Genomic DNA, 288358 nt, shown 5'->3' with positions numbered 1-288358 from the left:
GGTTTTTGTTGATTCAGTTTAAAACCCACTTGTTGGTGAGGTGATGAACATAACTGTGACACAGAACTATATGGGGGCTGGGCTGCCACTGGGCCCACTGTCGTGGAATGGCATAACATGGTTGTCTGTGCATGCATAAGCATCCGTAGATATGGGAGCAGCAACGTGCCTGTTTCTCTTTCTATGTGTTCTCAAACAACATTCATCTTTAAATTATGAATTCTGGTTTGTCTCACTCGTGTGTAGTGAGCAAACTGTATCGTCTGTGTCAATATTAAGCTATAAATCCTTTTATTAGTCACTGGTCATGGTGACTGGCAATCTTGTTTTTTCCCCACAACATAAAGTTCTTTAACATATTGAAGTATGTCTTTATCTCTTCCCAGAAACTTTATTCTATAAAAAAAGGGCTGCACTACAAGTATGGCAGTGCAGGAAAAAAGCAACGGTAATACAGTGGTAACTATGTCACCACTGCATTACTGCTGTATTACCACAGCCATACTACAACTTTGGTGGTGCGGCAGAGGAAAAACCTCCAACAAAATGCTGGAGGTAATTATGCCGCCTTGCCACCAAAAATCAACAAAATCATCGGAATTACCACTGGTGATAATCCTGCCAAAATCCAAAGGGAGTCCTATGGACACCATAAATGGGGACTACCACTGCCATGCCTCCACTTGTAATCCAGCAGTAATTTGGCCAGACCAAGTGATAGTATTGGTAATTCTGTTTGGCAGTATTCCTGGAGATTTACCACTGGAATACTGCTGAACTTGTAATGAGTTCTTTAAAGTCTGAAAAAGATGGCTAACCTAATAATGCCCAAGGTTCACACTGTGGCGCAAAATGAAGTCTAGCAGTCTTACCAAGCCTATCCATATTCTAAAACAACACAACATAGGTGATCTTTTGGCCAGGCTCTCAAAGTAGTTACTCACAGTCTGGTCTCCTTCACGTATTTCTGTTTTCACCTTCGATCTCTAGCAATCTACCAGGGCCTCAACCCTTTTTCTTCTTCGCCTGCTGGGGTTTCACACCAGTAGACTCATTACAGGTTTGGTGGTAAGTTGGTAGTAAACGTTTATTGAAGCTTCTTGTTTTCTCTAAAACCTCTCTTGGTGTTTACCAACTTAGTAAGCTACTGTTTTAAATCACACAGCCAAAACCAAGAATTATGAGTCCTTGACCCTTTTGGGACTCCCTAATCTAAACAAGTCTTTTAGCTTCAAGGCTACCTTGAGCTACTAATACAAATGTTGCAAGATATGACCATAAGGGGTGCTCCCTGTTGCCTTCCCATAATCAAGAAGGCAGCACCTAGAGAATGGCCTTGGGCGGCTGGAACAACGCTGGTGTACACTGGCAGTCCATACACGACTGCAGCTCGTTTTTTTTAACAAGTAAGATACTTCTGCCATGCAGAGTGTGAAGCAGTTCCATTTTATAATTTGTCAGAAGAAGTAAGTCAGAAACGTGGAACTTTAATACTCACAGGAACAAGTGAGAGGTGCTTGTTTAATTTGTGTTATTTTTTATTGAGTGAAAAAACTACTTAAAATTCATAGCAATGCAATAAAAACATACCAACAATAACAGCAGCATTAGCTACGTAATTTAATTTAAAGTGCAAGCAATGGAGAGCTAAAATAGTTTTTCATACAATTGTTTAATCAATTCATAATGAAAGCAAAGTCCTTAAACAACCTCTTCTCTCTTTCATTAGCAGAATTCACTTTTCTCCATAGAAAAAGCTCTTAAGAAATTAAAACATGCAGAGAAGACTGGTGGTTCCTTAAAAATCCATTTTCTTACAAATGCTGATCTTCCCAAAAGCTCAGTCATACAAATAAAAATGATTTATTGTATGCTGGAAGCTAAGATTGCTTAGAGAGTTAAGGGCATGGTGAGGCATTTGCAGGACACAGGTTTGAATCCCAGCAGTCCTGGCTGAGCCTTTCCTTTTGTGTCGTGTTCATTGATATAGTAAAAGGAGTCAACAAACGTCTCAAGAGGCAAGCGTGAGACAACAAAAGGTTTATTAAGAAATGCACAGCAAATTAAGAGAAAAAGTGAACACATATAGTGAAGGAAAGAGAAATGTTAACTGCAGGGAATAGTCAGAAAGCACATGGCCTGTCTCTTCCAGGGTCATTACTCAGGGCAACCAGTTCATGAAAGGAAATACGAGTTCAAAACGCCAGAATGATTTCGCTGTGTATTCCAAAACTTGCAGGACGATTCATGGAATAATTAGCGCGGCGCAAGTGGGCAAAAACGTGCGAATCGCAGTGGAATAGCGAAAATCGCAGTGCAAGTGCGAAAATCGCACGAAAAGCAGCGCACACCGATTCATGGAAGGCCGTGCGCGAGAAAACCATCGGATGTGCGATAAAAATGTGCGCGGCGCACGTTGGCGCACAGGCCATCTAACTGCGTGCGCCAGGTCACAGCGAAAATCGCACAGGCCACAGCGAAAATCGCACATAGCGCGGCGCACGCAACAAAAGTAGGCGGAACACGGGGCGCAACACTCGGAATGGGGAGCAACTTGCCAAAATGTGGGCGTCACGGGGCAAGTAAAGGGTACAAGTGCGCGGAACGCCCACACGCTCGCCTACAACACGTATTCATGGAATAGAATAGGGCAAAAAAGCGCACGCTCAAACCAGCGCACAGGCACAAACACGACTGCCACAAGAAAGCAGGCGGTAGCGTCTCTGCGCCTGTAAGAAATGTGCGCCAAAAGGTGCGCCAACAATTAGCACCTATATACAGCCATGATGAATGTCCTATACTGTGGCCCTCCAGGACAAATGACGTGCAAAGGGGTACCCACAAACACGGACACCCGCTGACAAAAAATACGTGTGCGTGTATACCGGGGTGCGCGGGAAGTCTCACACGCGATTTGGCCGGGTACGTGGATTTCAGGGGTGCGCGGGAAGTTCCACACGCGATTTGGCCGGGTACGTGGATTTCAGGGGTTCGCGGGAAGTACCACACGCGATTTGTCAGGGTACGTGGATTGCAGGGGTGCACGGGAAGTTCCACACGCGATTTGGCCGTGTACGTGGATTTCAGGGGTGCGCGGGAAGTTCCACACGCGATTTGGCCGGGTACGTGGATTTCAGGGGTGCGCGGGAAGTTCCACACGCGATTTGTCAGGGTACGTGGATTGCAGGGGTGCGCGGGAAGTTCCACACGCGATTTGTCAGGGTACGTGGATTGCAGGGGTGCACGGGAAGTTCCACACGCGATTTGGCCGTGTACGTGGATTTCAGGGGTGCGCGGGAAGTTCCACACGCGATTTGGCCGGGTACGTGGATTTCAGGGGTGCGCGGGAAGTTCCACACGCGATTTGTCAGGGTACGTGGATTGCAGGGGTGCGCGGGAAGTTCCACACGCGATTTGTCAGGGTACGTGGATTTCAGGGGTGCGCGGGAAGTTCCACACGCGATTTGGCCGGGTACGTGGATTTCAGGGGTGCGCGGGAAGTTCCACACGCGATTTGGCCGGGTACGTGGATTTCAGGGGTTCGCGGGAAGTTCCACACGCGATTTGGCCGTGTACGTGGATTTCAGGGGTGCGCGGGAAGTTCCACACGCGATTTGGCCGGGTACGTGGATTTCAGGGGTGCGCGGGAAGTTCCACACGCGATTTGTCAGGGTACGTGGATTGCAGGGGTGCGCGGGAAGTTCCACACGCGATTTGTCAGGGTACGTGGATTTCAGGGGTGCGCGGGAAGTTCCACACGCGATTTGGCCGGGTACGTGGATTTCAGGGGTGCGCGGGAAGTTCCACACACGATTTGTCAGGGTACGTGGATTTCAGGGGTGCGCGGGAAGTTCCACACGCGATTTGGCCGGGTATGTGGATTTCAGGGGTGCGCGGGAATTTCCACACGCGATTTGGCCGGGTACGTGGATTTCAGGGGTGCGCGGGAAGTTCCACACGCGATTTGGCTGAGCACGTGTATGACAGGGGTACGCGGGAAGTTCCACACGCGATTTGTCAGGGTACGTGGATTTCAGGGGTGCGCGGGAAGTTCCACACGCGATTTGGCCGTGTACGTGGATTTCAGGGGTGCGCGGGAAGTTCCACACGCGATTTGGCCGGGTACGTGGATTTCAGGGGTGCGCGGGAAGTTCCACACGCGATTTGTCAGGGTACGTGGATTTCAGGGGTGCGCGGGAAGTTCCACACGCGATTTGGCCGTGTACGTGGATTTCAGGGGTGCGCGGGAAGTTCCATACACGATTTGTCAGGGTACGTGGATTTCAGGGGTGCGCGGGAAGTTCCACACGCGGTTTGGCCGGGTATGTGGATTTCAGGGGTGCGCGGGAAGTTCCACACACGATTTGTCAGGGTATGTGGATTTCAGGGGTGCGTGGGAAGTTCCACACGCGATTTGGCTGGGTATGTGGATTTCAGGGGTGCGTGGGAAGTTCCACACGCGATTTGGCCGGGTACGTGGATTTCAGGGGTGCGCGGGAAGTTCCACACGCGATTTGGCTGGGCACGTGTATGACAGGGGTACGCGGGAAGTTCCACACGCGATTTGTCAGGGTACGTGGATTTCAGGGGTGCGCGGGAAGTTCCACACGCGATTTGGCCGTGTATGTGGATTTCAGGGGTGCGCGGGAAGTTCCACACGCGATTTGGCCGGGTACGTGGATTTCAGGGGTGCGCGGGAAGTTCCACACGCGATTTGTCAGGGTACGTGGATTTCAGGGGTGCGCGGGAAGTTCCACACGCGATTTGGCCGTGTACGTGGATTTCAGGGGTGCGCAGGAAGTTCCACACGCGATTTGGCCGGGTACGTGGATTTCAGGGGTGCGCGGGAAGTTCCACACGCGATTTGGCTGAGCACGTGTATGACAGGGGTACGCGGGAAGTTCCACACGCGATTTGTCAGGGTACGTGGATTTCAGGGGTGCGCGGGAAGTTCCACACGCGATTTGGCCGTGTACGTGGATTTCAGGGGTGCGCGGGAAGTTCCACACGCGATTTGGCCGGGTACGTGGATTTCAGGGGTGCGCGGGAAGTTCCACACGCGATTTGTCAGGGTACGTGGATTTCAGGGGTGCGCGGGAAGTTCCACACGCGATTTGGCCGTGTACGTGGATTTCAGGGGTGCGCGGGAAGTTCCATACACGATTTGTCAGGGTACGTGGATTTCAGGGGTGCGCGGGAAGTTCCACACGCGGTTTGGCCGGGTATGTGGATTTCAGGGGTGCGCGGGAAGTTCCACACACGATTTGTCAGGGTATGTGGATTTCAGGGGTGCGTGGGAAGTTCCACACGCGATTTGGCTGGGTATGTGGATTTCAGGGGTGCGTGGGAAGTTCCACACGCGATTTGGCCGGGTACGTGGATTTCAGGGGTGCGCGGGAAGTTCCACACGCGATTTGGCTGGGCACGTGTATGACAGGGGTACGCGGGAAGTTCCACACGCGATTTGTCAGGGTACGTGGATTTCAGGGGTGCGCGGGAAGTTCCACACGCGATTTGGCCGTGTATGTGGATTTCAGGGGTGCGCGGGAAGTTCCACACGCGATTTGGCCGGGTACGTGGATTTCAGGGGTGCGCGGGAAGTTCCACACGCGATTTGTCAGGGTACGTGGATTTCAGGGGTGCGCGGGAAGTTCCACACGCGATTTGGCCGTGTACGTGGATTTCAGGGGTGCGCAGGAAGTTCCACACGCGATTTGGCCGGGTACGTGGATTTCAGGGGTGCGCGGGAAGTTCCACACGCGATTTGGCTGGGCACGTGTATGACAGGGGTACGCGGGAAATTCTACATGCGATTTGGCTGTGTGCTCCCAGGTATTCCCTGTACACCCTCCACGGCCCCTGCAGGCAGCACACACCACAGGGGACTACCCTGCACACCTGCTCATGTCACCCAGCACCCCCACCCCCCAGCATCCAGGGGCACCCTCCACCAGGCCCCCACTCATGTCTCCCACCACCCCCACCCCCCAGCATCCAGGGGCACCCTCCACCAGGCCCCCACTCATGTCTCCCACCACCACCCCCACCCCCCAGCCACCAGGGGCAGCCTCCACCAGGCCCCCACTCATGTCCCCTATCACCCCCACCCCCCAGCAGTGCAGGGGCACCCTCCACCAGGCCCCCTCTCATGTCTCCCACCACCCCCACCCCCCAGCAGTGCAGGGGCAGCCTCCACCAGACCCCCACTCATGTCCCCTATCACCCCCACCCCCCACCAGTGCAGGGGCACCCTCCACCAGGCCCCCACTCATGTCTCCCACCACCCCCACCCCCCAGCAGTGCAGGGGCAGCCTCCACCAGGCCCCCACTCATGTCTCCCACCACCCCCACCCCCCAGCCACCAGGGGCAGCCTACACCAGGCCCCCACTCATGTCTCCCACCACCCCCACCCCCCAGCAGTGCAGGGGCAGCCTCCACCAGGCCCCTACTCATGTCCCCTATCACCCCCACCCCCCAGCAGTGCAGGGGCACCCTCCACCAGGCCCCCACTCATGTCTCCCACCACCCCCACCCCCCAGCAGTGCAGGGGCAGCCTCCACCAGGCCCCCACTCATGTCTCCCACCACTCCACCCCCCAGTCACCAGGGGCAGCCTACACCAGGCCCCCACTCATGTCTCCCACCACCCCCACCCCCCAGCAGTGCAGGGGCAGCCTCCACCAGGCCCCCACTCATGTCCCCTATCACCCCCACCCCCCAGCAGTGCAGGGGCACCCTCCACCAGGCCCCCACCCATGTCTCCCACCACCCCCACCCCCCAGCAGTGCAGGGGCAGCCTCCACCAGGCCCCCACTCATGTCTCCCACCACCCCCACCCCCCAGCCACCAGGGGCAGCCTACACCAGGCCCCCACTCATGTCTCCCACCACCCCCACCCCCCAGCAGTGCAGGGGCAGCCTCCACCAGGCCCCCACCCATGTCTCCCACCACCCCCACCCCCCAGCCACCAGGGGCACCCTCCACCAGGCCCCCACCCATGTCTACCACCACCCCCACCCCCCCGCCACCAGGGGCAGCCTCCACCAGGCCCCCACTCATGTCTACCACCACCCCACCCCCCAGCAGTGCAGGGGCAGCCTCCACCAGGCCCCCACCCATGTCTCCCACCACCCCCACCCCCCAGCCACCAGGGGCAGCCTCCACCAGGCCCCCACTCATGTCTCCCACCACCCCCACCCCCCAGCAGTGCAGGGGCAGCCTCCACCAGGCCCCCACTCATGTCCCCTATCACCCCCACCCCCCAGCCACCAGGGGCAGCCTCCACCAGGCCCCCACTCATGTCTCCCACCACCCCCACCCCCCAGCAGTGCAGGGGCAGCCTCCACCAGGCCCCCACTCATGTCCCCTATCACCCCCACCCCCCTCCTTTGTCAAGGCAGTTGGTGTGTTACGCGATGCCCCTAATCACTCTGCCTCAAATGTCACTTCCTGAGTGATCAGCAAGACAAGACTCTGTAAACAATATATTCCCAGCTTCACCAAAGACTTCTCCTATTTTCTCAAAGTGTCCTAATACGTATTAAAAGATATTGGGCCTCATTACGAGTATGGAGGTAGCCATACCGCTAAAAGCGGAATGGCTACCCCCATACCGGGTACCAGGTCCGGGTCCCGCAAAAGGGGACTTACTGGGCCATTCCGACCTTGGAGGGCCCGGTAAATCCCTTTTGCGGGACCCGGACCCAGTACATCCCTATTCCCATTTGAGCCCCCATAGGGCTGAATGGGAATCGGGAGGATGCTAACAACAGGCCCATTAATGCCAGGCCCGTTGTTAGCATCCTGGACTGCTAGCGGGTCCCGCTAAGGACGCCTGATCTGACCAGGCGTTCCTTAGCGGGACCCGCAGCAGTCCTCGTAATAGGGCGGCCTGTAATGAACGGTGCCGGTCCATTTCCGGCACCGTTCATTACGTGGCCGCCAGGGTCCTAAGGAGGCCCAGTGACGTGTTTGTGTCAGCTATTGCACTCAACCAAGTTGTGTGTAAGCTGGTTCAATCAAACCACCCCAACACAATTCCTTCTCTAGCCAAGGGTGTGGTAGGTTGCACCACACTCCAATAACTGTGTCACCTATGCACTTCCTGAGTGATCAGCAAGACACTTCATATATGTATGTGCCAGCACGCCCCAAAAGTGTCTGCTCCTTTTAAGAAGTGCTGATACATTTTCAAAGCCAAATCATGTGCTTATGCCAGTTATTGTGCTTATCAAAGTTGTGTCTGAGCACAGTTCAGTCATGCCACCACAGTGCAAATTCCTCCTCCATCCACGCAGGATTTATGTTGTGTAACTCATAATAACACCTCCACTAATGCCGCTGCCCAAGTATGTGTAAAGAGATGTTTTCCATAATGCTCCAAAGAGTGTTCAACTTCCGTCAAAGTGTCATAACATATTTGAAAACAAATTCAAATGTTTGTGTCAGATATGACACCGAATCAAGTTGTGTGTGTGTGTGTGTGTGTTTGTAATTAAGCCACCAAAGTGAATATTCCTCCTCCGTCCTGGGAAGTGGTGTGTTGTGACACACACCCACACATCCTGCTATTATTGCCACTTACTTAGTAATGAGCAAGACCCTAAAAACGTTTTTTTACTTAGCATCCCAAAAGACTTTGCCCCTTCCCTCGCAGCATGCAATAGCATTTTAAAAAGAAATTCAAGGGCTGGTGTCAGCTATTGGACTCAGCCAAGTCATATTTGAGTATGCGTTCAATCAAGCCACCCCATTTCAACGTCCTCTGTCCAGACAGGTGGTGTGTTGCATCACACACCCAAACACCCTACCAATCATGCCACTGTTACAGGTGGTGTGTTGCATCACACACCCAAACACCCTACCAATCATGCCACTGTTCGAGTCATCAGAAAGACCATGCAAAATGGTTTTCCCTGCATGTCCTACTGACATTTCCCTTTCCATGAAAGGGTGCTAATTCATTTTTAACGAAATTAACATGCTCATGTCAGCTTTTGTGTTCAACATATGATGTGTGAGTTTCCATTCATTCAAGCCACCACAGCACAAATGTCTTCTACGTCTATGCAGGTGGTGTGTTGCTTCAATTTCCCCACGCAATTTAGTCAAATACTCTTGTATCCACATTGGCTGGCATTTTCTAATAATCAAATCATCAATGGTGGATTTAAGGGAATTCCAAAATTTGATCATGTGTTAAATTGACATGATTATATCTCATATTTTAACCGGTTATCACATTCTGCAATGATTTGTATCAGTCTCCTTGACAGGAATACTACTACAATATTTTGTGGAATGTAACCTTTATTTAACATGATGAACCTGAATCTCTTCTCCATAAACGGCTTATGGCATCAACAAGTTATTCGGACCACAGAATACACGCTTTTCAAGCTACTAAGTAAGGAAGTCAAGGCCTCTTACTCAATAACCATTTTCACCATTTGAACACCTAACCCCCAGGTAAAAGCAATAGAGAATATAAGTCCTATGTAATTATATGATGGTACAATATCTAGCGAGCCATCCACTAAGCAAACACTCAGTTTAAGAGGCCATCAACAGGACCTTCAGTGTGTAAGACTTTCCTTCAACATCCATGTGTTGCATTAATCTTCAAATGAGTCAATTTGTTTTTGTATATCTTGTCAATCTTTCTCTATGAGGACAACCTCATTTGCAAAATACAGGATGGGGACTTGAGCTGAACTCGCTTGCAAGATTTGACTCATATTACTAATTTGCAAGATGAGCAAGAAGAGTGCCAGGAGCCTGCCTCCTCTATGGCCCTATTTCAATGGGGTATGAACCAGTCTTGGGTCCTTATTCATCATATCAGAATGCTATCAATCTACCCTGATCCAGGGAAAATAAAAGTGTTCAAGGGATACTTGTCAGTTCCCAATTAGGCAAAGGTGGCTGACTAACCTCCCACATTAACAAAAACTACCAATCTACCCAGATCCAGGGAAAATAAAAGTGTTCAGGGGATACTAATCAGTTCCCAATTAGGCGAAGGTGGCTGACTAACCTCCCACATTAACAAAAACAGCCATGATATGTTTCAATGGTGCATGTATGGCTACAATGAAATAGAAATATATACAATGATCAATGGTATTTTGTCTCATTGGAACCTATGCTAGTGGGATGAAAATACACATTGATTTTCACACTTCAAAAATCGGCTGCACAACTTGCATCCAGGTTTGGGGAACTTGCTGTTTGTGAGCAAACCATTGCAAGTGCTGGCGTCCATGCTGCATGACAAAGTTACCAATTGCAGGCGGGAGGAGATTATGAACAGGTACTCTCTTTTTTCTGTTACGTTAATCAATATCCAGAAAAGACAGAATAGGACCACCTGCATCAAAGGCAGCACTTCTAATGAAACTCTTGGATATTGTTTGATTTATATATGCCAGGTGTCTCCGACTCCGGTCCCCACAAACCTAAACCACAGCAGGCATTCAGGATAACCACTGACAATATAAATACCTTCCATTCTGTTTCACTGTGTTCAAATGCTGGGCACAGGCAAAGGGGCTCCGGATGTATATGTTTGTATATGATGGTTTTTGTTGATCCAGTTTAAAACCCACTTGTTGTTGAGGTGATGAACATAACTGTGACACAGAACTATATGGGGGCTGGGCTGCCACTGGGCCCACTGTCGTGGAATGGCATAACATGGTTGTCTGTGCATGCATAAGCATCCGTAGATATGGGAGCAGAAACGTGCCTGTTTCTCTTTCTATGTGTTCTCAAACAACATTCATCTTTAAATTATGAATTCTGGTTTGTCTCACTCGTGTGTAGTGAGCAAACTGTATCGTCTGTGTCGATATTAAGCTATAAATTCTTTTATTAGTCACTGGTCATGGTGACTGGCAATCTTGTTTTTTCCCCACAACATAAAGTTCTTTAACATATTCAAGTATGTCTTTATCTCTTCTCAGAAACTCTATTCTATAAAAAAAAGGGCTGCACTACAAGTATGGCAGTGCAGGAAAAAAGCAACGGTAATACAGTGGTAACTATGTCACCACTGCATTACTGCTGTATTACCACAGCCATACTACAACTTTGGTGGTGCGGCAGAGGAAAAACCTCCAACAAAATGCTGGAGGTAATTATGCCGCCTTGCCACCAAAAATCAACAAAATCATCGGAATTACCACTGGTGATAATCCTGCCAAAATCCAAAGGGAGTCCTATGGACACCATAAATGGGGACTACCACTGCCATGCCTCCACTTGTAATCCAGCAGTAATTTGGCCAGACCAAGTGATAGTATTGGTAATTCTGTTTGGCAGTATTCCTGGAGATTTACCACTGGAATACTGCTGAACTTGTAATGAGTTCTTTAAAGTCTGAAAAAGATGGCTAACCTAATAATGCCCAAGGTTCACACTGTGGCGCAAAATGAAGTCTAGCAGTCTTACCAAGCCTATCCATATTCTAAAACAACACAACATAGGTGATCTTTTGGCCAGGCTCTCAAAGTAGTTACTCACAGTCTGGTCTCCTTCACGTATTTCTGTTTTCACCTTCGATCTCTAGCAATCTACCAACTTAGTAAGCTACTGTTTCAAATCACAAAGCCAAAACCAAGTATTATGAGTCCTTGACCCTTTTGGAACTCCCTAATCTAAACAAGTCTTTTAGCTTCAAGGCTACCTTGAGCTACTAATACAAATGTTGCAAGATATGACCATAAGGGGTGCTCCCTGTTGCCTTCCCATAATCAAGAAGGCAGCACCTAGAGAATGGCCTTGGGCGGCTGGAACAATGCTGGTGTACACTGGCAGTCCATACACGACTGCAGCTCGTTTTTTAACAAGTAAGATACTTCTGCCATGCAGAGTGTGAAGCAGTTCCATTTTATAATTTGTCAGAAGAAGTAAGTCAGAAACGTGGAACTTTAATACTCATAGGAACAAGTGAGAGGTGCTTGTTTAATTTGTGTTCTTTTTTATTTAGTGAAAAAACTACTTAAAATTCATAGCAATGCAATAAAAACATACCAACAATAACAGCAGCATTAGCTACGTAATTTAATTTAAAGTGCAAGCAATGGAGAAAGATAGAAAAAGCTCTTAAGAAATTATAACATGCCGAGAAGACTGGTGGTTCCTTAAAAATCCATTTTCTTACAAATGCTGATCTTCCCAAAAGCTCAGTCATACAAATAAAAATGATTTATTGTATGCTGGAAGCTAAGATTGCTTAGAGAGTTAAGGGCATGGTGAGGCATTTGCAGGACACAGGTTTGAATCCCAGCAGTCCTGGCTGAGCCTTTCCTTTTTTGTCGTGTTCATTGATATAGTAAAAGGAGTCAACAAACGTCTCAAGAGGCAAGCGTGAGACAACAAAGTAAGGTTTATTAAGAAATGCACAGCAAATTAAGAAAAAAAGTGAACAAATTTAGTGAAGGAAAGAGAAATGTTAACTGCAGGGGATAGTCAGAAAGCACATGGCCTGTCTGTTCCAGGGTCATTACTCAGGGCAACCAGTTCATGAAAGGAAATACGAGTTCAAAAAGCCAGAATGATTTCGCTGTGTATTACAAAACTAAGTGTTTCCTGATTCTTTGGGTCAGGTCTGTGGTCCTGTGGTCTACAGCCAAACAGTATCACATTGATCTCAGGGAGTTAGTTTAACAAACCACAGTCTAATAGCCACTTTCAGTCAGTCCATGGGAAGTCTTTTGGCAAAGATTGGTCTTCTATGGCACAGGTGTACCTTTACTGTTTACAGTTGACAGCCCATTTCAATGTCCTCAGTGAGTTATTAAGGCCATTGTTATTACAGCCACGCGCCAAAGGGCAATCTCTCGTGACAGACTTCTCAGTTGTTGGCTGGCTTGTTCTCGTTCTGGGTCTTTCACACCCAGGGCTCAACCTACAGGACACCTCCTTGTCTCTGATACGCAAGGCAAACTCTGGGTCAGCAGGCCGTGGCTCTGGACTGCTGTGCATGTTTTTTTAGTGCTGTTGTTAGACTCAACAATTTCACCAAGTACGGCCATTATTTACTGGTTAGCCTCACTCTTCTCTCCCTATTCAGAGGCATTTTGACTCTCGATGCACCAGCTCTCTGCCCCATGGTAGTCAGGCATTCAGCAATCCGAGCACAGCTACGCTTGCCCCCTTGTCACAACAGGCATCACTGATTCCATCTTCTGATTCCCCCCTTGCTCTTGGCTTTCTTGCCTTGGTCCTGCCTCCTCCTGGCTAGAATTTACCAATTCTCTCCTCCACCTCTGCCATCTCCAGATGTTTGCCTCCTCCTAATGTCTTCCTTCTCCAATGCCTCCCTTTCAATTCTTGTATCTTCTTCCTTAAGATGTTTTCCCTCCACATTTTCTTTCACCACCTGCCTTCTTTTCAGATGTTTGCCTCCTTCCTCCTACTGATAATTTCCTTCAACAATGCCTCCCTTTTCTTTCTAGTACCTTCCACTTCCAACTCTTGCTCTCCACCTTCCTCAACTTGTCCTCCGTGCACTCATTCCTTTTCCTGTTACTTGCTCTTCTCACTGCTCTACCTCACTCTCTGCAAGCAATTCCAAAATCCCATACTGGCTCCAGGGTTGGACTTGTTTTTATTACTTCAAACGTCCTTTTGTCACTAAGTGTTTCTTAATGGGGAACTGATCAGTCAAAAGCTCTGCGGCCAGAGTGCCTAAAAACAAGGCCCGCTGCCTTGGAATAAGGCAGCCCTGCCAGGGCAATATCTACAAAAAAGTGTACCTACCAATATATTCAATGACAATTTATTACGATTATATTAAAAAAGACCAGATCAATTATTTGCCAGGACAAATCACTGATATATATATATATATATATATATATATATATATATATATATATATATATATATATATATATTCAGTGAAAAAACCTTCTTAAAGGGACGTTATGGTTAAGTTGCGCTACTAAAAACCTATGAAATTCAGTGAAAAAACTTTGTTAAAGGGACGTTATGGTTACAAGTAATACTGAAAAACTCCTGAAATTCGCCAGTTATGGTAAGCTAAGCAACCATAACTCGCGCCACCACCATTTTCTGCTAAGAATAACACCCATGACATCACAAATATGATTGATGACATCACTGATGACATCACATGTTCATTTACTTTTCATAGGAAGTCCCTACAAGGGATTGTGAAAGTAATGTTGACAAAAAAGTGTCAGGGATGATTGGAAGATGTGTAATGTACTACATACTTCATTACGCAATGTACTGTTCTAAAGAACATTCCATTGCAGTGTTCTTTCTAGTAGAGGAACCTACTCATACAGAAACGTAGGTATTGGCTGTGTGGGATATTTTGACCCATTCCAATGTGCCCCACTGCATCACTTTACAAATGGTGAAAGAAACATCCCAAAATTGATGCACTGACTCCTGTGCGTGCCAAAATCTGCAAAACTGCGTTAGGGTCACAACCAAGAAAAGGCTGCACACCCTGCCACACACAGTCAGGGGGGCTGAAAACAGAGTTATCACTGCAGGAGCATGCCACTGGGCTCCGTTACATTCAACATGGAGCAAATCAGCAGAATTTTGCTTAAAACCGAAAATACCTTTTAAAATTATTGCTTTGCAACCTTCAAAAGTACTGTTTTGGCGCTAGATCCATTTATTTCCATTGAATCATTGAGTTTAAAAGGGTACTGAAATGCGAGGATCACCCAGTGTGGCTCAGAGGAACCGGGCATCATTGACTGACAGGAGTTATGAAATGTATCTAAGGAAAAGGCAGCACAGGAACATTTGTTTTCAGGTCCACAGGAAAAACGTGGCTAAAATTGCAACAATTAACAAAATCAGCTGTGCAGAAAGAAACTTTAAACAAAGGCAGGATACATGTATCCAGATTGCAAACAATCCCAGCGCTCAAGGAAAGACCTAATACTGAATCAAACTGTGTATGTGCAGCATAGGAAAATTGGATTTAAAAGAACTCAGTTTAAGGTGTTTTTCCATGAAGAAAGTGCAAAATCGCCTGTTTTGAAAGCATGTTTTTGTTGAAAGGCCTAATTCTTTAAGAAATGTCAAAGGAATGCTAATGTAAGAATCCTCCTATAAACTGTGTTCATTTTATATGTTTTAATGAAAGATGTAGGTAAAACTTAAAGTAACCCAGTTTGGAGTTAATTAACTATTTTTTTAATTAACTATTTAAAAAAAACAATTCTGCTTGACAGTCCTCAGCCTGGGAAAGGTTGACACTTCAGGTTGACACTTCACTGCTGGCAGGAAGGCCTAATTGCTGCTGGAGGCCTTGTATACACACAACAAAGGACCTCATTAGACATTCGTCTTTGCCTCAGGCAAAGACAATAGAAGGCTTGGACACTGATCCTTCCAGAGGAGGGGCAGGATGCTGGGAGAGGCTTCTCATTGAACTTCGAAGGACTGGCCATGTGCTCACACTTGGGAAGTAAGAAAAAAAACTGACCTGTGATTTTGAGTTTAAATAGCATATTTTGCCACAGAACTTCATGACATTTAACTTGGCAGCAAAAATAAGTAAAGGAATGAAAAATACATACATTAAAATCTGAATTTATGATAGACATATGAAGACTTGGTAGGATTTCTTACTGCGCAAGGAACAAAAGTTATGCAAAAAGACTAATTGTGCAGAAACTATTAATGCTGCAAATCTAATATTGTGTACCCATGTTCTAGGGGTGATTGCACATATATGTACCGAATTAGGAATTGTTAGGCCAAACCTTTATTATTAAAATTGACAACATTCCACAGAAAGACAAAGCCAGGTCCCACCGACTTGGGAGTTCGATGTAAATGTCACCCACGAAATATGTAATGTATGTGTCCGATTTTATTAGAGGGCATAATTATATGAATATGTATTCATGGGAAAGTTACATTTTGGTCCAAATAACTGTGGGAGGTTCCCAAGTCACATCATAAAATATGACAATCCTTTCTGTCATCCAACCAGCAAAAAGCAAGACGGAAACTGTGCCTTTGACCAATCACAGCAATGTGGGTGTGTATTGTAAGTCTGCCCCTACCATAAACTGAGTGATGTCATTTGGCAGGATAAATAAGGGAACCTCACAACACACAGGACACACTGATTCCTGACTCCATCCTGATTTCCGCATGATGCCCTGTTTCTGAATCCTCCATCTTGTTCCTGATTCCAGAATTCTTTGCAAAGCCAAGGCCTCAGCATTTGCTGACCTCTTTTTCAGCTAGGGCCAAATCCTGAAACCATCTGATCCAGTCTGGCTTACTACCATTAAGGCTTGCCTGCGGAAACTCGCCATCCAGACAAATCTACTGTGTCCAATAACCACAAGCGCCAATCCAATCCAGTCCAGTCTGAGGTGCCAGTCCAATTGACCAGAACCTCCCAGCTGACCTACCCCGCCAGAAGTGCCCTGCTGTCTGTAGACCAATCCGTGATGACCAGAGCCCTTGATGGTCCAATCTTAAAATAAAGCGGACTGTATCAATAGGAATCAAAGTGAACCATAGCATATATTGCCTTGCCTATTCCAATCTATAACCTATCCCATCTTTAACTTAGCCATTCTTGCAACTCTGTCTATAATTCTTCATGTTAGGGCCGATTATTCCATTTTGTTTTTCTTGAACATAAGTCATTAGTGATTTGGATTAAATAAAATAATTCCCATGAAGAAAACGAGGTATCCGCCACATGAAGGTTTACAGTGGACGAGTAACTGTGGAGATTCACGGGTGGCATTCTTCTTTTTCTTAGTCATAACTCTAGTTTAAATAACCTTAACTTGTCATTTTAAAATTGATTTTCTACTTTTCTCTGTTCTATTTTTCTCAAAACACCTCTCATTCAAACTAGCATAACTTCCTCAATTTAATAGCTAGAGACTTAATTTCAACTCTGACCTAAACCTAAGACCTTTAGCTACACCCCTACCCAAAAGCCACAAAAACAGTGTATTTGACCCGTTTACATTAAAATTTGCATAATGAAATTTAGGCGGGAATTCGCAATTTTGCAAAAGGTTTACATGGGTGTTTTCCCATTCAACGTATTTCCAAACTTTCATTCTGATTCAAACTGTATACTGTTGCTCATATTATAACCTATGTTTGTTAGGAGCTTTTCAGTGTTGCTCCCATAGTAATTCATATCAACTTAAGGTTTTTTGCACACTTTTCATTGTTTTCCTAAGCTATTTTCAAATGTCATTTTAAAAGTGTATATTTCCAAAATGCTTTTCTCTTTTGTTTGGGGAGGGAAGATTGTATTCACTTACTTACACCTGTGTAGGATTGCTTCTTTGAGAAATTTGCAGGCAGAAATCTTAACCTAAGCGATATCTTTTCAACAAACCAAAACTGTTCTTTTCTCTATGTTTTATCTTCTGTGTGCTAAAAAGTGAATTCAACTGCCTTACCTACTTTCTGATTTGTATTGTCACCACATTGGTGATTGCTGCCCCATATATTAAAACATATGTTTGAATTTGAATCTTAAATAAATAAATATTACCTTTACCAACCAGCCTGATTCCTGGTCCATTGTGACCTGGGGGTATTTTGAGAAAGGGTGTGATATGCGTGGTGTATCACTGGTATATCAGTGGTATATCATTGTATAGCCACAATAAATAAGTATTTCATTTGTGCATTGCCTGCTAGGCTGAGACCCGGGTGTATTGCCTGATTGAAATCCGTAACAGATTTGGGGGCTTGTGCCATGTTTTTGAGTTCGGGTTACCACCCGTGACAGTCTAGCACAGCAGACTAACCTGCAGGGTACAGACACCTTGTTTGGTTGGTGTACTGTGCTACACTGTACACGCACCTCTCAAAATAAATACTCCAAAATCAGGCCTGTTTGTAAAAGTAAAAAGTAAGTGAACCCTAAAATAATTCATAAAGAAATTGATAGTTCCAAAATGGCGATCCCAGTAGAAATCTAGAAGAGGCCGAATTTATGCTGAAATCTGCTGCCACAATTGCTCTTCCTGCATACAAGAGCTAATTATATCTGGCCATCCGTTTTTAATGGCCTTAACAACTGTTTTCTGCAAGTGAACCTCCATTGATGACCATGAAGCTTCACCTTTCCAAGATGGCTGCCCGTCGAAACTTATGATCACCAGCACCTTTGTCCTCTTGTCCTGAGCCCCACACAGCCACTGATTGGCTGTACCCCTGCTTCTAAGGGCCAATAGGAAACTGGGAGGCGAGAGCCGGCATCCCACGAAGGCAGGACCACAAAGGCTTCCTGTCCCAAGCCTGTCCTCAGCCTTCCTCGCCGTTCGCCATGTCCTTTTTGCCCATTTTGCACCAGAACTGTTACCTACACCTTGCATGAATGAACAATGCCGAGCCTTAACGTGGACCCTACATGATCGGCGAAACGATTCTGATAAAGTAAGACTATCTGTCATCCATTGTCCTTTTCCAGCTGCAAGCTTCTATATTGACATTTTAACCATTGCGTGACTTGAGGTTGTCTATAAACTTGAAAGCTTTACATGCCACGTCATTTACCGTGCGAGTCTGCACTATGCTCTTACCCTTTTCCACGCGTTAAACATGCACTAACCTTTATGTCACCTTGTATGCCTTTATTATCAGTGCTGCCGACGCATATATAGCATTAGGCTTCTCCTTACTGCTACTCAATCCTTTACTGATCGCGCTCCTGACCTCAACAGGTGCGTTTAACTTCGCTACTGCTGCTGACACTGTTACGGTAGCGCTTCGTGACCAGCTGAAGGAACGCACATTGACCGCCCGCACAGTCGCCCACCTAGAGTGACTATGCAACCACTCGTTATGCATTTTCTTGTTCTCTGCTCATGGCTGGCACACCGAGGGTTCGAGCTCCTTCTAGCTCTGCTGTGACCGTATGCTGCACCCTTGTAATTTACTGGGCACTATACTGATTTGTGAACGTTACCCTGGGACCGCTGTATCACGTTGTTTGGTCATTTGTTTGCAACACCTACGTGTACCCTTATTGCACTGTACTGACTTGCCCTGTGGCACCACCCCGTGAACGCCTTATCACGCTGTTTGGTCATTTGTCTGGAACACCTACGTGTACCCTTACTGCACTGTACTGACTTGCCCTGTGGCACCTTTTCCTTCAAGAAACTGTTATCACTCGAACTATCAGCGACTCTACCTCTCTCAAACCAGATGGAACATCTTGAAACTTTCCATAATTCCCAACAAGACGCAGATAATGAACGACTGCTAGATCCGCGCACCATCACCCCTTTGCAGGTCTACCGTATCCTAATTCCTCATATAGCTGAAAGTACCTCCCCCCAATATGTTACCTCACTGCATCCTGCCTAATAAATACACATCTTGCCCCCTGGAATTGCATTAGCCTTAAGTGTATTGCCATCAATGCTGCCCATTGTATTTCAGCCTAACAATGTTACAGCCCCACATATCCAAATGCTGCACTATTGTTTTTAACAGCTCAGAGTGTACTGCCAATGTTGTTGCCTACTGTATTCTAGCCGTATTGCTTTTAGCAGCTCAGAGTGTACTGCCAATGTTGCTGCCTACTGTATTCTAGCCCTATTGCTTTTAGCAGCTCAGAGTGTACTGCCAATATTGATGCCTACTGTATTCTAGCCCTATTGCTTTTAGTAGCTCAGAGTGTACTGCCAATGTTGCTGCCTACTGTATGCTAGCCCTATTGCTTTTATTAGCTCAGAGTGTACTGCCAATGTTGCTGCCTACAGTACTCTAGCCGTATTGCTTTTAGTAGCTCAGAGTGTACTGCCAACGCTGTCGCCTATGGTATTCCAGCCTACCAATGCGCCCACACTCCCAATTGCCGCTTTATTGCAGCTCAGCCTAAGTGTAATGCCAACGCTAGTTACTGCCTCACTGCACTTCAGCCCACTAATGCACTCTCAAATCTAGGTACTGCCCCACCACCACCTGCACCCTAACCTAAAGTCCATTGGTCCTACACTGCGCAACCCTATGACTAGACCATGTTCATCTGGCTCACTCTCACCATGTTCCCCTTTTGTGTCATACAGGACAATGTTCCCTGTATTGGCAATGCCTTCATTGCCTTCAATGACGGCCTAGCCAACCTTGGATGCCCCAGACACTACCCCATCCCCTGCCCCACACCGTTCCTACCCTCCTGGCCACCCTTCTCACCAAACTGACTCCATCACCACACCTTAGCCAAAAATACTAGTCTCCCAGCCAACACTATCTCCAACAGTACCTCCAATCACTTCAGACCTAATGTCCTAGGCAGTGTCCCAGACACCACCAAGCCTAACCACACTAAACTCGACACTAAGCCCCCCATCCCAAAGGCTGCCCAAAAAATCCTATGCACCGCTAACCCCAACATCATAGCACGCAACAACAGACTTGCCACAAGATTCCATCCGAAAACCTGCAGGCACTCTGCCAATTACAACTCCACAACCCAGGAGCCACCAAAGACCCTCAACAAGCCTGATCCATGGCCCCTTAAGGGAGCCCTGCTCAATGTCAGATCCCTGGCGGCACACCCTACTGAAGTGGCCGACATCATTTTAACTAATGATCTTGACTTCCTTGCCTTAATGGAGATGTGGCTACATGAGGCATCAGGACCATGCCTATCTATAGCCATCCCTGCCAACTACTCCATCCTCAGAGCTGATAGACCTAACGGTAGGGGAGGTGGCGTAGCATTCATCTCTAAATCACTACTTGGCTGCAGATCAGTCTCCTCCTCATCACTTAAATCTTGTGAGTTACTCACAGTCAAGTTACAAACCTCTCCCACAAGTACAATTACACTTCACCTTATCTACAGACCACCAGGCCCACCTGGAGTCTTTGAAGAAGATATCACATCGCCCATTGCCAAAAACTCCAAGCCGCTAGCACAATCTATTCTCCTCGGTGACTTTAATCTTGGCTACAACGACCCGAACGACGCCCCAGCTACATCACTAGCAAACGCTCTGACCGAACACAGTTTCACTCAACACAGTACCCTACCCACTCAACAGAAAGGCAGAATTATAGATTGGGTGGCAACAGTCAACTGCAACACCACATGAAGCGACCCTCAACCCATCACATGGTCAGACCATTACCTTATCACCCTCGAAATCAACATCTATCAGGTAGCTCCGAAAACATGCCCTATGGCACCTGCCTGCCCGACCAGAAACAAATGTAACATTACGGCCAAGGCCTTGCTACCACTGGTCCTACCAGCCCTAAACGCACTACCGGCCAATCCTGAACTAAACCTACTGGTTGACACCTTCAACAAGTCCATGCCCAACGCCATCGATACCATTGCCCCCCTGAAACTACGCAAAAGTAAACCAATAGCCCATTTAAATTCCTGGTACACCCCAGAACTTAAACTACTCAGGAAACAGAAAGCTAAACTAGAACTCATATGGAAAACTAACCCATCAGTGGAAAACAAATCCATCCTCAGGAATACATCCACCCTATACAAAAAGGAGATAATTTGCACAAAAAAAGATGCTTACAACATCTGGATAGATCAGACAGGCTCTTCCACTAAAGAACTCTTCAAAATTCTAAAGGAACTAGAGAACCCAAATCCACCCACAGACACCTGCATAAAAGACAAGCCTTGGTGCACCAGCATCCAGAATGCCCTTAACTACAAAATCATAGGACTCCAAACTAAAATTGAGGACAAACGCCAACAACTCTTTAGTAGTAAGTCTACCAGCCCAAGCTCATCCTCACCCACCGATCTTAATACAGGCTTCACCTTTAAAAAAGTCACTACTACAGAAGTCCAAAAAATCATCTCCTCCTTAAAACCATCTAATTGCAAAGGGGACAGCTGTCCCGCCCAGATAATAAAAGATGCAGCCAGAGACCTCTCCCCTTTCATCACTAAAATTATCAACCTCTCCTTCGCTAATAACTCAGTCCCTACCAACCTAAAACAATTCTGGGTTCTCCCCCTGCTAAAAAAACAATCACTCGACCCAGCCATACCCACTAACTATAGACCCATCACAACTGTCCCATTCCTGCTAAAAATATTGGACAAAGTCGCCTACCTCCAAATCCAGGAGCATCTAGAATCAACCAACTCCTAGGTATACGTCAATCTGGCTTCAGACCTCTATATGGTACAGAAACTGCCCTTGTGGACCTCAAAAGCCAGATTGATGAAATTAAAGACAAAGGCAAGGCCGCTATCCTACTCCTACTAGACCTCTCGGCAGCCTTCGATTTAGTCGATCATGAAATCCTTTGCAGCCACCTATCTAGCGCAGCACATTTCTCCCCCTCCGCCACCTCCTGGATACAATCCTTCCTAGCGAACAGAACCATGAGAGTCTTCTCCAACACATCAGCAGCAGACCCTATCCCCATCACATGCGGAGTCCCACAAGGCTCTTGTGTCTCCCCGACTTTGTACAACATATTTACAAAGCCACTATTCGACAAACTGGACCGTCTGGGTGTCACCTACACTAACTATGCAGACGACACCCAGATACTCCTCACTATCTCAGGCAACTACAACACAGACGCCACCCGAATCAATGAAATCTTCTCAATCATGCAGGCATGGATGGCCACTCACGGCCTCTGTCTAAATGATGAGAAGACAGAGCTTCTCCTAGTCGGCTCTCCCAGCAACCTGTCCAAACTCAGTCCTCACTAAAAAAACATTATTATCAACGGTAACACCATCCCCGTTGTTAATAGTGTGAAAACCCTAGGCTTTTACATTTATACCAACACCAACCTCACCAAACAAACTAATATGACCGCATCAGCCACCGCCTACACTGGCAAACTGATAAGAGCCTGCAGACGTTTCCTCTCGCCCATAGCTGCCTCACACTTTCCAGAGCACTCATACAGTCCAAACTGGACTATTGTAACAGCCTACACCTAGGTGCCAACCAATCAATAATTAACAAACTCCAAGTTCTCCAGAATAACGCATTGGCGTAGCACTCAACATCCCAAGACAAGAGCACATTTCCACAACTAGGAAAGCATGCAAATGGCTCTCAATACAACAAAAAATTGACCTCAAAACCATCTTCCTCACCTACAAAGCCTTAAACAACCTAGCCCCACCATATCTCACCAACAAATTCACTATGAAATCCGCTCCCAGAATCATCAGGTCATCCAACTCCTTATGCTTGGTAGTGCCTAGATTCACATTAAATAGAGCAGGCGGCTCCAGTTTCACAGTGCTTGCCTCACTTCTCTGGAACTCCCTACCCCCAATATCAAAACCATCGAGTCCTTCCCAATCTTTAGTAAACAGGTTATTTGCTGGCTACTGAACAAAGAGTAGCGATCACCTCTGAATCTCCTATGAACCTGCTGAAGTTTTGTAAATAATGTAAATTGCTGTAATTTGTAATTGTTGCACCATGTATAATGCATACCTCATTCCTGTAACTGAACTCTTTATGCGCACATCTACCCACGGGTCTGGAGCGCTATACAAATAAAATAAACAAACAAACAAACAAATCAATATGGCTAGGGAGCACCCCATGCACAAACTGTTTGTCAGGGGTGAGTGGCCAGAACCGAATGAACAGGTCTGGCTGCAAGAAATGAAAGAACAGGTCACTGCCATGGACCTGGATATATGGCAGGACAAGGGCCCATTACACCAAGCTCTTAGTGAACTGTACATGGCCCCAACAGCGAAAGAGGAGCAGTGTAAAATTGCCAAAATAGCAGCCTCCTATACCTCCACATAGGAGTAATGCAGGAAAAGCATGCTGGGAACATAGTTCTGGCAAAGAATCAAGTGGAAACACTAGAAAGAATCCAGACTGATCTACACTCTGCAGGGCTAAGGCTACAGAAGAGCCAAGAATTAGAGACACAATCTAGGCAGTGTGTTACCAAATTTAAAGAAGATCTGGCTCTCCTACAGCAAGAGAATGCAGAGCAAGACACCCAATTACAGGCACTGAAAGAGGAGTGTCAGGAAAGGGTTGACTCTTTACAACAGAGTCAACAGAAACTGGCGCAACAATTAACTTTTAATAGAGTCTGCGCAGAACAGGTGGTTATTTTACAAGACCAGATAGACAAATTAAAAGAGGAAAACAATACATTAATTATTAAAGATCTCCACTCTCAAGAGGAGTTTGATGAGGAGTGCCAGAAATCCAGTGCATTTAAAAAACAAAGGGACGACCTGGCTGAACAGAGGGGCACTCTAAGTCAGGAGAGGGACGCCTTAGGCCAGGAACTAAGCCAACTAAAAACCAAGCTAGAGGAAAGAAAGCTGGCCCTTCAGGAGCTCAATGAAGTAAAAACAGAATATGAGAGGCTACTAGAGCACACCAGACGGGTGGAGGATGCTCTAGAAAAGAACACCCAGACCAATGATTCTAAAATTCAGGAGGTGAGTCTCCTGCAGCAGAAATTGGCCCAGTATTTTCAGACCAGGCAGGAAGCACAAAGAGACAATGAGGCTCTCTGTGAAAAGAATGATAGGCTCCACCAAAAGATAGCAATGCAAGAGCTAATTATTGAGACTAGTAAGGCCCTGATATAGGAACAAAAGACTCAGATTCTGGCATATCACCAGGGAATAGGAGCTGAAAGAGAAAAGGTCGAGAGGGATAGAGAAACCCCTGATCCTAACATCAGGACCCCTGTACTCAGGGACTCTAACCCCTTCAGTAGCATGGGCTCTGCCGGCTTCATGTCCACTGGCTCATATGAACCAGGGGCCATGGGGATGGTAGACTTCAACAAAATGGGTAAAATGGGACTGACAGATCAGCGCCCCCCAGAAATTGATGGACGGGCGTCACTGTACAGATCCCCAAATGTTAGGGCTAATATCTTTGACTAGGAGGACTCAGATGAGGGGAGAATCAGGGAATTGGATCTTCAAAAATACCGCCTACCAAAAGATCCGTTTGTTAAATTTGGTGGGGAACTCCAGGAAATAAAGCCCAAAAAGAGTATCCTAAAGATCTCTCCCCAGGTAGGGCAGTGGGGGGGAGTACTTCGCCAATTCTGGGAGCAGGTGAGAGTCAGAAGACTCTTCTGAGCACCACAGGCATAGGGAAACTAGGCCCCCACATTCTGCAAGCCCCTCTCAAGCTCGTAGAATCATGGAGGGCCTAGAGGATCAGATAGCCACCTCCAGTAGTAGTGCCTCTGAGTCAGAGGATGAGTGGACGTGGGTGACTAAGACCAAAAAGGCAAACAAAATCAAGAGGGCTATGCAAAAATATTCCCTAAAGCAGATCAAGGCCATTAGGAGTGTTATAACTCCCTATCATAAAAATGCTAAGTATTCAGTCTGGGAACACCTTGAATTATACGAACAGATGATGGATAATTTTCCTCTGAAAGATAGTCAGAATTGCATCCAGTATGTGAAATGGACATTCTCCCCTGAGTACTCCAGCTTCTTTGCGGGGCTGGAGGATTAGAACCACTCAAGATGGTCCACCTACAGGGCGGCCATCTTAAAACATTTCTCTGTCCATAGAAATCCCCAAGAGGCCCGTGTCAAGACTTGCTGCTTGCGTGGAGTATGTATACCTCCGTCCCTAAGCAACCAACAGAAATTTATAAATGATTTTCTGTTCGGAGATTAGGGCCACAGGTGGCAGGAACAGGAACCCAGGCCCCCCGAGTGGCTGCTGCAAAGGAATTAGCAGGTTATGTGAATATGGAACAGAATCTGAATAGTGACAAGAAAAATAGATTATTCGAAAAATGATACACCTACCAAGATGTGTAATGCAGGAGGGTTGACTGGGAGGAAACGTGGGAGAGTGTTCAGGAGTAGACCTGTTCCCTCAGTGAGCCTGAACAGCAACTGGCTGGATAAGCAACCAGAAGGATGGCCAGCCACTGAAGTGAGCACACTGGAAGCACCTGATGTAGTAGAACGGAGTTCCAAGCAAGAGTCACGTGAAGTTTTTCAATAAGTTCGTGAGAAACATATGCTGATGCAGAATTGAAGTCTGAGCATCCAAGAACAAAGGATAATCCAAAAGCAGTCTGTGGCCAAAGTCAGAGGTCAAAACCAGGAGAAAACTGCAGGTCCGATGCGAAGAGCCGACAAGGGTAAGACAGGGAAATCCAATAAACAAAGTCCAAAGTTGAGGATGTCTGATATCAGGAGCACTTTTAAATGCGTTTGCTACGGAAACCCGAATCACGTGATTCCGGACGTGTGCATCACGTGTCGGGTTCCGTAGTTCTCTGTCAAGGAGGTGTTGATGTGACGTGACAAAGCGTTGCCGCAGGAACCGTGTCACGTGACTGCTGTGACCGTAATCTTCTCCTATTCTGGGATCGTATAGATAAGGAAATGCGTGGTCTCGTATGATTAAACATACGCCATGGTAATTGCCATTTGCGATACAAGACAGGTCTTCTTTGCTGAAGCTGCTGCAGGATAACAGTGTGTTTACTCCTGAAGGAGGTGTGTGAGCTGGGGGTAGTTCCTGATTGTGCTAGTGAATGTGACGAGGTGTGCATGACAGAATCCCCCCCAGGGGCCCACGGCCCCGTGGCATGACGGGTAGTCACGATGAAAACGAGACACAAGAAGAGGGGCATGAACATCAGAAGCAAGCTCCCACAATCTCTCCTCGGGACCATACCCCAACCAGTCAACCAGGTAATACAACTGACTCCTAGAAACACGTGAGCCCAAGATGGCATTTACCTCGGACTCACAGGATCCATCCTGTACAATGGGAGAGCGGGGTAAAACCAGTCTAGTAGAGAGGGGGCATTGTTTGAGGAGAGAAGAGTGGAAGACAGGGTGGATATGCCAAGAGGAGGGAAGGGATAATCGAAAAGTCACTGGATTAACAATCTGCGTGATCCTGTACGGCCCTACAAACCGGGGAAGCAGTTTGCGAGAACCGGGTATACATACTCCACGCAAGCAGCAAGTCTTGACAGACTGGGAATCCTTTCTCTTGTTTGGAGTATGGATCCCTCCGCCGGGAACCCAGTGGCTGCGCTAGTTCAGGCCATATCGGTATTATGCTCCGACATGGTGACTGCCATAGCAGCTATTCATCAGCATCTTGTCGCCATTCAGACCGAGCGTCATGCTTTACCCGCAGATCCTGAATTCAGGGACCCCACACCACAACCCAGTGCTCCTCAGGTGGCCCCTTCCGTTACTACACAGATTGTACCTACTCCCTTCCCTCTGGCTGCACCCGAAAAGATTCAGGGAGACCCATGCAAATTTCGGACCTTCTTAAACCAATGCAAGTTACATTTCTTATGTAAACCCTAAGCATTCCCAGATGCGCATTCCATACCGGGTGATCACAACTCCTGCAGGCGGGGGCGTCAATCCCGCCAGGTCTGACCTGTAGAGAACAAGAACACCAATAAAAACCCCAAACCAGCCAACACCCTTGTTGCTGCTAAAGTGGCGGAAGTGAAGGTTGCCCCCATTTTAGATCTGGAGATGGGGGGGGCCTAAGAATATACCTGCACAGAAACTATCAAGCCATAGAACCAGAAGGCCCTCGGGCCAATCCCATACTGGTAGTCAGGGAGGTAATCCTACAAATGGGAAACCTAATTCCCCTTATTACATTAGCCCCCGATACAAGGGCAACAAACCCATTCTGGGGTCTGGGTGGACTCCCCCAGCCAATGGGGGGATCCAAACAGGTAGGTACCAACCTAGGAAACTTCCCTCCTACCTAACTTTCCCCAGGAGGGCAGTAATCACCCAAATGCCGGGTTGAGCTTCTTTCCCCGGTACCCTAAAAATTTCAAGCCACAAAACAACACTCCTTCCTTTTTATGGGATATTATGGGAGAAGGGATAGCTACCCTTCCCTTGATCCACCTATGGTGGACCAGAGACCCCCGTACCAGCCAGAGCGGGTGTCCCAACTGGAGTGCCAGGTCCAGAACTTGTCCCAGGATCTGGGTCGCATGTTGAGGGCTCAGCAGAACTCTTAGATGAACATGGCGGCTCTGAACTTCACAAACCAAGGGTCTGGTACTCTAGAACAATGACGGGGAGAGAACCCCGACAACTCACTGGTTCCAAAGGAGGAGGCACGGGGGAAGAGGGGTGCAAAGCCTCAGAGGAAGCTTCCTTCCCCACTTGTGAAAAGCCCCTGGAAACGCAGGAACCAGAACCAAAATCTCCTGCACCCGAAAGTCTGCAACCCAAGGAACAGAGGGCGGGTAGGAGAAATAAAGGACCTAAAAATACCCATTTTGTGGAGGAGGTTAGTGTCCTACAATTTGAAGGAGAAGGGTCCTCAGAGGACTCTGGGAAAAAGATCTTCTCCTTCAGGGACGGGGGAACTCCTCCCAAAGAAAAAAATGGGTCCCTAGAGATCCTAATGAAGACTGGGTGAATGTGGGGACTGAGTTAGGATCGCCCACCATTGAACCCCAGAATAATAAACCAGAAATCCACCTTGCCCAAACCTATTCGGGTTATGCCTCCAAAAAGGGGGGGTGGCTCATAATCAGAACCAGGGGAGCCCAAAACTCCCCCAATATCCAACCTCCATAATTTCTTTGCAGATCCCCAAGCTCCCACACAGAATCATGTCCAAACGTATTCTGGTGACTACCTCCAAAAAGGGGGAGGTGGCCCAGAATTAGGGAAAGAAGATTCCCCAGCTTCCCAAAGCCATTCTGGTGACTGTCTCCAAAAGGGGGGGCAGCCCCGAATCTGAAAAGGAGGAGCCTGAGACTCCTTGAATCCCTGAGTGTGAAATTTCCTGTTCATATTCCCAAACTACCCAACTCCATTCTGGGGACCGCCTCCTAGAAGGGGGGGAAAGCCCAGTACCAGCATAAGAGAAACCCCAAACTTCACCAACCACTTCTGTTGACTGCCTCCAGAAAGGGGGGGGGCAGCCCAGAATCAGAAAAAGGGGAGCCCAAAACTCCCCAAATAGAGGTGTGTCAAAACTCTTTGTCAGATTCCCCAACTCCAACACCGACTCTTGACCCAACTATCTCAGTGTCAGAGTCAGAAATAAGTAAATTGACCACCCAATTTACCAAGAACGCCCATTACCTTTGCCCATTGGAGGAGAAAGAAGATAGATTCTATGCCTCCATCCAAGTGCAAGGGCAATGTGCAATGCCAGCACTGGTGGACACTGGATCCCAAGCAACTCTGCTGTCAAAGAGGACCTTTGATCAGCTGAATTCAGGAAGGGGGGAGAGATACCAGATCCCTCTCACCCCTCTTCCTTGACTACTCCAGAACTTCGACGGGAAGGAAATTCCTGTCGAGGGGTCTGCAGGGCTGGAAATTAAAATTGGGCAACACAAGATGAATCACCCGCTCATAGTCGTGGCGCCAGAGGGAACTACCTGTCGATTAGGGAATGACATCCTCTGTAGGTTGTCCCCCCTAATAGACTGTGTGAATAAGGTACTCTGGACGCAGACTCACAGGCCAAAACAGAGTGTCAACCATGTTAGTCTAAATGGCACATGCCACATGGTTGAACAAAAAGTAGACCAAATTAAGTTTTATCTTCAAAATAATGAAATCCCTGATGTTACCATCATAGCTGTGGGACAACAAACCGGTGATGGGAACTCCTCTCCATTTTTGCAAATCAACCATCCCTCCAGTCTCAAGTGGCATTCCACACTGGAAGGAAATACTCCGAAATTCTATACTGATTCACAATCAAAAAATCTCAATTCCATAACCAAAATTGATATCAAACCAGCACCAAGTGTAGCTGGCATTCTGAAGAAGGGCAAACAGCTCTTCCTCCCGATTCAGTTAAATGACGGGAAAGAGCCTGTCCTCGCCCAAGTTGACTTGAATAGCGAAGACAGCTTCATCAGAGAAGTATTATTCAAGAAACTCCCAAAAGACCAGACCTTGCCCGCCCTAGAGTCAATTGGTCCATGTGTTTGGGGCCTGGAAATTCCCCATTCCAAACATCTTCTGCTTAGCAGTTTCATGATCAAAATTTCTAGAGATTAGAAAAGCATAGTACATAATTGTTGGGTCGTGAGAGGTGTTCCTTCCACCTTTTATATGGCCAGTCACCTCCTCAACCAACTCGAGATTAATTTAGACCCCAGTTATTGCCAAGCCCGGTCCCAACTGGAGAGTAAATCTCAGGGTCCTGGCAATCCTAAAGAAAGCCTACCGGTCAGCCCATGTGCTACCGTAGGAAATGGTAATTCAGAAATTAAGGAGAGGTCACCATCGTAGGCCTCACCTACAGAACCCGCATCCCCAGATTTGACTTGCTGAAAGAAAAAGCGGGTCCACATCAACCAGCTAAAGTGTTCCCTCCCAAGGCATGCTGTGCGGCAAATACAAGAGCCTACAGAAAACCCAGAGGGAGAGAATGATGAAACCTAGGAAAATTTGAAATTGTCATTAAATACATGCAGGGAATATTGTAAATTGTCACTGAATGCAGTGGCGGCTGCTATCATGGGGCGGCCGGGCGCTGCCCCCCCAAAAAAAGAGAGAAGCTAAAAGAGATTCAATCAGAGAACTTCTCTAATTGAATCTCTTTTAGCGTGTAGTGCTGCTGCGTTTCCTTTGCCAACAGCGCGGGGGCGCTGTGGCAAGGAAACAATATTGTAGGCCGGCACGGCTTTTACAGCGGGGCGCGACCCAATTTAGTAAATTATTTTCTATAGTAGAGTGCGTGGAGCTTGTAGCTCCACGCACTCTATGTAGCCCCTTTAATTGGAAGCCTGGCGGGGCGCTTCAGAGGTGGCCCCGCCAGTCTAAAATGTGCGCAAACAGCACACTTATTCGGATTCCCTCCTCCCTCCCCTGCCATAGATACAGTAATGTCATTGGCTGGCAAACAGCCAATGACATTACTGTATCTATGACTGGCGGCGCAGCCGCAGGGTTTGCGCCTGCGCTGCCTTCACATGTCTGTTTCTCTTCGGTGGACGACGAGTGAACAACACGACACGACTAGTGCTGCTGCACCAGCGGCGCCGCGGTAAGTACCCCAAAATTATGTTTGGGCCCGGGGACTCGGAAGTGTTACACACACTCCCCTCCCCGGGCCCAAACTATGTGGTCCACCACGGCCCAGGCGGCAGGCCCAGTCAACACTGAACAACGTGTAGGCTAGGGCCTACATGTCGTTCAGTGTTGCTGCTGAGCTCAGCTGACTGCCTTGGGGCGAGCCTTGGTGGTAGCGGGCCGCCCGCTACCACCAAGGCGGGGGCCGCCTGGGACTACTTTGTCAACCCCCGGTCCGACCGGGGGTAAACAAAGTAGGCCCAGGGCCAAACCGGTCCGTGCACTGCCGTGCCCCAAGGTACGCAAGGCGGCCCAGAGCAGGCGTGCGCTGCTGCACTGTACATTTTGATCCGATCAAAATGTACAGTGCAGCGCACGCCTGCCTGCCTTGAGCCTTGCGTACCGTGATCTTGCCAGTGCCAGGCCGTGTGTGCACTGCCATGCCTTGGGCCACGCCGGACCGCCGGTACGCAAGGGAAGGCCCAGGGCAGGCGTGTGCTGCTGCTGCACTGTACATAGAAATGTACAGTGCAGCAGCAGTGCACGCCTGCCTGCCCTGGCCCTTCCCTTGCGTACCGTGATCCAGTGCCAGGCCGGTCCGTGTGCACTGGACCGCCGGTACGCAAGGGAAGGCCCAGGGCAGGCGTGCGCTGCTGCAGCTGCACTGTACATTTAAATGTACAGTGCAGTAGCATCGCACGCCTGCCTGCCCTGGGCCTTCCCTTGCGTACCGTGATCCAGTGCCAGGCCGGTCCGTGTGCACTGGACCGCCAGTACGCAAGGGAAGACCCAGGGCAGGCGTGCGCTTCTGCTGCTGCACTGTACATTAAAATGTACAGTGCAGCAGCGTACGCCTATATGTACAGTGCAGCAGCAGCGCACGCCTGCCTGCCCTGGGCCTTCCCTTGCGTACCGTGATCCAGTGCCAGGCCGGTCCGTGTGCACTGGACCGCCGGTACGCAAGGGAAGGCCCAGGGCAGGCGTGCGCTGCTGCAGCTGCAATGTACATTTAAATGTACAGTGCAGCAGCAGCGCACCCCTGCCTGCCCTGGGCCTTCCCTTGTGTACCGTGATCCAGTGCCAGGCCGGTCCGTGTGCACTGGACCGCCAGTACGCAAGGGAAGACCCAGGGCAGGCGTGCGCTTCTGCTGCTGCACTGTACATTAAAATGTACAGTGCAGCAGCAGCGTACGCCTGCCTGCCCTGGGCCTTTCTTTGCGTACCGTGATCCAGTGCCAGGCCGGTCCGTGTGCACTGCCGTGCCTTGGGCCATGCCGGACCACCGGTACGCAAGGGAAGGCCCAGGGCAGGCGTGCGCTGCTGCAGCTGCACTGTACATTTAAATGTACAGTGCAGCAGCAGCGCACGCCTGCCTGCCCTGGGCCTTCCCTTGCGTACCGTGATCCAGTGCCAGGTGGATCACGCTCATTGTGTTCACTGGTGTGACACTGGTAACACGACTGGCATTACACATGTTTTTACATTGCCATGTCACACAGATAATTGTTATTGCACTGGTAACCCTAATATTATAGAATCCATGCTGTGTTTCCTTGGTTCATTTGCAGCCATGGAGAGTGGGTTTCTATTGCCGTGCTGCGCTGGTGGTGCTAATAGAACAGCACGGGCCTGATTTGCACAGCGTTTCCAATGGGATTGCGCCATTGTTCAACAGGCCGTGCATGCTTCAACACTACTATTATACTTCGAATGACATTGCATTGCCCTGTGACACTGGTGAAAATCACAATAGCATGCGTGCCCCAAGCCTGGCCATCGCTTCTGCAGACATTGCAGCTTTGCTTGGAAGTCCAGCGGCTTCTGGAAAGGTCACTGTGTGCATTCTGCAAAAATGCACGCGTTTGCTGAGCGACTTGGCGCCGGTAATATTAATATTAAAAGGGCTGTGTTTACACTGCCAGTCACTGGGCTTTATTATTGACGTCAATTGCAACCACACATAGACAAAAGTTTGACATCTGTTTGAAAAGTATGGGCTGAATGGTGCTTTAACAGCAACCCACAGAACAAAAGAGCACGCGTTTATTAAACCCCATTACAGGGCGCCCAAACCGCATCCTATCAATGCCCATACCTGTAAACTTCACTATTGCCCAGCGCGTAATCTGTGAGTGGGCTTGCCAGGGCAGCAGGGCTCATCCCAGGCACTTGTTTCTGAGCCCTGGCACTTATTTCTTATCCCAGCTTGATTATGTTGTGGTGTTGTGGCAACTCCACTCCAGTAGGCATCCGTGCCTCGTTGAGTGTGCCCAGTACCTCCCTCCATCTCGCAATTGGCTAGTGCTCAAGGAAGCAAAACCTGACCCCGTGGTGCAGCAACTTCCACCGGGAGTCCCAGGGAGAGCATCCAGGCCCTCTATCTTGCTTCCGGTAAGGTGCACAAGCTTTGGCCCTCAAGGGTACCTTTGTCGACCCATTACTACTCCATTTTGGGAGACTCAACAGAGAGCACAAATGCAAGGGAAAGTGGCGCTCTTTCACACAATCACAATACTTTTTAAACATCGTTTCCATAGTTGTTTAGCACATATACACCATTATGGAAAGGCACACCTCCATGCAAGCTACTCTGGCTCCATCTCAAAAATAGCAATCTTACCAAAAATATCAGTCTGCATCCTCTTTGCATGGGACAGCAAGCAAGCCCAGATCTGTTTCATTTGAATCAGTGAGCTGTAGTTCTTTTTTAATGTTGGCTATTAGGTAGTGCTACGGTACCAACCCTAAGCGAAAATCATTGCATTGAGGTATGGAGGCAGAAGGGATCTGAAGAGAGGCACACAGCATGTGTGTGATGTTTAGTTATTTACCCACCCATTGATTGCCAGGGGGCCTTCTAATCATTATGGGCTTTCTCACCCATTGCCGACCCAACCTCATCCAACACACATCCTCTTAGGATCTCTTTGAGTTAACAACAGTAACATCAAACTTTGGCCGGCCAGTGTTCTTTTGAACCCGTCTTCTGTGAATGCCAGTACATGGTGAGAGGTATTTCCCTGTGTAAATAATTATGCAGGATTTTTTGATTCGTTACCCCCTTACCCCTCTTCTCTCTGATCTACAACCAGTTCTCTGACTTGCCCTTTCTCCTTCTTGCTTATCTGCACCCCTGGTATTTAACTGTCAGCCTGTGCTTCTTCTTCTTGCTGTTTACCCACCTTCCCCTTTGACCTCGGCTCACTTTCTTGTGTTGTGCTTGATCTGTCTACCTTCACCCCTTCATCCCTTGTTGTGGCACTGGCCAGGCACAGCTGTAGCACAGCTACACTTGCCAGGCACCTGCAGGTACAGCTACACTTGCCAGGCACTTGCCACTTGCCAGGCACAGCTGTAGCAGAATTAACTACCCGTTGTTGTAGAAGCAGAAACATGCTGCAAGTTCCTGGGCATCATGATCTAACAGCAGTGCCTGGCAGAAGCTTACACCGTATGCACAAGGCCAAAATGTTGGCTTTGTCAATGCTTGTGTTTGAACAGGATCTCAGTGGCTTTGCCAATGCTGTTTTTAACAGGACTTCAGCGAAGGACACGCAGAGTGCTTATAAATCGGGTGCCTGAAGGGCTGCAGCAAATTAATTTCATAATGTGAGCTCCGCAAAGCGCACTTTTAAAGCTCCAGAACGAAAACATTACAAAAATGTATATATTGCAGCGTTATACAACTGATGACTGGCACATGGTGGTAGTTGCTGGTACTTTCTTTACACATTGTACTAATGATTATTCTGTTGCAGCTTCAATGTTACAAGCAGTTAACGTTCTCTCCTTCATGTGTGAAAACCATTTTAATACTGCTCTGAGCCTATGTTGCCCTTTCTCAGATCAGTCTCTCGCTTTCTCTTTACAGACCATCAGCAAAACCTTACATGAACAAATCCAACCAGTCCAGGGCAATTGTGCAACTAAAAACATCGGATTTCAACTTCCACAGTGCACCTTCCAGGATTTGGATTTCCCATAGCCTGCGAAGGAGTTCATTGCAGTGACCATTCTCCAGAACGAGGTGAGCTAGCATGAGTCTTTTGTAGGGTTTGGTGCTAAGGGCACTCCAACTCTGTTTGTGTTCATCTGTAGTAAAGAAGGCACATAGCTATCTTGTTTAAATTTCTTTTGAAAAGAAGCCCATGTTTGTGGGGATCAATGAGGTGGGGGAAAATCTGATGAACAGTACAGACTACAGATACAGAATGGCATCTATGACTAGCTGAGAGGGTGGCATGTGAAAATGAAAAGTCATACATATAATGCAAAAAGGCTTGCTTATGGTTCAACGGAAGCAAACCAGTACATTTGGAAACTGTTTTTCGAAGGATAGGATTGGGTGGTGGTTCCCACTTACCTCATGATGTCCTGGTATCTTCCAGTTGAATGGTATACAGTAATTTGTTTTACTGCTGTAAAATCGCACAGTCTTTCAAACATCAGAATACCTTCTTTCTAATCTTCACCATTGCTCCCACAGTGCTTGGGAGGGGTTGGGTTGTGTCATGCAGTCAGAAAAATCTCCCTACATTCTAAGCATTGTTTTTTTTAGAACAGTATTAACAGAACAAACTTGCCTCATTTCTTCCATAAGTACTCATTTGCCAAACAAGCTGCAATACGTACTGTGTGGCTGGTGTCACATTTGCTAATGGGCATGTGTGTTAACGCATGCATAGATAACATCGGCAATTATACTCAACTGTACTGGTCGATGATAAGTACAGCAGAGTTGTGTATAATTGCAGACGCTATCTGTGTCTAGTACCGACTAATTATACTTATGTGTTATTGAAGAGCATACCTAACAATGACTACATGATCCCATCTACATATACATGTACATAATCATTTTGCTTATTAACAAATGTCACTGTTGCCGAAAATGAATTCAGTGGACCAATTACTCTCAAAACCATTTTCCGGACTCGCACACAGTGAAAAACTGGAGGTGAAAAGACTAGGGCCTGATCGGCCAGATGTAAAAATTGAACAGTCCGCAAAAGATAGGGGAAAGGCTTACACACGCACATTTTCCATGGTGTGGTATGAAAAGAAGACATCGCTCACTGGTAGCATTGCTAAGCGGTCTTTGTTCTGCTTCCCTTGCCTGCTGTTTGGAGGTGAAACAGCCTGGACAAAAACCAGAGTCACTGACTTAAAGCATTTGTCAGAAAAAAGCAAGAGACATGCAAATCTCATATTGAGAATATATTACAGCTGCGCATGTTGGGGAGTGTAAACATTGCAGCACAGTTGGATGATGCCTATCGCCGGAGCGTGATGAGGCATAATGAGGATGTGGATAAAAACCGATACATCTTGTCAAAGTTAATAGACTGTGTGAATTTTTGTGGTGCATTTGAATTGGCTTTACGTGGCCATGATGAAACTGAAGACTCTTTAAATCCTGGTGTATTTAGAGGCCTGGTGGATTTTGTATCCAGCATAGACAGTGCAATGGAACTACACTTAAAAAATGCAACAGTATTCAAGGGCACTTCAAAAACAATTCAGAATGAACTGCTGGACTGCATGCTCACGGTCACCAGAGGGATCATTGAAGAGCAGTTAAAATGCACTGATTATGTGGCTATTCAGGCAGACGATTCAACTGATATTTCCACTAAGACTCAGTCTGTGCTAGTCTATCGCTACATTGATGAACGATACAGAATTGTTGAAAGGTTTTATGGATTCTCTGATCTGAAAGACTCTAGTGCGCAGACCATTGCTCCTGCCATAATGGAAAAAGTGGACAAAGTATTCCCTGAAGATTGCCACAAAAAAAAAGTAATTGTGCAAACATATGATGGTGCGAGTGTAATGAGGGGGGTGTCTGGTGGAGTCCATAAGAAAGTAGCTGAAGTGTATCCAAATGCACATTATGTACATTGCTATGCACACCAGCTCAACCTCATCATTGAACAGGCTGTTTAAAAAATCTCACAAGCTCGAGTTTTCTTTTTGGATATCTCTGGCTTCTGTACATTTGTTTCTCGTTCTCCAAAAAGAACCGCAGTTCTAGATGAGGTATCAGATTCCAAACTTCCCAAACCATCTTGCACTCGCTGGAGGTACCATATTCGGGTAGTGGAAGCCACATATCGGCACAGGGAAGCACTCCATATATGCTTTGAGAAAATGATTGAAAGACGGACTGATTTTGAGGGGGTTACTGTGCATGAGGCCCAGGGATTCATTCGAACTCTGAAAGAGAAGGAGTTGCTTTTCTTCCTTTTTTTGTTCAATGACATAATGCCCCATGTCGACATTTTATATAACCAGCTTCAGAAGCGAGACATTGACTCTGTGTATGTGCAGAAAGCTACTGAAACTTTTATCAAGTGCATTGGCAGAGTACGTGAAAGCACTGACAATCTGGAAGCTAAATTTCCATCAGAGGCAACTTTTTCAGGTTGCAATGCAAATATGAACACTTTGAATCGTTTGCCTAAAGAAGTATGTGATATTATAGTTACACAAGCCCAAGAACGCTTTGCATTTACCAACCACTTGGAGGGGGCCAAATTGTTGCAGAGTGACCTACTTCAAACACATGGACAGTCTTTTCCCAATGATGCACTGAATGCAACTGTCCAAGCGTACCCCATGTTAAACAAGGAAAGACTGCGCACTGAGCTATCAATTGTTTATGAGAGACCAGAATTCCATAGTTCAAGTGGGGCAATTTATTTATTAAAATTGTTCGTTGAAAATAATCTCGAAGAAGCATTTAGTGAGACAATGCAGTTATTAAAAATTCTGATTACTAACCCATGACAACAGCTGAGTCTGAGCGCTGTTTCTCCACCCTGAAGCGAATTAAAATATTCTTGAGAAACACAATGACTGAGGATCGTCTGAATGCTTTGGCCATGCTGTCCATGGAAAAACAACTAATTCAAGAGATCCCTGACTTCAATACACGGACTATTGATAAATTTGCCTCTCTGAAAAATAGACGTGCACAATTTGTGTACAAACCTTCAAAATGATTGACCAGTGAATGTTCTGTTACAAACAAGCTATTTGCAGTTATTTTGTGGGTTACCTTGAATTCTTTGTTTCAATGGCCTTATATATGTTAGGATTTTGTGTAAGGTTGCAGTGATCTATTTGACATAACAGTGAGAAATGTGAAGTATGTTTTGATGTTATGGTTGTTGGTTGATAATAAAGCACTCAACATAGTAAACTATTTCTGGTGCATTTTTCTCAATGCAATATGTATGTGCTATTTCTGAGACCTGTGCATTCCACGTGTTGCAACTTTGAGCAACTGAAGCAATGGCAACTCAGCGAGGCAGACAGCCATCAGAGGTAGGACAAATATGTCACATTAATTAAGTGGTTAAAAACTAAAGTAATATTTTATCTTAGTTTCCCCCTTTCAGAAAATGCCTAAAATCCCACCTTAGTAAGAGGATGAACGCATGTGAATGCCAGTAACAGCATGACAAACATGTTTCCATCATTACTGACTATATAATGAATTTCTTTATGCATACACCATAGTACCAGCTATTCCCAATACAAGCTGCTGTAAAATACACCATCACACTTGCACACGCAAGAATAGTGTGCCACCATTAATATGTAAAACCGAATGCTTTTTTCATATTTCGGTGGGTTTTGTGGACAGTAAATTGCACATTTTGTAGGCCATTTTTCCCAAAATTTCGTTGTGGGGAGAACCACCCAGCACCCCCCTTGGGGAGAGGGGGGGCTCGCACGCTGCGCGCGCTTGCTACTATATTCGCCGGGGAAATTTACGCCCCACCAGCTTTCAAACTCACCAGCCGCCACTGACTGAATGCATATGTATATCCCACGGCTGTCGTCCCTATTGGAGGCATTAGTGGGAACATTTTTATAACTGGGTTGTGTTCTGTTTTATAGTTGCACGAATAATACCTAATAACCAAGGAGGAACTCCAGAGGGACCCGGGAGGAAAAAAACCAAAGAGATCCGGAGTGTCCATCCACACCGGAAAAGAAAACATGAGAGGAGACGGGGTATCGTTCCTATTCCAACCAGAGCTGGCGAGGAGAGTGTGTCGCATCAATCACTGAGGGAAGAAGAACTTACACCGGAAGAAACTTATGTTCTTCATGAGAAGAAAGAAAAATCCCAAGTGCCCAACTTCCCCACTGGAAGTCAAGCTGTCATATCTCACAGAAGGAGAGGGTCTTTGTGGCACCGATGGTCACAGGCACTTATGGCAGCCATTGTTTCTCCCAAGATGGCGGCTCAGGCAGGTTGCGGCATTCCAGCCTTGCAGTGGATGCCTGCAACCAACGCTCCGCCCCCTCAGCAAAGTTCCAGGTTATCTGCCGACATGCACAACGCTCGAGTGCGTTGCTACTCCTTACAGTCAGCGCTCCGTAAGTTCGCCCCTAGGCTTTACTACTTGCTACAGCTCCCATTGTTCGATTCTAATACTTCTCTGTCTCTGTGTTTTCAAAGCTTCCCACCCGCTCCTCTGGAATTGAGGTTTCGCCGCATCACACCCGTTCCCTTCGAGCCAGCGGTCGACTCAGACCTGATTCTTTTCTAGCCATCCGGGATCGCTTACCTTCATTCCAGTCGGGACACATTGAGCCGGCATTATCGCCCCAGTCTCTCCGGACATTACCCGACAATTCACTCCGAACCCATTTTCGACTTATCTCACAAGTGGAACTTGCTTATCAGGTATCTTTTTGCACGCTTAGTTTAGCTCCGACACCTTAGTTAGCACTGCCTTTTTCTCATCACGTCTCTTATTTTCTCTTCCGGCTCACAGCCGATTCCAGAACTCTCACAACTAGGATCACACGTAATTTCTTTACGACTGAAGTCTGCTTCGCAGGTATTTTAGATTCCTTTCCAATCGATTTAACATACTACAACATTTAGGAGACTCAATACCTTCAACCTTCTTTCTTCTATATTTCAATCATTCAGAAGGAATTCGCATTCTCGCTGTTCTGAATACCTCAATGCACATTTCCTATCTCCATAGGGTAAATATTTCCTTATCCTATATCCAGATCATTTCACCCCTATTTCTACTCCTGAACCTATTGTTCTATAATCTTTACCTTTCTTATTTCCTTGTTGTATTTGCATTCAGTCACCTGGAACCGCAACGGAAACTCACCCCATCCAGTGCAACATAGAAGATTACATCCACTGAGGCGATCAGGGTTTTTTACCCCAGAGGGTTTCCCTGGAGAGCTCATTCCCTCCTGATTCATTTATCTAGGGAGAGGAAGAGGTTCTCCAGGTGGCCACTCATATTCAACACACACATCTACTGGAACAGGTGAGTGGGTGCATGTTTAGAGGGAGAGTATTATTCCTGAAAAAATACAATTTATGCAACAGTTATTACAGTTAGCAAAGTCCAAAAGATAACCAAAAGGATCGTTATTACTGGCTTACAGATTTTTTTTTTTTTGGGAATCCTATTCTCCCCCTTTCCTTTTTGCTCCTGTTGACATGGATCCGGCTCAGCAGCAACAGTTGTTAGTGGCAGTACAGTCATTGACGGCTGAGGTTCAGGCACTGAAACAGGAGAATGCCATTTTACGGCAATTCATGGGGAGGGCTCCTAGCTGCTCTGAACTTCCTCCTGGGCCTCTGCCTGGGGGACGTTTTGATGGAGAACCTCATAAGTCAAAGGAGTTTTTGGAGTCTTGCACTGTACAATTTGCGTTCAAGTCTGCATTTTTTCATAATGATAGGGATAAGGTGGGTCACATGATTGCTCAGCTCATGGGTCCATCTCTAGCCTAGGCCACCCCGTTGGTTACGTCAAACAATCCAATTCTTGATTCCTATCCAGCCTTTGTTAATAGTCTTAAGACCATGTTCGGGAGGCAGGAAATCACGGTGTCGACTCAGGAACAATTGTTGGACTTCCATCAAGGTTCCCTTGATCTGATGACATATATTACTCGCTTCAAGCAATTGGCAGCGGGTACTTCGTGGGCAGATGATGCTTTGATTACGCCTTTTAGACGAGGCTTAAATGAAGACTTGAAGGATGAAGTCTCTAGAGTTCCGCGCCCTCCTAATTTGGCAGAGTTGATTTCGATGTTCATGCAGGTGGATTATCGAATTTTGGAGCGGCGTCAGGAAAAGAAGCGACAGAAAGGTTTCAGGACTCTGCCGGATTATTCTACTACCTCCCCCAAGGGCGCTGCCCCTGACGAACCCATGCAGATAGGTGCGGCTCGGGGTCCTTTGTCCTCTGAGGAACGGATCCGACGTCGCACTTTAGGGTTGTGTATGTACTGCGGTTCCAAGGAGCATTCTATTCAAAATTGTCCTATCATTCTCTCTCGGAAGCAGGGAAACGCTCGTACCCGACCGTCAGGGGAACCACGGTTAGGGAATCAATGAGCGGTTACCCTCCTTCATACATTTTGCCCCACATCATGGACGTCCCTGATGCCCCCATGCTGGTTCTTAAAGTCTCTTTTTCTTGTGCTTCGTTGGGTATGATTGAAGTTCCGGCACTGGTTGATAGCGGGGCTGCTTGGAATTTCGTTGATGATATTTGGGCTGCTAAATTTGGGATTCCTCGTACTGCTAAGGCTCTCTCCATTCCTGTGGAATCCGTGGATGGAAGTCCATTGGTCTCGGGACCCATAAAAGAACAGACGGCTCCCCTTCAGATGACCATTGCTTCTCACAGGGAAGTCATCATGTTGGACATTATCCGCACTGCACATTATCCCGTCATATTTTGATTACCTTGGCTCCGGGTACACAACCCGTATATTAATTGGTCTACTGGGACATTTTTTCTAGGTTCTGTTCATTGTCAAACCCATTGTTTTACTCAGGGTACTCTTGGTTTCCATTCTGCCTTCATTCACCCTTGTGAACGATCGGGAACGGCTGTGCTTAATCAGGTCCGGGGAATTCCTGAGCCTTATCACACCTTTCATGAGGTGTTCTCTGATGCTGAACATGCTGAACTGCCGCCTCATCGTCAAGACGACTGTGCCATCGAGTTGCTTCCGGATCAGCCTATTCCTTTTGGTCGCATGTATGTGCTCTCCGCAAGGGAGAAGGAGGTTCTAAGGGAATACCTTTGTAAGAATTTGCAGAACGGCCTCTTTGCGGAGTCCACTTCCCCTGCTGGCGCGTCCTTGTTTTTTATTCCTAAAAAGGATACTGCGGAACTCCGACCCTGTATTGACTTTCGCGGTTTGAATAAGATTACTGTCCATGACCGCTATCCTATGCCTTTGATCACTGACATTCTTGAGGCTATTAAAGGTGCAAGGATTTTCACCAAGTTGGATCTATGAGGGGCCTACCATCTCATCCGTATTAAGTCAGGAGATGAATGGAAGACAGCTTTCCGGACACCCTTTGGGCATTATGAGTATCGCGTTATGCCCTTTGGGTTGTTCAACGCTCCTGCTGTCTTCCAGCGTTTTATGGACCATCTTTTTTCTGACATTCTCCTTCATTCAGTTATTGTCTATCTAGATGATATCTTGGTTTTTTCTTCTACACCGACCGCACATGTTGGTCATGTTACTGAGGTATTACAGCGCCTCCGTGACAATCACTTGTTCTGTAAGCTGGACAAATGTGAATTTCATCAGGACAGAGTAGCCTATTTGGGGTATATCCTTTCAGCTCAGGGTGTCTCTATGGACCCCAGGAAGGTCTCAGCTATCCAGGATTGGTCTCCGCCAAATTGTGTTAAGGATATCCAGCGTTTCCTGGGATTTGCCAATTTTTATCAGCGTTTTATTCCCAGGTTCTCTGAGATTATTCTACCATTGACTTCTCTTCTCAAAAAAGGGGTTCCCTTTCGTTGGTCCGGTGCAGCTGATGAAGCTTTCATCTCCTTAAAGAACTGCTTCATGACGGGACCTATTCTTCGTTCTCCGGATCAAGGAAGGAAGTTTATTGTGGAGTCAGATGCCTCCCATTTCGCTCTTGGAGCTATCCTTCTCCAGGAAGATGAACAGGGAGTGGAGTGTCCCGTCGCTTATATGTCTAAAACCCTTTCTCCGTCGGAGCTAAATTATACTGTCCTTGAAAAGGAGTTGCTTGCCATCAAACGAGCGTTTTGAAGAGTGGCGACATTTACTGCTGGGAGCTCAATATGCTGTTGAAGTTCGAACGGACCATCACAATCTTCGGGCCCTTCAGTATGCTCAAACCCGGAATAGCAGACAAGCCCGTTGGGCTAATTTTTTTTCTCCTTCATTCCCGGCAGAAGTAACTTAAAGGCTGACGCCCTATCTAGGAAGGAATCTACTCAGTGGGCTCAATTCCGTGCTGAACCTTTATTTCCTAGGGCTCGTTTTGTACATGTGGTTTCCAACTTTCTCCAGTCCCTTGCTGATGCCACTTTGGTATTGCAGAATACAGATCGTACCGCCTTTCAGGCCCTGGGTCTCACGATCAATCAAGGGTGTGGTTATCGGAATCGGAGACTGTTTGTTCCTACTGCTGAACTCCAGAAGATGGTTCTTCAAATGTGTCACGATTCAATGTGTCACGATTCAATGGTGGCCGGCCATCGGGGGGTCAGCAACACTGTGGAACTGGTACGACGTCACTTTTGGTGGCCTAATCTAGTGGAGGATGTGCGGGAATATGTGGCTGCCTGTACTATCTGTTTGCTGTCTAAGACGCCTCGATGTCCTCCCTTGGGCCTACTCACGAGGATGCCTGTTCCGGTGCATCCCTGGCAGTTTATTTCCACAGATATTGTGGTGGATCTCCCTAATTCTGCCAGATGCACTACGATTATGGTCACCATTGACTACTTCACGAAGATGGCCTACCTCGGCTCAGATGGCAAGGATCTTTATTACTCACATTTTTTCTGTTCATGGCTTACCTGAGACTATTGTCTCGGATAGGGGTCCCCAGTATATGTCCAGGTATTGGCAACAGCTATGCAAGATTCTTGGCATCTCCCGTGCTCTAAGTTCGGGGTTTCATCCTCAAACAAATGGCCAAACTGAGCGTTTGAACCAGACTCTTGAAGGCTATCTTAGGTGCTATGTTTCGGCATCTCAAGACAATTGGACTGAGTTGTTGTCCTTGGCAGAATTCGCTTATAACAATACCCGTCACGCCTCGCTGAGATCCAGTCCTTTTTACTGCTCTTATGGGTTCCATCCTACCTGCTTTCCTGTAGAGGTATCCTCTGCGTCTTCGTTTCCGGATGTTGCAGGGCTATTACAGGATATTCAACTGGGACATCGGAAGGCACTGGCTTCTCTTCAAGACGCTCTGGAACGGGTTAAACGTTTTGCTGATTTGCACCGTACTCCGGCTCCTGTTTTTGTCCCGGGCGACAGTGTATGGTTGGCTTCCTGATTTCTCCCTAGACATCTGATACCTTCAAAACTCTCTCCAAGGTACTTTGGGCCGTTCCCTGTGCTTAAAAAGTTGGGCGAGGCTGCCTATCGCCTGCAACTTCCTCCCTCTTGGTCTCGGATTCATCCGGTTTTTCATGTTTCGCAACTCAAAAAGGATGTGGTGGATCGCTTTTCTCGCCAATTGACTGTTCGCCCTCCTCCTGTTATGACTTCTTCTGGTCCCGAGTTTGAGGTGGATGGCATTTGTGATTCCCGTTATCATCGGGGCCATCTCCAATACTTGGTGGATTGGCGTGGCTATTCGCCTGCGGAAAGATCTTGGGAACCGGCTTCTGCAGTTCATGCTCCCCAGCTGGTTTGCCGATTTTATCGCTCTCATCCCGGCAAACCGGGTACATCTGCCCTTTGGAGGGGGCATACTGTCATATCTCACAGAAGGAGATGGTCTTTGTGGCACCGATGGTCACAAGCACGTATGGCAGCCATTGTTTCTCCCAAGATGGCGGCTCCGGCAGGTTGTGGCATTCCAGCCTTGCAGTGGATGCCTGCAACCAAGGCTCCTTCCCCTCAGCAAAGTTCCGGTTATCTGCCGACATGCACAACGCTCGAGTGCATTGCTACTCCTTACAGTCAGCGCTCTGTAAGTTTGCCCCTAGGATTTACTACTTGCTACAGCTCCCATTGTTCGATTCTAATACTTCTCTGTCTCTGTGTTTTCAAAGCTTCCCACCCGCTCCTCTGGAATTGAGGTTTCGCCGCTTCACACCCGTTCCCTTCGAGCCAGCCATCGACTCAGACCTGATTCTTTTCTAGCCATCCGGGATCGCTTACCTTCATTCCAGTCGGGACACATTGAGCCGGCATTATCGCCCCAGTCTCTCCGGACATTACCCGGCAATTCACTCCGAACCCATTTCCGACTTATCTCACAAGTGGAACTTGCTTATCAGGTATCTTTTTGCACGCTTAGTTTAGCTCTGACGCCTTAGTTAGCACTGCCTTTTTCTCATCACGTCTCTTATTTTCTCTTCCGGCTCACAGCCGATTCCAGAACTCTCACAACTAGGATCACACGTAATTTCTTTACAAGTGACGTCTGCTTCTCAGGTATTTTAGATTCCTTTCCAATCGATTTAACATACTACGACATTTAGGAGACTCAATACCTTCAACCTTCTTTCTTCTATATTTCAATCATTCAGAAGGAATTCACATTCTCGCTGTTCTGAATACCTCATTGCACATTTCCTATCTCCATAGGGTAAATATTTCCTTATCCTATATCCAGATCATTTCACCCCTATTTCTACTCCTGAACCTATTGTTCTATAATCTTTACCTTTCTTATTTCCTTGTTGTATTTGCATTCAGTCACCTGGAACCGCAACGGAAACTCACCCCATCCAGTGCAACATAGAAGATTACATCCACTGAGGCGATCAGGGTTTTTTACCCCAGAGGGTTTCCCTGGAGAGCTCATTCCCTCCTGATTCATTTATCTAGGGAGAGGAAGAGGTTCTCCAGGTGGCCACTCATATTCAACACACACATCTACTGGAACAGGTGAGTGGGTGCATGTTTAGAGGGAGAGTATTATTCCTGAAAAAATACAATTTATGCAACAGTTATTACAGTTAGCAAAGTCCAAAAGATAACCAAAAGGATCGTTATTACTGGCTTACAGATTTTTTTTTTTTTGGGAATCCTATTCTCCCCCTTTCCTTTTTGCTCCTGTTGACATGGATCCGGCTCAGCAGCAACAGTTGTTAGTGGCAGTACAGTCATTGACGGCTGAGGTTCAGGCACTGAAACAGGAGAATGCCATTTTACGGCAATTCATGGGGAGGGCTCCTAGCTGCTCTGAACTTCCTCCTGGGCCTCTGCCTGGGGGACGTTTTGATGGAGAACCTCATAAGTCAAAGGAGTTTTTGGAGTCTTGCACTGTACAATTTGCGTTCAAGTCTGCATTTTTTCATAATGATAGGGATAAGGTGGGTCACATGATTGCTCAGCTCATGGGTCCATCTCTAGCCTAGGCCACCCCGTTGGTTACGTCAAACAATCCAATTCTTGATTCCTATCCAGCCTTTGTTAATAGTCTTAAGACCATGTTCGGGAGGCAGGAAATCACGGTGTCGACTCAGGAACAATTGTTGGACTTCCATCAAGGTTCCCTTGATCTGATGACATATATTACTCGCTTCAAGCAATTGGCAGCGGGTACTTCGTGGGCAGATGATGCTTTGATTACGCCTTTTAGACGAGGCTTAAATGAAGACTTGAAGGATGAAGTCTCTAGAGTTCCGCGCCCTCCTAATTTGGCAGAGTTGATTTCGATGTTCATGCAGGTGGATTATCGAATTTTGGAGCGGCGTCAGGAAAAGAAGCGACAGAAAGGTTTCAGGACTCTGCCGGATTATTCTACTACCTCCCCCAAGGGCGCTGCCCCTGACGAACCCATGCAGATAGGTGCGGCTCGGGGTCCTTTGTCCTCTGAGGAACGGATCCGACGTCGCACTTTAGGGTTGTGTATGTACTGCGGTTCCAAGGAGCATTCTATTCAAAATTGTCCTATCATTCTCTCTCGGAAGCAGGGAAACGCTCGTACCCGACCGTCAGGGGAACCACGGTTAGGGAATCAATGAGCGGTTACCCTCCTTCATACATTTTGCCCCACATCATGGACGTCCCTGATGCCCCCATGCTGGTTCTTAAAGTCTCTTTTTCTTGTGCTTCGTTGGGTATGATTGAAGTTCCGGCACTGGTTGATAGCGGGGCTGCTTGGAATTTCGTTGATGATATTTGGGCTGCTAAATTTGGGATTCCTCGTACTGCTAAGGCTCTCTCCATTCCTGTGGAATCCGTGGATGGAAGTCCATTGGTCTCGGGACCCATAAAAGAACAGACGGCTCCCCTTCAGATGACCATTGCTTCTCACAGGGAAGTCATCATGTTGGACATTATCCGCACTGCACATTATCCCGTCATATTTTGATTACCTTGGCTCCGGGTACACAACCCGTATATTAATTGGTCTACTGGGACATTTTTTCTAGGTTCTGTTCATTGTCAAACCCATTGTTTTACTCAGGGTACTCTTGGTTTCCATTCTGCCTTCATTCACCCTTGTGAACGATCGGGAACGGCTGTGCTTAATCAGGTCCGGGGAATTCCTGAGCCTTATCACACCTTTCATGAGGTGTTCTCTGATGCTGAACATGCTGAACTGCCGCCTCATCGTCAAGACGACTGTGCCATCGAGTTGCTTCCGGATCAGCCTATTCCTTTTGGTCGCATGTATGTGCTCTCCGCAAGGGAGAAGGAGGTTCTAAGGGAATACCTTTGTAAGAATTTGCAGAACGGCCTCTTTGCGGAGTCCACTTCCCCTGCTGGCGCGTCCTTGTTTTTTATTCCTAAAAAGGATACTGCGGAACTCCGACCCTGTATTGACTTTCGCGGTTTGAATAAGATTACTGTCCATGACCGCTATCCTATGCCTTTGATCACTGACATTCTTGAGGCTATTAAAGGTGCAAGGATTTTCACCAAGTTGGATCTATGAGGGGCCTACCATCTCATCCGTATTAAGTCAGGAGATGAATGGAAGACAGCTTTCCGGACACCCTTTGGGCATTATGAGTATCGCGTTATGCCCTTTGGGTTGTTCAACGCTCCTGCTGTCTTCCAGCGTTTTATGGACCATCTTTTTTCTGACATTCTCCTTCATTCAGTTATTGTCTATCTAGATGATATCTTGGTTTTTTCTTCTACACCGACCGCACATGTTGGTCATGTTACTGAGGTATTACAGCGCCTCCGTGACAATCACTTGTTCTGTAAGCTGGACAAATGTGAATTTCATCAGGACAGAGTAGCCTATTTGGGGTATATCCTTTCAGCTCAGGGTGTCTCTATGGACCCCAGGAAGGTCTCAGCTATCCAGGATTGGTCTCCGCCAAATTGTGTTAAGGATATCCAGCGTTTCCTGGGATTTGCCAATTTTTATCAGCGTTTTATTCCCAGGTTCTCTGAGATTATTCTACCATTGACTTCTCTTCTCAAAAAAGGGGTTCCCTTTCGTTGGTCCGGTGCAGCTGATGAAGCTTTCATCTCCTTAAAGAACTGCTTCATGACGGGACCTATTCTTCGTTCTCCGGATCAAGGAAGGAAGTTTATTGTGGAGTCAGATGCCTCCCATTTCGCTCTTGGAGCTATCCTTCTCCAGGAAGATGAACAGGGAGTGGAGTGTCCCGTCGCTTATATGTCTAAAACCCTTTCTCCGTCGGAGCTAAATTATACTGTCCTTGAAAAGGAGTTGCTTGCCATCAAACGAGCGTTTTGAAGAGTGGCGACATTTACTGCTGGGAGCTCAATATGCTGTTGAAGTTCGAACGGACCATCACAATCTTCGGGCCCTTCAGTATGCTCAAACCCGGAATAGCAGACAAGCCCGTTGGGCTAATTTTTTTTCTCCTTCATTCCCGGCAGAAGTAACTTAAAGGCTGACGCCCTATCTAGGAAGGAATCTACTCAGTGGGCTCAATTCCGTGCTGAACCTTTATTTCCTAGGGCTCGTTTTGTACATGTGGTTTCCAACTTTCTCCAGTCCCTTGCTGATGCCACTTTGGTATTGCAGAATACAGATCGTACCGCCTTTCAGGCCCTGGGTCTCACGATCAATCAAGGGTGTGGTTATCGGAATCGGAGACTGTTTGTTCCTACTGCTGAACTCCAGAAGATGGTTCTTCAAATGTGTCACGATTCAATGTGTCACGATTCAATGGTGGCCGGCCATCGGGGGGTCAGCAACACTGTGGAACTGGTACGACGTCACTTTTGGTGGCCTAATCTAGTGGAGGATGTGCGGGAATATGTGGCTGCCTGTACTATCTGTTTGCTGTCTAAGACGCCTCGATGTCCTCCCTTGGGCCTACTCACGAGGATGCCTGTTCCGGTGCATCCCTGGCAGTTTATTTCCACAGATATTGTGGTGGATCTCCCTAATTCTGCCAGATGCACTACGATTATGGTCACCATTGACTACTTCACGAAGATGGCCTACCTCGGCTCAGATGGCAAGGATCTTTATTACTCACATTTTTTCTGTTCATGGCTTACCTGAGACTATTGTCTCGGATAGGGGTCCCCAGTATATGTCCAGGTATTGGCAACAGCTATGCAAGATTCTTGGCATCTCCCGTGCTCTAAGTTCGGGGTTTCATCCTCAAACAAATGGCCAAACTGAGCGTTTGAACCAGACTCTTGAAGGCTATCTTAGGTGCTATGTTTCGGCATCTCAAGACAATTGGACTGAGTTGTTGTCCTTGGCAGAATTCGCTTATAACAATACCCGTCACGCCTCGCTGAGATCCAGTCCTTTTTACTGCTCTTATGGGTTCCATCCTACCTGCTTTCCTGTAGAGGTATCCTCTGCGTCTTCGTTTCCGGATGTTGCAGGGCTATTACAGGATATTCAACTGGGACATCGGAAGGCACTGGCTTCTCTTCAAGACGCTCTGGAACGGGTTAAACGTTTTGCTGATTTGCACCGTACTCCGGCTCCTGTTTTTGTCCCGGGCGACAGTGTATGGTTGGCTTCCTGATTTCTCCCTAGACATCTGATACCTTCAAAACTCTCTCCAAGGTACTTTGGGCCGTTCCCTGTGCTTAAAAAGTTGGGCGAGGCTGCCTATCGCCTGCAACTTCCTCCCTCTTGGTCTCGGATTCATCCGGTTTTTCATGTTTCGCAACTCAAAAAGGATGTGGTGGATCGCTTTTCTCGCCAATTGACTGTTCGCCCTCCTCCTGTTATGACTTCTTCTGGTCCCGAGTTTGAGGTGGATGGCATTTGTGATTCCCGTTATCATCGGGGCCATCTCCAATACTTGGTGGATTGGCGTGGCTATTCGCCTGCGGAAAGATCTTGGGAACCGGCTTCTGCAGTTCATGCTCCCCAGCTGGTTTGCCGATTTTATCGCTCTCATCCCGGCAAACCGGGTACATCTGCCCTTTGGAGGGGGCATACTGTCATATCTCACAGAAGGAGATGGTCTTTGTGGCACCGATGGTCACAAGCACGTATGGCAGCCATTGTTTCTCCCAAGATGGCGGCTCCGGCAGGTTGTGGCATTCCAGCCTTGCAGTGGATGCCTGCAACCAAGGCTCCTTCCCCTCAGCAAAGTTCCGGTTATCTGCCGACATGCACAACGCTCGAGTGCATTGCTACTCCTTACAGTCAGCGCTCTGTAAGTTTGCCCCTAGGATTTACTACTTGCTACAGCTCCCATTGTTCGATTCTAATACTTCTCTGTCTCTGTGTTTTCAAAGCTTCCCACCCGCTCCTCTGGAATTGAGGTTTCGCCGCTTCACACCCGTTCCCTTCGAGCCAGCCATCGACTCAGACCTGATTCTTTTCTAGCCATCCGGGATCGCTTACCTTCATTCCAGTCGGGACACATTGAGCCGGCATTATCGCCCCAGTCTCTCCGGACATTACCCGGCAATTCACTCCGAACCCATTTCCGACTTATCTCACAAGTGGAACTTGCTTATCAGGTATCTTTTTGCACGCTTAGTTTAGCTCTGACGCCTTAGTTAGCACTGCCTTTTTCTCATCACGTCTCTTATTTTCTCTTCCGGCTCACAGCCGATTCCAGAACTCTCACAACTAGGATCACACGTAATTTCTTTACAAGTGACGTCTGCTTCTCAGGTATTTTAGATTCCTTTCCAATCGATTTAACATACTACGACATTTAGGAGACTCAATACCTTCAACCTTCTTTCTTCTATATTTCAATCATTCAGAAGGAATTCACATTCTCGCTGTTCTGAATACCTCATTGCACATTTCCTATCTCCATAGGGTAAATATTTCCTTATCCTATATCCAGATCATTTCACCCCTATTTCTACTCCTGAACCTATTGTTCTATAATCTTTACCTTTCTTCTTTCCTTGTTGTATTTGCATTCAGTCACCTGGAACCGCAACGGAAACTCACCCCATCCAGTGCAACATAGAAGATTACATCCACTGAGGCGATCAGGGTTTTTTACCCCAGAGGGTTTCCCTGGAGAGCTCATTCCCTCCTGATTCATTTATCCAGGGAGAGGAAGAGGTTCTCCAGGTGGCCACTCATATTCAACACACACATCTACTGGAACAGGTCAGTGGGTGCATGTTTAGAGGGAGAGTATTATTCCTGAAAAAATCCAATTTATGCAACAGTTATTACACAAGCCAAAGTTGGGGGGGTCTTCTGTGGTATAGTTTGACCCATTCCAATGTGCCCCACTGCTTCACTTTACAAATGGTGAAAGAAACAGCCCAAAATGGATGCGCTGACTCCTCCTGTGCGCGTCAAAATCTGCAAAACTGCGTTAGGGTCACAACCTAGAAAAGGCTGCACACACTGTCACACACAGTCAGGGGGGTGAAAACAGAGTTATCACTGCAGGAGCATTCCAGTGGGCTCTGTTACATTCAACATGGAGCAAAGCAGCAGAATTGTGCTGAAAACCGAAAATGCCTTTTAAAATGTTAGCTTTGCAACCTTCAAAGGTGCTGTTTCGGCGCTAGATCCATTTATTTCCATTGAATCATTGAGTTTAAAAGGTTATTGAAATGCCAGGATCACCCAGTGTGGCTCAGAGGAACCAATCCTCATTGACTGACATCAGTTATCAAATGTATCTAAGGAAAAGGCAGCCGAGGAACATTTGTTTTCAGTTCCACAGGAAAAACACGGCTAAAATGGCAACAAGTAACAAAATCAGCTGTGCAGACAGAAACTTTAAACAAAGGCTGGATACATGTATCCAGACTGCAAACAATCCCAGCCCTCAAGGGAAGACCTAATGCTGAATCAAACTGGTTATGTGCTGCATATGAAAATTGTATTTAAAAGAACTCAGTTTAAGGTGTTTTTCCATGAAGAAAGTGCAAAATTGCCTGTTTTGAAAGCATGTTTTTGTTGAAAGGCCTAATTCTTTAAGAAATGTCAAAGGATTACTAATGTAAGAATCCACCTGTAAACTGTGTTCATTTTTATATGTTTTAATGAAAGATGTAGGTGAAACTTAAAGTAACCCAGCTTGGAGTTAAATAACTATTTTCAAAAAAACAATTCTGCTTGACAGTCCTCAGCCTGGGAAAGGTTGACACTTCAGGTTGACACTCCACTGCTGGCAGGAAGGCCTAATTGCTGCTGGAAGGCCTTGCATACTCATAACAAAGGACCTATTAGACATTCGTCTTTGCTTTAGGCAAAGACAATACAAGGCTTGGACACTGATCCTTCCAGAGGAGGGGCAGGATGCTGGGAGAGGCTTCTCATTGAACTTCAAAGGACTGGCCATGGGCTCACACTTGGGAAGTAAGAAAAAAAAACTGACCTGTGATTTTGAGTTTAATTAGCTTATTTTGCCACATAACCTCATGACATTTAACTTGGCAGCAAAAATAAGTAAAGGAATGAAAAGTACATATATTGAAATCTGAATTTATGATAGACATATGAAGACTTGGTAGGATTTCTTACTGCATAAGGAACAAAAGTTATGCAAAAAGACTAACTGCGCAGAAACTATTAATGCTGCAAATCTAATATTGTGTACCCATGTTCTAGGGGTGATCGCACATATATGTATCGAATTAGGAATTGTTAGTCCAAACCTTTATGATTAAAATTGACAAAATTCCACAGAAAGACAAAGCCAAGTCCCACCGACTTGGGATTTGGATGTACATGTAACCCACAAAATATGTAATGTATGTGTCCGATTTTATTAGAGGGAATAATTATATAAATATGTATTTACGGGAAAGAAATTCTGGTCCTAACAACGTTGGGAGGTTCCCAAGTCACATCATAAAATATGACAACCCTTTCTGTCATCCAACCAGCAAAAAGCAAGGTGGAAACTGTGCCTTTCACCAATCACAGCATTGTGGGTGTGGGTTGTAAGTCTGCCCCTACCATAAACTGAGTGATGTCATTTGGCAAGATAGACAAGGGAACCTCACAACACACAGGAAACACTGATTCCTGACTCCATCCTGATTTCCACGTGACGCCCTGTTCCTGAATCCTCCATCTTGTTCCTAATTCCAGATTTCTTTGCAAAGCCAAGGCCTCAGCATTTGCTGAACTCTTTTTCAGCTAGACTCAAATCCTGAAACCATCCCAAAACTTAAGGCAAATAATTCTGATCCAGTCTGGCTTACTACCATTAAGGCTTGCCTGCTGAAACTCGCCATCCAGATAAATCTACCGTGTCCAGTAACCAGAAGGGCCAATCCAATCCAGTCCAGTCTGAGGTGCCAGTCCGATTGACCAGAACCGCCCAGCTGACCTATCCCACCAGAAGTGCCCTGCTGTCTGTAGACCCGATCCGTGATGACAATAGCCCTTGATAGTCCAATCTTAAAATAAAGTGGACTGTAAGTATCAATAGGAATCATAGTAAACCATAGCATATATTGCCTTGCCTATCCCAATCTATAACCTATCCCATCTTTAACTTAGGAACCTATCATATTGTCAGAACCATTCTTGCAACTCTGTCTGTAATTCTTCGTGTTAGCGCTGATTATCGCATTTTGTTTTTCTTGAACATAAGTCATTAGTGATTTGGATTAAATAAAATAATTCCCATAAAGAAAACGGGGTATCCGCCATGTGAAGGTTTAAAGTGGCCAAGTAACTGTGGAGATTCACGGGTGGCATTCTTCGGTTTCTTAGTCATAAATCTAGTTTAAATAACCGTAACCTGTCATTTTAAAACCGATTTTCTGCTTTTTGACCCGTTTTTATTAAAAATTGCATAGTGAAATTTAGGCGGGAATTGGCAATTTTGCAAATGTTTTAGTAATGTGTTTTTCCATTCAAAGTATTTCCAAACTTCCATTCTGATCCAAAGTGTGCACTGTTGCTCACATTATAGCCTATGTTTGTTAGGATATTTTCAGTGTTGATCCCATAGGAATTTATATCAATTTAAGGATTTTTGCACACTTTTCATTGTTTTCCTAAGCCATTTTCAAATGTCATTTTAAAAGTGTAGATTTCCAAAACGCTTTTATCTTTTGTTTAGGGAGAGAAGATTGTATTCACACCCTGTACGCTGTTCTGTATTCCTGAATACCTGCTGTTTACTTACACCTGCATAGGATTACTTCTTTGTGAGTTGAGACATTTGCAGAGGAAATCTTAACCTAAGCGCTATCTTTTCAACAAACCAAAACAGTTATTTTCTCTATGTTTTATCTTCTGTGTGCTAAAAAGTGAATTCAACTACCTTACCTACTTTCTGATTGGTATTGTCACCACATTGGTGATTGCTGCCCCATATATTAAAACATATGTTTGATTTGAATCTTAAATACATAAATAAATAAATATTACCTTTACCAACCAGTTTGATTCCTGGTCCATTGTGACCTGGGGGTATTTTGAGAAGGGGTGTGATATGAGTGGTATATCACTCAGAATATTGAACCTACAGACACAATAAATAAGTATTTCATTTGTGCATTGCATGCTAGGCTGAGACTTAGGTGTATTGCCTGACTGAAATCCTTAACAGCGCAAGCATACACCATAGAGGTGCAATATTTGTAACTTTCCAATGTTAGATAGTAAAACGGGGAATGCTTCTGTATCAGACTTTTCCGTACTGTGAAACATGTACTAAGTAGCTAATAATGCATCACGTACTACATACTTGTACTAATACATACAAAATACAAAGAGACCACAATGAATACAAATATGGGGCTTGTATAGGATGAGTAAAGTACACAAACAAGAGGCAGTATCACTAACAACTGTGTATAACTTACATGATTATTTTCACGCACAAAAGTGATTGCTGTGTTTCAGGCCTGCTTCTTCCCCTATGTATGTGCATCATAAAATGCGATTGAACTCTAAGGAAAGTAGTGGTCAGTGAACAAAAAGGAAAGGGCTAGACATGTGATGTCATCAGTGATGTCAACAATCATATTTGTGATGTAATCTTTGATGTCATGGGTGTTATTCTTAGCAGTGCACGGTGGTGGCACGAGTTATGGTTGATTAGCTTACCATACCTGCCAAATTTCTGGGGTTTTTCGGTTTTACTTGTAACCATAATGTCCCTTTAACAAAGTTTTTTCACTGAATTTCATAGGTTTTTAGTAGCACAACTTAACCATAACATCCCTTTAACAACATTTTGTCACTGAATTTCATAGGTTTTTAGTAGCGCAACTTAACCATAACATCCCTTAAACAATTTATTTTCACTGAATATAGATATAGATATCATGAATTTGATAGGTTTTTACTAAAATTCCCTTAGTTTATATAGATATACCATACAACATACTGAACCCCCTGTCCCATGCTAGTGGCTGTAATGTCTGCAGACCATGCAAATGTCCTAGGACGGACTTGGTCAACATCAACACTGTCCAAAAGCTCAGGGGGTATCTTAAATTGTTGTATCATACAACAAACACACTGAAAATGTTTAAAGAGCAGCATATAAATAAATTACATTAAAAAATAAATAAGAAGTACAAACTGTATATCTCAGACATCAACAGTCCAATTACATAGCATATGAAACATAATGGAACATACCAAAAAAAAAATAACATATGCCTCCAGCAGAATTACCTCAAAGAAACTGCACAGCAAATATCAACAGCACACCTACAAAGCAGTAACAGGAAAACTGAAAAACAAACTGGTAAGTACACTACATTAATTCCCATAGTTATAAACTTTCTTTAGTAGGATACACTAAAAAAAATGTATTCTTTTTTTTACACAGAAATGGCTAGCACTCTGGAGTGGCTTGAAGAAAATGTTCACTGGGATGTAATCAGTGAAAACAGTGATACTAATGGTAGACACTGCAGTTTTCAAAGTAAGTCAATTAATACACATTATTTTATATGTACCCAACACATTTTTTTTTCTTTAACCGAACATACAGAAAATAAAAATAATACTGAAACAGTACATCATGTACTAATGGAACAACAAACAGACATTGTGGAAAATCATCTACAGCGTTTAGAACAAAAAATGGATCAATTAATGACCAATTTAATTATTTTGAAGAACTTTGTAGAAAGGCATATCATGGAAAAAATTAAATATCACTGTCCCACGTGCACCTGTACCCCTTCTCAATGTCCCAGTCAACCATCCCCAAAAAATCCCCATCACCAAAAAGGTTATGTTGAGACCTCAATCTCTTCCTCCCCTACCATCCAAAAAGTAGAACACCCTAATTCCCCTGTATATGTCTCAATTTCTGCTTCCCCCTCTCTTTCATAATTTCTATATTTTTGTACAATAATAAAATATTATGTATACTGTTCCTATATTTCTCTGTGTTTTTTTTTTTAAAAGGCCATTAGGGTGTCCGCAGATGGCGCGGCTGTCCGCAATTAACCAAAATGGGGGTGTCCTAAGGACACTATGGGCCTCATTACGAGTTTGGAGGCAGCCATGCCCTTAATAAGGGCATGGCTGCCTCCAAACCCAGGTCCGGGTTCCCTGAATGGGGAAATACCGGGCCATTCTGACCTTGGAGGGCCCGGTATTTCCTCATTCAGGGAACCCAGAACCGGACCATCCCCATTCCCATTTGAGCCCCCGTAGGGCTCAATGGGAATGGGGAGCATGCTAACAATGGGCCCGTTAATGACGGACCCGTTGTTAGCATGCTGGGCCACTCGCGGGACCCGCAAAGGACGTTTTTTAAAACCAGGCATCCAGAGCGGGTCCCGCGAGGGGACCTCGTAATAGGGCAGTAAGGGGTTAACGGCGCTGGCACCTTTACAGGCGCCGCTAACCCCTTACCCCCTGGGTCCTAATGAGGACCAATGTCTTTTCGCACTGTCCACAATCAAAATGGAGGTGTACGTAGGACACATAATCTGTCCGCCTGTCCGTAATTAATCAAAATGTGGTATCCTAAGAACACCCCCCCATACGTATTGTCCGCAATGAAAGTGGATGTGTCCACATAACCCGTCCGCATGTCCACAGAGTTGTGACGCACCTTTAATTAGTTTGGGTATCCAAACCCTGTCCGGCAGACACTTGTGCACATGCTCATCCCACCCACCGGCCCTACGAACATCACGCCTGTCCGTAACTGTCCGCCGCATGTGTGTCACACATTCAATTAGTTTGGGGGCCCAAATACTGTCAGTAGAACAACCGTGTGCACGCATACAACCGACCCAGCACATTCGGTGTCCTACGGACAGCCGTCCCATTCACGAACATGTCTGCAACGTCATCATGTGACCGCACCCACGCTAAGCGCGGGTCCATGTCTGCGGACACAGTCCAGGCCCACGGACACTAAAAAAGTGCTTATTTGAGCAATACAAGGTATTTTATTTATTTATTTATTTATTTATTTATTTATATATATAGCGCAGACCAGGCCCAAAGGCAACCGGGCGCATATCTTGACAGAAAGTTACAGGTATGACAAATCATCGCACTGGTACCAACAGATTGCGATCAGAATATACAGAATATACAATTGACGTTTACAAAGCAAAGCAATGAGCGGGACAGTAATGTCGGAGCAAAGCAAAGCCGGATGGTCCGTCAGAGTCAGTGAGATGTAACTAGCCAAAGCTTGGCTTTGTGTTTGAATAGGTTGAATGACGGTAAGGTTCTGATGGTGAGTGGTACAGTGTTCCAAAGCTTGGCTGCCAGGACAGGGAAGCTGGCACCACCAGCTGTGTGAAGCTTGAATCTAGGGATTGCAAGACCGTGGGACTGTGCAGATCTGAGTACTCGCGTTGGTATATGTTGAGTGAATCGAGAGGCTAGATATGAGGGGGCCTGTTGGTTGACACATTTGTATGTAAGAGTGAGTGCTTTCAGTGAGATCCTTTGGGCGACGGAGAGCCAGTTGAGGTTCTTCCTTGTTTCTGAGATGTGGGCAGATCGAGGGATATTAAGGGCCGCTCTAATGGCATTGTTTTGGGTAGTCTGAAGTTTGTTGAGATTGCCCTGGTTAGTGCCTTGGTACAATGCATTACAATAGTCCAATTTGGACATAACCAAGGTCCTGGCCAGGGTAATGCAGTTCTTGGCGGTGAGGAATGGGCGACAGGCTGAGATCAATTTGCAGGTGTAGGCAGACGCGGCAGCCACTGCATTGGTTTGTCGGGTGAGAGATAAGGAGGCGTCCAGGTAGATACCCAGGGTTTTGGTATCTTTAGATACTTTAATTAGATTACCGTCAATGTTAAAGGAGCCGAACAGGGGACTTAGTTTGTTAAGTCTCTGTTGCATGCCTAAGATGAGAAGCTCAGTCTTATCATCGTTGAGGCACAGCTCGTGCTGGGCCATCCAAGCTTGAATGACAAGGTAAATGTCATTGAGGGCTTTGGAATCAGCAATGTAGTCACCAGTGATGGGTATGAGTATCTGGGTGTCATCGGCGTAGTTCGTGTAGGTGACACCCAGATAGTCAAGCACATCAAATAATGGTTTGGTGAAGACATTATAGAGAGTAGGGGAGACACAGGACCCTTGCGGGACTCCACACGGGACTGGTGTAGGGTCGGCCGATGCGGTGGGTGAGAAAACTCTCATGTGTCTGTTGTCGAGGAATGAGCTGATCCAGTTGGATGCATTGTCAGAGAAGTGGGCAGCAGATTTCAGGTGCCGACATAGTATTTGGTGGTTTACCAAGTCGAAGGCAGCAGATAGGTCCAGTAGTAGTAGAAGGGACAGTTTACCGTTGTCTTTAAGGTCCTCAATTTGAGTTTTTAGGTCAAGAAGAGCTGTTTCAGTCCCGTGCTTGGGTCTGAAGCCAGACTGTCTTGAGCCGAGGAGGTTATAAGTTTCTAAGTAATTCTGAATCTGCAGGTATGCTGCTCTGTCAAGTATTTTAAGTAGGAACGGTACAGTGGTAATAGGTCTATAGTTCGTTGGTGTTTCAGGGTCTAGATTCGGTTTTTTTAGGAGAGGGATAACCCAGGCGTCCTTTAAATTGTTGGGTACTGTTCCAGTTAGGAATGAAGAGTTGATGAAGGTGGTTATGAACGGAGCAAGGTCATGTGCCGCTTCCTTAATGATAGGTGCTGGGCAAGAGTCACCTTGGCAGTTAGAGGGTTTTAGGTTGCGAATGATGTTTTCGACCTCGAGGATGGTAAGTGGGGTGAAGCTGAAAGGGGTGTGAGTAAAGGAGGCCGTTGGCGTGGTGGAAGGTTTAGTGGGGGGGTTGGTGAGTAGGGAAGTTTGTTTGGCGTTAATTTTTGATTGCAAGCTGGTGATTTTGTTGAGGAGAGCGTTTTGAATGTTATTGCACCATTGCCTGTCTTTAGTGCAGGTATCAGGGGCAGGAGAAGGGGCTTCCAGTTCTTTAAGGACTTTAAACAACTCCTTAGTGTTGGATTCTGCTTGTATAATACGTTGGTTATAGGTCTCCTTTTTAGCTTGTAAGATCGCTTCCTTGTAGTTGTGGGTGGCTATGATGAGGCGTTCATTGTTGGGGTTGCATGGGTGGCTCTTCCAGAGTGATTCAGCCTTGCGTTTTTCTTTGCGTAAGGCTCGTAACTGCGGGGTGAACCAAGAATTCAAATGGGCTTGTTGTTTAGCTTTCCGTAATTTAAGCGGAGCTATATTATCAATGGCTTTGAGCAGTGTTTGATTGAAGATATCTACTAAGACTGTGGGGTCATTGTGTTGGGACACACATTTGTTCAGGATAGGAAGGATGAGTGGGAGGAGTTTATCCCTGGTGATGTCTTTTTTGTTCCTTGTGGGAGTGGCTGGAGCTATCGTGGGAGTGGTGAGAGGGTTGGTCGCTGGTAGGTGGAAGATAATGATGTGGTGGTCGGACCAGGCACAAGCGTGGTTGGAGCTTACGGTAGTGTTGCAATTGAGATCCGAAATCCAATCGAGCGTTCTACCTTTAATATGAGTAGGTTTGTCGATGCGCTGTTGGAATCCTAAGTTAGCTAATGTGATAGCGACTTCCGAGGCCAGATGATCATTAGTGTCATGTAGGCCAAGGTTAAGGTCACCTAGAAGTAGTACCTGAGAGTTGGGTTTCGTATTGACAGTCAGAATGGCTGTGATCTCATCTATGAAGGAGCTAAGTGGTCCTGGAGGTCTATAGATGAGGTGGAGGGTAGCAGTGTTAGTTGGAGATAAAGTGAGTTTCACGGAGAGGGATTCTGCAGAGCTGAGCTCTGTGTTGGGGATGATTCTAAGTATGATGTTGTTTCTATGTATGAATGCGACTCCACCTCCTTTGGATGTTGATTGACGGTCAGCTCTAAGGATAGAGTAGCCGTTGGGGATAGCGAGGGAGAGGAGTGGGCCAGAGGCTGCGTGTAACCATGTTTCGGTAATGGCCAGAAAATCGAGGTTATGAGTGGTGATGAGGTCAGAGATGTCCAATGCGTGGGCCGTAATAGATCTGGCGTTAATGAGGGCACCCTTGAGTTCTTTGGCGGAGATAGTGCTGTGGGAAGATGGTAACTTCTGTGAAGTAGTGGTGACGTGAGTGTGCTGAATGCAGTGGGCACGAGGTAATCTGGATCCAAGTCTAAGATTCCTGACTTGGAGTGTGCAAGGTTGATTAGGTGTGGGTTTAGTGGCAAAGTGATGGAGCCAAAGGGCAGGGTTATTGAGGTATGGGTTACTAAGGGGCATTGTGGTAAGGTGAGAAGTAAGGTGATGCGGGTCGGTCTTGACAGTGCTGGAAGGGGTAGGGGTATAAAGGGATGTGGCAGTGATGAGACCTACGATGATGGCGAGAGAAAGGTGGCTGGCAGTTGGCAGTGGCCGCATATCGTGAGCCAAGTGCTCTAACCGTCTGTGCGGTAGTGTAGGCGTGCACTGGAGGGGACGTGGAGGAGTTGTGCGCTGGGCAGAGGTTGGATCAGCCAGGAAGTGGCCGTCCAAGTGCAGCTTGCTGGGTGAGTACATGTGCAATTATGCAAGCAGTGACTCAAAAGGCAAAAGTTCAGCTAATGGGTAGGTACACGTGCAATTATGCATTCAATTACTCAAAGGCAAAGTTCAGCTAATGGGTAAGTACATGTGCAGTTATGCAAGCAGTGACTCAAAAGGCAAAAATTCAGCAAGTCTGACAAGTTGAGTGTAGCAGGTTACGAGCAATTAGCTTAACGCCTATTGCACATGTCCCAGATCATGTACCTACCAATCTGGATACTTTTTGGAACTTTAAAAGCCCTTTTTCGTGTTTGAATTGTCTGCAGATGGTACGCTGTCCGTGGAGCGCTTCCCAGAACCCCTATAAAAGGCCACAGCCCAGAGCTGCTTCTCATTCTGCTTTTGGATTTCCAAGACACAGCACTGCTTCTCTTTGGCATTCACTGGCATTGGCTGGCATTCCTGTCTTTACAGCTATTCCTAATAGCTCAACAGGACAATTGGTGCAGGTTGCTGTTGTGTTCCTGCTATTTCTGATTCCTGGTTCTTGATAACCTTCCTGATGGCATCCTAGGCTGCTCCTGCTTCTACTGCCTCGGCTTCAGCACCACCCCCACCCCCTCCACCACAACTACCTTCCCAAGGGCCTGGAAAGGGGAACAGGCATGAAGATGCAGAGAATGATGAAGAGGATGATGAGGTTGAGGTAGTGGTACTACTTGCAGCCCCCATGGATCTTGGGTGTGGAGGCTGTTTACCAACATTGGAGGGGTACCCAAAGCTCCTGCACATAAGGTGCGCTGCACTGAGTTCCAGATGGAGCTCAGTCGTGGCAAACCGGGTTTGTACAGTTACGGGACTACCACCATGGAGCAACATCTAACATCGTTCCACATGGGGGCAATTCAGAGGGTCGTCCCATACGATAAAAGTAGTAGGTTGAGTTCCTCTACAGCAAGCTCCATTTCTGCTCCTGTCACCACAAGAAACACTCTTGTGGGGCAGCGCATCCCTGAACCAGCCTCGCAGGCCATACACACTGCAGAAGACCCTTACCTTTCGAGGGTCACTGTATTGTGTATGTACTGTGATGCGGTACTCTGCAAGGGGGGAACAATTTCGGAGTGCTTTCGAGGCTTCGGTCCGTGCGCATGAGAAAATGTGCACCCTACCCAAGTGAGGCTCGCCCAACATCTTCCTCTCTCCACTTGCCCTTTCTTATCCCGTGGTTGGTGCCTCTTCCTTACCCTCCCTTCCCTTCCTTTCCTTGTGTGTCTTGTTAAAAAAATACAAACCAAAAATAGCTCTTTTCAGAGCCGCCTTTCACAGTTTAGAAATAGAAGTGCCAATGAAATGTTGCAGTGCCCTGTGCATTTTTAGAAGTCCGCGGACAGTCGGCGGACATTAAACATTTTGTGGTGCTGCGCTATCAAAACTATAGCACTCTTCTCCGGGAGGAAGTGGTGGCTCTGAAAAGAGCCTTTTTGTGGTGTTTTTTTGTATTTTGAAAAAGTCAAGTGGTCAACATCTACTGGAAAAAGGATTGCTATAATTCCAAAAAGGGTTGCAATGTATTTTGTATATTTCTCAGAAAAATCTGATTCCCAGCATGAGTAAGATGTACTACATCTCTGCGAAAATTGTGTGTACTACGAAACATAATCTTTTCATTGTGAAAAGAGGACATACCAACATCTCTCAAAAAAGTGCAAACAGCCTTGTTGACATTGCGCCTCGCTTTCTCCATTTGTGGACCAAATGAAGAAGAATGCAGCCACATTTGTCCCTGCGCAATACGAGAAAAAATTACTCTGGAGTTTGGAAACATGTCCATGACTTTCCCAAGTCCTTCTTTTATTGCAAATTGCAAGGCGATGCCAGAGACATGTTTTAAACTGTTCCCTCCACATTGAATCATAATAATGTCTGGATGACAGTGTTTCATCAAAGTGGCACAAAGTGAAACCAAATCTAACCACTTCATTCTGCACACTCCATGCCAGTGCACAATGACATGAGGGAATCCAAGATCTGCAGCCACTCCACAGCTATCTGCATGCACCCCCAACCAATTTATTCACGAGTCACCCAAAATCCAGACAATCTGCCTTCTGAAAGACACAGCCATAGCTATCTGCTCTCCTCTTAGGAAACAGACTTTCTGCCAAAGTTTCTCCTTACACATCACACCCAGTAAACCTTATTGACCAATCCCTTGGCCTGCACAGTCTCATTTGCGTGCCTCTCAGCCTCAAAATCCCTGTATGTAACACACGCAGTCCACGGACAGCCGCGGTGTCCGCGGACAGATCGTGAAATTTAAGAGTGGGGAATGAAAATTTAAATAGTGTACCTCACTTCCCCTTTGATGGTGGCTCTGAAAAAAACCTTTTTTGTTTTTTTGAAAGTGCTTATAAAAAAACACCTTTCATTTTTTTATTTTTTGTTTTTTTTCACTTATTTTTTTCCTGATGTCTTCACATTATCCTCTGTAAATCTTTCCTTATATTTTGAAATAACATAGCATTTCCCAATATGGATAAAAAAATGCCATCTCCTTTGAAATAGTCACCATTAACAAAATCAATATTGTCATTGTTACAAGACAACATCCCACTTCTAAACAAGAAAGTAGACATCCCTCTGATCACCAAACACCTTGCACCATTTTGCTGGGGACAAAAAACGTTACAATTCTCCCATACTACCCTACGCAACATTTCAGAAAAAATCACCTTTGCATTTGGAACAACCACCATCACTGCCTGAACCAAATTTTCAAGAGCACTCAACAAACTAGGAGCACTGATGTATCCCACATGGACAGCACCCCAATGCAGTACCACTACATCTGGACTGTTCCACATGGAGAAAATCTTACAAACTCCAACCACTGCCTGCATATTGGAACCAGGCACAGTTTTTTTTTTTTTTTTAAATATATTTTTATTTTATCTCAACCAAACAACATTACAACGAAACATAAATAAAACACCTCAAACAACAAAACCAAACAAACAAAAAAATAAGGAACTGCAATCCCCATCCCTCCCCCCTATGAGCCTGTAGAGTGTCCGCCATCAGTGTCCGTTCCATGCGGTGGGGCCTCATCGCTCTCAAGTCCAGCCGAGGCCGACCCCATACCAAACAGCTCAGCTACCAATGACTTCCATGCCGTGAGAGAGCCTGTTTCTTCCTCCTCCCCTGTCATACTGCCATCCTGCCACGCTGCCGTTTCGGCATCAGCCCATTTTTGGAGATCTCGCCACCAGACCTCCACTCGCGGCTTATGACATTCCTTCCACCCCATGGCTATCCTGCGTTTGGCAAGCACATAGGCCAGTTCTTTGAGTTTCTCAACATGTCGAAGCTTACGCGCCCCGGGATACCCTCCCAGCAGACAGGCCCAAGCCGAATCCACCTTAAGTGTGATACCCCTCCCTGCCAGCCTCCGCGCCACTTCACCCCAGTAGGTTGCAATCACTGGGCACGCCCAGAACATGTGTATCATGTCCGCATTCTCTTCGTTACACTTGGGGCACGCCTGGCGCCCCTTATCCAGAAATTTGGAAATTCTAAGGGGGGTCATATATGCCCTGTGCGTAATATAGAGCTGTATCTGCTTAAACCTGGCGTTCCTCGATACCTTTTTGTGGTACCCCAGGGCGCGCTCCCACATCCCATCCGCCATCAGGGCCCCCATCTCCGCTTCCCATTCCAGTCTCAGGTGCCCCAAATCCTTCCCAACCTTTGTCATCAACATCTCGTACAACCTAGAGACCTCGTGCCCACCCTCTGATGCGTCATACATTATTTCCAGCGTGGCATCCGGTTCATCGGCCAAAGTAGTTTCGGGCCACGTGCTCCGGACCTCCCGGACCACCCTCTGATATGTCACATATTGACCCCTGTGTAGCCCCGACCCTGCCTCCAGTTCATCAAACTCCATCAGGGTCCCATCCTGCCAGATGTCACCCATAGTGATCAACCCCACTGACTCCCAGTATGTCCGGAGAATAGCTCTCAGCTGCCCGTCTTCCTTCGCCAGGGCGACCAGAGGTAACTGCGGCATACACGGCAAGGGGTCACCCATCATCCGACAGGCGCACCGCCATATGTTCCTGCCATGGGCTAGCATCTTAGGACGCTCCCTCATCCATGAACCGGTCACCCAGATCACCTCCCGCAGATAGAAGGGGGAACAGTCTTTCCCTAGCAGCCTGTGTTCGGAGGTCTCTGCATCCGAGAGCCACCTGGCCACATATTGCAGTTGCGCCGCCATATAATAGGCCTCAAAGTTCGGCAGCTTCACGCCACCTTTCTCATAAGAGTTCTGCAATTTCCACAATGCGACCCTGTTGCGCGTGCCGTGCCATAGGAAATTCCTACATACACTATGTAACCTAGCAAAGAACTTCCTAGGTATCATATACGGGATGTTATTAAAGTAATGCAGGAGCCTGGGCAGCACCACCATTTTAAGCAGACCTCCCCGACCCATCATCGCTAAAGGCAATCTTTCCCAGAACCTCATGCACTTCTCAATCTTTCCCACAGCTAGTTCGGTATTATGCCTGTGTTCTTCCTCGGTCGTGTGATACACGTCAATGCCCAGGTACCGGAAGGAGCTCGTTGCCCACGGGATCCGCAGCACTGGCAACCTCTCCACCGGTATCCCCACATAACTGCCTAGCGGGAATAGTGCGGATTTCTGAGGGTTGACCGCTATGCCGGACAACCAGGCGTACCTCTACAATACCTCCAAGATATACTGCAAATTCTCTTCCGGATGTTTCAGGTATAACAGCATATCGTCTGCATACAGGGATATAAGATGGCACTCCCCTCCCACCTCTATGCCCACCGGATCATACTGCTGCCGGAGGTAAATTGCTAAGGGTTCGAGGGCCAGTATGTACAACATTGGGGACCAAGGACACCCCTGCCTAGTGCCTCTGCCTAACTGCCATCTATCTGACACCACTGCTCCCGTACGGACCCTAGCCAGAGGCGCACTATATAATAGCTCGGCCCACCTCATGTAGCCCGGTCCCAGTCCAAACCGCCCCAAAGCCGCCAGCAGCCACGGCCATCGAACAGAGTCAAACGCTTTAACCGCGTCCAACGCCCCTATCGCCATTTCGCTGTCCTCATTGCACCCCCATTCAACCACCCTATGAAGGCGTCTATGATTCTGAATAATATTCCGATTCGGGACATAGCCCGTCTGGTCAGGATGGATCAACTTGCCTATCACCCTCCGCATTCTGGCCGCCAGGACAGCTGTTAGGATCTTGCTGTCCTGGTTCAGCATCGACAGGGGCCGGTAGGAGCCACAATCATGTCCCGGTTTATTGGGTTTGGGGAGCGGTACTATAATCGCCTCCCTGAGCGATTCCGGCAGCCGCCCCACCTCGAACGCTTCATTAAGCATCTCCAGCATGGGCGGGAGCACCTCCTCTCCATACGCTTTATAAAATTCACTGGGGAACCCATCCGCTCCTGGGGCCTTGCAAGTGGGTAGCTGCCGCACAATCTCCTGCAGCTCCTCCAGAGTGATCGGAGCATCCATCTCCTCTCGCTCTTCGTCACTTATCCTGGGCAGGCCTATGTCTTCAAGTACTACCTCTATCTCCTCCCGGCTTCCCCCTTCTCGATCCTCATATAATGCTTGATAATATTCCGCGAATGCCCCATTCACCCCTTCCTGGGTGTCCTCCTCCACGCCCTTTTCAGTGATAACTGATCGGATCGGGGTCCTCGGGGTCTCGCTCTTATACAGCCAAGCAAGAAGCCTGCCCGTCTTGTCCCCCCCCGCATGCAACCTCTCAATGTACTTCCTGTAATTCAGATTACAGAGCCTGTCCCAGTGTTCTGCGCACCTCTGCTGCAGATTAGTGACCACCTCCGTATCAATCCCACCCTCCCCCAGCTCTTTCTCCAACTCAATCTCGGCCTTACGCAGATCAGCCAGGACTCCACCCATTAATCCCTTGGACTTCGCAATGGCAACCCCCCTCATTACAACCTTAAAGGCCTCCCACAAAGTACCAGCCGACTTGACACTACCTGTATTCGCCTCAAAGTAAGCAACTATCTCCTCCCTCATGTCCTCCCTGAAGACTGGATCCTTGAGCGCTTCTGCCCTAAGGCGCCATGTTGGAATTCGCGCACGTGGGGGACAAAGCTGCCATCGCATGACCAGGGGCGAGTGGTCCGAAAGGACTCTCGCCCTATAGTCTATCTGGTCACACTCCGCGACAACGTCCGGAGTGTCGAAAAAGTAATCCAGCCTTGTGTGTAGCTGGTGCGGGGCCGAATAATGCGAATATTGCCTCACGCCAGGGTGTCTCGTCCTCCACACGTCTGCCAGGCCAAGGTCTACCAGCAGCGTCTGCAGTACCCTAGCCGCCGGGCTGGGCCTGACCACCCTGTCATCCGACCTGTCCTCCCTGGGGTTTAGTACACAATTAAAGTCCCCACCCCAAATCACCGGACCCCCCATCCCTTCACCAAGTCTGGTGAGCAGCGTCCTAAAGTATGTCGCCGTGTCCTGGTTGGGAGCATAAGTATTTATAATACACACTACTTTATTTTCCACAAGCCCCTTTACCATGACCAGCCTCCCATCAAACTCCACAACCTCCCCAAGTAGCTTAAACGGGACATGTGGTGCAACCCAAACCAGCACACCTCTGGCATAGGCAGAATATGTAGATCCAACTACTGTCCCTCTCCACTTCCTCCCCACCAGTTCCAGTTTATCCCGTGTCAGATGTGTCTCCTGTAACAAGGCGACATCTATCTTTTGCCTTTTTAGGTACAACATGACCTTGTTACGCTTAAGGTAGCTGTTAAGCCCTCTAACGTTCCACGTTAGTATCCTAAGGTCCCCCATGATTTATCAGTAGCTCCCTCCTCCCTCCCAGGTCTGCTCGCCTCCCCCCCACCTCAAGGACCCCCATTTCCAGTTTCTCTCCCAGGCTCATATAAAAACTAACACACCCCACCCCCCTACCCCAACCAACTGCCCAGCTCCATCCCTGGATCTCAGGCATCCCCGTGTTCGGTTCTCTCTGGAACCCAAGTAGAGAACCCGACAGGGTGTCACCCCACACACTGTGACTAACCTAAACTCAAACTGGGGTACAAAGCACAGCCCCTGGAGGCTCCTCTCCCTCGCATCCGTATCCGCGCACACGGACCATGTTCCAAACTCCTAACGCATACACTTCCATAACAAAGTCACAAAGACTATATTCCAGTCCCAGTGTTCATAGCCCAACCGGGCCCGCATCGTCACTTATCTCTTCCCGTTCCATCCGCCGTCCGCTCATCTGGCTCCTGAGGACAGTTTTGTGCATCGAGCCACTCCATGGCCTCCTCCGGAGTGTCAAAGAACAGCATCTTAGTCTTGAAGAAAACCTTCAGTCTGGCCGGGTAGAGCAACATATACTTGTACCCAGCTGCCCGCAATCGCCTCTTAACCGCCCCAAAGTTCATGCGACTGCGCTGCACTTGCAAGGTGTAATCGGGGTAAGCAGTAATGGTCGCCTCACCTCGCCGTGTGGTGCCCCCCTTACGAAAGTGTTCGAGGATCCTTTCCCGATCCCGATAATTGAGGATCTTGGCGATCACAGGCCTAGGCGGGTTCCCCGGCGGTGGTCTCCTGATCAAGGCCCTGTGCGCCCTCTCCACCGCAAACCCCTGCGACAGGGCTCCCCCAGTGATCTCCTGCAGCAGCAAGTTCTCAATAAACTCCGTGGGATTCTGGCCTTCAGCCCCCTCCGGCAGGCCCACGATGCGAACGTTGTTTCTCCGGGCACGTCCTTCCGCCTCTTCAGCCCTACTTTCCAAGTTGCCCACCCGCTGCACCAGGGCATGGATATCACGCTTATGTGCGGTGCAGTTCGCCACAGTAGGGCCCATCTCCTTTTCCAAAGTTTCCGTGCGCTCAGCCAGGGCTCGCACATCCTGCCTCAGGAGGTTCACGTCCTCCTGCACCGCCCCAACCTGTAGTTCCATCGCAGTTTTCAATTCAGCCACAGCAAGTTGGAGCTTAGTCTCCCACGTCGCCTTCAGGTCCGCGATCGCAGCGAGGACCTCCTGGTTCGCACCACCGGCGGCCATCTCCTTGGTCTGAGCCTTATCCTTGCTCCTGGCTCCTTCTGGGCCGGGCGGCGTCTTGGCGTATTCGTCGAGCGTGGGCTGTTTATTCTTCGCTCTCAGAAGCTTGTTCGACATATCTCCAGTCAGGAGCGTCCTTCTGGCCGCGCTCAGATCCAAGGCTGGGAGGCACTATGCCCATACACCACAACTCAGTTTGAGAGTCCCAGCTCGCCCAACAATCTCAGGCACCGCTGTTGTCCGGCGCTCCCCCCAGATGGGCCGGGTCGCGCTGCCCCCTTCGTAACGCCGAGAGGGCGCACGTATGCTGTGGTCCCGGTCCACCGCTCCTTTGTCCCCTCGTCAAGCGGCGGCGGCCATTTTGTCGTCCGTCGAGGTCTCGCCACCAGCGCTTTACTCGGCTCCTAAGTACACGTACGCAATGCGAACCCGTGTAAAAATGTATCCTCGCGAGCAGCCGAACTTCATGTACGCAGTCATCACAATCTTCGCCAAATCGCAGCGGTCCTTGCGCGGTATCAGTCGGATAATGTACGGATCAGCGGGAGCCCCCGTACAGGCACGCCTTTTCACATGGCTTCCAAGCCACGCCCCCGGAACCAGGCACAGTTGACCAGAAAACCTCCACTCCATCAAAACCAAAACTGGCAGCCTTATGTTTATACATAGCATACCTCTCCAAACCATTTACAAACAGATTTCCAACAACCAACACCCTCGCTTTCTTCACCTCTGCCATCTTCACTACACAAACAGCTTCTCTTCCTGCAAAGAACAACTTCAACACCTGATTGGATAATCGACACAGTCCCCTTTCTATGCTGGATTTGCTGAGAAACCCCGGATGTGGCACACCCTGTCCGTAAACTGCTGCGCGGTCCGCGGACCCCGCAACACAGGGGCAGCCCTTTTTCCATTTCCACATCACTGTCTGCACCACTCTCTCAGTGGATAAACATAAGGAGTCACACAAACATCCACCAATCACATCCAAGAACTCTACATCTAACTCTGTCATCACAATTCAGCACTTTAGATGAACTGTTCATCACTCTGACTACAAGTGCGCTGTGATTGCAAAGCACCTACAGCTAAAACTACTGTAAACTCTTCAGGATTTCTCCTTCCAGATTCAACTACATCTACATACATCAATACAAACTACAGGTATGAATATTTTGTTTACAGTAAAGTTACAACTCTTTTATAAATGCATTTGAACAGGCTACCTGCCATTCACCCTGCATAATCTGCAAAAAAGCATACTCTAAATAATCCCATCTCCTATAATCAAGTTCACTTACAAATATGTCTACTTTCCAAATGTTAATTTACCCATGTTACTCATTGCAATGTCCAACCTATAATTCTCTTATTTCCTTCTGTCATTTTCACAACACACCCCCAACAGACTATTAGAAATTCCTAGAATGCACACAAAACAGTGGACCAGCTTTTATCTTAAAAAAGCATTGCAAGTACATCAAATGTTATTTATAGAAATAGAATACCTGACACTTGCCATACTTGCAAAAGCAAACACTTACAAGTGTACATTCGGAACAGTGCTAATAGGAATGTGGACAACAAAGTCAAAGAACTGAAAGGTTTCCAGCACTCATGTAGGAAATATCTATGCAGAATTTATTTTAAAGGAATTACACACACCGAAACCTCTCCCTTTCAATCTGTATATTTTTCCAAGCTTTTTTTCTCACCCTACTACAACTTCCACTAATATATTACCAAACTAAACAGTGCAACAGCAACACATACTTTCAAAAGTGCACCTCATAGGACACACCTATAGATACTCCACTAACCCCCTTAGCAATGAAGCTGATGCTCCAAAATCCCCATTCATATTCAGAGCTATGCAATTTAACACATACAGTACCTCTTCCTAGAAAGAATTCCTTTTGCAGATGTAACTAATCTATTCTGCAAGTGAAATTACTGTGACATTAACACACATATGTACTAACTTCCTTCTTTCACAAATGCAGTGAAGACCACACTCCTGAAAACCAGCAGCGTCTGAAGTACAAGACAGAAACCAGAGGAAAGCTACTCTTTGCATCCAACAAAGTAAGTGCAATACTATCATAATCTTCTAACTGTTACTCACACACTGTAAAATTCTAGTATTGTAGAACAAACAATTCTATCAACCCTACAGCATTAAATTCAGTATTACTAATTGCACCTCAACAGGTGCACAATTTGTATTGTTATCTCAACACCTGTATAGTAACACACAAATACAAGAATAGCCTTCCCAACCTGAAGTAACAGCCCATTCAACAATCACACACCTCTACATACATGTCTACCATTATACTCAGACACTCATGAACAATGCACACATGCATTGCACAACATCCCAACTCAGACTTTCTTTTTTCTCCAACAAACACCAAAGAATGCTTACCAAAAAGCACCTCCGTAGAAAGCAACACAAAAATAGAGCAAATCATAATAAAAGTGTACTAAATAGGGAGAGAAATCATCCTCAACCCTTAAAATCTACTACAGAAAACTAATCCTGGAAGCTCTCATAGACTGTGCAATCCTTCTCAAAGGAAATTATTTACATTAGTTTTAAACAGAATGAAACCACTAACAAAACTAACTACTAAACTACAACAAGGACTTCACAACAAATGGAATATCAACAAAGATAGCTTCGCAAACATCTGTGCAGGTGAGTGGAGTCACACCACCAGCACAGAACCATATATCAATGAGGAAGCATACAAACAAAAGCAAACAAACCCAATTGCCATACATAGCAGTGGATGAGGGTATGAAAAGGTTAATAATACCATCATGGAACAAGAAATGCTGCTCACACAAATATCTCCAGCAAACTTAGCATCAACTCTCCATTCCACTGAACCAATACGTCCAGTCTACAAATGGCTGTGAACATCAATGTGTAGCATAGGCAAAAAAAATTTCACATCTTTACGCCAGTTCCTCAATCAGTGTGTAAAACGCAAGACAAATTGAAAATAAAACTAATACAAACTATGGACTCCTGTCCAGTGCGCAAATACACAGGACTACAAGGACATTTATTAGCCTGCATTTCCGGACCTATTTTCAAAAGCACCTTCCACCATATCAAAATTATAGGAACACACCATTCAACTGTAAAAAATCTTGTTCATAAACTGTACTATGATAAAAGTCCTGCTTTAGCACTGGCCAATTTAAATAACATTATTCTACATGGTACAGCCAAAGAACTACTCGAAGAAATAGAGCACATCCAGAGAAAATATTTAGGAACGGAAAGCCACTTCCAAAATCCAATGTCTTTTAGAACAGACTAGCAACATCTTTACAGATGGCAACCTTCTACTACACACATACGAAAAAGAAATACTAAAGTTTAAAAGCACATCTGCTGAAGTACCAAACCATGTGTGTGTGTGTGTGTGTGTTGCCGCAGGACTTTTTATAAAAATAGCACAAAAACTGAAGACATAATGTACAAAATAGAAGAATGTATTCTGAAGACCCCAGATTCAGACAAAACGTGCAATACATATTCCACCTTCTCTTTGAAAGTTAACTAGCAACTCTATGCTACGGAGTTGCACACACATTGAAATCAGGTACCAATTATCAAAATATGTCTGCTACGCAATTACTACAAAAAGTGCAAGAAAAAGATGAAGTTTTACAGTCGAGCATTACAAACCTTTTAGCAAACATGCGTGGTACAGAAGAATACTGGTTCTGACGACACGCAGAAGTACCGTGTATGATAAGAAACCTTGGCCCACCCACATGGTTTGTGACATTAAGTTGTGCAGAATATGCATGGGAAGATTTGCACGATTTCCTACGCATAGCAAACAAAAACAAAACAAATATAGATATAAAAACAACAGGAGAACTCTGCTCTCTAGATCCTGTAAATGTATCAAGATATTTGCATAATCGCTTTATTGCCATGCTACACTTCATTTGTAATAAAACAGTGCCTCCCCTCGGAGAAGTGCAACACTTCTTTTGGAGATAAGAATACCAAACCAGAGGAGCACCACACATCCACATGCTTTTGTGAATTAAAGATGCTCCTAAATTTGGTGAGGACAGTGATGCCACTGTTTTGCAGTTCATTCAGAAATATGTCACTTGTGAAATCCCTTCAAAAATTACACATAGTGACCTACATGCACACATTTTACAATTTCAAAGACACAAGTGTGGGAAGTATTGCCGGCGCAAATATCAAAACAAAGGGAAATACTACACCAAATGCTGCTTTGCGTTCCCTAGACCAGTTTCAACAAAAGGTCAAGTGAACAACTCTATGTCTTCAGTTAGACATAGTGTCAAAGGTAAATCACCTAAGAACATTTACTGCATAAAACAAACAGAAGGATCAAAGTACATCAATGATTACAATGCAATCATTGCCATCCTTTGGAATGCAAATATAGATGTACAATACATTGCAGACAATTTCACTGCAGTTGCACGATATGTCACAGCCTACTTAACCAAAGCAGAAAAAACAAAGTTCAAAGACCTCTGGGACGACATATCATCTGACAAAACACTGTCATAGAAATTAGGCATAAAAATACTCTTCCATAGAGAATGTGGCTGCTACGAAGCCGGAGACCGTTTAACCGGTACTGCCTTGTATGGAAAATCTGAAAACATAGTATGGCTAAGCCTTAGTCCTGCTAAATCCAGAAAAAGAGTTCTCAAATCATATGAAGTCATAGAACCAATAGCCAAAAATGATCCCAACAGCCAAGACATTTTGAAAAACAATTTACTAGACACATACTTCCCAAACAGGAGTACCACTTTGGAAACCATGTGTCTATACCACGTAGTCCAAAACTTCACATAAAAAAATAATATTAAACCCGATGAGAAGAAAGGTAGATACAAAGTCAAAAATTGTGAAAGCAGCCTAGTGAAACTTACCAAACAAAGCTTAATTAATCATATGAAATGGTAATTAAAAACTCCTCAGCATAAAGAACTATACTACATGTCTCTACTACAACTAAACCATGGGGAAAAGAAGAGGATTGATTAGATACCCATGTATCCTATGAAGATGCTTTCAAAGCAAATGCAAACACTATAACAGATATAAACTTTTCGCAGAACAAAACAATGTTAGACAATAAACAGCAACAAGAAGAAGAACTCCAAGCACAACTAAATAGAGACACTCCTGACAGCAGTCAACCTTCTCTAACAGGAAGCCAAGAACCACTTGGACAACCACTCATAGCAAATGAGACTGAATTAGTCATGACTGAAGTAGAACACACCATGTACCAGTATGAAGAGTCTACAGAAGACTTTGCTATACTCAAATCACAATTAAACAATGAACAGCGTAGCATTTTCCTAGAAATAACAAAACAAATTGAACATGGTATGCAGTACGAAACAAAAACGTGTACATGCCAAGACTACAAACCTATAGTGCTATATTTGAGTGGTCAAGCTGGTTCAGGTAAAACATTCTTAATAAAAATCATCAACAGGTTCCTCCAACAATTGACAAACAACAAACTGTCAGCTGTTGTAACTGCCCCACAGGTTTAGCTGCCTACAACATAGGCGGTGTCACTTTACACCGATTACTACTCCTTCCAGTAGAACACCAAAACAAATTAGACTCCTACAAACTTTCTCCAGAAACTGCAAGGAACTACGCAGAGTTTTGAAACAAATGAAAATGCTGCTAATAGATGAGGTGAGCATTGTCTCCAACCTAATGTTGCCTTTGATTCACCTCAGATTAAAAGAGGTCCTCACAACAGACTACAAAGAGCTCTTTGGAGGAAGACACATTATTGTTTTCAGAGATCTTCTTCAATTAACACCAGTTAAAGGTGAGCCTTTTTTAAAACCTTAGGGCACAAACTATGCCGTAAAACTCTTGGCAACATAGGAAATGTCAATCTTTGGCAACATTTCCAATACAAAGAATTAACTGAAAACATGCGTCAGTCTGCAGACCTCACCTATGCCAACATTTTGAAAATTATTCGGATTGGTGTTCTATCAAAAGAAGCACAGAGTATCTTGAATACCAGATGCATCCATGACCTATACAGCCTTAACTCATGTGCTACTGATGTCATGGAACAATTATCACACAAAAATGTAAACTGTATGTCCTTGATGCCAACTCTTGCACGCTGTGCACAATTCAATGAAACAATGTTGAAAAAAGAAATGCAACCAATAGTTCAAATTTGCTCCACAGAGAAACTGGACGTGCACGGTATGACACTACCCATGTGTGAACAAGCCACAGCATGACTAAATACCTTAGAAAACTCTATCTCTAACAAAGCTGGTTTAGAGAAAATATTAAAATTATCTTTAAACTGTAGAGTAATGCTCAACCGTAACCTTGACGTGGAGCAAGGACTAGTTAATGGAGCACTTGGTACAGTTGTTGGCTTTCAAACATACCCACGTGACAACAACATTCAGTTTGTCAATATTCACTTTGGCAAACTATTAAAAGGATAGTATGCTCAACATACCGATTCCTTCTTTTCAAAGACATGTATGTACGCAGAAAACTATTTTCTCTATCTCTAGCATACACAGTCACCATTCATAAATCACAAGGTTTTACCCTAGATCAAGCATTGATAGATATTGCCAGCAGATTGTTTAAAGAAGGCATGAGCTATTTAGCACTATCACGCCTATGTACACTTGAAGGACTATTTCTAGTCAACTTTGATGCAAGTAAAGTAAACCCTGATATTCCTTGCATTCTAGAATACAATAGACTACGTGCACTCTTCGCACCCCATCTCAAAACCTATCCTGTTCCTCAAAAAGCAAAAGTTTGTAAAAGAAAACTAGTTCTGACTCAAATGATACAGGATCTAGCAACCATACCTCCAAAGAAAATCAAAAGAAGCTAATACTTCAATGACCACAACCAAAGAAGGATCTACTGCACAAACAAAACCAACTACCTCTCCAAAGAAACAATGCACACTTCCAACAAATTTCTGAGACACAGAACTGTCTGGTCCATTCAAATTTTCAAATACAACTGGTGTAAATTGCTATGCAAATGTAGCAATCAATATTCTATTCCAATTGCCACCAATTATTGAAAACATTTACTTAAACAGGACAGACCAATTATGTTTGCAAATGTTAGTCCTTCACAGAAATGCAACCAACAATCCCGACCACACTTACAATGTTTCTGAAATAGGGCAGGAATTGGATTACTGTGGTCTAATGTCACATTCACTATAAACACACAAGAAGATCCACAAGAATTTCTGATGTACTTACTGCAAGTACTGGTAAACAAAACATATCTATAAATGAAATCTTTCTGATCTCATACATATGGAAACATACATGCACTCTCTGCAACCTGCATGTGGCACAGGAACAAATCCCTAATGAACGCTTCATGTATGTATCCACACCTAACTGTGAATCCATTCCATTTCAGCAACTTGTACAAAATACAAATACAAACCATGGCAGATTATGTACTACTTGCAATTCTGATAATCGTTCCACTTTACAAATACAGTCACATAGTGAATACGTAATAGTAATGCTTTTACGTTACAATGCAGATGGTGCCAAAAACAACTGCAAGCTGACTGGATTCACACATGGACAAGTATCACTCGGTAAGAAAACCTTCACAACAGTAGGCATAATCAACCACGCAGGAGCCACAACCAATGCAGGTCACTACACTGCAAACAAAAAAAAGAAATATGGATGGTTCGAATGTAATGATACTTACATTACTCTAAAACAAAGATTACTAGCAAATCTTGTAAATACTTAATATTCTTAAAACCAAAATATATTCACTAATCTGAGTATAAACATCTACAAAATGTCCTCAACAACCTTTAAATCCATAAACTAATAGAATAAGACAACAGCTATCTAACAGTGAAAAACTATAAATAGTTAGAATACACCAACCGGTATCTAACTACAACCAGATAACTGCAATATACATTTTTCTAAGGAGACCCTACAACACTTATTACATATAAAAATACTCTCAACAACTTCAAACCTATCAACAGTTAGAATAAGCCAACAGGTATCTAACTGCCTCAAAATTCTGCAACAACCAAACAGATAAATGAATATTGCTAAAATGCAACAAGAAATAAACAGTTAGAATACGCCAACAGGTATCTAACTGCCCCAAAATTCTGCAACAACCAAACAGATAAATAAATACTGCTAAAATGCAACAAGAAATAAACAATTAGAATACGCCAACTGGTATCTAATTACAACAATAGTACCACCACTTCCAAACCAAAAACCATTCACCTATTCAATTCCTCCTACTGAAATCAACCACCGAAAAATATAGTACCATAAAACCAAAAACCATAAACCTATTCAATTCCTCCTACTGAAATCAACCACCGAACAATATTGTACCATAACGTAGAACGTTTTTTTTTTAATCCTGCATGGATTTTTTTTTCCCACAGACCCAATAATTTTACGAACAAACATAGGAACTGGGCAAATTGCACAGTACACTGGTTTGAAGCATAGTGCTTGTAAAGTACTAACTGTGAGGGTCAGCAAAGTACCAAAATGTCTGCTATGCAATGCAATAACTCATTACAAACATGTGATCTTTTCTTTTATCACAGAGATTGACAAAACAATGTCTGCTCCAATTTCCCATACCATGAAAAAACTGCATACAACCTCAACAAAGCAAACCGTATATGTCTCAATTTCTGCTTCCCCCTCTCTTTCATAATTTCTATATTTTTGTACAATAATAAAATATTATGTATACTGTTCCTATATTTCTCTGTGTTTTTTTTTTTAAAAGGCCATTAGGGTGTCCGCAGATGGCGCGGCTGTCCGCAATTAACCAAAATGGGGGTGTCCTAAGGACACTATGGGCCTCATTACGAGTTTGGAGGCAGCCATGCCCTTAATAAGGGCATGGCTGCCTCCAAACCCAGGTCCGGGTTCCCTGAATGGGGAAATACCGGGCCATTCTGACCTTGGAGGGCCCGGTATTTTCTCATTCAGGGAACCCAGAACCGGACCATCCCCATTCCCATTTGAGCCCCCGTAGGGCTCAATGGGAATGGGGAGCATGCTAACAATGGGCCCGTTAATGACGGACCCGTTGTTAGCATGCTGGGCCACTTGCGGGACCCGCAAAGGACGTTTTTTAAAACCAGGCATCCAGAGCGGGTCCCGCGAGTGGACCTCGTAATAGGGCAGTAAGGGGTTAACGGCGCTGGCACCTTTACAGGCGCCGCTAACCCCTTACCCCCTGGGTCCTAATGAGGACCAATGTCTTTTCGCACTGTCCACAATCAAAATGGAGGTGTACGTAGGACACATAATCTGTCCGCCTGTCCGTAATTAATCAAAATGTGGTATCCTAAGAACACCCCCCATACGTATTGTCCGCAATGAAAGTGGATGTGTCCACATAACCCGTCCGCATGTCCACAAAGTTGTGACGCACCTTTAATTAGTTTGGGTATCCAAACCCTGTCCGGCAGACACTTGTGCACATGCTCATCCCACCCACCGGCCCTACGAACATCACGCCTGTCCGTAACTGTCCGCCGCATGTGTGTCACACTTTCAATTAGTTCGGGGGCCCAAATACTGTCAGTAGAAGAACCGTGTGCACGCATACAACCGACCCAGCACATTCGGTGTCCTACGGACAGCCGTTCCATTCACGAACATGTCTGCAACGTCATCATGTGACCGCACCCACCCTAAGCGCGGGTCCTTGTCTGCGGACACAGTCCAGGCCCACGGACACTAAAAAAGTGCTTATTTGAGCAATACAAGGTATTTTACTGTGAAACTTCACCTTTGCACATGTCCCAGATCATGTACCTACCAATCTGGATACTTTTTGGAACTTTAAAAGCCCTTTTTCGTGTTCGAATTGTCTGCAGATGGTACGCTGTCCGTGGAGCGCTTCCCAGAACCCCTATAAAAGGCCACAGCCCAGAGCTGCTTCTCATTCTGCTTTTGGATTTCCAAGACACAGCACTGCTTCTCTTTGGCATTCACTGGCATTGGCTGGCATTCCTGTCTTTACAGCTATTCCTAATAGCTCAACAGGACAATTGGTGCAGGTTGCTGTTGTGTTCCTGCTATTTCTGATTCCTGGTTCTTGATAACCTTCCTGATGGCATCCTAGGCTGCTCCTGCTGCTACTGCCTCGGCTTCATCACCACCCCCACCCCCTCCACCACAACTACCTTCCCAAGGGCCTGGAAAGGGGAACAGGCATGAAGATGCAGAGAGTGATGAAGAGGATGATGAGGTTGAGGTAGTGGTACTACTTGCAGCCCCCATGGATCTTGGGTGTGGAGGCTGTTTACCAACATTGGAGGGGTACCCAAAGCTCCTGCACATAATGTGCGCTGCACTGAGTTCCAGATGGAGCTCAGTCGTGGCAAACCGGGTTTGTACAGTTACGGGACTACCACCATGGAGCAACATCTAACATCGTTCCACATGGGGGCAATTCAGAGAGTCGTCCCATACGATAAAAGTAGTAGGTTGAGTTCCTCTACAGCAAGCTCCATTTCTGCTCCTGTCACCACAAGAAACACTCTTGTGGGGCAGCGCATCCCTGAACCAGCCTCGCAGGCCATACACACTGCAGAAGACCCTTACCTTTCGAGGGTCACTGTATTGTGTATGTACTGTGACGCGGTACTCTGCAAGGGGGGAACAATTTCGGAGTGCTTTCGAGGCTTCGGTCCGGGCGCATGAGAAAATGTGCACCCTACCCAAGTGAGGCTCGCCCAACATCTTCCTCTCTCCACTTGCCCTTTCTTGTCCCGTGGTTGGTGCCCCTTCCTTACCCTCCCTTCCCTTCCTTTCCTTGTGTGTCTTGTTAAAAAAATACAAACCAAAAAATAGCTCTTTTCAGAGCCGCCTTTCACAGTTTAGAAATAGAAGTGCCAATGAAATGTTGCAGTGCCCTGCGCATTTTTAGAAGTCCGCGGACAGTCGGCGGACATTAAATATTTTGTGGTGCTGCGCTATCAAAACTATAGCACTCTTCTCCGGGAGGAAGTGGTGGCTCTGAAAAGAGCCTTTTTGTGGTGTTTTTTTGTGTTTTGAAAAAGTCAAGTGGTCAACACCTACTGGAAAAAGGATTGCTATAATTCCAAAAAGGGTTGCAATGTATTTTGTATATTTCTCAGAAAAATCTGATTCCCAGCATGAGTAAGATGTACTACATCTCTGCGAAAATTGTGTGTACTACGAAACATAATCTTTTCATTGTGAAAAGAGGACATACCAACATCTCTCAAAAAAGTGCAAACAGCCTTGTTGACATTGCGCCTCGCTTTCTCCATTTGTGGACCAAATGAAGAAGAATGCAGCCACATTTGTCTCTGCGCAATACGAGAAAAAATTACTCTGGAGTTTGGAAACATGTCCATGACTTTCCCAAGTCCTTCTTTTATTGCAAATTGCAAGGCGATGCCAGAGACATGTTCTAAACTGTTCCCTCCACATTGAATCATAATAATGTCTGGATGACAGTGTTTCATCAAAGTGGCACAAAGTGAAACCAAATCTAACCACTTCATTCTGCACACTCCATGCCAGTGCACAATGACATGAGGGAATGCAAGATCTGCAGCCACTCCACAGCTATCTGCATGCACCCCTAACCAATTTATCCACGAGTCACCCAAAATCCAGACAATCTGCCTTCTGAAAGACACAGCCATAGCTATCTGCTCTCCTCTTAGGAAACAGACTTTCTGCCAAAGTTTCTCCTTACACATCACACCCAGTAAACCTTATTGACCAATCCCTTGGCCTGCACAGTCTCATTTGCGTGCCTCTCAGCCTCAAAATCCCTGTATGTAACACACGCAGTCCACGGACAGCCGCGGTGTCCGCGGACAGATCGTGAAATTTAAGAGTGGGGAATGAAAATTTAAATAGTGTACCTCACTTCCCCTTTGATGGTGGCTCTGAAAAGAGCCTTTTTTGTTTTTTTGAAAGTGCTTATAAAAAAATACCTTTCATTTTTTTTTTTTTTTTTTTTTTCACTTATTTTTTTCCTGATGTCTTCACATTATCCTCTGTAAATCTTTCCTTATATTTTGAAATAACATAGCATTTCCCAATATGGATAAAGAAATGCCATCTCCTTTGAAATAGTCACCATTAACAAAATCAATATTGTCATTGTTACAAGACAACATCCCACTTCTAAACAAGAAAGTAGACATCCCTCTGATCACCAAACACCTTGCACCATTTTGCTGGGGACAAAAAACGTTACAATTCTCCCACACCACCCTACGCAACATTTCAGAAAAAATCACCTTTGCATTTGGAACAACCACCATTACTGCCTGAACCAAATTTTCAAGAGCACTCAACAAACTAGGAGCACTGATGTATCCCACATGGACAGCACCCCAATGCAGTACCACTACATCTGGACTGTTCCACATGGAGAAAATCTTACAAACTCCAACCACTGCCTGCATATTGGAACCAGGCACAGTTGACCAGAAAACCTCCACTCCATCAAAACCAAAACTGGCAGCCTTATGTTTATACATAGCATACCTCTCCAAACCATTTACAAACAGATTTCCAACAACCAACACCCTCGCTTTCTTCACCTCTGCCATCTTCACTACACAAACAGCTTCTCTTCCTGCAAAGAACAACTTCAACACCTGATTGGATAATCGACACAGTCCCCTTTCTATGCTGGATTTGCTGAGAAACCCCGGATGTGGCACACCCTGTCCGTAAACTGCTGCGCGGTCCGCGGACCCCGCAACACAGGGGCAGCCCTTTTTCCCTTTCCACATCACTGTCTGCACCACTCTCTCAGTGGATAAACATAAGGAGTCACACAAACATCCACCAATCACATCCAAGAACTCTACATCTAACTCTGTCATCACAATTCAGCACTTTAGATGAACTGTTCATCACTCTGATTACAAGTGCGCTGTGATTGCAAAGCACCTACAGCTAAAACTACTGTAAACTCTTCAGGATTTCTCCTTCCAGATTCAACTACATCTACATACATCAATACAAACTACAGGTATGAATATTTTGTTTACAGTAAAGTTACAACTCTTTTATAAATGCATTTGAACAGGCTACCTGCCATTCACCCTGCATAATCTGCAAAAAAGCATACTCTAATTAATCCCATCTCCTATAATCAAGTTCACTTACAAATCTGTCTACTTTCCAAATGTTAATTTACCCATGTTACTCATTGCAATTTCCAACCTATAATTCTCTTATTTCCTTCTGTCATTTTCACAACCACTTACCCCCAACAGACTATTAGAAATTCCTAGAATGCACACAAAACAGTAGACCAGCTTTTATCTTAAAAAAGCATTGCAAGTACATCAAATGTTATTTATAGAAGTAGAATACCTGACACTTGCCATACTTGCAAAAGCAAACACTTACAAGTGTACATTTGGAACAGTGCTAATAGGAATGTGGACAACAAAGTCAAAGAACTGAAAGGTTTCCAGCACTCATGTAGGAAATATCTATGCAGAATTTATTTTAAAGGAATTACACACACCGAAACCTCTCCCTTTCAATCTGTATATTTTTCCAAGCTTTTATTCTCACCCTACTACAACTTCCACTAATATATTACCAAACTAAACAGTGCAACAGCAACACATACTTTCAAAAGTGCACCTCATAGGACACACCTATAAATACTCCACTAACCCCCTTAGCAATGAAGCTGATGCTCCAAAATCCCCATTCATATTCAGAGCTATGCAATTTAACACATACAGTACCTCTTCCTAGAAAGAATTCCTTTTGCAGATGTAACTAATCTATTCTGCAAGTGAAATTACTGTGACATTAACACACATATGTACTAACTTCCTTCTTTCACAAATGCAGTGAATACCACACTCCTGAAAACCAGCAGCGTCTGAAGTACAAGACAGAAACCAGAGGAAAGCTACTCTTTGCATCCAACAAAGTAAGTGCAATACTATCATAATCTTCTAACTGTTACTCACACACTGTAAAATTCTAGTATTGTAGAACAAACAATTCTATCAACCCTACAGCATTAAATTCAGTATTACTAATTGCACCTCAACAGGTGCACAATTTGTATTGTTATCTCAACACCTGTATAGTAACACACAAATACAAGAATAGCCTTCCCAACCTGAAGTAACAGCCCATTCAACAATCACACACCTCTACATACATGTCTACCATCATACTCAGACACTCATGAACAATGCACACATACATTGCACAACATCCCAACTCAGACTTTCTTTTTTCTCCAACAAACACCAAAGAATGCTTACCAAAAAGCACCTCCGTAGAAAGCAACACAAAGATAGAGCAAATCATAATAAAAGTGTACTAAATAGGGAGAGAAATCATCCTCAACCATTAAAACCTACTACAGAAAACTAATCCTGGAAGCTCTCATAGACTGTGCAATCCTTCTCAAAGGAAATTATTTACATTAGTTTTAAACAGAATGAAACCACTAACAAAACTAACTACTAAACTACAACAAGTTTAACAAAGGTAGCGGGCGCCCCTCTCTCGCAAGAACAGACATGATAACCTGTTCAGTGGTTATTAACCACTTGAGAGTTCGCAGCCACTGCTTTTACTCACTGTGCCTTTCACAGATGGGAAATATCCATTTGCATATCAGTCTTTGTCCTGCCCAGGGGCAGTCCAGCACCGAAATACAATGGCAATTCCAATCTGAACGAGAGTACCACCAGCAACCCCATACACGTGTTTCACCCTTGTTGGGGATCATCAGTGAGGTGAAGCTGATGCCTCTCTAAGCACAGTGAGAGGGAGACCACGTCTGGTTGCCCCCAGGAGACCTAGGGTTACCAATCCCAGGTTCCTTAACAAATAGTTTAACAAAGGTAGCGGGCGCCCCTCTCTCGCAAGAACAGACATGATAACCTGTTCAGTGGTTATTAACCACTTGAGAGTTCGCAGCCACTGCTTTTACTCACTGTGCCTTTCACAGATGGGAAATATCCATTTGCATATCAGTCTTTGTCCTGCCCAGGGGCAGTCCAGCACCGAAATACAATGGCAATTCCAATCTGAACGAGAGTACCACCAGCAACCCCATACACGTGTTTCACCCTTGTTGGGGATCATCAGTGAGGTGAAGCTGATGCCTCTCTAAGCACAGTGAGAGGGAGACCACGTCTGGTTGCCCCCAGGAGACCTAGGGTTACCAATCCCAGGTTCCTTAACAAATAGTTTAACAAAGGTAGCGGGCGCCCCTCTCTCGCAAGAACAGACATGATAACCTGTTCAGTGGTTATTAACCACTTGAGAGTTCGCAGCCACTGCTTTTACTCACTGTGCCTTTCACAGATGGGAAATATCCATTTGCATATCAGTCTTTGTCCTGCCCAGGGGCAGTCCAGCACCGAAATACAATGGCAATTCCAATCTGAACGAGAGTACCACCAGCAACCCCATACATGTGTTTCACCCTTGTTGGGGATCATCAGTGAGGTGAAGCTGATGCCTCTCTAAGCACAGTGAGAGGGAGACCACGTCTGGTTGCCCCCAGGAGACCTAGGGTTACCAATCCCAGGTTCCTTAACAAATAGTTTAACAAAGGTAGCGGGCGCCCCTCTCTCGCAAGAACAGACATGATAACCTGTTCAGTGGTTATTAACCACTTGAGAGTTCGCAGCCTACTGGAACTACAACAAGGACTTCACAACAAATGGAATATCAACAAAGATAGCTTCACAAACATCTGTGCAGGTGAGTGGAGTCACACCACCAGCACAGAACCATATATCAATGAGGAAGCATACAAACAAAAGCAAACAAACCCAATTGCCATACATAGCAGTGGATGAGGGTATGAAAAGGTTAATAATACCATCATGGAACAAGAAATGCTGCTCACACAAATATCTCCAGCAAATTTAGCATCAACTCTCCATTCCACTGAACCAATACGTCCAGTCTACAAATGGCTGTGAACATCAATGTGTAGCATAGGCAAAAAAAATTTCACATCTTTACGCCAGTTCCTCAATCAGTGTGTAAAACGCAAGACAAATTGAAAATAAAACTATTACAAACTATGGACTCCTGTCCAGTGCGCAAATACACAGGACTACAAGGACATTTATTAGCCTGCATTTCCGGACCTATTTTCAAAAGCACCTTCCACCATATCAAAATTATAGGAACACACCATTCAACTGTAAAAAATCTTGTTCATAAACTGTACTATGATAAAAGTCCTGCTTTAGCACTGGCCAATTTAAATAACATTATTCTACATGGTACAGCCAAAGAACTACTCGAAGAAATAGAGCACATCCAGAGAAAATATTTAGGAACGGAAAGCCACTTCCAAAATCCAATGTCTTTTAGAACAGACTAGCAACATCTTTACAGATGGCAACCTTCTACTACACACATACGAAAAAGAAATACTAAAGTTTAAAAGCACATCTGCTGAAGTACCAAACCATGTGTGTGTGTGTGTGTGTTGCCGCAGGACTTTTTATAAAAATAGCACAAAAACTGAAGACATAATGTACAAAATAGAAGAATGTATTCTGAAGACCCCAGATTCAGACAAAACGTGCAATACATATTCCACCTTCTCTTTGAAAGTTAACTAGCAACTCTATGCTACGGAGTTGCACACACATTGAAATCAGGTACCAATTATCAAAATATGTCTGCTACGCAATTACTACAAAAAGTGCAAGAAAAAGATGAAGTTTTACAGTCGAGCATTACAAACCTTTTAGCAAACATGCGTGGTACAGAAGAATACTGGTTCTGACGACACGCAGAAGTACCGTGTATGATAAGAAACCTTGGCCCACCCACATGGTTTGTGACATTAAGTTGTGCAGAATATGCATGGGAAGATTTGCACGATTTCCTACGCATAGCAAACAAAAACAAAACAAATATAGATATAAAAACAACAGGAGAACTCTGCTCTCTAGATCCTGTAAATGTATCAAGATATTTGCATAATCGCTTTATTGCCATGCTACACTTCATTTGTAATAAAACAGTGCCTCACCTCGGAGAAGTGCAACACTTCTTTTGGAGATAAGAATACCAAGCCAGAGGAGCACCACACATCCACATGCTTTTGTGGATTAAAGATGCTCCTAAATTTGGTGAGGACAGTGATGCCTCTGTTTTGCAGTTCATTCAGAAATATGTCACTTGTGAAATCCCTTCAAAAATTACACATAGTGACCTACATGCACACATTTTACAATTTCAAAGACACAAGTGTGGGAAGTATTGCCGGCGCAAATATCAAAACAAAGGGAAATGCTACACCAAATGCTGCTTTGCGTTCCCTAGACCAGTTTCAACAAAAGGTCAAGTGAACAACTTCATGTCTTCAGTTAGACATAGTGTCAAAGGTAAATCACCTAAGAACATTTACTGCATAAAACGAACAGAAGGATCAAAGTACATCAATGATTACAATGCAATCATTGCCATCCTTTGGAATGCAAATATAGATGTACAATACATTGCAGACAATTTCACTGCAGTTGCACGATATGTCACAGCCTACTTAACCAAAGCAGAAAAAACAAAGTTCAAAGACCTCTGGGACGACATATCATCTGACAAAACACTTCATAGAAATTAGGCATAAAAATACTCTTCCATAGAGAATGTGGCTGCTACGAAGCCGGAGACCGTTTAACCGGTACTGCCTTGTATGGAAAATCTGAAAACATAGTATGGCTAAGCCTTAGTCCTGCTAAATCTAGAAAAAGAGTTCTCAAATCATATGAAGACATAGAACCAATAGCCAAAAATGATCCCAACAGCCAAGACATTTTGAAAAACAATTTACTAGACACATACTTCCCAAACAGGAGTACCACTTTGGAAACCATGTGTCTATACCACGTAGTCCAAAACTTCACATAAAAAAATAATATTAAACCCGATGAGAAGAAAGGTAGATACAAAGTCAAAAATTGTGAAAGCAGCCTAGTGAAACTTACCAAACAAAGCTTAATTAATCATATGAAATGGTAATTAAAAACTCCTCAGCATAAAGAACTATACTACATGTCTCTACTACAACTAAACCATGGGGAAAAGAAGAGGATTGATTAGATACCCATGTATCCTATGAAGATGCTTTCAAAGCAAATGCAAACACTATAACAGACATAAACTTTTCGCAGAACAAAACAATGTTAGACAATAAACAGCAACAAGAAGAAGAACTCCAAGCACAACTAAATAGAGACACTCCTGACAGCAGTCAACCTTCTCTAACAGGAAGCCAAGAACCACTTGGACAACCACTCATAGCAAATGAGACTGAATTAGTCATGACTGAAGTAGAACACACCATGTACCAGTATGAAGAGTCTACAGAAGACTTTGCTATACTCAAATCACAATTAAACAATGAACAGCGTAGCATTTTCCTAGAAATAACAAAACAAATTGAACATGGTATGCAGTACGAAACAAAAACTTGTACATGCCAAGACTACAAACCTATAGTGCTATATTTGAGTGGTCAAGCTGGTTCAGGTAAAACATTCTTAATAAAAATCATCAACAGGTTCCTCCAACAATTGACAAACAACAAACTGTCAGCTGTTGTAACTGCCCCACAGGTTTAGCTGCCTACAACATAGGCGGTGTCACTTTACACCGATTACTACTCCTTCCAGTAGAACACCAAAACAAATTAGACTACTACAAACTTTCTCCAGAAACTGCAAGGAACTACGCAGAGTTTTGAAACAAATGAAAATGCTGCTAATAGATGAGGTGAGCATTGTCTCCAACCTAATGTTGCCTTTGATTCACCTCAGATTAAAAGAGGTCCTCACAACAGACTACAAAGAGCTCTTTGGAGGAAGACACATTATTGTTTTCAGAGATCTTCTTCAATTAACACCAGTTAAAGGTGAGTCTTTTTTTAAAACCTTAGGGCACAAACTATGCCGTAAAACTCTTGGCAACATAGGAAATGTCAATCTTTGGCAACATTTCCAATACAAAGAATTAACTGAAAACATGCGTCAGTCTGCAGACCTCACCTATGCCAACATTTTGAAAATTATTCGGATTGGTGTTCTATCAAAAGAAGCACAGAGTATCTTGAATACCAGATGCATCCATGACCTATACAGCCTTAACTCATGTGCTACTGATGTCATGGAACAATTATCACACAAAAATGTAAACTGTATGTCCTTGATGCCAACTCTTGCACGCTGTGCACAATTCAATGAAACAATGTTGAAAAAAGAAATGCAACCAATAGTTCAAATTTGCTCCACAGAGAAACTGGACGTGCACGGTATGACACTACCCATGTGTGAACAAGCCACAGCATGACTAAATACCTTAGAAAACTCTATCTCTAACAAAGCTGGTTTAGAGAAAATATTAAAATTATCTTTAAACTGTAGAGTAATGCTCAACCGTAACCTTGACGTGGAGCAAGGACTAGTTAATGGAGCACTTGGTACAGTTGTTGGCTTTCAAACATACCCACGTGACAACAACATTCAGTTTGTCAATATTCACTTTGACAAACTATTAAAAGGATAGTATGCTCAACATACCGATTCCTTCTTTTCAAAGACATGTATGTACGCAGAAAACTATTTTCTCTATCTCTAGCATACACAGTCACCATTCATAAATCACAAGGTTTTACCCTAGATCAAGATAGATATTGCCAGCAGATTGTTTAAAGAAGGCATGAGCTATGTAGCACTATCACGCCTATGTACACTTGAAGGACTATTTCTAGTCAACTTTGATGCAAGTAAAGTAAACCCTGATATTCCTTGCATTCTAGAATACAATAGACTACTTGCACTCTTCGCACCCCATCTCAAAACCTATCCTGTTCCTCAAAAAGCAAATGTTTGTAAAAGAAAACTAGTTCTGACTCAAATGATACAGGATCTAGCAACCATACCTCCAAAGAAAATCAAAAGAAGCTAATACTTCAATGACCACAACCAAAGAAGGATCTACTGCACAAACAAAACCAACTACCTCTTCAAAGAAACAATGCACACTTCCAACAAATTTCTGAGACACAGAACTGTCTGGTTCATTCAAATTTTCAAATACAACTGGTGTAAATTGCTATGCAAATGTAGCAATCAATATTCTATTCCAATTGCCACCAATTATTGAAAACATTTACTTAAACAGGACAGACCAATTATGTTTGCAAATGTTAGTCCTTCACAGAAATGCAACCAACAATCCCGACCACACTTACAATGTTTCTGAAATAGGGCAGGAATTGGATTACTGTGGTCTAATGTCACATTCACTATAAACACCCAAGAAGATCCACAAGAATTTCTGATGTACTTACTGCAAGTACTGGAAAACAAAACATATCTATAAATGAAATCTTTCTGATCTCATACATATGGAAACATACATGCACTCTCTGCAACCTGCATGTGGCACAGGAACAAATCCCTAATGAACGCTTCATGTATGTATCCACACCTAACTGTGAATCCATTCCATTTCAGCAACTTGTACAAAATACAAATACAAACCATGGCAGATTATGTACTACTTGCAATTCTGATAATCGTTCCACTTTACAAATACAGTCACATAGTGAATACGTAATAGTAATGCTTTTACGTTACAATGCAGATGGTGCCAAAAACAACTGCAAGCTGACTGGATTCACACATGGACAAGTATCACTCGGTAAGAAAACCTTCACAACAGTAGGCATAATCAACCACGCAGGAGCCACAACCAATGCAGGTCACTACACTGCAAACAAAAAAAAGAAATATGGATGGTTCGAATGTAATGATACTTACATTACTCTAAAACAAAGATTACTAGCAAATCTTGTAAATACTTAATATTCTTAAAACCAAAATATATTCACTAATCTGAGTATAAACATCTACAAAATGTCCTCAACAACCTTTAAATCCATAAACTAATAGAATAAGACAACAGCTATCTAACAGTGAAAAACTATAAACAGTTAGAATACACCAACCGGTATCTAACTACAACCAGATAACTGCAATATACATTTTTCTAAGGAGACCCTACAACACAAAGAGGTTGAAGAAATAATCTACTCTCTTAAACCGTGCAAATGCCAAGGCGATACCTGCCCAGCCCCAGTCATTAAAGATGCAGCCAAACAACTTGCTCCCTTCATCACTTCCCTCATCAACTCATCTTTCACCTCCAACATAGTGCCCAACAACCTCAAGGACTCCTGCGTTCTTCCTTTACTTAAGAAGCCCACCCTTGACCCTAATGTCCCCACCAACTACAGACCCATTACGACCGTACCCTTCCTACTAAAAATCCTCGACAGAGCTGCCTATCTTCAGATACAGAACCACCTTGAGAAAAATAACTTACTAGGACTCAGACAATCAGAATTCCGCCCCAAACACGGCACTGAGACCGCCCTGATTGACCTTAAGATACAGATGGACAACATTAAAGACAATGGTAAACTAGCCATCCTTCTCCTTCTTGACTTATCGGCCGCCTTCGACCTGGTCAACCATGACATCCTCTGCAAACATCTATCCTCAGCAGCCAAATTTTCAGATAACGCCAACGCATGGATCCATTCCTTCCTTAACAACAGATCCATGAGAGTCTACGCACCCACAGCCTCTGCCATCCCAGCCCCAGTCACTTGCGGTGTCCCCCAGGGCTCCTGCGTCTCCCCCACTCTATATAATGTGTTCACGAAACCCCTCTTTGACATATTGGACCGCTTGGGTGTCATCTACACCAACTACGCAGATGACACCCAAATACTGATCCCTTTAACAGGCGACTACTCCACCGACCTCACTGCTCTCAACAACATTTATTCCATTATCCAAGAATGGATGGCCAAGCATGGCCTATGCCTCAATGACGACAAGACCGAACTTCTTCTCCTAGGTTCCCAACCCAGACTTAATAAACTCGACAAACTCTATCAAGCATTCACTATAGACGGCAATAACATCATCGTCTCTAACAGCGTCAAAACCCTAGGAATCTACCTCGACTCCTCCCTCACACTGACAAGACAGATCAATTCCATATCATCAGCCACTGCTTACACCTGTAAACTCATCAATGCCAGCAGACCTTACCTCTCACCATCCAACTGCATCACCTTAGCCAGAGCGCTAGTCCTTTCCAAAGTTGACTACTGCAATGCGTTATACTTGGGAACCAGTCAGAAAAACATCAACAAACTACAAGCCATACAAAACAACGCCTTGCGAGCAGCCCTGAACATACCCAAACATGAACACATTTCGGACGCCAGACGCACCTGCCATTGGCTATCCATACCACAAAGAATTGAATATAAAACCATCTCACTCACACACAAATGCCTAGCTAACCAAGCACCCAGATACCTATCCGACAATCTCAATCACCACACCCCAGCGCGCCCTACCAGATCAGCTCAAACACATTGCTTAAATATCCCAAGATTTAAGCTCCAAAAAGCAGGTGGCTCCAGCTTCCCCGTGCTTGCCTCCAAACTTTGGAATTCACTTCCACTCGAGCTGAGATCAGAACCTTCCTTTCACAGATTTAGACACAACACCAAAATTTGGCTTCTATCCAAAGAAACGTAAACTGCCTAGCCTTACCTTACTAGCATGCACCAAGACTGTAAATTTGTAAATATGTAATCGGTTTGTACATTTCTGTTGTATTATTCTTGTTGTATTCATCGCAAGCGCCTGGATGCCCTTGGGCCAGGCGGCGCTATACAAATAATAAACTAAACTAAACTAAACTAAACACTTATTACATATAAAAATACTCTCAACAACTTCAAACCTATCAACAGTTAGAATAAGCCAACAGGTATCTAACTGCCTCAAAATTCTGCAACAACCAAACAGATAAATGAATATTGCTAAAATGCAACAAGAAATAAACAGTTAGAATACGCCAACAGGTATCTAACTGCCCCAAAATTCTGCAACACCAAACAGATAAATAAATACTGCTAAAATGCAACAAGAAATAAACAATTAGAATACCCCAACTGGTATCTAATTACAATAGTACCACCACTTCCAAACCAAAAACCATTCACCTATTCAATTCCTCCTACTGAAATCAACCACCGAAAAATATAGTACCATAAAACCAAAAACCATAAACCTATTCAATTCCTCCTACTGAAATCAACCACCGAACAATATTGTACCATAACGTAGAACGTTTTTTTTTAATCCTGCATGGATTTTTTTTTCCCACAGACCCAATAATTTTACGAACAAACATAGGAACTGGGCAAATTGCACAGTACACTGGTTTGAAGCATAGTGCTTTTAAAGTACTAACTGTGAGGGTCAGCAAAGTACCAAAATGTCTGCTATGCAATGCAATAACTCATTACAAACATGTGATCTTTTCTTTTATCACAGAGATTGACAAAACAATGTCTGCTCCAATTTCCCATACCATGAAAAAACTGCATACAACCTCAACAAAGCAAACCGTAAGTATACAATGATTGGAGTCACAAACACTGCAACATAACACACCATTGAAAGCAAACACCTGACCACTCACCACAACCCAAAATGTTTGCTTGCATAGGTGTCTTATGCTGCGATGGTTGTGACCAGTGCCTACAGTCTTGGGTGCATGGCGTGGACAAAACACTGCATACAGCCTCAACAAAGCAAACAGTAAGTATACAATGATTGGAGTCACAACCACCGCAAACATAACACACCCATATAAGAGAACACCTGACCACACTACAACCCAAAATGCCTAGAGTCTTAGGTACCAACATTCTGAACACAGTCCAACAAACCAACTACCACACACCATGTCCACTGTCCTATAAGTACTATTAAACTACTGGGCACCAGTACACAAACATTTGGAAACATACTTCCTATGCAGCCCACATACCACAGTCAAAATGTTTGCTTTCATGGGTGTGTTGTGCTAGGGTGGTTGTGGCCAGGGCCCGAAGGCCATGCACCCAAAACTCTGGGCCCTTGCCACAACCACAGCAGCATGTCACATCCATGCAAGCAAACACCTGCCAACTGAACACACCCCAAAAACATAACACAACCACCTCAAACCCTATCCACTTAACTTGACATACTAATACAGTACTTGCAGCCAATGCACACACTCTTCAATGCCTGCCTTCTCCACCCAATACTCAACTAACTACCCAAAACCAATACATCAGAGCATAATCAAATACCCAGTAGTGCATTCAATGATTGGTATGTCAGCGAACAGCCGCGGTGACTGCAGACACCGCAATCACATCACAGCCTTTTCCCACCAAAACAAATACAGCATTTGACCCATCTCTCACTCCCCCAACCTCTCCAGCCATTCTTCCACACCAACACACTCCCCAAAATTGGATTCCAGCTCTGTTCCACGCGGCGCTGTCTGTGGATTGAACATGGCGGTCACATTGAGAAAATGTGACGCACATCACGCTTCACTCCAACCAATCAGCGAACACATTGTCTGTCTCACATAGCTTCCTAATAATCTACAGACCCCCTGGCTACGATAGACAATTCGCAAACAACCTCTGTGACTCTACTGCCACCCTTCAACTAAACCATCCCAATCTCACCCTTCTTGGAGACTTCAACATATGGCTCGACATCCCCACCAACCCTATGACACACTCTCTGGTTGACGGTTTAGACGCAATGAACCTCCAACCCCACATAAATGGCCCGACTCACTATAAAGGACACACTCTTGATGCCATCTTTAGCTCCAACACCCGGATTCATTTAAACCCACCCACCCCTATCATCTGGTCCGATCACTTCATTCTCTCTTTCACCATTCGCTCACCTGACCCCCTTTGCATACTCGAATCCGAACCTCCGAATCTACGCAAATGCTGGAAAAAATGAATAATCGTGCCGAACCTAGCCGACGCCCTCCTCCAGTCTCCACCACCTACCTGCCAACTCAATAAACAACTAACCCCTGACGTCTGTGACTCGTTGCTCAATGCATCTCTGATGCGGCTCACTCCCTCTTGCAAACCATCAACACGCCTCGGCCTTTTCCCCAGATGGTTCACTCCAGAGTTGAAGACCACTAAGCAACTATACAAATACCTAGAACGCAAATGGCAGAATAACAAAACCCAGGAGAGCAAGGCCACCTTGGCCAGACATCTCTATCAGTACAAGGCCGAAATCCGGAAAGCAAAAAAAGCCCACTACAACTCCCGAATCCTAAACTGCAAAAATCCAAGCAAAGAACTCCACAAAATCATCTCTGAATTCACAAAACCCCCTTGCACCACCGCCGTCCCGACCCCCCCCAATCACTGTGCGACTCACTCTCCCTCCACTTTTACACCACAGCCCTCGAAAGAACAAATACTCTAGCCACCAAGCTAGCTCTCTTACATCCACCAGACAATACTTCCCCCATACCGCCCAGTCCATCGGCTGCAACCACTACCCGACCAACATTCGAATCCTTTAGTCCAATATCTCCAGAGCAATTTCTCAAACTTCTATCTGCCCGCAAGCCATCCGGCTCTCCGCTGGACCCTTGCCCAGCCACAACCCTCAAAGAAATTTTCGCTTCCACCTGCGCAGGAGAACATGCAAGATCCATCATAAATGCCTCCTTATCCTCTGGTATCTTTCCCGACACATTCAAAATGGTTCATGTCAAACTTCTAATTAAAAAACCTTTGCTCAAGCCCAAAAACTACCGCCCCATCTCAAACACCAGGTTCCTTGCCAAACTCATTGACTGAACCACCTACCCCCAACTAAATGCCTTTGTTGAAACCAACAACCTCCTTGAGCCCGCACAATCAGGTTTCAGAGCCCGTCATGGAAGCGAAACCACCCTAACCTCAATCTGGGATGACCTTAAAATGACGGCAGACTCTGCGGGATGCGCCGCACTAATCCTCCTTGACCTATCCGCCACCTTTGACACAATCAACCACTCTATCCTCCTAGACCGCCTCCACTCCCTAGGAATCCGTGGAACTGCTCTTAAATGGATAGCTTCATTTCCCAAAGATAGGTACCAAATAACGATACTCTCCACCTATACCTCCCAAGCCAGACCAGTCGAAACAGGAGTCCCACAAGGAGCATGCCTATCCGCCCTCCTATTCAATCTCTACTTGATCACCCTCCCACCGATAATTCGTTCCCACAACATCCTGTGCTACAACTACGCCGACGACACTCAACTAATTCTAAAACTCCTGAACTCAAAACCCAACTCCCGACCTGATCTGGCCTCCTGCCTCCTTGACATAGAACTTTGGATGTCCCAAAGCCACCTCTTGTTAAACCCCTCCAAAACGGAAATCATGGTATGTGGCAACTCAGAACTTCTTCTGCACCCGCTACCCTGGCCATCCGCCATGGGCAACTCACCGTCCCCCACTAACTCAGTGAAAAATCTTGGATGCACCCTTGACTCTGATCTAACACTCTCGCACCAAGTCAACAACGTCTCAAAGTCCTGCCACTACCACCTTAAAAGCCTTAGGTGCATCTTTCCATATCTCTCCTTTCCCAACAGACTCTCCGCAGTCCAATCAATCGTTATATCAAGACTGGACTACGCAAACCCCCTATACCTCGGAGTCCACGCGTACCAACTGAATAAACTCCAAAGGGCACAAAATGCGGCTGCCAAATTGCTACTTGCACTCAGCCCAAGAGACCACATCTCCCCAGCCCTTAAGACGCTGCACTGGCTACCAGTAGCCCGAAGGGTGACCTTCAAAACCTTATGCATCTCTCATCGAGCACTGCATAAAACCAGACCTCAATATCTTCAAGACAAGCTAAAACCCTATCACCCCCCACTCGCACCCTGAGATCAAGCTCAGCCGGCCTCCTAGTCATACCAAAGACAAACTCAGTCAGGTTAGGTGGATCATCATTCTCAGCCTTGGCGCCCTCGCTATGGAAGTCACTCCCATCCCACATCCGCCTAACTGAGGATTTAACGTCTTTCCGCAAACTGCTGAAAACCTTGCTCTTCCCCTAAAAACCAACCTGTATCAAATAACCCAAACAGACTAACAGCAACTCAATGATACCAATCCAACAAACTACCTGATGCAAGAAATTGACAGCCAATAATCCCCAATATAAACTAGAAGGACAACCAGAATTAAACAAATAAAGTAGATCAAAGCAGTGAAATGGTTAATAAGAGTAAATCTTACGGAATCAGTAACGAGATTTAAACTCCTGAAATAGACAGAATTGCACGACGAGTGAACAAAGTGAATGGCATGGATGAAATAGTTAGAATAGATGAAGCAGGTGAACCAGATGCGCTGAGTGGATGAATGCATGAATGAATGGAAGAACAGATAACTATATAGTTTGAAAGAATGTGGACATCGAATGAAAATGTAGATCAGATGAGTGTATAGAATGGATAAACATATTTACCCGATGAGTGTGTAGAGTGGACGAGCGTGTAGCGCGGATGAGTGCGTAAACACAGTGAAGCGAGTAGAACGCAGGAATACGTAAGCCTGATGAATGTGCAGAACGGATGAGCGTAAACCGGATGAGTGTGTAGAACAAATGAGTATGTGGAGCGGATGTGTATGTAGAGCGAACGAGTGTGGATAGCGGATGAATACAGAAGCGCAGAGAGTGTGTAGATAGCCAGAGCAGATGAATGTATAGAATGGTTGGGTCTATAGAGCACATGAGTGCATAGAGCAAAATGAGTGTATAGAGCGAAATAAGTGTATTGAGCAGAATGAGTGTATAGGGCGGAAGAGTGTATATGACGGATGTGTGTATAGGTAGGATGAGTGTATGGGGCGGATGTGTGTAAGGAGTGGATGGGTGTATGGAGCGGATGGGTGTATGGAGCGGATGGTGTATGGAGCGGATGGTGTATGGAGCGGATGGAGTATGGAGCGGATGGTGTATGGAGCGGAGGGTGTATAGAGCGAATGGATGTATGGAGTGTCTGGGTGTATGGAGCGGATGGGTGTATGGAGCAGATGGGTGTATGGAGCGGATGGGTGTATGGAGCGGATGGGTGTATGGAGCGGATGGGCGTATGAGTGGATGGGTGTATGGAGCGGATGGGTATATGGAGCGGATGGGTGTATGGAGCGCATGGGTGTATGGAGCGCATGGGTGTATGGAGCGCATGGGTGTATGGAGCGCATGGGTATATGCAGCGCATGGGTGTATGGAGTGACTGGATGTATGGACCAGATGAGTATATGGAGAAGATGAGTATGTAGAGCAGATGAAGGTATAGAACAGATGAGTGTATGAGATGAATATATAGGACAGGATATTGCTGCTGGATGTGTGAAAAACACGAGTACTTAAAACGGATGAGTGCGGAGAGGGGATGAGTACATGGAGTGGACGAGTGGTTAACATGAACAAACTGTTCTGTCACCATTTCACCCTCTGTCTTTAATATTTTATAGAGTACCGGGGACACTATATCTATTATTTCAAAGGGACCTTGCCATGCCGCAAGAAATTTTGAGTTTTTATGTTTACCTTTCCCAAAATGAAACTGGTATACCCGATCACCTATTTTATACTTTTTCACAGATGTCTTTTTATCATAGTATGACTTTGCACTATCAGCAGCTCTTTCCAAATTTCGCTGCACAAATGCAAATGCATGTTGTAAATGCTTTGTCAGTTCTTCCACATACTTGTGAACTGTAGATGCACTCAAAAGTGTTTGCTCATGCGTCCTGTATAATAAATGTTGTGGCAGTACCACTTTCCTTCCTGTCAACACTTCATGAGGACTGATACCTGTCGCTTTAGCAGGAGTCGACCTGATGGCCATCAATACTAAAGGTAATCGCAAATCCCAAACTGGAACCTGCCTCTGCTACAAACCTCTTTAGTATGTCCACTACAGATCTATTGCAACGTTCAACATTCCCAGAAGAGGCAGGCCGATATGCGATATGCAACTTCCTTTTTACCCCCAATATCTGCCACATCTTTGCCTTTAAGTTGCTCTTTAAATGACTTCCTCTGTCTGACTCTATTCTTTGTGGTAACCCAAATCTTGAAAATATGTGATTTACCAGCAATGTAGCTGCTGTTTGCGCACTACAATCTGGTGCAGGAATGCATTCTACCCATTTCGACATCAAACATACCACCATCAAAAGATAACGGTTTCCCCTATTTGATCTCTTTACAGGCCCTACATAGTCCATTTGTAAATCCGACCAATGAAGAGTTAAACCTCTTTTCATTAATGGAGCTCTATGCATTGGTGAAGCAAGTTTAAATTGTGCACATACCAGGCATCCCCTGGTATATAATTCCACATCTTGGGACATGTGTGGCCAGTAAGCATAATCTTTCAGTATCTCTAAAGTCTTTTGTGAACCTCTGTGTCCTGCAGTTATCGCATCATGCACATGGTGTAACATTATCCCTCTGAATGAAAGAAGTACCACCCACTGTATCTGTCCTGTTATAGATTCCCTGATCATCAGACCATCCTGTAGTTTAATTTGTTTTTTGTTCTTTAATAACAACCTCAACTCTTCTTTTCCTGTGCAATCATTTTCAGTTAAAGGATTTTGTTCGGGGTCTATCAAATGTTTATGGTCATTACCATGGATGTGAGACGAACTGCTCATTACCCTGTTATCCTAGGACTGCCTTGGCTACGGAGACATAATCCCTATATTAATTGGGCAGCAGGTTCACTCTTTTTGGGTTCTGAGTTTTACCTCCATAACTGTCTGGGAAGAACTAGCATGATATGTCATCCACGACTAGAGAATAACAGTCAAGTCACAATTATCGGGTCTGTAATCGGTCTTCCTCTCGAGTACCAAGAATTTTCTGAGGTCTTCACATCCTCCGATTACTCTTTACTTCCCCCTCATCGCAGAGATGATTGTGTAATTGATCTGATCCCAGACCAGCCTTTACCCTTCGGAAGAATGTACATACTTTCCTCTTCCGAGAAAGTTGCCCTTAGGGAATACTTTGACCTCAATTTACGTAACAGACTCATTACAGAATCCACATCTCCAGCGGCCGCTTCTCTATTCTTTGTGCCCAAGAAAAATACTTCAGAACTCAGACCCTGTATAGATTTTAGGGGATTGAACAAGATCACTATTCTAGACAGATATCCGATGCCTTTAATTCCTGATATTTTAGAGGCTGTCAAAGGAGCCCGCATTTATACAAAGCTGGATTTAAAGGGCGCTTATCATCTGATCAGGATTAGAAAGGGAGACGAATGGAAGACGGCTTTCCGGACACCTTTTGGCCATTTTCAATACCAAGTAATGCCCTTTGGATTGTCCAATGCCCCGGCCGTCTTCCAGCGATTTATGGACCACCTATTTTCCGATATTCTATTACACACTGTCATCGTCTATCTGGATGATATCCTGATCTTTTCTAAGGATTCCTCTGAACATCAAACCCATGTCCGAGAGGTATTATACAGACACCAGTGCAATCACTTATTCTGCAATTTAGAGAAATGCTTCTTTCATCAGTCCCAGGTGATCTGTCTGGGTTATATCCTTTCAGCACAAGGTATCGCAATGGATCCAGACAAGGTTAAGGCAGTCCAGAATTGGGCTAACCCTCGATCTATCAAAGAGATTCAACGTTTCGTTGGATTCTCAAATTTTTATCGTCGGTTTATCCCTAATTTTTCGGCCCTTCCTCAGCCTTTAACCAACCTTTTGAAAAAAGGAGTTCCATATGTCTGGGATAAGGAAACTCAAAAAGCTTTCGATACCTTAAAAAAGAGATTCACATCAGCACCCATACTTATCACGCCAGATCAATCACGCCGTTTCATTCTCGAAACAGATGCCTCTCAGTATGCCTTGGGTGCGGTTCTCCTCCAAGAAGATGATCAAGGGCTTGAACGGCCCATTGCATATTTGTCCAAAACCCTCGCTCCAGCAGAATTGAATTATACCGTTCTCGAGAAGGAGCTATTGGCGATCAAGAGGGCTTTCGAGGAGTGGAGAAATTTGTTGCTGGGAGCACAGTTTCCTGTAGAGGTCCGTACCGACCATCAAAATTTAAGGATTCTCCAATATGCCCAGACCTGTAACAGCCATCAGGCCAGATGGGCTCATTTTTTTTCTCCTTTCAGGATCCTATTTTCTTTCATTCCCGGAAGAAACAATTTGCAAGCGGTTGCCTTGTCACGAAAGGAGATCTCTTTTCAATGTCCAGTCAAACCAGAACCTATTTTTCCCCGCGGTATCCTGAGCGTTGAAAAGAAATATAAAACTACAGATTTTCTCAAACACTTGGAATTAAGTTCTGTACCCTCTGTCCTAAAGAGGCTGACCAAGAAGGAGTTGAATCTTCTGTCTAAAAAGGACGGTTGTTATTTTCATGGGAAACAGGTCTATGAACCCACCAAATCCTTACAAAAGGAGGTTCTAACTATGTGCCACGACTCAAAATCCGCAGGACATAGAGATAATGTGAATACCCGCGAATTAATCTCCCGTTACTTTTGGTGGCCATTAATGCGGAATGACATTTTCACATACGTCAGGTCTTGCCCGGTTTGTCTCCAAAATAAGAGCCCTAGACATTCACCCTTTGGAACTCTGGTAAAAATGCCAATACCTACACGGCCTTGGCAAATCATTTCAACAGACTTCATTGTGGATCTCCCTATCTCCGAAGGATGTTCAACTATTATGGTTGTTGTTGATTCATTCACCAAACTGGCTCATTTTCACCCATTCACCGGTCTTCCCTCGGCGGCTCAAATGGCTCGAACCTTCATTTCTTGTATCTTCTGTCTTCATGGCCTTCCAGAGACTATAATTTCGGATAGAGGTTCTCAATACACGTCCAGATATTGGAAGCAGGTCTGTCGAATTTTGGGTATCACCCGGGCTTTGAGTTCTGGCTTTCACCCACAAACCAACGGTCAGACCGAGAGACTAAATCAGACCCTAGAAGGATACCTTCGGAGTTATATATCAGCAGCACAAGACAACTGGTTGGGTTTGTTACCAATGGCTGAATATGCTTACAATAATGCACACCATTCAGCAATTAAAACATCTCTCTTCTTTTGTTCCTATAGATTTCACCCTGCCTTATTCCCTGACAAGAGGGTTATGGATGACAAATGTCCGGACGTGAAGGTTCTCCTGGAGAAGATACACCAGGGTCAACACGCAGCCTCCCAGGCACTTAACACTGCTCAAGTAAGAACTAAGAAGATGGCTGATCGCCTCCGATCTAAAGCTCCGGTAATACAACCTGGAGATCTGGTTTGGTTATCTTCCCGATTTTTGCCTAGACATCTTAGACCTTCTAAATTCTCACCAAAATGTATGGGCCCTTTTCGGGTGATTTCGGCAATAGGAGCTGCAGCCTTTAAGTTGAAACTTCCCAAGACCTGGGCATGGATACATCCGGTCTTCCATGTCTCTCAGCTGAAACCTGACATTAGAAGTAATTTCCATCCAGTGGTTTCTTCTCGTCCCCCTCCAGTTATGCTGGATACCAGTGCAGAGTATGAAGTCTCAGACTTGTGTGATTCACGTATTCACCGTGGGAAATTACAGTACTTAGTGGATTGGAAGGGCTACACCCCTTCTGATCGTACTTGGGAATCTAGATCCAGCATCCATGCTCCATGACTAATCAGACAATTTCACAAGAATCACCCTGGTAAACCAGGGGCTAGCGACTTTAAGAGGGGGCATACTGTTACAGCTGTCCACTTGGATCCCGCTGCTTCTTGTCTCCAGGTTTCACTTCCCGCTGTTCGACTCGGAATCGGAACTTACAACATGGAGGTACCCGAAACTGCAAGCAGCACACCAGTTGTTCGAGTTCACCAGACTGCGCGGGTAGCCCCGCCCCCGACTTCCGGAAAAGAATATCCGGCAGCTGGAGCTTCGGACCTACGCGTTGCTTCTCTCCTTAGAGTCGCGCTCCGCATCGTGAGTTCGCTCTCTACTATTTTCAGCTATCATTGATTACTGATTCCAACTTTCACTTTCACTTACTTCTTCCTTTGTTCTGAACTGTAGAAACCTCAATTTCTATCCTTGCCATCCGGATCGAGTAGACGAAACCTTCCTGTTCTCACAACTACGTTTACCGGTAGTGATTTCTCTCCTTCTAACATTGAGTCCGGCTTTCTTGTGGAGGTCTCTCATTTTTTCAAATCTTGTTTTTGTATTAACGCCCATTAGTACACAACGTTCTGCCTTCGGTTTCTACTAGTGTTAGCCTCTCATTCTGTACTTACCCATATCTCCCTGGGCTAATTCCTGTGGGTAAGATCCATTCCAATTTCTACAACTTCTATTCTGAACGGTATCTTATACCAGTCCCTAAATCTGTTGTATTTGGCAATAGGCAACCCGTCTGCATTTCCCATCAGATAGAAATACTGAAGCCTAAAAAGGAATAGGTCTTCAGGGTAAGCCTCCTCCTCTTTTACTCCCCTTCTTCTGGATTACAAATCTGGACCCAGACTTACCTTTACCTCTACTCTTCTTACCCAGAATCCTACCTGATAAGACTACAGACAACATTCCCAAAGGTGTGATCCTTCAGCTGTCGTTACAGGAATCCACGCTCTCCAGCAGCGCATCACAGGGTTTTTTCCCTTCGGGGTTTCCCCTGGAGATTCCACTTCAGCCTAGCCTTTTGGCTGGGTTTAAGAGGGGTTTTCAGGTAATTCCCTCTAGCTTCTGTCCCGAGAGGGCTTATTGAAGAGAAGGTAGGTGTCATTCACAATTGCCAAAAGATAATCTGCTTTCAAGTGCTTTATTTTTTATAAGGTTATTACATTGGAATCATAAGGGTACACAGATTGAATTTTGATCATCCCTTTGGGTTGAGAATCCAGGTACTCTGGCAACACACCCTGTGCATCCACATATCTCTCAGGGATATTTCCAATCACCATATTGTTGAAATCTGCAGTATAATGTGATTTTTGTATGGCCATTCCTAGTACGGAATTCTCTTCTAAAGGAACATCTTGACACCCTCTATTATCCACCATGATTTTGACGGACCCCTCCCCAATATCTACCAATGGGCTATATTCATAATCCAGCCCTTGCTGTTTCATGGATTCATTCAAGCACACAAATGCATCAGAATCCTTGATTTGCTGTCCATTCTTGTGCTTTAGTGTTATAACAACCTGCGTGGTGAATGCAAGAATAGTAATATCCTTCTTCACCTGTAGTTCAATTGCATATGGCACCAATTGTGCACAATGATGAGCCTTTCTTTTGTCTTCAAATTTGGGCGCAGGCCTGCCTAGCTGGGACCATATTTTTTGGTTACGGTAATCTAACACAATGCACATCCTCTGCATGATATCATTGCCCAGATAAAAATCATTTTGTGTTCCAGTCACTATCCACACATTGTGGTAGATGGTTTTTTGTCCAATATTAATCTTTAGCATGCACCTACCTGCAATTCGATTTTCAAAATCTGTATTGTCTCAACCAAAGATGTATTGGTTTTTAATTTTAAATTTCGGGATCTCCTCCCTTTCCATTATTCTCTACAGTAGTTTCTCATTAATAAAACTCCTTTCCTGTTCAAGCGTCAAAGTAGCTTTTATCATTTTAGAATGGTCATTTATACCAATATGAATCCATGATGCTCATCTTCCATATGTATTTTAGCAAGATTGGTGATGTGTTTTTCTGTGTCTGCTTTAGGGATGGTGTTCTGTTTGCACTTCTTCTCTTTTAAATAGAAGCGCAATGTGTGTTCATCTATTTCAGTTTGCCATTTCTTCCTAGGATCCAAATAAATCTGCACAGATTGATTTTCTTATTCACTTTGCATTTTGTCCTGACACATCAAAATAACGGTGACACTAGGCACACAGTTATTCTGGAGGTACACCTCCACTGCATCATTCGATTTGGCAACAGTATGGCTTTCATTGACGCTGCTGTTTTGTGACTTTATTTTCTTGGCCTTAATGGGTTTTTAGTTAAAGTCCACAGAACCCCATTTACCCCATCAATGAGAGGAGACAATCTTTTCAGGCAATCTGTTCCCATCAAGAATGGAATTTCACAAATAGATGTGATCTATACTTCCTGTTTCATTCTGTGTTTTCCTATCTTTATGTCAACTTCAGTGACAGCTTCGATAGGCACCTCCTCACCGTTAAAGTTATGTACTGGGCCTTCACTCTCTCTCCCTTTGATCTGATTCTGTGGAGATCTCCCTTCATTGATACTTTTGACCAATTCTTTGGACATAATTGATACCTGTGCACCTGTGTCAATCATTGCAAATGTATCGCACTTCTCTTCCACAGTAATGGGAGCATAATATCTGTCTTCAACTTCCTCTAATACACAAAAAAAGTGCACATTTTTACTGATTTCAGGATTCACTTTTCTCAGACCCTTCACCCTCTTGGTTAAACATATAGGTAAATGAAAGGATGTTTTTCCTTCCTTTCTGTCCATTTCCATTTGAGAAATCATACTCATCTCCTCATGTTCAGAGGTCATTTGGAGTGTGGCCACTGTTCGCCCTTCCATCCGGGGATCATCAGAGTTCACACTGAAATTCTCCAACTGAATATGCGTATAAACATCACCTGATAATTTGTCATTTTCTAATTCTGGGCATTTGTTGGTATTTGGCATAATACCAGTCTTTTTAATTTCTTCAAAAATCTGTGGCTCAAAGAACTTTTCAGGTGACTGATCTGTACCCTCCTTTTAGTACTTATTCTTCCTGTCTGTATTTTATTAGCATCTTGATTGTCTAGGGAGAGTGTTCTAATATTCACATCTACTCCCTCATCAATTATTTTATCCGTGCATGAGTTGTCCTTCTTAAATCTGTCTCTTTGTTCCTTTGGAATTTCATGTTCTTCTCGTTTTCCTTTTTCATTTGTACAAATTTCCAATGTTTGATTCAACGCTAGGTTAAACCAAACCTCTTTTTTAGATGTGTTTGCAATTTCTGCCTCATGTTCATTTGCAGGTATTTTTGCTTTTTTAAATCATTAAACAGCTCAGGGTCATTATGCAAAACTGGATCAGGGGAATCTGTCTTTTTATCACTGCAGGTGCCATGAATATTTAGTCACATATTATCAGAAGCCACCAGGTCACTTCCATGACCTTCTGCCCTTTCGTTTGATGACTGTTTTTTAGCTGCACAGGGTTTTCCTATTTGTTCAGCCAAAATCTTTACTTGGGCCTCGAGACACTGGAATCTTTCCAATTCTCTAGAATCTTCTCTTTGCGGCCTATGCCGATATTGGTTGTTCTCCCCCTGGTTAAATCTATTCTGGTATCTCTAAGGAGAGTAATTCCTATTTGAATTGTTTCTGAACTCTTGATTCATGTGGGACGCGGAGTACCTATTCTTTGGTTGTAATCCCCCGGTCGCGGTGATTGATTGTATTGACGTGGAGCATAGTTCATATTCTGCCTCGTGTCCTGTATCTCATTTTGGGAGCACTGCCCCCTATACTGATTCTCATTTTCAGTAAATCCATCCACATACCATGGTCTGTCCTGGTTACCATATATCATGGTGTTGGGGTCAAATCTGCTCTGTGTCCCCAACGTCTGGTAGGGACTATTACTTCTTTGATCTTGATTTTGTCTCTGATTGTTGTTCATGCCTGACATATCAGGTCGATATCCTGCCCGGGGTCTGTCTCCTAAGTACTTAGGGCTAATGTAACTCTCCCTATTACTAGGATCATGTGACTGAAACATCGGTGCTGAGGGCGGCAACCTCCGTGGAGTACCCCTCTGTTCGGGTGTCATATTATTTTTGCCTGGACTTTGAGCGGATTCACGTGACATTTTAGTCGACCTAATCTCCATTACTGTTGCCGAGGATTCTTTAGATTTTGATCTTGTTTCTTTCATTTTATCGGCCTCTCTACCCTGACAGTAGAGCATTTCATAAAGTTTTGTACTTTGGTGCACAATCCATTCAAGAGACTTCTCACGATCAAACTCGCGGACTAACTGTGATATAATGTTTTTCTGCAAGCCATGAAAATAGGCAGGTTTAAACTCATTGGAATTGCGATTAAAAGATAAATCAAAATGATAAAAAGCTCTTTTTAAGTCTTGAAGAAATTGGCGAGGTGATGTATTTGGCCCAGCTGTGATCGTGTATGCAACTTTCTTTGCCTCCTGTAATGACTGGAATGGAGAAAAATGACGCCTAATCTCTTTTTCAAATTCTGCCCATGATATGTTCTCCTATTGATTCAATCCCCTGATGATGCTCACTGTGGGAACATCCAGAGTTAAGTGAAAGTATTGCCTGTATTGTTCCTTGGGTATGTGTAGGGCTTTAAATATATCATGCACCGCTTCTAACTGGTCCTCTATACAGCACTCCCCTCCTTTTTTGAACGGTTTGATCAGAGCCTTGATTGACTTCATTATGTTGATAGGGCTACTTGGCGCTATATCTGGAATTGCATTACTTTGTGGTTCAACCCTTGTCACAGGTGTATGGGATTGGTGGTAACCCCCAATGGATGAGTCAAACCCCCCAAAGGCGCTGCAACCAAGCCCAGACAACGGCACAGCCACTGGGGTGCTATCTCCCCATGTTGAAATGGAATTTACCTCAATCCCATTGAATGTGGTGCCCTGTCGCTTGTCTTGGAACCTGAAATCGCATATCTGCTGTTCCAAATCCTTGCACTTTTTAAGAAGTCGGTCTGCCTCCTTACGCAAGTATGTGTTTTCATCACCCATTTTATTAATCACATTTTGTATATCGCTCATCTGCATTTGACATTCATTAAACTCTTTGTCCCGCTTGTCCCTTTCTTGAAACATTTTAGCTATCTCTTGTTCAACAGTCTGGAGCTCACCTTCTTTCTCTAGATTCTCTCTTTGTAAAACTCGCATCTCTAAAATAGCCTCTTCTTTATCTTGTCTAATGTGACCTACCAATCCTTTTAAGTGTTTTAATTCTTGCTCACTGTCCTCAAACAGTTTTTTCCTTTGAGACAATTGACGGTTGAATTCTTTTCACTTTGATTGCATGTCCTTTTGACATACCTCCAGTTCTGCTCTTAACTTTTTCTCCTGTTCACTAGCTCCATCTAATTCGACTTTTAGTCTGCTAATTGAACCATGTTTTGGCACATAGCCGTATCAAACAGTCTTTCTCTGCAGGTTTGTCAGCAGCATTTAATAATCCCAGAAGACAGACCTGGATTATGCTACCCTCTTCAAAAATGTTGTCCAGTGGTTCTTTCTGAACTTCCCCATAGATACGGTCATGCCACTCTGTGGCATTATTTGATGACCATGTACCATGTGCATATAATTTTGCCTCCAAATATTTTGCCAACTCTGAGAATGTGGCATCAATGTGAGGCATTCTGAGATTCACTTTCAGTGTCACACTGCTCTCACAAAATTAGTTCCCTTTAATGCACGTATGACAGTGTGGAACACACTTGCCACGCCCAGTAGATGCTCTACAGTCTGTTCCCACAGGCCCAATGCACCATTTTGTAGGAGATTTTGTTTTATTGGGGTAAATTCGGGATTTGGCAGTATTTTCTTACCGTGATATTTTGGTGATAAACTGGCAGTAAACTGTCCTTACATTTAGAGATAATATAATATTAGCTTGTGTTGTTGGTAATTTTAGTAGTATCTTACTTTGTGGTATTTTCAGAATTACCTTATTTTTGTTGTATAGTGGTGAGCATGGTTTTTTATACTACAACCCCATCATAAAACAAACCTGTCATATTATTTTTGCCTGTACTTTGAGCGGACTCATTAGAATGTCTTTTGGTCGCCTGTAGAGAACCCCCAAACGTATCACACTTCAGAGAACCAATGAGTTTATTCAGAACACCGCCTAATGTTTGTGGCTGGTATTACTGGCTTGTGTACATCCAGTAATCTATGTGTCTCATCTGATACTGTCTTCTTTTCAGCATGCAAAGAAGGAATCACTCACAACACCTACACACATCTTCCTACCTTGCAGGTATTTATTCACTTTTCCTTGCTTGCTATTTTAGCTACAGTGGTAAATTAGCAAATGCTTTACCGCTCTGGTATAAACATCAAACCCTTGTGATTCTCCTGTATAGAAATGATTCACAGGCGCATGAATGACACCAAAATCCCAGCCTTTGTTTTTTTGTACACTCTATATTATTTAACAATTATAAACAGAAATACATCTTACCACATGATATCACAGAATCACCTACAAACATAGAAAAATATGAACATGCAGTATTTTTTTTAACTCTCTGTACTGCCAACAAATTATGTCACCTCCCATTCATTACTTTTCCTCACTTGGCACTAACTCACCCAGGCCAGTGAAGTCTGAAACTCTCGTTGTCAGGATTTTGTCTGTACGACCTTGCCACTTTGCAGACCCAGTGCCAAGAACTCCTTTGCATGTGTGGTGAGCTCCCAGCTGTTTAAGTTTGTAGCTAGCGCTCACACCGGCATGGAGTCCAGCAGCATTTATTAAGTAACACCGTCTGTCTCTCTGTCCCAGCATGATCTGAACTCTTCCCCCTGGTTATTCCTTAAGAAAACTCCTCCTGCCTATCACCCCTAGGTCAGCTCTCTATTGACGTGGCCCATCCACCCTCAATTTCTACCAATCAGAATAAAAGAATGTGTCCTGTACCAGCTCTCGTTTTTCAAGACAATGAAGATTTCAGCTCTGCAAAGCAACTGTTTCTGTTTTCCTTCCTTCCTTCCAGTGGCATATTTCTGCACTCCACAGAAAAAAAACGCTCACATGGACTGAGTGTGCATCTCTTCATGGAAAATAAAGTGAATTTTAAACCGTGCATGTAAAAACATAGAATGCATTTCATTGTGCACAAAAACTGCATTAATGTTAGAGGGGTTGAAATGAATATATTAGTAAGGCAGTTAGTATAAGGTTAATTAATTATGTATTTCTAATGCAGTTCGCACACATGAAAATATCCAATTTGTAAAAAATGTGCACCTCTTCTTTTTAAAATGACAGCACAATGTGCTAAAACATTTTACTAAATGTTCTGATAAATTGCCTGCTGGCTGTTACTGAAAACTGCTGTGCACCTGTTGTGCATCTATTTTGAAATGGCTGCATTTAGATATTGCATACTGCCCACAGACTAATTGCTTTTAAAAATAATGCCTGCAGTTTGAAAAACTGGGCCTGGCTGCATTTCCATACTACATACTGCATACTGGCAGTAAAATCTCCATATATATATCCTTACACACTCCGGATCTTAGCATCCTGTGTCACTGCTGTACCCAGCAGATCTTCAATATGTAACTTTTGATCTGCACCATAGCGGGACCACCTCTCCTACAGCTACCAGTTTTCCACCATCCCAATACACAGGGTTACTGCACAGCACTCCCTGTGTTAGCCTTTACAAATCTGTGGCAGCTTTGGAGCTCCGACACTGCCCCCTGTGCTGCAGCCCTGCCAGCTCCTGGATCCTTTGTTTGCTCAATCTGTCTCTGTGGGGAGCACAGCCGTGAGCTCGCCGTCGGAATATCAGCATCTGGACTCCAGGGATAACCCGTCATTCCCAGGTTCAGCACTCCACCTTCACTCAAGATGCCTGGACGCCAAAGGTCAACCAGTGGTCGCCATCTTGGAAGCGCCCACAGGCTCACAATTTCATATTGAATGAAGCATAAACGGCGGCCATCGGCATCCGTCTCAGTCAGCTTCTGTCCTTACCGTCACAATGCTAGCTTCATGAAAAATCTAGATGAAACATATGGTAAAAGGATCTTTTGTAAGGATCTACCCTTGGAACTCTTTCTGTCCATATCTTCACGGCATGACTGCTATCCACACACCCCTCCTTCCCACATTTGGTATCTTAAGCGCATGGTGTACTTTATATAATTATTTATACTTTTGATAATAATATTACATCTTATTTTATTATTCAAAACTTCTAGTAGTGAACTAAATTAATTTTCTTCTGCTCAAATGTTTACAATTTTAAACCGACTGTTACACTTACCTATTCATATTTATCTTTCTTGTCATAATCATTTTGTTAGAAACTGTCTCCTCATATTAGTATAAAAATGGTCTCCTTCTAAAGTGCCTGCTTTGCTCATATATTTACACAGTGTTCACATCACAATCATTACTAAATGTAATGTATTCAATGTATCAAATGTCTACAGCATTTTTCTATTGCACAACAAACGCTGGTATATTCATTTACAATCATTGAAAATGCATACATTAAACTATTTACAATTATACCATGCATTGTGTACTTATTGTCACATATAAGCTTGCATCCTATATTTCATATGGCCTTCATTCCTCAAAACGGTGCAGTTGATGTCACAGTCATTAGATCCTCACATATAAAATCTGACAATATATGGTTCAATGTTACAAACCTTTTAATGTGAGGGTGAGTATTGTGAAAAATGAAATAAGCGCCAAGCCCAGTGTGCATCATCTGATTAATTATTCAAGAATACAACACTTCTATTGAAGACGAAATTGTCAAATACAGAAATTTGTGGGCATTCCTATGTTTCCACGCACTCTTTAATTTTGTGCAAAACAAGCTATAAAACTAACTGGAGTTTTTTGTCCCCTTCCCTTTTCAAATCATTATTTCGAAACAGTAGAGTCCGAGTGTTTCGAATGTCCATTTTACAATGGTACACTTTTATCACAAAATAATTTAAATTGCGGAGTGGTGTGAGAGTGGGCAGTCTGTGGCAGTCCCTCTCAGACTTTCTACAGTGTCATTTTCTAGCGCCTACTCTGCAATCAGCAAGTGGAGCGGAGCGGAGTGGTGTGAGAGTGGGAAGTCTGTGGCAGTACCTCTCAGTCTTTCTACAGTGTCATTTTCTGGCCCCTACTCTACAAATACTGCATCTCAGCAAGCAGAGCGGAGCGGAGTGGTGTGAGAGTGGGCAGTCTGTGGCAGTCCCTCTCAGTCCTTCTACAGTGTAATTTTCTGGCACCTACTGTACAAATACTACAGTCAGCAAGCGGAGCAGAGCGGAGTGGTGTGAGAATGGGCAGCCTGGGGCAGTCCCTCTCAGTCTTTCTACAGTGTTATTTTCTGGTGCCTATTCTACAAATACTGCAGTCAGCAAGCGGAGCGGAGTGGTGTGAGAGCTGGCAGTCTGTGGCAGTCTAATGGTGGCTGGGGCGGATGTAAGCAAACCCCTTGACTCACGGCTCAACACGCCTCATCATGACGAGGAGCGGCGAAGACTGCGCAGCTCTCGTACAGACCATGACCTTACTGAAGCGTCTGCTGCATCAAATAAAATTACAATTATGCCTGCAGTACCCCAGTCTGGCCCCTCATCTTCTCTAAAATGTCCAGGGGTATGCTGCAAAACCTACCTACTAAACGAGTGCTGGTTTCTAAACCAGACAAACACAAACAAAAATTAAAAGAATTGCCACTCAAGTGGCCACACGATACACTCAGCCTCACCAAGTTAGCAGCTACAGACTCCTTGCTAGTCTCGGTGACCACCTTGCTGCTGATGTGACCCGGAGAAGCTGACCCAGAGCCAAAGGAGAGCGGGTCTGATGAGTTGGTGCCGGCGGCCCCTTCCCCGCTCGCCGATGGCGTGGAGAGGCCATCCCTCGGAAGAGGGATGGCTGTCCTTGCTGGCGGATGGGGGGAGCCGTGGGTTGAGACAGGTGGAGCTGCGAGTAATACTTCTGATGAAGTGACCGGAGCAGTACAGCAGGCTCCTAAAGCCCGGCAAAGTTCTCTTACCGTGGATCCCACAATACTGGAAGGTTGCGATCAAGTCCACTCCCTTGACGCCGACAGGCAAACCAGTGGAATCGTGAAGGCATAGGATATGAAGACTCGTTTAGCCGTATCTCCACAGCGCCAACGATTAGGCAACCAAAAATATATAGTCCTGAACAGACGCACGGTGTTGAACTTGATGTACAGTATTTCATCAATAAGATCGATTAAATCTGATGACTTCAGGACAGTTGAACCATCCCATGAGGGCCAAAAAGCATCTTGCTTTCTTTACACACTATCCAATGGGGTGGATGGCGTGTTAGCTAAGGCTGCAGATTTGCTTTACAAACAAGGATTTGAGATAACACATCTAAAAATGAACGAAAATGCATTGCCAGACCACACTGATGAGCAGAGTCACGCGCTAGAGCAGAGAACGAGTCCCTATTCGGAGGACAATCCATGTTCTGGTTCCCAAAAAAGAGGGACAGACCATCAACTAACCACTAAACAAGCAGCCTCTTTTTCACCAAGGAAAGGCCTCCGACCGGGGTCGCCTTCAGGCTATAGACCAGATACAGCGCAGATGCCATTACAAAGGGAAGATTCACTCCATCGGCCAAAAGGTCCCACCAAAAGCCACAAGGATACTTTGGCGTTAGTGCGGGTCTTAATCGTTCAGAAGAATGCTGACTCCCTCAGACCAAACTTACAGAATCAAACATGGTTGTGGCTTCCGAAAGTATTGTCATCAAGATTGCACAAATAGCCACTATCGCGGACCCTCATCCCTCCTTCGATTTATTCTCTGTCCTTAGCTTGTTGGAACACTAGGGGCTTTCTCCATCTAACGGCCCCAGGAGAGATCAACTTAGGTGGGTACAACATTCTGTGTCTACAGGAGTTGTGGCTGAAAGAAAAACCAACCCTAGATGGTTTCGAAATAGCCTTCTCAGTGGCACTGTCAGGAGAAAAAGGCTGTCCATCCTCGGGCTTGATGATTGCAGTCCACCTGGGAAGTGATCTACAGCTTGTAAAAGTTATTTTGGAGTCACCGTTTGTCCTAGCGGTTCTACTTTCATGGCTGTGCAGAGAAGTTGGAACAGGATCCCTATCCTCTACACCTCTCCTTATCATAAACATCTACTGGAACCCAAAGGGAATCCAAAGAGACTCACTGTTTGATCTGGTAACATCCATATAAGTTTTTCGATATAATAATTTGTGGGGACCTCAATATCAATTGCTCCCCGAACAAGCCAGAGTCAGCTGAATCTACAGTCTCCCAGGCCTTTCAACGTGGGAAGCAGTGGTCTAAGCTAATGGTATCGAGAAATATATTCAACACGGCCACTATTCTTCTTAAAGCTGGAAGACACCAACATGGAAGCGTGGCTTGGCAAACTCCACCATTGATTATATCTTCGCCTCACAGTCATTTCTTGCCAATCTGTTGGAAACAAAATTTCAACAAACAGCTCAAAGCAACCATAATTTGCTGTATATAAAATGGACATCCGCAAAGCCATTTAACTCTTACTATTTGGAAGATGTCGAACCAGTAGGCAAGGGAAACCATTTACGGGTTACCCCAAACAACATCCGAGCCATAACAGATTCCTACAAGAACTTGGTAAACTGCTCTGAAGTGGATTATAGACGGATCCTAGAACCATTTAGAACCGCCAACTCAGGTTCTAAGTATAGCACTCCCGAGGAGACCTGGTATATTCATACTTTTGACACTCTCCTGGTGGCAAAACGCAACATTTTCCGAAGAGCTAAAAGAACAGCTGTACGACATAACACAGAACTAAATAGAATTTGTGCAAAAGAGGTGTTAAGGAGCTATAAGGCTTGGCTAAAATCATATCGACATGTCCTCTACCAACAGGTCTCAGAGGCTATGTGAAAGCAAATTAACAATAGCAATTCCAGAGATTTTTGGAAGCTGATCAATCCACGGGGCAAAGCGACAGAAACAATCTTGATGAATGGCATTGCCGAATCTACCAGGATGCAATTTTACTCAACATTGTTTAAAACTCCAGAGTCGACCTCACCAACTCCATTTGCCCAATCAACTGCCCACTGGGTGGATCTTCATGATACAACCGACATATTGTCAACTATAACTAAGTTGAAAAACAACAAGGGCACCGGGGCCCAATGGCTTGTCTAACGAGAACTTAAAATCCTCTCCAGCAGATTGGGCAAATCTACTGAGCTTAATCTTCAAAAGATGCAGCATTCAAAGGAAGATCCCGCCCTCCTGGACTTCAGCAGTGATTATACCTATCTTTAAAAAAGGACTCAAAGACGACCCTAGGAATTTTCGACCTGTGACATTATTGGATGTTATAGGGAAGGTCTATGGCAGTTTTCTTCTGAAACATTTCCACATCTGGGCGAAAAAAGCTCCTTGTGAAGACTCTTTGCAATCAGGGTTAAAAAATGGGACAGGAACCACCATTAATATTCGGCTACTCAGTATACTAAAAGCAAAAGTCCTGGAAGGCAACCAGAAAATCTGCCTAGCGTTCAACAGATTGAAACTCTGGAAGCAACTAGTCGACTGGAACAGTCGGCATGAGATCTTGGAACCTTTGCAAGCTTTACACACAAACACCAGTGTACATGTTCAGTTGAGCTCAAGGGGGCTGTTATCTTCCGTGATTCCAACATATAGAGGAGTCAAACAGGGCTGTCCTCTTGCTCCGGCTCTCTTTCTGGCGTACTTTGGTGACTATAAGGAAGCAAATGCTGAACAAGATCTTTCCTTCCAGCTATTGGCCAAGCAAAAGTCCTGTGAATCCTTTACGCAGAAGATCCAATACAACTGGATCAAACGCCAATAGGTCTGCAACGCCAGCTCGTCTCATTAACCAAGTACACTGCAGAAAATGATCTAGAAGTCAACAAGCTTAAAACAAAGATAAGGGTTTTTTTAAAAAAAGAGCCAGAAAAGAGGCAACCCGACCTGGTACTTGGAAGGAGAGAAAGTGGAACAGGTTCGGGACTTTAAATACCTTGGGGTCTTGATTGGAAAATGACACAGCAATGCAACTACATTTGCACACGAAGATGAGAAGTCTCATATAGCAAGCTAAAATACTGGACAGGAAATATGGTTGCTTTTCACTGATTCCGCTACTTAAGTTTTATTGGGGGAAAGTGATTCCCACAATCACATATGGTGCTGACCCTATGCCATTTCTCCCACATTCAGTATTGCCTAGATTGGAAAATCTGTTCTGGGGCTCAGTTCTTAATCTTCCAAAATCCACGCTGATAGCGTTAAGCAGACGAGAACTGTCATTAACATCTTTTGAGGCAATTGTAACTAGAGCCACCATAATGCTGTATCGGAAAATTAAGGATCCATCCAGTGCAGCGATGTTCACCTTAGTACAAGAAGAGCTGATCCTAGGCAAGTGCAAAATGCTGTCCATTTGGGAGAACAGATGTAAACTAGATCTAGTGGACTGTGGCAGCTCAATTGAAGAACTAGTTTTAAATCCAACTAAAATGAAAAAACGCCTAGACGAAACAGACTGGATCGCCACTCTGGAGAAAGCCTCCATCTACAAATTGACCCAGCACTTGCCCACAACAGCCAGAAAACTTAACGAGGTTCAACCATTTCTAAAGAAGCACCCAAATAGGAAATTGAGATCAATCCTTCTCCGAGCTAGACTGTACCTATTGCCTTCAAATGAGATCCTAAATATAAGAGGAGTCTCTGTGACCAATAGTTGTCGCTTTTGCAACTCACAGTCAACTACAGAAACGCTTTGGCAACTCTTACTATCTTGCCCGGGTACTAGTCACTACAGAACCCCATGCTTGTACCACCACTTGGAGAAAGCTTACTTGGTAGAAGAAGAACTGTGGTGGGAGCGGTTAATAGGGGGCCTCAGACCATCATGGGTGATAGCCGCGGCAAATACTTTTTACTTAATTTTTAACAACAAACTAATGGAGCTCTTGCCCGAGACCTAGAGCTCAGCAAAACCCATGAGACCTTCGATCTAGGGGGTGCCAGACTTTGTAAAACATGAGTCTTTGTGTTTTAAACCTGTGTCTACTTTTACTTCCTTCCTTTGTCTTTTGTCTGCTGTTTCATCTAAATTTGTTTCCATCTTTATTTCTTTTACTGTTAAAGATTGCATGTCTCTTGTAAAAATCACTTTGGTGATTAATCCTCGTAAATAAAAAAAATAAAAAAAATGTGTAATTTTAGGTTTTGCTAATGGGCTTTGCTCAGTCAAACAAGTGCAAGCTTAGTATAACTAAACTGTATGGTGGAAGTGATAATAAAAAGTTAAATAATTTTCTTTCCTTGTTCAAGCTACTGCTTTTGCAAAAAAAGATTCACAGCCCCAATTCAAGATATGTATTGATATTTCTCTGGTTGTGCAGGTGTTAGCAATGGCAAGGGTGGCCTAGCAAAACAATTGTGAAACGGGAGAGCGTGGGGTCCTAGATGGCTCTCACAAACTACAGCAACAAGAATTTCTTGCACCTATTTTTAACACTTACTGAAGTGGGATGGTTCCTTGTGTTAAAATTGTGGCAAAAATGGCCGTTTACACAAAAAAATCACAGCAAAAAAGGCTGTGGTTTTGCCGCTGCAATCCATGTAAAGGATGCGGGGACACCCCTGCAACCCCCAGACCCATTATACCATTTAAGGGGAGCAGGGGACACCCCCGCAACCCCTGCTCCCCTTAAATGGTATAACGGGGTACACCTTTACCAGGTCAAACCACAGCATTTTTGCTGCGATTTTTTGCACAGGCAACATTTTTACCGCGATTTTATTACTGCATACCAGTGGGATTTATTCCGAAACACCTGACCCAATCTGCCTCCCTGATTAACGCTGAGTCAGGAAAGCCCAGCAGGAGGATAACATCACTGGACTATGGCGGTGACTGCAGCTGGGGCCCTGAACGCACCACTCACCCTCTTTTGAAAAATGCATTGATGGAGTAGTTCTGGGCTCCATGGAGCGTTGACCCAAAAAAGACAAGCAAAAAAATTAAGTTGGCCCTGTTAGGCTAACAAAATCCTATTTATTGCCCACAGGAATGATCACTTCTGCAGGTATGCTGCTGCACAACACTGCGATTGCTGAGTGAGAAAATCAATTCTGAGGGATGGCTAAACAACTTGCCTGAGGATATCAAACTGAGGGATGCTGCAATGGTAATAAATATATACCATGATACAGAGTCTATCATTTCATGTTATGTTACAATTATACTGCACAAAATCGCCACTGTACTAGTCTCAGAGGTCCTAGGCTTCTCCGAAAAGACGAGTTGTGTGCCCCCGCAAGGGATTTCCAGACCGTAGTCTGCAAGGAAAGGGAAAAGGGTGGAGAGTAGAAAAAAAGGAAAAGGGCAACCAAATAATGGACAGACAGAGGAAGACGGACCAAATAAAGGACAGACAAGCTAGTTGGTCAAAAGAAGCCGGGAGTGGCCAAGTCTAGGATAGACTGTGTGATTGGTGAACAGGAACAAAAACATGGGGCGAAGCAGACAAGGGTGGACGCGCCCATAGGGAACTCTGGAGATTTCCACGTAGGCCTCTGCACTCTGGGCCTCTTTTGTGTGGTAAATTATTTTATTTCCAAGTGTTCTCATATGAAAAGTGTTGGGCTTGCTGAAAATGTGTGATGGGGGGCCACTTTGAAAATTGTTTCCAGGGCCTCTTTCGGTTCCCAGTCCACCCTGGAAGCAGAGGTAGAAGGAAATTGATCTTTCTGGATGTGGTGAATGCTCTGGATGCGATGAACGCTGTGGCACCCTTATTGTATGAAAGGTTTTATGCCATCATTGTGTGGATTTTTTAGTGGGTATCATTGTGATGTAGGAGACTGGGTAAAGAGTTCTGTCACTGACGGCCTAGTAGAACGTACAAACCGCTGGGCTCAAGAAGTATGTTTTCAGTCTCTTATTCACACGGTGCTCAAAGTATAGTTCAAAACCTGTGAAAAAAAAAGATTCAGTTAAAATGGAGTAAAAGGTCTGTCCAACTACATGCCTGGGGCACTAAATTGACTTGAGTTAGAAATGGGGTTCAGGCATCCAGGAACCAGGGTCTGGAAAATGAATGGAGGATTCATAATAGGGGAAGAAGGCTTCATTAGCATCTTTGAAAAAATGTACCATTACAAAACTGTTTCAAATTCTGATATTAAACAATGCTTGTATATTGTAGACTTAGCATCATCCTCTAAAAGCTCTTCTCAGGGTCAGGACGTAGACAAAGAGTGTTGAATTCTATAAATCACATTCATATTTTTGCCATACTTAGATATCTTGGGGTTTGATATCCACCTCGGGGATATTGAAACCAGATAGAGAGATAAGCATGTAGGCTATAGAGCCCTGTCTCCCCTTGAAATGTCAAAGCAAACATGCGTTTGAATGTTCTTGCTAGCCAGTTTAATACATATCTTCTACAATCAGGTATATACTATAGGGAACCTGGCGGGGTCCTGATTTACCCAGGTGGGTATACGTATAATAGATAAAAAAATCAGGATGAAGAGATCCGACAGAAAACAGAGAACTTCTGTGTGTGTGTATTTATTTAGCATCAACACAGAGAGTTTCAGGTGACTAGACAAATTATTTTACAGTTCTTTCGATAAGCACGAAAGATAAGTGAAATATAAACGGACAAGGTTGGTTATGGATAGTAGTAACACAGATGGGTGTCGGCCTCAGGATTATTGAGGTCAAAACTTCATTCGGATGCACATTTCCCACAGATGGAGGGGGTATAACAACCCTATAAAGCAGGGAAACATGCGCCTGAGACTTGCATAGGTCCAAGGCATAGTTTAGACATGGTGCACACAACAATATTTACATATAACATACACGAGGGGGGATGGTATAGTTGTGTCACAGGGATCGACACAGGGTGTGTTTCGGCCAAAAAAGGGGCTTGATTAACGCCTGTCTTTGTGCTGGCCTTCGTCAGGAGAGGCACCTGTGGCGGTGCTGTCCGTTGAATCTACTACTGTGGTAGCCCCCCGATTGGCTCCTAGCCAGCCCCAGGATAGCCTTTTAGTCACAGCCACTCCGCCTGTCCATACAGCTACCACGGCGTTCAGAGGTCCCCGTCCAGCACAGCACCTACGAGATAACTGCGATATGGGATCATTCCTGGCCTATACCAGTCGCACGGGACCCTGAGAGACGTCGGCCTGTACAAAACGACAGCCGACTCACCAAGTGCCAATCATGCACCGGCAATCCTGCATTTTCCAAGGATTACCCAAACAGCAACCTTCTGCTACCACAGTAGTAGATTCAACGGACAGAGCCTTGTCCCAGCGTGTGTAAATATTTTGTTCTTGAGTCCATTAATTCATGAAAAGACGAGTTTTTCTGCTGTGTTTCCTTGGCACGGCTTGAAACGCTTATCTGCGCAGACTGTGCAGCTCACGCTGAGACGCAAGCTCACCCCAAAGTAAAATCTTCCGCAGCAGCGTTTCTACTACTGCACAGTGCTGGGCCACTGCTCTCTATAGCAGTACAGTTTGGAGCGTCCAAAAGAAGCCAAAGCATAATTACCAGTGCAAACATAGAGCCACGGACTAGAAATCTGGCAACATGGCGCAGAGAAGCGCTAACTAAAGAATAAAATGAAGAGACAAAACATTCTGAAAAGGGCACTGGCTGTACCTTAGGATGCTCTGCCAAGTTTCAAGCAAAGGTCTGCAATTGAAGAACGTATATCCCCTCAGGCCTTCATTACTTTTGAAGATGCTTCTTAAATAAGGGATTACAAGAATAATTGGTAGATCCAAGTGAAGGATAGTACTTAGTATTACAGTTAGTTAAGGATAGATAGACAGTTAGGGGTTCTCTTTATGTTTCCTGCAGGTTTCTAACAAAACACACACAAAAAAGAAGTCTGAAAATAGAAGCCTCCAGCCACCACCAGTGAATACCTTGAAGTAGGCCAGGTTAGTAGTTCCTCCCAGCTCTTCGTGGAGGATAACTGGTAACTGGGTGTCTGGGGGAAAGGGGAGCGCCGAAGTGGTAAAGGGAAAAGTGATGAACTAGCATGTCCATTTGCTGTGGTTTGTCTTTTCTCATCCTCTGATGGTCGACAAAAGATTAGAGGGTGCATGGGTCTTTTACATTTTATATACTTCACCTCCTCCCCACCCCCCAGGAAATTGAGTCTTCAGCTGAAGGATTTGAATCACATAAGGAGTAAAGCACCTAAGGGGAGCTGCGGAATTCAGCATCCTCTGCAGATTCGGATAGCCCATGATCTGGCACACCTTATTCATTCTACTTTTCCATCTAAAACATGCATTCAAGTATTGACTATTTTTTGGCCTCAGCCACTATCACCACTGCATCTTGAACAAACATATTGATAACATTCTAAATTTAGAAAAAATACCACGCAGCCTGCACCCCTGATGCATCCTTCAAATGGCAACTCAACACCTCTTGCCTACACGATGACTCGACAAAGAACAGCTCAGTGGAGAGCTAGATGAATTCTGCAAAAAAATACAGGAATTGCGAGGTGAACATTTTTTGTGTGGAGGCATTCACATGCTACATCAGAGGCTACCTGGTGGCACTTACAAGCCACAAAAGAGAGAGAAGAGAAGTGAGAGATCGTCAGCGTGGAGAAGGATGTCAAGAAATTAGTGGTCCTGTTTTGGATGATGGATCTACGTAATCCTAGAGGGTACTGATATGGCTCACGTTCGACCTAAATAAGAAGTTGAGCGACAAAGTACAGTGTGCCCATTCATACTTTGGCCTGATTACTTTGAACAAGCAGAAAAGAGAAGTAGTCACCAGGCTACATACTACGCTCCATGGAGAGCAAGAGAACCATACTGGCCATTGGAGACCAGTCTAGAGTTGACATCTGGACCTCATCCAGGTTAAACTGGGAGCTCAGAAATACTACACATCCACAAAGATGGCCGAGACTAATGTCATGCGAGACTATTTGAATTAGCTGGGTCTGCTGCGGCTGGAAATAGAGGAGGAGGCACTATTGGATTCGCCTATTGCTCAAGTATAGGGCTAAGCAGCCATCCCTAACCTGAACCGTGGAAAGACTCCTGGCCCGAAAGAGCATTCCAGAAAAGTTCCTAGAGGCAATGGCTATTGACACACTGCATGACATGTTGTTAAACTCTGTATCACAGAGATCCCGCCCACACTCCCTGCACCATGTAACAATAACTATTACACTGAGAAATCCCTTACTGGATGCAGGAGATACAGGCTGACCAGTTTTTTAAACATGGACAATATAATATTGGAGAAGATCCTAGCTAAGCCTGGAAGAGTAATGCTGAAACTGATTAATGTGAAAACCAATGTGGGTTTGTCAAAGGAAGGAATACCTGGGACAGCACATGACGGTTCCTTCAGACAATGTGGAAGGGTGAAGAATGTGTGGACTAGGAGGCCCTGTTCTAAAGCATTTCATAGCCTCGAATGGCGGTATCTCATCATTTTCCTGTAGCACCTATGCATGGCGGTGCGGTTGTGAAGATGGTAAAACTCCTACATACTCTCTTGTTTGTACTAGTCCTGTCAAACGGCCTAATCTGCACTGGACATGTTGGAATGTCTTGACTGTACACTGTTTAACTTCTGTATTGCTATGGTACTACTTTTGCACTTTTTTTGCTATATTATATGGATGTATAATTTTTAGACGTGAAGAATGAAGTTTAGAGTGTGTATATATATATATATATATATATTACTGGGCTTGCGGTAGTGGCCCAGTAGTTATGGTTAAGTTGCTCATCTCATAGGAAGAGCACTTTTTGTGTGGCTTATAACTTTTCTCCCTCTGGACGAATCCTCACCAAACTTTGCAAAAAAAGTATATGGCCGTTTGGTGAGGTTTGATCAAGGGGGGGCAAAGTTATAGGGGGGGTCCCAAAATTTCTTTTTTTTGCATAGACTGAATGGAGAAAAACTTTGCTAACGCCTACAGCTGAAACTGCTGAATGGATTTTCACCAAATTTGCGGCAGGAGTGGCAGCTTGGTCTGGAAAGTGTGCTTTTGTAAATTTGGTGGAAACCCGTCCAGTAGTTTATTTTAAAATGACAAAGTAGGTGCAAACAAATTATGTTATGTTATCTTATTTTGCACTTATATAGCGCCTTATATACCATTGGTATGGTCTGAAGGCACTGGTAAGTTGAACGCCCTTGGGAACAGAAGTTCAGATCAGTAGAGAGAGTAGAGAGAGTCAAAGGTGCATGTGAGCACCGGGTATGTGTGCAGCTCGTGCGGTATTTGTGTAATAGCTGCTTCTTAGCGGTAGGTGTGGTGGTTGAGAGATCAGGAGAATGTGTTCGTTCTGGCGGGTTTTATCCAGAACGGCTGTGGCTGCGTTAGGCCTGAGTAGAACGCCTGGCTGGGGGGTGTGAAACCAGCAGTGTTTACTTAGAATGATGTTCAGTGAGCGGCGGATGTTGGTATGAGAACAGTTATACAGAATGGTGTCATAGTATCTCTGTGTTCTAGTTGAGTGGTGATGTAAAGAGGAGAGTAAGCGTGGTGGTGTGATATGATGGGTTATATGCTCTTTAAACGCTCTCTGCATTGTAAGCATACTATATACGTCATGCAATTCTATGCCCTCCAGTCCGTCCAATACTGCTGTCTGCCCCGCGTGCTTTAGTCTGTCCCGCACATGCACTCTTGTCCACGCCACGCATGCCCTCTTGTCCACCCCATGCATGCCCGCTTGTCCACCCCACGCATGTACTCTTGTGCATACCCATCCACTCCATACACTCATCCGCTCCACACACTCATCCGCTCCATACATTTGTCCGCTCCATCAACACATCATGTTAACCAAATTAAGCCATGTCATCCAAAGCATGAAATCAGGAGAATTGAGCAGGTAGAGACAGGTTAAGTGTACTGATTAGATGGAAAAGAATGATGCAGTTGGCTATTTCATAATGCATGTAACCTAATGATAAGGTGGTATATGTCTCACGCCATGAGAAACCAGATATATTGTTTAGTGTGGTGATAAATGCGAATGAAATTGCCACATTTGGAAAAAGAGTGGTAATATGCATTGATGGAGGGTGCTGAATCAGGTTAACTTACTATGCTACAGTGTGGTAAAGTATTCTGCAAGAACATTGTTGTGATGTATAATAATGTGAGATGCAAATATTGTTGTTTTTTTCCAACATGTGCTTAATTGCAGGTATTCGAAAGTAAAAGATCATAATGTTTTGGGCCACATTTTTGTTTTTGGCAAAGTAGTAAGGGTAAAATTGGTATAGTGCTATATACTTAACCTGTTCCTTTTCTATTTGATTTACACGCGATTAACTGACATCTTGGCAGGGGTCCGAGGTCGTAGGACTGGAGGACGCGAGAGATGACGGATTCCTGGAGTCCACGGGAGGAAGCCCCATGAAAGCCCTGGATGGGGGCGAAGACAAAGGGCCTCATCACGACTTGGGCGGTAACGGTAACGCTATTAGCGTGGGCGGTATTAGCCCTACCGCCGAACTCCCCGACGCTAATAGCGCCGGATCACGAGTTCGGCGGTAATGTAAGTCCCCATTCCCCACTGAGCCCATTCGGGAATGCCCCATTCCCCATTGGGCTCAATGGGGAATCTTCGCGCTAATACCGCCGGTGGATTTCCCGCCGGCGGTATTAGCGCAAACTTTCAGCGGATTTCCCCTCAGCTCAGAGCTGGGGCAAAATCCGCCAAAGCCCTGATTCGGCGGACCCTTAAATCCGGCGGTAATAGCGCTATCGCCGGATTTAAGGGTTACAGCCGAAGTCGTGATGAGGCCCAAAGTCTGCAAAAAGGAGGACAATGACAATAGAGTCAGCAACATGGATGTTTGGCACGCTGATCGTGGTCGTCTTAAAGCCACGGGAGCACAAGTCATCATTGAGCCCGGACCGAAATATGGAAGTGGAGACAAATAGACTGTGATGCTAAAAGAGATGATTTCTGTGGAGAAACGCCCAAGAGTGCCAGGCTGAAAGAATTCCACTGAAGGGATGATGTAATAGAAATTTGGTGATCAGGACATCTCAGAGGTGTGGTCATGAAGATGGTGAATGCCATCAATGGAACAGTTAGTTGAACCTAATTTTGCAGCGTTGCTGGTGGAGCATAGTATTGTCCTATGTCACTGAAAATAGGAATAATGGAGACCCACAAGTTTGTTATTTTATTTAATTGTTTTAGTTAGTTATGTTAGTCATTTGTTTTATCTATTTTATTTTATTGTTTTGTTGTCATACATGTACACTAATAAGAAATGTTGATTTCACACATATATAAAGACTATGATTGAAAAGACATTCAAACATACGTGGACACATCAGTTGGAAATATACGTGTACATTGTTCCGTTATACATGAACATGCACATGTGTGTGAGAACTGATGGGACCCATTTGGGATCTGTTTAGCTTTTGTTATGATTAAGCAATGGTTTGTTATGAAATATTTAAATATTCATTTTATGAAGATGCTATTATTTCAACCGGGATTTATCTAATAACAATGGAAAAAGAGAGATGTACATTTTAAGATGTTTCCTCCAATTATGGGTTTATTAGCCAGAATTGTCGGAAAAAGCAAGGTATGTAAGGATATATATATATATATATGGGGATTTTACTGCCAGTATGCAGTATGGAAATGCAGCCAGGCCCAGTTTTTCAAACTGCAGGCATTATTTTTGAAAGCAATTAATCTGTGGGTAGTATTCAATATCTAAATGAAGCCATTTCAAAATAGAAGCACAATAGTTGCACAGCAGTTCTCAGTGACAGCCATCAGGCAATTTTTCAGAACATTTAGTAAAATGTTTTAGCACAGTGTGCTGTCATTTTAAAATGAAGAGGTGCACATTTTTTACAAATTGGATATTTTCATGTGTGCGAAATGCATTAGAAATACATAATTAATTAACATTATACTTAATGCCTTACTAATATATTCGTTTCAACCCCTCTAACATTATTAATGCAGTTTTTGTGCACAATGAAATGCATTCTATGTTTTTACATGCACAGTTTAAAATTCACTTTATTTTCCATGAAGAGATGCACACTCAGAAAACAGAAACAGTTGCTTTGCACAGCTGAAATCTTCATTGTCTTGAAAAACGAGAGCTGGTACAGGACACATTCTTTTATTCTGATTGGTAGAGATTGCGGGTGGATGGGCCACGCCAATGGAGGGCTGACCTAGGGATGATAGACAGGAGGAGTTTTCTTAAGGAATAACCAGGGGGAAGAGTTCAGATTGTGCTGGGACAGAGAGACAGACATTGCTACATAATAAATGCTGCTGGACTCCATGTGGGTGTGAGCGCTAGCTACGAACTTAAACAGCTCGGAGCTCCCCACACATGCAAAGGAGTTCTTGGCACTGTGTCTGCAAAGCGGCAAGGTCGTACAGACAAAATCCCGACAACGAGAGTTTCAGACTTCACTGGACTGGGGGAGTTAGTGCCAATTGAGGAAAAATAATGAATGGGAGGTGACATAATTTGTTGGCAGTACAGGCAGTAAAAAAAAATACTGCATGTTCATATTTCTCTATGTTTGTAGGCGATGCTGTGATATCATGTGGTAAGGTGTATTTCTGTTTATAATTGTTATATAATATAGGGTGTACAAAAAAACAAAGGCTGGGATTTTGGTGTCATTCATGCGTCTGTGAATCATTTCTATGCAGGGGAATCACAAGGACGTGATGTTTATACCAGAGCGGTAAAGCATTTGCTAATTTACCACTGTAGCTAAAATAGCAAGCAAGGAAAATTGAATAAATACCTGCAAGGTAGGAAGGTGTGTGTAGGTGTTGTGTGTAGGTGTTGTGAGTGATTCCTTCTTTGCATGCTGAAAAGAAGGCAGTGTCAGATGAGACACATAGATTACTGGATGTACATAAGCCAGTAATACCAGCCACAAACCATACGTGGCATTCTGAATAAACTCATTGTGATAGGTTTGGGGGTTCTCTACAGGCGAACAAAACACATTTGGTGATAAAAAATGGCTGATGTGGTTTAAACAGGTCTGCCATTATAATGAATCAATGTTGCATCTTGTGATTTAAACCACATCAGCCATAAATTAAGGTAGTGGCTGATCACAAGATGCATCATTGATTCATCATAATTGATTGTACATGACTTATTGATATCATGGTTTATTGTGTTATTGTCTTATTGATCTATTTATCATTATTATTATAATATTTTCTTGTACCTTGTGCTTTGGATCACGATATCTGTGAAAATAAATTTTGTTTTTCCAGTATAAGATTTTCCTTATTGCTTTCAGAACTTGTCATAGCCGTAACCATGTTTTGAGTGATATCGGTAAGGATACACCCTTTGTCTAAATTATTCAAAATAATTTGAATCTATACCCACAGCAGCTTGGACCATATTGTTATTGTCTAGTTCAATGTCCCAATCCATTGCTGCACCTGGGACACTTCGCCCCCTTCTCTTTTTGTGTTATATAGACTAAGAAATTATGTCAAAATACTACTTTATTTTCAGTTCAATAAAGCAGGTCAAACTGAAGAACAACAGACTGATGCTCGCACACTCATACACAAACTTGATTGTACAGAGTTTATTTACCCCAATATGCGCCGTCTATGATTTCATCCTATGTGGCAAACTACAAAACCTATTGAAGGGAAGGATTGGTTAAGGGAACATATGTACCTATGACATACATAGGGTTTAGTACATCATTGGCTGCCCCCTTATCTGTAGGGCATGCCTCGATCTACCTCTAAATATGTATAATACTGAATATAGCAAAGAAAATGGCAGCGGATTGATCTATGCAACATTGTATAGCACGTTGCTCCATAGGCCCTCTGATTGGTTGGCATGCTCACCCAACCTTGGACTTTCAGCTCACTAGCAGCACGTAAGCAAAACAATACCCAGGTGTTTGAGACACATTAGATTACTCCCCACCTTCCCAATTAGTCCATCATATCTCATCAGTCCAACCATAAGTTTCCTACCTGTAGTTGACCTTGTAGCCTGCTCTCTGTTCTAGGACATTCAAGGGAGTGTCAGCATATAATTGTCTTCATCCGAAGTTTAATGATAGCCCTTGTTTTCGACTTCTGAATCATGTCTGAAGAGACCATAAATGTGTCAATTTTTACCTTTTATCTGCTGCTATTTCATTTAATTATTCTGGGCATTCCTGCTCCTCTTGGCCTCTAGAGACTTGCTTGCTCCACCTTGTATAGACCTTATTCACTTTTAACTGTCCAATACTTGGCTCTTGTAAATGTTTTCTTCTTTAATCTAAGAGAAATATGTCTTACGTACATGGCTTATCCGTCTTCCTTCCTTTGTGCCTTGCAATTATTCCTTGACATAGCACTCTTGATTCCAGGCCAACATAGACTCCTCTTCATTCTGCACACAAAGCTATATCTCCAATGTCTCGTCACTCTGTATCCCTGGTCTGTCTCTGAGGTAGCTGGATTGAGTCCTAACACAAGCCAATGTCCATCTTCCTATCATGGCTGTCCTAGACACGTTAAATTACACCTCTATAGCAACCTTCTATATGTCTCATCTACCTTGTGTTACTGCATATTTACACTTATTGACCAGCAGGTTACTTTATTTTCTTTGTATATATGATCACTTTCACTTTCGTACATGTTACATCATCACTCTTAAGTATTTTCATATCATTTCTGTAAGTCCTCATGTATCTTCTTCATCACATCACTGTGCCCTAGTCAGATTTCACTCAGCGCTAAATGATGTCCAATTGTGCGTGCTGACATCCTTCCACTCTTTCAGTACAAGGGTACATTCGGTATGGTTGCCTGAGTGCATAATGTCTCTCATACACTCAATGTGGTATAGATACAGAACATGGGGTCCCACATAGAGCTCTTCTCCTCCTGTTCCAGCATGACAGCAGTGAGGGGTCAGGAGCTAGGGAAAACACATCCACCTGCTCCTCTACATTCATCCCACTGGTTGAGTTCTCAACATATTTTCCTCTTCAATCTCCTTCATCTTCTCTTCCTATTGCTGTTTCTTCGGGATTCATATCTTTGTCACCCCCCTCAGGTGACCTGCATTCTTTATATGTTCTTCCGCACTCCAGGTCATATGACAGCAATCTCCTGATAGTGGACAGAATATCCAACGTCCTAATATTTTTTAGGATCTTTAGGGTAGTAGAACTTCATTCCTGGTGGTGTCAAGGGACCTTTCGTTATGTTATCCGGGATACTCTCCCCATCGTGCATTCTTTCACCAGCTCCAGCATCTATATCAATCATTATCTTCATCCCAATTGTTTTCTTCACTGTCTTCTAGCACTGTTCCAAGATGATCCTTATGAGACAAAATCCTAGCAGTACCAACACTACGGTTGCGCCAAGTATTTTGAAAGCATTCGCCAGCCAGGTTGGAATCCATGACAACAGAAGTAAAAACCAGTCATCTCCTGCTGTCTCATCAGCTTCATCTTCCATCTTTGTATGCAGGGTCCTCAGCATAGTTATTGCTTCCATCAGAGTTCAATTTTTTCCATCATGAGAAGGTGTGAATGTACAGCAAGAAGTCTTGACCATAGCGTACAAGTCTTCTTCCATTGCTATAATTAGGTCCAGGATATACATGTTCTGGAGAGCCATCAGCCTGATGGCTCTCAATTCTTCTCTGATTTCATTGAATCCTTTTATTGTTGCATTGATCGTCTGTAACAGCTCCCAACTGGTGATCTGTAGCCACTTGGTGTGCACTGCAGTCTGCAGTCCTGGCATGAATATAGATCTTATTATCATTGCTGTCTTGCCGAATAGTTTATGTTGATCTGGAATGTCCTCATAGGCCTTTCTTGATTTTGATGAGAAGTAGTTCTCCCTTTCCAGCAGGCAAAGATTGAGCAACCTCTTCCTCCTCTGGTGATCATTCATTTTTGGTAATCCATGAATATTAAGGTAACTATGAGGAATCACTAATGCTGGAACATGTATTACTGCAATGGAACATATTCCTCCCCAATTCCTAGGCAACTGCATGTAAGCTCTGTATCCACAGGCCCAATATCAGACAATCAATACTGCAGTTCCTCCATTCATTCCTGGGACCTCGATTGTCTTTCCGCATCCTTTGTTTTTTCAAAGATCAAGAACTGCAAGATAATTGCTATAATTATTCTGAAAATAATGTGATTGTTCTTAGGGTTCTAGAGAAACGTCACAATATTCATATGTCTTCTTACTAAAGCTGGATAAGACTGTAATACATGTGTAAAAACAGCATACAAGAATGTATGTATTGTTATTACAATGGGTAACATAAAGAGATGAATGGTGCTTCTATTCTTTTCAGCTCTGGTACGTCAAAACATTGTCTCTTTAGCCTATCTAAAGAAATCTGGGATAACTGCAAGTCTCTGTATTCCTTATCAAATTTGAACGATGTTAGTCCTCAATATAAAGTGCTTCTGTGATCTTTATTTTCCTTACCTTTACTCTTCGCCATTGAATGAGTCGGTATGCGCTGAACTTCGTCTCTTGCTTCACCGTCGCTAGTTGCAGAAGGGATCAGGGTTTCTCCATTGTCAGACTGCAAGACCTTGCACACACCCCATCTTGGGAACACCTCATGCACAAGGAACCTGGCAGCGCATCTAGCTTCAGGGTGTGTGCATGGACCTGCCTCGATCAATCTAGAAAAAGAACATGCCTCGACCAGCATATATATTTAACCGTTGCAAGTCTGCAGCATATCCACATAATCTATATGTAGATGCTGAAATGGGCCATTGTGTCTAGGGATTGCTCCTCACTGTTCATAAATTGTGCCCTGCAATTGATTTCTGGCACAAAATGCAATTTACAATAAACTGTGCCACATGCTCCAACATATTTGGGGAAAACCAATCTTCTGCAATTGTAGCAGGAAGACTCTTTTGAGTCGTATGCGTCGGATAGTGAAGTTGCTCCAGTGCTACCCTCAATAATGCTAGTGGCATAACTGGCTTTCCAGTGCTATCCTGCCTGCAAATTGCCTCTGTGGGAGATAAAGAACACCCCTGTTTCCTCCATAAATCCTGCTCATCTTGTGGGGTTTGTCCTTTTATCCCAATTAATTGGACATTACACACCGTGTTAAAACCCTCTTTTACCAACATGCATCGTCCTGTCATCTGTTTAACACTTTCTATTTCAAAATTAGACATGGTTGGGAAATAGGCTGGCTTTGTGGCTTCTAAATCTGCAGCTTTGTTCCACGGGAAATTATGTCTGTCCTTTTAGTATGTGCTGGACATTTTATGACTGCGAGCATCAATGGGAGCCCTAATGCTTCAATATGTTTATCCAATAGGGCTGCATGTTGCACTAGAGTGCCATCTGCACAGAGGTAGCCCCTCCTTTTCCAGTGTGACAAACCTGTGTCTACAGGGGATGTCACATCAGCATTGTCACCAGTACACCATCACTTTCTCATCTTCAAATCTCTGAAGTGTGGTGATAACACCACTAATTGTGCAGCCGGTGCTAAGTAATGCGAAGGCAATCTCTCACTTGTCACTAGCTCAAATTCACCCTCATGGTTCAGCTTCACTACCATTGATCCAGTATGTCCTTCGCCAGTTGCTTGGTAAATATTTGAAGAACCATCATTAAAGAGAACTTGTCCCCTTCTGAAAGCATTTTCTCTAGCTTGGGGAATATCATCATAGCATTCAGAATACGTTGAGCAAACATGTACATGATCATCCTGCCCTACGGGTTCTGCTATGAATGTTGCTGGGTTCACTGTCTTGCATCTAATATTTTTAACTGTGGGATTCATAATAATAACCTCGTATCCTGACGCTCTTTGTGTTGGTAATGTACTTTCGGGATTCTCTAAAATCGCGAATAATGCATGCTCTAAGAATATTGTTACTGAATACCCCATTGTTGTACTTGAAGCTTTTTCAATCGCGAATGCAGCAGCCACTAAAGATTGCTCACAGGGGTAATGCCCTTTCATAACTGGATCTAAAATCCGACTATAAAAAGCCAATGGTTTATGTCCATGTCCTTATTTTGTTTTCTGTGTAAGGACTGCTGTCATAACTTCTCCATTTGAAGGAGAAAATAAGGACAATTCTTCATGATAATCTGGAAATCCTAACACACGTCTGTACTGATTGCCTTTTTTAATTCTTCAAATCCTTCAGTCATCTCACCTGTCGACATTATTTTACTCTTGTCCATCGCAGCTTCTTTAAGTCCTTTTAAAAGTGGTCGGATATATGTACTGTAATCAAAAACCCAGGCCCTACAGCAGCTACATAGGTATAAAAATGGTCTAGCTGTTTTAGGTTCTGAAGTCTTCATAATTACGTCTGCTCTCTCAGGTGTCACTTTCCTCCCTTCAATAGAAATCAACTGTCTTATATACAAGACCTCATCCTGACAGTAGTGTAACTTTTCTTTATCCACCTTATACCTTTTCTCTCTGAGTATGGTCATAAGCTTAACTGATTCTTCTCTGCATCTTTCTTCTGTCTCACTGCACACCAAAATGTCATCCACTTATTTAATTATTGCACTTTCTAGCTGAACATTACCTAAATCCATCTGGAGGACTCTGTTAAAAATATAAGGGGACTCACTGTACCGCTGGGGAAAACGAGGATGTTTCAGGTGAATATTTCCGTACGAAACGGAAGTCAAATCTTGTGAGTCCTCATGGAGGGGAATTGAGAAGAACGCATTCTTCAAATCTTTAACTGTGAAATATCTGACCTTAGATGGGATGTTGTGCAATATTGTCACAGGATTTGGAACTAAAGGAAACTCAGCTTCGACTATATTATTTATGCAGCAATGGTCCTGTATGGATCTCCAAGACCCTGGTTGATATTTTTACTGGTTAAACAGCTGTGTAACATGATGAATCGGATGGGATCAATATTCCTTGCTTCATCGAAGCGAAAATGGTCTCAAATATACCTTCATCTGATTCTCTAGACATAGGGTATTGCTTTGCTCATGGCAAAAGAGCTCCTGAGTTAAGCTTGATTGTAACTGCTCCTACTCCTTTTAATAGACCCACATCATATGGGCTTGTGGTCCATCAAATATTTGGTACTTTCTCTAAATATTCCCTTAAAAATCACGGTTTCTTTTTTAACAGAGCCATTCTCTGCAGTATTTTTCTATTTTCTACTTTAATCCAATAAGTGAGACTTATGAACAATACTAATAATCATCTGAGTACTCGTCCCTAAACAGCTCCTCATCTGTCAAATCTTTGAACCTGGATCCTTCTCTGAGAGCTATCACTGTTCTCCATCCTCTTCTCTCATCCATCCCATGAAGAAACACCCTTTCCTCTCCGATCACTGCAGCTTCTAACTCCAAAGGAATAATCTGCCCTTCTTTATTGTCCATCGGAATTTGTGGTGTAAACAAAAACTCATCAGGTATTGTTAATAGTTTACCTATCAACCTGGGTAACCATGATAATAAAACAGTCACTACATACAAAAATACTTCTGAATCTTCGTAATGCCTTCTATCCTGTGAAGGCTAATTTAAGCTCTCTCACATTCATATAATGTATCCCTGGAGTGGAACACACTATTCCTTCATCAGTAAAAGATATTGTCATGTTAAGTTTCATCATCAAGTCACGCCCTAATATGTTAACTGGCGTCTGCCTAGAATATAGTAATGAAATAGACACGACATGCCAAGACGGACCACTACCAGCTGCAGCTCCTCAGAGAGGTATTCTTCCTTTTCTCACTTGTCTCCAGAGTCCTAGTTCTCTCTAGGCTGGACTTTTGCAACAGCTACTTTCTCAATCTGCCTTCCTCTACTCTTCCGCCCTCTACAGCTAATCCAGAACAGGACTGCGAGACCTGTCCTTGGCCTCAAACCCAGGGACTGTATATCTCCATCCCTGAAATCTCTCCACTGGCTCCCAGTGACTGCAAGGATCAAGTTATAGACCCTCTGCATGATCCACAAGGTTTTCTGGGGCCAGGGCATACACTACATCCAACTCTCTCTTCCAAAACACCTTCCTTCTCGAGCCCTTCGCTCAGCTACCTCTAACTCACTGAGGGTCGGACTCTTCTCCAGGCAAAGAGTCAGGGTTGTTCTCTCTCCTCCACAGGTGCCTCCCTCTGGAATGGCCTCCCTGCACCTCTCAAACTTGAGCTGGACCACCTAAAATTGCAGAAGCAGCTCAAGACCTTCTTTTCGCCTCTGCTTTCTCTCTCCCTCTCCCCTGCTGACCTACCATCTGCTGTCTCTGACTGGTGGCCTGGTTACCCTTAGAGTCTCAATGGGTTCCAGGCTACCCCGCAACCAGTCACCCCTGCACGGCCTCCGGGCCTACTATGCACTTAGGGGTTGAAACTGTAATCCTTTAGTCCCCTCGCTCTGTGCCCTTATGCAGACCCACGCCACTGATGCTCTACTTACTCAGAGCATGCTGCCGTGATTGCACTTCCCCTTCCCTCATGCTGGGAATTCCCCATCTTCCTTTACCTATGCACTCTGCATTGCCACACTTGCATGATCTGAATGACACAAGGCCTAGTAAGATCATTTGTTTTGTCCTCTCTCTGACTCACCATATCATATCTTATATTATATCAATTTGTCTGTGAAAGGAACTAAGCTCATCACCCCAGAGAATCCCTGCACATACATGGCAATTCCTGACATTGGGTATTTTCCCTCATGGATGCAGGAACGAGTTACTCCAGTGTCTACAAGAAATGAAAATGTATTCCCTCTTATCCCATGCTCTTATCAGCTCTTGAGGAAAGGCCTCCCATGCTCTTATCAGCTCTTGAGGAAAGGCCTCCCATGCTCTTATCAGCTCTTTGCTGCTCATCTGCCGCCTGCCCGGAATCTAGGCCGCATCTCGGAGGTAAGAGTCAGAACTACAAGTCAACTCGCGCATACCCATGCCCTCATACTAGATACCTCAGATTGCGCAACCGCACGCTGCAGGCCACCTTCAAGTCCTATCCCCTCCCCATGAACACCCGCAACGCCCGGCTATGCTCACGCACCTTGCCACCCCCGCCACATTCACATGGCGGGGGTAGGCTTTTGCGGAAGAGTCTAGCCGTGGTCACCCACGGCTACACTCTTCCGCAAAAAGCCTACAGCTTCTATGAATACTGACAATATAGCAGATAATGAAGTACTTTACCACACCCACATGGATACCACCCCCATACAAAATGTGTTACCACCTGTGTCCACCACCACTGAAAATGAGCCCCCCAGTGTAAAATCTGTGGTTTGCAATTCTTCTACCACCATTTTGAATGCTACTGTGCCAAATGTGTTACCACCTGTGCCCACCACCACTGAAAATGAGCCCCCCAGTGTAAAACCTGTGGTTTGCAATTCTTCTACCACCATTTTGAATGCTACTGTGCCAAATGTGTTACCACTTGTGCCCACCACCACTGAAAATGAGCCCCCAGTGTAAAACCTGTGGTTTGCAATTCTTCTACCACCATTTTGAATGCTACTGTGCCAAATGTGTTACCACTTGTGTCCACCACCACTGAAAATGAGCCCCCCAGTGTAAAATCTGTGGTTTGCAATTCTTCTACCACCATTTTGAATGCTACTGTGCCAAATGTGTTACCTCCTGTGTCCACCACCACTGAAAATGAGCCCCCCCAGTGTAAAATCTGTGGTTTGCAATTCTTATACCACAATTTTGAATTCTACTGTTACAAATGTGTTACACCTGTGTCCACCCCCCCCCCCCCCAGCCATTACCGAACCACATCTAAAATGGACCTTGATTAACGCTAGGTCCATCAATGCCCATGCTTTAGACATCCACGACCTCCTAACCACCCATGACCTCGATCTGCTCATGATCTCAGAAACATGGCTACATGAGGCCTCTGGCCCGGCACTCGCCCTCGCACTACCACCTGGATACTCCATCACTAGACAAGATCGTCTCTCCAAACGTGGAGGTGTAGCAATTATTGCCAAAGACTGCCTTCCTATCAGGAAGGCAGAGAAATCCCTGCACAATAGTGACTACCTCCAAGTCAAAATTAACCTATCTCCCGAATGTACCATTGCTATCCACATTGTCTACCGCCCCCCAGGCCCAACAGGTGACTTCAAGCCTCTCTCATCCACCTCCTCTCTGACAACCTCAAAAATCAATCAAAAGCCATTCTCCTTGGGGATGTTAACCTAGGTCTCCTGGACAGGAAGGACCCAGCAGCCAAATCCCTTGACTCAGCCCTCAAGGCTCTAGGGTACAATAACACCATCTTTAGCCCAACCCACACCCAGGGCAGAACCCTTGACTGGATTGCGCAACATAACTGCCCACTCATCATCACTGGAAACTCTCCCACCCCATGGTCAGACCACCACATCATCACCTTCAGCATCCTCACCACCTGCTCCACCACCCCCCCACCCCAGGCACTGCCACCCTGCCTTGCCAGAAGCTCCCGCCAACTCACTAAGGAAAAGCTACTGCCTTTCCTCCAAGGCCCAGCCTTCAGACCCCCTTTCTCCACAGACACAGAAACACTCACAACAGCCTACGAAGTTGCCATCAAAGCAGGCATTAATTCCATTGCCCCCCCTTAAACCCTGTAAGTCCAAACCCACCACCCACTCCAACTCCTGGTTCACCCCGGACCTCCTCGCACTCCGCATTGAAAAAAAGGCCGCTCTCACTCAGTGGCAAATGTCTCACTCCGACAAAGACAAGATGACTTTTAAATCATGCTCCACTAGATATAAAAAAGCTATCACCCTAGCTAAGGCCAAATCCTTTGAATCCAGAATCTCTGAAGCACAATCCAGCACTAAAGAAATCTTTGCCATTTTTAGGGAGCTTGAAACACCTACGGCCACTCCCCAGAACTTCACCAAAGACAAGGCCTGGTGTGATGATATACAAACAGCCATGAAAAATAAATTAAGCCTGCTCCAAAACAAAATACTAGCCACAAAGCAAGCCCTACCCAACACACACACCCCTGTCCCACCACCATCCCCCGGCCCCCCCTCAACCTTTCTCATTCAAACCCATTCTAGAAAAAGACATCACCAACATAATGAGGAACATCAAACCCTCCAATTGCAAAGGTGATGCATGCCCAGCCACCATTATCAAAGACTGCGCCGGAGCGCTAGCTCCTTTCCTTACAGCCTTTGTAAATGCCTCCTTTGCTACTGGGAAAGTCCCTGCCTCCCTCAAGGAAGCCTGGGTCTGCTAAAAAAACCTACTCTCGACCCCACATCCCCCAACAACTATAGACCTATCACCACTGTCCCTTTCCTCCTCAAAATACTGGACAAAGCAGCCTACCTGCAGGTTCAACACTTCATTGAAGAGAACAAACTCCTAGGACTCCGCCAATCAGGCTTCCGCCCTAGACACGGGACTGAAACCGCCCTACTTGACTTGAAAAACCAAATGGATGATGCCAGAGACATGGGCAAACCAGCACTTCTCTTACTTCTTGACCTATCCGCGGCTTTCGACCTCGTGGATCATGACGTCCTATGCCACCACCTCTCCTCTACTGCCAAATTCTCCCCAGAAGCCACAGCATGGATCACTTCCTTCCTACAAGACAGAACCATGCAAGTATTCTCGGACTCAGCATCTGCATCACCAATCATCATTCTCTGCGGTGTGCCCCAAGGCTCCTGCCTTTCACCCACCCTCTACAACATCTTCACACGACCACTTTTTCTCATCCTCGACGCCATGGGAATTTCATACACTAACTACGCCGACGACACACAGATCCTCCTCACTCTCACTGGCAACTATGACACTGACTCCATGACCCTCAACAACCTCTACAACACCATCCAAGCCTGGATGGCAGACAATGGACTATGCGTCAACTCAGACAAGACCGAACTCCTTCTGGTAGGCTCACCCGACACGCTAAAAAATCTAGACTCCCAATTCAGTCATTTCACCATTGACTCCATCAAAATACCTGTCTCAGAATCAGTCAAAACCCTTGGAGTCTACTTGGATTCCAACCTATCCATGGATAAACAAGTCAACGCTATAGCCTCGGCAGCTGCATACCATGCCAAACTTATCAACGCAGTCAGGCCCTTTCTCTCCAGAGAGAACTGCACTAACATAGCCAGAGCCATCACTGGATCTAGGCTTGACTATTGTAATGTACTCTTTCTAGGCACCTCTAACAAAAACCTAGAGAGGCTACAAATCATTCAGAATAGTGCTCTCCGGGCAGCCCAAGGCATTGCCAAAAGAGAACACATCTCGGAGGCTAGAAAACTAGCACACTGGCTCCCAATAAAAGAAAGGATCATCTTCAAGACTCTGACACTGACCCACAAGTGCATTCACCTTACTGCCCCTGACTACCTCTCCCAAAGGATCCATCCCGTCTCTTCTACGAGACCAACCAGATCACCATATACTAACATGCTCTCTGTGCCATTAGTAAAAAAAGTCAGAGCGGGCGGATCCAGCTTCCCATATCTCGCACCCACTCACTGGAACGCCCTACCCCCCACAATCCGAGGTGAGGCCTCCCTCAGCACCTTCCGCAAAACCATGAAAACCATCTTATTCACATAAGATGCCTCGCACCAGTCGAATACATCTCATTTGTTCCTAATGCATAAACTGTACTGTAATGACCAACTGTACCAACCAAAATGTCATCTCTATGCTTTGTCGAATGCATAATGTACCACTGAATGACTCTATGCCTATAACTAAGCTCTTGCAAGTAACAGCGCCTCAATGCCCATGGGTTACTTGCGCGCTATATAAATTTAAATAAATAAATAAATAAATACACCTTGACCCTTGGTTCCTCTTGGGTGTCTTGTGTCACATATAGTACTGAACACAACAGGTCGCTTTGTGGGCTGTCCTATTGTGGATATCAATTCATCCCTGTGCCTGTGAAAGGATTTCCTCCAACCAGTGTCACACTCCCTAATTTGGGTGCAGATGCTTGCTGGACCCCTGTATTCATATTCCATTGTGGTATCATGGCCTGTTGTGTTTGCGCTTGCTGCGTTGTTAAAACTGAATTTTGTCTTTGATGGCTATCATGAGAATAAGCCATTGCATTTGTTTATGCATTCATTTTTGTGTTCATCTAGAAATAGGCCATATTAACACTACGGGTTTGCTTAAGCTATAATGGTTCCATATTTGCTGAAAGCCATGTGATTTATGTACACTTGTCATTTTTATAGCACATTGTAGCTTAGCTTTAGTTGCTAGAGAAAGAATCTGTTCTGTCTTTGTCCATTTCTGATGGCTTTTTCCGTGCGCGGAAGAATTGTTTTTGGAAGCATACACAGTGTGAATTGTTTTGATAACATTGAGTCTTTGGCAGACAATCAGATATTTTCGAGACAACCATGACTGACTGCGGAGCTAGAGAGAATGTGTTTTTTGGTCTGCAAGAGAATGCTTTGCTTAGGAATTTGCAGACGAGACTGCTGTCTTGTGTAATATGAACGACAGCTTGTTCTGTTCTTAGAATGTAGAAAATGTCACCATGACTAGTATGGTTCAAGCCATAAAAACGTATGCACGTAGATAGAGACATGCCGTCTCCTATGAAAATGCTTACTGTGCACATATGTAGAAATGAGTGCATCACAGCACCACAATGCTAATGTGTAGCTGTGGGCTTTTGGTTGAGTTGAGATGGCAGCATCAGAATGCAGGTGCATTAGACAGCAGAGGCTGATTGAGTAGATGCAGGCTGCCGGGAGATTCAGATGGCAGATGCAGACAGCAGAGTTCTGATAAGCATTAAGGGGAGCCTCTCTCTGTCTTGGGAGTCTCTCTCTCTGTTGCTCTCTGATGGGTGGGAGTCATGAGTGTGTTGGAGATCAGCATTTTGGGATGAGCTAGAAGGAAGGGAGCTGTCACATTAGAAGGGTTAAAAGGGCTGTGCGGGGACATAGAAATGCACAGAGAAATGCTATTTAGGGGTTTTGCTATTTGCTAATGCTAGGGAGAGCATTGCTTGAGATGCAGTAGGTTAGGCTCAGCTGGTCTGAAAGCATTGCTAGGAGAAGCCGGGGGGGGGGGGCTGCACTAGTTGCACTTATGCTTAGAGAAGTGCTGATTTGATTGCTTATGTAGTGATTTGCTGTCATTTTGTCATGCATTGCAAGGCATGAATAAAGATGCAATTGTGCTTTGAATTGAAACGATTACTGTGTTTTTTGTGATCTCTTATGTTTGTTTTGTTTGTCCCATAGCATAGCAATTTTACTCAGGTTTCTCAGCGTCTGTACCTGTTGTGTTTGCATAGGTACTTGCTGAAGTTGCCCTTGTGGTGATAGCATTTGCAATGGCGCTTGCTGTATCTGTTGTGATTGCGGCACACCTATCTGAGTCTGTGTGTGATCTTTGGCATAATACTCCTGTGGTTCTGTATAGTATTGGGGAACATAACCCATACTTCCTCTTGGAGGTTGCCAATTTTACTGCATGCCTCCTCTGCTTCTACATGTTCTGGCTATGTGTCTTATTCTCCCACTATTCCAGCATTGTTGCAGCTGTCTGCCATTGAATCCTCCTCCTCCCTGAAGGTTCTAAAATCCACCTCATCCTCCTCCTCTAGGTCCGTTCCCTCTTCCTCTTGGCCAAGAATTGTACCCACTCTTATTGGTGGACTACACTACATTGTTTTGCTGCCCTGGATGCATCTCCTGTGTTACCATACCCTCATTACTCATCAATACCGATCCTTCTATGGCTAGTTTTGATTACTTTTTCTGAACTAAATTCACATCCTTTCTGCTCTCGGCTTTCTGCTTATTCTTCACTTGTAACAATTGGCAATGATGCATGATCGTCAACTGTATTTCTGGCCATGGTTTCAACTCTATTCCCACCTGTTTCTTCATTTGCTGTTGCACTGGCCCGGGCAGTCCTTGACATAAAGTGTGGTAAAATAATGCTACCGTTTTATCCCACATTTGTCTCGTCTCAAGGCGCCATCTCTCTTGAATATCTTGCACCCATATCTGATTTATTGAGATATTGCTCTATGAGCGCCCACCATACATCTCCTCTGCAATTATTAAATGGTGCTCCATCGTGTATTGTGTTTTGTGCAGTCACACCTGCATATCCTGATCCTTTTCAAATGTCGTCAGTCCTCTCCCCTAGAATGGCTGCTAGCATACCTTTTATGTCACCTATGGCTAATGTCATTACTGATGTCATTCTCTCTTGCTCATTAATCCATTTTCTCACACCGGAAGTTAAACTCTGTAATTTACATTTTAAATTGTCTTTTTCTATTTGTGCCCATGGAATATATTGTGGTTGTCGTCCTCCTTACTCTAATAATGGGAATTGTGTGAATCCTGGCCCGAATCATGCCTACCTACACTTCTTGTTTTCCAGGCGGAGCTACTCTCGCCCGTTTGTCTCCATCCTGGTAATGCCCTTAATCTGCTTGCATAAGGTGGGGATACATCCCCTGTAATTCATGGTCGTGCTTGTGGTATCTCAGTATATGGTGTTTGGTCTGGGGTCCTTTAAATCTAACCATTTTACCCCTTTCTCTACACTTGAATCTTTTGAAAATCTGCATGCACTCTACTTTCGCGCTCTCTCATTTTCTTCCCTTTCTTTGTCTGACATCATTATGCCCCAACTTGTATGAGTGTTATCTTTCTCTACATCATCAAGATCTAGTCTACTTAAAGACAGCGTTCTATGTTTGTCTGTTATGACGTCACCTGACCTACCTCCCTTTTCCCTCAACAAAGATCCTTCCATATTCTCTTGGGTTTTATACCCTTCTTTATCTCTCATTTGCCTGTATAAATCCCTGATTCTTTTCCCTATGTTTTCTGTGTCTTGTTGGCTGTTTTCTGTGTCTTGTTGGCATTCTCTGTATCCCTTACAGCTCTCTGTGGAGCTGTTGTGACCCAATCTCTTCTTGTGCTTCAATCGGCACTATGCTTCTATGACATAGATAATCTATCTGTCATCTTTTAATCCTCTACTTCTGTCCATTTCTTCTTCCCTTCTCCTCATCTCCTTCAATTCATCTTCCTCTCACCTTCTTTGCAACCTATGAACCTTCAGTCTTTGGGCGTCTTCCTCCTCTCGTCTCTTCTCTTCTAGTCTCTCCTTTTCTTTCCTTGCCTTGTACCTTCTTCATTCTTCCATTCACTTGCTTTCTGTTTCGTTTTCTTCCTTATATGCTCTCTCTTCTTCTTTTTCTTTCTTTTCCTGCTCTTCTCTTTCTTGAACCCGATCAATGCCCTTGTCGTGCAGCTTAATTATATCTGTCCTCCTATCCATTAATTCTGTTATATTGGTATTCCCTTAGCTTTGACCTTTATTTCTTTCTGTTTCTTTGCTTCTTCCTCTATCTCCATTTGTCTATCTTGTCTGTCCTTTTGTCACAACCGCAGGTTCCTGGCGTTTATGGAAGAGGTGGAAACATGGCGGCCGTCCGACTGTGCCACCACGTTGTGCTCCCAAGCTCTGTTAGCGGTCTAGTCCTTTCCATCATGGCCGCCGCCGAGTGTATTTCCCTGTTTACGCTCGGCGGCTCGGCGCGTTGCAACTTCTGATTCCTCTACGTTGCTAGCTCTCCTCAGTTCTCTCGCTTGGCGGTGTTCCGCTCCTGTCCTATTTTCCCCTGCATACCTCTCTCATTCAGTTGTCTTCTCTTCCCTCTCTTGCCTGCGCCCCGTTATTTCACTTGGGGGCTTGGATTGCTCGCCTCCCTTCTCTTCTCCTCCCTTGCCTCTTTTGAGTTCTCTCTCTCTCTCTGGCTCCCCCCCTTTTTGATTCCATTCAGTTTCGTTCTCTCAACTCACCTCGCGGAGCCCTTACCGGGTTTTCCGGTATCCCATATCCAGCTGTCCTTGGATTATCCTCTCGTTCCGCTGCATCGGATATCTACACTCCGAAGGGGTTTTTGTGCCGTAAGGCTTTTCCCCTTGCCTCGCTTGTCTGTCGCTGGGGGGAGTCACCGCTGATTCATTCCCAAAGGATCGCGGTGGCTTCCTCCCGAGGCCGACCCTATCTACACAAGAAGAGGAGGACTTTTACTCGCCGATCCCGCGGAAAGAAGTTGGACTTCTCATCATCATCAGGTGAGGAGGAAGGGGAACTTGAAGACTCTCAGGGTTCGAGTGGGGTGGACAACATAACGGAAAACCCTGTTGATACGCCCACAGCGTCAGGCATTGTTGATAGCTTGCAACGCCCAAAATACTGACATGGCATCTCCCCAGCAACTTCAAGAATTGGTCGCGGCGGTACAAAACTTAAACCTGGAAGTTCAAGCCCTTAAGATGGCAAATACCGCTCTCCAACAGAGAGTTACCACCAGAGAACAGCAAGTCACAGATTTACCTCCTTTGCCTCTGGTTTCAGGCAAATTCGACGGATCAGAGAAAAAAGTCAAAGAATTCTTGGAAGCTTGTAATATCCATTTCGCTTTCAGACAGAACACCTTTTCCTCCGATCATGCTAAAGTGGGGTTTATGATGACACACCTGACTGGTAATGCCCTAGCGTGGGCTACCCCATTGGTGTCCCAGTCCGACCCAGTGTTACAGAACTTTGTAGCATTCAAGGATCTTCTCAAGCAGACATTTCTTCGCACTGAAAGCGCTCACCTGGCTAGTGAAGACCTGTTGGATGTTCGTCAGGGTGGTTCTGACCTACTTACTTAGATATCATCCTTCAAAAGACTGGCTGCAGAAGCTGGCTGGCAAGAAGAGGCTCAATACACCATCTTCAGGAGGGGTTTGCGCGAAGAGCTGAAGGACGAGCTCGCTAGAATCCCTCGCCCCGATTCTTTCTCAGATCTCATAAAGGCTGTTGTACAGATAGATTTTCGGTTGACTGAACGGAGGAATGAAAAGAGAAAGAACCGTAACTCCAGCTCTTACCCCGAGACTCACCCATCAACCTCCTCACCTGCCGCTCGTCCATCCACCCGGGAAGAACCTATGCAAATAGGAGCAACCAGAGCGCCCTTGACAGCGGAAGAGAAGAAGAGGAGAAGGGAGGGCAGCCTTTGTCTATACTGTGGCTCCTCCACACACCTCTTGAGAGACTGCCCAGATGTACCCCCCAGACGTCCGGGAAACGAACGCCCTCGGTAGTTGGCAGGACGGACTACCGAGGGGCTTTTCCCAGTTCCTACGTCACTCTTTCAGTTACTTCTGCCCAACCCTCGGAAGACCAACGTCTCATGGTGGTATCCGTCCAGCTTCAGTTCAGAGGAAAGGAAATGGAGACCCTGGCTCTGCTGGATTGTGGAGCAGCCGGGAACTTCCTGGACACCCTATGGGCCGACAAGGTAGGCCTTCGCAGAATAGCCAAGAAGGAAGACCAGAAGGTAGAGGGAGTAGATGGTACCCCTCTGTGCTCCGGCCTCATTACCCACACCACAGAGGAGGTACGGGTATCCATTCAACAACATACTGAAGTACTGAGCTTTGATATCATTCGTGCAGCTCATTTCCCAGTCATTTTGGGGATTGGTTGGCTCTGACGACACAATCCTACCATAGATTGGTCGGCAAATCTTCTAAGTTTTCATTCTGCTTACTGCCAGGAGAAGTGTCTTCCAGGACCCTTGTTCGAAAGCGTCAAGACGGGGTGTGCCCCTGAGAGGAGCACGATCCATTGTATCCCAAGCTGTCTTCAGGAGTATGCCACAGTGTTCCAAGACCAACAACCCATGGAACTTCCTCCTCATCGACCTGAGGACTGTAGGATAGACTTAGTCCCTCAGGCTCTGGTTCCGTTTTGTAGGATGTATCCCCTTTCCTTGTCGGAAAAGGAAGTCCTTAGACGCTACTTAGATGACAACTTAGCCAACGGACTTATCCGACCTTCCAGATCACCAGCAGGAGCACCTCTATTCTTCATTCCCAAGAGGGACTCCAAGGATCTAAGACCTTGTATCGATTACCGAGGCCCTAACCAACTTACCATCAAGAACCGGTACCCTATGCCCATCATCTCGGAGATCCTGGAGACCGTCCAAGGCTCAGTAGTTTTTTCCAAACTCGACCTACGTAATGCTTACCATTTGCTCCGCTTCAGGACCGGTGACGAATGGAAGACGGCTTTCCGCACTCCCTATGGGCTGTTCGAATATCAGGTTATGCCCTTCGGACTGGTCAATGCTCCCTCAATCTTTCAAAGGTTTATGGACCGTATATTTTCTGATCTCTTGGGCCAAAACACCGTTGTCTACTTAGACGATATTCTGGTTTACTCCCGTCAGCCGGAAGAGCATACTCGTCATGTGAAGGAAGTATTACACAGGCTGCAGCGACACCATTTATTGGTCAAGCCGGAAAAGTGTGCTTTCGCCAAATCCTCCGTCTCCTATCTGGGGTTTATTTTGTCCAGCGAGGGGATCACCATGGATCCCAAGAAGGTCGAAGCTATTCTAGGCTGGCCCTCCCCTTCGTCGGTCAAGGAGATTCAAAGATTTTTGGGACTGGCCAACTTTTACCGGAAGTTTATTCCCGAATTTTCCAGACTCACTCTGCCTATCACCTCCTTACTAAAGAAAGCCTCCATGCCTTTTCGCTGGTCCAGGGAAGCCGAGGAGAGTTTCATCTGCCTGAAAAGAAGGTTCTGTTCTGCCCCTATTCTGAGACAGCCGGACCAACTGCTACCCTTTATTCTTGAGACCGACGCCTCCGCGGGTGCGGTTGGCGCCGTTCTCCTACAATCAAATCAGGGCAAAGAACATCCCATTGCCTATTTCTCCAAGACTCTGAACCCTAGTCAGCTGAACTACTCCGTCATAGAAAAGGAGCTCTTAGCTATGAAACTGGCTTGTCTAGAATGGAGGCATCTTCTCCAAGGAAGCTTACACCCGTTCCTGATACGTACTGATCACAAGAACCTACAGATCCTACGTCAACAAGAGTGTTATAACACCAGACAAGCCCAATGGGCGCATTTCTTTGCACAGTTCCATTTTCTCATCACATACATACCTGGTACCCAAAACCAGGTTGCTGACGCCTAATCTCGCAGAGATGAGACCTCTCCGGGATACGAGAAAGAGCTCATGTTTCCTCATATCAAGATCATTTCCGCTGTATCGTCTTTCTTGGAAGAAGTGAGGGAAAGATCTCTTTCCCCAGAAGAAACGCTCTTGCAAGTGGGGAGGACTCCGGTGGATCGGAGGGACGGTCTGTACTTCACTCGAGGGAGGCTCATCCTTCCTTCACAGGACCTCAGAATACAAGCTCTCCAGTGGTGTCACGACTCGAAGGTGGCAGGGCATACAGGCTTACGAGGGACTTTGGAATTACTGCAGAGATCCTTTTACTGGCCCGGTATGCGAGCCGATACTCAGGCATACATCCAGACCTGTCTGACCTGTATGCAAAATAAACATTCCACTCGAAGTCCTCTTGGCCTGCTTCAACAAGACTTGATTCCCTCAGGCCCCTGGAAGCGCATTTCTACAGATTTCATCGTAGATCTACCGGTTTCCCAGGGCTGTACCTGTATCATGGTAACTGTGGACTCCTTCTCGAAGTTGGCTCATTTTTCCCCCTTACCCAGGATACCTTCGGCCTCCCTTATGGCGGAAGTCTTCATGAAAGATATCTTCAGGTTGCATGGTCTCCCCAAAAAGATCGTGTCTGACCGTGGGAGCCAATACACCTTAAAATTCTGGACTGCCTTGTGCAAACTGCTGGGTATCGAAAGGGCTCTGTCTTCTGGGTTCCACCCACAGACTAACGGGCAGACAGAAAGGCTAAACGGGACCCTCGAGCAGTATTTGAGGTGTTTCATTAACCAACAACAGGATAACTGGGTTTCCCTCTTACCAACAGCTGAGTTCGCTTATAACAATTCTGTACACAGCGCACTTGGGATCAGCCCTTTCTTTTGTACATATGGGTACCATCCTAAATCTATAGTACCCACCTTCTGGACTGAGACTCCCATACCATCCTTAGAAACCTCTCTGTCTAAATTGAAGGAAGCCCATAACACCGCCAACCAAAGTCTTCTAAAGGCCAACACCCGTAACAAACTACAAGCTGATAAACACCGAAGATCTGTACCAGATTGGAACAGAGGTTCCAAGGTCATGCTATCCACCAAGTTTTTGCCCCGCTGGGTACATCCTTCTAAGCTATCTCCCCGATTCATTGGTCCCTTCGAAGTCCTATCCAGAATCAATCCAGTAGCTTATCGCCTCAGACTGCCTAAGAATCTTAGTCGCATTCATCCGACCTTTCATACCTCTCAATTACGTCCCTTCATATCAGGGCACAGAAAACAGAATACGCCCAAACTCCACACTTTGCCTGCTCCCACCTCTGAGGAATACAAGGTCTCCCACATCCGGGATTCTCGTTACCACAGAGGTCGCCTTGAATATCTTATTCATTGGAAAGGCTATCCTTCATCTGAGGATACCTGGGAACCTCGGACCCATGTGCATGCTTCCCGTTTGCTACGTCAGTTTCACAGATTACATCCTAGCAAGCCGGGGGGAACCCGACTTCGAGGGGGGCATACTGTCACAACCGCAGGTTCCTGGCGTTTATGGAAGAGGTGGAAACATGGCGGCCATCCGACTGTGCCACCACGTTGTGCTCCCAAGCTCTGTTAGCGGTCTAGTCCTTTCCATCATGGCCGCCGCCGAGTGTATTTCCCTGTTTACGCTCGGCGGCTCGGCGCGTTGCAACTTCTGATTCCTCTACGTTGCTAGCGCTCCTCAGTTCTCTCGCTTGGCGGTGTTCTGCTCCTGTCCTATTTTCCCCTGCATACCTCTCTCATTCAGTTGTCTTCTCTTCCCTCTCTTGCCTGCGCCCCGTTATTTCACTTGGGGGCTTGGATTGCTCGCCTCCCTTCTCTTCTCCTGCCTTGCCTCTTTTGAGTTCTCTCTCTCTCTGGCTCCCCCCCCTTTTTGATTCCATTCAGTTCCGTTCTCTCAACTCACCTCGCGGAGCCCTTACCGGGTTTTCCGGTATCCCATATCCAGCTGGTCTTGGATTATCCTCTCGTTCCGCTGCATCGGATATCTACACTCCGAAGGGGTTTTTGTGCCGTAAGGCTTTTCCCCTTGCCTCGCTTGTCTGTCGCGGGGGGGAGTCACCGCTGATTCATTCCCAAAGGATCGCGGTGGCTTCCTCCCGAGGCCGACCCTATCTACACAAGAAGAGGAGGACTTTTACTCGCCGATCCCGCGGAAAGAAGTTGGACTTCTCATCATCATCAGGTGAGGAAGAAGGGGAACTTGGAGACTCTCAGGGTTCAAGTGGGGTGGACAACATAACGGAAAACCCTGTTGATACGCCCACAGCGTCAGGCATTGTTGATACCTTTCTCTCCTCATGCTGTTTACTTTCATCGCTTGTCAATTTATATTTACATTTTCTGCTTTTGCCCTCTTCTGCATTGTCCTCACTGTTATGAGCGGGGGGCTTGTATGTCAGATTAACATACCCCACCGCTGCTTTCAATTCCTTTAAGGGATCACATCCCTTTGTCTCGATTGCTACGCTCTTATTTTCAGATGGGGAAAGGGGAGCCCGAAGGTGTTACATACTCCCAATTATGCTGACTAAGCATCCACTCCTTCTCAACTTGATCTTCTTTCTCACTCTAGTACATTTTCCATAACTCTAAAATAGCCACCCTTTTCTGTAACTTCTTTCCTTTACATGTGGCATACAAATATTCTGTCATATCCCGTAATACTGTTTTGGGAAGGAACCGTCTTGAGGCCACAGCATGAGTGTCTTATCAGTCGTGCCTCGAACCCACTCTGAATGATACTTCCTTATCTTTGCTGTATATTTTGGCAGTGTTCTACATAGGTATAGAAGAGGAGTGTCCCCCATAATGACAAGTTGACTTACACAGCTTTGTATTCTTCGCTTTATTTTATCAAATATACCACACTGATAAATTTGAGCAGGCACCATCAATCGTCGCTCATTACCGTTATCCGTAAATCAAAATATTTATCCAAATCTATGCAACAATATTCTTTTTACGTCTTCTATCAATGTTTAGTATTTCATTGTTTTATCAGTAATATTTTAAGAATCTCTTCTTTATTTATTTATTAGTTTCCTTTGATTTGTATCCTTCTGATTGATGTCAATGTGTTGATTAAAAAATCTAATAATCACTTTAATTTCTTATTATCATTTTATATCTATTAATCTAAACATAACAAACTGACATATTATAACCCCATACACATGTGCACTTTTATAAATTTTCCTGCGTACGCCTTCCTTTACTACCTTTGGTAAATGTATCTCACCTCATTCTTTACTCCATCTTGGAGTTTGATACACACTCTTCTTGTTGGCCTTGCCTTAGGAATCCTTAAAACCCCTGTTTGGAGTCTTTTAGTGCATACACTTCTGCCCCTTGGCACAGGAACCGAGGTATCTGATTCTCTTCTTTATAAACCCCTAAAATGATGTTACTTTTACACATTTTATTTACAACACAATCCCTCCCCTATTTTTGTCACCTTCAATGTTCTACTTACATCTGTGGTTATGCTTGAGTTCCTCAGCATCGACTCTTGCTCAAGCGACCAGTCCTCCTTTAGTCTGCGGGGCATCTGCAGGGACCGGACAGGAATGTCCTCAAAGAGGAACCTATCAAACGTATCTTCTTACACATGTTTTGTTGTATGCCGTTCTGCACAGGAAGCTCCACGGTCTTCTGGCTAATGGAGGAAGCAGCGAAAAGTCTAAAGATCTGGATCAGGGCCTAGGTCGATTAGACCTGAACCATCGGCACTGCTACCGAAATGTCCTCTAGCACCTTGAAGCATCTCTTGTGCTAGATGGCATTACTAATAAAGATCTCAGACCAAATATCCCGACAGACTCAGAAAATATGGCAAAATACTACTTTCTTATTTCAATAAAGCAGAGCGAACTGGCGAACAAAGGACTGATGCTCAGACACTCACACACAAACTTGACTATACAGAGGTAATACACCCAAATATGCATCATCTATGACATCATCCTACGTGGTAAACTATAAAACGTATTGAAGGGAAGGATTGGTTAAGGGAACATATGTACATATGGCATACATAGGGGTTTGTACATCATTATCTGCCCCCTTATCTCTAGGGCACGCCTCGATCTATCTCTAAATATGTATAATACTGATTGCAGAGAAAATGGCAGTGGATTGGTCTAGGCAACATTGTATAGCAGGATGCGCCATAGACCCTCTGATAGGTTGGCATGCTCACCCAAACTTGGACTATCGGCTCACTAACAGCACATAAGCAAAATGAAACCAAGATGCTTGAATCATGTCATATTACTCCCTACTTTCCCAATTAGTCCATCATCTCTCATCAGTCCAACCATAGCCAAAGTTTCCCACCTGTAGTTGAGCTTGTAGCCTACTCTCGGTTCTAGGACATTCATGGGAGTATAAGCACATGACTATCTTCATCCGAAGCTTAATGAAGAGCCCTTGGTTTTGACTTCTAAATCATGTGTAAATAGACAGCAAATGTGTCCATTTCGACCTCTTATTTATTGCTATTTGATTTAATTGTACTGGGTGTTCTCACTCCTCTTGGCCTCTAAAGACTTGCTCACTGCACCTTGTAAAGACATTATTCACTGTTAATTGTCCAAAACTTGGCTCTTGCAAATGTTTTTTTCTTTAATCTAAGAGAAATATGTCTTACACACATGGCTTATCCATCTGCCTCCCTTTGTGCCTTGCAATTATTCCTTAAAATAGCCCCCTTGATCCTAGGCCAACATAGACTCTTCTTCATTCCGCACACAAAGCTATTTCTCCAATGTCTCCTGACTCTGCACCCTTGGTCTGTCTCTGAAGTAGCGGAATTGAGTCTTAACACAAGCCATCATCCACCTTCCTATCATGGCCAGCTTAGCCACATTATATTTTCCTCTATAACAAGCTTCTATATATCTCATTTACCTTGCATTTCTGCGTATTTACACTTATTGGTCAGCATGTTACTTTATTTTCTTTGTAAGTATAATCACTTTATCATTTTATACATATTGTTCTTGTCACTGTAGTTACATTGTCACTCTTAAGTGTTTTCATATGTTTTCTGTATGACCTCATATATCTTCTTCAGGACATCACTCTGCCCTCGTCAGATTTCACTGAGCGCTATATGATGTCCAATGGTGCGTGCTGACATCCGTCCACTCTTTCAGTACAAGGGTACATTTGGTATGGTTGCCTGAGTGCATATCATCTCTCGTACACTCAATGTGGTATAGGGACAACACATGGGGTCCCACATAGAGCTCTTCTCCTGCTGTTCCAGTATGACGACAGTGAGTTCCAAATCCACATATCGTGACCCACTGTTCATCTGTAAATACCATACGCAGGTCGTGCTCCAATTTTCTTCTGACATCAGGGCCCTCATGCACTACTGTACACAACAAGCGCTCATAGGATGATATGTTATGATATGTTATTTATAACGCGCATAATACACAGTTTTCTAAGCGCGGACCCGGGGATCGAACCCGTGTTGCTCCACGTCGTCTTTCTTCCAAGGCAAGCATGTTGCCGCTGAGCTATCCTGCCAAGACATACAGCACTGACACCCGCTTTATTCAACCTCCCACCACAGTTTCGTGTATATACGATTCACCTGGGCTTATTTCAGGCTCACATGGGTATTCTGGCCACCACAGCCTAAACGCAGTTCTCATTTGCCAGTAGTGTCACCTCTGCACGGGGGCCTCACCAAAATAACTTTTAAATTCTTCCCAGTCAATCATTTTGCCTTGCACATACATGCACCCCAGAGTGGTAACACCAGCAGCCTTCCAGTTCCTTGGTATAGAGTGGTCCAACAATGGCGGTAGCCCTTTATGACCCCATATAGAAGCCACCATGTTGTAAGGATGTTCCAGCCCCCTTAGTCACTGCAGTAGCACCATGTCAGCTGTGTAGAAGCTAATGGGTCTAGGGGTTCACGGGATACATATGTAGTGCTGTATATCAAAGTACGTAGCTCAACTGTGCCTGCCACTGGCTTCTCAAGCGCTACGTGTGGCCATTTTTTTTTTAGGATCTTCCCAATGGGACGCAAATAACCCATGTGCCGCTAAATAATGGAATTAAAAATTGGGAGCTCTACGGCCTCCTTCCTTCTACGGCTGGGTCACAGCCCTCAAAACCATGCAGACATCTCTGTTACCTCATAAAAGAAAATTTCATAATGATTGCAATTCCTGAAAGAGTATCTTGCCTGGCCAGGCCGGGATATTGTTAAATAAATATAATAACTTGGGGAGTACCAGCATTTTCACTATTGAGAGGCATCACATCAGTTACATCAACACCTTTCCCCAACAAGCCAGCTTGGGCACCAACTGCCTTTTGTACGCTGTATAATTCGAAGCTAGTGTCTCATTCGCTGATTTGTGGACCATAATACCTAAATATCTTAAAGAGTCATTCACCACGTGCAGCGTATGCCCTTCCCACTGTCTCCAATGTATCTCTGTTGAGAAGTAGTAATGAATATCTACCGAAGTCCTCTGCCGTTTGAAGGACCGCCCTTGCATCACTAGCCGGCTCTTTAATATAAAGAAGGATATCATCCGTGTATAATGATATCACCGTTGGCAGCCCACCCTATTGTGCCAACACTGAGCATGCCAAAATCAGACCAAGTCAGACAAGGGTTCAATAACAAGTGTGAACAGAAGGGAAGACAGCGGAAACTCCTGACGGGTGCCGCCTCCCAATTTAATGGGTGATGATATTGTTCCATTAGTGAGGAATCTTACTATTGGGTCCTTATACAGCAACCACACCCACGACATGAAACAAGGTCGGAACCAAGCATTTTCCAGTGCTGCAAACAGGTAATGCCAGTATACAGTGTCAAATGCCTTCTGCATATCTATAGATATGGCTACCGCATCAGAGTCAGGGGGCACGTGCGGCATCATGTTGTAAAACTGCAGAAGGTTCAATGCCGTGGCCCTATCGGGTATGAACCCTGATTGGTCAATATGGATGAGGTAAGGCATTAGAGGCTGCAGTTGATTCGCTAACACTTTGGTGAATATCTTGGCATCAACGTTGATCAATGACAGGGGGCCGTATGAACACATGCACTGACCTCTTTACTCGGTTTCAACATAACTGTGATCCAAGGCCTCCTCCCACATCTGAAGCAAGTGCTTGACCAGTATATCACAGAACACTTTATTGATCTCTGCCACTAGCCCATAGGGGACAGGTGCCATTGCTCTTTTTAGTTCCTCCACAGAGAGAGGAACATCCAGTGTTTCTGAAGCCTCCGTAGATAACAATGAAGTGGGGATTATGCCCAGATGTTCCCTGATTTCAGCCTCAGGTGCCTCACCCATGGGTTGGTACAAACTTTCATAAAAGTAGCAGAACGTCTCACTTATACCCTTCTCAGAACAGACCCTTGTTCCAACGTTGGTGTCAATGTGTGTAATCGGTCACCTGTCCACCTCCATACATATTGACCTGGCTAGGAAATGCTCTAGTCCATCCACCTCCCTGTATCAGCGTGCCATCCCAGGCTTGTCTGAGAATTTCACCTCTCTCGTAGGAAGGTCTCGAAATGTATCTAACTCACATTTGGTCTTGGAAAGCACCTCAGGAATGGGATCTCTAGCATAACGGTCTTGGAGGTCTTTCAGTTGTGCCTCAGCGACCGCCATATCCCACCTAATCTCCCTCAAAACCCTGTGTTTGGTCGACATTGCCACCCCCTGCATGTAGGCTTTAAACACCTGCCATAACATTGCTGTTGATTCAGAAACTGCCAAGTTGATCTAATTTGGCCACTACAAAAAAATTGAAGCCTATTATACCTAACATGAGGAGCGCAGGTTGCGGGGGTGTCCCTTGCTCCACGTGTTCGGTATTTTGGGCTTCAGGGGTTGCAGGGGTGTAAGTGGGAACCCATAGCAAAGAAAGAAAAAAAAAAGAAAAACGGACCCTGCCGCATCAGCGCCGACCCGCATTGGAGGAACAGAACTGATGCTGCAGGGCCATAGCAGAACTGCCGGCGGCTAGAGGCTAGCGAAAAAGGTAAATAGGGGAGGCAGGATTAATATAGGGCTGCTGGCGGGACAGGGATATGGGTTGGTTGACTGAAGGTAAAATAGATTTGTGGCAAAATCGACTATGGTCAATTCCGCCACACATATATTGACCTCAGTCAAACAACCCATATCCGTTGCTGCGAACGACCCAACATTCTGGGAAAAAAAGTCATCAATGTTATCACGCAATCCCTGCACAAAGGCGAGGTCTCTCAGCACCTCAGGTTTAAAGTGCCATGAAAGACTAGGGTGACTTCCACAGACCAATTAATATTCAGCATTAAAGGGGGATGATCTGAGAAAGTTCTAGGATACATGACGCAGCCCAAAATCTCAGAAAGAAGAACATCTGAGCGAAACCACATATCTATGCAGGATTGCATATGGACTACAGAGTAATAAGTGAATTCCTGCCATACCACAATCGCCAGCCATCTACAATAGTCAAATCCCTAACCCCAGAAAAGAGAACCTGTGCCGCCTTTGTTAAGTCCCGGGGACCAGTGGTCGACCTATTCACAGACTTGTCCATAGTGGTGTTAAAATCACCCCCCAGTAGAAGGGCCGCCTTCGGGAAGCCAAACAAAATTATTGTCAACTCTGCATAAAAATCCAGGTCGTCTATATTGGGGCCATAACAATTTAATAAAACTAATTCCCTCTTGCAAAGCAGTCTGTGCACAAGTACATATCTGCCTCTGTCATCTATAATCCGGTCCTGACAGGTCTTGACAGGATAATGGAAGTGTTCTATGAATCAATATCATCACCCCCACTCCCTGGTGGAGTATGACGTATAATATCGCTGCTCACCCCAAGAGTGGGCACCCGCTGAGTTTATTGTATGAAAAGTATATTGGCGTCTAACCTGTTGGCATGAGTGATGATTTTGTATGGATATTCACGTAATTAACTAGCCCTCGGCCATTCCAGCTCACTAGTTTAATCTGGGTCGAGCCCACCACTGTTCCAATAGCCATCCAACATGTATTCTGTGTTGCTCTAAAAACAGGACCTAAAACAGCTCTGTGCTGCCTATTCAGATGTACATATTATATATGACACCAAGCCTTTTTAAATGTACACCCTCCAGATTCTCGCATCCCCTCCCTGCCCACCCTCACTGTCTCTCCCCAACTAGCAGTGTAAATAATGCCCTCCTGGTCTACCCTAACCCACAACTGTGCAGCCTCGACATCCAGGCTGATTCCCAACTGTAACAACCAAAAAGCAATCGCAACAGGGGCGTACCTTTACCACTCTGTGCACTTCTCTTCAAGTTTCTGATAGGATATACACTTCACATTAATGTTGGTAACTTAAACCAGTGCCATCAACACATTAATAATTACTGCCATCCCAGGGAACATTAGGTGGTGATAGTCTCACGCCGTAGACAAGTCTTCCGGGGTTGGATAGACGGTTGCTGAATCAGTATTTTGGCCTCAATAAACTTTACAGCCTCTTCCGGAACCGTGAATAATACAATTTGCCCTGGATTTGAAAATGCAATCGAGCTGGAAATAGCATTACTTATTGTATATTGCATTCCCGCAGCAGCTTTTTGACCCCCGGGAACTGATGATGCTCTGAGCCGCCACTGAAATATCTGAAAAGATCACTTGGGAGCCTAGTCAGAGTTTTTTCTTGTCTCTTGCCAGCTTTAGGAGTAAGTCTCTGTCGTGATAACTCAATATTTGAGCTATTATTGGCCCCGGGAAGTCACCCAGTTTCAGCTTTTGGGTCAGCGCTCTGTGCGCCCTCTCAACTGCCAACAAAAGTGACAGTTGTGGCTCACCCAGTAATTCTCTAAGCAACTGTTCTTCCGGGACCCCAACTATTACATTGTTCCTCCAGGAGCAGGTTGCAAGGTCGTCGCACTTGGCTTTGACCTATGGCATGTCCTTCGTCAAAGCATTCATTGCTGGCTGTTAGTTATGTACCATGTCATCTGTTGCCCCAATATACTCCTCGGCCTCATTGATCTGTTGGACTTCCTTAGCGAGCTGCGCCCGATGATTGTAATATTGATAGTGATGTTGTCTAATTTTTCATTCAGAACGGCAAACACTTTGGTCATGGTATCTATCATCTGCTATAATTCTGAGGGGCGGGGGTGCTCCCTGACTGTTCTGGGGCAATTTTACTATGAGGTGTTGTATCTCCCTCTCTCCGGTGGGTTGATTTTGTGAACTTATCCATTGCACCAGCTTTCTTCCCCCTTCTGCACCCCTGGTCATGACTCGCAGCAGGTTAAAAGTGGCAGGGAGGTGTTGCAACTTTATATATCAGCAAGGACTGCTCCAGAAGTGCTACTGCATTGCCCAGTATGTCTGCCCTGTTTTTGTCCCAGGCACTGTTCTTGGAGCAAAATACTGTGTTCACAACAGTCCCAATAACCTGATATATCCAGGGCAGTGCACAGCTACCAGTATGCAGGCTGTAGTGAACTCTTGCACAGATGACAGGAGGCGTGATTAATGGCTGGATGTCTTTTATTGTATAAGGGACATCTGCCGCGAACATGTAAGTATTAAAGAGCCAGGCGGCTAGGCAAACGTGCCTAATAACTGCTGCAGGGCTGTGGGACAGGAATGTCTCGTAGTGTAAGCCCCCAGGCCCCAATATCGGAGGAGCCGGCAGGACGCGTCTTGCCGCGTCCTCTGCTGCGCCCGTAAGGCACGCGAAGCGCGCGGGGGCGGTCCTCGCTGCCGTGGCGAGATCTCGCGAGAGTTGGTGACTCTCGCGATATCTCTACACACCTCCCTTTGGTGAGGCAAAGGAAGTTAATTGCAAAACATAGTCACTGTATCTAACCGGTCTTCTGTGCTCTCTTCTAGGTCGGTCACCCTTTCCAGTGCGATCTTCCTGTTGCTCCTGTTCTGGTTCTGGCATGGGTGATTCCGGTTCCATCTCTGTTTCTTCCCTTTCTCTGTAGCTTCTCTCGGGCTCACGTTCTTCCCTTCGCTCATTGTCTATTCCTTCTTCAGCATGTGATCTCTCCGGGGTTCTTGCTCTTTCTTGTCTCTTCTGATATAGGGCTACTCTTTCCAGATTCCATGTGCGCCCATTCTCGGTGCGGACATGGTTTGTTCCCCTGTGAATCACTTTGGTGGGTCTGCTGAACCGAGAGCCCGTGATTTGGTCTTTTTTCGGTAATCTTATTTTGACCCAATCTCCCCCTCCAATGTCCGACGCTTGCCTGGTTCTTCTTCTTTGGTCACTCCACGTTTTCATGCGTGCCTTGCTGTTTTCAATTCTCCACACCACTTCTGACATGTCCACTGCTTCATCTTCTCTTACTTTGGATAACCATGGTGGTATGAGCGTGGAGGCTGCACTCCTCCCTCTCAACATTCGAAACGGGGATATTTGCGTGATTCCGTTTGGAGTGAGTCTGTGGGCCGCTATGGCCTCCTTAGTGGTTTTTAGGGGGTCAATTCCAGAGGCCGTGGCTAGTTGGATTGCTCCCTTAATGAACCTGTTGGCCCTTTCAACAAGCCCATTGGCTTGGGAATGATACAAGGCCGCCTTCTTTTGGCCTATATTGTGCTTTCTCAGGAATTGTTCCATGTCCCGTGAGATCAGTTGTACCCCATTGTCCGTTACTACTTCCTTGGGGAGGCCTTCCCTTTGAAAAATTTCAGTGAGGACTTAAATTACAATCGCGGTGGTAATGTTTGGGACGAACTCAGCCTCGACCCACTTGGATAGGTAATCAACCAGCACTATGCCGTACCGATGTTCTGGTGCCATTGCTTCCAGGGGTCCCATAAAGTCTATGCCCACTTTTGACCACACCACTTCTGGTACTTCTGTGGGACTTAGGGGTGCCTGTCTGAGTTTCAATCTTTTGTCGCTATTGAGGCACTCATGACACCGCTCTATCATGGTGCGAATCTCTTGGTCCATGGACGGCCACCAGTAGGCCTCCCGGACTCTGCGACGGGTCATTGTGTTTCCCAGGTGACCAGCGTGGGCTCTGCATAGAATGGTGCTCCTCATGCCTACGGGTGGGATTATCTGGTCCGTCTTCATTATTATTCCGTCCGTTTCAGATATCTCTTCGGCCACCTTCCAATAGGGTCTCATGCCTTCAGGTATCGTTTTTTCACCTGGCCACCCTTCCTTGATCCACTCACGGATTTTCGCCATAGCCGGGTCTTTTCCGTCTTCTTCCAACCAGTGTTTCTTGCTGAGTTCCATATAATCAGGTGCTTTTATATCAGTGATGGATGCCACGATGCATTCTCCTTGTAGAAACGTGGTGGCCTTGTCTTTACCTTCTGGCAATCTTGACATGCAGTCTGCCTGCGAATTCTTCCATCCTGAGATGTGCTGCACTTTAAACGTGTACTCTTGCAGTTTTGCTGCAATGCGTGCCAATCTGGGTGTGGACACTTTAGTACCTCCCGGGCTGAGCATGTGGATGAGGGGTTTGTGGTCTGTCACCAATTTGAATTTCGTGCCCCACACATATGTTCTAAAATGTTCTACCGCCCATGCACATGCCAACATTTCCTTTTCTATGGTAGAGTAGTTCTGTTCTGCCGAGGACAAGGCCTTCGAGGCAAAGGCTACCACCTGCTCCGTGTCCCCCTTCTTCTGCGTGAGAACTGCTCCTAGTCCGTATGCACTGGCATCCGTGGTGATGACCGTATCCCACTCTGGGTTAAATGGCTGTAAACACGGCGCTTCCATGATGTGCCGTTTTATACTTTCAACCGCCTTCTTCTGGGGTTCTTGCCACAAAAATTCCAAACCTTTTTTGAGGAGGTCACAGAGTGGTGCTGAGGTTTCTGAGAACTTGGGGATAAATTTTGCGTAATACTCCGCCAGTCCAAGAAATGATCTTACTTCGTCTTTGCTGGTGGGTTCCGGTGCTTTTATGATTGCATGCATCAAATTTTGTTTGGGACTGATCCCTTTTTCTGAGATTTTGTACCCCAAGTATTCGACTTCTTTCGCTTTGAATACGCATTTTTCATGGCGTAGCCTCACCCCTGCTTCTTGCAGCTTGATCAGGACAGTTCTCAATGTGGCATTGTGCGTTTGTTCATCCCCTGCGTACACAAGGATGTCGTCCTGGAAATACGCGACATTTTTGACCTTTCGTAGCAAGACATCCATCATGCGTTGAAAAGCTGATGCTGCCGACGATAAGCCGAATGGCATCTTGGTGAACTGATAGGTGCCAAACGGTGTGATGAATGCTGTGAGGGGTTTCGACTCTTCATGCAATTGTATTTGGTGATATGCGTTTCTCATATCCAGTTTTGAGAACATTTTGGCTTCCTTCATCAACAGAATGAGTTCATTTATGCTCGGTAGTGGGTAGTTGTCGGTGATGACCTCTAAGTTTAAACTGCGAAGGTCAATACACACCCTTAGCTCTTGTGAGTTCGGTTTATTTATAAGCACGACTGGGCTCAGCCATTCTGACGCTTCAACTTCTTCAATGACACCCTCCGCTCTCATTTTGTCCAATAGATTCCTGAGGGTGTCTCTTGCGGTTGCTGGCACTGGCCTCACTCGATGTTTGACTGGGCGGCATTCTTTTTGAGCATTATTTTATGGACAAAGCCCTTGATGTGCCCCGGCTCCTCCGAGAAAAGTTTTGGGTAGTCACTCTTGACAATGGGCCCATTCCTCGTGCAGACAGACAGTACCTGGTCTTCTGTGCTGGGGTCCAGTTTGATTTTTAGCTTGTCTTGGTCGTCCCATCCCAGTACTGCTGGGCCTTCGTGGCTGAAATAAACTCTGGTGGTGGTTTCTCTTCCTTTAAACTCCACCTTCCCTTTGATATATCCTAGTAGTTCAACTGACGCCCCACCAAAAACTGTGGGTTTGTGACGTGTGGTGAGAACTTGGACCTTTTCTTTTCCCACCATTTCCTTGTATGTCCGTAGGGCTATTATGGTGAGGTCCGAACCAGAGTCCGCCATAACTCTTGTTTCTCGACCGTCAATTTTGATTGTGCAATGGGGCTTTTCCCTTCTTGCCCTTGTGCTGTTTACCATAATGACTGTGGGTCTCCCCTCATCTTCTGAGGAGGATTCTCGCTCCCTGTTGTGATCCGTATTTACACTGGTAACTTTCTTGTTTCTCCACCGACACACCAACGAGAAATGGCCAATGCGTTTGCAGATGGAGCACTCTTTGTCTCTGGCTGGGCACTCCCTATCGAACGCCAGGTGTTTCGTGCTGGTGCACCTGTGGCATTTCAGAGGTTCTTTCTTACCTCCTCTCCCCTCTCTCGTGTCTGGTGTCAGTCTTTCTTTCTTTGAGTGGAATGCGACTGCTTGGATTTCAGCGGAACTCTGGGTTCCCATGAGTTCTTTTCGTCTTCCCGCTGTTTCTTCGACCACTCTGGCAATTTCGATCGCCTTCTCTAGTTGTAATTCTTTCTCCACAATGAATTTATCTTGTACTTTTCTGCTGTTGGTGTGGACTGTCAACATATCGCAGATGAGGCTCTCAGCATTGTTGCCGAAACTGCACAGCGCCGCCAGTTCCCGCAGCTTGGTGACGTAGTCGTCGACTGGTTCAGATATTTCGTGTCTACGGGTGTAAAAGCGTATTCTATGCAGCACTGTGTTTTCTTTACTGGCAAATCTCTTCACTATTCTCCTAACTGCCTCCTTAAAGACGTCATCGTTGTCCCCTGCCACCGGGATCGGGGTGAGACTCTCAAACACCCTCTGCCCTTCCACTCCCAGGGCATTGAGTAACATAGCCCTACGCCGTGCCGCTGAAAATCCTGCCCCACCTAGCGCCTCTACATACGTCGTGAAAAGGGGTTGCCATTGCGGCCATGGGATGGCAGGTCTACCTGGAGTTTGCAGGAAGGGGGGTGGCGGCGTCGCTCCTTGCATGTTCCCACGTGGGTTGCAGTGGTGATCCTCGTCGCCAATTTATGTAGTAAACTCTTGCACAGATGACAGGAGGCGTGATTAATGGCTGGATGTCTTTTATTGTATAAGGGACATCTGCCGCGAACATGTAAGTATTAAAGAGCCAGGCAGTTAGGCAAACGTGCCTAATAACTGCTGCAGGGCTGTGGGACAGGAATGTCTCGTAGTGTAAGCCCCCAGGCCCCAATCTCAGAGGAGCCGGCAGGACGCGTCTTGCCGCGTCCTCTGCTGCTCCCGTAATGCGCTCAAAGCGCGCGGGGGCGGTCCTCGCTGCCGTGGCGAGATCTCGCGAGAGTTGGTGACTCTCGCGATATCTCTACACAGGCCCCCCTATCCTCAGTGCTTCAAACGTGCAGCAGCAGAAATTGTGCCCACTTTATGGACCAATGGGCCACTGAAATCTCATGCGCGGCATACATTAGAAACCAGGGCACCTCAACAAAGGCAGGGCCGACCCCGCCTGGTTAGCAGCGATGCAGAAATTATGGCCGGCCAAGATGCTTCCCTGCACTGGATACTAGCGTCGTTGCTCCTCACCGCATTTCACTGCCGATCTCGCACAGAGCGATCGCTGCGCTTCATGGGATCCCGCTCCTCACCACATTCATCATCCGCTGCCGGAGAGAGGATGAGGCCTGCATTATTCAGGGTGGCCACACCTTCCAAGTAGCGGTTATGTGGTGTGGGTCTCCAGCCCGCTTCTGCTGCCCCGATGATGCTCGATGGAAACAGCCTTCGATGGCCTCAGCTCGCTTCCATGCCATTAAAGCGGGTACCAGCACCTGTAAGGAATGACCTAAGAGGACCTGTCTGCAGCGCCGAGACAATGCGTAGCACAGATCTCCGAGCTCCAACAGCTCAAACAGATCAGCCTAGACTTCAGATGTAGCAACCTCTTCAATCGGAGGGTGGCAGAGGGTCCAACCTGTGACCCGGTAACGCAGCCTTCCATGGATTATGAAAGATGCAATTATGGGACAGCTACGATGACGATTTCCGTGACATCCGCCAGTTATTTTATCCCACTGAGCGGAGCTTCACAGCTAACCAGCCACCTTGCTTGGCTACTACGCACCGCTGAAGGATTTTGTATCTTTGGAAGGATACCTTTGTTAATGGAACCCCACCACCTGATGACTATTCAGAGTAGCTATGCCCTGGGGATGCATGTTGGCTCGAATGGCACAGAGCTGTTCAGCCACATGATTATTTTTGTAGTTCTGTTATTTGAATCTATTGTTTGGTTTGTTATTGGGCAATGACGTGCAATGTAAATGGTATAGGAGATGTTGCAGGGGAGCGTGGAACGTGCTGTGTGTGAGATGTGATTGCAGTTGGATGAGTTCTTTCCATGGGCGGTTGCAGGTCAACACTGAAGTGAATAGAGTGCTTGTGGAGGGGAGTGAGGAGGCTTGAGGGATATGGGAAATACTCAGGTGCAATGGCAACACTTAAAGTACTGACATGGAACGTCAGAGGAATGAATAATTACCTGCAGCGTAATAGGATTGGTTAATAGCAAACCCTCCTTCAGGAAACACATCTTAAGGGGTGTGAACATGACAAGTTGATATCCAGATCTGGAGCCGTGGTTCATGGCTCAGCTTTTGCAGCGTATGCAAGAGGGGAATTTATCTGGATAGTTGGCTCGGTTCCATTTATTAATCAAAGCTGAATCAGATAGCAAGGGCAGGCTGGTGGTGGTCCATGGTTTTATAGAACATAATTGTATGGTATGGTAGGTTCACACATCTCAGGGGGACATTATGGATTTGAGGGGTGATTTCAATTGTACGTTAGATTGTAGACTAGACAGGTCAGACTACAACCACATGCAGCAGTCAGCGGCAGCTAAAACTCTCAAAAACATCCTTAGTGATTCATCTCTGGTGGATATTTGGAGGGCCCTTAATGGCGATAGCAGGGGATACTCCTACTACTCCTCACTTCACAATGTATATAGGCAGATTGATTACCTGTTCACTGGAAAGGAATACTTAGAAGAGTTTGGAGTGGGGGGGGATACAGGCAGATCGATCTCCGACCATTCCCCGTTGATAATGATGTAGACCCAGAAGGGATATTACCACCAATATCAATGTGGGGCATGTCAGCTGAACCCTTGTCAGATGACAACTTTAAAGAAAACTTCAAGGATAGAATAGGTGAGTTTTTTGTTCAGAATATGGGTAGTGTGGACAGATGGGAAACAGTATAGGAAATATTCATAGTAGTGATGAGGGGTGAGATGATTTCTAAGGCTGGAGGTATAAGGAAGTCCCTGACAACCGCATTAAATAAGCTAGAAGCTGATATACAGCGATTGAAAGGGAGCAAGATCCCAGACGGCTCCAGTGAGACAGATTTGTAAACCCTTAGACTGCAGTGCGTGGCGGCTTGGGAGCGATTCAGGAAGGTTGACCACAGCGTTTTTGTATTGAAAATGCATGGAGAGGGTGACAAGTCGTTGAGACTGCTGGTATGGCTCTGCAAAAATGAGAGACCAAAGCACATGATTATGTTGATTAAGGATGAATGTGGGTCTAGCTGGTGCTCTCAGTCTGCAATAAATAATACTTTCAGCACATATTATGAGTCGCTGTATGGTACCAAGGGGGAAGTAGATATGGAAGAGGTGGGTTTCACACTTTCTCAAATTTACTTCCAGCACTTGTCAGCGGAACAGGCTACAGAACTAGATGCGGCCCTAACAGAATTGGAGTTATGAGGGGTCATTTCATCCATAAAAACTGTGAAGAAATTGGGGGAAAGTGACTCCCTTCAGAATTTTATAAGGTATATGGGGATCGGGTGGTGCCCAACATGCTTATAGTCTTTGAAGAGGCATACAAAATAGGCTGCCTACCGACTAGTGTAGTCAGTGATTGTTCCAGTACTTAAACTAGGTAAACAGCATTACCTTTGTGAGTCACATAGACTGATATCTATGATAATCCAGGATGTTAAAATCCTGACGCCATTGCTGGCTGGGCTGCGCAAACAAGTAATCGGTACCCTGATCCACTGAGATCCGATGGGACTTGTGCCAGTTAGAAACACTTCTCTAAACATATGCAGGCTTCAGTATGTCATTGAAAGGACCCAGTTGCATGGTGCATTGTATTCAGTAGCCTCCATGGACTCAATCCTAGCTTTGATTGGGGAGGGTTTTCTTAGATGGGTGAGAATGGTTTACTCAGAACCGGAGGCCAGGGTCCGAACGGGTAAATATATATCCTCACCTTAGAAGTTACAGAGGGTACCAGGCTGGGTTGTCTACTGTCACCAATGCTATTTATAATGGTGCTGGAACCGCTGGCAGCGTTTCTCTGAAGTGAATTCAAGGAAGCTGGAATATGGGTCGATGGGACGTGCCACCTTGTGTGCCTCTATGCGGATGATGTCCTTTTGTATCTGCAAGACCCTGAACATAACTTACCATTAATAATTGTAGTGTTGAACAATTTTGCTAGACTTTTCGGATATCTCCTTTAGTAAAGTGAAGTTCTGTCTTTTTTCCTTGACGGTGATGCACCCACTTCGAGTAGAGGACTTACCTACGCTGAGCCTCTATTGTACTGCCCATTCTTTCCGCACTTGGGGATCAGCATATGGCATACAGCAGAGCCCATACATATACAGACCACGGTTAAGGCACTAGAGGGAATACAGAACTCCATGGGCTTCTGGAGCAAGATACCACTGTCAATAATGGGATGGGTGGCATTGGTTAAAATGGTGGTCTTACCCTGTCTGTAATATTACTTCACCAATGTCTTGTTTATGTTCCGGGGAGGTTTTTTAAGGCTTTGGATTCTCTGATTAGGTGTTTTCTCTGGGGCCAGAGAAGATGTTATGCATGCAATGTGAGGATGGTGCGGCTCAACTACCATGGTTTGAGCTGTATTACCTAGCAGCCCAATTGCAATATCTGCAATGGTGTCGTGGGGGTCCCTGCAGCCCCTGCGGTGCAGAGGACCCAGCCACCAAATTTCCTGGGAGGGGGCCCCCTCAGACTTAAAAAATAAAAAAATTAAAAAACATATTTTTTTAAAACAACAAAAAATAAATATGGGCTCATTATGAGTTTGGCGGTAAGTGGTAAAGTTGGCGGTAACTCGATTACCACCAACTTTAAAACCACACCAAATTCCGAGTTTTGGCCTAGAGTGGAGGATTTGCCTCCAGGAAAATCCTGGAGGTCAATCCTCCAACTCACCACCGAAAAATCAGCAGAATCAGTGCAATTACAGCTGCAGTAATTATGCTGCAGTAAGTCTGCCAAAAAAGTCCCATTAAGTCCAATGGGCTCAAATTAAATGGGGAAAAACACCGCCACCACCACTTGTAATCCAGTGGAAATTCCGTTGGACTAAGTGGTGGTAACAGTAATTCAGTTTGGTGGTATCTGGGTGGATTCACCGCCCAGATACCACCAAACTCGTAATATTGTTTCTTTTTGAAGACACTCTGCCTTCATAAAGAAATTATTTCTAACATAAATAATTTCTTTATGATGGCAGAGTGACTACAAAAAGAAACGATTCCTTTTTGAAGTCCGAGGGATCCCCCTACTCCATGACATGGAAGCCTCTAGGCTGGAGGCTCCAGGCTGAAGTTTTTTCAGTGAATGTCATAGGTTTTTATTGGTGCAACTTAACCATAACATCCATTTAACAAAGTTTTTTCATTAAATTTCATAGGTTTTTATTAGTGCAACTTAACCATAACGTCCCTTTGACAAAAAAGTCAGTGAATTTCATGGATTTTTGCTAATTTTCTACAACTTACTAATATCATACTTACCCCAAATTAGCAACATCTTTTGTCCAATTTACAGGTGGTGAAAGTGCCCGGTATAACTATCCTTTAACATTAACATTAAAACGGTGCCATTTCACACCTTTTAGCATAATTTTTAAAACTTCTATACACTTCTTGCAACTTTTTCCACTGTTGTTGTGTCCGTCGATGTTCACGAACGTCTGACGTCATTGCAGACTTTCCGGACAGTGCCACATGACAACATGCTTGTGCGTGGCATGATGACGTGTTCGCGAACGCGTCTGCACTTCGCAATCAGGTCTGTGCTTCACGGACAGTTCAGAACTGCACTTTCTACTGATCTAGGAACTTTCAAGATCAAAATGTTCCCATTGAACAGCTCTACACCTATTCTTACTCGTTTTCCATTAACAATCTAGTAGAGAGCACATTCTTGGAAGAATATTAGCAAAACTGGTATTTATCGTAAATATGGCATCAGCTATTGCCATCCCTCCTTCCCAAGAGCCACCACTGCCACCAGCTGCAGGACCTACACAACAAAAAAAGCGCAGTACTTCCAAAGACAATGAAGAGGATCAAGAAGATGAGGTAGAGGAAGTGCCTACCTCTAGCACCAAGAGAGAATCATGGGCGTCGCAGCTCTTTACCACTGTTGGGAATGGACCTAAGGCTAAAGCTACCGAAGTGAAATGCATTGAGTGCAACGTTGTACTTAGTCGCGGACTACCTGGACAGTGCTCCTACGGGACCACCTCCATGCGATGCCACAAGCAATCCAACCACTGCAATGCTCAAGGCTGTTCCTTTCTTAGCAAGTAATAGGCTGTCTTCCTCCACCTCATCCCACCAGCTACCTTGCAAGCAAAAAAAGAGGCTGTTGATCCATATCTTTCGAAGACAACAGTCCTCTGTATATATTGCAACACACCACTCTGCCGGGGAGGGGGCATTTCAAAGTGCTTTTGAAGCTGTAATCAAGGAACATGAGAAACACTGCATCTACCTTAGATGTAACACACGTGCAAGATCTTCCTCTGCCCACCTGCACCTCCATATTAGTGCTTGGTGCCTCGTCCCTCATTTTCCTCCCCACCTTATGTTCTAATCTCTCCTGCAAAGATAAATTAAACACAAAACAAGAAAAGGTTCCTTTAGTAACCACCTTTCACAGTTAATAAATACAACAAAAACATACTCCATTTACTTTAGATTTCTCAGTAAAGTGCATAGATACAATAAGATTTTCCAACATTTCCATTAGCATTTTGTGTTATGCTAATGGGAATAATGTGGTGTTCATCCCCCGTTCCAGGGACTGGAACAGGGGATAACAGCCTGCCAGCCCAAGTTATTGGCCCAAACGAATTGAGGGTGGATAACGAGGGCTCCGGACCATTATCCCCCATTCCAGCCCCTGCAATGGGGGATGAAGGCCATTAGCACCCCGGGTTGCAGAAGGTGAAGAGAGAATCCTATGACCATTTTAACAAGAGTAATTTCTTTTTCCCTTTCAAACCAATCCCAATTTTGAAAAACCTTACCACATAGCCAATCCCTGGTGGAAACGGCCTCTTTATCCCCATTGGTCGTCCCTCGTGGTCATGGCCAGTAGCCAGATTGTCCTGGTCATGACCTTATGCCATGACCCAGACAATCTGGCCACTGCCCATTACCACAGGCTATACCTCAGTCCCCAAAGGTATATCTTTATTTTTTGTACCTACATTGTGACACTTGTCAAAAAATATAACACAGACACATTTGCCCAACCATGCTTTCAGGTCCTTGCCAATGCTCCTTACACAAGTTTGCTGGAAATCCACCCATGTTTTATTTTTTCAAAAGGGTCAAAATGTAGGTACATACAATAGTCACATACCTTAGCCCCCACTTGACAAACTCCATTCAGACTTTGCACACACATTCGAGCTTGGGTCTCTAATCTTTCTGAAAATCTTTGTTCCACATTTGTCAAATGGCAACAAATTTATAAGCCATCGAAAAATGTTGAGACCCCCCCTCCCTGTGTTCAGGGACTATGCGATAATTCGTAATGGTCATCCATGTCCAGGCTAAGCCAGCATGATATGTGGTATTAGTGGCTAGAGAGCCATTTTGGTGCAGCCTGTCTAGTAATTTCTTAGTTTGGAGTGACTTTTTTTACTGGGCATCTCTGATAAAGCAGTCCTGCTAAGTGCAATTACCTGGCTAGACTGGAATTTGAGTGCTGCCAGTCTAGCTGGTTCTTACTGTGGCATTGTATATTTTTCTGGGCATCTATGATAAAACAACTATCATAAGTGTTATTTTTTCGACTGCCATTTTGGTGCAACTAGTCTTGGCATGTCTAAATGTGGTCTGGCATGCTTTACTGTAATATGTTTTTACGTGTCTAGACTGGTCTATATCGTGCAGGTCGTTGGACGTATTTTCATTGTGGCATGGTATTTTTAATAGCAAAGCATTCAATTAAATTAAAGCATTAATGTTCCTGTGCACTGTTGGTGACTTGCATGTATTGGATTTTTGGATGGGTGTTATCCTACAAAACAATTACAAACGCTCTGGCTGTTTAGCCAATTATTCTCAGAAAGTGTTCTTTATAATGCATTAAAACACACATATATATATATATATATATATATAAAAAGAAAAAAGAAAAAGGAAAAGGTCAGGCGCGCACTCTAGTTCCCAGTCATTTTAATCCTTAAACTAGTAATAACAGAGTTTGATCCCAGCAATGTTAAAAAATAACAGGGTTAAATCCCAACTGCCACAAAATGTTCAAAAAATGTACCAGGGTTAAATCCCAACTGCCAGTTCAAATGCACAGTAGTTCTGCTCCTCCAAGTACTTTCGAGTCTCTAACTCTCTTCAGGGAGGCTGTGTTTATATTCAGCTGTCGCCAATTGATTTTTTAATTACAGTCTCAAGGAATTCTGGTCTTTGTAGTGATGGCACAATGTTTTGTTCAGGAGACCAGGAACTAACACCCCTCCAAACACACACATCTTACCCAAAATTGGGGGAGGGCAGAGACGTTTTTATGGGAGGGCAAATGGGGCACTTGCCCAGGGCCCCCACATTGGAGGGGACCCCACAAGGCTGCCTGATCTAAAGAAGTAAGATTCCTTTATTCACCATACTTAAATAGCACACATATTTTATGGCATGGTGCTGAGGCTCTAAACCTATTGCCGGTCTGTTTTGGCAAGTACTGCCTCGACCAATTCACCATGTATTGCTTTCTGTGTTCACTGTGGTATATATAGTTGTGTGTTCCTTGCGGAACAACTCCTGTAGCATTCTCTTCTTCCTGTGAGAATTATGTTCGAAATTAATATCGAAATTGTTTGCCACATGCCTGCATTGAGCATACTGCTGTAAAGCATGCACAAACATATCTCTGAGCACCAACACCTGACTTTCTCCACCCCTGCCATCTTCAATACACACAGTCTCTTTCTACACAAATCCACAACGTCAGCATCTGATTGGCTGATCCCTACAGTTCCCTTTCCATACTGGATTTCCTAGAAAACCCCGGATGTGGCACGCCCTATCCGCGGACAGCCGCGGTGTCCGCGCAACGCTTAACTCTTAGCCAGCCCTTCTACCCTTTCCACATCACTCTCGGTGCCATTCCCTCATTGGATACAGCTAAGCAGTCACACAACCATCCACCAATCACATCCAAGACCTCTACATCTAACTCCATCATCAGAGTTCCGCACTTCAAATGTACTGTTGATCACTCTGAGTACAAGTATCATATCATTGGAAAGCACCTACTACAAAAACTACTCTACAAGTTTCCAAGATTTCTACTTACACCTGCATTTTTATCCACATGCATGAATACAAACTACAGGTATGCATATTTTATTCACAGTACATGTACAACTCTTATGAATCCATATAAACAGAGTAATGCCACTTAACCTGCATAACCTATACATACATGCCAACCCTCCCGATTTAGGCGCGAGACTCCCGATTTTTCATTGAAAAATCGCACTGTTTTTTACTGTCTCCCGCATAACCTATCCATACATGCCAACCCTCCTAATTTAGGCACGAGATTCCCGATTTTTCATTGAAAAATCACACTATTTTTGACTATCTCCCGCCTAAATTAATGCTGATCCCAATGCAATCCGATGGGACAAAAAAATGTTCCTGATTGCTGTGGTGAAATCGCCCTCTCAGGGGCTCCCGATTGTTGGCATATCTGCCTGTAAAATAAACTTATTGAAATGTTTCCCATCTACTATAATCAACTGTCACTTCCAAACCTGTCTGCTATCTACAACACAGCTTTAAAAAACCAAGTTAATTTCATACACTTAAAATTCTACTCATTTGCAAAGCATGTTGAACTAACATATTGTAAATAAAATATAAAGGCTGCACATAGTCAAATGAAATGCATGCATACGCTATCTTCAGATATCAAACAAGAATACTACTACAAAAACAAAAATCAACATCTACATTAACATCAGTGCTATGAACACACAAAATTACTAACTTCTTTCTTTTACAATTGCAGTGAAGACCACTCTCCTGAAAATCAGCAGCATCTGAACTACAAACAACATATCCGAAGAAACCTGCTCATTCCACAAAAAAGAGTAAGTACAATACTACCTTAATATTCGTACTGTTCCTCAAACACACTGTGTGGTTCATTCATGTAATTTGCACACCAAAAAAATCTGAGATTTCTAAACCATTCTGCCCACAAATCCCCATTTATTAAACAGAGATTAGCAGGCAGAATGGCACACAAATCCCTGTTTTTTTTTGGAACACAAATAACATACTCAACCCCTAGAATGTTAGTATTACAAAACAAAGAACTGTTTTAATTTTATACCATTAGGTTTACTATTAATGCTTCTCCTCACCACTAGCTCACTTTCTACTCTCATCCGAACCGCAGTTTAGTAACACACAAATAGAAGAATAGCCTTCCCAACTAATTGTAGCTGCCCAATGCACAATCACACACCACCACATACATCTTTCCCATCATACTCAGACACTCATGCACACAGCACACATACATTGCAGAACGGCCCAACCCATACCTTCTTTTTTTTTTCTTCAACAGACCCCAAAGAATGCCTACCAAAAAGCAAGTCTGTAGAAAGCAACGCAGAAATAGAGCAAATGAAAATAAAAGTGTCCAAAATAAGCATCCATCTCTACCAGAGTTTGTACAAAAAGTTTAAACAAAACAGCTAATACAGTCATTTAGCAAAACAAAACAAGCTTCCAGTACAGAAACTTTGCCTCCTCTATCAAAATGTAAAACGAAACAGAAAATGATTAACAAGAATTCGGCTACCACTACTGCTAAAACTGCTCCTATAAATCTTGATATACTAGCAAGTAACCATACCGAAAAAAGTATTTTAGCAAAAATGTTCCGTCACAGAGTCCTTCAGAATCTTATAAAAACAGGAGACAAATCATGCACAACCCTTCAAACGTACCGTAGAAAATTAATCTTAGAAGCTTTGATAGACAGTGCAATCCTTCTCAAAAGAAAGTTATTAATTTTAGTGTTAAACAGAATGAAAGCACTAACAAAACTAACTACTAAATTACAAAAAAACTTCTCAATAAACGGAATGTCAACAAAAATAACTTCTTAAATATCTGTGGAGGTGAATGGAGTCACACTACAAGCACAGAACCATATTTTAATGAAGAAGCATACAAACAAAACCAAACAAACACAATTGCCATACATAGCAGTGGACAAGGTTATGAAAACATTTATAATACCATAATGGAACAAGAAATACTGCTTACAAAAATATCCTCAGAAAACTCAGAATTACCTCTCCATTCGACTGAACCAGAACGTCCAGTATATAAAATTGCCATGCACGTCAATGTGTAACATTCCCAAAAAATGTTTCAAACCTTTACACCAGTTCCTCAATCAGTATGTGAAAGGCAAAAACAAAATCAAAATGAAAGTGCTGCAAAATATGGATACCTGTCCAATGCGCAAATACACAGGACTACAAGGACATTCATTAGCCTGCATTTCAGGACCTATTTGCAAAAGCACCTTTCATCATATCAAAATGATATCAACACATCATTCAACTATAAGAAATCTAGTCTATACATTGTACTATGCTAAAAAGTCCTGCTTTAGCACTAGCCAATATAAATAACACTCTTCTACATGGTACACCCAAAGACCTACTCAAAGAAATCGACCATATCCAGAGAAAATATTTTGGAAGTGAAAACCACTTACAAAATGCAATAGCTTTACAACAGACTAGCAACAATTCTGCACATGGCAACCTTCTACTAGACACATACAAAAAAGAAATACTAACATTTAAAAGTACATCCGCTGTAGTACCAAACCATGTGTGTGTGTGAGTGTGTGTTGCCGCAGAACTTTTTTTAAAAGTAACACAAAAACTGTAGACATAACATACAAAATAGAAGACAATGAAGATTCCAAATGGTTTGAATTAGCTCTCTACCTTATAGCAGAAAACAAATACGAAATAACGGACCCCTTAATACTTTGCAGTTACTGCACTACAACACTTGACAACAACCAAACTCCTTCACGTGCTATCACAAATAACTTGGAAATATTCCCACTATCAAAACCCCTGCAACAACTCAATTTATATGAGAGCATCATAATTCAAACAGTGTGTTAGGGAGAATTCTCATTTCATGGCTAATTTCCCTTACCTAGTGAGTCCCTCAGCAGCTTTGCTGGATCTCTGGAGTTGTTTCTTTTCCACTTGGTAAGAGTGTGAGCTTTTCACCACTATAACTTGTATTTTGCTATGTGATTTTACCTGTCTTTGGGATTGTGGACTCTGGAGCACACCACTTCAGTAGCCCCCTTATCTGTGTGTGTCACACCGCACCTTCTGTGCAGTGGCACAAGGGTTGTCATTTAGACTTCCCACCGACTCCATTTCTGAGGTGACTACTGTCCCCCAGAAAAGGGTAAAGTTACCATTAACTTTACTTAGTCGAAACTTACCACAGATTCAGTGCACCCCATCTTACATGGAGTACTGGAAGGGTTAACTCTTAACTCTTTTTCATCTGTACCTTGTAGAGCATTGTTTCGCTCTTTTAACATTTAGACATGGCTGGTAGCAGTGGTATCTACCCTAAATTTCTACCACGGTTATCTTATATAAAAGTGGTAACATTGAAGGCTATTGCATTAGCCTTAACCTTAAACCCGCTTGACTAAATCCTTTTTAGTTTGGCTCCTGTGTGATTTATTCACCATTTCTTTTTGTTAAACTCCTTCTTGTGTTTTACTTTGCATGGCAAACTAGGTTTGCCTTCTTTGTTCACTGTCTTTTGGCGGGCTTCTACCTAGAAGCCCTCCCCAAGGCTCCTCGGTGTATAGGTGGGCTGAATGTGAGGGAGGGGTGTAGTCACCCCCTGCACAGGGTATCCTAGGAAACCCAAGTCGCACTTTGTCATGATTGGCCAGGGTGGTTGTCCAGGCTGGACAACCCCCCTGCTGGGAGATTGACAGCCAGGCTGTGTGAATGGGGGTTTTTCGCATAAAAGGCAGGTCTCTTGGGCTAGAAGTCAGAGAGTCGCCACTGGAACTACAAGGAACCGAAGAGAAGCAGAGAGAACGACGGCTGCTGCAACTACCCCGTCCCGGTGAAGCCCTGCGGCAGTCCTGAGCTATCTGCCCTTCAACGACTAAGAGGAGATCCAGTCCGGAGTCGTCTTCCCTTGAGCCTGGTGGGGTTAACAAGCTCGTCTTCCACAGCCAGAGGATCCTCTTCCTTGGTCGAAATCGCTGCACACAGCTGTAGTCGTCCGGATAGCCATTTGAAGAGCCTTTCCTGTGTTTTTAAGGAGCGCACCTTTTATTCGTTGTCGCTGCTGCCGGCTTCATCCCTGTGTGATGCAGACCCCCTTCAGATGTGCTCCTTCACAACGAAGCTCCAGGAATCGTGGGTCTGCGGGACACCAACAGGAACAACTGCCAGGGCACCAGCTGCATCATTGGAATAAGGTACTGTGTTCTGCTTGTGGAAACTGGGTGAACCCCTTTTCTTCTTTTCCAAGGCTTGCCCTTATCTTCCCTCCTTCTTATAACTTTTGCTTCCGAACATTGACAATATCGAAGTACTCTTGGCTATGTTGAATTGTGAACTATCTGACTGTGTGATCTTCGGCAACAGGCCCCGGTGCCACTTGACCCTGGCTCTGGCCCTTTGACTTTTGAACTCTTGTCTATGAGTGTTTCTCGATTCTGTCTGCCTAACCAAAATATTGGCTGTGATTTTTGCCTCCAACTCCCTCTTAGTATCTCAGGTGCTAAGTGTGTTTTTGCCCCGGTAGCATTTCATGTCATGGATACGCGTTTAATTAGTAGACCGAACTGTCAAAACGTGATCGCAATCGTATTTGCGGTAACATGTTTTGTGCCTAACACCGGTTCATTCAAACACAGGGTACTTAACTTGAGACATGCTGTACAAAGTGAATTTGGTTAGTTGTAGTATATTTAACGTATGGTTTTTGTTTATGTTTAATAGAAGTGTTGTGTTTATAACGAATGGTTTAAAAATAAATGTACTTATATTTTTCTACCTGAAACCCTGAGTCAGTGTTTGCTTGAGTCACAGTAATTGTGGTCCCTTTGTGGAATCTCTGCTACTGCTCATAAACTCTTGAGATAAGCCTGGCTGCTCCACCACTGCTACCACTCTGACAGAGTAGTACAGGCTTGTAACAAAGGTAAAACTTGTATTGCCACCTGCAGTCTTAATTGTGTGTAGTGGTCCCTAAGGGCACTGCACAGGATTCTGCCTAACACAGTGCACCCATTTCAAGCAATAATACGCCTTCAACCAAAAACAGCTAAATTACCTCCCTTTGAATTGGTAAAAGGCATTTGTGGCAAAGTAGTTTATATACCATTAGATCTGAAAGAAAATGTGCACACTCTGGGAGGGCAACCTACAATATAGCAATCTTTAATTGTCTTAGTAAATGGTGTACCAACAAAAGACAAGTCTTGCAATATCTAAAAGACAATAATGAATACTACAAAGAAATAAATATTGAAGAGAACTTAAGGGAAACAACTGAAATAATTCAAGAGTCACCAGAAACTGGTCAATTTGAACTTCTAGGTCCAATATTTTAGACCATTATACAATTCATCTATTACACTCTAATGACACCATAGATGATGCACTAGAAACGTACCAAATGCGACAAACCAAAGGATCACCAATCAGCATATGGGAAAAAAGTATATAAGCATGTGCTTTTCCTCTACTCTTTTCTACTGGCAAAGGAGGAAGGTACGATGATAGACCTACTCAGATAACAGCATCAGAATACCGCTCGTTATGAATGTATTCTGAAGATCCCAGATTTCGACAAAATGTGGAATACATATTCCATCTACTCTTTGAAAGTGAACTAGCAACTCCATGTTACGGAGTTGCACACATATTGAAATCAGGAACCCACTTTCAAAATATGTCAGCTACGCAATTAATACAAAAACTTCAAGAAAAGAATGAGGTTTTACAATCAAGCATTACAAATCTGTTAGCAAAAATGCGTGGTACGAAAGAAGACTGGTTCCAACGTCATGGAGATGTACGTTGTATGATAAGAAACCTTGGCCCACCCACTTGGTTTGTTACATTAAGTTGTGCAGAATATGCATGGGAAGATTTACATGATTTCCTACGCATATCAAACAAAAACAAAACAAACATAGATATACTAACACCTGGAGAACTTTGCTCTTGTAACGCTCACCTGGTTCCCACGGGGGCGCTGGTCTAGTCTGGATTGCTGTGGCCTCTTCTAGCGTGATGCGCAGGACCCGGAACACCGATTGGACAGGACCTCCAAATCGTGCTTGCCTGGCCCGTAGGAATATCCTTCTGCAGATGAGAAAGGGGATTAACAGTCTGCAGAATAGTGTTCTAGCTCCCCCCTTTCCCCCTTCGTTCCTCTCTAACTTCCTCCAAACCCCGGTTTAAGCTCACCTTATGGTTTGGAAGGATGAACTCTCCATCCTGCTTCTGGTGCAGGGGCGCGCGTTCGTCCAGTTACTTCACTGGTTTTCAGAATGGCGCTGGCAAAATCCACTTGACTTTCCTGAGCGATGCGCCGTAAGTATGAAAGTTCAAAGTTCAAGTGAGGCCCCCTTTATGTTGTCTTTCTAACCTGTGATCTGTCCTTTATTTCAGGTGCAGAATGAAGGCGATGCGTCGAGGGGTTAAGCTGCCGAGGTGAGTAGTGATGAGGGCGATCCCTCTAAATGTCCTTATCATTCCCCAGAAATGTCTCTTGTCCTTTCCCCATAGGGGCCGGGGTACGGTACCTGCCAACGGGGCGGCGCCGACCCGAAATGTGGAAGAAAAGGTGGTAAGTATTATGGCTGTTAATCAGGATTTCCTTCTGTGTTCCTTCTGCTCACCTTTAGTTTCTTCCTCTCTCCCCTAGGTGCAGAGATGTGGCGTCCGATGCTGACAGCCGCGATGGAGCCGGGAGATGTCTCGAGGACAGGTGAGTGAAGGGTGGCGCTGCAGCGAGCAACGCAATGCTTTTAAATGGAAGTCTTTCTTCAGGGATGCTGGCGAGAAGATTCCGGATGCAGGTAAGAAGTTTGAAATAGTCCTTGGTTTTCACCTTTCTCTTCTCTTCCTTCCTTGCAGGTCTTCCAGGTTCGAGGCGGGCATGGCTGGAGTCCAGGAGCAGGAGCAGACACGGTGACCATTAAGCTGCAGGAAGCAGAACAACGCGAAGCATGAGCTGTAGTCTGGGCGTGGCTTAAATAGCCTCCAAAGAAGTCCCAGGTATGTATCCTTCCCCAACTAGGTATGTATCCTTCCCTGGCCACGCCCGAGTGAAAAAATAGTCCCTATGAAAAAATAGTCCCTTTCAGGTCTCAGGGAGGCCTGAAGCGTGCAGCATGGTCTGCATCAGGTAAGTGCACAAAACACCTCCCTTTATGAGCCTGGCGCCTATGGCGCCAGGACTGATGTCCAACATGAGCCTGGTACCAAAGGCGCCAGGACTGAGTCCAAAGAGCCCCTATAAGGGGCCGCTGGGCTTTTACCCGAGGGCATGATGCTTGCTTCCGGGGGTGCTGGGCCTGGCCTGGTGCTCCGGGGGTAGGCATCATGACAGCACTCCCCCCCAAGGCCCCTCCCAAGGTCGTTACTTCTGGAGGTTTCGGTTTGTTTGGGAAATTCCAATGGAACCTTTTTACCAGCCGAGGTGCATGTACGTGATCACTGGGTTCCCAAGACCTTTCCTGAGGCCCGTACCCTTTCCAATCAATTAGATAGAAAAGTTTTGATTTTGAGATCTTAGAATCCAAAATGTTCTTCACCTCGAATTCAGGTTCCCCATCTATCTGAATCGGTTCTGGTGGCTTTGTTAATCTGGTTCCTGGGTGCACTGGTTTCAAAAGTGACACATGAAAAACGGGGTGAATCCGCATGTTAGCTGGTAGATCGAGCTTGACTGCCACTGGGTTGATTGTAGCTTTGATCGAGTAAGGGCCTAAATACCTTGGATTAAAAGTTCGAGGCCCCTTGAGTGATAGGTGTTTGGTAGCCAACCATACTTGATCCCCTATTTGGTATGGAGGCGCCTCTCTTCGATGCAGATCTGCATTCTTTTTGTATTTCCCTTTCGCATGTTGCAAATGTGCAGTTGCATCCTTGAAGGCTTGAGTAATCGTAGAATGCAAATGGTCCACTGCGGGCATTTCAAGGCTCAGAGGTGAGTCCAAGTCTGAAGTACGAGGGTGATGTCCATATAGGGTATAAAAGGGGCTCTGACCAGTTCCAGAGTGTATCGAGTTATTGTATGCATATTCAGCCACCCATAAAATGTCCTTCCAATTACCCTCCGATTGGTGCAACATACATCGTAGATATTGTTCAAGGGTCTGGTTCGTTCTCTCCGTCTGACCATCGGTCTGTGGGTGGTGGCTGGTCGAGAGTCTTACGTCGATTTGTGCCAGTTGACAACACTTTTTCCAAAAATGAGAAATAAACTGGCTTCCCTGATCGGAGACTAGTATGGACGGGAATCCATGCAAACGGATGATATTTTCGAGGAATTCCTTGGCAAGAACAAAGGTTGAAGGTAATCCTTTCAACGGAATAAAGTGGGCCATTTTGGAAAATAAATCCACCACGACCAGAATAGTATTGTAACCATTACAAGAGGGCAGGTCTGTGATAAAATCTAGTGACAGGGTGTGCCAAGGTGCTGGTGGAATGTCTAAGGGCTGAAGAAGACCGGCGGGTCTTGTCTTTTGACCTTTGTTTTGGGCACAAACTCCACAGGACATCACAAAAGATTTAATATCCTTTCACCAGGAAGGCCACCAGAATTGTCGTTTAACCTTTTCCTCTGTTTTGGCAATGCCAGTATGTACTTCCATCAGGGTATCATGATGACAGGAAATAACCAGTTCTTGCAATTCCTTTTCTGGCAAAAATAAGCGTCCTTGGAAGTAAGGTAAGCCATCCTTGACTGAAAAGTTAGACCCCCTTTTGATCCAATCCTGCAAGGCTGAATAGTCCAGGAATTGTTTCACTCGTGCTTGAATGTCTTCAAGGGTTTGTAAAGTGGTTATCCCCAAAATTCTTTGTTCGGGAATTATCGGCACAGGTTCTGAGTTTGTGTCTATTTCTTCCATTCCAATTCGGGATAGAGTGTCTGCCTTACCATTCTTATAGCCGGGGCGGTAGGTGATTACAAAATCGAACTCAGCAAAGAACAAAGCCCATCGGAGCTGTCGAGACGATTGAGCCTTGGCAGTTTTTAAATATTGTAAATTCCGGTGATCAGTGATCACGGTGATGGTATGCCGGGTGCCGAGGAGATAATGCCGCCAAGCCTTAAAGGCGGACTTAATGGCTAATAGTTCCTTATCGGTGATCGCATAATTTATCTCCGGCGGCGAGAACTTCCTGGACCAAAATGCTACGGGGTGCAGTTGGTTGGTTTCAGGGTCTCTCTGAGACAGGACAGCTCCCATGGCTAAGCTGGATGCGTCGGTTTCGACTATATATGGGAGATCGGGACGCGGGTGCTTTAAAATAGGTGCGGACGTGAACTTAGCTTTCAACTCATGCAAGGCCTGTTCGGCTTCCTCGGTCCATTCAAAACGTTTATTTTTTCGCAAGAGTGCAGTGATGGGTTGCACCACACGTGAAAACTCTGGGATAAACCTGCGATAAAAGTTGGCAAAACCAAGCATGCTTTGGATACCTTTCACCGAACTAGGTGATGGCCATTTGAGGATGGCATCCACTTTCCGTGAATCCATTCGGACCCCTTTAGGTGTCGGGATGAATCCGAGAAACTCAACCTCGGTGGTATGGAAAACACATTTTTCCAGCTTGGCAAACAGTTTGTGCTGGCGCAGTTTCTCTAGGACGGCCCTGACATGCTTTCTGTGATCAGATTCCGAAGAGGAGTACACAAGAATGCCATCGATATACACGACAACACAGACATCGATGAGTTCCCGAAGGACATCGTTCATGAAGAATTGGAAGGCTGCCGGCGCGTTGCACAACCCGAAAGGCATCACCTGGTATTCGAATAGTCCATATTTTGTACGGAAGGCCGTTTTCCATTTGTCGCCTTCTTTTACTCGTACCAGATGATAAGCCCGCCGGAGATCTAACTTGGTGTATACACAAGCGTCCTTCACCTGGTCAAGGAGGTCAGGGATCAGAGGCAGAGGGTAACGATTTTTAACAGTTATCTGGTTCAATGCGCGGTAATCGATACAAGTTCTAAGGTCGCCTTCTTTTTTAGGCACGAAGAACAAAGCTGAGGATGCCGGGGACTTTGACGGGCGAATGAAACCATTGGCGAGGTATTGATCTAAATATTGTCTCAAATGCAGATTCTCTGGTTCAGTAAGGGCGTAAATCCTGCTACAAGGGGGTTGTGCACCGGGCACCAGATCGATTTGGCAATCGTACGATCTGTGGGGAGGTAACGTGTTGGCCTGTTCCTTTTGGAAGATGTCCTGAAAATCTTGGTACTCTGGAGGTAGTTGCACGGGGACAGAGGTTACTGATGCTAGATTAATCTTTGGATTTTCTGGGTAGCAGGTTTGTGCACAATCCGGGAAGGTTATTCTCTTCGCTCGCCAATCAATTCGAGGATTATGTGTCTCTAACCAAGGGATTCCGAGAATAAGCTGAAACTGTGGAGCCTTGATTACATCAAACACAACTGCCTCCCAATGGCCATCCGGACCTACAAGTGTCACCTCAGCTGTGGAATGTGTTACCGGTCCAGAGGCAATTTCGGTTCCATCTACTGTGGTGATGACATCTTTGTTGGTTTTAGGACGCAGAGGGAGGTTTATCCTAGAGACCAATTCTCGATCCACATAGTTTCCTATAGCCCCGCTATCAATGTATGCCTTTATAGCATGCGACCGTTTAGGCTGTTCCGGATCTACGGGGACCATTGGCACAATGAAATGCGAGGTCTGAGAGTTAGTTTTCAAGCTCGGCAAGCGGACCCCTACGCTTGCCGGGGGTGGTCGTTTCCCGATACAGAGTTTCCATGGATTTTATCAGCGGCTCCTACCACCTTCTTGGGCGGCTTAACCGGGCAATCTCGTAGAAAGTGTCCAGAGGACCCACAATAAAGGCATAATTGCATCTGTCGTCTTCTTTCCCGTTCTTTTTGAGTTAGGGGTCCTTTAACCCCTCCGATTTGCATAGGCTCTGAGGCATCAGCCCCCTTGGGGTTAGCGTGGGTCTTGGCCAACACCCGGGTTTCAAACTTGGACCGATCTGCTTTTCTGTTTTGCAGCCTGTGATCCAATTGGACCACTAAGTCTATATATTCAGTGCATTCTTGGGGCGGATTTACAACTTGTGCCAGGACATCTTTCAGTTCTCCGCGTAGACCTCGATAGAATAACGTGATTCTTTTATCCTCTGGCCAACCAGTTTCCACAATTAGTCTATTGAAGGTTGCAATGTAGGATAGAAGGTCTTGATTGCCCTGTCGCAGAGATAGAAGTTCGTCATCCAGAGCCTGCCCCTGGGAGTGTCGAGCAAATAACCTTTCCATCCTTGTTTGAAATCCTTGAAAATCACGAAGAATCGGGTCATCTTGAGTTACCAGTGGGACTGACCAATCGGCAGCACAGCCGCTGAGATATGACAACACAAAGGCTACCTTGGTCTGATCATTAGGGAAGGCCCCAGGTCTGCATAGGAAGTGCAAACGACACTGATTTATGAATACGGCGAATCGTTTGGGGTCCCCAGCAAAGCGTTCAGGTAGGGCCAGCGGCATGTTTCCAGGTAGATTAATCTGCACCGGGTTACTGGAAACCACAGGAGCGGGGTTCCCCCCGGAACCGGGTAAAGGAGTTTGTCCAGCTTGACCTTGAAAAAGCTGTCTAGCCAGGTCATCAGCTCTATCCTTTATTACAATCACTTCGAGGGCACTAGTCTTTTGACGAGCTGCGTGTACTTCGGCCCGTAATTCCCCCAGTAGATGGGCCAACTGGTCAGTTTCGGAAGTTTCCATAGCGCCTGGGTGGGAATTTTTAGGAAGGCTTCGCGTTCTGTAACTCTCACCTGGTTCCCACGGGGGCGCGGGTCTAGTCTGGATTGCTGTGGCCTCTTCTAGCGTGATGCGCAGGACCCGGAACACCGATTGGACAGGACCTCCAAATCGTGCTTGCCTGGCCCGTAGGAATATCCTTCTGCAGATGAGAAAGGGGATTAACAGTCTGCAGAATAGTGTGCTAGCTCCCCCCTTTCCCCCTTCGTTCCTCTCTAACTTCCTCCAAACCCCGGTTTAAGCTCACCTTATGGTTTGGAAGGATGAACTCTCCATCCTGCTTCTGGTGCAGGGGCGCGCGTTCGTCCAGTTACTTCACTGGTTTTCAGAATGGCGCTGGCAAAATCCACTTGACTTTCCTGAGCGATGCGCCGTAAGTATGAAAGTTCAAAGTTCAAGTGAGGCCCCCTTTATGTTGTCTTTCTAACCTGTGATCTGTCCTTTATTTCAGGTGCAGAATGAAGGCGATGCGTTGAGGGGTTAAACTGCCGAGGTGAGTAGTGATGAGGGCGATCCCTCTAAATGTCCTTATCATTCCCCAGAAATGTCTCTTGTCCTTTCCCCATAGGGGCCGGGGTACGGTACCTGCCAACGGGGCGGCGCCGACCCGAAATGTGGAAGAAAAGGCGGTAAGTATTATGGCTGTTAATCAGGATTTCCTTCTGTGTTCCTTCTGCTCACCTTTAGTTTCTTCCTCTCTCCCCTAGGTGCAGAGATGTAGCGTCCGATGCTGACAGCCGCGATGGAGCCGGGAGATGTCTCGAGGACAGGTGAGTGAAGTGTGGCACTGCAGCGAGCAACGCAATGCTTTTAAATGGAAGTCTTTCTTCAGGGATGCTGGCGAGAAGATTCCGGATGCAGGTAAGAAGTTTGAAATAGTCCTTGGTTTTCACCTTTCTCTTCTCTTCCTTCCTTGCAGGTCTTCCAGGTTTGAGGCGGGCGTGGCTGGAGTCCAGGAGCAGGAGCAGACACGGTGAGCGTTAAGCTGCAGGAAGCAGAACAACGCGAAGCATGAGCTGCTGTCTGGGCGTGGCTTAAATAGCCTCCAAAGAAGTCCCAGGTATGTATCCTTCCCCAACTAGGTATGTATCCTTCCCTGGCCACGCCCGAGTGAAAAAATAGTCCCTATGAAAAAATAGTCCCTTTCAGGTCTCAGGGAGGCCTGAAGCGTGCAGCATGGTCTGCATCAGGTAAGTGCACAAAACACCTCCCTTTATGAGCCTGGCGCCTATGGCGCCAGGGCTGATGTCCAACATGAGCCTGGCGCCAAAGGTGCCAGGACTGAGTCCAAAGAGCCCCTATAAGGGGCCGCTGGGCTTTTACCCGAGGGCATGATGCCTGCTTCCGGGGGTGCCGGGCCTGGCCTGGTGCTCCGGGGGTAGGCATCATGACAGCTCTCTAGATCCTGTCAATGTTTCAAGATATTTCCATCATCGTTTCATTGCTATGCTACACTTTATTCGTAATAAAACTGATTCTCCCCTCTGAGAAGTGCAACACTTCTTTTGGAGAAAAGAATACCAAGCCAGAGGAGCACCACATGCCTTTATGGATTAAAGATGCTCCTAAATTTGGTCAAGACATTGATGCCACTGTTTTACAGTTTATCGAAAAATATGTCACTTGTGAAATTTCATCGGAAGCAACAAATAGCGATCTTCATGCACAAATTGTACAATTTCAAAGACACAAATGTGGCAAATATTGTGGTCGCAAATACAAAAACAAAGGGAAATATGACACCAAATGCCACTTTGGTTTCCCTAGACCAGTTTCAGAAACAGGTGAAGTGAACAACTTCATGTCTTCAGCTAGACATAGTGTTAAAGGTAAATCACCTAAGAACACGTATTACATAAAAAGAACAGAAGAATCAAAATATATAAATGATTACAATGCAATGCAATCACTGCCCTCTTGTGGAATGCAAACATAGATGTGCAGTATATTGCAGACAATTCCACTGCAGTTGCACAATATGTTACAGCCTACTTAACAAAAGCAGAAAAAACAGAGCTTCAAGACCTCTGGAATGACCTATCATCGGACAAAACACTATCTCAGAAATTGTACAGCTTAGGCATAAAAATGCTCTCTCATAGAGAACGTGGCTCCTATGAAGCTGCAGATCATTTAACCGGTACTGCTTTGTATGGAAAATCTGAAAATATAGTATGGCTAAGTCTTGGTCCTGCTAAATCTAGAAAAAGAGTTCTCAAATCATACAACAACATAGAAACAATAGCCAAAAATGATCCCAACAGCCAAGACATTTTGAAAAACAATTTACTAGACACATACTACCCGAACAGCAGTACCACTTTGGAAACCATGTGTCTATACCACACAGCCCAAAACTTCACATACAAAAATAATATAAAACCCCATGAAAGAAAAGGTAGATATAGAGTGACAGATTGTGAAGGCAGTTTAGTGAAACTTACCAAATGAAGCTTAATTAATCATATCAAATTGTAATTAAACACTCCTCAACATAAAGAACTATATTACATGTCCCTGCTACAACTTTTTATACCATAGAGAAAAGAAGAAGAGATACTAGAAAACTATGACTCCTATGAAGACACTTTCAAAGCAAACAAAAGCACTATCACCGATATAAACTTTACGCAGTACAAAACAATGTTGCACAATGAACAGCAACATGAAGAAGAACTCCAGACCCAACTAGATAAGGATATTCCCGACAGTAGTCAACCTTCTGTAACAAGAAGTCACGAACCACTGGGACAGCCACTAATAGCAAATGAGGCAGAATTAGCTATGGCAGAAGTAGAGAACATCATGTGTCACTATGAAGAAGATACAGAAGACTTAACTGTACTACAATCAAAACTGAACAAAGAGCAGCGTACCATTTTAAAAGAAGTAACAAAAGAAATTGCACATGGTGTACAACATGGAAATAAAGAATGTACCTGCCAAAATTACAAACCTATAATACTATATGTCAGTGGTGAAGCTGGTTCAGGCAAAACATTCTTAATCAAAATCATCAGCCAGTTCCTTCAACAATTGACAAACAACAAACTGTCAGCTGTTGTAACTGCCCCCACAGAATTAGCTGCCTACAACATAGGCGGTGTCACTTTACACCGATTACTACTCCTTCCAGTAGAACAGCAAAACAAATTAGAATATTACAAACTTTCTACAGAAGCTGCAATGTAACTACGCAGAGTGTTAAAACAAATGAAAATGCTACTAATAGATGAAGTGAGCATGGTCTCCAACCTAATGTTGGCTTTGATTCACCTCAGATTGCAAGAAGTACTTAAAACAAACTACAAAGAGCTCTTTGGAGGAAAACACATTATTGTTTTCTGAGATCTTCTTCAATTGTTTTCTGAGATCTTCTTCAATTGACACCAGTGAAAGGTGAACCTATTTTTAAAACCTTAGGACACAAACTCTGCCGTAAAACTGTTGGCAGCACAGGAAATGTCAACCTTTGGCAACATTTCCAATAGAGAGAATTAACAGTCTGCAGACCTCACTTAAGCCAACATTTTAAAAAGCATTAGAGTTGGCACACAAGCACAAGCAATATTAAAAACCTGCCACATCCATGCACTTTATGGCCATAACTCATGTGCTACTGATGTTATGGAACAATTAGCACACAAAAATGTCACTTGTATGTCCTTAATGGCAACTCTTGCAACTCTTGCAAGCTGTTCCAAATTCAATGAAACAATGTTGAAAAAAGAAATGCAACCAATAATTGAAATTTGCTCCACAGTCAAACTGGACGTACATGGTATGACACTACCCATGTATCAACAAGCCACAACAAGACTAAATACCACAGCTGGTTCGGAGAAAATATTAAAATTATCCTTAAACTGTAGAGTAATGCTTAAACATAACCTTGACGTGGAGCAAGGACTAGTTAATGGAGCACTGGGTGCAGTTGTTGGCTTTCAAACATACCCACATGACAACAGCATTCAGTTTGTCAATATTCTCTTTGACAAACTTTCAGGAGTAAAAAGGATAGGGCGCTCAACAGCTCGATTCCTTCTCTTCAAATGCATGTATGTACGCCCAGAACAATTTTCTCTAACTCTTGCATACGCAGTCACCATTCACAAATCACAAGGTCTTACCCTAGACAAAGCATTGATAGATATTGGGAACACAGTCTTTAAAGAAGGCATGAGCTACGTAGCACTATCACGCTGATGTACACTTGACGGTCTATTTCTAATCAACTTTGATGCCAGTAAAGTAAACGCTGATATTCCTTGCATTTTAGAATACAATAGACTACGTTCACTATACACCCCCATCTAAAAACATATCCTGTTCCACAAAAAGGAAAACAGTGTAAAAGAAAACTAATTCAAACAGAAATGCAACAGGATCTCACTGCAAATCCTCCAAAGAAAGTAAAAGAAGCTAATACTTTGTCAATTACCACAACCAAAGAAGAACCTATTACTCAAAGTAACTCGGGTACTTCTTCAAAGAAGCAACACACACTCTGTAAAAATGACTTGGACACAGAACTATCTGGTTCATTAAAATTTTCAAATATAACTGGTGTGAGTTGCTACGCAAATGTAGCAATGAATATTCTATATCAATTGCCACCAATTGTTGACAATATTTACTTACACAGTACAGACCAATTGTGTTTGCAAATGTTAGTCCTTCATAGAAACGCAACAAATAATCCTGACAACACGTATAGTGTTCATGGGATAAGACAAGAATTGGACTACTGTGCTGGAATGGTGAAATTCACTATAAACTCACAAGAAGATCCACAAGAATTTCAAATGTACTTACTACAAGTACTGGAAAACAAAAACATACCTATAAATGAAATCTTCCAGATTTCATACATGTGGAAACATACATGCACTCTCTACAACAATGGGGCACAGGAACAAATCCCTAATGAGCGCTTCGTGTATGTATCCATACCTAATTGTGAATCCGTTCCATTTCACCAACTTGTACAAAATGCAAACCATGGTAGATTATGTACTACCTGCAATTCAGATAATCGCTCCACCTTACTAATACAAACACATAGTAAATACGTAATACTAATGCTTCTACGTTACAATGCAGATGATACCAAAAACAACTGCAAGTTGACTGGATTCATACATGGTCAAGTATCACTTGGTAAGAAAACCTTCACAACAATAGGTATAATCTACCACGCAGGATCCACAACCAATGCAGGTCACTACACTGGATATATGAAAAAGAAATGTGGATGGTTCGAATGTAATGATAGTACCGTTACTTTAAAGCAGAGATTACCAGCAGATCTTACAAACACTTATTTAATCTTCTTTGAACCAAAATTTAATAACTAATCTGTACTTAAACATTAACAAAACTTCAATTAAAAAACTATAAACTGTTAGAATAGGCCAACAGGTATCTAACTGCCCCAAGATTCTATAACAACCAAACAGATAAATGAATACCACTAAATTATAACAAGAAATAAACAGTTATAATACGCCAACAGGTATCTAACTGCCCCAAGATTTTGCAACAACCAAACAGATAAATCAATACCACTAAATTATAACAAAAATAGACAGAATACGCCAACAGGTATCTAACTGTTCCAAAAATCTGCAACAAGCCAACAGATAGAACATTAGCCAGAAACAACAAGTGAACACTGAAAACAACATTGATTTTTTTCCCACAAACCCAATGATTTGAAAAAGAAACACAGAAACTGAGCAAATTGCACAGTACACTGGTTTGTAAACTACTGAATATGAGGGTCGAAAAAAATCTGAAATGTCTATTATGCAATGTAATAAGTCTTTATAAAATACACACAATAACATGCTCTTTTCTTTTATCACAGAAATTGAAAAAGAATATGTGCTCCAGTTACCCAACTCATGAAAAAAATATATCCAATCTAAAAAAAACAAACATTAAGTATATTCTAATAGAACGCAGAAATACGGCTGCATAACAGAACCATTGAAGCAAGCACATATCTAACCACACACCACAATACAAAATGTTTACTTCCACCGATATGTTATACTGCAGTGCTTGTTACCAAACTCTACAATCTTAATGACATGACGTAGCTAAATCTTCACATACAAACTATACAAATCAAACAGTACACAAACTGTAGATTTGCAAATATGCGGCCATGCACCCAAGACTCTAGGCCCTGGCCACAACCACCGCAGCATATCACACCCATAGATCACACCCATAGAATCAAACATTTTCACTGTCTATATGGGGCCGCCCATATCATACTTTTTGCAAAGTTTGGTAAGAATTCATCCAGGGAGAGCGAAGTTATAAGCCACCTATGGTGGCTTATAACTTCAGTGCATATAACTTCAGTCTTGGGTGCATGGCCTTTGGCCATGCACCCAAGAATCTAGGCCCTGGCCACAACCACCACAGCATATCACACCCACGGTGGCTTATAACTTCGGTCTTGGGTGCATGGCCTTTGGCCATGCATCCAAGACTCTAGGCCCTGGCCACAACCACCACAGCATATCACACCCATAGAATCAAACATTTTAACTGTGGCATATGGGCCATTTTTATGTCCGCGGACACCGCGCGTGTCCTTAGAACAGTTTCAACTTGCCTGTGGACAGCACGGACGGGAATACTGTCCTTAGGACACCCCTCATTTTCACTAATTACGGAGATCCCGGACAGCGCGGGCATGGCGAATACATCAGTAGCACCTGCCACCTAAACAAATGCAGTATTTGACCCATCTCTTACTCCCCAAACCTCCCCAAGCACTCTTGCACACCAAAACACTCCCCAAAACTGCATTTCACCTCTGTTCGCCGCCGCGCTGTCGGCGGATCCATGATGGCGGGCACATCAGAACAATCTGACGCACTTCCCGCTCTTCACCATCCAATCAGAGAACGTGTCACATGTCCGTGTACATGACGCGAGCGGATTAGCTAATCAGTGTCCTGTCCTCGGAGCAAACAGGGAAGTGTGTCTGCGCAGCAGACATAGATGTCACTAATTTTTTGAGACCTACTTTTTGATTGTTTTAAAAAAAAACTACTGGACGATTTTCACCAGATTTACAAAAGCACGCTTTCGGGACCAAGCCGCTGCTCCTGTCGCTAATTTGGTGAAAATCCGTCCAGCAGTTTGGGCTGTAGGCGTGCGCAAATTTTGGGACGGCCCCAATAAATTTGCCCCCCCTGGACCAAACCTCACCAAACTTTGCAAAATAAATCTGAGTGGGCCATATACTTTTTTTTGCAAAGTTTGGTGAGGATTCATCCAGGGAGAGCGAAGTTATAAACTGCCCAAAAAGTGCTCTTCCTATGGGATTAGCAATTTAACCATATATATATATATTACACGGCCACGGTAGTGGCCATGTAGTTATGGTTAAATTGGTGTTTCCATAGGAAGAGCACTTTTTGGGCGGCTTATAACTTCGCTCTCCCTTGACGAATCCTCACCAAACTTTGCAAAAAAAGTATTTGGGTCACTCTGAATTTTCTTGCAATGTTTGGTGAGTATTCGTCCAGGGGGGGCAAAGTTATAGGGGGGGTCCTAAAACTTTTTTTTTTCCCACAGACTGAATGGGAACAAAATTTTGCTTGCGTCTACAGCCCAAACCGCTGGACGGATTTTCACCAAATTTGGACCAGCAGCAGCGGCTTGGTCCCGAAAGCGTGCTTTTGCAAATATGGTGAAAATCCGTCCAGTAGTTTTTTTTAAAATGAGCAAAAAGTAGGTAAAAAAACATTAGTGATATCTGTGTTCGGTCCGCGGACACACTTCCCTGTTCGCTCCGCGGACAGTGTCCTGATTGGCCAATCGGCTTGCGTGATGTTCGCAGACATGCAACGTGTTCGCTGATTGGACGGCGTAGAGCGTGAAGCACGTCATGGTAGCGCCCGCCATCTTGGATTCGCGGTCGTCCGCGGACAGCACGGTGAAACTTTGTTCAAAATTTGTATTTAGTAGAGTGTGTTGGTGTGTAGGAGTGTTTGGGGAGGGTGGGAGTGTAGGAGATAGGATGAAAGTTGTGTTTTTTTATGTGTTAGACGTTCTTTTTGTGTTCGATTTGTCTGCGGACATCACGGGTGTTCTGAAATTTTCTAAATAAACTGAATGGGGGGTGTTCTGAGGACTCAATACGTGTCCGTTTTGTTCGCAAGCAGACTAAAACTGTTCTAAGAACACTCGCAGTGTCCTGAAATGTTCGCAAATAAACAAGATGGTGGTGTTCTGAAGACGCTTCTAAGAACACTTGCAGTGTCCGGGGAATGTGTGTCCTGAGGACGCTGTCTGTATTGTTCTCTGTCAAGTTGAATGTGTTCTAAGAAAACTCGCCGTGTCCTGAAATGTTCGCAAATACACAAAATGGGGGTGTTCTGAAGATGTTGTTGAACACTCGCTGTGTCCTGAAATGTTCACAAATATGAATGGGGGTTGTGGCTGGCAAGTTGAATGTGTTCTAAGAACACTCGCGGTGTCCTGAAATGTTCGCAAATAAACAAAATGGGGGTGTTCTGAAGACGTTTCTAAGAACACTTGCGGTGTCCGGGGAATGTTCGTAGGGGGTGTCCTGAGGACGCTGTCCGTATTGTTCTCTGTCAAGTTGAATGTGTTCTAAGAACACTCGCGGTGTCCTGAAATGTTCGCAAATACACAAAATGGGGGTGTTCTGAAGACGTTGTCGAACACTCGCTGTGTCCTGAAATGTTCGCAAATATGAATGGGGGTTGTGGCTGGCAAGTTGAATGTGTTCTAAGAACACTTGCGGTGTCCTGAAATGTTCGCAAATAAACAAAATGGGGGTGTCCTGAGGACGCTGTCCGTATTGTTCTCTGTCAAGTTGAATGTGTTCTAAGAACACTCGCGGTGTCCTGAAATGTTCGCAAATAAACAAGATGGTGGTGTTCTGAAGACGCTTCTAAGAACACTCGCGGTGTCCAGGGAATGTTCGTAGGGGGTGTCCTGAGGACGCTGTCCGTTTTGTTCTCTGTCAAGTTGAATGTGTTCTAAGAACACTCGCCGTGTCCTGAAATGTTCGCAAATACACAAAATGGGGGTGTTCTGAAGATGTTGTCGAACACTCGCTGTGTCCTGAAATGTTCGCAAATATGAATGGGGGTTGTGGCTGGCAAGTTGAATGTGTTCTAAGAACACTCGCTTTGTCCTGAAATGTTCGCAAATAAACAAAATGGGGGTGTTCTGAAGACGTTTCTAAGAACACTTGCGGTGTCCGGAGAATGTTCGTAGGGGGTGTCCTGAGGACGCTGTCCGTATTGTTCTCTGTCAAGTTGAATGTGGTCTAAGAACACTCGCGGTGTCCTGAAATGTTTGCAAATACACAAAATGGGGGTGTTCTGAAGACGTTGTCGCAACACTCGCTGTGTCCTGAAATGTTCGCAAATAAACAAGATGGTGGTGTTCTGAAGACGCTTCTAAGAACCCTCGCGGTGTCCTGAAATGTTTGCAAATAAACAAAATGGGGGTGTCCTGAGGACACTGTCCGTATTGTTCTCTGTCAAATTGAATGTGTTCTAAGAACACTCGCGGTGTCCTGAAATGTTCGCAAATAAACAAAATGCGGGTGTTCTGAAGACGTTTCTAAGAACACTCCAGAGTCCTGGAATGTTCGTAGGTGTGTCCTGAAGGCGTAGTCTGTATTGTTCGCTGGCAAGTTGAATGTGTTCTAAGAACACTCGCAGTGTCCTGAAATGTTCGCAAATAAACAAAATGGGGGTGTCCTGAGGACGCTGTCCGTATTGCTCTTTGTCAAGTTGAATGTGTTCTAAGAACTCTCGCGTTGTTCTGAAATGTTCGTAGGGGGTGTCCTGAAGATGCTGATCGTATTGTTCGATGGCAAGTTGAATGTGTTCTTAGAACACTCATGGTATCCTGAAATGTTCGCAAATAAACGAAATGAGGGTGTTCTGAGGACACTGTCCGTATTGTTCGTTGTCAAGTTGAAAGTGTTCTAAGAACTATCCCGTTGTTCTGAAATGTTCGTAGGGGGTGTCCTGAAAACGCTGTCCGTATTGTTCGCTGGCAAGTATATATATATATCTTTCTCCTAGTGCGGTGTGTGGCGTACCCCTGCAGCAGCAAGTTAATGCGTATTGCGCAAGCGTGGTAATCTAGGCCCGCACAGAGTGTGGCGCGGCCTTTGATTTGTTGCTGAGCTGGGGGTGGGGGGAGGAGGGTTTGGGGGACCTCGGAATGGCTCACAAGGGGGGACCACTTTTTATGCTATGTCACTGATTTTCTGGCATGTTGTTGGTTGGCATATGAACAAGATATGGACAAAATATCGATGCCGGGGGCTATTATGCCGGTGATGCTTAAGGAGCCCCAATGGATATCAATGGGATGTTTCCAAGATGTACCCTCTTTATTGTTGCTGGGGGGGCAGATATGTAATAGGACGATATGTCTACCTAAATTGAAAGAAGTATATTCCGTGCATAGGCCCCTGTCGACAAGTATGTGCAGATAGCAATGTTCCCATAAATGTGAGGGGATCGGAAGACTTCAGGGTAGCCACTTGGGGAGATGGATTCAGAGAGTGGGTGTTCAAGAGATTCTCATAAATGGTAGACAAAGGTGGGCTGCCAAAGGGTCAATTTTTATATTATATGAGGCACACACAGATTGCTAAAAGGAAGTGGTTAGGATGGCCCGAAAAACCTAAGCAAGACGAGATGATATCTGGACTATATGACCTGGAAGATGGGTGGTGGACCGTGTCAACGATATACAGGAGCCTGTTATCCGGAATGATTCTCAGAGGAACACAGGTTAAACTAGCATGGGAAACAGATTTGGCTCATATACTGAAGGAAAAACATTGGGAATGTGGCTGATTTTTGTAAAATGTGTATACAGAAATGCATGTCACAGACTGGTCACACCTGATTTTTCTCCTCAGGACGTATATGACTCCATACCGACTTGTGAAATCCAAAAAAAGTGCATTCCCAGATTGCCCATGGTATGGTACTGAACCAGCAGACATCATACATATGTTTTGGTTGGTCCGGGTCACGCAGACCTTCAGGCAGCATGTTAAGCAGGCAGCAACGGCTGGAGTGGGCAGATATCAGTGGTCTCCAGCAGAGTGTTTGTTGGGCGTGTACTCCCGGCCTGAGAAGGTTAGACATGTTGTGAAGTTGATGGACCTGGCCTGTAATATTGCTTGAAGGAGAATAGGATGTTGTGGAAACAGAGCACAGTGCCGACTTATGCATTATGGTCGGGGGGATATGAAAAAATGGTGTGCCGCAGAAACTTCAGAATGGTACAGAGCCATGAAGAAGGGACTTAAAGAACCCACGGCTAATATGGAAGCTTGGAATGCAATACTACAGGCAATGTTTTCCCCCTCTGATGACAGGCCTCCATGATGACATTCTGATGACACTTACACTTATGTGTTAGATGACCGGGAGAAGTGGGACTGGGAGGGCCCCCGCAAAGTGATCCTGGAATGGGACGTTGAGAGGCTCCACATCACCCTTCTGCCTGCCTCCAAAGTCCCTGAATAATAACTGAATATAGCTGGATGTAACGATAATGGCAATACATTTATTATGGAAATGTGGTTTGCCCATTGTTGGATAATCTGGAATTGGTTATATAACAATGTATTTGCTTGATGTATTAATGATAATGCAGAAATGCCAATAAACAGACTGTAAAAAAAGAAAGAAAGTACCAAATGAGTGAAAAAGTCTCTCTAGAAATTTGGACATCGGTAGCAATTGGTATGAAGGAAGGGCGGTAGTGCTGAAGATGAAATGGCAATGTGAGAGTGAAAAATTCACTGAATGTCCTGATAGCACTCCATCGCTAGAACTAATATCTACCACATCGAAAATATTGACACCTCTCAGTAAGAGGTGATGATGAAATTAATTTCCAATCAAGATAATACACCAGTCAAATAGAAAAACAGTTACAAAAAACAGAGGGTCGAGGAAACACTACAAATGTTAGTTACAGAGTTTTACCGGCATGTGAAGCGCTTGGTCACTGGTGGCCCACTTAGGAGTTCTTCATGAAATTGGAATTGTGCAATGCTGAGTCTGTGGAGGGGCCTCCAAGCTCTCATGTGACAGTGCTATGTATCAGGTTATTCCTTGGATCCTAGGGTAAGATAAGGACAAATATGCCTGGATCTATATTCCCTTAAGTCCAGCACTCTGCTTGGGAACTCTATTGTTCCTTTGCCTGCCTAGAGGTACCTACATTCTGCTTAGTTCTGTGGGGCAATTGAGGATTCATTGGGTGCTCAGTGGTGTTATATCTCTCCTGAAGGCAGTTCTATTCATCTTCCAATCATTAATGCCCAGTTCAGCAGGCATTACATAGTGGTAACAGCCCGCATGCCAAGTTAATAGGCATGATCAATGTGAGGTTCTTTCACAATGTTGGTGGGTCATTACCACCTGGTTAGGGCTTAATGCTATTAGCAGCCTGGCTAAACATTATGTGTGCTATTGGACTTTTCAGTCTGATAAAGCAGGTTACGCTGTGTGCACGACTTCCAGCCATCTGAGAATGGATTACCAACTGTCTCACTGCAATTCATCACTGGATGCTGAACTCTTCAAAAATGGAAGTCGAATGCATACAAATGGGAGGGGTGTGGGAGAGCCAACTCCTTACTGTGGAGTATTGTCAGAAATGTGGGGAGGAAGTGGATCTAGATAAGGTGTGAGATTACAATACTTCACAATATAGTGCATGTGCTGGGCAAATGTAGCAGGGATCATATTACGCATTTTTTGGGAGACAGGTGTATGCAGGCACAACAATATACTTTATATCACTTAGTTTAATACTTCATCCACCTCTCACCTGTGTCCAACGCTGCTTACCTGAGCTCCAGATCACTTTGGTGGGTCTCTAATTGAAGTGGACAAGGGACCGAACTGAAAAGGTTGGGACAGGATGTATTTCCCCAAAGCCCCTACGGAAGAAAACACTTGTTTATAATAAACTGGCACACAAAAGGTAAGGCAGACAATAACATGCTGGTGTACGGTTTCTTCACTTGTTACTCTGATGACTTATTCCTTCCTCCAGTACACCAGGAGTTTTTTTTAATATGTTTTGTATAAAAAGGGGAAATCACAAGACACTATTTACTATATAAACATAAGCAGCTGTGTAACTAAAAACCGTTAAAACAAATAAGAATCATTTTAACATACCTAAAACAGTTCTTTAAAAATATAAAAAGTCCATAACATATATACAAAGTCTCTACAATGCACCGTTATATATATATATATATATATATATATATATATATATATATATATGCATACATATATGCCTTACTTTGGAGACAGCCTTATCAGGGCTTTCTCAAGGTCCTTACAGCTGTTCTTTTTATTTATTTTTTTACAAATCTGTTTATTGTTCTTTACAGAACAAACAATACATAACAAAGTACGACTTATGCATAATACAGTTAAGGTTCAACTTAGATTTCTTGCTGGTCTAAGAGCGCTCCTTCTAGGCGTCAGTGCGGAGAGTCGGTGGGGGAACATACAAGTTCTTAGTGTTCAGACGTTCCACCCAGTTAGGCATTGTCTTCCCATTTCCCCCACACCTTTGTAAATTTCCAGGGGTTACCCCAGGCTCCGTATACCCTCCTTTCCAGACCCATACAACCGCCCATATCTGACACCCATTGGTTTAATTTGGGGCTCTCCGCTGAGTCACATGCAGCTGCTATCAGTCTTTTAATCAGCCCTAGGGCTACGGCCAGGAAGGTTTTCTGATAGCTGTTAAAGTCTGTGCTTTCCCAAATTTCCAGTAATGCTAGTTTGGGTTCCAAGAGGATCGGGGCCCTCATTATGGTGGACAGTTTCCGGGTGCACTTGGCCCAAAAGGTTCTAATTTGTGAACATTGCCAGAGTGTATGGTAGAAAGTACCACCCTCCCTTTCGCATCGGAGGCAGGTATCACTGTCTATCCTCCCCCATCTATTTAGCATTGTGTGAGAGTAGTATACCCTATGGAGGATTTTAAATTGTATCAGTTGCAGCCGTCCCACTATCCCAACCTCTCTTGGGAACATCAAGGCCTCTACCCATTCTTCAGGTTTGATCCTACCAAAATCTTGCTCCATTTGCGTTGCAAGTTGATTAGGTCTTCTGCCCCGAGCGCTGTGAGTACTTGATATAAGGTGGATGTTACCTTAGTGGGAATGCCTGCTTCGAATAAGTTGGTCTCCAGCAGGGAGTTGCTAGGAATGTTGCTCAGGGGTGGGAACTGGGCTGAGATGGCGTGGGATATTTGCCTGTATCTGAAACCCTCTTCTGTGGACAGCCCGTACTGCAGTTGTAGTTCCCGGAACGGCCTAGGCCTGCCGTCCTTTGTAACGTCTGCCAGGTTGTCTATCCCTTTCTTTGCCCAGCTTTCCAGGTACCCCACTTTCAACAGTTCCCTGAGGAGTGTGTTGTGCCAAATGGGTTGTGAGAGGGTTGGTCTTTGGCCCCATCCTGTATCTTGGTGAGCTTCTGCCCAAACTAGACACGTGTGTTTCATTGGCCCGGGTAGGGTTCCATGGTATCGTTTCCCCCCATATCCGACCTAACTGGGTGTCCTCCCTCCCAGTAGTCTCCTCTCAGCCGCAATGTGTGGGAGAGAGTTGGTTTTTGTGCAGCCAGTCATTTACTGACCCCAGCTGGGCTGGCCAGTAGTACCTGTGCAGATTGCGTAGGCCTATCCCTCGCTCCCATATAGACCTTTGTAGTGTCCGCAGTGCCACCCGGGGTTGTTTCCCTCCCCACAGGAGCCCTCTCAAGGATCCCTCAATGTCAGTGAACATCTTTTTTAGGATTGGGAGCGGGGTGTTTTGCAGGACGTATACAAATTTGGGCAGGGCCAGCATTTTGAACAGGGCCGCCTTGCCTAGAAGGGGCAGTGGGAGGGATTGCCAGTGGGTGACGTCAGATGCGAACCTGTTCATCACCGGGGTTAGATTGAGTTGGGTGTATTCTCCCAGTTGAGGGCTGAACTGGATTCCAAGGTATATAAAGCCTGCTGTGGACACCGTGTATGGTCATTCTCGAGGGGGTCCTGTTGTTTTGCCCTGTATTGGGAAAAGGACCAACTTTTACCAGTTGATTTTAAGCCCGTAAAATGTCTGGTATTCCTGTAATATTCCTGTCACAATTGGGCATGAGACCGTGGGTCATCCGTGTAAAGCGATACTCTGTCTTCTCTCCCATGGCCATTTGAATTCCACCCAGTTTGTACTCTCCCTGAGCTGTTTTGCAAGTGGTTCTATCGTGAGGATGAACAGCAGTGGTGAGAAGGAGCAGCCCTGTTGCGTGCCTCTTTCCAGTGCGAAGGTCCGGGACGTGATCCCATTTACCCTAACTGCGGCTGAAGGGGAGGTGTATAGTAGTCAGACCCAGGCCAGAAAGTTCTCGCCAAATCCCATTCTGCTCATTATTTCCCAGAGGGACTCCCACCTCACCGAGTCAAACGCCTTCTCGAAGTCTATGGCGAGCAGCGCCAGTTCATCCGGTATCGTGGTGGCTAAATCAATGGCTAGTTGCGCCCTGCGGATATTCATTCTAGTGGATTTGCAGGGCATACAGCCGCACTGGTCCGGGTGTATTTGTGAGCCTATCACTGGCATTAGGCGATTGGCTAGAATTCGAGCCAGAAACTTGGCGATTGGCCTGTATAATGCACAACAATCTGGGGGTTTGCCCGGTTTTGGGAGGACGACTATGCATGCCTGTTTGAGGTCGGGTGGGAGGTCCCCATCTATCTTACATTGTAAAAAGAGGCAATGTAAATGGCTGCTAATCTTATTCCCCAGTCACTTCCATACATCTATCAGAAACCCTTTGGGTCCAGGTGTCTTCCCAGGCTGTAGCTGGGTGATTGCTTCGGAAACTTCCTCTTCTGATATGTCAGCTTCCAGTCCAGAAGCCTGTTGAGCCGATAATTTCGGGATGGGCACTTGTTCAAGAAATGCCGGGTCCCAGTCTTGCCGGTCTCTGCTACCCACGCTGTATAGTGCTTCACAGTATTGCGCGAAGGCTTCGGCTATTTCTGTGTCCCCAGTGATTTCTTCCCCTTGGGTGTTTCTTAGGGATCGGACATGCCTTGGCCCTTCATCCCTCCTTTCCAGCCAGGCCAGCGTTTTGCCTCCTTTATCCCCCAGTTCATGGATCTGGCTCTGACAGACCGGGTGGGCTTCTTTGGTGTTGTCCAGCGTGATGTTGCGTAGCGACTCTTGTGCTGTGACGAGCGCCCGCTTGGCCCTCTGTGCCCTGGAGGAGAGGAACTCTACCTCTGTTTGTTGGACCACCCTCTCAGCCTCCTCTACCTTCTCCCTGTGATGTCTCCTTTTGGCTGCGACCATTGATAGGACTTCCCCTCGTAGTGTAGCCTTATACCCTTCCCATAGTATGACTGGGCTGTCTACCGTCTGCATTTAGCTCAAAATATTCACCGGTCTTGGCTGCAAGGCCTTCAGTGAACTCGGTGTCCCCCTGGTAGTAGGTGTTGAGGCACCAGGTTCCTTGGGGCTTTGTCCTTCCATTCTTTAGTTCAGTGATCAGGGGGGAGTGGTCTGAGATTCCCCTCGCTAGGAATTTAGCTGAGAGCAGCCGGTGTGTCATGTTGGCGGGGACAAACAGGTAGTCGATGCGTGACATGGAGGCATGGGCCTCAGAGAGAAAGGAGTATCCCCTTTCGGCGGGATGTAGCCACCTCCACGTGTCTACCCACCCCAGGGCTTCATTGAATGATCGTAATTTAGTGCAGGTTGACAGGCTTCTAGAGCCTATGTGAGATATGTTGAGGCCACGGTCCATTACTTGGTTGAAGTCCCCACCTAGTACGCAGGTGTCAGCCTTGCATTGAGTCGTGAGTTCTTGCAGTTCCGTCAGCAGATCCATAGGAAGTGTGGGTGTGGGGGGGCATAGACTGCTACCATTCCCAGGGTGTTGCCTCCCAGTTCTCCCCTAGCAGGACGTATTGCCCCCCTTGGTTCAGACCTCAACTCCATCAGCTGAAATGGGACCCTCTTGTGCAATAGTATGAGTGCCACTCTGGAGCCACGGGAGATGCCTGCATGGAAGGACACTGTATATTTGGTCCTAAGGAAAAACCTGCATTCCGTCCCTGCCAGGTGGGTCTCTGTAAGGAACATGATGTCGGGGGAGTGCCTTTTAAGGTATTGCAAGTCTAGTCTCCTTTTGACCCCAGAACATTACCGATTCACGTTCCAGGTCATCACTGTAATTTTCCCTTCAAGTGCCATCATCCCAGGTGAGTCTCATTTCTACCCGTGTGGTGCCTCCTCCTCCCAATTTGATCTGGTAATCCACCCACCCTTTTCTGTGTGTGTCGGTCCCCAAAAGGGTGCCAATGTGCGCTGTGTACAATCGTAACTTTAGTAAAAGCTTAATCAACCCAACTGTGGTATCTATCTACCCTTTGACCCTCCCTGTACTCTTCCCCAACTGGAAGCACCTGTATCCCTAACTTCGCTCCAACTGGGTGCAAAAAATGTAGTCAACCGGTTGCGGGGTGGTCGCTGCAGCGGATTGAAAAGGGAGAATGGAAGACCAGGCTCCCGTCCTTCGCCTCTCGCGCTTGGCCTAGAGGGTCACGACCCAAACACCCGCCACGAGAAGAGTTTGTCCATTTACCAGACGACCAGATACCCTGGTACAGGAACATACGGATGTGTCCATCTGCTTGCCCAGCAGCCCGCACTGGCCATGCCGACACCTGCGGCACGGATCAACTAGACTAAAATCTACACGTCGTTAGAGATGCCATGACGACCTAGACAACGGGAAGCACATCTGGACAAATGTACACACTGGACATTCCCACACCAACCTACACGAAGAATATACTCAGTGCTATGACGTAGGCGACAGGCATATTCACGGACGTGCATCTTTATTATTTTTACATAGGCTTTCAGAATGCAGAAACGCAAGACGCGTCATGAACTCTTTTACTAGCTTGCTCACGCTTCTCTTGAAACCAGTTACCGCCATGAGAAGTATAATGAAGACAATACTGGTCATGAAATTATATGCTCCTATAACCTAAAGTACCTGTGCACCAAACGGACAACTTATGCACCAGGCCCAAGTAGGCCTCAAACAAGAGCTCCCGTGGACATCAACAAGGCAAGAGTCAGTTGCTGATCCTGCAGAATGAGCTCGGCGAAGCAACCAGCCAAGGTCGCAATGTTGCAAACCCACGTTCCAAGAGCAAATCATCAAAGGCACGATGTTGCAACCTCGTACTCCGCGCACCAACGTTAAAGTCACACCGACAAATTAAACCAGACGCGCAGTAGAAAAACAATATTAATTGTGCAGAATTCTAATCCTCAGGAGTCTTCATGTAACAATTCTCATGTATCTAATTGTAGGGACAACCCAGATATACCACCTGACTACACCTTGTCCACTAATATCTTTCTCTATATGTGTGCTATACTAACCCTACCACTCGAACACCCAATTAAGAGTGGCGATAGGTTTTTTGTTAACTTTCTGAAGTGACGCAAGTAGCGCGTCATAATACAGTAAAAGGGGCCTGCGAGCCCCACGATTGTGTGTGTGTCAGGACGAACGCGTACGCTCCTTGACCCATCCCTGCCGTTTTGTCTAATAAACAGCAGAGTCACCTTGCTCCTTGTGTGCGTCTCATACTCTATCTCATCTCATCTGGGATATACACGGGAGGAGTTGGGGCCTCCCTGCCTGGAGGTCCGCGGACGGCCCGGCCGACCCCGGCAGAATTTCCCCCCGACAAGTTGGAGGCACTGCTGAGATCTGTTTAAGATCGACTTTTTATTTTTACTTTTTCCAGGCACTCCCGTTGCGAGGAGGCCCGGCGGCGCGGCCCCCTCTGCCGTTGCCCCCTTCTGAGGACTACAGGACCATCGCGGAGCTGCGAGAAGACCGGACAGCGCAATCCGGATATTGGCCCTCGGGAGCCGGTTGAGAAGTATCCCGCCCGCGGTTGGCGAGTGTCCAGACGTGGTCCAGACGAGGGGAGGTGGCGAGCCGCTTGGAGGGGTGCACGCAGTCGAGCGGCCCTGCATCGAGAGAACTTGGTGAGCATGACACACACAACGAGCAATGCGAAATTGTGAGGGAGGGGGAGGAAGTAAATAAGGGAGGAGGGAGGTATTGTACAGATGTGCGGCGAAGGTTTAACAACTGAGTGTTGATAATGGAATGAATGGTGGCGAGACGAGTGCGAGAGCAGTCGGCTACGTCACGCGAAAGAGGGGGGCGGAGCACGAAACATCACGTGTGGCCGCTCGTAGACACTGATTGGCCTAAGTCGCGACTAACGTGTAGGGGTGTGTGTGGTTTCCTACGATTTGGCATTTATTGATCAATGAGTAGATGAGGTTCCCTATTGTTCGAGCAAGAAACTCGATAGGTAGATGACGAGGTTCCCTATTGTTCGAGCAAGAAACTCGATAGGTAGATGACGTTTCCCTGTAGGCGGTAGCTAGTTGCATAGTTGCCCAATACGGAAGATAATTGGCTGGTTAAGCCCTCCTGTTGAGGGGCGTATCACACGCGAGGCGACGCAGTGTGCGCAGTCCGATTATATTATTGATGAGATTACCTTGTTCCAGGAGAGACAGGAAGACAGCTGTAGGGTTAGCGGGGGTAGATTGCAAGTGTATTTTGAAATTAATAATGAGAATGTACCAGTAGCGTAAAGACATCGGTGACGTCACCAGTAGGGATTTAATAGGATATCGCGAGCACAAGGAACATTGGGTTTTGAAAGTGGTGGGGAAGAGAAACATGATAAGGGAGCGGATACGAAGATAAACGATAAACGAGTGGATCGGAAGAGGAGAAGGGGAGAGGGGCGTGGCTGCGCACGGAGAACGCCGGCCACGGCAAGTGTAAAAGGGGGAGGAGAACGAGGAATAAGGACGACTGTATAAGATCGTCGTAAGGGGTACGCAGCCACAGGGGGCTGCGTGCGCTTCGGCCGCAGGGGGCCGTAGGGGAAGGAATATACAATACAAAATTATACATATATATATTTGTGTTTTATTATTTTTTGTTTTTTATTAATTATTATTATTGCATAATTTGTCAAGGATTGTCGTAAGTCCCCACACTTACGGGGCCAGGTAAACAATATAAGGTTGTAAATTGCAAACTGATAGTGAAGGGAGGAGTAACAAGTGGGGCACCACTATGTCACATGGGACAGGGTCGGGAGGGTGGGGGAACACCCTCACTACCCCACTACAACACATATGCACCACACTGCCACCCCATAGGGAGAAATTAATTAAGTACAGCATAGAGTGGACCCAGGGGACGGATAACAAAATGTTAACACCATGGCCGCCTAATGGTAGTTTCGATCCATATGCCCAACATTCATTGCTAAACCATCTGCACAATACATACAAGGGGAAGAAGTTGGCGAGCCATGTGGAGGTGTTTAACTTATGGAGGATGTTCCAGGGGTCCCGACCAGGACCAAATGGAATGTTCTCTATGGGAGAAACACCGGAAGTAAAGGAGATTAAGAAAGAGGGAACGGATGGGGAAAAGGGGTGTGAAAGGATAAAGAATACGGGGAATGAAGGAGAGGGAGGAGAAAAGATTGATAAATTAGAAAACATAAAAAAGGAACCGAGCAACGAGATACCCATAACACCGGGAGTGAAAACAGAGGGAGAAGGGTTGTACCCTTTAAGAGAATTAGGAGAAATAGAAGGACAGTTAAGGGCGGCTGAAGGATACTCGAACCCGGCATACAGCCCTCCACCATATGTGGCTCATAGGAAGATGATAGTGGGGGAGGGGAGGATTGGAGAAGAGCAGATTGTAGAGATAGGACATGATGAGTGGGTAGCTGCACAGATATTATTAAAATTACGGGGTTCACTAACGGGAGAAGAGAGGGAGGCAGTAAAGAGAACAGACAAGGATAGTACAAGGGAGAGTGAGATGAAGGGGGAGGAGCTACTACGACAAAGAGAAGAGATTTTGGAGGAAAAATTGGCAAAACTAAGGGATGAGCAGAATGAATTAATAAAACAGCTTGAGAAGGGGGAAAAAGAGAGAGTGAGGAAAAGGAAAGAGGGTAAAGACGAATTGGACAAATTAAGGGAACGAAATGAGGAGCAAAGGATAGAAGCTGAAAGGGTAAAAGCACCAGCAGAAAGGGTGTCAAGAGTAGTGTTGAGAGAAAAAAAGAAGGAAAAAGAAGATAAAGAAAGGGAATTGGAAATATGGAGGAGGAGGGTAGTATCAGAGGCAGCTAAGAAATATGAAGAGGGGAAAGCAATAGAAAGAGAAAGGGTGAAATGGGAAAGAAAGAAAGAAGATGAAAGAATATTGGAACAGATGAGCAACGAAGTGATGGAGGAATTAAAAAGGAAAAGGGAGGAAAATAGTAGGGAGATGGAGGAGAGGAGTGAAGGGGAAAGAGGAGGGAGTAATAAGGAGAGTGAAAAATGGGGGGATGTATATAGAAGTAGAGAAGTAGCAACAACATCAACACCAGGGGGAACAGTTGGTAACAAAGGAAGAGGAGAAATGGAGCTAATAGACTTAGAAACAGTAACAGTAAAAGGGAAAAAGGCAGAGTGGGGGATACCATTTATGACTGATTTTTGCAGTGAGGAGGAAGAAGGAGTAGAGAGGGTAGGAAGAAAGAGTGAAAGGGAAAGCTTAGATAAGCTGTACCTCACTAGAACAAACATAGACTCGCCATGGATCAGTAAGAGAAGGGAGGAGCTGGAACAAAGTGAGGAGAGGGTGCAACAACTAGTGGAAAAACAAACCCATGAAGCCACATCATCGCCATCTCCATCACGCCCTCCCTCATCACACCCTACATGCTCAACCGCCACACGCTCGCTGCGCACAATAAAGCTTGCGCCCTTCATGGACGAATTGACTCCCTATGCATGTCGGCTTAGAGACCTCCCTAGCCGCAGGCAAGACAGACAAATAAACATACCCATAATAAACACAGGAAATGACGAAAAAAGGGGAAAGGACGGAGAGGTAGGTAGGAGCAGGGGTAGTAAGGAAGAATTTGAAGTGGTAAAGGAAACGGGGGAAGAGGAGGGGTGTGAGGACTCAATATTATGGAGCATAAAGGGTGACACAAGACACAACTTAATGCCACTGTTGGAGAGAGGAGGGGTTAGACCGCAGTATGTACCTTGGAAGCATACGGATAAAGAAAATATAAAATGTAGGCTCCCATCACTAAGTGGAGGTGCGGGTAAGTGGATATATGAAATGGAAAAACACACCGCAGGACAGAAACTAGCAGTGGGAGATGTGAAGGGCCTGTTAATATCAATATTAGGGGATAGAGCGGACGACATCTGGAAGAGAGCGGGATTCCATGGGGTAACAATAACGAACGCATCGCATGATGGGGCGCCATTTGCAAACTGCAGACATGCGCTATGGCAGGCACTGAGAGTACAGTACCCAGACACATCAGACATAGGAGCAATTACTTCCCGTAAGATGCGTGAGAATGAGGATCCTGTCGATTATATCCAGGATATTCAAGAGAAGTGGCGCATGGAAACTAGAGAACAATGGGATAAAACACCAGCCATATTTTATCATATACTAGTACAAGGGCTCCCAGAAGGAGTTCAGAAACAACTAAAGAAAGTAGTGGGAATGGAAGCAAAACCATGGCCAGAAATACAGTTGACTATAGTACATCATTGCAGGATATGGCAAGGAAAAATGAAACAAAAGGAAGAGGACAGGAAAACAGAAGAGGCCAAACTAGTACAGAAAAAACTCACTAAATACACAATGGAAGGGGCACTAATAACTGCGCCCACACCAATGGCCCAAAGCCCCACACAAGTAGTGGCTGCACAAGATCCAGCTCCAATAGCACCTCCACAAAGTATAATACAGCAAGTGCCGCCACTGCAATTACACGCACCAAACGTGGGAGGAGGGTACCCAATGCAAGGAGCTGGGTATTATAGTTATAACAGGGGGAGAGGAGGATTTATGAGAGGGAGAGGATACGGATATAATACCCAACAGCAGGTGGGGGGACCTGGAAAATTCCTACCCCGCAGGGCAACCGGTATACCAGGACAACACAGGGAGCTTCCCATGGCAGAGCAGAGAACCACCCGTGTGTTGGAGTTGTGGACTACTAGGACACATGTCACGTACGTGTAGGGTCAGGCCAGGAACACCAGCATGGAATGAGCAGGCACAACCTAGGCCACCACAAGAACAGCAGGGCATACAACAACAACAAATAACGCAACAACAGCCACAAACATATTCACTGCCACAACAGCAATTAACACAACAACAGCCACTGCCACAACAACAAGTAGCGCTAACACAACAACCCCAAACTGAACAAATGCAATTGGGTAGGGTGACGGTCTTGGGACACAACCCTTACACAGGGAATGGCCAATCATTGTACCCCCAATAGGACAGCCCACAGACGGCCTTGGTGTGTCCCATCCTGTCAGTAACACCTAATAGTGCGGAGGAGCCACGCATAGAGGTAACGATAGGTGACAAAAAGTTATCATTCCTTGTTGACACCGGGGCAACCCGGTCTTGCATAAGGGAAGGTAAATTTAAGATGTCAGGCGAAGCCATGAACACCCAAGGATTTTCTGGGGCTAAAGGATTGGTTCCTTTTACTGATAACGTTCCCTTATCTATCGGAGATTATGATCTGTCAGTTCCACTTTTGTATTATAGTGCCTCACCAGTAAATATACTGGGGAGGGACATAATGAATAGGTTAAATATGACAATATCATTTACAGAGGATGGTATAATTTGCTCTACTCCAGGGATTAACATGCTAGCAGCACGACAGATTATGCAAGCATACTGCGGGCAGACAGCAATTAGGGCGGAACCAGTAGATGGCGAGCTATTCCAGTATGGAACAGACATGGCATTTGCATGGATGCCAGGGATAGAAGGGAAAATATGGAGGAGGCCAGCAGCTTATCTGTTCCGACCAGAAACACCTGTTAATGAACAAGAAGGAAAGGTGTTTGTAATAGACATTGAGAGCATTATTGCAACAGCTGAGTATATTGCTGTGCACGCCCAAGACAAAGAAGGAAGAGCATGGAGGGCAGTGATAGCACTAGCAGAAGGATGTAGGTTGACCCAGGTGTCAGATGAGGAGCTGTTTTCTGAAGAAAAGGAGGAGGGGGAAATGGTGTTTATGATGAGTGTAGAAATATGGTTAAGAGTGGCTCACAAACAAATAGCGCAGAAAATTGCGATGGCACTTGAGGCACCTGCATGCACCCCAGTCCCTTTCTTTAAGGAGGATATGTCAAAGGTGCCCAAATCATTATGGACCATTAGCCCTTATGACGTAGGATGCATAAAAAGCATAGGGGGTGTACGGATAAAATTGAAAAAAGGTGCCATACTACCAAGAGTAAAGCAGTACCCATTGTCAAAAGAGGCAGATGAGGGCATATATGAAACTATAACGGCCCTTATAAACAATGGCATATTGGTCCCCTCAGAATCACCATGTAACACGGCTGTGTACCCAGTGCGCAAGGCTAAAGGGGGGTCTTGGCGCTTCATACAGGACCTCAGGCCCTTGAACAACATAGTGGAAGCAGAATATCCAGTAACAGCAAACCCGGCCACAATATTGTGTGGCATTCCAGCAGAAGCATCACGATTTACAGTAATAGACCTTAAAAATGCATTTTCTCAATACCATTACACCCCGACTCACAAGATTTGACAAGTTTCACTTACCGAAATACAAAATGGAAACATACCAGGTTACCACAGGGGTATTGTGAATCACCCTCAATTTTCAATAGAGTAATACAGATGGATTTGGGTAACGTTGAGGTGGAAAGCACAGTGTTACAGTATGTGGATGACATAATAATTTGCAGTATAAACGAAAGTAAATGCAGAGAGGACTCTTTAAAAATGTTGACTATATTGGCTGAAAAGGGGTATAAGGTAGACATGGAAAAAATACAATACTGTCAGGAACAGGTACTTTACATTGGCCAACTGATATCACAACATGGAAGAAAGATTGCACCACAAAGAGCACAGGCCATCTGAAGCACTCCCATGCCACAGACTGTGAGAGAACTGCAGCAATTTCTGGGGTTATGCAACTACTGTAGAGCATGGGTATTTGATTACAGCTCATACATAGGACCCCTGCTTGAGGGTTTGAAGGAAGCAAATAAAGGGGAGAAAAAGTTGGGGTGGACTATGGAAATGAGGGAGGCATTTGACGAATTGAAGGACGCGATATCAACAGCTCCAGTACTGGCATCCCCAGACTATGAGCGACGCTTTTTTATATTTTCACATTGCGACTCAGCAGTAATGAAAGCAGTATTGGCCCAAAAAACAAGCATGGGCTATAAACCAGTAGCATTTTATAGCGGTCACTTAGACCCCGTGATGTTAGGCCACTTCCCTTGCGAACAAGGTCTCGCTGCAGCTGCTTTTGCAGTAGAAAAGGCATCAGCAATAACCATGGGGTGTCCAACTACACTGTTTGTGGAACATGCACTATTTGCAATATTGAATAAACCCAAGTCAACACTAACGACACAAAGGGCATCAGGTTATGAGATCATTTTGTCTAGGGCTGAACTAGCGATTGTTAGATGTAGCACTGTTAACCCTGCAAGATTTCTAGCAGAAATAATTGAGGAGGGAGATTACGCCCACGACTGCACCCAACTAAATGAAATATATTCATGTACTAGAAAAGTTGGAGAAAATGCACTAGAGGGAGGTGAGCTTTTGTTTATTGATGGGTCATCAACTATTGATCAAGGAGATGGGATACGGAGAACTGGGGCAGCAGTGGTAAAAATGATGGAGGCTCCGGTGTGTGTGGCTATGAAGTGTGTACAGTTACCACAGCATTACTCTGCTCAAGCCGCTGAACTAGTTGCACTAATATTGGCATTAAAGGAAAGTTTTAACAAACGTGTAACAATATATTCCGACAGTGCATATGTTACATCCACTGTCCACTCAGGGCTATCAAAATGGAGGAGAAGAGGGTTTAGGAGAGCTGATGGCACTCCAGTGCAACATGCCCTCTTGTTGGCTGAATTAATTGAAGTAATAAACGACCCCCAAGAGCTAGCCCTAGTAAAATGCACCGCACACACCAATGGTGAAGACCACGTCTCAAAAGGGAATGCAGCAGCAGACGCACATGCGAAATATGCTGCATACTTTGGTGAGATATGGAACCCCACAGACTCACAGAGAGGGAGAGGGAGGGGAATGGCTAGGGAGATGTTAATAAGAGAAGGGTACACCCATCTCCCAGCCACACAGATTATGGAATTACAAGCAGCAGCACCAATGGCCGAAAAGGAAATATGGGTAAAAAGAGGATGTACAATGTCACCAACCGACGCACTATGGCGCCAGGGTGGTACTGGGAAAGTTGTAATACCGTTGGCACTTTTAAATACCGCCCTGAGCCAATTACATCACCCAGCCCATACAGGCAAGGAAATAATTGCAGCACGAATTAGAGAAGATTGGTTCTGTCCCGAGTTAAATTGTCATGTGTCAAATTTTATCAGCAATTGTCTCACATGCCAACAGTTTACGGCCGGTCATACCCTAAAAGTGATAAGAGGTACCATACCCCGGCCAGAAGGACCTTTTCGGCACCTTCACATTGACTATGTTGATATGATCAACATATGACAAGGTAATAGGTACATGATTGTAGTAGTATGCCCATTTTCTAGGTGGATTGAAGCAGGGCCCTGTTCACACCCAGATGCATTTAGAGCAGCCAAATTCATAGTAAGGGAGGTCTTCCCCAGGTGGGGAGTGTGCGAGGTGTTAAGATCAGACAACGGCCCACATTTCGCAAACGAAATGTTCCAACATATCACAGCCCTGCTGAGCATAAAGCACAAATTTGCATGTGCATATCATCCACAGGCTAACGGTGTATGTGAACGCCTAAATGGCTTATTGAAGGAGGCAATTGCAAAGATACAACAAACAACAAAGAAAAGTTGGTTGTATTGCCTTCCGTTAGCCCTATTCGAACTAAGGAACAGGCCAGGGTCCGACCAGCACCTCAACCCACACGAGGTGGTTACTGGACGTCAAATGTGCCTTCCCCTAACGCCAACGTCAAGGGCATTCACTGACCACGAAAGTTCAGCGAGTATACTAGGTGATGAAATGTATCAATATGTGTCGTCTTTGATTACTAGTGTTGTGTTTGTGTCTCAACAGCTCGAGCGCACGCGGTGCGGGTCCACCAGAAATAAAGAAGAAGGCGCAAGTACAGAATTAGAAAAAGAGAACTTGTGCAAACTTGCCAAAGGTGACCACGTGCTTCTTCGCAATTTCAATAGGAGGTGGAACGACAAAAGGTTCACCGGCCCACATCTGGTAGAAGAAGTATCAACAAGAGCAGTAAAACTAAAGGACAAGCGTGCCTGGAACCACCTACATGATGTAAAGATATATAAACTGCAGACCCGCCCCAGCGCCAACGACAGGGCCATTGGAAAAACAGCAACAACATCCCCGACAGCGGAAGGAAGTTCTACCACAGACAACGACCCAATTGTTCCCTTACCGTGTCACTACCCAGCTACCCCAGAGACTACAACTGACGAAGAAAGGAGTGATCACTACACTGCCCACCCCATGGTCACACGTTCAAAGAGTAAAAATACTTCCGCCATCTGAGCGCTAAAACCCCCCCCCCCGCCCATTGACTGCCAAGGACAGTTGTAACTTAAACTGAAAGCCACTGGCCGCACAAATACACATGTAAACACGTGAATGTTCTCTTTTTCTCTCGCACATACAGGAACTGCGTATTATTGTATAAATGCAACTTAAACTGAATGTTCTCTCGCACAAATACACATGTAAACACGTGAATGTTCTCTTTTTTCTCTCGCACATACAGGAACTGCGTATTATTGTATTGTTAAGTAGAAAGCTAACTAACAAGTCCACTGTCCAGGCGTAGATGGTACTCCCAGACGATAACTACCCAGAAGAATTGTCACACCAATTTGTATACGAAATAAAAAGGCCAACATACCTAAAAAGAAGAAGGGTACGTGTCTACTACACAGCCTTCCTCCTGGCCATAGAATATTACATGCCCCACCTCCGCCCATACTTGCTGGTCCTAAGAGACCAATCACTTAGAGTAGCGTGGGAGCAGCTCTTCGCCTGGGCACTGAATGACTATTTGATAGGGAGAGCTTAAATAAAACAAAACTAACATCTAAAAACGAGCATTTCTGAGAATTTTTAGGCGGGCAACTTTAACGTCGCAAGAATCCGCTGCCAGGACTGCAGCAAGGTAAGAGCAAAATGCCGGTGAGATTAGCAGTTGTAATAAAAATAATAGGGATTTTGATGATCACCGGATTTTTGGCTGCCTCTGTCTGGCAGTACAGCTGTGCTATAAATTTTGTTGCTGCACCCAAACCTAATATACCCCCGTTCCTTGCTGCAGCAGGTGTTACGTCAGGTGGTAGTAGTAACATTGCACCCAAGCAAAATAGAGTTAAACGCAGCACATACTCAGACAATAAAGGTATTGATAATTATGTACAAGATTCAGCACACGTCACAAACAACATATGGTACCAACACATGACCCGCATTGGTAAGCAGACAACTGAGGATAGCTGCTACGTCTGCTCATTAATACCATACGCCATGAGTGCTTCACGAACATTTGTTGCCACAGAAATAAATGAGAAGATAGCGCAGTGCATAATATACTTGGCACTGTTCCAGACGAAAGGAAGATTTCAAGGAACTGTAGTGCACATGACATGGAAAACACGAGACTCATACCCATATGAAAACAACTTCCTCAAGACCTACTTGAGTTATCACAAGACCAGTTTACATGCTGAAGCATTCAAATATATAACAAGTGGCCCTGCAAAAGGAGAAACACAGAAAGTAACACTGCAGTATCTACCATGTGATTGGTACGCCACTGAAGTTCCGGGTAAACAAGGATGTTGGGAGAGGCCGCTACTGACGATAACAGGAAAGGTGTATCTGGACAACAGCTGGGAGATAGGAGTGATTGGCAGCAACATGGTAACAAAAGAAACTATCTCAACCATCGAGACACACAATCACCGATGTTGGACGACGTGGATCAAGTATGTACCAATGCTCACGTGGGTAGAAGAAGATGAAGACCCAATAACGATACTACCGTTGACTGCGCCCAAGGTATGCTACCAGCATAAAGGAGAGGTGGGCGTAGGATATAACACCAATTGCGCAAGTGTGACGGAGTTACCTGAGGGGGGAGCGGGAACAGCAGTAATAATGGACCATTATTGGGCCTGTGGAGAAAAGGCATACCATACACTGCCTCCCCTGTGGAATGGTGTGTGCACAATGGTACACGTCAATGTACCATCACTAGTGGTACCTAAGAAGCACGTCAATGTGGCGAAATTTCCTAGAATGAATGAAGGGGATAAGAGAAGAAAGAGATCTGCACCACTTCAGGAGGAGCAAGGGAACAGGACCAACAGCAATGACACTGTCCTAAATAGAAGAAAAAGACAAGGAGAGCCGCTGACAGGAAATTACCTGTGGGGAAGGTCGGAAACGGCACTAACATCAATACCGCCAGAACACAGACTATTTAGCAGAGCAGCAATGTTCTTCTCCTCAATAATACACCCGGGACTACAGGCTTACGCAAACGCAAAATGGCTCCAAATAACTAGATGGGAACTAATGATGACCATCAATTCTACAGTAAATGGGTTCAACGCAATAAAAGGAGCTGCGAGCTGTAAGGATGGTAGCACTCCAGAACAGATATGTATTGGACCTTCTCACAGCAATGGAAGGAGGAGTTTGTGCAAAGATAGGACAATCATGCTGCACGTTCATACCTGCCAATGATGCTGACAATGGTACACTGACAGAAGCAGTTTCGCAATTGGCCCAGATGCACTCCAAAATGATGGATGAAAGCAACGGTGTGAACAAGGATAAGAGCTGGTTTTCACTATTATGGTCATGGATGCCATCCTGGCTGTCAGATGGACTGAAAATAATAGTGGGCTGTACTATATTGGCTGGAGCTACCCTGATCATAATTAGATTTTGGAAGGCACGAAAGGCACGCACTACTGACGAGTTGCTGGAAATGGTGGGAATGCACCCCTTGATGCCAGCAGATGACGGCCAGCATACAGGTGTAATAATACAGGAGAGGGAGAAGCTGCGCACCCAAATAATTACCAACCATCTAGATCCACCATCAGTGAAGATCGAGAACCCAAGAAACCCCAGGAGCTACATAGGAAGATGGGTATACTGTATTCCTGGAGGTACCTGTGAATATATGTATTGGTCCTTTGAAGATCATGTAAACCACTATGGACATCTCGGAGGAATAACTAAGATATGGCGAGTAAGAGGAGATAACGAGAAGGATATGTTTGTGGTCGACAAGTCGACCAGAGGGGGGACTGAAGTGGGAGAATGGAAGACCAGGCTCCCGTCCTTCGCCTCTCGCGCTTGGCCTAGAGGGTCACGACCCAAACACCCGCCACAAGAAGAGTTTGTCCATTTACCAGACGACCAGATACCCTGGTACAGGAACATACGGATGTGTCCATCTGCTTGCCCAGCAGCCCGCACTGGCCATGCCGACACCTGCGGCACGGATCAACTAGACTAAAATCTACACGTCATTAGAGATGCCATGACGACCTAGACAACGGGAAGCACATCTGGACAAATGTACACACTGGACATTCCCACACCAACCTACACGAAGAATATACTCAGTGCTATGACGTAGGTGACAGGCATATTCACGGACGTGCATCTTTATTATTTTTACATAGGCTTTCAGAATGCAGAAACGCAAGACGCGTCATGAACTCTTTTACTAGCTTGCTCACGCTTCTCTTGAAACCAGTTACCGCCATGAGAAGTATAATGAAGACAATACTGGTCATGAAATTATATGCTCCTATAACCTAAAGTACCTGTGCACCAAACGGACAACTTATGCACCAGGCCCAAGTAGGCCTCAAACAAGAGCTCCCGTGGACATCAACAAGGCAAGAGTCAGTTGCTGATCCTGCAGAATGAGCTCGGCGAAGCAACCAGCCAAGGTCGCAATGTTGCAAACCCACGTTCCAAGAGCAAATCATCAAAGGCACGATGTTGCAACCTCGTACTCCGCGCACCAACGTTAAAGTCACACCGACAAATTAAACCAGACGCGCAGTAGAAAAACAATATTAATTGTGCAGAATTCTGCCTCTTTCACGGTCCCTCCCCACGTGACCAAGCCGAACCTGACGAGATGCCAAACCCAGGAGAACAGAGGCGTCTGGATCCCTCGCTATGAGACACTGGCAGATACACTTGAAAGGCTCAATGGACATCTGCAACAGTGGGAGCGGTACCCCGTCCAGCTATGAATAAGTCCTCACATTGTCTGCATGTACCCATAGTGAAACATTGTTGCAACTTACAGGTACACCGAGAGCTGGGAACGACGGTGGTCCCAGGCTGGGAAGCTCACGGGCGCACCAATCAGAACATGGGGCTCTTATCACTGACGCCAGCAAATTTAGCCAATCCTCAGGAGTCTTCATGTAACAATTCTCATGTATCTAATTGTAGGGACAACCCAGATATACCACCTGACTACACCTTGTCCACTAATATCTTTCTCTATATGTGTGCTATACTAACCCTACCACTCGAACACCCAATTAAGAGTGGCGATAGGTTTTTTGTTAACTTTCTGAAGTGACGCAAGTAGCGCGTCATAATACAGTAAAAGGGGCCTGCGAGCCCCACGATTGTGTGTGTGTCAGGACGAACGCGTACGCTCCTTGACCCATCCCTGCCGTTTTGTCTAATAAACAGCAGAGTCACCTTGCTCCTTGTGTGCGTCTCATACTCTATCTCATCTCATCTGGGATATACACGGGAGGAGTTGGGGCCTCCCTGCCTGGAGGTCCGCGGACGGCCCGGCCGACCCTGGCAGAATTTCCCCCCGACAGGATTGTGAGAGCCGTTGCCTCTGATCCCTAGGCCGCTAAAGTCTCCTGCTCCTGTGCCACCTGCGAGGGTGCTGTTGGGGTCCGTGGGCCCCGGGTCATCCGTTGCTCTCTCCCTCGGGTTCAGATTCAGCAGGAGGTGCAGGTACTGTTGGTTGCGTTCCACTCAGCGCTGGAGAGCAACTTCGATATGGTCTTCCCCCGGGTCGTCCACTGGGTGCACGGTGTTCTGGCTGTGATAGGACATACGTTTCGAGCCACAGCCATGCTTCCTTTGGGTTGTGAAAAAGGTGCACCGTGCCCTCATATTGTACTTTGAGTTGTGCCGGAAAAAAAGAGCGCGTACTTAATGCCTAGTGAGTGTAGCTTCTTTTTAATGGATTCAAAAGATTGGCAGGCTTTTTGAACTTCTTTGGTATAGTCTGGGAAAAACCTGATTGCGTGGCCATTGTACTTAATGGGGCCAGCGGCGCATGCCATCTATAGCAGGGAGTCTCGGTACCGGTAGTTTATCAGGGGTGCCATTAGGGTGCGGGTCAGGGGTTCCCCGGGGACAGGACGGCCTGTTGGCATCCTATGCTTTCTTTCTACCGAAAATAATTTGGAAAGTTTCTTGGGGACAAAGAGTTCGGTCAGCCACTGTTCCAAGAAGAGCTCCATGTTGGGTCCCTCATCTTTTTCCGGTACTCCGAGAATGCGGATATTGTTCGTCTTGCTCTACCCTCGCTGTCTTCTGCCCGGTTCTTGAGTTGCATGAGTTTCTGGGTGACCATCGCTAGTTGTTTTTCCATTTTCTTTATGGCGTCCTCTGAGTCTGATATGCGTTGCTCTGCTTCCCCAACTCTTGAGCTCATGTTCCTCATGTCCTGTCTAATGAGGGTCACCTCCAACGAGAGTCCACCCAATTTCTCTTCCATAGAGGATCTGGATTCGTTTATGGCCTTTATTATGTCACATAGCGTAATTTGGGAGTCAGTCAGCCCCACTTCCATTTCCTCTGTTCCACTAGTGCTTGCCCCTGTTGTGTGAGAGGCCCCTACTGTGTACTTATTCATCTTGCTTTGGAGTCTGGCCTTCTTTACCTTGTCTTTCCCCATTGTGTCGTAATGGTGGGCCACAGCGAAGCGGGCTACGGCTGTGGTGTTATGGCGGTGGGGGCAGAGGTTTTGTACCAGTGGGGTGCTTGATCCGTGTTGCGTTCCGTTAGGCGCAACGCCTCTTCCTGCTCCTTTGTGTTCTGCCTTGTCTGGATGAGGTGAGCTTGGCCCCTTTACAAGGGGAGTGCATCCTTGTGGCTTGTGGTGCCGGGCGTCCAGTGCATCGGCGCTGGGTTCCCTTGTTCTGTCTCCCCTGTCCATGTTTTATTCCTGGTGTGTGTTCCTGCTGGCCCCTGTTGCCGGGCTGGGGGTTATTGAGAGGGCCTCTTCCTGTGGGGCCCCTTCTTGCCCTGCCAGATGTTGTAGCTCGTAGGTCGGGGGGACCCTCAGGCCTATGTGTTGGGCTGCTTGCCCACTCACGCAGTGGCCACTGGGCTTTAGGAAGAGTTTGCTCCCCTTGTCTTGCGGGTTTCAGGATTTAGGGGGGGTCTCTCCCCAAGTGTGCCAGAATCTAATGCGGGATCCCCAGCCTTCCGCTCTGCAGCGTGGGGCTGGTGACCCAGATCTACCCTCCGCTCCTTACTGCGGGGCGCAGACGCCCGTTGCAGGTGAGAGCTGCTCTGGTCCTGTGAGCACTTAGGCTCCTCACTGTGCCTTACTGTTCTTGATGTCCTTGCTGATCTTCTGTGCTGAGATGCAGGTTGTTACCGTGGCAGGTAGACAGCAGCAGCATGTGTGGGGGCCCCAAACTCTGCTTTGGCTGGGCTACTTATGCCAGGTGAAACCCAGAAACCAATTGCAGCATGAGGAGAGTCCTTTTAACATATGTCAGGTGCAGCCTGGCATTCACTGCCCCACAAATCTCCTCATCCTAGGCTGCATCTGCCAGCAGTGGCCGGGGAGTCCTGATGGGCCACCTGGCAGAGGGCGGCCCCTTCAAACAATAATGCGGGCAAGGAGGCTATAATTATTAGGCACTCTGGTAAACCAGTTATTAGTGAGCCTATGGCCGGCTGTGATAGGAGGGTGCCTGGGAGGCCATGGTGATTCTGGGTGCAGCGCTACATGTCAGGGGAGTGCCTGCATCTAGGCCTGGTCAGTTGTGGTAAAGTAGCAGAGAACCTCCCAACTCTCCATTGTGCTGGCAGAGAACCATTTATTTAATGGCGCTCTGCGTGAGCCATGCAATGTTTTTTCTTTTTTTAGAGTAAAGGATCCGTTGCATGGCTACACGTGAGGGTTGTTTACGCTGTTTTTTCTTTCATTTTCTGTTCAAGGATCCAGGCATGGCTTCTCATGCAGGGGATCCTTTTTATTTTTTTTATTTTTTTTTCGTTTCCTCTGCTAGGGGTTACATGCTCCCGTCCTTTGAACTATCCTCATGCCAGAGGATAGTTATGGCCTGACATATAAAGGTATTCAGCCAAGATTTAGATTGACAGGCCACCGATTTCCACCTAGTAAACCGAACCTCAGGCACCTCCCACAATAGCTCTGTACTCACAGAAACATGCTCCAATGAGGGACAAACAGAAAATGTATTGTGAGGAATGGGCAATGGGAACCTCACAGTGGACCCCTGCTGAATCAAATGTTAACTTGATTACAGGCCTGTTCACCTAGGTGGAATACTAGAGAGCAGCCAGGCCCTCATCTAGGATTTCCTCCTGACCCACATTGCACCCTTTACAAAGTTAGAGTCCCTGTCTTCCAGTAGAGAAATGGGTAAGGGTTCCTCTACTATGTCAGGCATAGTATACGTGATTGGAGCAGGATCGGGAATAGATTCTGAGGGAACACTCTCAGAATGTGGTCCAGGTTCCCTAGTAGTGGGGTCTGGATCTGTCGGTGTAAGGACCCACACTAGTATCTGATCTGCCAAATGGTCTGGGTACACGGCAAAATGACCACCCTCAGCATCATCACTGACTTCTGGTTGTCTTTCTGCTGGTCTCACTGACTCGGTAGCTTGAGAAGCTACCAAAGATTGGGCCTTTGAAGTGCCTTGTTCAGACCTTTAGTGCTGAGTCGCTCCTGTCTCGTTTTCAGCACATTGTCCGATTATTCTTCATTCAGTTCAGGTGTCAATATCAACTTCTTCCCCAACTGGGAACAGGTAGTTTTGGTGCACAAGTTCTTGAGGGTCCTTGTCCATCCCTTCTCTTGCAATCGGTAGACTGGGACTCCTCCTAGCTCATGCTCAATGATAAAAGGTTGTAACTCCCATGTTATGCCTTGCTTGTTTCGGTCTCTCTTTCAACACGTGATCGTTGTGTTAAAGAGATTGACACCTGACCTTAATGTCATAGTGGTATTTGTTTCCTTGTGCTTTCTTCTTCATGGCAGTCTGGGTAAACCGATGTGCTTGCTCTAGTTAACGCTTTAGCTGTTTCACCTAGCTGGCATAATTCTCACTGCATCCTTCATCTGTGGACACTCCAAAACATAGGTCTACAGGCAGCCGGGAATCTCTTCCGAACATCACGAAGTACAGTGTAAACCCAGTAGTATTGTTCTTCGTACAGTTAAAAGCATGGGTAATTGGATCAGGGTGGCCACATGCTTACTCCACCTGTTTTACTCCTCCACGTCAACGTCGCTAACAGGGTGTGATTGAACCTCTGCACTTGGACATCCCCCTGATGGTGATATGGAGTTGTTCAGATCTTCTTGATGTCACCTAGCTCCAGCACCTGCTAGAGGAGCGTTTATTCAAAATACGGTCCCTGGTGAACCCTCGCCAGCCAGCCGTAGTGCACAAAGTATTTCATGCAAGCAACTGTGGTGGTGAGTTGATCCTTAGTTGGAAATACCTGCATAGTACCAAATGAAGTTGTCTGCCACCACCAGGATTTTCTGCACACCTTTCCTGCCCATCTCCAATTTGAGAAAGTCAATGCAGATGAGGTCCATGGGCCCAGAACTCTGCAGGTGATGAAGATAGGCTGCAGGATGATCCACGGTCTGCCTGATGAGACAATTGATGGAGTTCTGGCAATAATGCTAAACATCTGTGGCTAGTCTAGTCCAGAAAAACCTTCAGTGGACCAACTCAAAGGTTTTGTCACTGCAAAGATGTCCATTCTGATTGTGGAGTGCATACAATTCAGCTCAGAAGAATCTCTATGGCAACACCAGGGGAGGTAGTAGCCAGTTTGCAACTTTGCATTCCTTGTACATGATTCCAACTTTCTGAACCAGCGTCTTGGACTCCTGGAACTTTGCAGCATGCTCTGGGTCATGAAAGACATCTGGACACATCTGCCTCCGTGCTCTTGGCTTTCAGGAATGTAGCAATGACAGGGTCCGATGGCTGTTATATACAGATTTCATCTTAAGTCAGATGCCATAGTTCAGATACCTCCAGACTGGTAATGTTGCAGTAGATGACAGGTACAACCTCAGTTGTCGATCCCAAGTAATTCACATCCCTGACTCCGGATGACATTCATCCTGGCAGATAGCTCTAACACCTCCTGAAGACAACTCCTTCCACAAGGTGGATCCGGCAGTATCATCCGGCTGAGCATGAGGCCTCCCAGAGAGGGCATCAGCATCAATGTTAGTGCACCCAGGTCTGTACTACAAATTGAAATTGTTTGTGGCCAGTGTGGAGACCCATTGCTGTCCAGTAGCATTCAGCTTTGTTGACTTCAACACATACGTTAGGGGGTTATTGTCCCTCCTCACTGTGAAAGTGGTGCTGTAGAGGTAATCCTGTAACTTCTCTGCAATGGCCCACTTCAATGCCAAACATTCCATCATGTGGACTGGGTAGTTACTTCTCGGTCCCATACAGGCTTCAGCTGGTGAAAGCGACCAGTCTCATCTCACCATTGGTCTCCTGGTAGAGAACTGCTCCCAGTCCCACCAGACTTTCATCCATATGCAAGATGTAAGGCAGCTGAGGATTCACATAGGCCAGCTCACCGAAGGGCTCCCGTGGATCATGTAAATGGTCCAAAGAGTTGACTGTAGACCTCTGGGTAGGTAGGTATCATTTGGTGAGGCCCACACATGGTCAGGCGATGTTGGCATATCACCTGATGAACCTCCGGTAGTAGCTACAGAATCCTAGGAAACTCTAAGTCCTTGAGGGGCAGAGGTCTTGGTCAGGTGAGGATATTGTGTCTGATGTACTTGAATCTCATCCGGCAAAACAGGCACTTGTCCACACTGACCTTTAGGCCTTGCTCCTGTAGGTGATTCAGCACCTTCATGAGCCTCCCGTTGTGTTCTTCTAGGGTCCTCCCAAGCACAATGATGTTATCCAGGTAGACAAGTACCTCTAGGAGGTTCATGTCCCGATGGTCTTTTCAATGAGGTGCTGGAAAGTGACAGGCATGCCGGGAATCCCATGTGGCATCCTGATGAATTTGTAGAATCCAAGCGGGCAGGTGAAGACTGTCTTTTCATGATAGACCAGATGCATCAGAATCTGGTAATATCCACTCCGTAAGTCCAGGACCAAAAACCACATACTCCCTGTCAGGCAGTTCAATGGCTCTTCCATCCGTGATGCGGTGTACTGGTCCAGAATGGGGTGGGTATTACATCAATAGCAGTCGATGCACACCTAGACATCCCTGTTCTTCTTCCTGGCAATGATGATGGGAGAAACCTAGGGGTTCCTGGACTTCCAGATAATCTCTGTCTGCAGAAGAACATCCAGGTGGCAGTGTACATCCTCCATGTCTCCTGGGGCCAAACATCTCAATCGCTCCCTAATGGGACATCTCCTTGCTCACAGATCCAGTTTTTTACTCCGCGGGCCATGCTGATGTCCCAGGGGCTGGTGGAGAAAGCCTTGGTACACAGGGTGAGCGGTTCCCTCAAGTGGTCCTTTCTGAGATCTGTGAGTTTCCAAAGTTCAAGGTCTTCGGATTCAACACCATCTCAAATGGGCACTTGCTTGGGATGAAGAAGCAGTCAGGTAGAACTGTGCAATGATGGTACATCCTAGTAAGCAGATGGTCCTATTGGTCACATTAATGACCCATACCTTGATGGTCTTCAGGTCTTTTCCATTCGTCGTCACCAGGGTCCGCTATACAAATAAACCCCATGGGAGCTCCCACATGTTGGTGCCTTCATCATCAGACTTCTTGGGCATTGCTCCCCGCTGAGTTGCACTCTGCCAGGAAGCATCACTGTGGAGTATGTCGGGATTGAGATCTGCCAGCACTAGGTGATGCCAACATCTCAAATGGGTCCATCAGGAGGAGCTCTTGACTTCATCTCTCTCTGCAAGTATGTCTGTTGCACATGGAGTGCATAGACAATGTGCTGCCATCTCCAGACATAATGCTGCCAGTGCATCGAACATCCAAAATGGGGTTCCAGTTACCACCAATGTTGCTGGTTCTTCACTCTGACTGCTGCGGACCAGAGCCTGGGAGTCGATAGGAGTGCTGACTCCAGCTACATCGCATAGAAACTGTAGTCTGACCTAGATGTGTCCCAGATATTTGCAAGGGTTGTCTTCCACGCCAAGGAGGTTCAGTCCAGCTAAGGGCTCCAAAGGGACATGCTTCAGCTGTTTTCTGTAAAATGGCTCATTCACAATGGTCACCTGTGAGTCCCTATCCAGGGGCCCTTGAGCCGGCCATCCAGCAATGGCAACTGTCATGGTGGTTGGTGCTGGGCAAGGCAGGGTTTGGGCTAGGAATATGTGGTGTGAATGGAACCTATAACCCTATCCAGGTGTTCAATGCCCATAGAGGACAAGACACTTTAAGGGGCAATGTCTCTGGGTCGACTTCCTTAGGCCCATAGCAGACTAGAATACTGGTTCGTGCTGGGCAAGGGGCTTTACCCAGGTTCTTGACGAGGCCTATGAGGGACTCCGTCAAACTGAGCACCTGATGGAGGGGTGTCCTCCAAGGACCGTTATCTATAATGAAATAATTGTCAGGTTTAATCCCAGCTGGCTACCTGAAGCTGATCCATGAGGGTGGTGCTGTCTTTCGGATGGGTGGCAAATCTGATAGAAATCCAGCATACACACAAATCCTTAAATTGCACAAAAAAAGTATTTACACAAAAAAACGGAAACTTACTCTTGCAATCTGGACACTACCCTGGGAAGAACAAGGGTTGGTAGGAGGTATGTGTTCAGGATAGGATAGGTATAGACACATCAAAAATAATCTGAGCAATGCCTCCAAAAAATGTAGCGGCAGGGATTGTATCATGCACTTATTGGGAGATAGGTGTAGGAGGGCACAACAATGCACTTTTATATCACCTAGCTTAACACTTGACACACCTCTTACCTGTCTTCAACTCCACTTATCTGAGCTCAAAATCCCATTCTATTTGAAGTGGAAAAGGGACAGAAAGGTAAAGGTTTGGACAGGATGGATTTCCTCAAAAGCCCTAGGGAAGAAAACACTAGGTAATAATAAACTGCCACCCAAAAGGAAAGACAGACAACAAAATGCTGGTGTGCGGTTTCTTTAGTTGTTACTCTGATGTCTTATTCCTTCTTCTGGTACACCAGTAGGGTTTTATATACGTTTTGCATAAAAAGTGGATCTCACAAGACACTCTTTACATTATAAACCTAGGCAGATGTGTAACTGAAAACCTTTCAGAAATATACAAAAGATTCCCTTTAAACAGTTCTCTAAAAATATAAAAGTCCACAAATTCTCTCTATAGTGCACTGAAAAAACAATATATAAATGCCTTACTTTGAAGACATCCTGGCTGCCAGCAGGCGGCCCGTAGAGGCCTGGTGGGCTCTCATGGCAGGCGGCGGCTCCTTTAAATAATAATGCGCCCCGGGGGCTCGCAGTGGCAGGATTGCACCTGGGAGGTGATGGTAATTATGGGCGCTCCCCTGCCTATCTGGTGAGCGCCTGTATCTAGACCTGGACAGCGGCGGTGAAGTGCTTGCAATGTGCAACAAGTTTTTTCTTTGTTAGAGTAAAGGATCTCACATGCAGTCAAGCGCAAAGGTCCTTTACTTTATTACTTTTTCTTTTCATGTTCAAGGATCCTAGCGCTGCTTCTCGCACCGGATATCCTTTTCCTTTGTTTATTTTTTTGTCTTGACCAGTTAAGTGGTAACACAAACCTTTTGGAGGTATTTGGTGTAATTGCTGAACGGTATGTAAGTATCTGACTGTAAAACATCTAGGACTTTATTGTGTTCAAAACTATGTGAGATGGTAGGCATGTCCTTTCATGCAATCCACTGTCCATTGTCTCCATGCTGTGGACGGTAAACATTTTTTAGTTGATTTTATAGTTTGTCATTTTAAGTTGAACTTGGGAGGGGTTTTAGATCATGATAGTCAACATAATAAAGCACATGCTGTGATTTGAACTTGCTCAGTATTGCCCATACTGTGCACTCATTACTCATTATTTGTATATGGGATAAAGTGCCCCCTACTGTATGTTATAACAATACTGCAAGTCACAGAGGAGTTCTGTACCAAAACACAGGACCAAGGCCGAAGGCTGATTTACTTTGTTAGCTGATAGAACTACGAGGTGATTTGCAATATACTTTTAATGTTCAGTAGGGGAACGTTAATACTTATACTAAAATTAATACATGGCCTGTCACTGTGATCCACTTTAATACCTTGCTTCTTGCTGAATCTAATATAAGAGATCTTCCAGTTGTTGATACATAGAATTGATGGAGAATCTGCGGGGCTCCTTTTTGTGGGGGCATTATGTAAGGAAAATGCATAAACGTCTTGCATTAAGGCTTTTACCCATGTTCCTTACGTTACCCCCCATTTTCATTCATTTGTATGGCGGAGAGGAGAGGGGGGAATGCAACTTGCATTTCCGCCACCTCTCTTCCTCTCTGACATACAAATGCTCCAGAATTTGCACCAGCATGGATTTTCATGCTGCCGCAAGTACTGGAGATCCCTATGTGGTCCGCCAGTTTTATGCACCAGCATAAACTAGGTAGACCCCACATGGATCCATTGGAAACTTTGTTTGCCTTGCTCCCATGGCAGGCAGTGTTTACATTCACAAATAAAAGCTGCCTGGCATAATTGTGAACACTGCTAACCAGGAACGCATGTTAAGCAGTGTTCACAATGATAATGAAATGCTGTCTGACATGCTGACATGTCGGACAGTGTTTGGTTGTAATTGTCAGCGACGCTTGCCATGCAAGCATGGCAGGCGGCGCTTACAATCAAAAGTTAAAGCTCTGCCAGTATGCCAGGCAGTGCTTACTCACTTTGCACTGTGGAGTGCAAATGTGAAGGGCAAAAGGCTGCACCCTTTTGCCCTTTACATTTGCACACTACAGTGGAAATGACCAAAATTTGGTGGCAGTGACCCGCTTATGTTAAAGTGTAAACGTAATGGGACCCTGACACTAAGGGCCTCATTACACGGTAGGCGGTAACCATGGTGCTATTAGCGCCATTGTTGCCACCAGTATTTTACCGTGTCCGCCTTGGTGGATTGCGGAATTACCGCCCTACTCTAAGGTGAGCGGGGCAGTAATTCCCCATTCACCAAGGCACTTCCCCATTCCCATTTTTGCCCCCATAGGGCATAATGGGAATGGGGAAGGAGCTAATTACGGTACCGCAAATTGCGGTAACGTAATTAGCACCGAGGTCCCTTTGCGGCACCCTACTTTAACGGCTGGTAAAACCAGCCATTAAGCCGGGTCCCACAAAGGGAACTCGTAGTAAGGCGGTAAGGGTTTACCGGTACCCGTGCCCTTACCGGTACCGGTAAACCCTTACCGCCTACCTTGTAATGAGGCCCTAAATTACATGAGACTCAAAAATGTGCTTCGGTAGGTATTAAAAAGACACTAATAAGCAGCTTTTCATATTTTTCAGAGAAATAGTTTAAGCAGTTTAATCAACTGTAATGAATAACCATTATATGGTTTAAAATAAATGATAGCATGAGGAGGTGTCAGTGAGCTCTACATTTTTCTCTAATACTTGATTCGCAAAGCCTTAAACTACAGAAAATCTGGAGATTAGAGGAGAATCTATGAGATGCTCATGTGCAACTGAGATTCACAAAAATGTACTCAAGAGCTTCTCTGAGATGCTCGCTGAACTGTATTTTTATTTGGGTTTACATGGTGCAGATCTATCTAGGAAGCAACAGTGCACTGTTCAAGTAATTTGGGGTTACGAGAAGTTGTGCAAGGGCAGGTTACAGGTAATAGAAGCTTGGATATCAAGTCTCAGGAGGATAGCTCAGGGGCAACGCACATTGCCTTGGAAGCAAGACGACGCTGTGCAACACAGGTTCGATCCCCGGGTCTGCGCTTAGAAAACTCTGGGTATTAAGTGCATTACAAATCACCCATTACAATTACCATTACAATATTACAGAGGTGATATAGGAGCAGAAGGTCCCAAGTGACCCCTAAGCAGCACAGTCAGATTTGTTCCAGTGTTGGGTTTTGTGGATCAGTCATAAGGGACCAGCTGCAAACCGAGATGCTCACGGCATTCCCAGATTTACTCTAAAGGGTTTGACATTGATGGGAGCTACTTAGCTCCTGCATGTAGCCTAGAAGTGCCTGGTTTGCTTGGCACCAACATCTACACAGAGCTACTGTAGGCTCCCCAGGCCAACTGATGCCAAACATACCTAACTATGCTGCATTTACCCTGTGCATTTCAGGACGATCTATAAATAAACATTAAACTATACGATCTTTAAAGCATATGGGGTCTTGCAGAATGGACACAATAGTAAGTACCATTTGTGCAACCCTAGATATTAGCTCCTTGTATCCCCAGTGGTAGCTCCTGCTCACGGGTTAATGCCGGATACACAGCTGCTTTTAGCTCCTGCTTATCCATCTTAATTTCGACCTCTGCTCTAGTTCAAATCTTTGTGAATCAGGACCAGGGGTGCAAATCTGAGATGCTCACACACATCCCTGGATTTACTCTAGGGTGAATCTTTGTGAATATGACCCAGAAGGTGCAAATCTGAGATGCTCACACACATCCCTGGATTTACTCCAGGGTGAATCTTTGTGAATATGACCCAGAAGGTGCAAATCTGAGATGCTCACACACATCCCTGGATTTACTCCAGGGTGAATCTTTGTGAATATGACCCAGAAGGTGCAAATCTGAGGTGTTCACAGGCCTCTCGGGATTTACTCTAGGACAGATCTTCGTGAACCTGTCCCATAGGCCTCCTCGGATTTACTCCGGTGCACATCTTTGTGAACCAGGCCCAACAGGTGCAAATCTGAGATGCTTACTGGCGTCTCCTGATTTGCCCTAGAGAAAGTATTTGTGAATCAATCCTAAAGTTTGCTTAAATAATTGATTTGATACAAACGATGAAGTATCAAAATAAAAACATAACAAGAAACCCTGTGCACCGAAGGCATTCAGGGTTCAGAATTTCCTTGCGGAAATATATGACTGGGTGACTGATTTATGTAGAGTGCATATGGGAAATGATGCGGCTTGCCATATAATATTGCGTTGACGAATGGTTGTCATTAACCCCTTCATTGCCAGGCTATTATGCAAGTCTATGCAAAAAGTAAGTCTTGACACTTAAAATCAAACCAGTTTCTGTGCACTGCCCACAATCCCATGTGTTGATAAAAAGTACTTATATTCGTCCTTTCTCCTGTTTCTCCTACATCAAGAATATTTTTTTTAATGAAATTGTGTTTCTGACTTCAGTGACGTGAAATGTTGACTGGCACAGAAGCGAATGCAGACTCCTGTTACGCCCGAGCAAACACGTGCGCATAAAACTGTCCTTTTGCATTTCCCTCTAATTTTGATCTGCAATTATTTTGATAAAGACTAATGACTAATTTGTGAACTCCCAGACCATTTACCACGGCTGTGGAGAACATGGAAGCATAATGGTAACGAGCTGACAGATTAGGCACCAAATGAGGCATTTTTCGTTATCTCTGTGGTGTGGGATTGTAATTTGTGTTTTCGCGTGCTTGCAATTGCTTTTAATAACCCCCCCCCCCCCCCACTCCCCCCTGGTCCCTGCGTTAAAAAGATTACATCTAGATGCTAAAACTGAACGGGTTTGGGGAATACACACACACACACACACACACACACACACGCACGCGCGCGCGCTCGCGCACGCACGCACACCTCCCCCACATGGCAGGGGGCATACTTTGGTATTATACAGTCAGCCACAAGTCTCCATCTCTAATAATAAAAGCAGCACTGCTTCCTTTGAAACGAAAAAGTAGTGGCCATAGAAATAGGCAAAAGCAAGGGCCATGTTAGTGTTAGACAAGTCACTGGTACCACATCTGAACATTATCCTGGACATCTTGCCAAAATGTATTTCACATGCACTTTCCATCCTTTCCTCAGGATGTGCAGCCGCTTCCACTAGACCTCCAAGGCTCTACATAATCGTTTTCTTTTTTTTTTACAATGATTATTCATTATTTATTTTTGTTTTAGATGTGCCTTACAGAGTTCAACATTGGGACCTCCCTTTTGGGTAATTCTTTTTTTGCCTATAATAAATGAGGATTTATTTGCTGCAGGTATATCTTTCAAAACTTTGCTCACACTCCTGCATGTGTGCACGCCTTTCATTGGGGAGGGAATCATTCTACGGATGGTAAAGTTCTGGTAGGTGGTCAAAGGGGTGGCAATCAAACGATGGTTCAGATAAAAGGATACATTATTGTGGCACACACTTGCATGAAAGGTAGGCAAAACAACACCAATGTGTATCAAACCTGGCAGTCAAGAGGTTAAAAGCAAATGCTATGCCTCTTGGTGCAACAGCCCTTGTGCTGTGGAAGGGTGGGGTATAGCCGGTGTCAGGGGATCAGTGTCACGTCAGACAATATCTCTGCTATGGAGGTCACCTATTGGTAAATTCTCTGGGGAACTAAAGCCTTCTTCTCGCATACCCCCTCGCCTCACCATGTTATTGCTCCCTTTTGTCTCTGTTGCTTTTCCTTTTCAGTGGGCTTTGGGGCATTATAAAATAGTTTTCATAGATTGCCCTGGACAATGATTGTTTCCTAACAGACTCTTGAGCTTGCACAGAAAGTAGCACTAAATTTGACTAAAACATGCTCTTTTGCCAGAATGGAAGCCATTATGTGAATGGATAAGTTGGTTCTGTCAGGTTCGGACAGAAATTCGCTCAGAGAACTGGGATAATGACATGATTTGAGGGGTGTGTACTCCCCTTGGCAGGGCACATTCAAGAAAAACTCATCAGGTGATTCGGTAACCAGAGGTTGCTATCAAAGAAGGACTATGTGTGAATGAGAGGAAGGATTGTGTTGCAGGAGGTGGGATATTGCTGCTGGAATGCCTAGTGAGGTTTCCTAGAATGTTTTTGGGTTTCGACTGGTATCTTATCAATCAATCAATCGTTAGCTTTATTCAGTATAAAATCATAAAAGCGCAGATCACAATACAACAATTAGATAACATGATAAAACAGGCTGAACACACAATCTAAATTCATATAGCAGGCAGTATGCTATTACAAATTAAAATGCCGGCTGAATAATTAGGGTTTATTAACACCACCGATTGTAACTGCCCGGGGACTGAAACAGGGCTGCCTGTTAGCATCGGCCCTGTTCAACTTTTTTATCTCAGATATTAATCGAACCTTTGGCAATGTGATATCTGATTCTCCAAGGCTCGTGGGCGCTGAAATTAAATGTTTATTGTATGCCGATGATATGGTGTTATTCTCCCATACCCCACGAGGATTGCGCAAGCTTTTGGGTGCCCTGGATGCATATACTAAAGTCAATGGTATAACCATCAATGTGGCAAAAACCAACATTGTCCAGTTTGGGTTTGGGACTAGAAGACAATGCAAGACACAGTTGCACTGGCCACTTCAAGACTGTAAAATCACTGTCTCCAATGTATATGTATATTTGGGTATGTTGATCTGTAATCTATGTGCTGTGGACCAATACAAAATACATGGTCTACATAAACTTCAGATGACCATCTCACAAGCATGTATCATCAGAGCACGTTATTGTAAATTCTCCATGTCACCGGTATTCTCATACTTCAAATTAAAAGTGGTACCTATAATTTTGTATGGTGCAGAAACTCAAAAAATCATGTCATATGCCTATTGGTCGGTGAGAGAAGGTCATTTTTGGAGGCAACTCCTGAACTTACCAAACTCGCAACCATTACCACTTATAAGATACGAACTAGGCTTGATTTCGGTTTATGCGATGTACAAATGGAAACTGTGTGCCCTATATCGCAAGTGTTTGATGAAACAGCATGAAATAGGAATAACGAATATTATAGCAACTTACTTGTTGAATTCTGTGGATATATTTCCGAAAATGTGGCGCATGAAAGTTCAAAAGTTTTTGGATAAAGCGCAAATAAATACTATGCTTTTGCTAGAAAATCCAGACAAAGCAAAAACAAAAATATGGGAAATAGACTGGATCCACACACGTGTGGCATGTACATATTATAAAAACTTTAAGTCTAATCCCTTTGAACTAAAGCGCTACAATGTTGTGGCTAATTATTTGTTAAAATCCCCAAACTCTAATCATCGTAGTGGGTTTTTGAGATTCAGATTAAACCTCTGGCTTACAAATGAAGTTACTAATAACCGCAACAAAAATGGCACACTCCTGCTTTGCCGGTTCTGTAAATGTCAAGCAGAAACATTGAAGCATTTGTGCACCGAATGTGGGAATTTATTACAAATTTGTTGTATTTATTTCAAACACTTATTTGTGGATCAAGAAATTGTGACTGCTGAAGAACTCTGGGCATTATTGTTTTATACCAAAAGGAAAACAGTGAGATATGCCATTGTTAATTTTTTGCAACAAATACAAATACCAAAGTATGCTGTCTCAACATAGCAAAACTGTAACAGCTATTTTAAAACCTTTTATTTTCCTTTTTGTTACCTTTTATCAATTTCTTATGATTCTGCATGATTATTTGTAGATTGTTTTAAATGCTTTGTAAACAAGTTTTTAAGTTGAAAGGTCTCGATTTTTCGCGACCAAAACAACTATAATAATAAAAAAAATAAAATAAAACCTGCAGTAAAAAAAAAAAGTTAATACAGCTAGCAAGTGCGTTGATCCTATCATTAACAGAGGTAGTAAGAATTAATTACAATCCCTAGTCAGCATTCCACACATCCAGCATGTTATTATTGATTAATCTAAGTCTCCTGGTCCATCCTTGGTTTAGGTATTTTGCTACAAAATGGACATTTAAATCATTAGCATTTACGATATACATCACAAAATAGCATGAAGTACATTACTGTCTCTTCATGGAACTCATACCCCAGACAAGTTGCACAGCCAAACCCTGAATGGTTTTTGGTATGGCTGGCTACCCTCAGGGTATTTTTCCTGAATTCGATATAAAGTGCTTGTGCTTGGGGGTTGGTGGGTGTCTGGTAATGTCTAGATATTTCTCAAACCCAAACTCCTGCTTGACTCGTAGGTACATCAGACCGCTACGAAGTTTACATCACCTGCTCTTTTGCCCATCCCTTTGCTCTCATTGGTCATTTTGTGCAAGTTCATCCAGAGTTTGCCCAACTCCAAGTCATTTAATCTGTCCCTCACACGCGAGGGCCAGGGGAGAGCACGGCCTTCCTCCAGTGACAAGATGTGCCATACTGCATCTGTGTACTTAGTCAATCCTGGGGTTGTCCAAATCCTCACCCAATAGCGTTGGGGTTTAAGACATACAACGTTCTCTATTGGGCGCAGGTCGCACTCCATATGTACCAAGGCATTTGGGTCATTCACAAGTAACATTAACAAGGATTTCACAAACTTTTTTCCAGTTATTGCTAAGGATTGCGTGGGCTTACATCCCCAGATCTCAGCACCGTGAAGAGCTGATGAAATGGTTTGCAATTTATGCATTTCTAGTGCTGGGGTTAGTGCGCCCTTACCATGGCGAGCAGAAAAACTCCTGACACCCCCACAGTACTTATCTAACGTTGCGCTAGCCTTGGCTATTTGTAATGTCCAGAGGCCATTTTCCAAAAACCTGGTTCCCAGGTAATCATACAGAGTGAGCCGCTCTCAGCTATAGCCATCCACCTCAGTTTTTAGGTGTAAGTGTTTCGAGAATCTATGCCTAGATAACATGGCCTTAGTTTTATTCAGTTTCGGACACAGCTCCTTAGATTTTCTGGTAAAACTAACCAATGTATGCTTTAGCCCCATCGAGAATGTCCAAAACAAAACAAAACGGGACCCTTACATGGAGGATGACAGCATGTTCATTTGTCTTTTTATAAATATTGACAAATGATTCAATACGTTCACTTCAAACAAAGTTTTTTCATATTCTTTATAAAGTATCACCAACACAGTGTAAAATTATTTGGAACATAAAACACAATTTGCGCTTGTTTAAGATCCACAAAAACATTCAACCCTACATTCCATTCATTTCACTTTATCATACCATCATTCACACTAATACTCTATAACCTCAAATTTAGGTCACAGTATAATAATCGGATACATCAATATTCAATTTAGATCCTGTTGATACAGACTGTAGATATTTAGCCCATAGGACCCTAGATTTTTGGGCAATCCCCTGTATTATTGAAATCTATCGACAATGTTGCCAGCAGAGCTACATCGTCAGTCAAAAACAGGGCCGGGAATTTATCTTGGCCCAGCCTCGGGGGATACAAACAATGCTCCACCAATTCCCCAATAACCTTGTTAATATAAATGCAAAAGAGGAGTGGGGTAAGGACACACACCTGCCACGCTCGCTTTTGACATCAAAGTTAACTCCCTGCCCAGACCTCAACTTGCAGCTGCCGTATTCTCTGAGTACAATTTCTGAATTATAGCCAGCAGATGATTCATTATTTACATTTTCACCAAAACCTGCCGTAGCAGCATCTGTGGCATGCAGTCGAAGGCAGCCTTTAAGTAAACAAAGACTGCATAGACCTTTGACCTATTTAGGGTTGTGTATTTCATTAGTATCAGATACAAATGGAAGCTCTGCTCCAGGGTACTAATGACTTGCTGGAACCCAGCATGTTGGGGAATGATAATCCCAGCTACTTCGACCCATTACTGAAGGTGTTTAAGGATGACCTTGGAGAAGATTTTTTATCTGCCGTGTCAAGCAGGAAAATCGTCCTGTAATTACCCAGGTCTCTGCATCATGCCACAATCTTAGTACTGTTCCGAGGTTGATAACTGCAATAAAAACGTGGCATAGTACGGGGACCCAAGTAGACCTCAACCTCATTCACGGCAACACTAAAGCCCCCCTCCTCTGTCATCGGTAGTTCATTCTCTAATAAGTTGGTGTTCGTGTCCTCAGGTGCAGAAACTACGGAATCCTTATAAAATCCTTTGAAGTGGTTCCGCCATGCATCAGAACCTATCCTACTTTGCAGGCCACATTTTTGCACGTCTTTGTCAACCACTAACCTCCAAAATGTGCATGACCACCCCTTTTGCATGCATCTAGCATATCATCCCATCTAGTGCTATAGAGGGATTCCCTTTTCTCTTATAGGATCTTTTTATAATTGGTTCTGAGGACATGAAGCTGGGTTTTGTCTGCAGGTGGGGACTCTTTTACACATTGCATAATTCCATACTTCACTTTCCTGCATCACTCATCGAACCATCCCTTTTTAGGCAGTCTTTACGCTCACGCCAGATTCAGTCAGCAGTGGGAAAAGACTTGGAGCTAGGGTGTCAAACACCTCCATTACCATCTCATCTGTGCTTACCCTGCTACAGATCCCTTCAATATTTCACAAAATAGCTCTGTAGATGTGCAGCTTGCTGTTGTCTGCTTCAATCCTAGCCCATTTAACTGATCAGGGACCATGACCATGTCCACTAACCACAATTTGGAAGAATCTATATCTAACCATAGATCCACTAGGATCCCGCCCAGCTAGTTTAATAGTACCAGTCAGGGGGCTTATGGGAGCTGTCACCCCGATTTAAGATTTCAAATGTATCAACAAGGTCCCAATCCCTGGTGCTAATTAGGATATACTCAATCCTAGATGGCCCATTGTGTCCGAAGAACGTATTCTTTGCTGGTTGATCCGAACCTACTCTGCCCTTACATGCCCTTAGGTTTAACCCATACAGAATACAGGCAGCCTCAATAGCCTGAATACATATCTGTCTAGTGACCTATAAAAGTGAGAGGTTTGGAGGGAGCGTCAGATATGTGCGTTTAGTTTCCGGTACTGTTTTTGTCTCGCAAAACAAAAATAAAGCTGTCTTTGCATGTCATCATCCGAAATTGATGGGAGGGCCAGGTTTCTCCAACATCTACTTCATGTGTTCCAGGGAGCACGAATGACACATGGTGGCCTACTTAAGGCAGTGAACCGCCAGTGGGGTGCCGACAGATGGTACTACCTGCAGAGATTTTGGGGCATGAATATTTCAGCAAATAGAGGACATAGATAGTTTGACATTTAATACAAGATCTGTCTGATTGAGACTGTTTTTTGATTGATGTTAACTTGCAAAGTTTTAACCACTTCTTCCTTTGATGTGTACATATTACATCTGGTGCATTTGTAGTTTTCCGAATTTAGGCGACTGGGCCAAGTTCTGTTCTTTGGAGTGTTTATGATTCCACCTGGGCAAAGTAAACATTTAGGTTATGCTTTCCTTGATATGTGCTTCACTATTGGCTGCATCTATGTCATCATCGGTTGAGCAGGTGCCAGAACTGTGAACTGATTGGTGAGTCTGGCAAGGAATCTGATGGAATCATCTATAGTGGCTTCTTCTTCTTGGGCATCAAAAATGTGTTGTTGGATTTGGTTAGCTCCGCCTCTTGCTTGCACAATGTTCTGAGTTCAATACCCTAGTTATATAAACCTACTTTGAGCGGGAATGGGTTTGTGCATTATAGAGCTTGTCACCACTGCATTTTCTCTGTACGTGGAGGCATTGGCCATAGGATATGCTGTTTATTAGGTAGGTTGCGTGGGTACTTGTAGCATTTATTGTAGTGATTGGTAGCTGTGTGGTCAGGAAATATAGTCTGCTATTTTGTATGTCATCCACTACCTGGAGTTTGATGCACAAGAATGCTATTGCACTTTCCCCAGTTGATAGGGTGAATATAAGATTGCAGGTGTTCATTGTCATGTATGCTGCGAAGCTGTGAATGTTTGTTGCATCCCCAATCAGTAGTATGTCATCTATCTATCTGGCTCGTATGAATGCTTTATTGACATCCCCTTATTTTGTCTCCTTCCAAACATTTTCTCTCTCTCCCACTCTCCTCCTATCACCTCCCCCCTCTATTCTCTGCCCTTCCTCTGGCCCTTCTGCAGCCACCCCTCCTCTCTCCTTCTCTGCCTTTCCCCTTTTTTCTGCTGACAAGGTTTCAAGACAAGTCCGATCTATGAAAGTCTTGTCAAAACAGGTCCACCCCTGTTCCTCCAAGACTATCAAGGACCACATAGACTCCCTGGCTCCTGCCCTTGATGACTTCTGCAATCACTCCTTTGCCTCTGGAGTCTTCCCATCCCCTCTCAAGCACTCTCTTGTGCACCCCCTTCTTAAGAAACCCTCTTCCGACCCTTCCTGCCCGGCTAACTATCACCCAACCTCTATAACCCCCTTCCTGGGCAAGCTCCTGGAGAAACTGGCCATCTCCCAGCTCAATCTCCATGCTGAATCTGTTGGTAGTCTTCATGACCATCAGTTTGGCTTCATTGCTGCCAGAAGCATGGAAACTGCTCTCCTGAACATCCGTGAGGACCTGCTCTCGAACCTTGACTCTAACATTCCATGTGTTCTCATTTTGATTGATCTCTCTTCTGCCTTTGATACTGTCAACGATACCATCCAGCTCAACCGCCTCCATGATAACCTGCGTATCACTGGTCAGGCTCTGGCATGGCTGAGCTCTTTCCTCTCCAATCGACCCTCCCAGGTCCAACTGGGGTCTTTCCTCTCTGACATCTTTTTCTCTACCTGTGGTGTCCCCCAGGGATCTAACCTCTCTCCCTGGCTGTTCAACCAGTATCTGACACTTCTCGCCCACCACATAGCTGCTCTCTGCCCCAACTTTCAGTGCTATGTGGATGATACCCAGCTCATTTTCAGGCTACCCTCGACCTCCTCTTCTCCTTCCATCATCTCTGACTGTCTTTCTGCTATCCAGGAATGGTGTGCCGCCAACGATCTCTGCCTTAATGCCAGTAAGACTGAGATTCTACTCATCGGCACACCCACTCCCTCCTTCCCTGCAGCTCTCTGGTCGGCCTCTCTTGGCCCTCTTCCTGCTCCTACCTGCAAGGCAAAAAACCTTGGGGTCATCTTCGACTCCACACTCTCCTTCTCTCCTCACATATCCGACATCTCTAAGAAGTCACACTACCAGCTACACCTCCTCAGAGGTATCCTTCCTTTCCTCTCCTTTCCCCAGAAGCTCACTGTCTCTAGAGCCCTGGTTCTCTCGAAGCTGGACTACTGTAACAGCCTCTATCTAAATCTGCCCGCCTCTACTCTCCGCCCTTTGCAACTCATCCAGAACAGGACTGCGAGACTTGTCCTTGGCCTCAAGACGAGGGACCGTATCTCTCCGGGACTGAAATCACTGCACTGGCTCCCAGTAACTGCAAGGATCAAGTTCAAAACCCTCTGCATTGTCCACAAGGCCGTCTGGGGCCTTGGGCCTAAATACCTTCAACTCTCTCTTCCTAAATGTCTTTCTTCTCGAGCTCTTCGCTCATCCGCCTCCAACTCCCTCAGGGTCAGCCGCTTCTCCAAACAACGAGTTGGGGGCAGATCTCTCTCCGCTGCAGGGGCCTCCCTCTGGAACAGCCTTCCTGCCTCCCTGAAACTTGAGGAGAACCATCTCCGGTTCCAGAAGCACCTCAAAACCTTCCTCTTTGCCTCCGCTTTCTCTCCCCCTCTCCCCTGCTAATACTACTGAAACGGCACTGAATCTGCAACTGGGCCACTCACCGTTCTCGGTCCTTGGCCCAGCCACTCTCCCCTGCACTGCCTCCATGGCAACCCCTGCACTACGGGACTGTGTCTGTATCCCTACAGCCCCCCTTCCCAGCACTTGTCTGCACTTACATCGCACTTGCCACCAGCTGGCCCTTGTTATTTATCCTGTTTGCTGTATGCTATTAACCTTGTACTTCACTTTCTCCTCTCACTTTCCCCCTTGCACTTATCCCTTTCCCTCTACCCTTTGCACTTGCGCGATCTGAATGACACCTGGCCTAGTAGGATCGTTGTCTGTCTCCCCTTGTTCCCCCCTGCCTCGTCGCGCCTTGAAACACTTGTGTATAGACGCGTTACAAATGCCATATCATATCATATTATATTATCATATCATTAAGACCCCCATAAACAGGCTGCTCACCCTCCAGCAGCCTTGAACAGCAACACAACAAAACAAGAAATAGCAGAGTGCACGAGAAAACCTTTATACAGAGGGCTCAAAGACCTTAACATGCCTTGTCATGGGCCTCATTTCTCATAAGCCGCTACTGAAGCTTATACAGAGAATGTTTACAAAGGTAATCGCTTCGTTGGTGGTGGTACTTAATGACAAAGGCATTATTGTGCATCCTTACCTTAATGATTGCCTAATTCTCTCCCCCCTCTGTGGAAAAGAAGAGTGAGGACACATGGATGGTGTAGATGGGGCTGAAAACACATGGCTCCGTTATCAACTGGAAGATGTTTTCCATTCTCCCTGCTAGGAATTATTTTCATAGTGGCAAGAGTCCAGACAGAAGAGGGTACCGTTTTTCCTCCATCAGAAAGAGAGGTTACATTTAGAAATCTTCGCAAGACTTTGGTCACTCTCAGGGACTGGCCCAGAGTTCACAGAGACATGTGAAAGGAAGCGCCCCCAATTCAGCACGATCCTCCCCGCAATGAGAGACAATAAGGGACTCTCCCGTAGTGGGAATAAGACCAAGACAGAGTGCGGGTGAGCGTAAGTGGGAGTTTATCCAAGGATAAGGCATGCAAAGAACTCTGCAACCTACGAGAGCGCTCTGTCTGACAATAGCAAAGACAGGCGTATTTCTAATACAGAAAACGTCATCAACACCTAAACACTATAGGGGGCACAAGTTAATTGGGATTGGGTATCGTCGACTAACTATAGGTGTTGCTGCAGCATGGTTGGTCTTGGCAAGACGACGTCACTGGTCAGCCTCGTGGGTTGGGTTGGGCCTGGCAGGCCGGCTTGAGGTCATCCGTGCGGTGTTGGTGCGCTGGGGCAGCCTGTGGCAATGATGAATACCTTTCCTGTCTTAGTTGCCCTAGGCCATGCACACTGCAGTTATTCAGAAAATGACATTTACGTTCACTAATAAATTGTTCCGTAGCTTATCTTATAAAATAAACGCAACACATGAGGAATGCACCTCGTGAGAGGTCTGGTGGTTGTTGGTTGGGGTGAGATTTACCTGAGTCTTATTGACCGGTATTTTAGGTCGCGGGACGGGGCTCTGGGACCTGGGCCGAGTGATACATGTCTGTCTGCTGCGTTAGAAGTTATTATATAGATGGGTCTCTGTGTCTTGTCCCAATGATGGGGGTCGTCCTTACACGGGGTCAGGATTCTTGGGGGGGTTCGTGGGGATTTATGAGAGGGTGCTGGTAGATCAGTGGGTTCATCCGTGGGTTTATTACCGTGCTGTAAATAACACAGGTGGCGGGCTGTGGCCTTGGTTGCGGCGCCGGGGCCTCTGACTCTCTGAAGTAACGCCAGCTTGGTTGGGGGAGGTGAGGGAGCGCAGCACAAGTCTTAGCTTTTTTATCTGGCAGGCTTGGTGGGGTGGGAGAGGGAATGACCTTGCATATACTCACAAAGGTATTTTTCCTCGTGCGTTGCTGATCAGTGAATGCAGAAGTTTTATACTGTTCTGCCTCATTTTAACGTTATTCAGACACACATATACATATATATATATTTCATTTTCGTTACACATTTCTTTAATACAGTCGGTTCCAGTACCTTTTCATTACCTAACATTATGTTCACTACATTGTGTGCGTATTGTATGTACATTAGACGTTATACGAGGGATATCTAGGTTATGGCCTACAGAGATTGATGCTCGCCGCTTTGGGTGATTCAGAAAACATATATGAGTTCAAGTTTCTACATACTATTGAAAAACACTTTTACAGATAGAGGTTACACGTTTGGTCAACATCTTTCTCCGTGGTTATAGCAGCATTAGTCCAGACCTGGAGGGATATCATATAACGTTACATTTTTATGGTTCGTTCACATTTTAAACAGAGGTAGTTCATTAACACCAATACTTGAACTATTTTCTACCTTCTTCAGATAGTGATGCTTCAGCTTTTTTCCCCGTTGCCCCGGCCTTGCGGTCTGGGTCATACGGGGTGCAATATCACATTGTTACTAATATAATGTTGCCGTGTTGGCATCTCGGGTTTAGCTCATCTCCGACTTTCTCATGGGAACGCGCTCGCAGCGGATCTGCCAGGGCTGCTGAGGCGGCAGAGATGCATGAAAGGCCCTCCAAAGGTGGGGGCCTCGTTACAGTGTGCTGAACTCACACCATGTTTGCTGTGCACGATGGCGTCTAGGCCTAACTTAAGTTTCGGTAAATGCAAAAACAGGGTGCGTGTGGGCAATGTCGTCGGCGGGTGAACCCCCCTCCACCTGGGCCCGGGTGGCATGAGGGTGCTCCCACCGAGCCATGGTCCTCACCTGGGGAGGGAGCTGTAGGTGAGGAGGGCCTCGTGGCCATTCCTCCCCTACATTTCCCCCCTTTCGTTACTTAAAGTAACGAATTTCTTTAGCTCTTCTAATCTTCTACATTCTTGTTCTTCTAACACTGCACCATCCCATGCAGGGGTTCCTTTTATAGGCATCCATGCTCTGCACACCCCCCTTAAGCTCTCACCTCTCCTAGCATACTCGTCTGGTGTACATGTCAAATATATACAGTCGCCGGTCTCTTCCAGATCTACCCAGACCTCCTCATACCATTCCAGTTCTACGTCTCGTGGTTCTTTAATCGTGGTGTGCCATAGCTTATCTACTATGTACTTGTCACGGCACATAGGCACTAACTGGTACCTGGGGGTGTTGTCTGTTCCTGTCTGCACGTGTACTTCTTGTGTTGCTTTAATTGTACCACCGGAGTTGCCCATTGTAACCATCATCATTGCACCGTTAGGGACTGCATTAGCACAACATCGGAGGCCCACCTGGCACAGGCAGAACATCACAAGGATGATCACCACTATTGGTATCAGGAACTTCATTGTCACTCCAAGCCATGAGGGAACCCAGGAGAAGATATTGTCGAACCACGAGCTATCCTCAGCTCCACCTTCCATTTTCATCTTCTCGCCCAGGTTATGTACTGCTTCAATAACGTGGGACAGGGACCCATTTTCTGCGTCTTCAGAAGGTACGAACGTGCAGCACGCACTTCCTATTTTTCGGCAAACACCTCCATCGATAGCTGTCAACAGGTCTAGAACATACCTGTTCTGCATGGTCATTAGTCGCAGAGCTCGTAGTTCCACCTTTATTATGTTGAACCCTTCTTCAGTGTCATTGGCCAACTGGATCAGTTCCCACCGTGTGATCTGGAGCCATTTTGCATTTGCTCTTGCTTGGACACTGGACACTAGTGAAGCAAAGAATGTTTCCACGGAGCTGAACAGGCGATACTTGTCTGGGATCTGTGCCAATAAATCAGATGATGCTTGTGATATGTAGTTCGAGGCTCGCTTGTTTCTTGAGAGCTTTTCTTCCTTCCCCCCGGAGGACAGGACATAAAGGTGCGCTTGTGTAGTTGGAGAAGCTGCATTCTGGTTCAAGCCTCCTTTCATCATGTTACTTCTGTCAATATGGCTTTCTGGAATCACCATTAGTGTCGAGTGCAAGGTGGCCATTGAGCAGCTACCACTCCATGATTGGGGAAGGTGCAGGTACGCCTGGTTTCCGCATACCCAGTAGGTGTCCATTAATGCTGCTGTCCCTTTTTTCATATCCGGGATGGTGAGAGTTTTGTTACAGTTCGTGTTCGTTCCCATTGCCATTTTTCCTTCTCCCTTGAAACATAGTTCGTTTTGTATTTCACTTTGTAGCTTGAAGGGTTTCTCCATCGCTGTTACCCATGTTAGTTTAGGGATGTGTTCTTTCCATATTGGCAAGCACGTCCTTTCCATCCACCGCAACTTGTCCGGTTGGACACCTTTCAGCGCTTCTGCCTTGCACAGCACTTCTTCGTCTTTCCATTTGTTTTCGGAAAACAGTGTCCCTTGTATTGCAAAGAAAGGTTCTTTAAGGCAGATCACTCCAGACGCTTGCGAATAGCACGTTTTGTTGTTCTGTACCATTCTGAAAGAGACATCGTGTGCTTGGAAAGTGTTCTTTATTCTACACAGCGTGAGATGAAGGAGACATTGGGCATCCACAATGGGCAATTCTCGTGGCAACAATACTTTAGGTGTGCCTGATGCATGGGGGATAAGTGAGCAGACATAACAGCTCTCATTGGTTGTTTGTTTAGCTGTTGTGCTCATATCTGCATACCATTTATTTGCTTGGTGAGGGTGTCGTGGGTCTTCCATTTTGTCTAACCCTAGCCCATAATACTCATCATACCCTTTTCCACCAGTCTCTCTTCTCCGCCTACTTTTCTCCCTTCTTCTGTACCTTCTCGTTATAGGAGGTGAAGAACCAGGCCCCCCTTCCTCCCTCCCACCCCCCTTTTCTAATTCTTCATATAGGGGCGTGTGTTCTGCCATCATAATCACTTTTCCATCCTCATTAATAAACAAGAGATCGTTGTTTGAAATTGGGGCGGGAGGGATCGTGTGGTTGTTGTATGTTCCAGGTTGGGACATTGTGTCATTATCTACATTTTTGGTTCTCCATTGTGAGAGGACAGCAGTGGGTGGTGTAGTATAGTATCCCCACACAAAGTGTGCTCCATCCCAGATCAAGAAATCACCTTCTTTGATACCTACAGTCGGAATTGTTTTCGTTCCAGGAGCAAGGGTGGTGTTGTTCCCCCCTCCCCCCTCGTTCATCTCGGTAGAGATGAACGCTATAATCCAGTGTAACACCAGACAAAACATTGAGATGAAGAACACGATAGCACACATTGATAAACCACATTCAAATGAATATGTTAATCTAGCCACTAACATTTCTCTAAATCTAACATATCTATTAGTTGCAGGCTGCCCATTCGATGCCATGATAAATCCTGTTTGAGACACAAAAGTTCATTAAATACAAACATGTAAGCATTTCCACATTGTAACGTTTCGGTGATAAAATATAGGGTTGGGTGAGGAAGGGGGTTTGTTGACAGACAAGGTAGCTTTCAGTCAATATTATTTGTAACTTACTATATATATATATAAATAATAAAAAAAACATGACATTTCTAAAAACAACAATAATAAAAAACATCTTAAATAGTACAGGAAGGGGAAAAAAAAAAAGAACCCCACGCAAAACTTTCAAAAATTGTAAAAAGAAAATTTACATATACATGTGTACATGTTTTAGTCCAGGACATTTGTTGCGCGCTAATTGTGTTCACTGTTCATCTCATGAAGCACACGAAATTCAAATCATTCATTCCGCACAACTTCATCGTCCGCTGTTGCCTGTGCCTCATCCTGCACCTCACTCTCCGCAGCGCTGTAAGCTTTACGTACATCTGTCAAATGCACCCAATATCGCAGGCCCTTAACCTTTACTGCTGTAGGCGTGCAAAACACTACCTCATAGGGGCCATGGAAGCGTGGTGCGTTCCACCTCCGCACAAAACTTCTAACATATATAAGGTCCCCAGGCATTAGCTGTAGTGGTTTTTCAGGCAAACCGTTTGGTTCAGTCGCGTTCCCCTCCTCTCTTGTCGAGGGGGGGGCTAGTTGCTTTGAAATTACGCGCGCTGCCCTTGTCAATTTTCGCAGGTATTCTGTGAACTCCTCCCCCAATATGGCTGCGCTTCTGTGTGCATCAGAACGCTCACGGAGAGGCGAATGCGCTGTGTGCATTCTTCTTCCCGTGACGATCTCGTGCGGGGACAAATGGTGATCCTTACTTGGCTGGTTTCGTAGCTCAAACAAGGCCAAAGGCAGGCAGTACATCCAAGTCTTTTTAAGGGAAAAACAAAGTTTTGATAATCTGCTTTTTAACAGGCCGTTTATCTTTTCTACGACGCCATTACTTTGAGGATGATAAATCGAACATAATTTGTGCTTTATTCCCAATAATGTAGTCACTTCTTTAAAGAGTTCATTAACAAAATGCGTCCCGTTATCTGAGCGAATAACGTCGCAAATTCCCCAGCGCGGAAACACTTCCCGCACTAGGAACTTCGCGGCGCCCTTCGCGTCAGGGCGGGCACAAGGGCCTGCCTCCACCCACCTCGAAAATGGACATACAACCACAATCATGTATCGAGCCCCGTTACACCTTTCTCCCATGTCTACATAATCAATGTGGAGCTCTCTGAATGGGCCACTTGGTTTTGGTATCGTACCCCTTAGTGTACGCAATGTCATACCTGAGTTGTAAATTTGACATGTCGTGCATTCTAGAGCTAACCTTGTGACATGTTCCTGGAGGCAAGGTGTAAACCAATCTTCTTGTATCTCTGCCATTATGTGTTTCTTTGTGTTGTGTGCAGGAAAGTGTAGTTGTTGAAATGCTATTTCTAACAGCGTGATTGGCATTACCACTTTTCCTGAACTCTCTTGTCGCCACAATAAATCAGTCGGTGATTTGCTGCATCCTCTCTTAGTCCACAGCAATTTTTCCTCTGCACTAGCTCCCTCTTGCAGCTCTATTATCTCCTGTGTGGACATCATGTTGTATCCTGTGGGGACTTCTTGGCTTGCTGTGTGGTGCAACATGTACTCTCCTATTTCACCTTTTTGTAGATATGAAGCTGCTTTGGCAGCGGCGTCTGCTGCCGCGTTCCCCAAAGATACAAAATCTGTATTGGTGGTATGAGCTTGACATTTTACGATGGCCACTGCCGTGGGGTCTTGCAGGGCCTCAATCAGTTCTTTCAATAATTCTGCATGCTGTACTGGCGTTCCGTCTGCTCGTCGGAACCCTCTCCGCCCCCACCGGGCCAACCCACCGTGAACTGTTGTTGTCATGTATGCTGAGTCTGTATATATGGTCACTGCGCACCCCTTGGCGGCATGCAATGCTTCTATTAGCGCTATTAGTTCTGCTGCTTGCGCTGAATAGTGTGATGGGAGGCGGTGTTGTACTAGTATCTCATATTCATCTTCCTCTAATCGTACCACTGCCATACCCACATGCTTTTCTCCTGTCTCCATGTCTATTGATGCTGACCCGTCCACAAAATACACCTCACCCTCGGTCAGGGCATTTTCAAAAATCACTTGATCCTTACTTTCGTCACCTATGTACGTGGCGCAGTTGTGGTTTTGCATGTCCTCTATGGTGCATGCCTCTGTGATGAATGTGGCTGGGTTCACTGTTTTACATCTTACTATATGGATGTTAGCGCTGGACAGTATTATCTCATATGCTGTGGCGCGTTGTGTTGTCAATGTGCTCTTTGTTCGCTCTAATATTGCAAAAAGTGAGTGTTCCACGAACAGTGTCACCGGGCAGCCCATTACTATCGTGGCACTTTTTTCAATTGCGAACACGGCTGCAGCTAGGGATTGCTCGCACGCGAAATGACCTTGCATTACTGCGTCTAGGGTGCCGCTATAGTAAGCGAGTGGTTTGTGCCCTAAAGATGTTTTCTGTGTCAGTACTGCTGTCATCAATGTTCCTTTGCAGTGTGAAAATAAGAAGAATTCGCGCCCATAATCTGGGTTTGCTAGTACTGGAGCGCTTGATATCAGCTCTTTTAGTGAGTTAAATGCTGTGTTCATCACCTCTGTCCATTCTATGTGTTTGTGTTCCTGTTGTGCTTCTTTCAGTGCCTGTAGCAAGGGCCTTGTGTACGCTGCATAGTCCAATATCCATGCTCGGCAATAGTTACACATACCCAGAAATTTCTGCATCTCTTTTACTGTTTTGGGCTCCCCAATTGTTCTAATCGCCTGTGCCCTGTCTGGTATAATTCGCTTGCCATCCTTTGATATCAACTGACCCAAGTATAGGACCTCCGTCAGACAGTATTGTAACTTCCCCTTGTCCACCTTGTACCCCTTATTTGCCAATAATGTCAATAGTATTATCGAGTCCTGTCTGCATTCTTCCTCAGCCTGTGCACAAACCAATAAATCATCAACGTACTGAATCACTGTGCTTTCTACAGACAAATTCCCCAGATCTTCATGTAGTACCCTGTTAAATATGCTTGGGCTTTCGCAATATCCTTGTGGTAGTCTGCAGTGTTCGAACCTCCTTCCTCCCAATGTAAATGCTGTCAAGTACCTGCTCTCTTCTGCCAAGGGAATCGAAAAGAATGCATTTTTTAAGTCAATTACTGTGAAGTGTGATGCTATTTTTGGAATGTTGCACAGTATTGTCGCCGGGTTCGGGACTAAAGGGAACTCCTTCATTACCACATCGTTCAATGGGCGTAAATCTTGTATCATCCTCCATGAACCCCCCTTCGCTTTTTTGATTGGGTAAATGCATGTGTTGCATGGGGAGTTTGAGGGCACTATTATACCCTGTGCTAGCAGTGCTTCTATTGTCTCTCTGATCCCTTCTTCTGCTTCTCGCGACAGTGGATATTGTTTCACCCGGGGCAGTATTGCTCCTTGTTTTACTTTTATCACCACAGGCTGAACTTCATGTAGCAACCCTACATCGTGGGGGCCATTAGTCCATAAGTTAGCGGGTACTGAACTCATGTCTTCATCAAAAAATGTATGCGGTGCTCCTACTACCGCCATTAGTTCAACTTTAGTTTGTCTGGCTGTAACTACGATGTCGCAGGGCATTGCCAGTTCCATCACTACTTCACCATCTCCCTCAGTGTCAGAAAATAGCTCCTCGTCCGAGAGCTCCCTCAGGGGGATATTTGCATTTGTACACAATACTGTCCGCCACTCACACCCTTCCATGTCAATACCAATCACGCATATTCTGTTTGCTGATACATGTATTGCATGCAAATCCAATGATAGTACTTCCCCAAGAGCAGTGTCAGGGCTTGCTATGGGACGAAAAAGGAATTCTGCTGGTATTCTCCACTCCACCCTTTTTAGTTCTGGTACTATGAGAGCCAATGTTCTCATGCCTTCAACAAACATCTCCTCATTTCTTGGTACCCCTCTGATCTCTTTTATTGTTGTGTGGCCGTGTATTACTGCTAATATACGGAGGGGGCATATGCCTGGCGTTGAACATACGATGCCGCTCCCTGTGAATGATATGGTCATGTTTAGTTTGCTCAAGAGATCTCTCCCCAGTAAGTTGATGGGAGAGTTTTCATAGTACAGTAAGGGTGCTTTCACTGTTTTACCCCCCACTGTCACATCCAATACCTCTGTGTAAGGAACTTCAATTACAGCCCCAGAGAACCCCTGCGTCTCTAACGTTCTATTAGATAACGGGAACCGGCCCTCTCTAATGCATGATTTCTCCGCTCCCGAATCCACCATGAATATGAATTGCTTGTCTCCTATCTGCGCTCCTATCAATGGTTCCTCTGATGCATTGTGGGTCGTAGACAGTACTGGACACGCAAGTGCTCTCTGTGGGCTGTCCTATGCGGGGTGTCTCATTGCCCCCCCTTGATCGAAAATATTCCCCGAAACTACTGACACTCCACTGTAAGGTGCGGGGGCTGGTGCCCCATTAGCTCCTGTGGCGAAAGTATTACCAGGCGTGTAGTGCACATTGTCATTATTCTGTGGGCTGGTTTGTGTTCGGTATTGATGTCCGTGTAGTTGTGCGTTACTCCTTTGTACTACATTGTCTGGTTGCTGGTATTGTCCCATGGGGAGGCCGTAGGGGCTTCCTGGATGGGGGTGTCCGTACTGTTCTATCTCTTGGAAACCGTTGTTTTGTCTGCTCCTACATTCCCTTGAGTAATGCCCCCATCTCCCACAATTCCAACAGCTCCCCTGTGGACCTCTGGGACCCTGCCACCCATTTCCTCCCATTCCTCCATACCCTTGTCCTCCTCTTCGCCCCCTGTACCCACCTCTTCCTCCTCTTGGGGCCCACTCTTGCCACGTTGTACCTCCGTTCTGCTCCTGCTCTGTCCACTGTCGTTGCCCTTGTCCTGCCCAATTCGCTGCTATTCTTCCTTGTATTGCTATTTGCCCCTCCTCTCCTTCCTCTCCCTCCCGTATGAGTGGGAGTCCCGCTACCGCTGCTGCGACCTTCACCAATTTTGATTGCACCAACTTCGCCTCGTCCGCCAACCTTTTCTGTGCTATTTCCCTCTCTCTTTCTTTGATCCTTTTACAATGGTGTACTATTATGCTTTGGATCTCCGGCCAGCCTTTTGCCTCAACACCTGCTATTTTATCTAGTGCCTTTTGCACTTCCTTTGGGAGCCCTCTTTTAATGATGAAGTAAAATAGAGACGTGGATTGGTGCCAGGGCGTACCCGTTTCCGCTCTCCACATCTCCTGCACCCGGAGAATGTAATCCATAGCGTCCTCCCCATCATTCATGGTACATTGCATTACTGACTGCAGATCAGGGGTATCTGGGAAAGCTTCCCGCAGTGCGTCCCACACCCTTGCTCGCACGGTGTTAAAAGAAGCCCCATCATGGCGATCACACTCCAAAGTTACAGCTGGAAAACCCGCTTTAGCCCACACTCTGTCTGCCTGATCCCCTACTGAGGACACTAGTAGGCTTTTCACATCGCCTACTGCCAGCGGTATACCCGCGGTATGTTTTTCAAATGCATATATCCACTTGCTTGCCCCTCCTGACAGCTGTGGTAGTAATTTCATTAAGTTAGCCTTGTCCATCTGAGCCCACGGTATATAGTTCGGCCTCCCACCTCCCCTGTGGAGTAATGGTAGTTGTAATTTCCCTTTTGCCGTTGCAGCTTCCTTTTCCTTGGTCACTGCTGACTCTAATGACGCCATCTTCCCCACCCTATTTCTTAGTCGTCCTATCCATTCATCCTCTATAGTCCCCAGTGAACATGCCCCATCTAGCTCCTCGCCTTCTCCGCCTACTGCCATGCTCAATCTATCACTCTCATCCCCCCCTCCTCTGACATCACATAACAAATCCTCTCTGATCCCTCTCTCTCTCGAGACATCACCAATGCTTCCTTCTGCTGTCCCTACTTCTATTATCCTGGTCGGTTCTTCCTCAATTCTGAACAGTATTTCCCCCTTTTTCCATCCTTCCTCAATTTGTCTACTTTCGCTCGACGCTCTAGACGTGCGTCCAGATTGTGTGGGGGCGCACGCTGTGCGTTCACATATGTCTTTTATTCTTGAGAGCTCATCTCGTGCCACTGTAAGCCTCGACTCTAAGTCACTCGTTAACTTCTCTATGTCCACTCTCTGTGTGCCTCCCTGGGTGTGCTCTCTAGTGTTTTCGTATGGTGGGGGTGCAGTTGGTCTTTGTGGCGTGCTGGTTGAAGGGGGAGGCACATAAATCGGGTCGCTATATCCTGTTGCAGGGGCTGGTTTAGGTAATATTGGGTACAACATAACCACTTCCGCAGGCTGTTCTGTACTTAACTGTTCCTTTTCCTCTCGCGGGATCATTAGTGGATTGTCTGTGGTGGAGGGTAAATCAATATTTGGTGCTGGGGCTTTGGGTGGGGGTACTTCCTCAAACAATCTCCAGAGATCTAATATCTCCTTCCTAGTCTGCCATTTTTTCCCCTTATACTTGAGGCGAATACAGGTACATACCATATCGAGAACGCTTTTGTCAAAAGACCCTCCTTCTGGCCAAATCTGGGGCAACCCCTCCCCTTTCAATTCTGTTAACCATTGATCATGATATTTATTTATGCGTTCAGCATATCCCGGCAAGCTCTTACAAATGTGTGACAAGGGAGTTTCAGCCCCCATCCTCTAAATCGTCAGCGCTACCGCGTTCGCCTTCGTAACTTTTAAATAGGTGTAAATATGCGTACGTATACCTTTATGGCACAGACAAGAGCGGACCTCTCAAAATTGTCACCCACTGTAATTCAGTGCACAAATCTCTTCTCACTCACCATATCTCATCTCTTTCTCATTCTCAGGCACACTTATGTGATTTCACTGGCAATCGATCTAGTACTGGTTATGTCCACACTCTTTGGCACCACCTCACGGCCACCTGTTCGTCTCTAACACTCGTACGGTGCGCGCACCCTTCACAATGCTTTCCACTCACACTCTTTGTCTTTCTCCTCCCTTTCCTCCCTAGCCAGCTGTCCCTGTTTCCCTACTAAGGTTACTGTGTTCACGTCTGTACGTGCCACTACTGAGTCCCCACTTTTTAAGATGTTCTAACTACTTCATACCCTTCTCATTTTCACCCCCTACCCCGTGGAAATGGAAAGAAAAAAAAAAGAAATAGAGAGAGAGAGAGCACAATCACTAAAAAATATTCCCGGTGTCTCCTTTTGCTAGACACCAATAACTTATTTCTCACTTCTTCATATATTCCCAGTACTAATTTAGATAGTACTATGCGGCGCCGCCTTCCACCCCCTCTCGGAGCTAGGTTTCCGTCACTTCTACCACGTCACTTATTTCTTACTCCTAATGGCCATATGCAAAAGAAAGAATAAAGAAAATTTCAAGACCCGTCTGTAGTAGACCCCCGATATTCTTCTCCTCTACCTGTCCCCGTTCTGTTATTCCCAATTCCCTTTCTTTTCCCCTTGACGATCACTCGCACTCGGTACTCACGTGCCCGTCTTGAACCGATACTCTCCGAAACTGGGTCCGTCCAGGCGGCGTCACCGGTAACTCAACGGTCAGCCCCTGGCTCCGGCGAGCGGCACTCAAAGGGGATTTTTTTCCAATCGGGATCCCGTACCCTTTCTCATTGAGTGCGCACTTCTTATTGTGCCGGTCGCCGTTGGCGGGCGGCCTCCCGGAGACGGCTCACCGTGCGTATCCCTTCTCGACCGGAGATTCTCGTGCCACAAGGGGGTCGTTTAAGAAGGAGTTAGGAAAAATAGTTTGGAGATATCACGTCGGGGTCACCACTGAAAGGAAGCGCCCCCAATTCAGCACGATCCTCCCCGCAATGAGAGACAATAAGGGACTCTCCCGTAGTGGGAATAAGACCAAGACAGAGTGCGGGTGAGCGTAAGTGGGAGTTTATCCAAGGATAAGGCATGCAAAGAACTCTGCAACCTACGAGAGCGCTCTGTCTGACAATAGCAAAGACAGGCGTATTTCTAATACAGAAAACGTCATCAACACCTAAACACTATAGGGGGCACAAGTTAATTGGGATTGGGTATCGTCGACTAACTATAGGTGTTGCTGCAGCATGGTTGGTCTTGGCAAGACGACGTCACTGGTCAGCCTCGTGGGTTGGGTTGGGCCTGGCAGGCCGGCTTGAGGTCATCCGTGCGGTGTTGGTGCGCTGGGGCAGCCTGTGGCAATGATGAATACCTTTCCTGTCTTAGTTGCCCTAGGCCATGCACACTGCAGTTATTCAGAAAATGACATTTACGTTCACTAATAAATTGTTCCGTAGCTTATCTTATAAAATAAACGCAACACATGAGGAATGCACCTCGTGAGAGGTCTGGTGGTTGTTGGTTGGGGTGAGATTTACCTGAGTCTTATTGACCGGTATTTTAGGTCGCGGGACGGGGCTCTGGGACCTGGGCCGAGTGATACATGTCTGTCTGCTGCGTTAGAAGTTATTATATAGATGGGTCTCTGTGTCTTGTCCCAATGATGGGGGTCGTCCTTACACGGGGTCAGGATTCTTGGGGGGGTTCGTGGGGATTTATGAGAGGGTGCTGGTAGATCAGTGGGTTCATCCGTGGGTTTATTACCGTGCTGTAAATAACACAGGTGGCGGGCTGTGGCCTTGGTTGCGGCGCCGGGGCCTCTGACTCTCTGAAGTAACGCCAGCTTGGTTGGGGGAGGTGAGGGAGCGCAGCACAAGTCTTAGCTTTTTTATCTGGCAGGCTTGGTGGGGTGGGAGAGGGAATGACCTTGCATATACTCACAAAGGTATTTTTCCTCGTGCGTTGCTGATCAGTGAATGCAGAAGTTTTATACTGTTCTGCCTCATTTTAACGTTATTCAGACACACATATACATATATATATATTTCATTTTCGTTACACATTTCTTTAATACAGTCGGTTCCAGTACCTTTTCATTACCTAACATTATGTTCACTACATTGTGTGCGTATTGTATGTACATTAGACGTTATACGAGGGATATCTAGGTTATGGCCTACAGAGATTGATGCTCGCCGCTTTGGGTGATTCAGAAAACATATATGAGTTCAAGTTTCTACATACTATTGAAAAACACTTTTACAGATAGAGGTTACACGTTTGGTCAACATCTTTCTCCGTGGTTATAGCAGCATTAGTCCAGACCTGGAGGGATATCATATAACGTTACATTTTTATGGTTCGTTCACATTTTAAACAGAGGTAGTTCATTAACACCAATACTTGAACTATTTTCTACCTTCTTCAGATAGTGATGCTTCAGCTTTTTTCCCCGTTGCCCCGGCCTTGCGGTCTGGGTCATACGGGGTGCAATATCACATTGTTACTAATATAATGTTGCCGTGTTGGCATCTCGGGTTTAGCTCATCTCCGACTTTCTCATGGGAACGCGCTCGCAGCGGATCTGCCAGGGCTGCTGAGGCGGCAGAGATGCATGAAAGGCCCTCCAAAGGTGGGGGCCTCGTTACAGTGTGCTGAACTCACACCATGTTTGCTGTGCACGATGGCGTCTAGGCCTAACTTAAGTTTCGGTAAATGCAAAAACAGGGTGCGTGTGGGCAATGTCGTCGGCGGGTGAACCCCCCTCCACCTGGGCCCGGGTGGCATGAGGGTGCTCCCACCGAGCCATGGTCCTCACCTGGGGAGGGAGCTGTAGGTGAGGAGGGCCTCGTGGCCATTCCTCCCCTACACATGGCAAGCCAACTGCAAGTCACTTGTGCTGTTCGAGTGTGGGTTCGGTTTAGGAATTTTGTCCTTACTAAATGTTTAAATTATTGTATTTTAGGCTGTCACCATCTTCATTGGTTCCTGTGCAAGGATCTGCTTGCATCCAAATTCACAGGAGTATGACAATCTGCTCCAATATCAGGAATCAACTAAGGCTCTGTGTGGACAATGATGTTTTGTCCCACTGCTGTCCACATCAGGGATACAGGCAACTCAGTTTGCAAACCAACTCCGCTGACTTTTCTATGCTGGATGTACTGTCTCACCAAGAACGAATTTGCAGGCTTATGCAGCAGGTTTCAGACACCTATGGTGGCCCTTTTTGTCATCAAAGATAATGCCTTGCTCCCCCCTGGATTTTTTTGAGGTTCCAGGATGAGGCGGATTGGGGAGTGGCTACGGTTCAGTGTCACTGACTTGACCATATCCAGCATCACATCCTTTATTTCCAGGTTTCTCTCCGGAGTATGGAGGGAGGGCTCCCTTGTGATTATGGAAGTCCTGTTTTGGGAGGCAATGTCATGGATGCATCTCTCAAGGTGGATGGCCATTCTTCCTGAATGGTCACTGCTTGCCATCTGCGTTATTTACAGACCTTCTACTTTATTATTTTATCAGCATTAATTCTGTGATTGGTGGCCTAGAGATGCTCTGTTTGTTCACGATTTTGCCATTATCAATACCACCCTCTTGCCATGCTGCAATCCATTAACAACAACAAACAATACCACAACAAACCATAAACCAAACCTCCTTAGACACAAAAAATCATAGATACAATTTGTGCCATTATAAAGCATCAGAAAACACATTACATGATGCAGCCATAATATTATTTTTTGATAAATATGAGTCCTAAGCCATTTCCTTCTAAAATGTCTAAAACATTTCTGAGCTGACCAGTTTGACATGAGCCGTTCCCCGTACTCTGCACTGTTTTGGCGGGCGGAGGTACCCCTTTGATGCACCAAAAGGTTAAATGTGTCCCAAGCACTGCACCCAAATGGCTGGTGCCCAAATGTTAGCAACCAAATGCCCTGCTCCACTTTCCCCCAGCGCCCTTCAAGGTTCAGTGTGCAGCCATTAAGGCATTTTCTGTTTTCTGGCAAAGGCTGAATATTACAAAAACCATTGCCAAGCATCTTCCCAAGCAATGTTCTTTGGACTACTTCTAGGACCACATCTCCTTCCTGGGTTCTTCCGCTGATTGCGCCACCCTCCAGATGCTCATACCCCTTTGGATCTTTATCGATCTGTCTCCTTAAGTTGTTTTCTTTGAAGTTTTTTCTGATCGTGATTATTCTGCGAGGTTTTTAGAAGAGCTGGGTTCTCTGCTGGTGCTTCTTGCCTATTTTAGGGTTTTTCCAGATCCGATGGAACTGAAATTGGGTCCTGGGATTTTGTTCTCATTTCACCGTAATCCTGAGGTATTGTTCCCTTCCTTTTTTTATCCATCCTTTGTCTCCTGAAGAGATAGGTCTTCATACCATAATGTAAAATTAGCTGCCCAGATGTGTTTGGAGAGAACTTTCACTTTCCGGAAAGGTGACCGCCATTTTGTGAACTTCCGTTCCGCTTTTAAGAATGTGAAACCTTCATTGGGTCCAGTGGCTATATGGATTGGGTCTCTGATTTCTCTACCTAACGGTTTAGTTTAAGTAGAGCCGTGTGGGGTACATTGCAGGTGTACCTAAGGAATGGCTGATTCAAGGATGAACAGTAGGCCTTCTATGAATAACATTTGTAGTGCAACTACTTGGGCTTCCACTACGAACTTAGTTTTCCACCAGATAGTAGATTCATTTGGATCTAAAGTGTCCAAATCTGCTTTACGCTCACAGTGCTTTAAAGTAATACATGCCCTGTGTTGGCTGCATGATTTCCAGTATTGTTGTGCGTCTGTGGCTACTTCGTCGAAGGAAGAGCCCACTGATTGGCTATAAACTCAAGCATGCAAGGAAGGGGATGGGGAAGTAGATTTGCAGTTAATGCCTTGATTACTTACCAGTAATCGACATTTACTCCCCGCTTTGCTCCCTTCATTGTCCCAATCGTTCCATTCATCCCCGGAGACACCGGTTGGCTCCAATTAATTGTGGAGCTGTGGTAAGCACAGGAGGAGTGGCAGGCACAGGCCTTTGGGGATTTGTAGTAATGCAATAGTAATCAGAAGTGTAGGGCACACATCAGATATGCAAGTAGTGTGGCAGGTGAAGTAGTAAAGATTACCAGCAAGTAATAAAGGCATTGGAGGCAGCATCCGATGCACACAACCTTTCAGCAGCCAACAGTTATGAAACACTCTCCTTCTCTGGGCAGTGCCAGATGACATGTTGCACCACTTACGCTTGATGAGGCTGCTCCAGCCATCACTAGACCCTTCTTATGGAAAAATATCCACCCTCTACAACTAACACGCCTCTCGTCATTCTCATACCCTGTGACTGGTCTGGCAGGTTTGCCAGAGGTAAATCTGCCAAACTCGATTATAGTTAGACCGCTCGTTTCGGTGGCAAACCCTCTGTATTACGAGTGGTGAGTGGAGATGTTGTTCTCCATTACAGGGCTTGGAGGATTACCATGGGCATTCATTTTTCGCTGCAGTTAATCGTCCAAGCGCTGGAAATGTATTCTCAATTTACTGCCAAACTGCAAATGGCAGTAATTCCACTGCCGCCATGTTTGGCCAGAAAACTACAGTCGCAATGAGGCCTACGCACTCTTCCTCTGTAAACAGCTCTTCTTTTTGAACTGTTGGACATGTATTGACGAGTGTTAATGCAGAAGTCCTGGGTTAGCTGTTTTCCCCAGTAGATGTTACCAGATTCACGTGTTTAAACCCCACATTGACACCTTGTTTAACTGGACATTTCATGAATTATTTTGTGACTCTCCCCATGATAACCAGAGGTATGGCTAAAAAAAGAATTTTTTTATTATTTTGATTTAGTTGATACACAACTTTTCAAATATTTTAAACAGATACAAAATAGATACAAAATACATACAAAAACACACTTTTCATTTAAACACACTTCAGATAATTTATACATCAAATTATGGCTACATCAAAAGCTGCACACTGCAAATACAGCAGAGCAGCCGGATGCATAGTCGCCTTTCTTCACACAACGCAGCTGTCCCCGAATTCATTGTCATTTCCATGAAAAAGGCTTGTGCAAGCTTGAAATCTCGCCTTTTTTCATCCAGCAGTAATCAGTTTCAAAGAAATAACTGAACACGCTGGGATACTGACAATAGCCATAAACAATATTTACGCGTAATGTAGCTGGCTGGGGAAAGTGCTTGGGAAACACGGATATTGCATTGCCTCACTCCAGGCCTGATTTAATTAAATAGTGGAACACTCGCGGACACTCTCGCTGGAAGTTGGGAACGGCAGCAAATGCAATTATCAGCCCTGTTTGTCAGTCAAATCAGAACAGAGGAACGGTTGATCTCTTTCGAGACTTTGTTTTTTTACATCTTTGTTTTAGTGTTGCATTTGATGCCTTGTAAAAGCTTTAAATCAATGTTTTGCCATTTTCTTTCAATAAGTAAGCAACATAGGTAACAGGCTTTGGCAAAGCACATTTTCCTGGCTTTCTGAGCTGAGAGTTTTTGTTCGTTCCATAAGCGACACAATCACGCTTGCCCTCTATATTTGTAAAGATAGACATTTTGGGTTTGCCAATAGATCTTATTGTAGATTTGCCATTAAAGGGAATTCCCAATGCTTTGACTTTGCTTCAGGATTGCCAAACTCCCTGTTTGCACTGTAGCCTTATTGGTGTTTTCATTTCTTTGACAGGCACCTGAAATCAGCCATACATTACTTACATACCCACGAGCATCTTTTGGGGCCATTATCGCATGGCCTTCGGCCGTGCCCACTGCATATTTTTAAACACTACCTGGCCTTTCGGGCATGTTTCCCCACTGTGTTTCTTTTAGACCACCTAGGTTGCCACAACTGAACATTCCATGCCCTGGTGACCATACACTATTCACACCATTTTTAATAACCTTTTCATTTTTTGACAAATTGTTCCCACATTTCCGTTTTTGGGGGCAGGGTGGGCTTTGACAATCCCTTGGTTTCGAAAACATCTTCCAAATCCATCCAGCGAGTACAAAGTTATTAGCCTCTCTCAGCTGCAAAGCACCAATAACGATATAAAGGTTTTATTGTGGAGGGGGCACCCTGTTCCCTGTCGAATATTAAACAAACTGCTGGATGGATTTACCCCCAAACCAGTCATGAAATGTAAGTCAACCCTTTGTGCCCAAATAGTTTATCTGGTCCAAATCTGCCCAGTGGTTTTTGCGCTACAGATGTTAGAAAACTGCACTTTTTCTCCATGGGAAAATTAATGGGCTGAACACGGTGGTGTTTTGTTTTCTTAATATTTTTTTCATTTTTTAACAAATTGATCCTAGAATTTCCAGTTTGGGGGTGGAGGGCTTGACAAACATTTGATTTTTAATATGTCAACTAAATACATCCAGCAAGTCAACAGTTATTAGCAATATAATTGTGTTAAAAAATGGCTGCTTTCTCATATCTGAAAAGCTTGTCAGCTTCTCTGTTGCAAAGCACCATGGAAGATATAGCTATAGGTTTGCAAGAATACTTTAAAAACTACCAAACGGAATAGCCCCAGATCCCTCAAAGGGTTCAGTGATGTTGGAAATAAATGTTCCCGCGACTGGGTGATTCTAATAATCGAGACCACAGAAGAAGAAAAAACTAAAAGAAGAACTTGATTCCCTTGAAGCAAAAATGAAAGAAGAATCAGTTATTCTCGACATTAAATCCAGTTTGGAAAAAATGAATGACGAAATGGCCAAATTTAAAACTTTGACTCTGGACAAAAAAGTTTGGAAACCTAAAAAAGATATCGCAAACTATAAAGATGAAATTACATACCTATATTTGGTCCCTGGTTTTTTCCAGCAACATAATAATAATCAAAACAACTGGAAAGGCCAAAACAGATTCCAACGTAACAAAAAGTTGGTAACTTTTTCCAACTCCTCTAATAGTAGCGACTCCACTCAAAATGGCCAAAGTACAAGCGGGGCACCCACACCACAAAGAGGCCCACACAATCAATTTTTCAACAACGAGGGAACCGTGGAAAAAACAGACCATGGAACCATCACCCAATGCGAATCCCGACAGTGGGTGCCGCTTCAAACCCCATTTTTAATCTAAGTACACACACTCTAACATCTGCAGAACAATCTGTCTTCAGCAGGGGCTTATCTTTTGTTCCTGTTTGTAAGGCGAATGCTTTTCAGACTGAAATTGAGATGAGAAACTTTTTCCGTGTCATCAGGCTGAAATATTTTTCCATGATAAGGACCCCAACAGAGACATCGATGACAATCGTTCAGGCAAAAAGCCTCTCTCCACTTTCATACCATTACATTCTATGGTATCACCAGAAATTCTGGCTTTCGAGAATAAAATTCTCCGAGAAATGAAACTCCTTTGTGAACAGAAAAATCGGTATAAAGATAATCTGTCAAAATCAGAACAAACAGCTTTAAAAAGCATTGAAAACAATTCTTTATTTGTCATAAAACCTGCTGACAAAGGGGGGGGATAGTCCTATGGGACTTGAATCTATATAATTTAGAAGTGGAAAAGCAACTCGGTGATACATCAGTTTACAAACGGATACCAAGTGATCCAACTCCTGATATCCTGGAGAAAATAGTAAACCTGATGACACATGCCCTACAACACGGGTGGATAAATGATGATGAAAAAATGTTCCTCATCAATAGACAATCAGTCATTCCAGCTTTTTATTGTCTACCAAAAGATCATAAAAATCTAAATTCACCGCCTGGTCGCCCGATTGTTTCGGCTATTGGTTCATTGCTCGAACCATTGTCGGTCTATGTAGATGTTTTTCTCAGGCCCTTTGTCAACAAAATGAAATCGTTCGTACAGGACTCTACGTCGATGATAAAAATTCTTGATGAGCTCAAAATGGAATCGCAAGACCTTTTGGTCACACTCAATGTGACATCTCTCTACACCAATATACCACAGAACAAATGTGTGGAGGTGATGGAAAACTTGTTGGAAACACGCAAGGATAAACATCCCCTGTCAGCATTCCTTGCTGAGTGCATTCATCTTGCACTCACCAAGATTTTTCTCATATGTAAAGGAGTCTTTTTTCAACAACTACATGGCACGAGTATGGGGGCGACTTTTGCCCCTGACTTGGCTAATTTGTATATGAACAACTTCGAAATTACACACATCTATGCTAATGACAACCCATATCATGAAAATATTAAGGCCTGGTATCGCTACATAGTTGACATTTTCATGATCTGGCGAGGCACCAAGGAAGAACTTGTCTTGTTCACCACATGGTTGAATACAAGAGAAGCTTCATTACAATTTACATGTGAATCCAATGATAACGAAATTCCATTCCTAGATTTGTCAATTTATCGAATGGTAGACAATAAGGTTGGTACGAGTTTGTATAAGAAACCTACTCAAAAAAATACCTTATTAGAAATCCACAGTTACCATCCGCAATCATTGAGGGAAGATTTACCCTTTGGCCAGTTTCTCCGCATTAGGCGCAACTGCTCTGACAAAGCTGACTTCAAAAACCATAGTCAGATTTTGAAAAATAAATTTAAAAGAGAGAGGATATCCATCACACATCATTAGAAGGGCCTATAAAAAGGCTGCCAATATTTCGAGGACAGATTGTCTATCGAAACAAAATAAAACTATGCTAGACAAAATTACGTGTGTGTCCTTATTCACACCGATTAGCAATGATTTAAGAAAAACCATCTTGGCTAATTGGAAAATGATTAACACAGAAGACTTCAGCATTCCTCCCCCTCGTTTTGCATTTAAGCGCCTCACCAACATCAGAGATAAACTGGTCCAAACTTACCCAGTGTCCAAAATTATTCCAAATGCCCAACCTACATTTTGGCAATTACCACCGGTAATAGGACATTTCAAATGCAGGAAATGTAATATGTGCCAATTCACGAAGAATATAAAAACCATTGACCTGAAAGGCAAAACGTGGAAATTCGACTCATTCAGCAACTGTGCTACCAAATGGGTTGCATATTGTATTATGTGCCCATGCGGACTTGTATACATTGGTAAAACTAAATGCCCGGTGCGTACTAGAATTGGAGAACACTGTGGTTGTATCAAAAAAAACACGGCGGATAAGCCACTGGTTGAACATTATAGAAAGGCGAAACACACACATAATGACATCTTTTGGTGTGTGCTGCAAAAAATGGACAATCATCCTCGTGGTGGGGATCGTGATAAAAAATTACGTAAACTTAAACAAAATGGATATATAATTTGGACTCTGTTAAACACGGTCTGAATTTATATATCGAATGGGGCTTATTTGTGCATAAATAACACACAAAAAGCCTTGGGTATACTTATCGTGAGACACTTATAATAATGTCACTATCAATGTATAAATAAGATATGTTGACTGAACATAGTTGTATATGTCTTTGAATGGTGGGCCTGCTGTATAATGCAGCATAGCCCGTCTCATTGTGCCTCTTTCAAAATGTCGGGAACTTTAGCAGACAGGTCCTGGCTCTTTTTCTGATTGGGCATCTGCCGTGAGAGCCCGGGCCACTGACCCGTCACAGCACGTAAACGCCGCGATGGCGGCGAAACAAAGCATTGCTTCCTGTTTTGATGCCGGGTCACGATCGGAAAGGGCCGGGCTGAATAAGAGCAACACCGTGGCTAAAATAAGCTGTACATTGCCATTAGAACTATAAGGTAATTCGAAAGCACTTGTAGGACTGATTAAGGATTCGCCTTTTCAAAAACGGCCCGGAATAGTAATCATGGCCGCATATATGTTTCTGTCTATTTGTGTATACCAGGGTCGGGCGGCCTTTCAAACTGGATCCCAGACTGCATGAAATCCACTGCTGCAGCTGATAGACCAGCAAAGGCAACCATTGTTGGTAGGTTAGAGCATTCATATAATCGCTGTATTGTTAGGTGTTGGATTTAAAGCATAGACACTTTTCAGCTGAATTTCTAAAGACCGTTTCGTGTCTTTTTCTTTTCCTTTTGTCCTAGTCAAAATAATTACTGACAAAATATAACAGCCCACTGAAGGTATGGGGGTTGAAGTCGCAACTAAACAGTTTGCGTTAAATGAGTGGAAATATGTATGTCATTGTATAAAAGATACAACCTAATGGCTCTTTCTATGTCACTGAAAGCATATTCAATAATATATGAAAAAGAAAAAAATGATTACAAGAAGAAATAGAGCAACTCTGATGTTAAATGAAGAATAAGTGACCTGCTCTTGTTGCACCAAGTGGCTAACACTAGTGCATTGGTTGTTGACTATATGATACCCACTTAACTAGATAGAGAGGTTAAACATAGGCTCTCCGCCATTATTATAATACGGAAAATAATAAAAGGCTCTTTTGTTTGTTTGTTGTGAGATCTGATATATATTGATATAGATCTCTTTGTTTTTATAGATACCTCGAGACATTGCACAATTGAATGTGTGACATCCTGTATCTTTGAATATTGTGTCCTGAAGAAAGCCATATATATACGACCAATCAATAAAAAAAGAAGGAAAGTCGCTATGGGATTAAAACATTAAGGCTGGAAACGTATTTATGCACGTCGACACAAGAAAAATGGGGATTGTTTAGCATAACAAGAATAGGCTATTTCAAAGTCACCCATGTGTTACTAACACCACATTTTTTGTTACAAAGTATTTTGTGAATGAACACAAGATCTAAATTGTAGATTATTTGTCTCTTTTATTTGCTTTTTATATATAATGAGTTTTGCAAATGTGACCAAATGGTCTGTTTTACTATAAAATATAATAAATATATGAGATATTTTTTCTAAAATTGAGCCTTCCATCTCTTTATATTTGCTAAAAGATTGATGGTTTGTGAATACATGGTTTTGGTGTGAGATCCAGTTGTGTTACCTCCGGTGAGGATATCGAAAGGTAGCTTGTTGTTATCCCCTTTTCTGGTTCTCTCTGTATCTAGTCCTTTTTCAACAAGCCCCTACCCAAAAAAGTGGACTCATGCTGTAAAAGCGTGCTCATTGTTTTGTATAAATGTTTTGGCACAAAGACTATCATTTATTTTATTTTAATGACAGTGTCTCGCCAAAACATACTGAAATATGAAACTTTAAAACATAGTGAAATATGTATGATATACTGGAATATGTCACTTTTTTAAAATTACAATAACGAACGATGGTGTTGAAATATCACTCTTGTGCACATTGAAACTACAAGATGAGTTTGGCCTTGTGTCCACCCTAGAGGTTTGCATGCCAGGGTTTGTGGCTAAACTAAACCCTTATTTATTTTTTCATTAAAATCAAAATATTTGTATGCCTTGCACGCAAGCCACTGGGGCGGGCAACTTAACCACAAAGCCAAGCTCATCCTGCCGTTTCAATGTGCACAAGTTACATATTTCATCGTTCCCAGCACTGGAGGCCTCAACTGCGGCACTCTGTCACAGCAAGTGCCCCTCTACCTTACACTCACCTCTCCTTTGCCGCCCATTGTCATGCCCACCGGCACCTCATTTGCACCCAGTCTCTCTGCCACTCCGGCACACCCAGTGCTCGTCTACCTTACACTCACCTCTCCCTTGCCACTAAGTGTCCACTGACCACCAGCCCCTCGCTCGCAACCAGAGTCTCTGCCACTCAGTCACACCCAGTGCCCCTCTACCTCACATTCACCTCGCTCTTGCCACTCAGTGCCTTTTTCTCCACCCATTGCTCCACTGCTCATCACTTGCACTTAATGTGCTCCTTGCATTCACTCACACATGGTTTCTCTCTGCCACCCCACACACCCAAAGCCTGCTGCACCTACCTAGGTGTAACTGGGAGTGTGCCAGGACCCAGGACAAAAGAGATGGTAGCATACTCTAACATCATCCCGACCTCTGTCTCCAGCTTTACCCCTTCGCTTTTTCTGCCCTTAATTGGACACATTACTAGAGAAGAAGTGAACACAATGTTTCAGACAATTGAACTGGACTAGAGGGGTGTCTGCTGTTCTACCACAGACTGCATCATCACACACACTCCACACCACAACCCCCCGTCATCCAATAATGTGGTTTGTCCGATCCCATGCAATACACCAAGTCAAGTTGGAGCATACATTTACAAGAGCGTAAAGTAATAGGGTCACGTTACACCACTGGATTTAATACCTACCTAGTAATGCTATACTGTGCTGACATCACCTGACCATAGTTATTTGTGGCACAAAGTTACAGCTTTCTGCATTGTACAATGTCAAATAAGTTCACGTTCATTCCCAAAACAAACAAAACCAAGTTAAGTGGACATAAACCAGATAAAAAGACAATACCAACCCACGATACTGCATGAATGCTATGTTTATTATGGCAAATGTGCACAAACAACTTCACATTTTGGCAAATAGATCTGTGCCTAATCCATAACCAAATTGTGGGCAAGACCGCGCAGGTACTCCAAAACACCACGCTTCCCATAGCTTACCACAATTCTGCACCCCTGTTCTGGGTCAGGAACCTTTTCCGCTATGCGGGCGGGCATTCACCATGGATGTATTCAACAAACAGCTGGTCTCCACCCTTTTGTATCAGCCAGATCCCATCTATACATTTCAGCAATCTGGGCTGGGCCATGCCAAACTCGTTCTGCATCCTGCGGTGGGCAGTTTCGGGCAAAGTTGTTAGGCTGTGCCTGGTCCTGGCGAGTTCTTTCATACACCGACCACAACTCTGGTGGGAACACAGCGTGGTGGCGGCAGTCAGGGTTCTGGCAGCCCATGTAATTTTCCTCAAATGCAGGACTGTGCATGTTGAACTAATAAGCCATATTAGGCCTAATGGTTACGCGCTAACGCGTGAACTCTGGGAGACCCGTGTTTAAGACTAGACTGCACTTTTTATTATTTAAAAAAAATGTTGTTCCATGCGCCCATTTGGCGATGGGCTTTTTTGTGCCAGCTGCTAAATGTCAGCCTTTAGCAGCTGACCTTTCCACTCCTTGGGATAAGTGTCTCGGGAGCGGCAGATCGTTCCTTGTAAATGCATCATGTTAACCGGCACAGTACCTGTCAATGTGAGGAGTTTGCCAAATATGGTCCTTTTGTTTTTGTTGGCCAGCTGCTAAATGCCAACATTTAGCAGATGGCCATGCCACCCATTGGGGTAAAGGGCCCGGTAGTAGCAGATCATTCTTTGCAAATGCAACACGTTAACAGGCACAGTACCTGTCATTATGAGGCATTTGCAAAAAATGACTCTTTAGTATTTTTGACCCGCTGCTAAATGCAAGCATTTAGCAGATGGCCATGCTGCCCATTGGGGTAAAGGGCCCAGTAGTGGCGGATCATTCTTTGCAAATGCATGTTAACGTGAGGCATTTGCAAACAATGATGTTTGTGCATTTGTCTGTATCCACGTAACTGTGCAGCTGAGTGCAAACAGCCCCTTGCATCTTCCAATGACTAGGTGTTGCTGTTGTCTGCCACAGATGCTTGCATGCAAAACACACCATTATTTTTATTTTAGTGAAAAAATAAATAAGGGTTTGGTTCAGCCGCAAACCCGGGCACGCAAACCTCTGGGGCGGACGCCTTAACCACACGGCCAAACTCATCTTGTAGTTTCATTGTGCACAAGTGTGATGTTTCAACACCATCGTTCGTTATTGTAATTTTAAAAAAAAGTGAGGTGAGGGCTTTAGTGCTGTGGTTTGCCCACAGGTTATGCCTGTGCTCGTATTCAGGATGAGTCAGTCTTCTGACACAAGCTCTCTAGCAGGATCTGGTACAGGCTCTTTTATAGGGCCTTTCACATGTGTTAAAGGTTCTGTTGCCGGGTATGTCACTGGCTCTCTTGCAGCAGACTTCTTACAGGCTGTACTCAACTGCAGAATCTTTTACAGGCTCCTTCATAGGCGATGCGCCCTCTCGGCCCTTTGGCCATTGTTCCTTTCGTGTTGGTCTGTGTGACCCTGAGCCTAGCCCAAGTGGGTGGAGGGATGGGGGCTTCGAGGCAGCCATGAAACCGTCTAAAGAGCCAAAAGAATCCCCGGGCTTCAGAAATAAAAAGAAGGATTGGTCGCTGAGCAGGAAATGGATGGCAAAATAAGAGAATGTGGGCAAAACCTCCCTCTGTCTCTGGAGACTGAGGTCCTGCTGAGCCCCTGAAAAGAGATTGCTGGCAGCAGGGACACAAAGAGAGCAACAAAGCCTGCCTTTGTGTTTTGGCGAGGCAGAGGAGAGGCACTGTGTGTGATGAGAGACAGAGGGGGCACTGGGTGTGATGTAGGTGCAGCAGGCTTAGGGTGTGTGGGGTGGCAGAGGGAAACCCTGTGTGAGTGAGTGGCAAGGAGCACATTAGGTGCAAGTGATGAGCAGTGGAGCAATAGGGGGAGAAGAAGGCACTGAGTGGCAAGGGAGAGGTGATTGTGAGGTAGAGGGGCACTGAGGATGACGGGGTAGCAGAGAGACTGGGTGCGAGTGAGCAGCTGGTGGGCAATAGGGCACTGGGTGGCAAGGGAGAGGTGAGTGTAAGGTGGAGGGGCTCTGGGTGTGACAGAGTGGCAGACAGACTCTGGGTGCGAGTGAGGAATTGGTGGGTAGTACGACACTGGGTGGCAAGGTAGAGTTGAGTGTGTGGTAGAGGGGCTTTGGGTTTGACAGAGTGGCAGACAGACACACATACCTAGGGCTAAGCCTGGCACAATGCCCCAGTTGAGGTCTCCAGTGCTGAAACGATGAAATATGTAACTAGTGCACATTGAAACAGCAAGGTGAGCTTGGCTTTGTGGTTAAGTTGTCCACCCCAGGAGACAGAGCTTTTATTTTACTCTCTGTTTTGTAAAAGGAAGTGTAAAGGCTGCCTGAAAATAACACTTTAAAGAGAATATTTGCAATGGATTCCCATTGAATCCACATGCTCTCATCAGGTGCTAAATGCAGCCGGATTTCACAGCAACCCTTTAGTTTAAGGCCATGATGTACATCTATGCTGGCGTTAAACCACATGCTCTTTGAGGCGAGAGCAAGAGTGGATGCAGGAAACCTTTGCTTCGTGTCTCTGTTCCTTCTTCAAAAATGATGAACCTCTCGCAGAATATTAAAGCAAGACATAACCCAATTTATGCTTCCATTTTATGCCTTACCGCTCCCACTGTGTTAAAATGTGCTTTTCTGTCACATCCTTTGATTTCCAGTTGTACAAATCTTACTCATTTAATACTTTCCTAATTTTCTGGTTAAAACATAAAATACATTTTTAACTATGAAACTTTCATTATTTAAAAGATAGTTTATATTTTTTTCTATTTGATGAAACTGATTCTCTTTATTGTCTTGAATGTTTTTCCTTTTCTAACAAATCTTGTCATATGTTCACCTTTACCTTACATGTTTTCTGGCGGTGAAGACTTGGGATATATGTTTGCACTATTATCAAGATACATGGAACACTAGCCCACTCTTACCAACGACATTAAAAGCAATATTTACAGGAATAGCTACATCGGTGGAAAGAGAATTAGCGACTACCTTTGTGGTAAATATCTCTGTATTTATAGACCATTTTTCTATGTATTTATTTATTTATTTTGTCATTTGTAGAGCGCTCCGAACCTGGGGGCATCTGGGCGCTGGCTTACCCGGGGGCAGTGAAGACCAAGTTTCAGGAGGTTGCAGACATAATTAATGTATTCGTTACAGGAAATGGTTACAGTGGTTAAAGTTATAGTTAATGCATTAGTTACAGGAAATGTTAGGTAATACGTACAAGCAGTATGATATGATATGATATGGAATTTATAACACGCCTATACACAAGTGTTTCAAGGCGCGCGTATATACAGTTGTCTAACAGGTAATGGTTACAATAATTCAGAGCATATGTGATACGTAAAGGTTGTATAAGGCTAGAAATCTAAATGGTGGCGGCTCTGAAATGTTGTAGGGTTGGGTGGGTTCAGCTAGATTCGGGGGTCTTGAGAGAATAGCCATGTTTTGAGGCATTTGTGAAAGGACCAGGAGGATTCGTCAGCTATGATATCTAGAGGGAGGGCTTTCCAGAATTTGGCAGCAATCACTGGGAAGCTGCTTCCACCTGCTTTCTGTCAATTGTATCTTGGGATATCAAGTAAGTGTGTGTAAGCAGCTCGGGTAGGTTTGGAGGATTGCATCTTGGAGAGTTTTACTGGACAGATAGGTGGGGCAGTTTTTGGGATGCATTTGTGGGTCAATGCTAGCATTTTAAAGATAATGCCTTCCTTTACAGGGAGCAAGTGGATGTTTCGCCTGTCTGTGTAAATGTGGTCTTTTTTAGAGATGTTAAGGGCTGCTCTTACTTTACTGCATTATTTTGGAAGACTTGGAGCTTTTTTAGATTGCGGGTATTGCTACCTGCAAAGAGAGAGTTGCAATAGTAGATTCTTGATAGTATGAGGGCTCGAGCGAGTGTGATTCAGCTGTCTGTGAATAGGAAAGGTGCCTGTGTGTGCTGCTGCTGAGGCAATAGCATTTATCAGTCTAGTTAGTGATAGCGTGGAGTCTAGGTATATCTCTAAGGTCTTTACCTCGTTGGAAACAGTGATTGTGTTCCCGTCAGTAGAAAAGGGTTTATATAAGCCACTAAGTGTGTTTAGCCAATGTGGTGTACCGATGAGGAGTAGTTCGGTTTTCTTGTCATTAAGATAGTTTGTGTTATGCCATCCAGGCCTGGATGGTATGGTATAGTTTGTTGAGCGCATTGATATTGATATAGTTATTTTATTTCTATCGCGCTCGTACACAAGTGTTTCGGAGCGCGACAAGGCAAGGGAGGGGAAGGGCAAGGGAGGGGAACAGGGGAGAACAGGGGAGAACAAAACAATGATCTTACTAGGCCCAGTGACATTGAGAACGCACAAGTGCATGGGGGAGGGGGAGGGGAAAAGTGCAAGGGGGGGCAAGAATTGGAACGTGTGGAGCAAAAGTAGAATAGAACAATTAATAATAAATAAATAAAATAAATAATAAAAAGCAACAAAAGAGGTAGTGCAGCCAGCAAGTGGCAAGTGCTGAGTATAAGACAGCAGACGGGGTAGGTCAGATAAGTGCAGGAAGATAAAAAAAGGGGGGGCTGTATGGGTACAGATTCAAACCCAAGGGATGACCCAGAGGCAGTGTGGGAGGGTGGCAGGATGAGCAGGAACCTGGGCCTGGAGGACAGAGGGTGGCCAGGTGTACAGTGCCAAGAGAGAACAGATCAGCAGAGGAGAGGGGCAAAGGCAGAAGCAAAGACGAAAATCTTGAAGTGCTTCCGGCAACCAGAGATGGTTCTCCTCAAGTTTTAGAATGGCAGGGAGGCTGTTCCAGAGCGAGGCCCTAACGGAAGACAGAGATCTACTCCCAGCACATTTCTTTGGAAAACGACTGACCCTGAGGGAGTTAGAGGTAGAAGAGCGAAGAGCTTGAGAGAGGAGGTATTTGCGGAAGGATAGCTGAAGGTATGTTGATCCCAGGCCCCAGAAAGCCTTGTGGGCAATGCAAAGGGTTTGAATTTAATCAATGCATCCACTGGGAGCCAATGTAGAGATTTCAGATCAGGAGAGATACGATCCCAGGGCTTTAGGCCAAGCACAAGTCTCGAAGTCCTGTTCTGGATTGGTTGCAGAGGGCATAGAGTAGAGGCAGGTAGGTTAAGAAAGAGGCTGTTACAATAGTCCAACCTAGCGAGAACCAGAGCTTGGGCGACAGTGAGCTTCTGGTGGAAGGAGAGGAAGGGCAGAGTACCTCTGAGGAGGTGCAGTAGGAGGTTAGACTTTTTAGAGACATTAGAGATGTGGGCGAAGAAAGAAAGTGTGGAATCAAAGATGGCCCTGAGGTTCATAGCCTCACAAGTGGGAGTAGGAGGATGGCCAAGGGAGACCGGCCAGAGAGTGAGGGGAAAGGAAGGAGAAGGTGTGCCAATGAGGAAGATCTCAGTCTTGCTGCCATTCAGACAAAGATCATTGGCGGAACACCAATCTTGAATGGCAGTAAGGCAATCAGAGATTGATAGAGGGAGAGGGGCAGTCTAAAAATGAGTTGAGTGTTGTCAGCGCAGCACTGGAAATTCGAGCAGAAAATGGCAATGCAGTAGGCAAGAGTTGCCAGGTATTGGTTGAAAAACCAGGGCGAGAAGTTAGACCCCTGGGGAAGACCACAGGAAGAGAGGTAGATAAATGATAGGAAGGACCCCAGTATGACCTGGGAGGGTCGATCAGAGAGGAAAGAGGTCAGCCAGGTCAGAGCCTGATCGGTGATACTCAGGTTATCACGGAGACGGTTGAGCAGGATGGCATGGTTGACCATGCCAAAGGCAGAGGAGAGATTGAGTAGGATGAGGACAGAGGGAATGGCAGAGTCAAGGTTGGAGAGCAGATCTTCACAGATGTTCAGGAGAGCAGTTTCCATGCTTCTGGCAGTTCTGAAGCCAGACTGGTGGTCATATGATATGATATGATATGATATGGTATTTGTAACGCGCCTATACACAAGTGTTTCATGAAGATAGCCAACAGAATAAGAATGGAGGTTAAACATGGAAATGGCCAGTTTTTCCAGGAGTTTTCCCTGAAAGGGAGTAATGGAGATTGAGCGATAGTTAGCCTGACAGGAAGGATCAGCTGTGGGTTTCTTAAGTAGAGGGTGCACATGGGAGTGCTTCAGGGGGGAGGGGAAGGATCCTGAGGCAAGGAGTGGTTGAAAAAATCAGCAAAGGCCGGAGTGAGGGTGTCAATGTGGTCCTTGATGGTTTTAGAGGAACAGGCATGGACCTGTTTTGATGAGGCTTTCATAGATCAGACTTGTCTAGTGACCTCATCGGGGGAGAAAAGAGAAAAGGTGGAGAAAGAGGGTGGGGGTAGCTGAGGGAGGGTCAGCAAGCACAGATGAAGAGGGTAGAGGAGATCAAGGGGAGGAGAGGGTGGACATGATGTCCTGGGTTCTTGAGATAAAGTGAGAGGCAAGGGCATGGCAAAGAGCCATCGGAATCGGTGTCATAGTTGCCGGAGATGGGTATAAGGATTTGGATATCATCTGCATAGTTAGCGTAGGTGACACCCTGGGCATCGAGGAGGTCAATGAGGGGTCTGGTGAAAATATTGTACAGTGTCGATGATAGACATTTGCCTTTGGGATCTCCACAGGTGACTGGTGCAGGGGGGATGCTGCTTTGGTGGAGAAAATTCTCATTGTGCATTTAGTCAGGAAGGACTCTATTCAGGCTATGGATTTGGCCGAGAAGTGGGCAGCTGATGATAGGTGTTGGCAGAGTATTGAGTGATTTACCAGGTCAAAGACTGCAGAAAGGTCAAGTAGGAGGAGGATGGCCATGCTTCCATTGTCTTTGATTTCGTCCATTTGGATTTGTAGGTTCAAAAGAGCGGATTCCATGCCATGAGCAGGACGGAAGAAAGATTGGCACAGGCCTAGGAGCTTGTGGGTTTCCAGATATTTTTGGATTTGCAGATAGGCTGCTCTGTCAAGTATTTTGAGGAGGAAATTAACAGTTGTGATGGGGCGGACGTTGGTGGGGGCTTTGACATCTAGAGTGGCCTTCTTGAGGAGTGGGAGTACCCATGCTTCTTTTAGGTTCTATGTGACATTGCCAGTTGAGAATGAGTTGTTGATTAGCGGAGAGTGGAAGATGGTAGATTCAGGAGGAGACTATTGCAATAGTCAGCCTAGAGCGAACCAGGGCTTGGGTCACATTGAGCCTCTGGAGGAAGGTGAGAAAAGGGAGAATTCCTTTGAGAAGGAAGAGCTGAAAGTTGGACTTCTTGGCAATGTCCTGAGTGTGAGGGTCGAAAGTAGAGAGAGGAGTCGAAGATGACTCCAAGGTTTCTGACTTCAGAAGAGGGCGCAGGGGGAGAGCCCAAAGAGGAAGGCCAGAGTGAAGGGAGGAAGGAGGGAGCAGTGGTCCAGATGGGAAGGATCTCATTTTTACAGGCACTGAGGCAGAGATCGTTGGTGGTGCACCAGGACTGGATGGCAGATAGGCACTCAGGAATGATGGAAGGTGTAAGAGGGTCGGCAGGGAGTTTGAAAAAGAGCTGTGTGTCATCTGCGTAACACTGGAAGTTGTAAGAGAAGGAGGAGATGAAGCGCACAAGCAGAGCAAGGTAGATGTTAAAGAGCCATGGAGAGAGGAATGAACTGGATGCCAGTGGCACAGTGCCATAACAGGCTGCAAAAATGTGTTTCTATCTGGATGCACTGATCCAAAAACTAATATGTATATCTTCAATCTGTTCATTTGTACTGATCCAGTAAAAGGTGTTTCACCTTCACAGGATTACATTGTTACATTAACAAATGTATAATGAACATGCACGACCCGGTTGATTGTTATTTATGTTTATACAGGGTCCGCATACCACCATATTGGGTTGTCAACACTGTCCTCTAGGCTAATATTACAGGCAAATCAAGACTTTTGAAAGAACATTCTAAGGGTAGTGTGGACATCTGTAGATGGTTTTAGGTAAATGTGTGGGTTTATTTTGGGCAGAGGCATACATAGCCAGATAATGCATTCCTACTTTCCTTTTAGTGTGGGCTGTCAGGTGGCACTTTAGCACCAACTTTAAGTCAAAACTATTGCATTAGAGTACAGATAGGGAGAAATGGCATATGAGGAGGGACACAAGGCATGTAGATGTTTGGTTATTTGCCCACCCGTTCACTCTCCATGGCCATGCTAATCCCAATGTTTATTCCCACCCAGTTCCTGACCCTCCCCACCCAAAACCCTTCCCCATGGCAACTCTTTAAACTCACTTTAATCAAGCTTCACCCTCACATGTTGAACTCGAAGCGCCTTCCAGTGTTTTTTCAAGGCAGTCCCCTGAGAGTTCATGACAAAATTGGTGCTCTAAACTTGCTACTGGTGTAATAAAATGTCTTAATCAGCTCTGCCTTCGGCAACTCAATGTATAAGCCTAATGTGTGTCCTTCACTGAAGGCCTGTTAAAAACAAGCATTGGCAAAGCCAACCGTTTTGGCTGGTGTGTAGGTATTAGGTATTTGACAGGCAATGCTATTGGATGCCCAAGAATTGGCACCGTTTTGCACCTGCTGCAATCTGTAGCTAGTCAATACCACTACAGCCATGCCTGGCAAGTGCCTTTCCCATGGCTACTCAAAAGCCCAAACTGTTGGCATTGCCATTGCTTGTTTAACATGCAGTACACCCACTTTTCACCTGTACCCCTTCCTCCCTATCATCCATTCCTTTAACATTTTTCCCTTGTATCTCTGTAAATGAGACTTCTGCCATCAACAGTAGGCAGGTGAAAAGACCAGGATTCTCAGGTACGAGCCATATTTAAAGGTTTCTAGAAATTACTAGATGGCCATCTAAGCTAGCAGTTTCTAGAGATTATTGTTGCTGCAAAAGAGAACACCCAGCCTCCCATTATAACTTGGTGAATATTTATCCTTTACCCTTGTGCAGACTGCGAATGTCTTGTGGTGCTTATTGAGTTAATTTTTTAATGATGAAGTGACAGTCAACCCATATTAACTGGTGATCCTGTCATTCGGCATTAACACGCTCACGTTTTCATTCTTATGAAGACTACTCTGGCCCTACTGATTACAATGGGTAACTGGTTTGTAATGGCAATGAGTGCCAAATATGCCATTATATGAATGTAGGATTGCAATACCTGGTATATGACAGCCCTACTTTCCATGTGATATACCTTTACTCGGAGTACTTTGGTGGCAAATGATGGTACTCCCTGGCCATACGGCGGCAATAGCCGGCATATGGTGCAAGAGCCAGGGTACATAAGGGCAGTGTCTGACAAATGTCGATTCAATTCCTTTGCAAAAGCCAAATGCCTTGTGGGGCAGGTGTGTCTGATTTTTAGAAAATATGTTAAATGCTGAACAGCTCTAGCCTCCCCTTACTCTTCTTTTACATGTATGACAGCTGACTTGCAAATCATGTATATTCAACCTACATAGATTAATTTCTTATACCATCCACCTACCAAAGGTGACCTGCTATTTGCAGAGCAGTTTATTGCCACTGCTCCGGTTTCTCTTCAGGGATCTTATGGCCCCCTCTTTGCAAGTGACTTTACTCTTTACTGGGCAAATACAACCCTCCTAGTGGATATCATTCTTTCTGGCATTCTCCTACAAAATGACCTAGTACAGTATCTTCACCAAACTATTCTTAAACAGGTGGTCATATTTTAGACCTATTTATTACATGCACTGAAATAATTGGATGAGAACATCCAATCTAAGTTGGCCAGTCTGAACATTTCAAAATCAGTTTATGATTCATAAGTATGAGGAGCCTTTCTGTAGCTAAACCATCCCCGACCAATTCTTCAAAACAGACATGTAGAAAGATCCCTATGCCTAACCCAGCAGGGCCATGCATCCCATGTTTCTGATGCTGCGTGCGCTGATGTGAATTTGATAGATGCAACGTATGCCTATCCTCATTGACATCTTCATCTCTGTAGCACCACAAAAACGCAAACAGGTGCTGCTTCATACTTTAGGTCCTTGATGTAATGATGCACGCTTTTGCCTCAAGATGGAACATTCAGAAGCAGAAGAAAATAGGAAAGGTTTATAAGCTTACGGTTAATGTGAACAAGACCTAGGCACACCATGGTAGAATATCCCAATCACATGTTCAAATATGCAATTTGAAATAGTATATCAAGATGGTTAAGAATTATAGATGTTTTTCTTTATATATTTTGAGAGGAGACCACTACGGGAAGCAGCTATTATGACTGCCAGCTGAGGAGGCTCTGCTTGCCTTTCTTTTTTTTAATTTTTCCCCTAGGACAAAGCCAAAATAGGGAAACCTCAACCCATGAAAAATTCAACAAACCTCTGAAACTACCTGGAAAATTGAATGGGCCATTGTGATGCCAAGAAGTGGGTAGGAAGAAAGCCAATCATGATGGCCCTTGAGATGAGAATGACTGATGCCACAGGTAGCAAGGGGCACTGCAGAGACAGGGATTCAGACTCGAGAGGTGGAAAGGAGGCATCCCGAGATGCAGTGAAAGACGGTGTGGAGGCGAGTGTACCTTACATCTTTGCTAAGCGGGCAGGGACCGATCGTCTGGAGGAAAAGAGCACCTGAGGGCGCTGATGGCAAAGAGCACAGCGGGGCCTGAGAGCCGGACCCACAAAATAGAAAGGGGGACCAAAGAATAGCGGAGGAACTCATGGAGGTGTGCACACTCCCTGGCTTCTCTGAGCAGGGGCTGCACAGCTGTGTTGCAAAGGCTTCTGAGTATTGTATTTTGGAGCCCACCCAGATAATGATCTAGTGGTGGTGCAAGGACCTAATAATGATACAGGAGAGGTACTTGCACCCTCCCATCCTGTGCCCCTCGAGACACAGTAAATAAACTTATCAGAATCAGTTGAAGAGAAAGGACGCATAGTAGATATAGCTGCATGTTGGAATTACAGGCCCAAAACATGACTCCATATGGAACACATTTAACGAAAACGAGGGTTGCTGAAATCAGACCTGAGCAAAGCCATATACAGTGGCCCTTTCTTGCATCTTAACTGAACACCCTTGAAACACACAGAGAAGTCATACTATACATGGAGAGAGAACCAGAAAACCCAGCTAGAGAAAAGAAGATGTAACAGGGAGTGCACCTCAAAACAAAGGCTTTTGCTTATCAAACTGCATTAGCGATGCAGGACCCTGAATTTCCAGGGAGCAATGGCAGCTTCAGGGACAGAGGGAACCACCACAGATCTTGCAACTAAGCAAAATATTAAGGACATAATTAATGAAAATGAGCAATGAGGTCTGAGGTACAGCAACCAATATGTGAATTAATAGGGAGGGTGGAGGCAAAAGAGCATCAAATGGAAGGGATGGAAAATAATCAGATATTCACTAATATGTGAGAAATGAAATATGAGGCATATCCAACTGAAATGGAGAAACATGTGCAAAAGATTAGATGACATTGAAAATAGAGAGAGATGATGTAACCTGAAGGTTTTTGTGGTCCCAAAGCAAGAAGGAGGTCCTGACATGAGACATTTTGAAGGGACTGCTCAGTGATGAATTGGAAGTGAGCCTGAAAATAGAACGGGCACATAGAGGAGGCAAGGCTGAGAAAGGCCCAAAATCGATTTTGTTCGGATGCCATAACTATGGAGACAAAGAGAAAATCCTCCAACAGCAAGGTCGAAGAGTCCAGTTGAGTATAAGGGGTCTAAAATTGAAATGTATCAAGACCTATCTGCTCTAACCATAGCATGGAGGAAAGACTGAAAACAACTGACCGCATGGGTCCGAAGCAGAGGAGTTACATACAGGGCAGCTTAATCATTTGCTCCAATTTTTGAATCGAGAAGTGAATCATACTGACTAATGGATGTGAAAGAAATTAAATAGATAGCGTAAGCCCTTCTAGTAGATGCAACGAAGAACACTAAAGAAAAACACCCACTTGAACAGCTACAGACACCTAAGAGTTGGTTAAATGCTGTGAAAGTTAAAGTGGTCAACTCGAGAAAGTTCAAGAAACTGAGCGCTCCCATAAAGGCTCCCATAATTAATTAATTAATTAACTAATTAATTAATTAATGTTATATACATATAGCCACACCGACTTTGTTTATACAACATATCACAGCAATACATTCATTACTTAAAAACAGGCATATAGTATAATCTAAAATAATTCCTCTAAAATTGTCATAATTTTTGCATACAATTTCACCATAAAATAGATAGAATTAGTGTCATGACCGCCCATCCACTTTCCCACATGGTACATCTGCTTCATGGATAGCATTATTGTAAGCTTCAACAAGTATGTATCTAATCAAGTTGAGGCTCTCACAATGTAACAAAACGTGTTCCGCAGATTCAATTACATCTACACTGCCTGGTCAACACATCCAGTCAGTTCTAGCCATACCAATCTTAGCGCCTTTTGTTTCAAGGACCTGTCTTACATTGAACTTCAATAACAAATATTTTGTAATGATAGGGCCATCAAGATATGCACACACATAGTCCAGGGTAAATGTGTGCATCATTCTATGTTTAATATATGGACCACTATTTACATTAGTTGATAGTCTCACCAAACTTGTCTCATAGCTATAGGCTTGTAGCTTATCTTTTAGCCAATGATTGTGTACGCTCAAAGATGTTGTGTTGGCTTGTTCAGTTAGCTCTCCAAACCATGTCTTGTAAATAGTGTACATCAACCCCGGGCAACCCATTTGTTCAAACTGGTCAAGCTTCATGTAATAACGTAAATAGTCGGCTATGATGGTGCCATTTTCTAAATGCAGCATTTTCTCATAACACATAGCTTTTATGGATGAAGATCACTGGTGTACATAATAGGTTAAATTCAAGTCTCAAGAACTCCACTGACAATGACATAGGCATACGAAAGTAAATCCTAAAGATTTTCATCTCAAATTTATTTAGCTCGCTGATTAATGTGTGACCCCATACTTCTATTCCATATAGCAAAACAGGTTACATTTTTGATGTGTAGAGCAGTCGGATTGTCTTCATAGAGCAACTTCTGCCAATGAATGAAGTAATTGTGTGCACAATAGTCAAGCATTTTTTCTTGTGTCTTCCCAATGCCCCTTCCACAATTACTCCCAGATATGTGTAGGCGCTGACACATTCGACCACAGTGTCGTTAATGTTCCACTTATATCTGTCATCACTGTGTTTATTCTTACCAGTAAAAGCCTTGGGGCCTCATTATGAGGTTGGAGGTAGCCTTGCCGGTAAAACCGGCAAGAATATCTCAAAACTCGCAACCGTGTCTGGCACCTGCGAATGGGCAATTACTGTGGTATTCCGGCCCCACCGGACCCGGTAATTGCCCTGTCGCGGGTGCCGGAACCGGCACATCCCCATTCCCATTTGAGCCCCATACAGGTGCATCCGACTTGCTGTGCTTGCGGGTGCCGCTCTGCCCACCAGGGAAGACCTGGCAGGCTGACAGGCACCAGCGAGCACAGCTCGTAGTATGGTGGTACGTAGCAACGGAGCCGGTAGCGCTACCGGCACTGTTGTTACCTTACCACCATACTTATAATGAGGCCCATGATCTTTGTTTTGGTTACGTTGACACAGAGTCCATTGCACTCAGCATAGACATAAAGAGCCTCCAGCATAGTTTGTAGCCCCTTCGGCGTATGATCTAATAGTAAGAGATCCTCAGCGTATCCCAGCCAATTGATTTTTTGTGCTCCCACTTTAACCAAAAGATTATTCCGGTTATCAAACACAGTGATCAAATCTACTAGATAGAGATTAGACAGGGTTGCCACGACTATGCAGGGCTGCTTAACTCCTCTACTTGTTGGGAAGGTATTGGACAATTTGCCCTGACCATTTGGCTTGCCCTGACCATCAAGACGCACTCTTACGCTGGTACACTTTTGCAGTAGCATCAACATAGATAGGAGACCACGCTATACGTTTAAGCCACAATCTATTCCTCATTACAGTGTCCAATGCGGCACGAAAGTCAATATATGCTACGTATACTGATGCCTTTCGTCTATTCCAGGCGTATTCGACTGCAGATGAGAGAAGAAGAAGGTTGTGAGTAGTTTCTGCATTTTTTCTAAAGCCACTTTGATTTGGAGACGGTATACCTTTCTCCGCTATCCATACATTGGCCCTCATTACGACCCTGGCGGATTTTTTCCGCCATCGGCGGACTTTTCCGCCATGGCGCAAAGTCCCTTTACGCCATGGCGGATGGCGGACTTACCGCCCCATTCCGAGGTCGGCGGGGCGGTAAGTCCCCATTGACCCATTTACCCTTCCCCATTCCCATTTCGGCCCCATAGGGCTCAATGGGAGTGGGGAAGGTGTTAATTACGCCACCGTACACTACGGTGGCGTAATTAACACCGAGGTCCCATAGCGCCATGGATTTTTACGCCCGCAAAAAGCGGGCGGAAAAATGACCATGGCGCTATGGGAACTCGTAGTTGGCGGTAAGGGGTCGGCGCAGCTAACGCTGGCGCAAACCCCTTAGCGCCAGGGTCCTAATGAGGGCCATTGAGTTCAACAAGGAGAACTTTAGCAAAGAGTTTGGCCGGTATGTCCAACATAGCCAGCATACGATAGTGTGCTGGGCTGGGTTACTTCAACAACCTTTCTTCTGCACTCTGAGAATATGGGTCTCTGTACAAGACTTTGGCAGCACTCCACACTGACCTATATGAGTAAACAAGAGGTACAGCGCTTCTACCCACAGCTTGGGGGACAGCTTTACAAAGTTGTTACCAGGCCCATCAGGGCCGGTTGCATGAGAATTTCGCAGCTGCTCAATAATAATGGTGAGATCTGCAACAGACACTTTGCATATCCAGATAACAATAGGAAGGGTCACTTCAGGATCCACAGGGGTAGAAGTCCCCAAGATAGCTACAATACGTGTTCCCCAATTCTCTTCCAGGAGGCTATTTATAGGCAGGCTCTTTTTAGTAGATCCATTGATCACCTTCCATATACCTGTATTATTTCCATGTTGCGCATAGCTAGCAAGTAGGTGCCTTTTTTCTTTCTCACATTGCAACCTGTGTTGTCTTACCCATAGACGATAGTTCTTTTTTTCTACTTTGATAGCCTCGGATATCACTGTGCCAGTATACTGATCAAGTGGAGAGTGCAGTATCTGGGCAATACTAGCACGCAGTAGTTTTTTGGCGTCATTACATCTTTTGACGTATTTCTGCCTTTTTTTCCTATTCCCACTATTCCAACGCTCATCTACATTTTGGTAAGTACTCTGTTTTTGGACTGCATCTTTAATGCTCATTGTAAGTGCAAGAAAGTCTGCAATCATAGCTGTTGTTTCACTAGCAGGACAGTTAGCAAATTTACTAATAAATGTAGCAAACAAACTTGCATAGCTTTATCAATATTGGTTTAATTCCATAATATTCGATTCTGTTGCTCATTAAGATAAATGTCTCAGTTTAAATCATAAGAGTCAACGGTGCTGTTACTTGTTAAAACATTTAATAGAACGCACAGCGGTAGATGGTCACTCTCATCACGTTCCAAAACGGCCATATCTTTGACCATTTCTAACGCTACTGTGTTGGTAAATACAAAGTCAATAGTAGAGGCACTACGGCCATACACACGCGGGAATGCCTTATGTGAGTAGCCTGAGCAATGACCCTTCAGTTCAATTAAATTATGGGATTGTAGCAATATTGCCCAATCATGACCCTGTGTAGTGCGTGCTGGGCGCTTCACTGGGGCACATGCACACCCGTTAAACAGGTCATGATCTTCCATTTCAATTTGAGAGTTAAAATCCCCCACAATCCACAGCGGTAAATCAGGGTCAAGTGAAGTCAAGAAGTGTGCCACAGTCGCTATGCTTTGTTTAGTGGCTACCGCATTCGGAGGATCATTTATGGTAATAAGCTGCTTAATTTCATGTCCAGCATCTATTTTGACTGCTTGGACCATTTGGGTCGACCTGATCAGATTACAAGTACATCAGGGGCATCCAATCTGACCCTTTGTGGCAGCTATCCATGCTGTACTCCTGTTATCGAACTTGTAGTTGTCCATCAGACATATTTCCTGTAAGGCTATGATTGTGAAGGTGTCTATGTGCTCAAACAAGCCATCCTCTACTGAGAGGTGTGTAAAACCTCTAGTATTCCATGAGCAAATGATATCTGGTCAGTGTGTTATTGTAGCAAAGTGGTATTTGAAGATTTTCGTCAACCACTGACAATAGCCATCTCCTGTATCAATTGGTGCTTTGTCAATATGTGGCACACTACCAAGAGCTGGCAGTTGATTCGATTGAGCCACACTATGATCATTCAAGAATGGCAAGGTGCATGCTTTGGAGGATGCATTTGTGACATTTCTGAGTTTGCGCATATGAGATGTGATTGGGGTATTTGTGGGGTGCCATCTTTACTAATCTGCATGAGGAGCCCAATCTTAGACACTCAGGGCCTCATTACGACCCTGGCGGAAGACTATGGTGCTATTAGCACCATGGTCCATGCCGGTAACTTATTGACTCTGCCATGGAGAAAGGGGGAATTACCGCCCCATTCCGAGGTTGGCGGGGCGGTAATTCCCCCTTCCTCCATGGCCCTTCCACATTCCCATTTTTGCCCCATAGGGCTCAATGGGAATGGGGAAGGCGCTAAGTACGGTGCCGCAAATTGCGGCACCGTACTAAGCACCAAGGTCCCTTTGGGGGTCCCTACTTTAACGGCTGGTCTACACCAGCCGTTAAGGTCGGGTCCCGCAAAGGGACCTCGCAATTAGGCGCTAATAGGTTAACGGCGCCGCAGCCTTTTACGGCGCTGTTAACCCATTAGCGCCTGGGTCGTAATGAGGCCCTCAGTCTCAAAAGACATGATATAGTCAAGTGTGGCAGGTGCTACAAACCAAATATTGGAGACAGGCCATACAACATCAACTAATTGTTCAACAATCTTCATGTCGTCGGTGGTAATTACACATAGTGCGATCACTGTATGTAATATATGTAGTACAGCGGCACGATTAGGAGGCAGATGGAATTCAGTAGGAAGTACAGATTGAATTTGGATGGCACTAATTTCGTCACTAGTACTAACTAGAATATTTTCAACTGCAGCTTTTGGCTTCAAAGCATTTATTACTATGTGACCCTGTTCATTGGTGATGTCTTCAATTTGGGTCACAGGATGAGATATATCAGCAAATACTACATCTATGACAGGTGCAGCCGTTGCGATGCATGAGGTGGGGGGCTACACTCGCGTCAAGGAAAAGCCTTGGGATGTTGACAAGTATTTGGTCAACAGCGCTAGCCACTCTTGAAATTCTGCTCCTCTTGTTCTTGGATGAGGGTTATTGTTTCGGGAGATTGGAAGCTTTCACCGTGCCATGGACATGCTTTTCATTTTGATCATGATCTAGCATGTAGTTCCTAATATCATATCCGAGAGTTACTGGTGCGCTACACCCACCTTTAGTCGTTAAATTCGGGTAAACCGTTTGTTGGTATTAGATACTGGGATGCATTAGCTGATGTGATATCTAGATCGACGATGTTAAGCATGTCACTATCCTCATTAATGGTGCACACATTTTCTCTTCTTTTTATACGTTTAGCATACATGTATGCTTGAGAGACACTTTTCTTCTTAGGTGATTTTGAACGTTTGGAGGGAACTATTTCAGTCCTGGCAACAGCAACAGGTTTAGTTTGGGAGCCCACTGTCTCTACAATATTCATCCTGGTAGATATTGTACAAGGGTTGGGTAAGGTGTTAACTACCTGTTCAGTGAAGCGCTTCCTACCATGGTTGATCGATTTGTGCAAGAGTAAAGTTTGTATATCTAGTTTATTTTCCATTCTGGCGCACCTGTCCATCATCGTGGTAAGCATGTTCTCAAAGGCATGGAACATGGCACTAGAGTTCATACTTGTTTTTCATATTTTACATGGACTTGTTACCCTTGTCTGCAATATTATATGCTGGTTCACCTACCACAGACAATTGCACAGTACCATTCATGTTCTCCACAGAGTCCCTCTCATCAGCGTTATCAACTACACTAGCCTTGCTAAACAGAAGTGTCACATCATGGGGAGGAGGCATTGACAAAGACATAGGATCCATTAAGGTTGACCTATTTATTATATACTAGAAACAGATGAGTAGGCGAAAGGCCTGATGTGTGCGCTCTGCACGTCCCAAAACTAAAGATTGTGGAGTAGAGCTGCGCTGCTGTGGTCAATACTGTGTACGCCTACTGCTACACAGTGAAAAAGAGACAATAAAAAGGGTAATGACCCGCAAATCGCGCTTCTCCTGATTAGTAATGTATGTTAATAATATTCAGTTCTGCAAATATATATGAAGAAAATAATCAAACGTCCATGTTATTGGTGTGCTTTATCAACAACCTGTATCAGCCGACACGTGTTTCGACAATGGCGTCGTTCTCAAGGCTGATATATTCATATCAAAAAATGGTGCCAACCAAATTAAAGTAATAACATTTCAGTAAAAGTAAAAAATATAAAATAATATATATAATACATGTCCAATTTATACAGGAAAACATCAAAAATATTGCAAATTAGAAAATAATAATACATGAATGAATAATAAGATTCACATACCCAATTTGTAGAGAACAATGTTATTCAATATGGGGAAGGAACAGGAAAAGAAAGAATGGCAATATGTTACTATGTTCATTATTAATTTTGAGTCAGAAGATACTGATATGTTTTATTAGCATATAGATCATGCATTGTTCAGGCTCGTGCAGCACCCCAAGTCACACCATACATTTTCTTCTACACTAATCCCGTGTGCATGTTAGTTACAGATGTGACTAACTATTTAAATTGCTATACAGTGGCTCTTAAAAATGTATGTAATCACAGTGCTCTTGCATTGCTGTATGTTGAGTCTCACCTATCTTTTGCTAATTATATTGTGGATAAAATCCAACTGATTTGTCATTCAAGAATAATTCCTGATGTGGTTATATCCATGACTCATATTGTACTCAATTATTACCTGTGAACATAGAAATGAATAAGATATGAAAATCAATGTTCTTGTGATAGTGCTTGGGGCTTTCTCTATATGTGTTGCCCATATGCATGCATGCTTACCCTCCGATAACCGGTATTGTTAAAGTTCCTGAGTCACATAAACATTCCAAGTCCATATACTTAATTGTTCATGTTTTGATCAATTCATTGTGGATTACCTATTGGTTAAAACTGCCTATTAAAGAAAAAATATGCTTCAACGTTGTTTCCAAAAAGGATATTTCTATAAATTGTGCGCACTTACCATATATAAGGGTTCAATCCCATTCTAAGTTGTTATAGATGAGTCAAAGACGCGTCCGCTGGACGCGACATCTTAAATACTATGTGGATAAACGAAAACCATGCCGGCCACGATCCGGTATAATCGCGCATGTGTCTGGGGCCGTTCACTATTCTTTTGTGCATGCTCCGTGAACAGGAGTAGTGTTCTACCGGTGCGCAAGCACCCCTTTTGATGAAACTGGTGATTAGTGTTCGCGCAGAAGCCCATCTAATATTCTCAAAGTTATATATGTGGTTGAAGATATTGTGCTCATTTATAAATAATCTAATAATATAAATGCATGTTTCAGCTATAGACAGTATGCATTTGAGCATAATGATGCCTACAGTTTATGTGATATTATTATTTACTCTTGGTGTGCGGTCGTTGAGTCTGCTGCTCGGACAGAACAATACATGATGTATATTAATTAAACTATACATTAATATGTTTGTCATTAGTTAATATTAATTTTAAAGTACTAGTTAGTACATCTGCCTTCAACCACTTGGAAATATTTAACTCTCCGGTCTAACAGTGCCAATGATACACCAATTATCGATTATCTGTGAAAATAAACATCAGTTACATTATATCCTCACATCTGTAAATCATGAAGTTCCTTTCTTAACATCAGCCCTCGAAAAGTAAGATACAAACTGATTGTTTCGTTGTGACTAAAATTTTGGCACAACATATTTCTACACCAATCTGACTGAAACAAATGATAAACTTCTGTGCTCACATTACATAGTAGTCATAGGAAAACATGCATCTCATGGACTGAGTTGAGACCTATTTGTGTACAGCAAAAATGGCATATACATTTGGCCTCCATTTGTCAGAGTTTAATGGTGATATCACCCCCTCTTGTGTTTAACTTTGCTTTCTTTAATCCAATAAAACATATGTCTGCCTTATTGTCTGTTTGGTGTTCAGTTTGCCAATGAATGGCAAAAGGCAGTCTTGGATCCTAGCTGCCCAGACTTGACAGATGCTCTCGTATTCTAAATCATAGTTGTTTTATAGTGGACCCTATATAAGCCTTGTCACAAATACATTTTAGCGCATATACTACATATCTAGTTCTACAATTGATAAAATCTTTGATCTGTGTTGTGTATCCATTTATAATGGTATGTTGAGTGACATTGTTTTCAACATATTTACACATTGAACACGCTCCCCATTTGTGGAAACCTGTTGTGGGTGTTAGCCATGTATGACTTACATTCTGTACCTCATTTCTAATCTGTAGAACTGATGGACTAGTTTTATCCCGAATTGTCATTGATCTGGTGAATATGAGTCTCGGTTTATCTGTCAAGTGAGGTCTGATGTCTTTCTCGAGTAATAAAATGTTCCAATGTTGTAATAGTAACTTATATAGACACTTGGTGTCTTTTGAGCACTTAGTAATGACATCAATGGTCGGGTGAGTTTTATATTCTTGCTTTTTAGATTGCAGCAGTGTTATAGCTCTGTCTAATGTGCAATAGCTGCTAAGACTTTTATTGATGTTTTCTTTGGAATAACCTCTTTGGTAGAACATGGTTGTTAGAAGTTCACATTCCCATTTAAAGTCCTCATCTTTTTTACAATTTCTGCGAGCCCTGTAAAATTCTCCATTAGGAATATTTTGTATGGTTGAAGACCGGTGACAACTAGTAGAGTGAAGAGTGGAACTTGCCTCAGAGGGTTTCCAAAAAGTCTTGGTGCTAATAACATCGTCCTCTATGAATATCATGCGATCTAAAAAATCTATATTGCAACAACTGTGTTGTGCTGTAAATCTAATCCCATAAGTATTATTATTGGCATGTATAATGAACTCTGATAGTTCTTGAGTGGATCCCTACCAAATCATGAAAATGTCATCTATAAATTTCTTCCAGAGTACAATTTGAGATTTGTGCTGTGTATTATTTAGAATATGGTTTTCTTCCATCTGTGCCATAAATAGGTTAGCCAGAGAAGGGGCATACTTAGCCCCCATTGCTAGACCTTTCACCTGAGTAAAGTATTGTTGGTTGAATAGAAATACATTGTTATCAAGTGTGAATTTGAGAAACATTTTAAGCATGGTCACATGAGTTCTATATGAGGCTGATTCATTTTGATATGTGCAAAAAGTTCTTGAGCATCACGGAACCCACCATGCCCACTATTTACTATGTGCCCAAAATACACAAGGCCTATGATCATTTACCAGAGGTTAGGCCTATTATGAGTGGGATTGGGTGGGCTACCGAAGGTTTGTCCAAATACCTAAACAATGCTCTAAAACACTATGTTACAAAGATGTCCTCATACATTAGGGACACGACACATGTAATACAGATACTTGAACAAATCAAATGGCAACCAGACTATTTGCTGGTCACTTTGGACGTCTCTGCTTTATACACAAGTATAGATCACAATTTAGCAGTGGCGTGCCTAGATTGCACATATCAAAATGAATCAGCCTCATATACAACTCATGTGACCATGCTTAAAATGTTTCTCAAATTCACACTTGAAAACAATGTATTTCTATTCAACCAACAATACTTTGCTCAGGTGAAAGGTGTAGCAATGGGGCTAAGTATGCCCCTTCACTGGCGAACCTATTTATGGCACAGATGGAAGAAAATCATATTCTAAATAATACACAGCACAAATCTCAGATTGTACTCTGGAAGAGATTTATAGATGACATTTTCATGATTTGGTCAGGATCTACTCAAGAACTATCAGAGTTCATTATACATGCCAATAATAACACTTATGGGATTAGATTTACAGCACAACACAGTTGTTGCAATATAGATTTTATTAGATCTCACGATATTCATAGAGGACGATGTTATTAACACCAAGACTTTTTGGAAACCCTCTGAGGCAAATTTCACTCTTCACTCTACTAGTTGTCATCGGTCTTCAACCATACAAAATATTCCAAATGGAGAATTTTACAGGGCTTGCAGAAATTGTAAAAAAGATGAGGACTTTAAACGGGAATGTGAACTTCTAACAACCAGGTTCTACCAAAGAAAACATCAATAAAAGCCTTAGCAGGTATCGCACATTAGAGAGAGCTATAACACTGCAATCTAAAAAGCAAGAATCTAAAACTCACCCGATCATTGATGTCATTACTAAGTACTCGAAAGACACCAAGTGTCTATATAAATTACTTTTACGACATTGGAACATTTTACTACTCGACAAAGACATCACTTGACAGATAAACCGAGACTCATATTCACCAGATTAATGATAATTCGGGACAATACCAGTCCGTCATTTCTACAGATTAGAAATGAGGTACAGAATGTAAATCATACATGGCTAACACCCACAACAGGTTTGCACAAATGTGGAGCATGTTCAATGTGTAAATGTGTTGAAAACAATGTCACTCAACATACCATTATAAATGGATACGCAACACAGATCAAAGATTTTATCAATTGTTGAACTAGATATGTACTATATGCGCTAAAATGTATTTGTGACAAGACCTATATAGGGTCCACTATAAGACAACTACGATTTATAATACGAGAGCATCTGTCAAGTCTGGGCAGCCAGGATCCAAGACTGCCTTTTGCCATTCATAGGCAAACTGAACACCAAACAGACAATAAGGCAGGCATACGTTTTATTGGATTAAAGAAAGCAAAGTTGAACACAAGAGGGGGTGATACCCTTAAACTCTGACAAATGGAGGCCAAATGTGTATGCCATTTTCGCTGTACACAAATAGGTCTCAACTCAGACCATGAGATGCATGTTTTCCTATGACTACTATGTAATGTGAGCACAGAAGTTTGTCATTTGTTTCAGTCAGATTGGTGTAGAAATATGTTGTGCCAAAATTTGAGTCACAACGAAACAATCAGTTTGTATCTTACTTTTCGAGGGATGATGTTAAGAAAGGAAGTTCAAGATTTACAGATGTGATGATATAATTTAACTGATGTTCATTTTTACAGATAATCGATAATTGGTGTATCATTGGCACTGTTGGACCGGAGAGTTAAATATTTCCAAGTGGTTGAAGGCAGATGTACTAACTAGTACTTTAAAATTAATATTAACTAATGACAAACATATTAATGTATAGTTTAATTAATATACATCATGTATTGTTCTGTCCGAGCAGCAGACTCAACGACCCCAGACCAAGAGTAAATAATAATATCACATAAACTGTGGGCATCAGTATGCTCAAATGCATACTGTCTATCGCTGAAACATGCATTTATATTATTAGATTATTTATAAATGAGCACAATATCTTCAGCCACATATATAACTTTGAGAATATTAGATGGGCTTCTGCGTGAACACTAATCACCAGTTTCATCCAAAGGGGCGCTTCCACACCGGTAGAACACTACTCCTGTTCACAGAGCATGCGCAAAAGAATGCCGAACGGCCCCAGATGCATGCGCGATTATACCGGATCGCGGCCGGCATGGATTTCGTTTATAACAACTTACAATGGGATTGAACCCTTATATATGGTAAGTGCGCACGATTTATAGAAATATACTTTTTGGAAACAACGTTGAAGTATATTTTTTCACTGATAGGCAGTTTTAACCAATAGGCAATCCACAATGAATCAATCATAACGTGAACAATTGAGTATATGGACTTGGAATGTTTATGTGACTCAGGAACTTTAACAATACCGGTCATCGGCGGGTAAGCATGCATGCATATGAGCAACACATATAGAGAAAGCCCCAAGCACTATCACAAGAACATTGATTTTCATATCTTATTCACTCCTATGTTCACAGGTAATAATTGAGTACAATATGAGTCATGGATGCAACCACATCAGGAATTATTCTTGAATGACAAATCCGGTTGGATTTTATCCACAATATAATTATCAGAAGATAGGTGAAACTCAACATACAACAATGCAAGAGCACTGTGATTACATACTTTTTTAAGAGCCACTGCATAGCAATTTAAATAGTTAGTCACATAGCAATTTAAATAGTTAGTCACATCTGTAACTTACATGCACACTGGATTAGTGAAGAAGAAAATATATGGTGTGACTTGGGGTGCTGCACGAGCATGAACAATGCATGATCTATATGCTAATAAAACATATCAGTATCTTCTGACTCAAAATTAATAATGAACATAGTAACATATTGCCATTCTTTCTTTTCCTATTCCTTCCCCATATTGAATAACATTGATCTCTACAAATTGGGTATGTGAATCTTATTATTCATTCATGTATTATTATTTTCTAATTTGCAATATTTTTTATGTTTTCCTGTATAAATTGGATATGTATTATATATATTATTTGATATGTTTTACTTTTACTTAAATTTGATTACTTTAATTTGGTTGGCACCATTTTTTGATATGAATATGTCAGCCTTGAGAACAACGCCATTGTCGAAACACGTGTCAGCTGATACAGGGTGCTAATAAAGCACACCAATAACATGGACTTTTGATTACTTTCTTCATATATATTTGCAGAACTGAATATTATTAACATACATTACTAATCAGGAGAAGCACGATTTACGGGTCATTACCCTTTTTATTATTTACTATATAGCCTCTTTTGCTAGCCTCTACAATTGTTTCAATTAAGTCTGTAGTTACAGAAGGCACGTCCCTTGCTACTTGTCTCGGTGAAGTACCATCAAAAAGATCTATCACATGATCAATCACAATCATGTGCAGTTTATGTGATAAAGATTTAATCGCAAATTCTTTTATGGATGTGGAGATAGCAGCATCACTCATGCTGAGTTCGCTCATACACATACTAACACAGCATATTTGTGCTTGGGTAGTCATCTGTGGGGCTCCAACACTAAATACACTCTCACAGGGTGCAGGGGTGCTCGTGTTTTTAACGCTAGTAGGTTGGAATTCATGCAAGCTCACACTCACGCTCTCACTCATACAGAGATCTATGTCACATATAAGATGCTCTACCGTCTTTGATTCCAAGCACGCTAGTGAATTATTTAAATTTGACACTATCTCAAGTAAAGCCCATTCTTCGTCTGCAGCCGTCAACTCACCAAGTCTGGGGTATGTGGTCAATTTCTTCGTTCTCATTTCATCATTCCCTTTACAAATGGTTTTCGGTGTGCACACGCGGCGATGGCTCAATGGGTAAGAGCATTCAACATGTGATTTAGATAGAGGTTTAGGGGAGGGGCCCAGAATATCATATCCCATGATTAGTTATACAGGGCTCAATCTAGACAGATTAGATAAGATAGTATGGCTCGACTTCCTAGCCGTGGGTTGGGGAAGGTTGAGATACTCAGGAGTATACGAGGGACAACAAAGTGATAAAAACGTGTATCGCAACCGCTACCGCCAACCAGCCAAATAGCAAACAGCACTCCCACGCACTCACGAGACACGCGCACGCAGATGCGCATGGCCTCTACTTTTAATAGTGGATTTCCGGGTCAAGTGGGATTTCCCAGTCAATACTGTATTTTAGAGCTTGCTAGGGCAGATTAGCAAGATAGTAACAAGATAGTAGCAAGTAGTTGCTAGTAGTAGTCCAGTCAGTGTAAATCCAATAATGGAGCATCAATATGGTGACAAGTTCATGGGGAGTACCGTAGGTATTCAAACACAAGTCTCTGAAGAGTCCTTCTGGCTAGCAAACAGCAATCCCACGCACTCACGAGATGCGTGTGCACAGATGCGCGTGGCCTCTACTTTTAATAGTGGGTTTCTGGGTCAGGGTGGGAAGAGCCTCCATTCGCAGTTATTCAAACACAAGTCTCAGAGGAGTCCTTCTAGCCAGCAAACAGCACTCCCGCACACTCACAAGATGCACGCGGGCAGATGCTTACAGCCTCTACTTTTAATAGTGGATTTCTGGGTCAAGTGGGCAGAGCCTCCAATCGCAGGTATTCAAACTCATGTCTCTGAGGAGTCCTTCTGCCAACAAATAGCACACCCATGCACTATTGCATCGCATGGGACCAATCTGTATTTCAGAAGTTCGAATTCTGAAACTTGGAAGACTCAGCCTTTCATTCTTGCGGTGTTCCATGTCTCGCTATTGACACCAGGGAATCCTGATCCCTATGTCAGGGACCTTACAACACCTTGTCCAGTGCTGGTGAATGACACTGCAGTGTTCGAAGAGACACTGCAGAGAATGTGTGATTCCCATCTTCGGCACAGGCACCTCTTTTTCTTGGTGGATTGAAAAGGCTATGCACCGTGTGGCTGTTCTTGGAATCCTGCTTCACATGTGCATGCCCCTGCATTGGTCTGGCATTTCTTCCCTCTTTTCATTTTGAAGCCTGACAATCCTCTGCTCCTCAGAGGTGGATAGTCTGTCACGCCGTTGGTGTAACATGCACTCTGACGTGGCAGCCTACCTAGGGAAACTGCTGGTAGTGTTATTCATGCTGGAAACTGGGGCTGGTTCTGAGATGGCTCCCATTCTGGCAAAGATGGCCCAGATGGCAAACCTCTCTGCAGACAACATCTGACTATATTAAAGCAAACTCAGAATGTATCTAACAGTGCTTTTGGAAGTGAAGGAGAAATATGGGTCATACTCCATGTATAAAATCATCCTAGATAAGTCAACAATGTTCGGCCTCAGGTGATAAAACAACAGAGGTGTGGACAGGTCTCCGCTTCCAGATAGGTGAAGTAAAGATAAACATACCTAGGTATTTGGATAAGCAATAACTTGAACAAATGATATGCACATAATGATCTACCATAGTGAGATTTTGCAAGATTTAGGAAGATGGAAGCAATTGGGCCTATCATTGCTGGGTCAATTAACCACATTGAAAATGAATGCCCTACCAGGAATCCTGTTTTCTTTCACTATATTACCAGTGTTAGTCCCAAAGCAACTCTTAGGAGAGATTAAGATAACCTTTCATAGGATTCCTGTGGGACAATAGGGACAATAAAAAGGCTAGCATCTCGTAAAACGGATTAATATTGCCCCCAGATCAAGGGTAATTGGGGTTCCAGGGTGCATAGGAATATTATTTAGCAGCCCAGTTGCATATAGTTTATGATTACTTAACACCCTAAGGGAAAAAGCAATGGGTGAAATTAGAGAACACAATACTACACCCATAGCAGAATGGTTATGGTCCTGAGGTGAGTTTGCAGTCACGCCACCTTGGCCCTTGTTTGTGAGATATACAACAACAAAAGGGTGGTGAAAGCCTTGACCTTGTCACCATCACCACTCAGTGCATATGAGAACCATTGTATCTGAGTGAGATTGCGGAGGCATTGTGATTCTAAAAATAGTTTGAGGTGAGCTTAGAGAGGGCTGGGCAACTTTGGAGACAAAAGTGATTCATTCAAATGAATGAGTTGGAAGCAGCCTAGGGGGTTGAACGCTATCAGTCTTCTAATATTTACAATTGAAAGGTGTTCTCACTTAGGTGAAATGGAGGAAAGCCATAGCCAAACTCTTGGCACCATTTAAACAGGCCCTAGAATATTTCCTGGAGAACAAGGGAATTGATCTCGACCCTATACAAGGTGACTTTAGAGGTCAGAGTTAATACTACACCATGTACTCAGTTTCAATGGCAGGTAGATATGGGATTTGGGATAGGTGATGATATGTGTGCCCAGATCTGGGAATGAACATGACAAACCTCCATATCTAATCAACTTAAACTACATGGAATTAAACTTCTCCATCGGTGGCACCTTCCTCCAGCAAGGCTGGTAAACATGTACTAAGGAACTAGAGATACCTGTTGGAGAGGCTGTGGGGATAAGGGGATGTATAATCGTGTATGGTGGAAATGCATAGTGATCCAGGGAACTGGGCAGAGGTCCTAGCATGGATTTAAGAGTTGGATGGGAAAGATAAAAATGGCCACCCATTATTGGTTTTATTCGGGATCCAAGAAGGAGAAGATGACAAAATATGCTTATCACACATTGCACGTCATTTGCTGCTACCCGCCGGAGCATGTTTAGTACAGGTTTGGAAGAGGAGTACGCCTACAACTAAGCAGGATTAGCTGCGACAGGCAGAGCAATTATATCACATGGAAAAGCTAACAGGCTGGTTAGCCTAGTCAGGTTGGAATATAGTGAAGATATGGTACC

The sequence above is a fragment of the Ambystoma mexicanum genome, chromosome 4q (assembly GCF_040938575.1).
Source record: "Ambystoma mexicanum isolate Mex_15411 chromosome 4q, UKY_AmexF1_1, whole genome shotgun sequence".
Taxonomy (NCBI): domain Eukaryota; kingdom Metazoa; phylum Chordata; class Amphibia; order Caudata; family Ambystomatidae; genus Ambystoma; species Ambystoma mexicanum.
The sequence above is the reverse complement of the archived record's forward strand: the minus strand, read 5'-3'. Positions refer to the sequence as shown.